The 288358-nt window shown below is 41.5% G+C and overlaps 2 protein-coding genes and 1 long non-coding RNA gene across 7 annotated transcripts; 1 reads left to right on the forward strand and 2 right to left on the reverse strand.

The window, feature by feature from the left end:
- Positions 1-397: 397 nt before the first annotated feature.
- On the reverse strand, positions 398-163230 carry EML4 (EMAP like 4). 4 transcript variants are annotated; one of them, XM_034953022.3, is made up of 24 exons: positions 162908-163230; positions 86987-87169; positions 76035-76164; positions 71399-71572; positions 69391-69519; positions 67984-68009; positions 67764-67796; positions 51719-51842; positions 49721-49870; positions 47993-48062; positions 46537-46647; positions 44594-44689; positions 37669-37803; positions 37412-37547; positions 31549-31700; positions 29704-29829; positions 29487-29618; positions 28374-28441; positions 16849-16937; positions 15375-15472; positions 7362-7449; positions 6688-6786; positions 3925-4055; positions 398-3211 (listed from the first exon to the last, which is right to left on the reverse strand). In XM_034953022.3, the coding sequence occupies exons 1-24, from the start codon at positions 162930-162932 to the stop codon at positions 2738-2740; spliced, it is 2979 nt and encodes a 992-aa protein (XP_034808913.1). In that variant the 5' UTR covers positions 162933-163230; the 3' UTR covers positions 398-2737. The 4 variants fall into 4 exon arrangements, with proteins under 4 accessions (XP_034808913.1, XP_003809178.1, XP_034808914.1 ...); XM_003809130.4 differs by lacking the exon at positions 67764-67796; XM_034953023.2 differs by lacking the exon at positions 71399-71572 and having other exon boundaries at positions 162908-163202.
- On the forward strand, positions 162197-190715 carry LOC129397175 (uncharacterized). The gene is made up of 3 exons (XR_008624378.2): positions 162197-162574; positions 182431-182554; positions 189128-190715. It is a non-coding gene; the product is annotated as an uncharacterized LOC129397175 (long non-coding RNA).
- Positions 190716-274027: 83312 nt separating this feature from the next.
- On the reverse strand, positions 274028-284555 carry PKDCC (protein kinase domain containing, cytoplasmic). Of its 2 annotated transcripts, XM_003809133.6 has the most exons (7): positions 283706-284551; positions 279189-279311; positions 278243-278514; positions 277530-277609; positions 277157-277264; positions 275151-275324; positions 274028-274942 (listed from the first exon to the last, which is right to left on the reverse strand). In XM_003809133.6, the coding sequence occupies exons 1-7, from the start codon at positions 284342-284344 to the stop codon at positions 274857-274859; spliced, it is 1482 nt and encodes a 493-aa protein (XP_003809181.2). In that variant the 5' UTR covers positions 284345-284551; the 3' UTR covers positions 274028-274856. The 2 variants fall into 2 exon arrangements, with proteins under 2 accessions (XP_003809181.2, XP_063450685.1); XM_063594615.1 differs by lacking the exon at positions 279189-279311 and having other exon boundaries at positions 283706-284555.
- Positions 284556-288358: the final 3803 nt, after the last annotated feature.

The following is a 288358-nucleotide window of genomic DNA, read 5'->3' on the forward strand; positions in this document are numbered from 1 at the left end:
ACAGAAGATCTGCGTTACTAAGCAACATGGGAGAGATGGGAGAACGCAGAGAATGCCATGGCCTACTGAGTTCAAGTACTTCACAAAGGCTAACACTGCGAGGCGGCCTAGTCGGATGGGTAACGAAGATTATCAGGATTATCCAATATTAAACATTAGAGAAAGTGCTGACATGAAATAAGTGAAAACGAAGCTATCCACATATTCAGTGGGAGCATAAATCAGAAGTAATTTCCTCTAACATTATGAGATGGGAGTTTGTTACTACCAGAATGATTTTATCCACAGCAGCAGCAGTAGCCCACTGATAAATGTTGTCTTCTGAATTGTCATGCCTTCTGATAACTGGATACTCATGGAAACTCTCAGTATAAATGAAGAAAGAGTTAAGACGCACTTAGAAAGAGGAAACATTTTGATTATTTTATTTTTTAATCTTCAAAATTTTCTGCCATGAGACAGGAATGCATGATAGCAATGGCTCAACATCTTCACATGAAACACTTGGATTCATTTTCATTCACAAGTTTTTCTAAAAACATCTACAATTTCATAACCCCACCCACTTCCAACCATTATCACAGATTTAACTGACCATTAAACAGTAGTTGCCAGCATTAAATAGCTGGAACGCTTCCTGCGTATTAGTAGTGTCTTTTGAAACTACCACCGAAGAGTATCATGATTATAAATCTCATTGTACATGGCAACCCCAAAGGTGACTGATGTCCTCAAATAAACTCCCTGCTGATCACCGAGAGCTGTATTCCCCAGGTACTTAAAGAAATGCTCTTTCTTCTCCAAGAACTGCCTGTTCATGTCAGTATATTTCTTGCAGGGAGTATAGCACATGCTGATCTGATGATGTAATAATCATTGCTAACAGACAGATATATATGCCTGATACTTACTGGCGCGCTCCGATAAGTATGTACAGAACATACTGAAGAAAGATGGGTTGCTTGGAATCTCTCTTCTTTTGAAGAGAACTATTTTGAGGTTTTTTAACAGTTGTAAACAAAAGGAAAGATATACAGATACCTATACACATAGAGATCTACACTGAGTATTTTCAACGTGGTGCATATCTTCTTATCTAGAGATACACACAGTGTCTCCACTCGCCCCTTCACACACACCCACACCCTTCCATACAGCGTGTGAATATAAATGTTGTAAATGTCCTTGGGAGTTCACTGGAGTTTTCATATTACCAAATGATGATGAAATACCTGATTTGTATTACTCCTGAGAAGATATTAGAAGGGAATGACAGTTCTGATGCACTTTGGAATGGCACAATCACGTAAACGCCTGCATACTTAAGACTTCTTAACTCATCCAAAGTTTCTAAACATGATTTGACCAAAAAAATAAAAAGTATCAAAACAATGCAGCAAGTTAAAAAATCAAAACAAAATACTTTTTTATAATCAAAGTATAAACATACAGGAAATACATATTTGTCAGTAATTACTCTTAAAGTAGGAAATGTACTGAAAACCATAGCTAGCCAACAGAACTTAAAAAAAATACCTTTCCAATGCATAATACATGCATTGCCCAAAAGAGTAGGATAGCCACATTAGACTTACAAGACTTACAGCAACTCCACCAGAAAAAAACTGCTACACAGCAAGTCTGTTAAGTATGCTGTTGGTAAAAAAAAACTGCTGTGACTGTTATCCACACTTCTGTAAAAAAAAGAATTTGCAATTTGATGAGTATCTTATCCCTCATATAATCTGTATAAAATTACAACAAAACCAATAAATTTCAAGCACCAATTCAATAATCTAAACTTACTGTATTTATATTTCTCCTATTACTGAGGGAACAAATTATGATGAAGGCTTAGCTGAAATTAGCCAGGTAATTATTACAGTTTAGTTTTAAAGGCATGTGGTTTTCCTTCCATCCACTTGAATCTCAAACATTTGAGAATGTTTTTAGGCTAGTAAAGGACTCCTTGGAGGAATCCATCATTTCTGAGTATTGAAGGTTTTAATATACATTGAAAGCTCTTTAACAAACCAATGCTCTCTTAGTTCTAGGATAAAACAGAGTTGCACACAAGAAATTAAGGGACTGTTCCTCATTATGACTTAGAAAAGGCAGCACCTCTCTAGTAGACTAAGAGCATGTCTGGACATCCACTGGTAGTGTAAGAAAACGGCATTTTTTAAAGAAGGCAACACCATTGCACTTGGCAAAACTGAAGTTTTTCTTAATTAAAAGTTTTCCATTACACATTTGGGGTGAGAGGGTATCTCAGTAAGAGTACATTTTTTTCTGGTTTCTTTTTCAGGAAAAAAAAAAAAAAAGTAGTACAGTCTGAGCCAGTAGATGAGTAACAGTGTTTGTGATACCTCTGGTTGTTCCTGAAGAAAACATGTTCAGATAACAAGGGGGTTTGTTTTCAAAATCAATGCAACTGCTGTTTTTGTTTCCAGTATTTACATCACACCACTTAGGTACACAGTAATTTGTGAGACATCATTAATGTTTCAGTCTTCTCCTAGTATTAAGTTTGGTTAATTTTCAATAAACACCAAACTAAAACTTTAAAGTTGGCTGCATTTGAGAGACTGAAAATAAGACTATTGAAGAAAACAAATCACATAGAAACCAAAATCTCAATCAACAGTGATTCTCCATCACTGCCCATCCTGTTACCTGAACTTTATCACAAAATCACATGCAGCTGAAGGAAAAGAGTTGCACTGAAGCCAGGGTGTTAGGACGAGGGCGAAGGGTCTTGCTGGTCCTCCAGAAGGGTGGCTTTGGCCTGCTCCTTGCTTATCTCGTTGCATGGCTCTTCATAAAGAGGCTCACCAAGGTCTCCGCTGCCCCCTTCACTCTCCTCCTCGCTGTGGTCTTCACTTGGCTCCACAGTTTGTTCCAGGCTGTTCTCCAGAAGTGTGGGAGAACTGCTTATTCTACTTTCCTCTTCAGCTGTCTCATTTAAGGGCTGAGAAGGAGGCGGTGTGGGAGTATTAGATTGGATGACACTTTCAGTGGAAGAGACGGGGGCTTTGGTTAGAGTAGTATCCGCTACAGTCTCATTCTGAGGCAAAGATAACTTTTCCACAAGTTTCCACTGAATGATGCTCATGTCTTTTCCACCAGTTGATATCAGGTGACTGTCATTGTGAGTAAAACTGACATTGGTGACATGGCTGCTGTGGGCACTGTACTTGTGACTGGGAGCCTATATGAAATAAATCAGACAGGAAAATTAAACTCATTCTTGACATGCCTGTTTCAGAAATGGAGGTGATACGTAAGGGGGGTAAACTCAGCTTGTGAAATGGGCAATCCAATTTAAAGCCAGAAGTCATCAAATCTCAGGAATAAGGCTAGCCGTTATTTCTTTTTATTATCACTTTACATAGGAAAAACAAAACAGAAGAATTGGACATCTCTGTATTTTCACACTATATGTTTAAAAAAATAGCTAAAAGTCTGTCTCTTCTAGATGTTGGTCGTATACTTGCGAGAGCTTAGTAATTATTCTTCTGAAATGGTTAGGGGAACATTTACTATGTTGGTAGGATTACAGGACATTCGGGAAACAGTTCCATTAGTTTTATAACGTTGAATATGTATCCAACAAATAAAATATTTTAAAATATTTAGGAGAGATTTTAAATTGCCAACAAATCAAAATAAAAAGCAACCGGACAATAAAGAAACAGGAATAACATCATCAGTCGTCATTTCTACAGCTCACTTCTCCTTAGCCTTAGGAAGGGGGAGAAGACAAGCACTGCCTGGCTGGATGCTCACCGATGGCCCTTATCTCCCTCTGTGCACTGGAGTATCATGGAGAGGAATCAGTAACCTATATTTTCTTGCTATGGATGCAAAATCATCCCTGGACAGAAGGCCTTATAACATTAGTTTCTATTAAAGTGAGTTTACCTTTGCTTTGGAGCAGGGATACTGAAACAGATGGACTTTACAAAAGTCATCGGCAACAGCTATCACCTTTCTATTGTGGGATCGCACCAGTGCATTGATATCTGTCCCATCAGATCCTTCTGGCCAGACACCTTTGATATGGAAACACAGGGATGCAGAAAAATTAGCTGAAGAAATATAACTGTGATGCTATATATGTTTATTTTATTTTAGAATCTGTTTAGCTTTTATCTATGTTCAAACTCTTAGCTGTTAACATTTCCTTTACAAATTTCTCAGTGGCTCACACTGTTCTTCATTCAAATCAAGTCCTGTCCAAAATCTAACTAATAAAAAACCAAAATAGCCCCCAAATGGAAAACTTAAAGACTCAATGGTACTCAATGGTAACCAGCAGGTGGTGCTAATAATTTATTTTACTTTCAGCTTGACTTACACCTCAGCAATAAGCTCTTCCTTTTTAAAGTTTCTGGATGGAGGGAATCAGTTACTTGTATAGACAAGGTTCAAAAACAAAGCCATAACACCAAGTCTTCAAAGTGGAGTCTAGGTTTTCTTTCAGGCAAGCACCTCCAAGAAAACCTCAGAGAGATTATTTCTTTTAGAAAGCATAGGCCATCCACTAGTTTAGCATGCTATCCCATATAATTTTCCTGGAAAGATTATGTCCCAAGATAAGACACGTCAAATTTAATTATTCTGAATCATTATGCAGCACTAATGACCATGTCGAACATAATTTTCACAAACCTCTATTAGGCTAGATTGAAACTATGGAAGATTTAAGGGTTGAGATGTTGGCCACTTGTGGTTGAATGCTACTCTAGAGAACAAATATGTTTTTGGTAAATTTGCTAAAAACAAGTCAAAATACTTTAAAATTGGTCTCTCTTAATAATTTAAATAAATAATGTCTTCATTAAAATAACCACAGAAGCTACCAGCTATGGGTCACTGCTTCATTTTCACCTAGAATAATGAAATTGTTTATGGACAGAATTATTTTGTTTTTAATTTCTTCCTGTCCTATTAGGCTTCTCTGTCTTGATAGCACTTGTGTTTAGAACAACCACCTATAATGGATTATTTTCCTAATGCACATAGCATAAAGAAATGTTCAGATCTATGATCAGGCTGGAGAACCCAATTTTCAGAAGGCAGAGATATATTGTTAAAGAGAAAATATTAATTTTTGTGTATTGCTTTAGGTATTGGTGCCACATCCATATCCAGTATTTTAATTACCTGAGCATAACACTTCTTTTTAATTCTTTGCAAATAACGCTTTATTATTTTAACTTTTCCATCTATCTTCTAACCCTTTCAGAAGGATACCTAAATACTGAGGAAGGCTTAGAAAACAGTCATAGAGGTCAGATTTCCAGAAAGTTACAAAACGTCAGATTAGGAAGAAGCCCGACATAGTTATCTTTATATAATTCTCCTAAAAATGCCTTTGTATTTCAACAAGTGGTGTAAGGCAACTAGACATCCACACGCAAAATAATAATAAAATACACTGACAAGGACATGGAGGAACCGGAACCCTCGTACACTGCTGGTGGAAATGTAAATGTAGTCACTGTGGAAAACAGTCTGGCAGTTGCTCAAAAGAGTAAACATACAGTTACCATTTGACTCAGCAATTCTACTCCTAGGTAAATACCCAAGAGAAATGAAAACATGTCTACACAAAAACCTGCACATGACTGTTCACGGCAGTGGTATTCATAATAGCTGAAAAGTAGAAACAGCCCAAGTGTCCATCAACTGATGAATGAATTAACAAAATGTCATCTATCCATACAATGGGATATTACTCAGCCATAAAAAGAGTAAAGTACTGATGTATGCTACAACGTGGATAAACCTTGAAAACGTTATGCTAAATCACAGAAGCTAGTCTCAGTGGATCAAATATTGTATGATTCCCCTTATATAAACTGTACAGAAAAGGCAAATCAATAAAACAGATTAGTGGTTGCTGGGGGGTGGGGTAGAGGATAAGAGAGATGGGGTAACTGTTAATGGGTACAGAGTTTCTTTGTGGGGTAATGAAAATGTTCTAAAATTAGACCTTGATGGTCACACAACTAAGTATACAAAAACCACTGAATTTTACACTTTATTTATTTATGAGCTGGAGTCTCACTCTGTCACCCAGGCTGGAGTGCAGTGGCACAATCTCAGCTCACTGCAGCCTCTGCCTCCCAGGTTCAAGCAATTCTGCCTCAGCCTCCCATCTAACTGGGATTACAGGTGCACGTCACCATGCCCAGCTAATTTTTGTATTTTTAGCAGAGACAGGGTTTCACCATGTTGGCTAGGCTGGCCTCGAACTCCTGAACTCAGGTGATTTGCCCACCTCGGCCTCCCAAAGTGCTAGAATTACAGGTGTGAGCCACCGCGCCCAGCCTGAATTTTACACTTTAGGTGAATTGTATGGCATGTATCTCAAGCTATTTAAAAATGCCTTTCCAAATTTAATAACTTCAATTTTCACTTAAAGAAAAACGGGAAGGTAATCTGTACTACTATGTAAATTCCTTGTCTTTCATATTAAGGACCAAAAGTGCTGGATTCTGCAAAATACAAATCCCATGTTGGTTCAATCCTAATACATTTAATTTCTCTGAGGCTGACATTAATAGTGATAAAGCTAAAGAATACACAGACTATTTTTCATTTATAAATTTAAGCAAGTAAATATTACATATAAAAACCCCACAAACCACTTCTTTACATCAGGTGTCGTGTCCTTACCAAATACTTGAAATCCTAGCACACAGGTATATGTCGTCCAATCAATGTCCTTACAATCCGATCGATTCCTGATTAGTTTGCAGCCATTTGGAATGTCCCCTTTAAATTTAGAAACAGGAAGTATAATCATAGTGCTTGTGTACAAATGTATTTGAAAGTGCATCTTGATTCAAACTAGCCACGTTTACTTGTATTTATAATCCATACACTGAAAAACATTAAGACACATTTAAAAAGGAAAAGAAAGTGTTCACTTTAACAGGGTTTATAAAACTACAAACTGTTTCCCATGGAAGTTTTTTTTTTTTCCTCTAAAAAGCATAAATGCCCATCTATCATATTCCTCCCTGCCTCCAGGAGAAGTAATTAAATGAAAAACCATTCAGAGCAGCATCAATTTGACAGAGTAATTTCTTATTACTACATGTGCCTTCTGTTCTACACTATTAACATTAATTCATTACTCTTGGAGAAGTGAATCACATTTGAGATTCTCATTACCTTAGCTCAGCATAACATATGCTTTGTCAGGTTAAAGAGGTTGGCAAGCATTCTCTGCACAATTCAGATTCCATGCAGCCTGTTCATTAGCGCCCCTGACAGACACATCTTAGCGCATATATATATATATATATAATCATAGCATATATATATATAAAATCATTCATACTTACAGTACAATATTTCATAGTCTCCCGAGTTAGACATTATATACTTGTTGTCTGGGGACCAGTCAAGGTGTGTGATGTAGCTGGAATGTCCCTAGAAAATAACAGATAAATTGTTAGAAAGCATTTAGAGTTCTGAATGATAAACAGTTCAACAGCTAGCCAATACTGTTTCTGAATACACATTTGTTGGAATTTCTAAAGGAGAGGAAGCAGTGTCACACCCTCTAGAACTGAGCAGGCTCACAGCAAATCCTCAGCACTTGAAACCTGGGAGAAACTTTCTGGCCTATCTAGATACCAGAAACTAGTACCTACTACCTGTATGAGACACTTCCAAGAAAGACAGTCTCTTAAACTTGTATCTTACAGGACATTGCAACACATACTACACCCTCTGGCCTTATTTCACGTCACTGGTGTCCCCATGAGAGTGACTCCATTTTTGAGAATGAAGTGTTGGTTATAAGTTGTGCATAAGGCATAAGGAATACAGTTTTCCTGGGCTACTTCTGAATTATCCATGGTACAACTCAGAAGCTGAGGAATACAGCACCCGTATATGGTCTATGGAGGTATCCTAGAAAGACTATCTCTAAAGAATGTTTTGGGGAAAATTCACCCAACGCTGTACTCCATCAGAACAGTAGGTCTCAATATAATCATGATTCCTTAAAACATTCCTTAAGCAGGAAACAACGATCTTTTTCTGCTTAGGTTTTAACACTGTGGGAATTAAAACAAAAAAACTACGAAACACTAATTTTTGTTGGCTTCACGTATAAGCACTTAAGCATTTGCAATAAACTATTTCAGATAAATTACACAGATCTTATGGTTCACCAAAGCTGACAGAGGCTTGAATTTGCTTTGACCTCCTACAGTCTGTGGTGAAACACATTTAATTTCTACTGTGCTTTTTCAATTACTAACTTTTTTTTTGAGACAGGGTCTCACTCTGTTGCCAAGGCTGGAGTACAATGGTGCTATCATGGCTCACTGCAGCCTTGACCCCCCTGGGCTCAGGTGATCCTTCCACTTCTCAGCCTCCTGCATAGCTGGGACTATAGGCACATGCCATCACTCCCAGCTAATTTTTGTATTTTCTGCAGAGACAACGTTTCACCACATCGCCGAGGCTGGTCTTGAACTCCCGGGCTCAAGCGATCCTCCAGCCTCAGCCTCCCAAAGTGCTGGGACTACTGGCATGAGCCACTGTATCCGGTCAATTACTAGCTTTCTGGTCACATGATTTTATTCTTTTTATTTTGAGACAGAGTCTCTGTTGCCCAGTCTGGAGTGCAGTGGCACAATCTCAGCTCACTGCAATCTCCACCTCTCAGGTTCAAATGATTCTCATGCCTCAGCCTCCTGAGTAGCTGGGAATACAGGTGTGCACCACCATCCCAGCTAATTTTTTCTATTTTTAGTACAGACGGGGTTTCCCTGTGTTGGCCAGGCTGGTCTCGAACTCCTGGCCTCAAGTGATATGCCCACTTCAGCCTCCCAAAGTGCTAGGATTACAGGTGTGAGCCACTGCACCTGGCCTTTATTTTTTTTCACCTATTCTTTTCTTCCTCTAAGACTTTTTCTTTTTTTTTTAATTGAGACAGAGTCTCACTTGTTCACCCAGGCTGGAGTGCAGTGGCATAATCTTGGCTCACTGCAACCTCCGCCTCCTGGGTTCAAGTGATCCTCCCACCTCAGCCTCCCAAGTAGCTGGGACTACAGGTGCGCATCACCACGCCCCACTAATTTTTGTTTTTTGTTTTTTTTGGTATAGACGGGGTTTCACCACATTAGCCAGGCTGGTCTCGAATTCCTGACCTGAAGTTATCCACTTGCCCCGGCCTCCCAAAGTGCTGGGATTATAGTGAGCCACTGCACCTGACCAGGATTTTATTTTGTAAGTTAACAAATTCAGTGTACCTTAGGGATAGTTTTTAATGATTTACATTAGAACAATGACTCTAATTCTACTGATCTAATTCTGAAGTCTACCGATGTGTCCCCAAACCTTTCTGGAGCCATAATCTCCACCATAGTGCTGTATGGGAAATAAACATATTTAAACCAATTTAAATTATATGAATCTGAGAAGTGAAGCTTTCTGAAATCACTAGAATTAAGCAGTATATTGGAAAACATGTTGGGAATCACTTGCTAGGCATACAGGGGACCTACTAACTTAAGAAATCAATTTTCAGAGACAGCAAGATGCACATGGATGTTGGCTATTTTCCGAGTATGGCAGGGTTCATACATCCTTTTCATAGTGCACATGAGCCTGGCTCTGGCGTCTGGGGAAGCCATGCTTCTGAAATTAAAACTTGCTACATGGATGAAGATTTAACAAGATTGGTCATGGCAAAGTACAGGCCTCTGAGAATTTCACCCTAATGGAATAGTATTTAAAAATACTATCTGCATCTTTGTGCAAAGCTTTGTGCAAAGCTTTCAATAGTTCAATTAGAAGAGCATCAAAAGCATTGTATATATACATAATATTCATGCAAAAAACATCTATGTTGGACACAGATTATTTTCAGAAGGTAAATCAACATAAAGTATTCTCAAAAAGGACTCTTGAGTAGGAGAAGTCCCCAAATTTAGAAAAGATCTTAGGAAAGTTATTAACTCATATTTAGAAATGAAAGTATTTTCTGCCTGGCATCAATTCCAATAAATAAGCAAAGAAAAGATGAAATGCAGCTGTTGGGGTCTATGTTACCCTCCCCACAAATCACCTCAGTGTCCTTCCTCTACCCAACTCGCAGGCTAATGCAAAGTGTATGCACAGCTTAGAAAAAAGCCTCAAACTTTACTCCATGGGCACAAACACAGGAGCAAATTCTAGTATATCTCCTTGAAGACAAACAAAAAAGTATTCTAAGCTGGCCCTTTCATTATTGTCATTAAATAGCCATATGGTGTTACCACAAAAATAATCCCAAGTGACAAAGTGAAAGAATATGGCTATGGAGAAAAAATTCAGAAATATTTGAGTTAAATCTTTGTCAACTGCATGATGATTATCACCTGAATCAGTGGTTTGCAACTGGTTTAAAATTACCTGGGGAGTTAAAAAACAACCAAGCAACCAAGCAACCAAGGTCTCAATTTAGGACCTAACTTTTGTCCATTTAGAGCTATGCTGTTCAGTGGAACTTTCTGCAGTGATAAAAAATATCTGTATCAGTGCAGTCCAATGCAGTAGCAACTAGTCCCCTGTGGTTTCTAAGTAACTGAAACGTTGCTGCACTCTCAGGGAACTGAATTGCATTTAATGATATGAACAGAAAGTTGTGGCTAGTAATTGCCATATTGGAAAATACAGGTAGAGAAGTCTATTCTTTCTCTACTGATTTGAAATACCCTTTTTATTACTTAGTAAACTTCATAAAACATAAATCTGTTCCTGGATGCTTTTCTGTTCCATCAGTCTATCTGCTTATTCCCAACCATGACAGTTGTATGATACGTGGAAAATTTCAGATGAACTAGAACTATTTTATTAATCCCATAAATATGTTGAAAATCTGAAGATCATATCAAACTTAGAGAAGTTTGTAGAAAACATATCTTTATCAGGTTATCTAGAAACATGCTATGTCTAATTCTTTCAGATCTTAGTTATGTCTTTCAGCAATGTTTCACACAGCTTCCTGTGCTTTTGTTGCTATGTTTATTCTCAAAGCATCTAGTTTTTGTTGCTATTGTGAATGCATTTTTTCTCCCACATTTTTGATATGCTTTTGCTGGTTTGAGGAAAAGTGGTCTTTACCTCGTGACTAGAGTGTAGCCTGCTAGTTGCCTCTCCAATCCACATTATCCCCCTTCTGTTGAGTGCCCAGCTAGAACACTATTATTTCCCAGCTCCTTTGAAGTTAGGGGTGGCAGAAGTCATTGTGTGGGGCTTCCAGGAAAACTCTTGAGAACTGACTTAGTGGAAGGAGTGCTCTTTTGTCACTTGCTCTAATCCCTTCTGCTTGGAACTAGGTGATGATGGCTGGAGTTCCAGCAGCATGTTATGATGTTGAGGATGGAAGCAACATACTAATAAGATGGCTTAGAAAGAAAGGATCCCAGTTCTTGATGGCCTCTTTTAAATGAGACCATATCCCTGATGTGTTCAAGTGAATAGGTACTACTTTTTTTTTTTTTCAGATGGGAGTCTCGCGGTCGCCCAGGCTGGAGTGCAGTGGCGCCATCTTGGCTCACTGCAAGCTCCGCCTCCCGGGTTCATGCCATTCTCCTGCCTCAGCCTCCCAAGTAGCTGGGACTACAGGCACCCGCCACCAGGCCCGGCTAATTTTTTGTATTTTTAGTAGAGACGGGGTTTCACCGTGTTAGCCAGGATGGTGTAGATCTCTTGACCTTGTGATCCGCCCGCCTTGGCCTCCCAATGTGCTGGGATTACAAGTGTGAGCCACGGCGCCCGGCCTGGTGCTACACATAATTCTTAACCGTCACAGTGATACTGAATTCTATTACCTTACTGAAATCCTGCATTAACTTCAGGATTTATTTTCTTGGCGATTTCTAGGTAGATAAAGTGTTTACTCTTTCTTTTCCCCCTCTTTTTGATGTGTATTTCCAATTAACAAAATCCTGGCAAAAAAGCAAACTTACTTTTACCAGCACTTCTTGCCTACTCCAAGAGATTTTGTAATGCTTTTTAGGATATCACTGCAACTTAAATATACTGTCTCCTGGGCTAAGATCTTCGAGTAACAGTGTTAAAAGGTACACAGGAATTTGAGTCAAGCAGAAAGCCATTATGTTGACACTCAGGTACATAATAAAACAACCTTAATATTCCACTGAAAACTGAGTAGAAACTTTAGGTCAATCAGGACACTTAAAATCTTTCAAGGAAAATACACAATGCTCATCATTGTAAAACTATTTTTGAATTTTAATAGATTACTGTTAAATGTTGAAAAATACCCATAGGTACAACCCAGGCTCATCTAGTCATGGAAAATAATGCTAATAATAATACCTAATATTTACTAAGTACCTTGCATACATCATCACATCTAAATCTCATGGCAACCTTAATGAGGATGTCCACTTAGTAGGTGAGATGGTTAGGATGCATAGATAGGTTAAGTAACTTTTCTGAAGTTACTTAACAAAAAATTGGTGTACCCAGGGTTCAAAACTAGGTCAGATGACTCTGGAGCAAATTAAGCACAGCTTTTTTTTTTTTTTAAATACAGACAGGGTCTTGGTTAATTGCCCAGGCTGGTGTCAAACTCCTGGACTCCAGTGATCCTCCCACCTTGGCCTCCCAAAGTGCTGGGATTACAGGTGTGAGTAATAACAAGCTTGTTTCTTAGCTTATGAAGTTGAGAGCAAGGCCCTGGACTATAATGATGTCATCATTCATTAGGGGACCCATGCATCAGCTAGCTGCCCTCTACCAAGAAGTGCTGTTTCACATCTTTGGGTACCAGCCATCTTTTCAACTGACATTTCCACATAAAGAGAGCTACTGTGAAGAGAGACTCCAAATGCATATAACTTATAATTTGTTAGATTGTAAGTTATAAGATTTACTTTATTATTTTTATTAGAGACATTTATAATTTATAGACATTTAATTAGAGATATCATAGTTTATTAGTGACACTTCCTAAAGCTCTAAGCGTACTGTGCTTCTGCAGCTATAACAGTCACCTAAATGTTGAGTAGTTAACAGGAAAATTACTAGAAACAGAAAATAGCATTTGTATTTGGAACTTTGAGAGTAGTTCTAGTTGTTATGTTTTAAAAAGACCTCATCTTTACAACAATGCTATAAAGTACGAACTATTATAAACTCCAGTTTTAAGATAATAAAATTAAAACTCTGAGAAGTTAACTTGCCTAAAGTCACAAACTAGTAAGCAGCAGAGACAGTGTTGACCCAGTTTTGCCTGTCCTATATAACAGCAGACAATAGATAAAAGCAGGGGACTGACTATAAGACCAGCCGGTGGAAATAGGCAGCAAGAACTGAAAGCTAGAAGCAAAGCACAAAACCGAAGACAATTAGGAATGCAGAATAGCTGAACCTTTCATTACAACCTCAAACGGTACTGCAAACTTTTAACAGTTCCTATGGGTATCTCAAATTAATACTTTCTTCAAACGCTTCAAAGAACTGCCTAACTGGATTAGGACAAGTCTCATGCATTTGACAAACTTGCCATTTCTCAATACTTCCAAGTCATTCTGATTATTCCATGTCACACATTGCTCTCTCTTCTGGATCAGTTGTACAGTAAAATAAGACACGTAATGAAAAACCTGAGGCATTACTGTACATTGGAAAGTCGGCTCTACTAAGAGTTAGTAGAACTGTGTTCAAGTCCTTGATCTGCCATTACGTCACAAGATGACACCAATGACAAGTCGTTAATCTTCTCTGAAAAGTGGGCTAAGTGCTACAGGGCTACCTGTAAAATCTTGATTCTACAAGATTAAGTCATATTTGATATACTGTTTATTAAGGTATGGACTTTTTTTTTAAAAAAGGTTGAGATTAAAAACCGGACAGGTGCAGTGGCTCATGCCTAATCTCATCACTTTGGGAGGCTGAGGTGGGAGGACTGCTTGAGGCCAGGAGTTTGAGACCAGCCTGGACAACATAGGGAGACCTCATCTCTATGAAAAATAAAAAAAGTGAGCCGGGCAAGGTGGCACACACCTATGGTGCCAGCTAGTCAGGAGGCTGAGGCAGGAGAATTGCTTCAGCCCAGGAGTTTGAGGCACTGCGCTCCAGCCTGGGTGACAGAGTAAGACCCTGTCTCAAAAGTGAAAACAAGATTTAAAAAACAGAAAACAAAACAAAACAAAAAAAATTGGGGGTCTGGTAGGGTAAACTTCAGTGATCTGAAAACTTCTTTGGTGGAATATCTCATTTAATCATGTTGTGTACTATTCCATAAGACAAACATTAAGTTGATAAATTAAAAGATAGATTTAAATAAATTAATGGATAATGATTCACTATTGTCAAGGCAAACAAAAATATTTTGGACAAATTCTAAACTCTGAAATTGTTTGTAGACTAGTTTACAAATGGACTCTGGTTTTAACATATGGTATAAAATATGCAAAAAGGCAAATAAGTCTGCTTCCTCAAATAGTACATGGCCTAGTTTTTGCTTAAATATAATAAGCAAAATAAATTTCAGACCCATATTGAAGTTTATTTTGCTTATTACAAGATGTATATGCTTCTAAAAACTAATTCTTTTAAGTGTTTCCCTAAAATGAACTGTTTTGTGGTGAAGACTGTTAAAGAATTCAAATTCAGGTAGTCTGGCTCAGAGTCTGTGCTCTTAACCACTGTGCTACACTGCCTACCTTTCTCTTCCTGGCCTGAGCTGGACTGTACTTCTTGAGGACAAAGGAACACATGTTGTACATATTCCTGGTGCCTAAGCCATTTCGTTTGCTAGGGGAATACCTGCTGTACATTCAGTACTTGTCATGCTTACAGAAATTTAATCCAATTTTCATTCTATAATTATAACCCAATTAAGGCAGAAGTAGGCAATAAATTACAGGAAACAACCTTTCTGTTAACTCTCTTAAATGCAGACAAATATCCATATACATTCTTTTATTTTCAGTGGCAGAGAAGTGATATAGGATGTTGTAGGGTGTTGAGGTGGGCAGAATCATAGGAGTTAAGATTAAACATGAGATGTTCTTTTATTTCTGACCCACTCAATTTTCAAAAAGTGTTATTCTAAAGGTTTCCTATGGAAATAGCTTTAAGAAACGGTTTTAAAACTAGTCACAGAGTGACAAATATTACACCCCCATCAAAAGGAGATGTCTTTTTAGAGCACACAGGGAACTCTAATGTTCTGCTATCATGTATTACCAGTTCCAATTTTCAAAGACAGAGATTAAAGCAGCTAACGACATGAAACAACACACACATCGATGTAAAAATTTGTTTTTAACGGAAGTAAAATTTCCCAATAATTTTACAACTTGTTCTACTTCACTACTTACAGTGCACCTTCCATATCTGCTATATTTTCTTCCATTTTCAGAGACTACATAGAGGTAAATAAAGTTGTCATGAGATCCTACAGCCAGGAAGGTACCATCTAGAATAAAATAGGTCAGTGTTGACTAGAGAAATATATTGACAAATTTATTTACTGTTATTTTACTGATTTTACAAATGCTGTTAAATCTCATCAATTTAACTATTTGGCAATTAATGAATGAATCCTATCCACTAAGTACATTTGAAAAATAAATGGTCATCCAGTCTAATAAACAATCCCTTCTTGGAGATGCTTACAGGCCTTGGACTCTAGGCCTCATCTTCTAGTTGGTTGAAAACCGGCTCCAGAGGTTATCCTGCCTTCTTGGGTGGAAGGATACAGTGTTTACATGGCAGGCTGAGTGGACAGGGGCTTAGTTCAGCTAGCATATATGATCTGTCCAATTACAGAACAGGTGCTCTTGGGAAGAGACCATATTCCTTTCTTTTGTGGTGTCCTTCCCTGTACCCACCACAGTGCTAAGCATGTAACAAATGGTCAATAAAGTCCACGTCATCTCTGGAATTCGACAGCTATATTTGCAGTGGTTATTTGCTACTACAACACTAAAAAACAATAAAACAAAACAAACCCCAGAAAAATGTTAAAATTTTTGTGCTTCATGAGGACTCAAAAGGCTTATAGCTTAAAGTACATACTTTTCCTTCCTTGTTCAATTTAAAGAATACTACTCTCTGTGCTTCCTTTGAAACAACTGAGAAGCAATCAAAAAGATTCTCTGGATCCCGTGCTAATGCAACAACTATTGGCATATATTTTCAAATAAAGACAATGTCAGACTAACTCCAGGGAAGAGTGGTGTGAATCAAAGCTACATTAATAACAAGAAAAGGTAACTGGAGTATTATCACAGAAACTTAATATTGTGAATAAAGTACAAATAATTATTCTCAAGCAGGCTAAAGGAATATATCAAATTCTTATAGAGAATTGCTAAGTATTTAATTAACAAACCAATCATTACTATGTAACCGAAACAATGCACTAGATTCTAAAGGACTTGAAGGGCCTATACAATTTGCGTATTTTGAATTTCGCGGTAATTTCTTTTACATTCTCTTATAAATAAAGAAAAGCTTGCTAACCAGATGTGACATTTAGCCTAATACCTATTCAAAATTCTAAGTATGTGTAGTTCCGGAAAAAGGGGATCTGACTGCACTTTATTCTGCTTTCAATTGCAAATGCAGCTGTCCATTTTAAATTTGATGATTCAGAATGTTGTTTAAACTTTAGCAGATCTTTTGCAGTTTCTGGCAGCAGAATTTAATTTGATGTTGGGGGAAACAGATTTAATACTTAACAACTCTAAAGAGAGAAAAAAGTAGTCAGCCTTATCAGAAGTAAAACTATGCAATTGCAGTGAAGTGCTGCGAATGCCATGCTTGGGAGGTGGGAGTAAATTTGCCTACCTATTGAGTAGCGCATCACAGAGAGCTGTTCATTCCCGTCTGTGTGGATAGAAACTAGATCTCTGGTTTCTGCATCCAGAACAAACCACCTGTTAAGAAGTAAAAATCAAAATTTTCTTCAGATATTAGCATTTATAGAAAAAAAAAGTTGTTCTTTTTCTTTTTTTTTGAGATGGAGTCTTGCTTTGTCATAACGCTGGTGTGCATGGAGTGACCTAGCTCACCACAGCCTTGAACTTCTGGGCTCACACCATCCTCCCACACCTCAGCCTCCTGAGTTGCTGGGACTACAGGTGCATACCACCGTGCCTGGCTAATTTTTAATTTCTTTTTTGTTTTTAGAGATGGGGTCTTACTATGTTATCTGGGCTGGCCTTAAACTCCTGGCCTCAAGCGGTCCTCCCACCTCAGCCTCCCAAAGTAATGAGATTACGGGCATGTGCCACTGTGCCCAGACAGGTCTATTTTTTTAATTTTAAGAATTTTTAATAATGGTCCTTAAGTATGATATGTTTTCTTCTTCTAATGAAGGATAAATTCATTTAGCAAAATGCTGCTAGATAAAATATACATAAATATACATGGGCCTAGACATATTCTCATGTCTATTTGGGTATTCATTGACTGCCATTCCTGTCTCTTTGCTAGGCGCTGTTTAAATAGAAAACAGAAATACAGGATCAGTGTTCTTGAAGAAGACACTAGGTTGGGAGAAAGGAAATGAGTCAATTGAAACAAAGAATGAAGAAATGCCAACCTCAGTGATGGTGATGCAATATAACAGAGGAACTCATAGGAGGAAAATGAATGATAGCAGCAGAAAAACATCCTTAGGGAAGATGTAAGATGTGGGCTGAGCTGAACACTGAGGGAATGTTCAGACATTTTAGGCAGGAGGAACAGCAGCTGTATAGCTAAGGAGGTGGGAAAAACCACGGACAATATGAAGGTGGGAGGGAACAGTAGCAAGCCATTCATTTGGTGTGATTCAAAAGAACCAGCAGGGAGAACTCTCCTCCCTAAGACCTCCAACACTTGCACAGGGAAGCTCTAAATTTTTTGAAAGAGGTATCTTTTCATTCACATTTATAGGAAAAGTCAAAATGTAAATGCCTCTTGAGAGGTAAAACAACGACTTAAATCCAACTACATTATAAATCACTATTATCAGACCTTTTTCCTAAAAGTATCTGAAGGAAAGGATGGGTACTTCAGAAGAGCGTGGTAAGACCAGGGATATAAAGCAAAGATGGGAACCATGGACAGACAAACTTAAGGCTGCATAAGAGAGAGGATGGCAGCATGCACAGCCGGTTGGAAGAATTCAGAGTTGAGCACTGCCCAGATCAGAGTAGGCACTAAATATCTGCAGAATGAATAAGTGAACAAATACATTAAAAGTAAGTCTTGAACATGACAAAAACCAAATTTTAGCAAGAAGTATTTAATAGTAGTGCAGTGTGCAGGAAGAAAATGGATGGGATGGAAAAAACAGGACAAGACTAGAAAAACAAAATCACTACTTACTGGCCTTTAAACTCAAGTATTCACATATAAATTCTGTTTCTCTTACCTGAGTAGATGACAGAATTAGGTTAGCTGCCTAAAAGTTTCAGCCCATAGCTTACAAGTTACTAAAAATTCATTCATGAACTGAACAGGGCAAAAAAAGCAGCAATTTTTTTTTTTAGACAGAAGCTTGCTTTCATCCCCCAGGCTGGAGTGCAGTGGCACGATCTTGACTCACTGCAACCTCCGCCTCCTGGGTTCAAGCGATTCTCATGCCTCAGTCTCTCGAGTAGCTGGGATTACAGGTGGGCGCCACCACGCCCAGCTAATTTTTGTATTTTTAGTAGAGACGGGGTTTTACCATGTTGGCCAGGCTGGTCTCGAACTCCTGACCTCAGGTGATCTGCCCGCCTCAGGCTCCCAAAGTGCTGGGATTATAGGCATGAGCCACCATGCCCGCCAAGTTTTTATTTTTAATCTTTATTTTTTACCTGCTCCTACCATCTGAGTCAAGTTTCATTTTTAATTATTCAGATGGAAAAAATTCCACCACTAATGTAAGCCAATAAAAAGAATCGTGATGGTAGGCTTTTTTTTTTTTTTTTTTTTTTTTTTGAGACGGAGTCTCACTCTGTCACCCAGACTGGAGTGGATGGAGTGGTGTGGCACTATCTCGGCTCACTGCAACCTCCGCCTCCGGGTTCAAGCGATTCTCGTGTCTCAGCCTCCCAAGTAGCTGGGACTACAGGCATGTGCCACCACGCCCAGATAATTTTCTGTATTTTTAGTAGAGATAGGGTTTCGCCATGTTGACCAGGCTGGTCTTGAACTCCTGACCTCAGGTGATCCCCTCGCCTTGTCCTCCCAACGTGCTGGGATTACAGGCATGAGCCACTGCATCCGGCCAATAAGTTTCTTTTCATTTTAAAGCACTATAACTAATATCTGGGAAAGGGACCATTTCCCTCTTAAATTAAAAGAAATACTTAGAAGAGAGAAAACGGCTTGAAGGATTTTTTTTTTAAAGCTTAGTGGTATGGTTTAACGTGGCTTAGTGCATTCAAGGTAGAACTGAAGACTCAAAGATACCAATTTTTTACCTTGTCTACAAAGAGTCAAACTCTGTAAAATATTTGAAGAGATTTATTCTGAGCCAAATATGAGTGACCATGGCCCATGGTGAGAGAGCCCTCAGAGAACATGTGGCCAAGGTGGTCGAGGCACAGCCTAGTTTTATACATTTAAGGGTGATATGAGACATCAATCAAATACATGTTAAGATATACATCGGTTCAGCCAGGCGTGGTGGCTCATGCCTGTAATCCCAGCACTTTGGGAGGCCGAGGCAGGCGGATCATGAGGTCAGGAGATCGAGACCATCCTGGCATCCTGGCTAACCCGGTGAAACCCCATCTCTACTAAGAATATAAAAAATTAGCCAGGCATGGTAGCAGGCGCCCGTAGTCCCAGCTACTTGGAAGGCTGAGGCAGGAGAATGGCGTGAACCCAGGCGGTGGAGCTTGCCGCAAGCTGAGATGGCACCACTGCACTCCAGCCTGGGTGACAGAGTGAGACTCCATCTCAAAAAAAAAAAAAAAAAAAAGATATACATTGGTTCAGTAGGGAAAGGCAGGACAACTTGAAGGTAGGTGGGGGCTTCCAGGTTATAGGCAGATTTAAAAGTTTTCTGACAGGGAGGCCGGGTGCAATGGCTCATGCCTGTAATCCCAGCACTTTCAGAGGCCGAGGTGAGTGGATCACGAGGTCAGGAGATCGAGCCCACCCTGGCTAACAAGGTGAAACCCCATCTCTAGTAAAAATACAAAAAATTAGCCAGGCATGGTGGCACGCGCCTGTAGTCCCAGCTACTTGGGAGGCTGAGGCAGAAGAATCATTTAAACCCGGGAGGTGGAGGTTGCAGTGAGCCGAGATTGCGCCACTGCACTCCAGCCTGGGCGACAGAGCAAGACTCCATCTAAAAAAAAAAAAAATTCTGATTGGCAATTGGTTATTATCAGTAGAAAGGAATTGTGTGGGTTATGATATGGGGTTGTGGAGACCAAAGTTTTATTGTGCAGATGAAGTCTTTAGGTAGGCCTCAGAGAGAATAGACTGTAAATGTTTCTTATCAGACTTAAGGTCTGTATTAATATTAAATGTTGGTTGGCTTTTCCTGAATTCTAAGAGGTTATAACAAGGCATGACCTTCCCTTCCTGTTATGGCCTGAACCAGTTTTTCAGGTTAATTTTGGAATGCCCTGGCAGGGACGATGGTGGGGGGGGCTTAGAATTTTATTTTTGATTTATAACCTATCAGTGAAATCTCTAACTAAACACATTCATAAATTTTAGTAATTTTGTGAGCTATGAGCTGAAGCTTCCAGGAAGCTAACCGAATTTTCTTATCTACTCAGGTAAGATAAATATCTTTCATATGTGAATACTTGAGTTTAAATGCTAATAAGCAGGAAAACTGGCACTTTGAAGCCACATGCTTCATGTTTACCAATTATTTTCATTTCAAAAACTGCATAGGAAGGCCGGGCATGGTGCCTCATGCCTGCAATCCTAGCACTTTGGGAGGCCGAGGCAGGAGGATTGCTTGAACACAGGAATTCAAAACCAGACTGGTCAATGTAGCGAGACCTCATCTCTGTTTTATTTTAAAATAACATTGAAAGTAAAATATAAAATAAAAAAAGCACATAAGACATACACTTTATTGCAACTGGACAGTACCCATAGGTTATGTTTCTTCTGAGAATGTAACTCATTAACCAATTTTTATGAGTATCCCTCTGAAATTCTTCTGGGCCTAGAAATGCCAAAGCTGATGCCAAGTGCCTTTTTAGAGAAAGGGAACAAAATAATATCCCAATTCAGACTGAACTGACACACCAAAATGACAAGATACAGAACTGCTCTGTATCAGGTGAGTTTTTAATGAGTTTATAGAAACTTTATGACACTCTCATGCATTTAAAAATTATTACCATTTTTTTTTTGAGACAGGGTCTCGCTCTGTTGCCCAGGCTGGAGTGCAGTTTACTGCAGCCTCAACCTCCCAGGCTCTAAGGTGATCCTCCCACCTTAGCCTCCCGAGTAGCTGGGATCAAAAGTATGTGCTACCACGCCTGGCTAATTTTTTGTAGAGGAGGGGTTTTGCCATGTTGCTGGTCTCAAACGCCGAGGCTAAAGCAATCCTCCCACCTTGGCCTCCCAAAGTGCTGGGATTACAGGTGTGAGCACCGCACCAGCCCAATTTTTATTTTGGAGAAGCCCCAACTAATGCTGTTTTAAGACTGTTTCAAAGTCAGTTTAATCTTCCTAGGAAAACTATGTAATTTTATCTCTTTGGACACTCCCTGAGAATGTAATGAAACCCTAGAGTGTCTGTGTTTCGGTAAAATGTGTAGAAACCTAAAACTCTTAAGTCATTTACTGGTTAGAGATAGTGACTATCAAAAAAGAAACCGAAAAACCCCCACCAAAACCGTGCCTAAGTTTTCTATTTCTTTAATTATTAATACATTATTAGACACTAATTCTTCTACTTTTGGCAAATCATTTTTAGTAGTAATTCAATGTTTGTTATTAAAGATATACAACTTCCATATATAATTTTGGAGTTCTCACCCCTTTTCATTGCCAAGGACTATGTTTTACCTTCAGAAAAGACTTTTGGGCTCAGAGGCTCTATCTCTAACAACAAATCCTCTAGCCAAGGGGATTTTCTACAAATTAAAAAAAAAATGTTTTTTAAATTTCACTCCTGGCTTCAAGAGATCTTCCGGCCTGGGCCTTGGGCCTGAGCCACCATGATGGCCAAATAAATATTTAAGTTTTTACTATTTCACTGTATTCTTATTCTAGTCTAGAGTATATACATTAGAACCAAGCTTCTGGCTGGGAGTGGTGGCTCATGCCTGTAATTCCAGCACTTTGGGAGGCTGAGACAAGCAGATCACTTGAGGTCAGGAGTTCAAGACCAGCTTGACCAACATGGTGAAACCCTGTCTCTACTGAAAATACAAAAATTAGCCAGGCATGGTGGTGCACGCTTGTAGTCCCAGCTACCTGGGAGGCTGAGGCATGAGAATCACTTGAACCCAGGAGGCAGAGGCTGCAAGTGAGCTGAGATTATGTCACTGCACTCCAGCCTGGGAGACAGAGCAAGACTCTGCAAAAGGGAAAAGGGAAGGGGAAGGGGAAGGAGAAGGGGAAGGGAAAGCGAAAGGGGAAGGGAAAGGGGAATGGGAAGGGAAAGGGGAAGGGGAGAAAGGAAGAAAGATCCATTAGGCCTTACAGAATCCCATAATGATTACAACTATGGTAACTGGCATAAGCACAGATATATATACATATTTATGGAACAGAATTCAAAGTCCAGAGAAAATCTCATGAAAATCTCATACATCTTTGGTCAATTTGTTTTCAAAAATGGTGCCAATACTATTCAATGGAGAAAGAGAAGTCTTTTCAACAAATGGTGCTGTAACTGAATATCCACATACAAAAGAATGAAGTTGGACACCTACTGGGCCATACTATATATGAAGATTAACTCAAGACGAATTGGAGACCTAAAGGAAAGAGCTAAAACTATAAAACTCTTAGAAGAAAACATAGAAGTAAATATTTATGCCTAAGAAACAAGAGAAAGAACAGATAAACTAAACTACATCAAAACTTAAAACTCTGGTGCTATTAACAACATCAAGAAAGTGAAAAGACCACCCTCAGAATGAGGAAAATATTTGAAAAAGATCTGTAAGGAACTGTATCCAGAATATATAAAAAACTCTTACAAGAACAGACAACCCAATTCAAAGATGGGCACAGGATTTCAACATACATTTCTCTAAAGAGGATATACAAGTGGCCAATAAGTACTTGAAGAAATGCTCAACATCATTAGCAATCAGAGAAATGCAAATCAAAAGCATAATGAAAAACTACTTCACACCCACTAGGATGGCTATACTCAAAACACAGATAATATGTACTGGCAAGGATGTGGAGAAACTGAAACCCTCATACATTGCTGGTAGAATCATAAGACAATATAGCTGCTGTGAAAAAGTTTGGTAGTTCCTAAAAAAAAAAAAAAAAAATTTTTTTTTTTTGTGGTGGTTGTTTTGGTTTTGAGAAAGGGTCTCGCTCTGTCATCCAGGCTGGAGTGCAGTGGTGCCATCATAGCTCACTATGATAGCCTTGACATTCCAGATTCAAATTATCCTCCCACCTCAGGCTCCTGAGTAGCTGGGACCACAGGCATGTGCCACCATACCTGGCTATTTTTTTTTTTTATTTTTTGTAGAGGCAAGGTCTTGCTATATTGCCCAGGCTGGTCTCGAACTCCTAGGCTCAAGTGATCCTCCTGCTTCAGCCTCCCAAAGTGTGGGGATTACAGGTGTGAGCCATTGTGCCTGGTCTTAAAATGTTAAACATGGAGTTTTAACCCAACAATTCTACTCTTTTATATCCCAGAGAGCTGAAAACATATATCCACTCTAAAGCTCATGTATGAATGTATGTAGCAGCATTATTCATAGTAGCCGAAAAGTGGAAATAACCCCTACGTCCATCAGTTGATGAAGGTGGTATATCCATACAATGGAATGTTATTTGGCCATAATACATGCTATATATGAAGTACTTAACGTGGATAAACCTTGAAAACATTAAGTGAAAGAAGCTCATCACAAAACTTCACGTTATATGATTCATTCCATTTATAGAAAATGCCCAGAACAGACAACCTATAAAAACAGAAAGTGGGTCAGTTGCCTAGAGTAAGGGGGAGGTGGGTGGGGTCATGGGGAATGACTATTAATGGGTACAGGATTCCTTTCTGGGTTAAAAATTGTTCTGAAATTAGACTGTGAGGATAGCTGCATAACCCTGTGAACTTACTGAATTATATATCTTAAATCAGTGAATTTTATAGTATGTGAATTATTTTTTATTTCTTTTTTTGGGGGGTTATGTGAATTATATCTCAACAAAGTTGTTAAAAAGAATCCTTTCTATGTGAGCATTAACTTTTGTTTTTTGTTTTGAGACAGTGCCCAGGCTGGTGTGCAATGGCGTGATCTCAGTTCATTGCAACCTCTGCCTCCTGGGATAAAGCAATCCTCCTGCCTCAGCCTCCCGAGTAGCAGGGACTACAGGTGCACACACCACCACGCCTGGCTAATTTTAAAATTTTTCTTGTAAAGACAGGGTTTTGCCATGTTGCCCAGGCTGGTTTCAAACTCCTGGGCTCAAGCAATCCACCTGCCTTGGCCTCCTCCCAAAGTGCTGGGATTACAGGCATGAGCCACCGTGCCCAGCAGCGTTAACGTGTTAAGGAAGTACTATGTCCACTTAAGGTATACGTTTAATTTTTTTCTCTTAAAATTACATTAATAAGACATTATTTTAAAATGATAATTGTACTTATTTGATGCTTTATTCACACTGTGCTTACTCTTTAGTTACATGAAGTAGAAGATATCTAGATCTGGACATGAAGACATCATTACTTTTTTTTACTAGTCACTTTTTTTGGATCATGCACAACTTGGACATGTGTTGCATTCTACTAGAAAAATGTCCTTGGCTGGGTGTGGTGGCTCACGCCTGTAATCCCAGTACTTTGGGAGACCCAGGCAAGGTGATCACTTGAGGCCAGGGGTTCCAGACCAGCCTGGCCAACATGGCGAAACCCTGTCTCTACTAGAAATACAAAAATTAGCTGGGTATGGTGGTGGGCGCCTGTAATCCCAGCTACTCAGGAGGCTTGAGGCTAAAGAATCGCTTGAGCCTGGGAGGCAGAGGTTACAGTGAACTGGGATCACGCCATTGCACTCCAGCCTGGGCAAAAGAGGGAAACTGTCTCTAAATAAGTAAATAAATAAAATAAAATAAAAATTTCTTAACCCTAGGTGTGACTTTTTTCAGGCTTAGGGTCAGTGATAATAATAGAATGGCTACATTAAGATTTTTCCATTTTAGACAATACATTCGGGTATTCATAGATCCAAGGCAAAAATAAAAACAAATGAGAAAGTTCCCCAAGAATCAACAGAACCTAACCAGATCTGAAACCAAAGACAGGAGTTACATACAGAATGAACACTGACAACTACATCTCCCCTAGATTCTAATCAATCCCCAAATGGACTGCCAGCACTTTCAATTTAGTTATCACATCACTCTCATAAAGTGTTTTCTACTTACAACTCCAAGAGAAACCAATTGGCTTACCTTTAGTTTAAGTCACTAAAACTGAGTGACTTTCCATTTTAAGCTTGTCAATGATGACTTCACAGCTATGTAAATGTTGGAAAGTAATTTCAGTGAGTTTTTCAGAACAATTTTCCCGACAAATTGGGGCTGTGTATGTATATTTGTAAACACACAGTGTTTTCTTCAACCAAAGCAGTTTATCTTCATGATTCAAACCCCGCTAGCCTTACAATCGCCCATTTAGTGTTTAACTCCCTTGTATACATAGTATGCTTTAACAATGTCAATCAGTGATTTAATTGTCAAAGATAAACCTTCCTAACAGTATTTCTAAGTAATGCTGTAAATATCTCAAAGAGTACTGTTGGATTAGAGGAAAGGACAAGCTTTGGAACCATGCAGAACCTGAGCTCAATCACAGGTAATAGAACTCTATGGGTCTTGGTTTCCTGTCTGTGCAATCACGATATTAATAAACACTATGTTACATTCTTGTGAAGAGTAACATATAAAAAGAATTTAGCGGCCAGGTGCGGTAGCTCACACCTGTAATCCCAGCACTTTGGGAGGCCAAGGCGGGAGGATCACGAGGTCAGATTGAGACCATCCTGGCTAACACGGTGAAACTCTGTCTCTACTAAAAATACAAAAAAAAAAAATTAGCCAGGCGTGGTGGCAGGGTGCCTGTAGTCCCAGCTACTCTGGAGGCTGAGGCAGGAGAATGGCGTGAACCCAGGAGGCGGAACTTGCTGTGAGCCGAGATCATGCCATTGCACTCCAGCTTGGGTGACAGAGCGAGAATCTATCTCAAGAAAAAAAAAAAAAAAAAAAAAAAGGATTTAGCACAAGGTCATCAGACACTGAATAAATGATATCTCTTACTTTTATTATTTCAAGGACTTTAGCATTTGTGATATCTGTTTAGCTGCCAAAAATAAAGATCTGAAGTGAATTCCTTTGTGGTTTTCTGAAAACTAGATCAGCACTACACCTCAGATGGTTTCCTATGTGCTTAACCATTTTTTTTGGTTGAAGAAAATAATTTCCTCCAAATCCTACAGTTACCTGTCATGTGTCTTTCTCAAAGAGAATGGACCAAACTCGGTCCAAATGGACAAATGTCCAAGTCTAAGTGCTTTTAAACCTCATCATGATCTATTACTAACGTGTTTTGGGGAAGATCTGAGCTAGCCTTCTATATTTGCAAAGTATCACCAACTGCTCTCTCAAGCAGCCTAATTCTAAAATTCAATGATTTCACTCAATAGCATCTCTAGTTTCACATTCATAATTCAATTATCTTTAAAGACCTATTTTTCCATTATTCTGAAAGATTCTGCAGCACTATATGTAAGAAGAAATTGGAATGTTTTCACATTTCAGGTGTTAATTTGTATCTAACAGCCAGAAGGAAAAATCGCTATTAAAAAAACCCCTCTAAATGACTAAATTTAGTTAGAATTAAATGAATTAGTTGGTTTAAAGTATTTAAGTCTTATATAGAAACAAAAATATTTACATAAGCATGTTCACAATAGTCTCACCCCATTAAAAATCAGCATTCCACATTTTTTAATGAGTTTAATTTTGGGAAAATTGACTTCATGTTTTTCTTTGTCTCCTTAAAAAATGTGAGAAGGACTACTTACTAGCAGAGGCAATAAAGTTGAGTCAATTAAAGATATATAAATCATAAACATGTTAACCTTAGGTACTGTACAAGGTCTGCAAGACAGGTCTTAAATTATTTTAGAAAATATATCTTTATTATATATCTGCGTAGCATTTAAAAAAGACAGGATGGCAAAAGGTATAGCACAAACAACTTATAAATGCTCAATGGTGTTACATCAGCTTCAAATCCTTCCCCTGCATAAAAGATGAGGAGAGAAATTTTCTGATTCTTCTCATTTCACAAAGGAAAAGTCAAATCTGCAACTCCTTTTCAATGAAGCCCATAATGACCACTCTATCATTTTGCAACTGCACTCCCTCTTAATCTCCCATCATTTTCCCTATCCTCACATGGTTCTTAACATTTTCTAATATAATTCGTGATAATGTTTATTATTTTTATTTTTTATTTTTTGTAGAGATGGTGTCTCACCCAGGCTGGTCTGAAACTCCTGGCCTCAAGCAATCTTCCTGCCTCAGCCTCCCAAAGCACTGGAATTACTGGCGTGGGCTACTGCAACTCGCCTTATTATTATTATTATTATTATTTTTGAGATGGAGTCTTGCTCTGTTGCCCATGCTGGAGCGCAGTGGCACAATCTCGGCTCACTGCAACTGCCTCCCAGGTTCAACTGATTCTCCTGCCTCAGCCTCCAGAATAGCTGGGATTACAGGTGTGTGCCACTACGCCTGGCTAATTTTTGTATTTTTAGTAGAGACAGGGTTTCGCTACATTGGCCAGGCTGGTTTCGAACTCCTGACCTCAGGTGATCCGCCCACCTTGGCCTCCCAAAGTGCTGGGATTACTGTGCCTGGCTGCGTCAGGGCTTATTTTTTATTCTGTCCCATACACGCTAAAATGTAGGCTTCACAGGACAGGAATTTTTGTTTTGTTTTCTGATGTATTCTGAATACACACAATAGCATGTAGCAAAAGGCAGGTGCTCAATAAATAATTGAATTCTATGAATATACAAAACGGATAAGAACAACAAGCATATTAGTGTGCCACTTAAGAGATTAATTCTCCAGATCAGATTGAGAACATTCCTGAATAGCATTTAAACATCCCACCACTTCAGATTACTCAGTTCACTTAAAGACCCTACCTGCCTGAGTGCGTTCCTATGGCCACCACTGTGCCACTTGGATGAAAATCTGCACAGTGTCCTGGTTCCTAGAAAAGAGACAGACAGCTGTTGGGGAGTATATGAGAAAGTCTCCCTAGATCTATGGGGACAGTAGCAAAAACTTCTGAAAATAACCTGTTTCATTCAAACATAAAATTTCAATCAACTTTGTAGCTAATGAGAAATACCACACAGATATGAGAGGAAAAAGAATTTCAGAGCAGGAAGGGGATATGCTGGCAGAGTGGTGAGGGAAAGGGACAACCAGCTTGTGGCTAGGGAGTGGAACAATAATAAGGATAATAACAACAAATACTGGTACGGTTCTTTAGCATCCACAAAGAACTTATATACACCTCTTGGGCTAGAGAAGGTGGATATCTGGGTTGGGTAGAGAGAAAATACAGTAAGAGACCACCCAGAAAGAAGACAGTAGAGCCTGTTAGTGAGCAGCACTTACTGAATCCAACTGCAATGCCACCCGAGGCACAAATGTTTCCATAATAATTAATGCTATGTAGATATGTGAAATCTTTATGATTTTACTACTGAAGCTGATGGACAAATTGAGCTTTTACGCTGCTAACTTACTTCTTTTATTTTTTATTTTTTGAGACGGAGTCTCACTCTGTTGCCCAAGCTGGAGTGCAGTGGCACGATCTCGGCTCACTGCAAGCTCCGCCTCCCGGGTTCATGCCATTCTCCTGCCTCAGCCTCCCGAGTAGCTGGGACTACAGGCGCCCACCACCATGCCTGGCTAATTTTTTGTATTTTTACTAGAGACAGGGTTTCACCGTGTTAGCCAGGATGGTCTCGATCTCCTGACCTCGTGATCCGCTGCCTCGGCCTCCCAAAGTGCTGGGATTACAGGCGCTCTGAGCCACCTTGCCCGGCCTAACTTACTTCTTTAAAATCGGTTCATGTTCACACTTTAAGACTAAACGCTACCCTCTTATCTCCAGCCTCTATTACTAAACCATATGTTTACATTTGGTTTGAATCAACACTTAGTCCTTTTTACTTCGCTGCTCTCAACTGCCAGTGTGAGGAGTTTCTGTGGGGAGGTTAATAATCACATCCTGCTTCACTCACATCTACCAGCCTGGTCCATTCCAGCCTGTGTTCCATTGAGTTCCACAGGCAAACCTGCCTGTCCTGAGCACATGTCAAGAGCAAATCTTTGAAGGGATGTGTGGCAAGACCCCAAAGCTCATCTGTATGACCCTGAAAATGAAAGACACTCATTGTTATAAGAACCAAAGAATATCATAAAAAATATTCAGTTAACGGTTAATATCACACAGCTTACCTGTACTTCTATTTGGAAGCCATCATTAAATGTTCCTCGTAAAATAAAGTTTCGTGATGTGCCTACTAAAAATTGATCTGCCTTTCCTTCTGCTACAGCTCTGATTGTGCCATACTGATCAGGAACCTAGAAAAAAAAGTGTAAAGTCACCATATACATACTAATATGCATTAATTACTACTCGAAGGCTGCATTTATAGCTGTAAGCAATTATGAGGTAATTATGACGAAAGCCCAAATTTGGATATGGTAATCTCATACTACTACTAATTTATTTGTCCAATTACATTTTATTATACAGAAGTTATAATAATTATCAACATTCTTTGCTTCAGTTAATTTTAAATGTATATTTTATATGACTTTAGGAGTTAAGGGTTAAGAACAGGGAAAAAAGGCTGGGCACGGTGGCTCACTCCTGTAATCCCAGCACATTTGGAGGCCAATGCGGGTGCATCACCTGAGGTCAGGAGTTCGAGACCAGCCTGGCCAACATGGTGAAACCCTGTCTCCACTAAAAATATAAAAATTAGCCAGGTGCGGTGGCGGGTGCCTATAATCCCAGCTACTCAGGAGGCTGAGGCAGGAGAATTGCTTGAATCTGGGAGGCAGAGGTTGCAGTTAGCCAAGACTGGGCCACTGTATTCCAGCCTGGGCGACAGAGCAAGACTCTGTCTCAAAAAAAAAAAAGGCAAAAAGAAGTAAGTTCTATTAGATCACATGAAATCACATGAAGAATGTGGTCGGGTTTTGTTACTTATTAGTTATATTAGTTACATTACTTTGGGTAAGTTACTTAGCCTAAGAAACATTTTCTGTAATATAAGGATAATAATACGTGCCCTACCTACTCTTGATTGTTGTAAGGATCAAAATAGAAAAATATTCTCACCACAAAAAAATGATAAATGCATGAGGCAACAGACATACTAACTACCCTGACTGGATTACTATACAGCATATCTGCATCAAAACATCAGATTGTATCCCATAAATATGTTCAATTACAATGTGTCAATTAAAAAAATGTAATGTGGAAGTTCTCTGTAAATTAAAAAACAATATATTGTAAAGTATTATAATAATAGGATTCCTTGGGAGAGCAATTTCATTTAATGCAATACATGGAACAATCTCAGTGAATGCTGTGTTAATACATTTAATAATAATCTCAAAGAATGATTCTGAAATAATGGAATTATAAATCCCACTTTATCAAGTGGGATCTAAAATTACTCCTAAAAATACAAATAACTGAACTCTAAGAGGAATCCATATTTACATTAGAAATGGGAAAGGAAGGAGTGAACTAGATTGTATAGCTTTTATTAACAAAGGATATGAGTTATCTGTGAAGAAAACAGTGATGGAAGTTGCATTTTCAGTATGAACTGAAGGTTGTGATTAAGCAACTCTTTATTATCTATCTTCCTGGAAATAAAATCCAAGAGCAGTACTATCAGGATCCTCTTTTTAAGAGGATTTTCCAGAAGATTTTCTCTGGAAAGAATGCTACATGTAGAAAAAAAAACACTAAGCATAAATCCAAAATAGAAATCACCAAAAAAGAGAAGAAAAATTAAACTTTGTGACATTTGCTCTGGTTTTAACAGGCAAATTATTCTGCCTAATCTTTAAAAATATTCTTTCAAATTATTTTAATGGTCTTTTTTTTTTTTTGAAAAAAGTTATCTTAAAGGCAACAACAAACTCCTTTCTTGAGGAAAGGAAATGAAATTATAAGAATTTAATAAGTTTGCCAGAAAAGTATAAGTTATCTTAATGTGGGACAAAATACCTGAGTTTAGAGTATTTAATATTTTAATATTCAGTTTCCATCCTTACCTCTATTTCTCTTTCAGGATTCAGATCATGATCCCACAGAATTATTTTTCTGTCTTTCCCTCCTCCAGTTAATAACATCCCATTTCTCATCTGACAAAGTGTGAACACACTGCCATCATGAGCTTTGATTTGTTTGCTGATTTGATATACACCTAATATGAGGGAAAAATAAAAACACTAGTGATAATACTTTTCTTCAGATTTTAGTGTCTATATGGAAGAAAACTTCAGTAGAACTAGAGTTAATAATCAGAAAGTTCATATGACTCAATCAAAAACCTATTTTCAGCAAGTCTTTTGTGCAAAGCGGTAGTAAAGTTTAGGGTATAATACAATCTTTTGCATTTATGTCAATATTTATTTACTCTGAAAATATTTCAAAATATTTTCCTACAAAAAACCAAAGCAAAAGTAGTGATAATTCCACAGACGAAAGGGGATATAGTATAGGTTTCAGAACTTTACTATCTCTCATAATCATCTTGTATGGTAGCTACGGTAGGTGTCACTCTTCTGATATGAGAGCTCAAGACACAAGAGGTACAGGAGCAGCTTAGGGGATACCACATAGTTAGCTAATAACAAAGCTGTGACTAGGCTCAAGTCTCCCACCTTGATGTTCCTTTAACTTTGCAAAAACATCTTTGGTTGACCTTCTGAGGTAACAGTCACAACGTTTAACGTTTTACAACCATTGTTAACCCAGAGGCCTTCTGCTGTGCCAAGGAGTACTCCCCTTTATTTGCTGAGATATGGGGGCACTACGGAAGTTATTGGGACAAAGGTAGGCAATGGATACCTGCAGTGATGGCTTTTGACCTACTAGCAGAGAATAATTTCAGTATTTTAAAAATTGATTCAGCTGTACCAATGTGATGGCTAAATAACAGCCCAGTTTTCTTGTATACCCATAGCACACTTTGTTAAGTACCCAGGGAGAGACCAAGGGGGTACATAAAAGGTCTTTTAGGCAAACACATGTGATTTTTTAAATTATATTTTGCCCCCTTTTAAGGGTGAGAATAAGATGATAGTACTCATACCTTTTTCTTTGGTATTCATAAATGCCTTACTCAGAGAAGCTCTTTAGCTAGATAGGCTAGCAGAGCAAGAGTAAAGCTTTTTGGAAGATGATGTCCTACAGAATTAGCTACCAGGTTCAAAATGGGAAGGTAGAACCTTATTGAAATATGGCCAAAGTTAGTCAATAAATAGCCCTTAGTCCTCTTGAAAAAATTCAGGTTTAACAACTATTCATTTTCTAAAACTGTTCCTCAACTGATGAATAGATTTTAAAAACATAGTATGTCTATACAATGTGATATTACTCAGCCATAAAAAGGAATGAGGTATTGACACATGCTACCACCACATGGATGAATCTTAAAAACATAATGCTAAGTGAAGGCTGGGCGCCGTGGCTCACACCTGTAATCTCAGCACTTTGGGAGGCCGAGGTGGGTGGATCACCTGAGGTCAGATGTTTGAAACCAACCTGGCCAACATGGCAAAACCCTCTCTACTAAAAACACAAAATTAGCCGGGCATGATGGCACATGCCTATAATCCCAGCTACTTGGGAGGCTGAAGCAGGAGAATCGCTTGAACCTGGGAGGCGGAGGTTCAGTGAGCCGAAATCGCACCACTGCACTCCAGCCTGGGCAACAAGAGTGAAACTCCATCTCAAAAAACAAACAAATAAAACAAAACAAAAAAAACTAAGTGAAAGAAGCAAGTCATAAAAGACCACACATTGTATGACTCCATTTATATGAAATGTCATGAACAAGTAAATCTATAGAGACCTAAAGGAAATTGGTGGTTACCTAGGGGCTGAGGGGAGGGAGAAGTAGAAAGTGACTACTAATGGGTACAGGCTTTCTTTTTGGGGTGATGAAAATGTCCTTAGGTCAGACAGTGGTGATGGCTGCACAACCTTGTAAATATACTAAAAACCACTGAACTTAAAGGCATACTTCAACAGGGTAGATTTCATGGTATGTGAATTATATATCGAAGCTGTTACTGAGATTGTTCTTTTTTACTCATCTATTTGAGCTGCTATTATACTTAACAAATTGACTACAATTTCTAAGGCTTTGGTATCCTAAAAAAAATTATGTCTCAGTTTGAGTATGCTAGTGGTACAAATACTTAACAGATGGGTATATATGGCAGGGAGACAGGAAAGGGCTTGCTTGATTTGGAGGAGAACTTGCCCAATTCAGCAGAGCTGGAAGTAGAACTCCAACAAACTTGCTGTTCAGGTCAACCGTCTCCACTTACATCAACATTTATCATCTAAAAATACCTTAAAAATTGAACAACACAACTGTGTTCACTGGCATAGGTAGATAAGTATCTATCTCTGTTCTGATGTTACCACGAGAGGGAGGACACCTGAGAGATGAGAATTTTCTGAGAGTACTACTGGCTTTATTTGGATAATTAAAATAGAGAAAAGCAAATTCTAGGCTTATTTCCCTGTGCATGGTCAAACTAACAAGAGTAGCCTGAAGGTATCATGTAAGAAAACACAAAAAGCAAAGGTGTGGGAGTTTCATAGTTCTCTATCAGAATGTAAGAAAATAAAGCTTTTCTATGCTTAAGTCTGCTTTCCGTATTTCTAAACATGACAAAAACCTTGTTAAACACTTAAAATCCTCCCAGAATGATGGAAAACTGGAAAAAAAAATGAAGAAAAAAATGCTTCATCAGAAATAAAAATACTCTATATAGTGATCAAGTCAGTGAGTCCTTCTCACTCCAGGAAAGTTATTTCCTGAGGTGGACCTAGTATCGACTTAGCTTAAAAAATTTAGTGTTTCTAATTTAAACAAATTATCAAAGTTTCCTTTATATAGTATTTACCTGTAAAACAAATTTATAGCCAAAGATGTCTTTCTTATGGACCTGTATTTCTGATATTTCAGTTGCCAAATAATGTTTGAAATCCCTGCCAAGGAAAATAATTATCCTTGAATTAAAAAAACCTACTCTGCCTTCAGGCTTACTCATATGGTCAAGTCCATCCAAACTTAATCACAAACCTCACCCTTTCTTCTCATCTCTAACAGACACAAAGCTTCCATAAAAAGCAAGTTTACACTGCCTGCCAAATAAAGATGTTTGGAAGGCTTTCTGTGCCTGTTTAAAGAATAAAATATTAGGGAGACTTTGAAATTTATGTTGTATTCTTAGCGACTGGGCCCATTTGATTATCTGGAGAACACATAAAATGGCAGTGTTTCTTAGCTCCTTTCCAAGACTTAAGAATGGTGAACATTTTAATGGTTCTGTAGATACTCTCAACTTCCACTTACTCACTTAAAAGATTACAAATTATTTTGCATAAGAACAATTTCAATCTATTTCATATGTGTAGGAAATAAATAACAAATACCTCATATCTACTTAAGAAACAGAAAACACTAATTACTTTGAAGATTCACATTAATTCATGTTTAAGGAAGAAATGGTTTGGAAACAAGAAAAAAATATATAAAAGCACTTTTAAGACATAAAATACAGTTTTGGTTTGTCTCCTATTACAAAAGTAAAAGGATTAGTTGTGAAATTATACTTCTGCCATCCAAAAATCTCCTTTTATCAGACAGGATGTCACAGTACACTCAAATTTTGGTTGGTAAGACTGCCACAGGTGCAGAAATGTCATAGTTGGGAATATGTAAATTGGATCTACTGAAATCTGGGGGCAAGAATTAAAAAATGGAAACTGTGGACACTTATTCTGGTCTGGACTTCCATTTATTTCACTGCGCTCACCAAATTCTTCCCAGCCAATTGAAAACCTCAAATTCTTAGCAACTTTGCCCATAATAGGGTTAGTCATGTGGCAAAGTACAACACAGGCCATTTCATGTGCCCAGCAATTTACAAGATTGGATTTCCTGTTTCCTGTTTGTGCATATGTAGAGAGGTTGAGCCACAAATTTTTCAAAGACCAAAATAAAAACCTCTGAACCTCTTCTTCCTGTCCCCAACCTGAACACAAATATTAAGGCTAACAAAAGGGTATATTTATACGCAAATTCTGCTCAGTGTTGGAGATTCGTGAACAATTTAAAAGTCACTGTTTTAATAGACTATGCTGTTCCTGGCATTTCTGATACTAAGTAAATGTGCCCAGGAAAGAAAAATAAGAAAAAAAGAAAAGAGAAATAAATGGGAAAAGTAGTTGATAATATATTGTTGTTGTAACTCTATTTTTTAAGAACCCTCAACCCACTGCCATTCTTCTCGTATGTAAATTTTGAACCTAAACTGAATGAAAGAGGCTAAGAATATATGGCCAATGATTGAGATAGGAGTCAATGGTAATACAATTTAAGGCTTCTTGTTTTAAACTTCTTAATATGTCTAATTCAACTGCCAAGCTTAGACATTCAGGTGAATGGATTTGAAATACATTTAATTAAAACATTAATTTCGTACAGATAGTCCCTAACTTATGTTGGTTCAATTTATTATTTTTTGACATTATGATAGATTTATCGGGATATAATGCCATCCAGAAGTCAAGGAGCATCTGAATATCTGTCCTAAAAAATACAGTATGAAACTCTGTGCAGTCATAAGAAAATAGTAATGCGAAATTTAAATGCCACATTTCGGTGAAAACAGTGCTTTCATCAATACTACTCAACTTTTACTCCTACATTGACACCCAAAGTTAAGATGAAAGTTATTTCCTTAATGTTTGACAAATAGTTTTCAAACAGCTAATAGCAAATGCCGGACACTGTGCTAGCCCAGGGAAAGCTTATTGGGGAAGGCAGATATGTAAATCGGGTCTTTCTGAGCACACGAACAGGGATTCCCTTATTCATAAATCACTTAGGGTGATTTTCATGGTCTGATGCAAGGACTCCAGAAAGAGAGAGGTAAGGAGTTGTTTCAGTGTGTTTAGGGGAGGCGAATGAACAAGAGAAAGGACATGTTGCCCTGCCAATCCCCAGGGGAAATGTCTCAGAAAACTCAGGGTGATTTCCCCATTACCTCCTTTCTTACTTTTTTTTTGGTGAATTATTGAGGACTGGCTGACCTAGCTAGTTCTATTTCTACTGTTACCACCTGTTGCTGCTAAGAATCTCTCTCTTCTCCTGGCCCACTGGTTTTAGAACCAGGTCTCCAATTTTTCTCTTAGAACGTCCTACTCTGAAGGAAGTACATGGTACTCTGGACATTTTTTTCAAAGTTTGATTATTCTTAAATAGTAACGAAAAACGGGGTTTAAAAAAGGTTATTTTCCATGTCCTTCCTCTAATTTTTTTCATTTACCATAGAAAAGGGCAAAGAGGACCTGTATATTTGGGTGCAAATAAAACTTAAGAATAAATCTGTGTTTTTTAGGAAAACTGATTTGAGGTAAAGCTGAATGGATGCCAAGGACCCCTACACTAAGGTTGGGAAGAAGGGCTGCAGTGAGGAAAAGAAAAAGGAGAAGTGGATTGAACTATGAGTTTATTCCTTTTCTCTCCACTCTTCCATTTTATCACATGGCCATGCATTCTGCTCTAACAGATATCCCAGAACCAGCTCAGGGGAAAGTGAGCCTTTATACTTTTTAAACTAACATATATCCATATCATTTCTTTCTAATTATTAACTTCCTAAAGGGAATGGTTCAGTATAGTCAAATGTGGGTTATATAAGCTTAATAAATAACTGGATAAATAATTTCATTAAAAAAAGATTATGAAGAATGCTGAAAACAAAAGGTATGTTGGTGACTTGCTCATATTGTTACACTGCAGCTCTTTCTCTCCTGGTCTAAGAGATGGGACTGAAAGAGCACTATGTGAGAATTACCAGAAATGAGTTTAATATAAGAATACTGTACCTTTAGGTCCTTTCCCAGGTGTGGGCTCTACAGTAGTTTTGCTCCATATAAGCATGACTCCACCTGAGTCTCCAGTAAGAACATCTCCATTCCCCAAGAATGCTAAACACTGCACAAATTTTGGCTTTTCATATTTCTACAAGGAAACAATAAAACTTTTCAGTTTTCTTTTTGCCATGACAACTTGATGCTTATTAAACAATTAAAAAAATTAAAGTTTTATACACCTAATGACATTAAAACAATCTGATTCTTACCCCAAAAATTCCCTGTTTTCTTGTTAGTGAATTGCTGCTCCAGGTCCAGAAGAAAATATGAGATTTACCGCATGTAATTATGGTATTTGCATCTGTTGGGTGAAACTCCACAGCCAAAACAACTTCATTTGTTGTCTATGAAAAGGGAAATAAAGCTTTAGATGAATGTATATCCTTATCTCCTTCAAGTATCAATTCAATTACTGCTACTTACAATTAACGATAGGGCAAGATTTTGAGAAAATGCCTCTTCTTCTAAGACAATTTTCCTGAAAAATTTTGATAATGTATTTTTTGGGATGATTTAAATTTGATGTCCTTATATTATCGTATCATCTTTTATGCTATTTATAAAAACGCTGCATTAGAAAGACACTTATATGAATACCTTTAACTTCTTGCACATGCCAGAAAAGTACACTTAAAACTGTCGAATTTAAGAGCAATGTACATTCTTTCTTAAAGACACTGCTATTTGTATTGAAAGAAAGAAAAGAAAGTCTTATCTTTCTTTGTACTATTATTATGGAGCATTCATTCACGCAACGATTTTTTTTTTTTTTTAAGATACAGTCTTGCTCTGTCACCCAGGCTAGAGTGCAAATGGAGTGATCTTGGCTCACGGCAACCTCTGCCTCCGGAGTTCAAGTGGTTCTCCTGCCTTAGCCTCCCCAGTAGCTGGGACCACAGGCACCCACCACCATGCCCAGCTAAGTTTTGTATTTTCAATAGAGACATGGTATCACCATGTTGGCTAGGCTGGGCTCGAACTCCTGACCTCAAGTCATCCGCCCACCTCAGCCTCCCAAAGGGCTGGGATTACAGGCATGAGCCATTGCGCCCAGCCTCAACAAAATGTTTAGAGATTAGGACTAATTTAGAGATATGTCCTTCAGGCTGAACCCTTAAAAAGTAGATTTAGAATGGTCACTACTGATTCCTACAGAAATTAAAACAAAAACATTCCCAGAGAGCTTTTATGCTCTTTTCCCTCAAAAAATCTAGCAAAGACAGGCATTAAGTTTAAAAGATTTATGGTGGACTAGGAAGAATACAAGCATGAGACTCAAGAAGAAATTACTAGTTTTTTCATTAAAATGATTTCAATTGAGGATATTATTCTAAAACAGTGTATTTCTATAATTTCAGTAAATCATAATTCTCACTAAATTGATATTTTATAGTAAAATCATCTACTCAAACTTAACACTGAGGTGAAACCTAACTACATGCCTGTAAAGCTACTTATTATTAGCTAGTGTTTATTTACAGGGTGATCACTAATGTCCACTTTTTAACTTAGCAAAGAACTTTACGTGTACGGAAGCATTTCCTTTTGGCAAAACAACATGGGCCGGGCGTGGTGGCTCACGCCTGTAATCCCAACATTTTGGGAGGCTGAGGTGGGTGGATCACGACGTCAGGAGTTCAAGATCAGCCTGGCCAAGATGGTGAAACCCCGTCTCTACTAAAAATACAAAAAATTAGCTGGGCGTGGTGGTGGGTGCCTTTATCCCAGCTACTTGGGAGGCTGAGGCAGAGAATTGCTTGAACCCGGGAGGCAGAGACTGCAGTGAGCTGAGATTGCACCACTGCGCTCCAGCCTGGGTGACAGAGTGAAACTCTGTCTCAAAACGAAACAAAACCAAGATAAAGATGATAGTCTTATGAACCGTGTTAAAAATAATAAATTTTATGTTATACTAATAAAATGACACTTGAAACGGTTGTTGTAAATTCTTTTTTTTCCCTCATAGTTCCAATATTTCCATGAGTTTTACGTTTCTGTTACTTAACATTTGGGCTTAAGGGCCTTTGCATAAGCACATAAATAAAATTCAACTAATAAAATCTAATCTAGGCCAGGTGTTGTGGCTTATGCCTGTAATCTCAATGCTTTGGGTGGCCAAGGTGGGAGAACTGCTGAGGCCAGGAGTTAGAGATCAACTATGCAACATAGTGAGACCTGTCTCTACAAAAAGTAAATTAGCCGGCGTGGCGGTGCGCGCTGTAGTTTTAGCTACTTGGGAGGCTGAGGCTGGAGGATTCATTTGAGCCCAGGAGTTTGAGGTTGCAGTGAGCTGTGATTAAGCCACTGCACTCCAGCCTGGGTGAAGCGTGAGACCCTGACCAAAAAAAGAAAAAAAAAAAAAGTTGAAGATAAAGTACAGCACATCTTGCTTGTTACATAATTTCCCACAGTGATTCAGTAGTATAGAACTATATACATATTTAGCAAGTCTAAGTAAAGTTTAAAGATTGACTGAACAGTCTTTAGTTTTCACTCAGACAAATCAAAACTACATGACAGTTAAATCTTAGGCCAAATTAAGATAATCAAAGGGTTGTAAAACTAACTACAAATATTCCCAGCATACCCATCATGCTAGTGATAAGACAGTCAAGATATAAACTGAAGAAATCTATGAGTTTAAATCACTTTGCGTATGAGTATTGCCTTACAGGATATATCCTTTTAACTTTTTATTGATATATATTTTATATATATATATATGCACACAGATTTTAAGTATATAGCTCAATAAAGTTTTATAAATTGAAAACATCGCTATTCAGCATTCAGAACAAGAAACAAAACATTACTAACCTTCCATAAATACCCTAGATCCCCTTTCCAGTCACTATCCCCTTCCTCTATTTAACCATCATCCTGATTCTTAGCAGCAAAGATTATTTTTCTCTGTTTCATTCAAATGGAATTATACACAATGCATTCCTTCATGTCTGGGTTATTTTGTTAACATTTCATTTCTAAGATCCATTTGTGTTGGTGCATATAGTTGTACCTTGTTCATTCTATTTGCTCTATTGTATTCTTTTGTATGAAAATATCACATTATTGACTTAACCATTCTCCTGCTGATGGGCAGGGTAGTTTCCATGTTTTTGGCTACCATAAACAGCACTGCTATTTGCCTTCTAGCAAACACATGTATATATTTCTGCCGAGATGAACAATTTGGGCCAGAAAGCATGCATATGTTTGACTTTAGGTTATGTCAAATAGTTTTCTGAAATTCACTAAATTGTTCCTAAATTCACTAAGGAACAATTCACAAAGTTCCTAAATACACTAAAATTTATCTTTCTGCTCTAAAAGTGTCCTTTCCTCCATGTCCCACAAAACTCCTATAATTCAGAATACAGTTGCCAACGCCTAAGAACTGAAGAGATAATATGGCTATTACCAACTTACATGCCCAGCAGCACTGTGTGAGAGTTCCAGTTACTTTGCCTCCTCAGCAACCTTAGTATTTTTGTCTTTTTCACGTAAGATATTTTGGTAGGTGCATAGTGGTATTGCCCTTGGGTTTTAATTTGAATTTCTCTGATAATTAATGAGGTTGTGTACCTTTACATATGCTTATTAATCACCTGGACACCCTGTTTTATGTAGTGCCGGAAGTCTTTTGCTGTTTAAAAAACTGTCTTTTTCTTACTGAACTATAGATGCTTATATATTCAGAATATGAGTGTTTTGTTGGAAGTATGTATCACAAATATTTTCTCACACTCTTAAAGGTGTCTTGATAGGCGGGGCGTGGTGGCTCACACCTGTAATCCCAGCACGTTGGGAGGCTGAGATGGGAGGATCACTTGAGATCAGGAGTTTGAGACCAGCCTGGCCAACATGGTGAAACTCTGACTCTATTAAAAAAATACAAAAATTAGCTGGGCATGGTGGCACACGCCTGTAATCCCAACTACTCAGGAAGCTGAGGCGGAAGAATCACTTGAACCCAGGAGGCGGAGGCTGCAGCATTGAGCCAAGATCATGCCACTGCACTCCAGCCTGGGTGACAGAATGAGACTGTCTCCAACAACAAAAAAAAGGTGTCTTGATAAAGAGAAGTTTTTAACATGATTTATCTTTTTCTCCCATTATGGTTAGTACTTTATATGCCTTAAGAAATCTACTTATAAAGGTGTTCTGTATTTTCTTCTAAAAGCTTTACTGTTTTTTACCTTTCATGCTAAGATGCATAATCCATCTAAAACTGATTTTTCTGAATGCTGTGAGGGAGGGGTCAAGGTAATTTTTTTTTTCATATGAGTATCCAATTAAGCCAGCACCCTTCAGTGAAAACATTATTCTGCGCCTACTGCATCGCCACCTTTGGCATAAGTCAAGCAACTGATTTGTGTAACCTGTTTCTATATTCTCTTCCACTGATCTATGTTTGTATCACAATGTCTTAATTACATAAGTCTTGATATTTTATATTTTATGTGCTTTGACCTTATTCTTTTTCTTCACAATTGTGACTATTCCCTATTTCTTCCCCTTCATATTTCCACATATATTCAGTTTGTCAACTCCTATGAAAGCTGAGTTTTGACTCTGCTGAATGTATAGCTCAATATGCAAAAGTGACATCTTTATCGTCTCCTATCCATGATTATGTAACATCCCTCCTCTTTAATTTCTGTCAGTAAGGTTTTTAAGTTGCCTTACTGAATTTTATTTTTATTTTGAAAATTAAAAAAAAATTTTTTGAGACAGGGTCTCGCTCTGTTCCCCTGGCTGCAGTGCAGTGGCACAATCTCAGCTCACTGCAGCCTCAATCTCCTGGGCTCAACTGATCCTTCCACCTCAGCCTCCCAAATAGCTGGAACTACAAATGTGCACCACCATACCCTGCTTTTTTTTTTTTTTTTTTTTTTGGTAGAGACAAGGTCTCATTATGTTTGCCCAGGCTGGTCTCGAACTCCTGGACTCAAGTGATCCTCCTGCCTTGGCCTCCCAAAGTACTCGGATTATAGGCGTGAGCCACAGCACCCAGGCCCTTACTGAATTTTAATGTTAATTTTTTATTTTTTTTCATGAGAGGTCCCACAAGCTCGGGTCATCTGGGCTGCCCTCGCCTTACTGAATTTTAAATTTACATAAATTAAAAAGTTATATATCAACTCCCCAAATCCTTGTGACTTAAGCAAGGATGGAGCTCATCTATAGTAGAACAGAATAAGGTCAAGACAGGGAGAAGAGGAGAGACAGTCAACCCGTAATCCAGCCCCCGAATCAAGTCATTTCTGAGTCAAAATCTCCCTCTGACCTTTACTAGAGGTTTTCTCTTCCTCCCTAAACAGGAGTCAATACATCCTCTGTTTTGATTAAGTTAACTTTATTTTTATTATTTTTTGAGACGAAGTCTTGCTCTGTCGCCCAGGCTGAAGTGCAATGGCGTGATCTCGGGTCACTGCAACCTCTTCCTCCAGGGTTCAAGCAATTCTCCTGCCTCAGCCTCCAGGGTAGCTGGGGTTACAAGCAACTGCCACCATAACCGGCTATTTTTTTTTTTTTTTTTTTTTTTGTATTTTTAGTAGAGATGGGGTTTCACGATGTTGGCCGGGTTGGTCTTGAACTCCTGACATCTAATGATCTACCCACTTTGGTCTCCCAAAGTGCTGAGATTACAGGTGTGAATGACTACCCCTGGCCAGATTAAGTTAATTTCAATTGTTTTGCAGTCGCTTGTACTAGAAAGTGCTATAATGCAGATATTTGGGACACGGTGTTTAGAGAACTTCCTGACTACCTGGATGTGAGAAGTGAGGTAAAAAGAGCCATGAATGATGTCCAAGTTTCTAGCTTAGGTAGCTAGGTGAAATGCGGAGTCAATCACTAAGGGATGAAACTGGTGGTTGGGGGCTAGGAAAGATGATTATGTACAGATTTGAACATGTTGATTTTCATTTGTGGTAGAGGACATTCAAATAGATGTCTAGGATGCAACTAGAAATATGAGTTAAACCTGTTAGAGATCTGGGCTGGAGATAACTGATACGGGACTCAGCAGATAGAAAATGAGGCCATGGGAGCAGCATATAGTATCAGTGGAGCATCTGGAATAAAACTCTGAAGAACACCAACATTTAAAGTCCTGGAAAGGAGATCGAGAAATCGCCAGTAGGAGGAAAACCACAAGACTTCATCTGGTAAACCTTACTATGAAGAATCAAAATTGATATATTTCATTTTCATGCAACTTCCCTATGTTTCAATGTTAAATTAGTCTGAATAACTGGAAGTCAATCTATATCTTCATTTATGTTTTTTAAAGTTTGAGGTTTTCTGACAACTTATATTCCTTTTAAGTACAATCAAATCTACTTCTTTCAAAATGTTAAGTTAAACATCATATAATCTTTTTGCCCAACAAGCTAAAAGCTTGAAGCTTACTCAAAACAAAACTGTTAAGAGAGGAGTTGGAGAGTAATGTGATGTTATTTAAGAGTATGGCAAATATTACACAGACTTTTTAAAGCCATTCTATCACTTTGAATCTTTTTAAATGCCTGTCAGAGGGAGAAGTCCATTTCTGGCTCATATAAACCCAGCTTCAATGCATTTTACATTCTTCTCTTACAACATACAGCTTGATCAACACAGAGATCAACCCTTGTACTGTAAAGAGTTATAATGCAATTATAGCAATTATAAATGCTATTGAATTTTCTAAAATAATCCTACAAACACAATTAAGACCAAAAAACTTATCATAAGCCCTTCAGTTACATCAGTCGTATTCCTACTGAATTTTTCCTCTAGATTTCTAAAGCTTTAAAGATGGAATGAAATTACATGTTTTATTAAAGAAGAAAACCAAGAAGTGTGTTCAGTCTTAATTATGAGATCACACATCCATCTACTCTGGCATTTCAGGACTATAGTAATGTCTGAAATACTGAAATTGCTTCAAGTTGCTTGACTATTTTATCTTGTATAACTATAGTGTTAATATCTTAACGATTATGACAAATCACTAAATTTGCTGAATTTGGCTAGTAGATCTGCTTTTGCGACTTAAGAATAGATAGTTCTAATACCAATATAGTTCCAAATACCTGCAAAACAAGTAACGTACTCTAAAAGACAATACTCGATTTTTAAAAAATTTACCTTTATTTCTGCTCCTTTTGCTTTCTTCTGCCAGTCCCATACAGTAAGCATATGCTCATTGGAGTCATCAATAACACATAAATGAACACCTGAATCCTAAAGAAAAGTCAATTAGAGGCATTTTAAAATTCACTGATAGGGCTAACATTCTAAGAAAGAAATACCATATTATTAAAACTGCTAATAGTAAGATAACCCAAAATCCTTTAAACTCATCGCTCTTTGAAACATAATGAATACACTATTTACTACAATTGTATTTTCCTCAAAAATATAAAGATTCTTTTACAAAATATTCTATTTAAATCCCCTCATCCCTCCAGGTTATTTCCACTTGCCATCTAGTCACTCCTATTATTCAGAGATAGTGACTAATTTTGAGGCTATCCTAGTCCCTTCTGCATCTTATGCTTCCTTCTTGTTGCCTGTATTAAGCTATTTTTCCTTGTGGTAGGTAAGAAGAAATGTACACAATTTCATAACTTTGTTCCTCATTAAATTTTGACAGTTTGACAGAATAAGCTAAAATTCATGGCTATTTTAGAGTTTGCTGATTTCAGTTTTCTGTGAGATACCTGACTTAAATTAACTTGAATAAACAACCTAAGTAAAATTATAATGAAATTCCTTTTTTATAATGAAATTTCCTGTTTTTCTGAAACCATTCTCATTCACGTATTTTAGGTATTCCAGTTTAAGAAAAATAACTATAGATGATATTAAATGCTTTTTAAAAATAGTATCATTTGTGAAATATGCTTTACAATGTTATGGAACAGAGAAACATTGTAGTGAAGAGTGAGAGGCACTGAGAAAGGGCAGAGCTTACTCTCTTCTCCTCTTTATCTCTTAGCCTAAATTGGAATATTATCTGAATTAGAAAAGATAGAGTTATGAGGCAATTCAAGATGGTCTTAACACCGTAACAATGGTTATCAACAACCTGACAACAGTTCCTGCTATAGAGATTTATGGGAGAAAATAAAGTAGCAAAAGTATTGCCTTTATGACCTCTTATCTCCTTTTCTAAATGTCCTTCTCCCAATTCCTGACTTGTTGGACCCTTGACATTCAGTGCCTTCAAGCTAGCAAAGTTCCTAAATTCACTAAAATTTATCTTTCTGCTCTAAAAGTGTCCTTTCCTCCATGTCCCACAAAACTCCCATAATCCAGAATACAGTTGCCAATGGCTAAGAACTGAAGAGATAATATGAAAATATAACTGAGGTCACATAAAATCTACAGGGGTATTTATCTTTGAAATTAAAAAAGTATGTATCCTAAAATATAGAAGGTTGCCTGTATACTTTATAATCATAATTACATACAGTTCAAGAAAAAACCAGAATGTTTAAATGAGTAAGATCTTGTCTTATTTTACCCTTAGAATAAAGCCTCAACACTTAGAAAGGACTGCTGGGGAAAATTTTAAACCCATGTTGTCATCAATTCAAAACCAAGATAATTCAGGACTTCAGGAAATACAAAGGTCTGATTGTTTCTGCTGCTCAAATATGACATCAAGAAAAGCCAATATTTGTACAGAATTGGCCAAGTTTGCTGTGAATTTTTAAAATAAAATAGATCTTTTCTATGATTCAAGGTAAGGCAAAAATGCATCCTATTGCTTGTCTGAAATTGTACTATGCTTTGTATATATTCCTCCAACCACTTCCTGCTACTACATGGGAGCTCTACCTCAAGGCAGCATAATTCCAAGAATAATTAAAGTAAAATATCTTGCATCCTAACTAAACCAAAGTACTTTAGCACTTAGGTCAAAATGCTAGCCATTTAGCAATAGCTAATATGTTAGCAATAGCTAGCATCTCATTTTTCAATTCAGGATTATCACTTCATGGCCACATAAACACAAAACTGAGCTTAACTTCTTTCCTGCTTTTTTGTTCAGCTTGCTTACTTCTCTAAAAATTGTTACTTACTGCTTTTGAAAAATCCAGGCATCCTACTCCACGTTCAAAAGTGCCAAGTCCAATAATCTGCAGTGTGGATAGAGTAACAGAATCCCACACTCTGACGTGGGGTTGTAGAGGCTGCAAAAACACAAGACAGCAGGGCAACTGGACAGGTGGATGCAAATAAACACCAATAGCACACAAAACTAATGCCATTTAAAAAAGTAATAGGGATGGATAAGCTTCTAATAAATTACTAGATTTAGACATGCCTCCAAATGAATCTTAAGTAGGTATTTTCTTATACTGTGAAAATAAGAAAATAGCAGCAAATAACTTGTGTATTTACGATGTTACACATACTATTCTAAGTATTACACATATTAATTTATTTAATCCTATGCACTACAGGTACACTATTATAATTATCATTTAACAGATGAAGAAATTGGAATACAGAGATTTAAATAACTTGCCCAAAGTGATACCGCTATTAAAAGGTTGAGTCGGCCAGGCACGGGGGCCCACACCTGTAATCCTAGCACTTTGGGAAGCCGAGGCGGGCGGATCATGAGGTCAGGAGATTAAGACCATCCTGGCTAACAGAGTGAAAACCCATCTCTATTAAAAATATAAAAAATTAGCCAGGCATGGTAGTATGCGCCTGTAGTCACAGCTACTCAGGAGGCTGAGGCAGGTGAATTGCTTGAACCTGGGAGACAGAGGTTGCAGTGAGCCAAGATTGTGCCACTGCACTCCAGCCTGGGAGACAGAGCAAGACTCCGTCTCAAAAAAAAAAAAAAAAAAAAGAAAAAAAAAAAGGTGGAGTCAGGATTCTAATCCAGGCAAATCTGCTCCGGATACTTTGCTTTTAGTATTACTAATCTTCATTCCTGAGAAAATAACACTTTTTATCAATGTCCAATAATATTAAATAGTAACTGAAACTCTTTAAGTTGTATCAGTTCTAGTCACACATAAAATCAAGAGTTAGCCGGGCATGGTGGCACACACCTGTAGTCCAGCTACTCACTCAAGAGGATCACTTGAGCCCAGGAGTTTGAGCCCAGCCTGGGCAACGAAGTGAGATTCCACCCCTATAATTAATTAATTAATTAAGAAAGTAAATAAGAATCAACAGGTTCATCAACTAAGGGAAACTGCAGTACCTTCCCGCAGACACTGGTTACTTTATATGTTATTTTATATAAAGAAAATGTAACGAGCGTATCAGTTTTCCCATTTTTACAGTAAATAGCTTCTTAAGGGAGAACACTTATTTTTTAGAAACAAAATTTATTAGTATGACTCTGTCTTTTAAAGTGTTCTTATATCCTAATGTTTTTTCCATGCTTATACTAGAAATTCCTCAGTACTTAAATTTTAAAAGAATAAAACAAATGAGTTGTGGTTAAAATTACAATAGATTCCACTCTAACAGCAATGTCTCTAGGTACAGAAGGCATAACACTATGCCACTCACCCTTCCATCTTTATCCACGCCAGCTATCTGTCCAGTTGCAATCCTAATTTTGTCAGGATGTATAGCAAGGCTAAAAAGCAGTATTAAGAATGATTTTAAACATAGGAAACATGAAACAACAGAATACCTTTGTACTGACATTTTTCAAATAAGCAGTTTTTAATCGTTAAAAAACATACGTTTATCTGTTTTCTTCAGCAAATCAAACAATCATCAAATATCTGAAGATTTCTGAATTTTCAGCTGTACTTTTTACTTGTTAAGCTGCACAGATTAATGAATCACTAAGTTCAAAGAAAATATTTATAACTGTGGCATGCTAACGAACTGTTTTCATTTGCTGAAGTTCCTTTCTAGTCCACGCACAATGGCATACAAATCACACGACTTTATTATAGTGAAGATGCAATATTGTGCTGTTTAATTTTAATCTATTAAAGTACAAGCATTTTTTCCTTTTGCTACATAATCCTCATACATGCTGACTTGACAACTCTTCCATCTTTTAGGCCATTTCTTACTTTTCAACAAAAGAAAACAGCAATGAGCATCTTCACACATAGTGCTTTCAATCTTTTAATTAGTTCTTAGCGCTAAATTCTTGTAAGTCAAACTGAGGCAAGGAATTTTTAAATAGAAATGGGAAGTAGCATAGCATATGTGCCTAAATTACTCACAGCACGTATATGAGTGACTAGCAAATTTCTGAAAAAGACATGTTTATGTCCATATCTAGACTCTTTCAACAACGGTTGTACACTGTGAACATTCCCTTGCTCTTAAATATTTGTACTTAAGAATACATCAGAGGGATATTTACATATTAATACATAAAGTGCTTCCTCATTCTTTACAGCTACATGGTGACCTATAGGTACACTACAACCTCACCAGTAGTCCCCAACTGAAAAATACTTAGGCTGTTTCTAATCTTTATCACAAACAATGCTGCAGTAAATAGTTTTGTACATACATTATTCTGCAAGTGTAAAAGGCAATATTTTAATCAACTCCAAAAGTTCAATATCTATATATTATAATAGTCATCTATTAATTTTTTTCTGGATAAAGATACAGGTGCCAGCATAGTACAGACATAAAAGCTTTTAAATGTTGGAAAACATCCAGTCAGTCCTTGGATCTAAGTGGGGAAAAGGGTAATAAATAAAAAATAAAAGTTGGAAAATATTAATAAACAATAAATAATTGCATTTAACTAAAAAGTAACAAAATAATTTAAAAGCATTTAAAAGGAGTTCTCACATTTGTAGTCTGACATCCTACGGCATACTTATGATCCTTATTCAGCTAGATTTCTTTCTTCCCAAAAGAATAAAGCTTCAAGTATAAAATTTATCTACATAGGACAAATCCTCAATAAATATCGAGTAACCAATAATCACTTTCAGAAACCTGAAAATGTCCAGTCTGTCCCATATATGTTTCATACTACAGACCAGAGAAGAGAAGGACTGTACGACATGAGAAAGCAGAAGAGGTTCCAATCATGATTTATGGAGGATGTGTTTTGTTGCTGCTGATACCACACCACCATTTTGGAGGCCGAAAGTCCTTTTTTTCCTTTTAAAATATATTCAACAGATGACCCATAATATTTTTACATTCTGAGCTTTCCACAAGAAATCACTTTCAATAAAACCCAAATTTAAAAAACACAAAATGAGGGCCTGAAAGAACAAAAATGAACCAATGTTAAATGATACCAACCATTTCACACAGTCTGTATGACCCAGGTAGTGTCGTTGAGTTCTCTCCTCATAATTAAATAGTACTACTACTGATGCAATGAAATAAACTATTTCCCCGGTCGGAAGAAGGTAAACATTAGCTCTACAGTCCTTTCCTCGATAACCGTATCTTAAAAGAAAAAGAGTCAAGGTTTTAAATAAACACAGTTTTCAAGTTGTTAACAGATTTTTCATGGATACTTAAGGAATTAGGAAGGTACAATGAAGAAGACTGAACTAGAACTAGAAAACTCATGTCCTGGACGGGCAGAGTGCTCACACCTGTAATCCTAGCCCTTCAGGAGGCCAAGGTGGGAGGATCACTTCAGTCCAGGAGTTTGAGAGTAGTGTGGGCAATAGTGAGACCCCATCTCGACAGAAAATAAAAAAAATTAGCCAGGCATGGTGGCCTGTGCCTGTAGTCCCAGCTACTTGGGAGTCTGAGGTGGGAGAATCACTTGAGTCCAGGAGGTCAGGTCAAGGCTACAGTGAGCAGTGATCGTGCCACTGCACTCCAGCCTGGGCCACAGAGACCCTGTTGCCGCCCACGCCCACCCCTCCACCAAAAAAAAGGAAAACTCGTATCCTGCCATTATCCCTAGCGTAACCTGACTCTTTTAGTATGTTAAGATCTTAGTTTCCTCATTTACCAGACAAATATGTATTGAAATCCTAATGTGTATCAGGCATAATGGTGAACATTCAGTTCTGAACAAAAAAAATGTAGGCCCTATGTCTCTAGAGCTTATCCTCTGGCAAAGAAAAAAAAAAAATCACCAAATATAAAATTACAAGTCGTGGGGGGGTAAAAAAAAGACTGCTAGGAGAAAGCCTAAATGGAGGACCTAATTTAGATGGAGAGAAAAAGAGAGAGAAGGGGGGACCAAAAGAAGGCCTATCTGGAAAAGGGATATTTATGCTGGACCTAAATGATAAATAAGTAATAGCAAGGAACAGTTTGGTAGGCAGAATGTTTGTTAAAAATATGTTGTACAAAACGAAAGGATTGGTGAGTGTGTCCAAGCTGATATCTGCCTAAGAAGGGAATAATTCAAGGGACGTGGGAGGAAGTGCAGGAGAATGGAGGCAGACAACAGAGTTCAAACTACCAACTCCTTTTGTTTCACTGAGTTTCTTGGAGGTTCTAAAAGAAGTGAAAATTTCTAGGTGAAATTAGGAAAGCTCTCCTTTAACAGTCATTTAAAAAAAGTCTGGCTGAAAAGTTAATTCTGAATTACAATCAGCCTTGTTAATTTGAGGTTACAAAATGCTTAACTGATGTGTTCTTATTTAATTCCTACAACAGCCCCTGTGAGGTATGGGTTATTAATTAACCCCTTTTATAAGTAAAGAAAGTTAAGGTTCACGGAGAGTAAGTGGCAGGGCCAAAACTCAAACACTAGTCTTCCAGTTCCAGTCTAGTGCCTTTTCTAGCAAGTACTTGCCATGATGTTCACAAAATATTGTTTATCCTTTCCAAAGATATAAACTTTGATGGCTTTAAATTGCTAACAGCAAAGAATTAGAGATAATGTCTCCTTTTTTTTTTTTTTCTTTTGAGACAGAGTTTTCCCCGGTCGCCCAGGCTGGAGTCCAATGGTGTGATCTTGGCTCACTGCAACCTCCGCCTCCCGGGTTCAAGTGATTCTCCTGCCTCAGCCTCCCGAGTAGCTGGGATTACAGGCATGCACCACCACACCTGGCTAATTTTTTGTATCTTTAGTAGAGATGGGGTTTCACAATGTTGACTAGGCTGGTCTTGAACTACTGACTTTGTGATCCGCCTGCCTCAGCCTCCCAAAGTGCTAGGATTACCAGCGTGAACCACCGCGCCTGGCCTGATGTTTCCTTTTTAATTTTTTAAGTAGCTGTTACTTTTTTTTTTTTGTATAAAGACAATTTTGACAGAGAATACGTTAACTAATTTGTTAACTAGAGACAAAGCAAATGAATTTGCTGTCATGGTAGAGAAGGATACGCCCACTCCAGTTTGAGCTTCTCAGGAGGCAGTTCCGTTCTGATGTCATCATAGTTGTCAACATCGGAAGGAATGAACATGGTAATTGGCCGACCGCGCATAAACATTTTAATATATTCTCCTTCTGTTGAAACACAAGACAAAAGTTAAGTCATACGTATTTTCTGTATAGTCATACAAAAGTGGATTATTAACGGGATACAATAAAAACAAGACAAAAATGACTACTTCAAAGTTTTAGTCTCATTATATACAATTGTTTTTGTTATATAGTTGTCCTGTATCCACGGGGGACTGATTTTAGGAACACCTTCCTCAGATACCCAAATCCATGGATGCTCAATTTCCTGATACAAAATGGCATAGTATTCACATATAACCTGTATATTCTGAATCATCTCTAGATTACTCATAATATGATGTGAATGCTATGTAAATAGTTGTTGTATTGTTTAGAAAATAATGACAAAAGTCTGCATATATTCAGTATAATAGACAATTTTTTTCCCCAAATATTTTCAACCCATGGTTGGCTGAATCTGTGGATGTAGAATCCATGGATACAGAGGGCCAACTACATTACACAGCATACAGAAAACAAAGTGATACTATAAAGTCCTAGTCTAAAACATTGTAGGGAAAAATAAAGCAATGGCCATTTCCTTAACTGAGAATAATTTTTTGATAATTAAAATATAATTTATCTAAGTTGACACATTTCTACAAGACGGTCCAGGAAGGCTGAGTAGAAAAACGCTAAAGAAAATTTTGTGACAGCAGTTTTTCTAACACTTGAAAAGAAGAGTGAGATTATTTGGATAGACAACAACCATGTCTACCACACTACTGGATGAACCTACAGATGTTAAACGGCATAACTTTTTCTTATGCCAGGAAACAATCAACAATAAAAAGGCCACCTACAGAATGGGAGAAAATATTTACAAGCCATATATCTAATAAAGGGTTAATCTCAAAAATATATAAGGAACTCAATAGTTAAATAACAGATTTTAAAATGGACTAAGGACATCTTTTCTTTTGTCTTCTCTCCAAAGACACAAAAATGGCCAACAGGTATACAAAAAACTGTTCAACATCACTAATCATCAGAGAAATGCAGATCACAATCACAATGAAATATTACCTTATACCTGTCGGATGGCTATTAATAATAATAATAATAATAATAATAATAAAAGACAGCCGGGCGCGGTGGCTCACGCCTGTAATTCCAGCACTTTGGGAGGCTGAGGTGGGCAGATCATGAGGTCAGGAGATTGAGACCATCGTGGCTAACACGGTGAAACCCCGTCTCTACTACAAATATGAAAAAATAAAAAATAAAAAAAAATTAGCCAGGCATGATGGCGGGCACCTGTAGTCCCAGCTACTTGGGAGGCTGAGGCAGGAGAATGGCGTGAACCTGGGAGGTGGAGCTTGCAGTGAGCCAAGATCGCGCCACTGCACTCCAGCCTGGGCGACAGAGCAAGACTGTGTCTCAAAAAAAAAAAAAAAAAAAGACGGCAAGTGTTGATGAGGATGTGGAGAAACTGGGACCCTTGTACACTGCTGGTAGGAATGCAAAATGGTATAGTCGCTATGGAAAGCAGGATGAAGGTTCCTCAAAAAGTTAAAAACACAACTACCATATGATGCTGCAATCCCACTACTGGGTATTTTCTAGAAGAACTGAAATTAGGATCTTGAGGAGATATCAGTATTCTCAGGTTCACAGCAGCACTATTCACAATAGCCAAGATGTGGAAACAACCTAAACTCAACTGAATAAGGAAAATGTGGCATGCACATATATATATATACACACGCACATCTTGCAATAATAAAAAACAAAAACATGACCTCAAGATTTCAAATATAATACCCTGAGATTTCAAGACAGTGCTAAGAAACAGTTTTCTTATTGGCAGCATAGGTATCTTATATTTACATAAACCAATAGGTGTTTATAAGATCTGCGACAGTCTAAAACTAAAACGTTAAAAAACACAAGTCTAGAATCAAATCAATACATTTTTTTTTTTTTCCAAGAGAGTTTCGCTCTTGTTGCCCAGGCTAGAGTGCAATGGCGCCATCTTGGCTCACTGTAACTTCCACCTCCCGGGTTCAAGTGATTCTCCTGCCTCAGCCTCCCGAGTAGCTGGGATTATAGGCAAGTGCCACCATGCCTTGCTAATTTTTTTGGATTTTTAGTAGAGATGGGGTTTCACCATGTTGGTCAGGCTGATCTTGAACTCATGACCTCAGGTGATCTACCCACCTCAGCCTCTCAAAGTGCTGAGATTACAGGCGTGAACCACCATGCCTGGGCAATATTACACATCTTTTACAAAAGAAAATACTTCACTCAACTGATGGAATTTTTTTTTTTTTTTTTTTTTTTTTTTTGAGATGGAGTCTCGCTCTGTCACCCAGGCTGGAGTGCAGTCGCATGAGCTCAGCTCACCGCAACCTCCGCCACCCGGGTTTAAGTGATTCTCCCCACTCAGCCTCCCAAGTAGCTGGGATTACAGGCATGCACCATCACAACTGGCTCATTTTTGCATTTTTAGTAGACACGTGGTTTCACCATGTTGGCCAGATTGGTCTCAAACTTCCGACTTCAAGTGATCCGCGCCCCCTCAGCCTCCCAAAGTGCTGGGATTACCTGCATGAGCCACCGCATGCGGCCGCAATTGTTTCTTAGTCCTTTGAAAACAAAAAACCAAAAAAACCCCACCCCAACTTAACCCTGCCTCTAGCATCCCAGTGACCTACATACAACAGGTTTAATAATATTGATGGTGATTGTGAAATGGTTACAAAAGGAGCTAAAGGAGAGACAAAGACTTAGTACAAATACATGGGAAATGTCTAGCACTTGCCAACTTGTCTGGCATGATATGAAAATAGCATTAAAACCAGACTGAAAATGTGATCATCAACCAGAGGCTGATACAACCTTAGGATCTCTAATAATGACTTAAACGACCTAAGGAGAAGAGTATGTAATAATGCAGTTGTTTATATGATGCAAACCATGAAGAGGAAGGAAAGATTAATTACTTCTTGAATGTCTGCAAGTATTTCTTCAGTCAGATTAAAAGGTTTGCTTGGGCTGGGCATGGTGGCTCATGCCTGTAATCCCAGCACTTTGGGAGGCCGAGGCAGACAGATCACGAGGTCAGGAGTTTGAGACCAGCCTGGCCAACACGGTGAAACCCCGTCTCTACTAAAAATACAAAAATTAGCTGGGTGTGGTGGTACATGTCTGTAATCCCAGCTACTCGGAAGGCTGAGGCAGGAGAATCGCTTGAACCTGGGACGCGGGGGTTGCAGTGAGCCGAGATCACACCACTGCACTCCAGCCTGGCGACAGAGTGAGACTCCGTCTCAAAAAAAAAAAAAAAAAAAAAAAAAGGTTGTGCTTGTTATGGGTGAGAAGTTCAAGTTATTTTTATTATTATTACTCAGTGTAGTTGGCCTCAGAGTTTGATCTAAGAACAGGCTAAGGCCTCCCACACGATGGTTTCAACATCACATGATGTACATCTTCATTACTTCTGAATCTAAGAGTGGGCTCTGCTTCCTGATGATTTTTAGCATAGCTGAAATTTGATAAGAAAATGACCAGCTGTAAATATTCCCTACTTCTGCAGTCATCCTGATGTGTATTTCCTTGTCCTTATTTGTATAGTTTACTCTTTTAAGTGTCAACTTGTTATATAATTTTTCCTCTAGTTTTTAAGATTACAAACTTTCTGAAGGCAGATATCTCATCCTTTGGAATTTATTCCAGGATCTTTTATCAGAGGTGTATATCATAAATACTTTCTGAATAAAAAAGACATTTAATAGATGCTTCTATCACCACCTAGAAAGGAGTGTAGGTATAGCAAAGGGGGAGGGTTAGTGATAGTATCAAGGAAGAAAAAAAAAATGCCCTCCTTTTTGAACAGGCACAGCTCAGAACACCATATTGGGCATCAAGTGGCAAGCAGCCTAAGAAACCAAGTAGAAAAGCAAAGGCATGATGTAGTGCTTCTAACTTTTCTGATATGATATAAAAATGGCAATGCATATTAGGATGACAATGCTTTCACTATCTATAAATTGGTCATATATGTTGGAGATCAAGTATATAACCTAAGCACTTCAAACAATTTCTGGCAATACATTATAGTGAAAACAGCATGAGCTTTGGAAAAGATTACGACTTGAATCTTAGCTTCACGCTTTGTTAACTACAAGACTGGCTTCGTTTTCTCAATACACAAAGTGATAATACTACCTACTGTTTGGAATTATAAGTGATTAAATAAGACATCACACTGTAAAGCATAATATGAGGTTCTTGACATATTTATCCTTTTGCCTTTGAAAGGGATTTATGACCACTCTAAACACTGTTTAGCAATTGTTTATGATTTAGTACACTATAGTATCTTTTCATAAGCTTTAAAGTGACTGTCCGCAGAACAGCAAGTAAGCAAACTAGAATTCTGCTGAGTCTATTATGTACACTTTAAAACAACACAAATTCATTTGCAGGAAATGAAAATGAGAGAAGTGGGAGAGTACATGGTGACTGAGGGTGGGGACACTGTATTCGAATACCCCATACCCCATCTCAGCGAGGGAGCGGCAAGGCCACTCCATGAAGAATGTGGACCTAGTGGTACTAGGTCTTCTTATTTTTCAAAAGAAATAGAAAATCCATAATTTATTGTGAAACCTGCCAATTTTAAAATGTTTACTCCTCTACCAAAAAAGGGGAAACATCATATGAAAACATACCTTTGGCCTGCACACAACACCAGTTTGCAACCTCTTCTTTTAGGAAGACACTCTTTACCTTGGGTATTAGGTAAAATATATAGATGAAGAAGAGCCTCTTTTCTCCCCAGTCATTGTCAAATTCTCACTGCACACTTTTTCCTGAGATTCTCGGGCTTCTTGATCTTACAATCATAAAACTTGTAGTCAGTATGTATTATCCCAATGCTACTTTCTACCTGTCTTCACTATAAACCACCAGGAAACTCAATAAGGGATGGGCGATGGGACTGATCAAAGCAGAATACGAGATCAGTAACAATACAAAGTCTGGTGGTCCAGAAAAGGAAAGTGAGGAAAACTACCTGCCTCATGATAGTAAACACAGTATGAGGTATTCAATAATGAAGCTGATGCTAACTTAAATATAACCAGACTCAACATTTTATCTCCAACCTTGGTATGGTGAAAATTTCTGGGACTGAGAGGGAGTGAAGAGAAGACAAGCTTTGTGATACAGACCTTGGTTTGAATCTCAGCTTTAGCACTTACTAACTTATGTTCAAACAACATAAATATTCTTAAGTCAATCTGATCAGTGATAGAGTGGTTTAATTATTAAAGAAGAAATTCTGTAGGATATTGTTCATAAAGGCTGTTGTTCATTTCCCCAGACACATATAATGTTGGGGCTGGATGAAATCTTATAGCTCTCCTAGTCTAACCTCCTTTTACAGAAGGGGAAACCAAGGCTCAGACAGGTTAAATAAATTTTTAGACTTTGTTCCAAAATTCTATTACTTAGAACTCGGGAAACATTTCCACTCTAAAACTATGATCTAGACCTGCTCTGTCTAAAATGACAAGACACTGATTACTGAACACTTACCATGTGGCTAGTCTGAATTGAGATATACTGGAAATATACAAACCAGATTTTGAAGACTTAGTATGAAAAGAAAAGTAAAATATCTCACTAATAATTTTTTTATACTGATCACACATCAAAATGACAGTATTTTGGCTACATTGAGTTAAAAATATGCTATTAAAACTTAATATTACTTGTGACTTTTTAAAAATTTGACTAGAAAAATTTCAATTACATATGCGTTATACATTGTATTTCCATTAGGCAGTGCTGTTCAGATACTGGTAAGGGCCTCAGGCTAGTCCAGTTACCAGGTGACAATACAGCTTCCTTTTAATCCAAATAGTACTAGCTTGAGCTCTGAATCCCAACAGCTGGAAATCAGGGAGTACAGTAGAAGAGGAAGATGTTTCTGCTCTACTATCTTTGGAAAGAGTGATTGTTAGGCAAAAAATTGAAATACTTGATGTTGCACTTTCCCTTCTGTGTCCTTCCCCCATTCCTCCTAATGCTTCCCCTTCAGTTTCCTTGGGTTTTGCTCTTCTACTTTTGTATCTCCCTTAGGCCATCTGATACTCCGAGGTGTCCCAAATTGCAAAGTGGTTATCATATTCCCTAATCAAAACTCTCATTCTTTTGGGACAGTTATCTCAGGTGTTCTGAGCAAAGCCATATTTTCAAAATGGTTCATACTCACGTATAAATAATGGTTTTTAAAGTAATTTAAGATCCTTATAAAAACGTATTAATCGTTCACAAATTGTAACAAAGGAAAAGGAAAAATTCAGGCAGAGTGGAGAAGGGAGATGGCTCTGGGCATACTCCATTCCAAGATCAGTTCCTCCAGTGATTTTCTTTTTAAGCTTGCTTTATTTCTGGACTTAGAGATTGTTTAAAAAGAAAAAAAAAGCCTTTCAAAGGCAACAGCAGAACTTCGGGGATTTGGACTGTGATTGTAATTATTTGTGTAATGGGTACTACCTGTAGAAAGCCTTCTGAACGTCTAGATTGCTTACAACTTAAAGCATCTTTCTCCTGAAAGTTTCCATTTTAGGAATCCATTTTTTAATCTGTATTTTACAATCTTTAGAACTAAAAAGCCTCCCCCAAACTGGAATTTGAGTTTTATATTTAACTGAAAGGTAGGAGAGTATGATGCTACTTAATTTCTGCAAACAGAAAATTAAAGAATCTTTACTTAATTTGAGCCTTTTTTCTGATACTATCAGTCTCTACTTCCCAAAACCACAGAGTTAAACAAAAGGACAACCAAAATGCTAGAAATATTAACTGTAATTTTATAGTAGAAAGTGACAAGGACCATTTTTGGAAGGCTAAAATCTTTTCTTAAAAAGGTTCTTTATCCAAACAAAAGACTTCAAGTCCCAGTTAATGATCCAGTTATTTTCTGGTTATAATTCAATATTTTAAAATTCCAATGAAACAATGGAATCTGTAAGCATGTTTGGATTTTGCCCCCTTTCAATGATCTAGCTGTAAAAATAGTTAAATCATAAAATGTAGATAACCAAATAAACTAAAAGGGAATTTAGAAGGGTATAATCTAACTTTCTTACTTCACAGATTTAAAAAATTTTTAGTTCCAGTACTTGCTAAAGATTAGTAGTTTTATTAGCTAGCATAAAACTTGGGTCTGAAAAATCTGACTAAGTACAAAATGCTACTTTAATTTTTTTCTTCTATTGGCTGATAAAATTTCCTGAATTTTTAATTACATAGTGGGGTGGGGGATGCACAGTGTAAAAGATATGAATCTAACCTCTTAAGAGCTTAGATTGGAGACATAACCATGTCTTGTGCACCTGTTAATCAACTCTTATACTAATTACAGTAGCAAGCCAACTTACAGTTACCCACCTTCTTGAACCTAAACTCCTTTAATCAGATTTCTCTTGATGTTTTGTTTATAATTCTGTCATAAAATTACTTGAAAATATCAGATATGAGTTTGCTTAAGCATTTTAGATTATGTTTACTGCTTGAAATGACATTTTTGGGAAAAGATGGAAAAGAAATCTATTTCAACAATATGAGACACATAAAACTGCTAAAAGACTAACTATACTGCTTAAAACTTTTCTGTAGGCAAAATATGGTTTTATTTTTAAAATTCTCCCAACTCATTCACTTATATCCTCAGGAAAAATTATTTAAAGCACTAAATAAATGAAAAAGCTTTTCATTTTATATGAATATACCAAGTAGCACTTAATTTTTTAAAAATAAGAAATTTGAAAAGGAAACTTCAAATGTCAAAATATTTAACACCCTGGCTCTGCTTTCTCAATTAACTATAGCAGGGAGGCAATCAGGAGGCCTCAGCAGAACATTAAAAACCTGTATATAAAAATTCTGATTAAACAGGATTAATGAGAAGTTTCAACTATAATGTTATTTCTTAAAATATGTTTGAAGGCTGTCCAACTTTTTAAAATAGAAACTATCCCAACTTCTAAGAACATGTTCTTGACATCCTCTTTCCTTATTTTCAGCGAAGAAAAAAGCCCCAACTGCCTTCTCTGGACATCAAGTATATGACTTCATTAGAGAACGTTCTAATCTTATACGTATTTATTGTGGTTAAAGTCTTTTCATTCAAATTATGTGTATTTTTGCTATACACATACTTTTTAAAAAAATCTAAACTAGAAAATGTAATTAACCAGAAATTTTTCAGTCTTCAAGTCTGCCAGTTAACTGAGTGAAATATTTTCATAGTTAGAAATCTGTGCTGTCCAGGCCAGGCACAGTGGCTCATGTCTGTAATCCCAGCACTTTGGGAGGACAAGATGGGCAGATCACCCGAGGTCAGGAGTTTGAGACCAAAACAAACGAAAAAAACCCCTGAATCAAATAAAGCAAAATGTAAAGATCTGATAAATCTGGGTGGTCAGTATAGAGGTGCTCACTATATTATTTGAATATATTTTTAGAAACATTAAAATAGCTCACCAAAGTTTAAAAAGCATTATTAAAGGAAAACAATAGAATATTTTTGGTGAAACTGTTCTTTGGAGAATTGTGAGTGTAGTTCAGGGACGTGGCACAGGATTTACTATGCTTTTTCCTTGAAATCTTGGTATATGCCACTGATCAACTGCAACTCTTCCTGGCTACAGCTAATCACAAATTTTAGCATTCTTTTCAAAGTGCTTCTAGAAAACAATAACAATTACTAGAGTTAGAAATACAATATAGAATATAACTGCCATTTTTGGACAGGGTTTTTGTTTTTTTTTTTTGAGATGGAGTGCAGTGGTGCGATCTCAGCTCACTGCAAACTCCGCCTCCCGGGTTCAAGCGATTCTCCTGCCTCAGCTTCCCAAGTAGGTGGGGACAACAGACAGGCGCCATCATGCCTGGCAAATTTTTGTATTTTTGTAGAGATGGGGTTTTGTCATGTTGGCCAGGCTGGTCTCAAACTCCTGACCTCAGGTGATCTGCCCACCTTGGCCTACCAAAGTGCTGGGATTACAGACATGAGCCACTGTGCCCGGCCTGGACAGCACAGATTTCTAACTATGAAAATATTTCACTCAGTTAACTGGCAGACTTGAAGACTGAAAAATTTCTGGTTAATTACATTTTCTAGTTTAGATTTTTTAAAAAAGTATGTGTATAGCAAAAATACACATAATTTGAATGAAAAGACTTTAACCACAATAAATACGTATAAGATTAGAACGTTCTCTAATGAAGTCATATACTTGATGTCCAGAGAAGGCAGTTGGGGCTTTTTTCTTCGCTGAAAATAAGGAAAGAGGATGTCAAGAACATGTTCTTAGAAGTTGGGATAGTTTCTATTTTAAAAAATTGGACAGCCTTCAAACATATTTTAATCTGGAAGACTGCTACTAACCACAACATTATGAAATCAGATCTTTGCTTTATAGGGCTTAAAAAAAATCTCCAACAGAGGAAAGGTCCCCTTTTTTGGGTCTCCTTTTAAAATACAGATGGCGAGACCAGCGGCCTGGCGGGCCTGCTGTCCTTGGCAGTGCCTTCTCTACCCTCTTAAATAAAATAAATAAAAATACAGAGAATACTTGGACAAAGCCCAGATGTAGGGATCCAAGTTATAGTTATACAGGTTATTAAAAGGGACAGTATGTAAATTTTAGAACTAGCCAGGCACAGTGGCTCATGCCCATAATCCCAGCATTCTGGAAGGCTGAAGCAGACGGATCACTTGAGCCCAGGAGTTCAAGAACAGCCTGGGCAACATGGCGAAACCTTGTCTCTACTAAAAATATAAAACTAGCTGGGCACAGTGGCACATTCCTATGTGCCAGCTACTCTGGGGGCTGAGATGGGAGGATCAACTGAGCCCGGGAGGTCAAGGCTGCAGTGAGCTGTGATCATTCCACAGCATTCCAGCCTGGGCAACACAGTGAGACCCTATCTCAAAAATAAAAAAGAAAATAAGTAAGTTTTAGAATTAAGTATGTGTCTCCACTGGAAATGCATTGGTCTTCCGTCCTTTCTGTTTATCCACACTCAACAAACTTCTTCCTAAATTCTGGAATTGCCAAGTTTGGGATACCATCTTGGTAAAAAGGAAAGAATCTGTCTGTAGTTCGATTAAAGGCTTTTGACTTTTTTCATTTGTTTCAAACTGCACACTCTCTCAGTAAATGACAATATACACCCTCTCAATAGGTGACACAATATACAGCGTCAGCAGGACACTGCTATTATATATCTTTATTGATAAATTTTAGCTATTCTTTCAGATACAATGCTCAGTTTGCACAGGTGTGAACAGATTTTAGGACTAAACGTGCCTGGAGCCAAAAGGTCAGAAAACATAATGCAAGGCTCTGAACAAAAGCACCTGCATTCAAGCCATCCTCCCACCTCAGCCTCCCAAGTAGCTGGGACTACACATGTGTGCCACCACGCCTCGTTAATTTTTTGTATTTTTGGTAGAGATGGGGTTTTGCCATGTTGCCCAGGCTGATCTTGAACTCCTGAGCTCAAGTAATCCACCCACCTTGGCTTCCCAAAATGCTGGGATTATGGGCATGAGCCACCCCACCCAGCCTTTAAGTTCTTCAAAAGGTAGTTTACAAGCAAGTTAGTGAAAGTATTGTGGGGACAGGAGGAAACTGTCCTTCATTTCCTGTTTGCTGCAAGAAAAAGCTTTCAGAAAGTTACCAAAAAGACCTTAGTGATATCTAATCTAAGCCTAAATATATGTAAGGAAACTGAGACCCAAAGTCTCAGGGTAACAGGAAAAATTTTATCAGACAACAATGTTTAGTTTTCTAAAATCATTTCCTTTAGCAAATGGAATTTTCAGCTTCTCCCAAAGTTATGAGTTATCTAACTCATAGTGTAGAAGTGTGATTCTTTAATTTTCTGTGATACAGGTCATTTTACCCCTAACTAGGTCTCATGTTTACTACTCATTTGCCCTTTCTGCTATATCACTTTGCTTCCCTTTCCTGCATGAGGTACCTCATGAAACTTCTCTTGCTTGGAATGAATCTGTATTTTATAAATGTAATTGCTAAATAATACAAAATTGTATGTACTCTACGATGAATGACCTCCTTGCTATTCCTTAATAGAGCAAGAAAGTTCCTGCCTAGAGGCTTATATACTTATATACTTTTATGAACGGCTTCCTCTGTTCATAAAATCCTTTTTACAGTTACTTACATACTTCATATTTCATTCACTTCCTTCAGGTCACCATATCAGAAATGTCTTCCCTAACTACTCTATATAAAATAGCAATTCTCTACTCTCCTTATTCTTTCCTCATATATATCACCTTCCTGACATATGAAGTATTTATCTGTTTTGTCTATGGAGCATGAATGTAAGTTCCACACAGTTCAACACTGTAACTACTGTAACTCTGAATGCCTAGGACAGGGTCTGACAAAATAAGCACTCAGTAAATATCTGTTAAATGAATGAATGAATGTATAAAATGTATATCTGATAAAGAACAATAAAGAAACACATCAGAACTGTAACCTGTTAGAATGACAAGACTATTCAGGTTTTTTCCTTTCCCCAATTTTATAAATGAGTTTGTTTTATTTATTTTTAAATTATTTGATAAAGCATTTGGCTACAATAAATTACTGAGGGATTTTAGACAGTATATAATTCAAAATGACTTTTCAAGTATTTTTAATCTGAAGCCATTTTTGGACAGGTAGCTAACAGTCAATTACTTCTCAATTTTCTAAGATATTATAACTGTCCTTCCATTTTGATATACCTGTACAGTTAGGATATTACTGTACTGAAACGGTAAATAACAATGAATCTAATCCTAGAGCAGGGAGGCAGCACAGTAAGAGGAAGACTTGGATTTAGTGATTGATGACTTCCTTTTTCCTCAAAATAAGCAGATTTCTTTCCAGTAGAGATCTGAGTCATTCAGTTTCTCAACATGACCAGGTAATTATGTGTTAAATCTAAACAGGCCTAGTTTGAAGTTCTACAAGAGAAAAATTAAATTTAAGATTATTCAAGTCTGAAAAAAACATTTTGAGGACATTCAGATTCTCCTCCAGAAATAATGAGATCATGTGACACTTATTTTCCATCTCTAAAAAATGTAGGCCAGGTGCGGCGGCTCACAGCTATAATCCTAACGCTTTGGGAGGTAGAGACGGGAGGACTGCTTGAGGCTAAAAGTTTGAGACAAGCCTGGGAAACACAGTGACACCCTGCCTCTATAAAGTAATACAAAAATTAGCTGGGTGTTGTGGTACGTGCCTGTAGTCTCAGCTACTTGGAAGGCTGAGGCAGGAGGGTCACTCAAGCTCGGAGTTCAAGGCTGCAGTGAGTTATGATCGTGCACTGAACTCCAGCCTGGGCGGCAGAGTGAGACCCTGTCTCTAAATAAATAAATAATAAATTTGAAATGAAATAAATAGTTGGTCCCTTGGTTTCCATGGGACACTGGTTCTAGGATCTCCTGCAGAGAGCAAAATCTGTGGATGCTCAAGTCCTTGATATAAAAGGTATAGTATTTCCATGTAATCTATGACTATCTTCCTGTATACTTTAAATCATCTTTAGATTACTTATTAGTTGTTATATTGTATTGTTTAGGGAATTATGACAAAAAAAAGTTTATACATGTTCACCACAGATGGAACTTTGTTTTCCTTGAATATTTCGAATGCAGGTCGGTTGAATCCAGGAATGTGAAATCCGCAGATATGGAAGGCCAGTTGTACTTGATAACTATTTCAAGGATGACCTTAATGGCAGTATCATTTTGTTTATTAGAAAATTTGTCAAATTGTTATCTATTTTCCACAATAAGCAATTTTATACATGGTGCTTCAAGTCCCCCAACTTAGCTTGGAAAATTTTTTAAAATCAGTAACTCACCAAAGTGAATATTATTGTACTAGAACCTAACTGCTACCTCTAACAACAGATAGTCCTACATGGAACTTATTCAAATTTTAAGTTGACATGCTAGGACTTTATCTCTGCTGTATCTGGAGCACAACCCAGCAGAACTAGGGAAGAGAGTAATGAAAAAAGGTTTAGGTTTCAGGGTATAAACATATAGGTCAGTAAGAGCCTCTTTTTAGTGGCATAACCTGCCCTTCCTCTCACACCTAACCTCAGAGATTGCCCTGTGTACATCTCATTTCACTTTCTATTGCTTTCAACAACCAGTTTCCTGACTTCTGCCTAAGTGGTGACTGGAATATGCAGCTTTCTAGCTTTTCTCCTACTCTGCTCTGTCTGAAGGACACAGGCCTTTCAGGTAAAGTATTCTCTGTTACCACTCACCTAAATGTACCATATGTAAATAGGCTTCTTCTCAAATCAAAGCAGATGATTTGGAACAAGCCACAGCTATCATTGTCAAAAAGAGGCTAAATTAATGTCATATTTTAAAAAGAATGTCAAAAAATGACAAATATTAGCATTAATAGCTGAAATACTAGAAAATGTGTTGTGAATATGCCATGCAAAATGAATACCACACTTCTAAAACAGCTATACAACTTACAGTCAATGACTCTCACCTATTTAATAATTATCTTTTCATCTGATAATACAAATCTGAGTGCAAGGTTTTACTGCCAAATTCATATATTAATAACTAAAACTTACTTGGTATTGTATGTCAGGTACTGGGTACACTTTATTACTATAATTTTTACAGTAACCCTTTAATGGCTTATTATTATCTCAATTACAGACGAGAAAACAAAGACTTAGGGAGGTTGAAGTAACCTGCTCAAGGTCACTATAGCTAAGTCAGTGGTAAAACCACTCTCTGGACTCCAAAATCCATGTGTTTACACATCTACATGACATTGTTTGCTATACATCTCTACATGTAGGTTAAGTTTTATAGACAACTCAAATGCAATTGTCCAAAGCCAAACTCCTTTTCCACAAATCTCCTTCTCCTCAAATGTTCCCTATTTCAGTAGATGCCACTATATTTCAATTTATATTTCATATATATTATTTCATCCTTCAGTAGTCATGTGCAATAAGCTTTATAGTTACTATATTTAGAGTAGAAAACCACTCAGAGACATTGTCATTCAGCCTAGGTCATAAGGCTATTATGCATAAGAGCCAGGACCAACCACTAAACACAGTTATTCCCCATTCACTGCTCTTCCTATCACATACCGCCGCCTCTATTTAAAAAAAAAAAAAAAGTTTTCAGACCAGAAGTGGTGGCTCACGCCTGTAATCCCAACACTTTGGGAGGCTGAGGCAGGAGGATTGCTTGAGCCCAGGAGTTTGAGACCAACCTAGGCAACAAAGTGAGACCCCATCTCTATGATAAATACAAAAATCAGCCAGGTATGTGGTGCGTGCCTGTAGTCCCAGCTACTTGGGAGGCTTCAGTGAGAGGAATGCTTGAGCCCAGGAGGTCAAGGCTGCAGTGAGCCAAGGTAGTGACTGCACTCCAGCCGGGGCAACAGAGCAAGACCCTCTCTCTTAAAAGTTTTGATATATAATGTATTAAGAATTATCTTCATAAATAAAATTTCATTTTTCCCTTTAAAGTATCTCAAACATTACTTAATCTATGTTGTATTATAAAGAAGGGAGAAAGTAAGACCTACTAAAGAAGAATGCCAGCAAAATTCAACTTCATTTAGAATGTCTACGTAAAAACAAATGACCTAAAGACTATTACAAATATTTCTTTCTTTTCTTTTTGGAACGAAAGAAGTAAAAATCCACAGAAATCAAGTTAAATCTCTAAAAAAAAACTTTAACCACGTTGTAGTTGGTTACTATAATAGACCAAAAAATAAGGCTAACTATGACACATAGAAATGAGCTGTGAAAACCATGCACAGAAAGGACATGCTTTCATTAAGAACAGCATGCTTCAATTAAATTTGCAGGCAATCTAAAGAGAATGTAAAACTGATGTATAAAACTTACCTACAGTGCAATTAAATTAAATACGCATTCGCCAAAAGTCTGCTCTCTTTTTTTGGTCTGAACAAGCCAACAACAGCAAGTAGCCAGAAGTTACAATCAATATAAAAGAAAAACTTAAGAGGAAATGGATTTGCTAGACTCATCATATTTTCAGTCTTAGCATCAAGAAATGAGTGATTATTTGCAATGAAGTTGGCAAGACAGGAAATTGAGTTAAAATTTCTCAATCTTTTAAATGGCTTTTCTAGGTAAAACTTTTTTTTAAGGGAAAAAACTCCCTCTAGTATTTTATCCCTTTTTGTAATACTGTATTTTTACTGTTCACCTTGAATCTTCAGATTTCTTAGAAATAAGATGGATTTTTAAAAATGTAGCCGGGCCAAGTGTGGTGGCTCATGCCTATAATCCCAGCATTTTGGGGGGCTGAGGCGGGAGAACTGCTTGAGGTCAGGAGTTTGAGACCAGCCTGGCCAACACGGTGAAACTCCATCTTTACTAAAAATACAAAAATTGGCCGGGCGCCATGGCTCATGCGTGTAATCCCTGCACTTTGGGAGGCTGAGGCGGGCTGATTATCTGAGGTCAGGAGTTTGAAGCCAGCCCGGCCAACATGGTGAAACCCCGTCTCTACTAAAAATACAAAACAAACAAACAAAAAACACCAAAAATTAGCCGGGTGTGGTGGTGCCTATAGTCCCCAGTTACCTGGGAGGCACAAGAATCACTTGACCCCAGGAGGTGGAGATTGCAGTAAGCCGAGATTGCACCACTGCATTCCACCCTGGGCAACAGAATGAGACTCGGTCTCCAAAAAAAAAAGTAAAATGTAGCTGGATTCATCTAGCTCAAATCACTGTATTTCCTTTGTAAGGAAGAAAGTCAGGCAGCATAAATAATAAAAAGCCAAATAAGAGATCCAGGAAAAAATTCACTTAGAAGGCAACCAACTGCGTAGCTTATTCTTACCTTGGCTGTTTTTTTCGCGAGTTGACATTTTTGCTGGTTGAGACAAAAATGACATTACCTTACAATAAAAACTCGGTTTTTTCCTACATGACTATAGTAACGCACTTTTCTTTGATTACTATGAACTGATAAAGTGCACTGGATGAAAATATTCTTTTCAATTAGCAAAAATTAAACTAAGAAGGGCAAAATAAAATTTTTAAACGGATTTTTAATTTACCTTGGTTGATGATGACATCTTTATGCCTAGAAAAGAAATTTAAGAAACACATTTATTTTATAAGTTTATATGGCTAACCATTAAAATCACCTCAAGAAACTGTAAAAGTTTTAATGCTTAGGCTATAAACTAGATAAATCTCTGGAAGTGAAAGTAAGAAATCAGCATTTTTTAAGGCTTCTCACTGATGAACTACTAATATACACTATTTTATAAAACAATGAATATCCCACAAGAGCATCTAAACAGTGAAAGCATAAAAATAACTTATGAAAAATACTCAAATCTTATATGATTATTAAGATTTATTATTTGGCTGGGCACAGTGGCTCACACCTGTAATCCTAGCACTTTGGGAGGCTGAAGCAGGTGAATTGTTTGAGCCCAGGAGTTCAAGACCAGCCTGGGCAACATGGCAAAACCCTGTCTTTACAAAAAAATACAAAAACATTAGTTGGGCATGGTGGCACGCGTCTGTAGTCCCAACTACCCAGGAAGCTGGGGTAGGACAATCACCTGAGCCCAAGAAGGTGAAGGCTGCAGTAAGACATGATAGTGATGGTGCCATGGCACTCCAGCCTGGGCGACTGAGACACTGTCTCAAAAAAAAAAAAAAAAAAACACGTATTATTTGAGTTGGGAGCCTTAAAAGGTAGATACAACTTTTTGTAGAAGACTTGAAAGAAAACATACACCAGGCTGGCACGGTGGCTCACGCCTGTAATCCCAGCACTTTGGCAGGCCAAGGCAGGCGGATCACGAGGTCAAGAGATCGAGATCATCCTGGCTAACGTGGTGAAACACCATCTCTACCAAAAATACAAAAATTAGCTGGGCGTGGTGGTGCACACCTCTAGTCCCAGCTACTCGGGAGGCTAAGGCAGGAGAATCGCTTGCACCTGGGAGGCGGAGGTTGCAGTGAGCCAAGATTGTGCCACTGCACTCCAGCCTGGCAACAGAGTGAGACTCCATAAGAGAAGTATAAATTATAATACAGAGTTTTTAAAAAGATTCAAACCAAGGCCGGGCGTGGTGGCTCACGCCTGTAATCCCAGCACTTTGGGAGGCGAAGGCAGGCAGATCATGAGGTCAAGAGATCGAGACCATCCTGGCCAACATGGTGAAACCCCGTCTCTACTAAAAATACAAAAATTAGCTGGGCATGGTGGCACGTGCCTATAGTCTCAGCTACTTGGGAGGCCGAGGCAGGAGAATTGCTTGAACCTGGGAGGCGGAGGTTGCAGTGAGCCAAGATGGTGCCACTGCACTCCAGCCTGGTGACAGAGCAAGACTCTGTCACAAAAAAAAAAAAAAAGATTCAAACCAGACATACATAACTGTACATGCAAACACAACAGCCAAATAATTATTACTTTTCAGATATAATGAAGAAAGTGCAATACTTACTTGTCTGCTGTTTTGGTAACTTTTGGTATTAATTTGGGTGTTGAAGGTATTTTCGACAATTTATTACGGCTATCATCTGAATTTTCCCAAGAATTATGTGACTTTTCAGCTGGTGATGGTCGTTTTATGCTAGAAGGAACATTAATTTCTTAGAGAAAAATTCTGAGTATCAAAGACATGTAACTGACAATTTAAACAGAACACAAAAGCAGCAATTAACATTTCCTTAAAGCTAATCCAGAAAAGAGAAGGATTAGTTGAAAGACTGCCTGGATGAGTGAAGGAGTTAAACAAGGCAATTCCCAAATCTGTATTATAATTTTCTGTATCACTCAGAAGATTCACTAGAACAAATATTACCTGATTTTTTTTAAAAAACACTTTTGTTAACAGAAAAAAATTATTTCCTTACATCTGAGTAATGTTTCTTATAATTTGTAATTACAAAAAAACCTGTATTTTTTCATAGCCATTGAATTTTATAAGGCTGCCATTTTCATTTTTTGTGCAATTACGTCCTCAAGTAATTACATTACATATGGTACAAATGACAATTTCTAAATATAACAAGGTATAAACTCTTGTTTATAACTTTAGGGACAATTTTACCAATGATCAGAAATAAACAAGACTTTATATAAGAATGTGGTTATTGGCAATCCTGATTCCCTATACTTATAAGTGAAATTTGTTTCTTTACAAATGATTTTTTCATTGCATTGCTAACTATCCTCAAACTCATCCAGTCTCCAATACTTCTTGCAACAGTATATCCAAAGAGCAATTTAGGAGGGCAAGCACATTTCCAGGAGACCTCAAGAAGCTGAAAAAAAGATGCTGGGACAAAGAAGATACCAAGTGAAATCAGAACCTTAAAGAGACTGATTATAAAAAGCCACCTTAAACCACACACAATCCAAAGTTATGTAACATTAATAAGCTATATCCAAGAAAAACTCCACAGGAGACCAGGCAGATAAACTACAAACCATTTATATTGGGTAAGAATCTGCATGAGACACACAGACAAAGCATTTTGTAAGTGGTAAACATGCATCGATCAAGTGAAGGGTATTTTGGTTTTCCCAATTTCCATTAGCGATTTGAGGCAAAATATTAAATTGATCAAATAAAAATATAAATCTTTTAGGAATGGTTGTCATTTATTTTATTAAAATTCTAGCCAGTTCTGGAAATGGTTTAATAGTTTCCTAAGATTTCCAAGCAGAAGTACGATGATAAAATATGACTATTCCTAATCACAAGGCTTGAATAAGCATTTCTAAACAGGCAAATTTAATTAGATTGGTCTCAATATTTGATTAGGAGGCAGCTGTAGCACTGTACTCCCAGCATGCAGGTTTAGATTCTCAATTTAGGCTCACACACATTGTTAGAATATTTCTCCCTTTTCCCCTTCTCATAACTTTAAAATATTAATTATTACGGACACAGAAGCCCTCAAGCAAGCCTTTAGCATAGAAAAGACCAGGTGAAATGGATTCATTTCTCTACTCAAGCAAGAACTTATCCTCCCAAGACCCAAAACTGAAACTGAGATGCAGCCACAATGAAGAGCCACTTGAGATGGGCCCTTGCAGGTTGAAGGTTGTAATGATGCCAAAATACAGTGAGGACAATTACATATGGCCATTTTCTATCGATGGCTATAAATTTATGCATAGTTACATACATATTTTAAAAGTATTCAAAAATTTGGTTAAGAAAATATTGTTTGGTTTTCGACTAAGTTATTCCTGCCTTCTTTTCATCAGATTGTTTATAACTTAGTTTTTTTTTTTTTTCCAGTTTTAACTGAGAAATTGTGACCTTAATTCTTTATTCCCCAATGGGCTATAAAGCATAAATTATAAGCAATGAAGAAGGGAAAAATAAAGCCACCAGCTTTTTCTCTCAGAATCCTTGGATAGCTAACTTTTTCCCAAGTCACAGAATTTAGGTATCATTACAACCATTCCCTAGCTCTGTACTTGGGGACAGTTAAAACCTTTTGGTGGGAGTAGCATTCTTGCTTTCTGGAGTTTGTCTGTGTATTTGGAGAGGTTGTGAAGAGGGCTGGGGAGAAGGTGATGCTCGAATTTGTGGACTTTGATCATTAGAATGAGATTCCTCTTTTTTTTCTCTCTGTCCTTGTGGTTTTTCTTTCTTTTTTTCTGTACCACTGTAAAATAAAGTATAACATGGAACAATACACATTTAAACAAATGAAAAAAAAATCAAACGATAGAAAAGTGATTATTATATAATTCAAAACCCTAAGTCATACAGCTAATACAATTTGCACTGTTTTCATTCAATAAGGACAATATTTCTTTGAAAATTCCAGAAGCTATTAACATCTTCAGTAAAGAATTTATAAAAATTCTAAGGCGATATATCCCATGAAGACTGCCCCTTTAGACAGAAATGGTCTCTAATAAACTTTGCCATCTTGGCAGATTTTGGGGGACAAACGAAGGTCTCTTAACTGACCTCAAGTTACCCAAATCAGAGGACTATCTGTATAAAGCATACCGACTGATGCCAAAAGAACACTAAATATTCATGTTTAATAGGTTATTCTCCAATTCCTGTTTTTTTTCTGTATACTTCTACTCCACTCAATTGAGTTTTAAACTTACCAAGAGTTTAAGTTTTCCCCAAGTCTGTTTATGCCAGTTGTTATTTTAATTATGTAAGTTAATTAAATACAGAGAGAACTGCAATTTCTATGAAAACTAAGTTTAACGTTCTGGAAAGACTACAAAAAAAATGAGTTATCAAAAAAAATTGCTGTTAAATTCAGTGTGAGTGACACAATTTAAAAAAATCACAGAGGCGGCTGGGCGCACTGGCTCACGCCTGTAATCCAAGCACTTTGGGAGGCCGAGGCAAGTATCACCTGACGTCAGGAATTCAAGACCAGCCCAGGCAACATGGTGAAACCCCGTTTCTACTAAAAATACAAAAATTAGCTTGGCGCAGTGGCATGTGCCTGTAATCCCAGCTACTCGGGAGGCTGAGGCAGGAGAATCACTTGAGCCAGGGAGGCGGAGGTTGCAGTGAGCGGAGATTGCACCATTGCACTCCAGCCTGGATGACAGTGCGAGACTCCATCTCAAAAAACAAACAAATCACAGAGCCCGGGTGTGGTGGCTCACACCTGTAATCCCAGTACTTTGCGAGGCCAAGGCAGGAGGATTACTTGAGCCCAGGAGTTCAAGACCAGCCTGGGCAACAAAGTGAGACTCTGTCTCTTTAAAAAAAAAAAAAAATTGGTCAGGCACAGTGGCTCACGCCTGTAATCCCAGCACTCTGGGAGGCCGAGGTGGGTGGATCACGAGGTTAGGAGATCAAGACCATCCTGCCTAACACGGTGAAATCCCGTCTCTACTAACAAATACAAAAAATTAGCTGGGCGTGGTGGTGGGCGCCTGTAGCCCCAGCTACTTGGGAGGTTGAGGCAGGAGAATGGTGTGAACCCAGGAGGCGGAGCTTGCAGTGAGCCGAGATTGCGCCACTGCACTCCAGCCTGGGTGACAGAGCGAGACTCCGTCTCAAAAAAAAAAAAAGAAACAAAATCATAGAAAGAGAGATGGGTTCTAACATACTCTTCTGCTAGAGTTTTAAATTTCTTACTCATTTCATTGCTGAGAAATCAAACTAAAAATTTTAGAAAGTTATTTATGGATATATTTTATGAAGGACAGTCAACAAGGAATTTGATCAGAGATATATACTTAGAGGGTAGGTTTGGTCTTTCATTTAAAAACTGATGAATGAATACAGGTGAATATATCTTATGTTAAAATATTTCAGATATTTAAGTATAAATTCTTTTGATTCTGTACTTTGACTCTTGGTTAATAAACCACCTGCTATTCCTAACCAGACTGGATAAGCATACTTATACTGAAAACACTCTTGACAATATTATAAAGCTGATGGAATCAAGACTTGAATTCCAGTGATGAAAAGGTAGGAAACTACTAAATGCCTATTTCTTTTCTCCGCCGCCCCCCTCCCCCCCCTTTTTTTTTTTCAGATGAAGTCTTGCTCTGTCATCTAGGCTGGAGTGCAGTGGTATGATCTTGGCTCACTGCAACCTCCATCCCCAAGGTTCAAGCAATTCTCCCACCTCAGCTTCACCAGCAGCTGAGATTACAGGTGCCCGCCACCACACCCAGCTAATTTTTACATTTTTAGTAGAGATGGGGTTACACCATGTTGGCCAGACTGGTCTCAAACTCCTGACCTCAGCTGATTTGCCTGCCTCAGCCTCCCAAAGTGCTGGGATTACAGGCGTGAGCCACTGCACCCGGTCCTAAATGTCTTTCTTAATCAAAGGACATTTTGTAATTCGATTATAATCAACAAGAAAGCTTGTTCAAGAACTTTTTAAATAAATGTACATAGTATATACAATTTATCACATTATAATAGTTTAAAATGTTATAGATATTTTAATGTCAAGTGACATTTCTTAACCTGATGCACTTCTGATAACTTCTGACTTCAGACTGGCCCTTGACGATCTACTTTGTGTTCAATTTTTTTAAAAGCAGGTGCTAAGAAATATAATTTTGGCCAGTCACAGTGGCTCACACCTGTAATCCCACCACTTTGGGAGGTTAAGGCGGGCGGATGACCTGAGGTTGGGAGTTTGAGACCAGCCTCACCAACATGGAGAAACCCTGTTTCTACTAAAAATACAAAATTAGCTGGGTGTGGTGGCGCATGCCTGTAATCCCAGCTACTCCGGGTTCTGCAGCAGGAGAATCTCTTGAACACGGGAGGTGCAGGTTGCGGTGAGCCGAGATTGCGCCACTGCACTCCAGCCTGGGCAACAAGAGCAGAACAACATCTCAAAAAATATATATATATCTTAAAAAATAAATAAAAAAAGAAATATAATTATACTTCAAGAATATCAGATTAACTCTGAAATTAAAAAACTGAGTTCCAATATGTCCAACTCTCTCAAAAACAAAAACAAAAAACATAAGTTACTTCTTCCTTGCGATTCTTCAACAAGACTACAGAGGTCACTAGTTTTATGTGGGCCCAGTACAACCTAAAAGAGCCATTTTCCTTCTGGGTTATTTAAAAGCAAAATACAGGGACCCTGGATCATAAACTAACAAACTCAGCTGGCCTTAGATTGTTGAATCACTAATGTGCATAATACTGATCACTACACAGCAACAAGCAACAGTGCAATAGCTATGTAAGAAAATGGGCTGAATCTGAACCACTACTGGATACAACATGGAAATTTATTTAAAATTGTACTAAAATTTTCTAACATTTTCTTAGTTTCCCTTTTTCTACTCAAAGTGGAGTACAGGTAATAAAGTTTAGCATCCTTTGTAGGGGAAAGTCTAGATTCTGTAATGACGACGACAAAGATTGAGTTCTAGAAGGAATTTTTTTTTTTTTTGAGATGGAGTCTGGCTCTGTCACCCAGGCTGGGGTACAGTGGCGCAATCTTGGCTCACTGCAAGCTCCCCCTCCTGGGTTCACGCCATTCTCCCGCCTCAGCCTCCTGAGTAGCTGCGACTACAGACACTTGCCACCATGCCTGGCTATTTTTTTTGTATTTTTTAGTAGAGACGGGGTTTCACCGTGTTAGCCAGGATGGTCTCGATCTCCTAACCTCGTGATCCGCCCGCCTCAGCCCCCCAAAGTGCTGGGATTACAGGCATGAGCCACCGTGCCCGGCCTCTAGACGGAATTTTTAAAAGGGCTGAAGATCTTGGTATTTCTTCAACATTCTTGTCATCAACTGTTTGGTTAAGTATCTATGAATCCACACCAATGAATAATTCGGTCACTAGCATTAGTTTATTGAGGTAAGCATTTTCCATCAGTACATTGTTACACATGATCTTATTACTTAAGATTTTTCCTCACTCATTCTTTGAAGAAAACGGTTTTAAGATTTTGTAGCTGATCACCTATGGTCTCTCCAAACTCTACATCGAATAATTTGCTAGAAATTACAAAAGGGGGAAAATCCTGTGAGCACTTTTATTGGAGTAAATTAGTTAACTGATGAAAAGAACATAAAGAATGCAAATCTGTAATCCACTGAAACATATTGCTGTAATTCCACAGCCCTCCTGCCCACCATCCCCTAACACACACACACATACACCCCCACACACCCCAGATAGTACTGTATTTTTGAAATAAGCCTTAATTTTATAGTTATGGTTAAAAAATAAAAGTTATAATACCATTTGACCTCCCACTAACATAGATATATCGAAGATTCTGTTTTGCCTTTAAAAATGCTGTATCAAATATATCACTTGCTATGGAAAATTCAGTTATATAATTTCTTTAAATATAGTGATGCTTTCAATAAATACTTGTTACAAAGAAACAAAACAAAACCAGGAAATGAAACTGCTTTCTTTCTTTAGTGAGAACGGAAAGCTTCCTCACACAACTTGACAGGCATGATGAGTGCAAGCTGAGTGAGCACAGGCTAAATGTCTCTACTTTCACAGTTTAAGAATTCAAAGGACATGCTCACTTGAATTCAAACAGCTCTATTTCATATTCTTTCTAAAGGGAGACCTCTACCACATTCAGACAATTCTGCAATGTTAGTTTTTCCCCCTTTCATAAATGGGTACCTTTTAGCAGCAGATGAAAGAGTTTCTTTTCCTGCAATTGAGACAGCACTGGTATGACTTGGTTTTCTGTTTGCACCACTTCCATTGGTTATACAGGACATGGGAATAGCTGCTCGAGGGCTTGGTTGGCCTAAAGATAATTAAGGAAAAAAATTATATCAAATTTGAATATATTCCTTAAAGATCTAAATTTTAAAATTAACTCCATTTGGAAGGAGGGGGTGGTAGAAAAAAAATTAAGTATATTATTGTTTATAACTCTTGAGCAGAATGCCCCCATGGTATGCAGCACATGATATTGTCTCAAGACTTAATCCCATCAAAACAGACCTATAGGAAAGCCATACTAATTTACTAAAACACAGTTGGGCTAGTTCTCTTAGCTAAATGGTTTGCTTTACCACACACAGCAGCCTTATAACACATGATTCAAACGTGTGCCTCAAGTAATCCATAAATCCCATGCCATCAGTCTTCAAAAACAGCTTGTTAAAACCATAAATTTTAAATCCTAGAAACCGTAAATATTAAATTCTAGACTGTTACTCCATATAAATAAAGCATAAGTATATAAAGTTAACCTCTCCTTTAACTTACACAGTACATATACAAGGAGTGGAATAAATGTGTGACTGGTATATTAGTGTGGTCAGAAGACACAACATCACAAGATAAAACAGTCCTATCTATACTAAGAGTCAAGTAAAGATTTGGGAATAGAGAACATTTTTATTTTTTAATTTTTGGACTCAGTTTTCTCACGTGCACACAAGTAATATCTAGTACCTTAGGAAGTTCCACACATGGTGGTATAACACTGCATTTTTGTCAAGAATAAGATGTTGGAGGTCATTTGTGTCATAATCACCTAACGTGCTTCCTTAATATAGATTCGTAAGTCCTACATTAGATTGAATGAATTAGAAGACAGGAAGCAGGAGACCTGCTGCATTTATTTTTTGAAACCTCTTAAGAAATTTTTTTTTTACATATAAGTTACATTAATCCTCAAATTATGCAAATATCACTGGTCATCAGATTTAGTTCTAGTACGTCAAACAAGTTACTTATTGTTATATCAGTAGCTTTTTAACAACTGTGGTAAAACAGTCCTAAAATTTATCATTTTAACCATTTAAAAATGTAGAATTCAGTGACAATTAGTATATTCACAATGTTGTGCAACCATCACCACTACCAAGTTCCAAAACATTTTCATCACCCCAAATAGAAACCATGTATCCATTGGCTGGGCGCGGTGGCTCAGCCTGTAATCCCAGCACTTGGGGAGGCTGAGGTGGGCGGATCACGAGGTCAGGAGATCGAGACCATCCTGGCTAACATGCTGAAACCCTGTATCTACTAAAAATACAAAAAATTAGCCAGGCGTGGTGGCGAGCGCCTGTAGTCCCAGCTACTTGGGAGGCTGAGGCAGGAGAATGGCAGGAACTTGGGAGGCGGAGCTTGCAGTTAGTGGGGATCGCACCACTGCACTCCAGCCTGGGCGACAGAGCAAGACTCCGTCTCAAAAAAAAGAAAAGAAAAAAAAACCAAAAACCACGTATCCATTAAGCAGTCACTCCCTGTACCCTACCCTCCAAAGAAGCCATACCTTGTTTGGCTTCTTTTATATAGTACAATGTTTTCAAGGTTCACCATGTTGTAGCACATATATTTCATTCTTTATGACAGAAAAATATTCCACTGTATAGATATATTTTGTTTTTCCATTCATCTGTTGATGATCATCTGGATTGTTTCCACCTTTTGGCTAATGGGAATAGTGCTGCCATAAACATTTGTGTAAAATTTTTCATATAAACACCTGTTTTCAATTATTTTGAGTATATACCTAGGAGCGGAACTGCTGAGTCACGGTTGTTGTATGTTCAACTTATTGAGGAACTGCCAAACACAGTGGCTGCGCCATTTTACAGTTTCACTAGCAATGTATGAGGATTCCAATGTCACCATATTCTTGCCAACACTTGTTATTTTCAGGTTAAAAAAAAAAAACAAAACTCAAGAGGGTATTAAGTGTTACCTCATAAGTTTTGGTTTCACTGATTCTATTGTTTTTCTATTCCCTACTTCATTTTGCTCTAATCTTTATTTCCTTCCCTCTGCCAAGCCTTGGATTTAGTTTTTTCTTCTTTCCTAGTCTTTTTTTTTTTTTTTTTTGAGACAGAGTCTTGCTCTGTTGCCCAGGCTGGAGTGCCATGTCACAATCATGGCTCACTGCTGCCACGGCCTCCCGGGGCTCAATCCGTCTGTCTACCTCAGCCTCCTGAGCAGCTGTGACTACAGGAGCACACCACCGTGCCTGGCTAATTTTTATATTTTTTTCGTAGAGACAGGGTTTTGCCACATTGCCCAGGCTGGTCTCTAACTCTTAGGTTCAAGCAATCCACCTGCCTCTGCCTCCCAAAGTGCTGAGATTATAAGCATGAGCCACTGTGCCCGACCACCAATTACAGGCATTTTTACCATTCTTTTACCAACGCCTCAAATGGCATAACAACTTCGATTGCTCAAACATTTTGCTCACTTTAAGAATGGGCTTTCTTCTTAATAACTGAGGCATATGAGTTCTTCAAACATTCTACATAAAAGTCCTCTGACAAATACATGTCTGGCAAATATTTTCTCTTATTCTATAGCTTGCCCTTTTATTTTCAAAACAGTTTTTGAAAGAACAAGATTTTTTAATTTTGATGAAATTCAATTAATTGATTTTTCTCTTACAGCTTATGCTTGTTTGTGTGCTACTTATGAAATCTTTGTCAAACTCAAGGTCACTAAGATCTTTCTTACATAAGTTTTAGCCCTTACACTGAGGTCTATGATCCATCTTGCTTAATTTTTGTTTATGGCGTGAGGTGAGAGTCAAGGTATTTTTGTTTTTTGTCTTTTTTTTTCCCCTGGCATATGACTTTAATAACTCGAATTAGGGTTGAAATAACTCTTGAGCACTCTGCCTAGCACACAAAAAGTACTTAATATCAAAACAACTAAATGGATGCATCTTCACTACCAAATTTCTCCCTTGGATTATGCTGAGTTTATCTCGAGTCTCTCTTCTTGCAGTTTTACCCTACACTATGGCATCGCTACACTGTGCCAGAATGACCTACCACATGCTATGTATCTTTAAATTTAATGCCACTAACTGTAATATGCCCCATTATTTTAAGTACCATTAGAAAGAAGTATTTCCTATTAGAACTATAAGACACTATCAATTGTAATATGCATCGTAATTTCAGAGATGTTAAAATGTCAAAAACATAGGCATCTTGGACCAATTACTATAAATCTGCCTGTCAGTCCTCAGCTTAAGATTCTTTAGTGGCTCTCCACTACCTTCAGGATGAAAACTAAATTCCTTAACAAGGTGTAAGAAAACCTTCCACTATGGGCCCTACCAGTCTAGGTTCATTTCTTGAAACTCCCAATCTTACACCCTATGCTTCAGTTTATTCTGAATTCCTAAACTAAGTACTTTTTACTCTTCTGCACTTTTGCACCTGGATGATCCTTCTCTCCAGCATATGCTAGTCACCTCTGCTTGCCTAAACTGTAACATATTCATCATCCATGCACCAATCAAATATTTACTCAGGACCAATTATAATCCTAGTCTTATGTTTACAAACATATATAAGGCAGTTACTGACATCAAGGAATTCAAAATCTTCAAGGAGAATCACATTGGCAATGAAAACGTGGTAAGTACAGTAACAGAGAGATATCAATGGAGTATCATGGAAGTGCAAAGAAAGGACAGATAATTCTATAAGGATTAGGGACACAGAGCTCAAGAAAGGCTTCCTTGAAAAAACAGAGAATAAGGCCTTAAAGAATAAGAAAGAAATAGACAGCTGAAAGGGCGGTGATAAGACACTGGGATCCTATTGCAGTATGTGTAAAGGAACAGAAACACTCTAACAGCAAAGACAGTGTATGTATTTGCGGCATTGAGTGGGTGGTGGTGGGGAGACAAAAAGTTCCTTGATGTGGCCAGCACGTAGAACAAAAGAGGGGATAGTTCAGAGAGAGGAGTTAAGTAGCATTCAGATGATGCAGACTTTATCTATAAAGAATAAAGAACCACTAAAGGGTTTTAAGCTGAAAAGCAGAGTTCAATTTACATTTTAGAGAATACCCTCTAGTAGCCATGTGAAGAACTGATTTCAGGGCAGTGGTCTGAGAATAAGATGGTGGGGACCAAGAGCTATGTAGCGTGAATGAAAAAGTGAAGGAAGTTTTAAGAATCACGGTGGAAACCATCATAATGCCAGGATGAAGGTCAATAAAAACTTTTACACTTGATCATGACAAAAGAATGCTATTCACTATAGTTTACACTCCTTAATGACAGACTCAAGTAGACGACCTTACTGACATCTTAGCCTGACAGTTCCTAAATACAAATAAATTTCAGTGTACTGTATGTAGACTAACACAGTAAAGTTATCACTAAGAACTGCTGCATATTCCAAAGCTCAAAATCTGAAATCCTTCTTGCTACTCCGGTACATATTATCTTCTTATTCTTGCATCTATCCCAATCTGTCTCTCTAAAACTGTAATTTCATCACAACTTCCTGTTTCTATAACTAACTTCTTCTGGCATTCAATTTACAAACAATTTATTGATTTGTAAATTGAAATTGTTTCTCAGCTAGCCTTGGGATGACTATGTTAGTGACTGTCCCTGCTTTCAAATAGTGTATCATCTAGTGGGAGCAACAAATATATATGCCAAAAGAGATGTACAAACAAAAATTTAAAATCATTCCAAAACGTGCAAAAAAATAGATCATTTTCAGGAAATAATTTCTGAGGCCTTTAAGATGGTTACAGTTTTGATCAGAAGGGTAGAGATAGTCTAGTTGATATTCCAAATCTTCTATTTATCTTGAATTCTCCATCACATGCCTCAGGGCTCCAACTGTATACATACTTCTTCCACTCCTCATTTTCAAGCTCTTCATCACTTTTCTCAATTGGCTGATTACTCTTGCTTCATTCTTTGAGAAGATTGAGGACTACACGTACTCCATCAAATTCTATCTTCTCCATTTGGAATTTTATCTGTATACTTCTACCTTCCTCTTATTTCACAGGAAGATGTACCCTTAGGCCTTTCAACTTGTGGCCACTACTTAAAAGTATATTTTGAGTGGAAGTGACAAAGAAGCATTTGACTCTCATATAGAAATGGCACTCTGTAAACAGTAATTGTTACCTGGTCTGAGGCAACACCTGCCAATATACAGTCATGCACTGCATAATGTCTTGTTCCACGATGGACTGCATATACGACAGTGGTCCAAGAAGATTCTAATACCCTATTTTTACCATATCTTTTCTATGTTTAGGTTTGTTAGATATACATATACTTACCATTGTGTTACAACTGCCTATGTAACCTAGGAGCAATAGACTATACCAGGGGTCCCCAACCCCTGGGCCACAGACTGGTACCTTTGTGGCCTGTTAGAAACCAGGCCGGACAGCAGGAGGTGAGAAGCCAGAGAGTGAAGCTTCATCTGTATTTACAACCACTTCCTATCACTTGCATTACCACCTGAGCTCAGCCTCCTGTCAGATCAGTGGCGGTATTAGATTCTCATAGGAGCACAAATCCTATTGTGAACTGTGCATGTGAGGGATCTAGGTTGCATGCTCCTATGAGAATCTAATGCCTGATGATCTGTCACTGTCTCCCATCACCCCAACATGGGACCATCTAGTTGCAGGAAAACAAACTCAGGGCTCCCAACGATTCTACATTATGGTGACTTGTATAATTATTTCATTATATATTACTATGCAATAAGAATAGAACAACAAATGTAGTATGTTTGAATGATCCCAACACCTCCCCCCACCCACCCCAGTCTGAAGAACAATGGTCTTCCATGAAACCAGTCCCCAGTGCCAAAAAAGGTGGTGACCACTGGGCTATGCCATACAGCCTAGATGCATACTAGGCTATACCATCTAGGTTTGTGCAAGTACACCCTATAATGCTCAAACAAGGAAAAAAATGCCCAATGATGCATTTCTCAGAAAGTATCCCTGTTAAGTGATGCATGACTATACTTCTACACACAAAATAATGAGACACTCCATCATCCCCTTCCACAATTACTAGTCATTTTAGTGTAAGGGTCCCACCAAGGCAATTCATACCTTCCTAAGCTGATGGAGGTAATGTGCTTATCAATAACATTTACAGCAAACCTATGATAATCACTGAATCCTCCCAAATGTTATTTGGACCAGGAGCTGAATGATAGAAATCTGTGCCTTTAGAGTATCCCAGATTTTACATAATTAGCAATGTTTCTTTTGGAGAACTGACCCCTATATTTCAATTTTGCCTTTGGGTTCTTTCATTTCTCAAGTGGCAATTACAATGCTTCACACTTTGGCTTAACCAGCAGTTTCCTGGTTTACATGACTGACTGCCAACTTCAGATAAATTTAACTTTTTAACTTCCGTATCATTGTGTACTAACAGTTTGTCTTCACATAATGCCACTGGGCTGTGTTCTCAAATTACATTCATTTGGTCACCTCAAGAGGTCCTAATGAGTTTCCCAGGCACTAGCTGTGACATAATTCATCTTCTTGGCAGCTAAAACTTCCAGTGTTCTCTGGGCCTTCCCTTTTGCTCCGAAGTACAGGTAATATTTTCTTCTTTTGGCAAGGATTCAGCTGCAACTGGTGCATATATTATGAACACATGCCGTCAAAAGGAAAGAATTCTCTGACAGAGGAGAAGGTATATGAAAAATTTAAGTGACTGGCCACCTTAAAAACTCATGGGAAAATTTTCTACCTCAGTCAAGTGTCCTGCATAATTTACTCAAGAAAAAAATGGGGCTTAGCTTTAAATACTGCCGGCACACTGGAGAAGACAAACTAAGACAACGAAATATATTTAAAGGTTAGGTGTGTTTCTGATTTTGGTATTTACTGAATGGCAATACTACTATGAAGCAACGTAGCAGAATTTCATTAAGCCCTTAGCACACACATCATTAGCATTTACTTTTGGTTATATCTGATGACAACTTATGTCCTTCCCATATCACCACCATCTAGCAAAACCATAAAATAGCTCTCTTCAGTAATAGGGAAGTTGACTTGTCCTTTGAACCACAGCTTCATAAAAGGATTCTACCCTATTTATCCATAGGAATTTAATTTGACCTCTAAAGAAAAATCCTCTAGAAAATGTAAACACCTTAAGATGATAATGATCATTTTCCTGTCAATAAATTATGTGATACTCGATACTATAAATTCTAATTTCACAGGGGCTAAAAAAAAAAAAATCACACATAAAACTGTCTATAGTATAAAAAATGACTTTACTTTTTAATTAAAGAAAAAATACAAATCCCTACAAGATAATTTCATTTTTAATGTTATGAAAAACTTCATTTATTTGAAAATACTTTGCTTAAAATGTTTATTCCAAATTTTCTTACCACTAATTTATCAATCCTGTTTAATATCAAAACTGAGATGATCTATTTTAGGCTGTACACAAATGTCAATAGTGAAGAGTCACTTAAATTCCAATTGCTTTCAACGATATGCTATAAATAAACTCCAAGATAAAGCTGTTCAGAGTTGCCAATAACATTATGAAACTTTACATATGTATTTCTCTCAATGTCTTAATATCACTATTGGAAACATAATTAGTTGGACATATTTTTCCATTAAAGGAAAATACAGTAATTAACATGAATTATGCTCATCTATGAAATAATTATTTTCTCAAATTATTATATAATCAATACCCCCATCAATCCATTTCATAAACTGTCTGTGTTCCAGGTAACAGAGTAACTCAAAGAATGAACCATCTTAGCATATTATAAAATAGCAAAGTTAATTATGAAGTATAATTTAAAAATCAAGGAAAAAAAATCTCTAATTAATAAGGTTATTAAAAAGAATTAAGTTAGTGTTATGTGAAAAGAAAAAGTTCCACAGAGATGGTTCTGTGGCTCCAGAAAAAGAGCCATTAACAAAACTGATCCTAGACTCACTTTAGAGACATAGGAATTATGACTAAGGACAATTAGAAAAGGACCAGAAAGGACAACTTACAGAAAATAAGTTCCTGGGGAATAGTAATTATAGCTAGTTAACTGTATTTATATTTCATGACATTGAGAAGTAGGTGCTAAATAACTCATGTATCATATAAAATACTGTGTATATGCTGGGAAAAAAGCAATTTTTAAATTTCTTTAAAATATTTCAGAATTTTCTTTACTGAAATACCTTAGTAGATACAATATGAGAGAAAATATCTTTAAAATTTTTCTCAATTTACATAAAATTACAATGTACTGTTTTTTCAGCATATTAAAAAGACTTTGGAGACCAAGGTAGATCACTTGAGCCCAGGAGTTTGAGACCAGCCTGGGCAACATAGAGAGATTCCACCTGTACAAAAAAAAGAAAAGGTTTTAGCAGGGCATGGTGGTGTACACCTGTAGTCCTAGCTACTCCAGAGGCTGAGGAATGAGGACCACTTGTGCCCAGCAGTTTGAGGTTACAGTGAGCCTGGGTGACAGAGTAAGACCGTGTCTCCTAAAAAAGTTTAAAAAAACTAATATAAACTATTTAAAATAAGCTTTTAAAAATGTGAATAGCAATCAAACATCGTTATCATTTTCTATTATAGGTTTTAAAATACTTATATGTACCCTCGGGTTCTGAGTCTGTATATTATATATAGGAAATTTGTTCTTCCCTCTCTATACAAAGCTTATATTCCCTATAAAGCCCATATACATTAACAGATCTAGCTCCTTATCCTACTCTAAAAATCCAAAATCCTCCTATAAAAATCAATTCATAACCAAACAAAATTTTTTTCTGGCTTGATCTTGGCGGTCCTCAAAGTTGACTCTCTAAATAAATAAATAAATAAATAAATCAAGCAAGCAAGCAAGCATAATATAACACTTTTATTAGTCAAAGTGGTTTTTATCAAGTCTTTTGCCAAACCCTCAGGTCCCTTATCCTTTGTCGTTGACATATTTATCTCACTATCACTAATGAAAAAGATCAATCCTTTCTTCCATCTAACTCCACTGTAAATACACAGACCCAGAGTACATGAGGCCGAGAGGGAAAAGAGTGGGAATCACAAAACCGGGCAGAATGATACTCACCTTTCCTCCACAGTAAGTTTCCCGCCTCCATAGCCTCAGGGTCTCTCAGCATCTCTTTCAAATGTCTATGGTCTTCTATTCTCCGCTTTAACCATTTCAAACATGCATTCTCTTTTTTTCTACCACTGACGACCTATCTTTGCATCTAAAGGTTATCATTATCTCGATATATATTCACAGTTATCAGGGCTAGAAGTTGTGGTTCTCAAAGATCCCTTCTCAAATTGTCAGGATACTTGCCTCATCAATTACCACCCCATTTCCCTGTATTGGTCTTCCTCTCTGCTGCCTTTTTGTCCTCAACCTATCTTTGTGTTCAAGTCTATCACATATTTTTAACAAATTTTAAAAAGTAATTAAAACTGGCCTTCAACATAGCATCCTCTCCTAGCTATTACCACCGTCTTCCACTCAGGTGAATTTTTTGAGAGTGGCTATATTTGTTCCTCTCAATTCTACAATTCTTCTTAATTGCTGCTTCTCAAAATACTGGTATTTGATTTGCAGTTCTGTTACTCCACTAAAATTGCTTTTGGAGAGGTTTCTAATATTGCTGTAAATGCCAAATCCAATGGTCATCTCTCAGTCTTTGTTTTATTTGACATCTCTGTAAGCAGCTGGCAATGTGCATCACTTTTTGTGCTATGCTGAAATGTTGGAGCTCCCAGTGGAACTATGCTGGACTGCCTTCTCATTTTACATCCTCTATGGCTTCAACTATCATCCATAAGAGGAACATTCCCAAATTCTTACTGCTAGCCAAGACTAACATGAGCACTAGATCCATATGTAATTCAGCTACCAATATGTATCTCTACATACCATATACACCCTAAACAACATTCAGAAACTGAATTCACAATCTTTCTTCTAAATCTGCTTCTCATTTGCTGGTTGGCTGACTGCACTATCTCCTACTCAGCTAGAATTTCGGAGTTATATAAAACTCCTCCCTAGGTTAATAATTTACATTGACATCGAAGTAGGAAGGCAAGCCAATAAATGTCCTCACTTTTCCCACTGCCAAAATGGGCATAATCATGCCTATCCCCATATACTCTACCAATAAATCAGTAAGAGACATCAAATGATATGTTCAAATCTTGATTCATGTGAAAGAATAATAAATTCTTTCTTGGTGGTTGAAGTAAGGGAAAAGGTACACTACATCTGCTCCAAACTCAGAGCAACAGGGTCTTGATGACTGTTTGTCTCAACCTTGAAAACTCCCAATACTGGAAAGTTAGAAGTCCCATGTAGGGCTCGTAAGCTTCAGAGCTTAAATTAATTTTTTCAGGATTCTGCTAACAACCACAGAGGGTTCAGAATAAAGCTATTTAAACTATGATGATTTTAATTATGTTTCTGTATTCACAACAGAATTTTAAGAACACATGAGTGCCTACCACCTATGTTCAATATGAAATGAGAGACACAAAACGATGATTCAGTTCCTGCCCTGAGTAAACTTATCATCTAGTTGGAAGATACTAACTTCACACAAATACTGTAACATAAAAAACCTGTAAGTATAATCAGTGGATTACACAAAAATTCTTTATTTTAAATAATAAAGAATAAACTTTCAGAACTTTTTGGGAATTAAAAAAACGAAATGGAAAACAAACTATAATCATAAGTAATCCACATAAGAAACTAGTTTTATATTTCCAACTTCAACTTTCAAAGAAAATATTGCAAAAAGCAAGACTCTTTTTAACTTTACAACACAATTACCTTTACTTGAGACTGATTTTTTCACTGAGGCCACATGATCTTCAGAGATTGCAAGACGCCTCAAAACATCAGCCAAAGCCGCCTTTAGCACAGTGATTTCATCTTCTTGTTGCTGAACTCGTGACTCAAGAGCTGACAGGCGATCTTGAACATCAGAAGTACTTGCAGCAGAAATACTATCATCTATAAAATAAAATAAAATATGGAATATTTTTAAGTAAACTGCTTGAGAAGTAATTTCTGATAAGAAAAACCATCCCAGATAAGACTTACAAAAGATGAGAAAAATTCTGGCTAGGTGAAGTGGCTCGTGCCTGTACTTCCAGAACTTTGAGGGGCCAAGAGAGGCAGATCACCTGAGGTCAGGAGTTGGAGACCAGCATGGCCAACATGGTGAAACCCCGTCTCTACTAACACCACAAAAAATTAGCCAGGCATGATGATGTGCTCCTGTAATTCCAGCTATTTGGGAGGCTGAGGCACAAGAATCATGTGAACCCCGGAGGTGGAGGGTGCAGTGAGCTGAGATTGCACCACTGCACTCTAGTCTGGGCAACAGAGCAAGAGTCTGTCTCAAAAAGAAAGAGAAAATTTCAAAACAAAAAACTCCATAACATCTCATCATGTTGACACATATTAACTTCTATAAAGACTTTTATAGCTATCTTAATTTAAAATAAGTTAATAAACTTCACAAATCATTAAAATGGTGACAATTGTCCCCATGGTCAAATTTCCCCTATTTTTACAACATCATCTTAATTGGTTTTCTCACGAAAAGGCTCCCTAAATACATCATCTTGTAGACATCAGGAAACTTCCAAGACAGCAAACTATTTAACCTTTCTTAATTACATTATTATCACAGTTCTCTATGAAAACAGAAAAGGCATATACATCACTTGTTTGGTTTTATGTATCAGATAGGGAGTCTATCACCTTAACCAACAATGATGAGGAAGCATCTTTACTACTTTACTTTTTACTATCATACTCTCCCACACCCCACAGAAGTCAGTATTGCTATGTAATTAACAAAAGACCTTTTGCTGCTCCTTCTCTCCACTTAACACCACAACCTCTCTTAAAAAAAGGTTTTTATGAAGTAAATACTTAATATTTGCCTTAGGTATGTAACAGCAACAAGAGAAAGACTATTCAAATAAGGCTTAGCTATACCACAGCAATTACAAAGGACTTGCAAAGTTATGTAACTTTAGACTATACTACTGTATTTGTTGGGTCAATAAGAATCCAAACATATAGAAACATCAATTGCTGGCTGGGCGCGGTGGCTCATGCCTGTAATCCCAGCACTTTGGGAGGCTGAGGAGGGCAGATCATGAGGTCAGGAGATCGAGACCATCCTGGCCAACAAGTCTCTATTAAAATACAAAAAATTAGCCGGACATGGTGGCGTGTGCCTGTAGTCCCAGCTACTTGGGAGGCTGAGGCAAGAGAATTGCTTGAACCCAGGAGGCAAAGGTTGCAGTGAGCCGAGATCACGCCACTGCACTCCAGCCTGGCAACAGAGCAAGATCCCGTCTCAAAAAAAAAAAAAAAAAAAGAAACATTAATTGCTATTGGTTCATTCAGTATAAGCAGGAAAATTCAGGGAAATAACTAACTGTTAAAAACACCCTTGGCTTACACTGAGGGCAAGTTTTAGATTCTAATGTAAGAGCTGTTTGGACCACACTGAGATCATTTAAATGACTGTTTCAGTCATTCAGACAATAAAGCAGAATGTACTGTTTTTTTCTCACACTGAGATAATATGCTATGGAACTTAATTTAATTCAAAGTTTAAAACCACCACCACAACATTTAAAAACCAAAGCTATCACCATTACATTATGGAACAGTAAACAATATTCATATTTCATATTTAAGATGATATACACCACCAGACCTCCCATGCATACACATGTACTCTCTTCTGTCTTTACTGGTATTTCACTGACAGTCTTATCTTTGAGACGTAGATATTGAAGGAAAAGTTGGGTTTCATCTTTAATCTAGACTTCAAATTCTGGTTCCATATTAACTAGTTACATAATCTTAGGCAAGTTCTTTGAGCATTAATTTCTTCACCTTTAAATAGGATTGTTTTAAGGAGGGTGTGCCTAGGATATGTACAAAGTACAAAAGTTAGAATTTGAAAACTTTGAGCACATTTGTTACTTAAAGGCACATGTGTCCAACTCTGAGATGCTTAAGGAATGATAAGAACAATTCAGTCTCTCGCCTTAGAAATTTTTATATTTTAAGTATTTTTCACTTCCACGGTGGTCTAGCTGAATTCTAGCTGATCTATATTCTTTGTAAGTATGTTAGACTATGGTCACTATTCTTTCTACCCAAAATTCTTTCCTATTCTCCTTCTTCTCGCAGGAAGAATAGCCACTCTTGTCTTTTGTGAAACTCCACCATATTTCTTGGTCCTAGTAGAGCTGTCAATCTATGATGCTTCACTTTACCCTCTGCGCCCCATACTATGAGACTGAACCATATAAAATGACCTTTTCAGTTGTATAAATATTACTATTAGAAATTTCAGCTGGACAAGGCATCTCACGACTGTAATCCTAGCACTTAGGGAGGCCAAGGTGGGCGGATCGCTTGATCCCAGGAGTTCGAGACCAGCCTGGGCAACGTAGTGAGAACCCATGTCTACAAAAATGGAAAAAATTAGCTGGGCATGGTGGCACGTGTTTGTAGTCCCAGCTACTCAGAAAAGTGAAATGGGAGGCTCACTTAAACCCAGTCAAAGATGGGCTGAATTCAAGGATTCAGTGAGTTTTAATTACACCACTGCACTTAAACCTGGGTGACAGAGGAAGACCCTATCAGAAAGAAAAGAAAAAAGAAAAGAGAAAAAAAGAAGAGAAGAGACAAGACGAGAAGAGAAAAGGAAAGAAAAGAAAAGAGAAAAAAGGGAAGGAAGGGAGGGAGGAAAGGAGAGAGGGAGGGAGGAAGGAAGTGAGTTAGGTAATATGGCTCAATCTAATACTACCACAGGAGTAGTAGTCATGAGATATAGGATAGGCCAAATGAAGCCCTCTTGAATTTCCCAGAGGAAGAGTTATAGCCCATCCACCTTGGTTCTCCAGCTACCAGGATGTCACCCTAGGACTGTCAAAAATAAAGGTGGTTCTAACTACCTTGTGTTCCAGTTATAGTCTCTGAAGCCTTGGCCCTTCAATTCTGAGAGCTGCTCCAATATTCCTCCCAGCTAATTATGTAACGTAATAAATTCACTTTTTGCAAGCCATTATTTGTAAACCAAAGGCCGCGATTAAGTCAGTAAACTATATGGATATATTTTTCTAAAATGTTCTCAATTCATGAAAGATGAGCTATATCCTTATATTATGACCACAGATAAAATGCTTATATGATTTTTGTAAACATATAACCTGCTTAATTATTCTGGGAAGGCAGCTGAACTACTAGATCATCAGGCTATAATGCCAAGGTTAGGGTGCTAGGTTTTAGTACCAGCTTGGTAACTTACCTTCAGCAAACTTTTACAAACTTTGATTTTTTAAAAAATGACTAAGGTGTTTAAGTTGTGTGAAACTTGGATACTGACAAGAAAGGTGGTTCAGCTTGTAAAATTCCTACCAAACCCTGATAGACACTGTGAGACACAAGAACAATTTTTCAAAGGGCATAACATATACAAAGTTAACAATTGCCTGCATTTATATTGTGGCTTTCATATTTATTACCTCAGCTCCCCCCCCCCACACACACACACATACACACACAATCTATATTTTATACTGGAGGAAATAGCTCAAACTAAATAACTTGCTCAAGGTCACCAAACTAATCTAGGTATCTCAGACTCAAAGACAAGTCTTTTGACTCTCACCTTATGTGCCTTTTATTTTATTCCATGCTGCATTCTAACAATAATCACATGAGGACCAAACAAATACATCCTTTCACAAAGCCACGCAAGGGGCTTAAACTACTGAGTGATTTAATCAGTTTTTTGTTTCAGGAAGATCATTTTGGTCGCTGTGTGAAAATAGATTGGAACAGGATAAGAGTAAACACAAGAACAGACAGGAGGCTATTGCAGTAACCCATGTGAAAGGTGATGATGGCCTATGTTAGGGTTAAGATGTTCAAGTATCTCAGTTTCTCCGGAACAAGTATGTCTCCTATCTCAGTATAAATATTATCATAATGCCCCCTCTTTCACTCTCAAGTTTCCTGACTTGGATGATCAATTACAGGGTCACTATAGCCAAGGCAACAAGCAATGGCAATGTAACAGAGCATAGCAGTTATCACCAGAGTTCCTCATAGCTCTAATTCCTTCCTGTCTAAAATCCTGGCTCTTAACCCTTTCAGGGGCATGAATTTCTTTGAGAATTCAATAAAAGCTGTGGTAGAATAGTGCATTAACTCTGGTATTACACTGACTAAATAATCTATCTGTTTGCTTTTTTTTTTTTCTTTGAGACTCACTCTGTCGACCAGGCTGGAGTGCAGTGGTGCAATCTCACTGCAACCTCCGCCTCATGGGTTCAAGAGATTCTCCTGCCTCAGATTCTATTAGCTGAGGCTCGGAGTAGCTGGGAGATTACAGAGGCGCATGCCACCACACCCAGCTAACTTTTATTTTTTTGTAGATATGGAGTTTTGCCATGTTGGTCAGGCTGGTCTCAAACTCCTGACCTCAAGGGATCTATCTGCCTGCCTTGGCCTCCCAAAGTGCTGGGATTACAGGTGTGAGCCACCACGCCCGGCCATCTGTTTGCTATTTACCAACTCTGTGACTGCTTTCTTCATGTGTAATTTACTCATGTGAACTGGTACTTACATCAGGCTTGGGATGATTAGATGAAATAATGCATGGCATGGCAATACAGGATGGTTTCAGTAAGTTACTATCCTATAGTGATGTTCTTTATTGCACTGTTTATTATTGCCACAAAATTAGAAATGACCTAAAGTCTAAGGATGAGGTTAAATAAGCTGTAATCTGTCCATACCATAGAATATCATGGAATAATTTAAAATAACAGATTAGGAGCATAAGCTAAAAATTTGAAAAATCTACAAGATGACTTAAGTGGAATAAGCAAACTGCAAAACAATATGTACTGAATAATTTATAGACACACACCAAAACACACTTTTAAAAAATTAACACAAAAAACACATATATATACACACACATATGTATATATAATGTACACAGAAAGAAGTTGTGAAGTACACACATCAAACTGGTAACTGGGTTACCTCTGGCTAGGAAGGTGAGATTAGAAAAGAGGAAATAAAAAGAAATTTTTGCTTTTTAGTGTATGTATTCCTGTATTATTCGAATTTCACAATAAGAATGTGTATTAATTTATGCCCTTTAAGGTAAAATGCATTGCTTCTGAAGCTTAACTTCTTAAAACAAGTTTCCTCCAGTTACAGTGTTCCAGTGTTATAAGGAACATAGCAAAGGAGAATGCAAATAACTTAAATTTCTATCATAGATTACTAAAACAAGAACAGACACTATCTTGAAGTCCAACAACCCCTCTCATCATTTTATAAATAAGTAAACTAAGACTCTGAGACATCAGGTGAGTTACCCATGGCCACACAGCAAACGAGTCAGAGTTCCTTCCTCTGATGACTGTATTATCCATTGCTCTTGTTCTTTCCATTTTGAAAACTTTGCTCTTATTTTTTTTCCCTCCCAATCTCTAAGATGCCCCCATTCTCATTCACAATAAACTAAGGGATATAACTGTTCAGTAAACGAATATATTTCCTGAGGGCTATTAACATTCCCTTTTCTTGATCAAGTAGATTAGATCATTTTCCTTACACCCCACCCCCCCGCCTTTTTATAGAGTAGGAGTATAAGCTAAAAATGGTAATCCCCTCCCTTTAAACATTTTTTGGTAATTGCCCCCTGGTTTTTAAAAATTGTTGCCCCTTCTCAAAACAGTTTCCAGCTTTGAAGGTTAAAATATGAAATACAAATGAATTCTCAAGCGTTCTTGAACTCATTAAGAAAAAAAGTAAAGAATGAAGAGAAAACGGAGATCCAGAAACCTCTGACTATCAGTCTAATCTATTTACCGGCATGAGTCAGTCTCTTTTTAGAAATACAAGGAAATCTACATGTGACTTCGTAAACTTTATAAAGTTTGAAATATTACAGTTTAAAGAATACAATGATAGCTATTCATTATGCTTTTATTACACTGAATCACAGTTAATTTTTTTCTGAACTGTTGAGAAATGTGTCACCTTTGCAAAGGTAAGTATATTGTGTTTCATTATAAATATCCAAAAGTTGGCAATCCAGTATCATATCAGAATAAGACATGCCTACACATTCTAGTACCTTTGGATTTTACCGATTTTATATCTTTCTAAAACAGAATACTTACTGTCTTGTTTTCTTAGTGGGGGCATACAATCATAATGTAACCACTTCTCGGTGACTCAGTCTTCATTTAGAATATTAATTACTACGTTGCAAGCACTGTGGTGAAATGATGCCCTAGAGGCTATTATACTTCTAATTAAATAATTGAGAACCATGGCTCAGGCCTATAATTCAGCACTTTTGAGACGTTGAGGCAGGATGATTGCGTGAGCCGAGGAGTTCAAGACCAGCCTGGGCAACCTAGGGTGACCCTGTCTCTACAAAAAAAATTAGCCAGGGGGTGGCAGCACACACCTATAGTCCCAGTCCTGAGGCAGGAGGATCACTTGAGCCTAAGAGGTCACGGCTGCAGTAAGGCATGATTGTGCCACTGCACTCAAGTCTGCGTGACAGAGCAAGACCCTGTCTTTAAAATAAATAAATAACAATTTTTTAAAAGTTAGCCAGGTGTGGTGGCACATGCTTGTAATTGAGGGGCTGAGGCAGTAGAATTGTCTGAGCCCAGTTCAAGGCTGCAGTGAGCTATAACTGCATCCTTGCACTCCAGCCTGGGCAAAAGAGTAAGACCCTATTGCCAAAAAATAAAAAATAGAAAAATAAAAAAATAAAAACAAAATTACATTTTTAATTTTCTTTTTTGTAGAGATGGGTCTCACAATATTGCCCAAGCTGGTCTTGAATTCCCATCCTCAAGCAATCCTCCCCTCTCAGCCTCCCAAAGTGCTGGAATTACAGGCATGAGCCACTGCACCAGACCACATTTTTGGTTTTCTAATCTTTCTTTCTACTTTTCTCCTTACCTCTTTGCAGTTGGGATTAGCTATGCCTATCCATAGCAATGCTCCCTTTCCAATCTAATTTCCTATATTATGGGACATTGAATAAGCTTTTTGAACTGTTTATATGAGAAGTCTCTAAAATGAGGACCTCTTCTATTTTAAAAACATATTACAGGTTGAGTATCCCTTATCTGAATTGCTTGGTACCAGAAGTGTTTCAGGTCTCAAATTTTTCAGATTTTGGAATATCTGCATATACATAATGAGATATCTTGTGGAGGGGATCCAAGTCTAACTACAAAATTCATTTATGTTCCACTTACATCTTACATACATGTCCCGAAGGTAATTTTATACAGTATTTAAAAAATAATTTTGTGCATGAAATAAAGTGTATACTGAACTATCAGAAAACAAAGGTGTCACTATCTCAGACACCCACGTGGACAACTGGTTGTTTTTTGGCATAACCATCATTCCTGACTCTGAACTTACATGCTACCAATAAGTAATCACTTTTTAAAACTTATTCATACTTAAGTACTTAACAGGAAAATGCAAGCCAACCTCTCCTCTTCCTCCTCAACCTACTCAACTCATGTTGAGTAGTTGAGATGACGAAGAGGAAGGTCTTATGATGATCCATTTTGATTTAATGAATAGTAAATGAATTTTCCTTATGACTTTCTTAATAACATTTTCTTTTCTCTAGCTTACTTTATTATAAGAGTACAGCATATAATATATGTAATACACAAAAATATGTGAATCAACTTGTTACCAGTAAAGCTTCTGGTCAATAGTAGGCTATCAGCACTCAGGTTTTTGGGGAAGCAAAAGTATACGTGGATTTTCGACTGAGCGGGAGAGGGAGGGAGGTGGCCCCCCAAACCCCCATGTTATTCAAGGGTGAACCATATATTGAAGTCCATATCTCCATCACACACAAAAATAAAATCCAAGAAGATTAAAGAATTAAAGGCAAAATCATAAAATCTTTAGAAAATAACTGCAAATGTCTTCATATCCTACAAACAGGAAGGTCCTAAAAAAGATACCAAAAAAACCATAAAATACTGATACTTAACTACAATGGAATTCAGATGTTTGGTCTCCAAAAGACATAATAAAGAGAGAAAGTAATCCATAAACATGGAAAAGATAGCTGTAACACATAATGATAAAAATTAGTATCCAGACTGGGCATGGTAGCTCATGCCCACAATCCCAGCACTTTAGGAGGCCGAGGGAGGAGGACTGCTTGAGTTCAGGAGTTCGAGACCAGCCTGGGCAACATGGCATCCCTGTCTCTACAAAAAATACAAAAATTAGCCAGACATGGTGGCACACCTGTAGTCCCAGCTACTTAGGAGGCTGAGGTGGGAGGATGACCTGAGACCAGGGAGGTTGAGACTACAAACAATTCTATAGTTAGTCAAAGCTTTTGCCAGTCTTTCTAAACACCTCATAGAAAAGGAAACATAAATGGTCAACAAACATAAAATGAGACTCAAGCACCTCATTAATAATCTTGGAAAGGAAAATTGAAACCATTCAAAATATTATCTTATGCGTACCAGACTGGCCAAAAACGTAAAGTGTGACAACATATAGTGTTCCCAAAGATATGGAGGGATACAAGCTCTCAAACATCACTGGTAGAAAGTGACCTGTTTCAATGACTTTAGGGGGAAAAAAAACCTTGGCAATATCTAGTAAAACTGAAGACACACACATCCTATGACCCAGCAATTCCACTGTGTTACCCTAACCTAAAGTAGGAGTCAACAAACTTTTCTGTAAAGGGGAAAATAGTTAAATATTTTAGGCTTTGCAGACCACACAGTCTGTGCAGCAAACTACTCAGATGTGCCTTTGTAACACAAAAACAGCTAGAAATATGTGTATGAATGGGTGTGGCTATGTTCCAATAAAACTTCATTTAATAAAACTTCATTTATAAAACAGGTGGCCTCCCAGGCAGTCTCCCAGTCTCTGTTTTAGAGAAACTCCTGCAGACATACATACATCAAAAGACATGTCCAAGAATATTCACAGCAGCATAGTTCATCATAAAAACAAATTGGAAACAACCTAAATATCTATCAATTGTAAAATGGGTAAATTGTGATATTAACAATCAACAGAATATCAGAATAGTAAAAGTAAACTATGGCGATGTGCAACATCATTTTGAATCTCAGGAACATGATGAATGTAAAGAGCAAGTCAGGTGAAATTTATATAAAGTTCAAAAACATACAAAAGTAAATAATACAATGTTTAGAATAAAACTACTGAAAAACCAAGGGAATGATATACACAAAGTTTATGACAATAGTTACCTCTGATGGTTGTATGACAGAGGATAGGATAGTGAGACACTCACACATAATGGAACATCTACGTGATTAAAACATGTATTATAACTTTTTAGGGAGGGGGAGGGAAGTTCAGTGATGTTTCTCTTCTGTAAAAGTAGATGGGGGATATGATAACTGGTCTACATAACTGATTTATTCACTTTATTCTTTGGAGAACAATGAATCCATTTTTTGTGAATTAAGTTCCAAAACAAAAATGAAGTTGTATTTCTAAGAACCCTGGGGTTTTGTGGCATAAAAACAACTATACTAGATGGTCTTTATGACAGTTTTGAGGCCTAACAGTATGACTCTAAGATTAATTATCTACAAACCTAAGGAAAAAAACAGTCCTTTATTTCAAAAAGTTACATGATATGAGATATAATATCATCCCAAGAACAAATAAGTTGTTAAAAAATTTGAAATAGTCTCTGATCTCCCCTTCCTAAAGCACTTATGCTGAGATACTGGGCAGCCCTTATAGGTTAGAATGGTAATGGCAGAAGATTAGGTTAGATTAGAGAAGCTAACGTTGAGTGAAGACCATGAGAAACTAGTAACAATACCACACACTGTGTATAGTGTTTTTGTTTTGTTTGTTTTGAGACACAGTCTGGCTCTGTTGCCCAGGCTGGAGTACGGTGGCATGATCTCAGCTCACTGCAACCTCTGCCTCCCAGGCTCAAGTAATTCTCGCGCCTTAGCCTCCTGAGTAGCTGGGATTACAGGTGCACGCCACCATGCTCTGCTACTTTTTTTTTTTTTTGAGATGGGAGTTTCGCTCTTGTCACCCAGAGTGCGGTGGTGCGATCTCGGCTCACTGCAACCTCTGCCTCCCGGGTTCAAGCGATTCTCCTGCATTAGCCTCCCGGGTAGCTGGGATTACAAGCACCTGCAAGCACACCCGGCTAATTTCTGTACTTTATTAATAGAGATGGGATCTCACCATGTTGGCCAGGCTTGTCTCAAACTGCTGACCTCTGGTGATACACCCACCTCAGCCTCCCAAAGTGCTGGGATTACAGGCATGAGCCACCATGCCTGACCCGCTAATTTTTGTATTTTTAGTAGAGATGGGGTTTCGCCACGTTGGCCAGGCTGGCCTTGAACTCCTGGCCTCCAGTGATCCACCCGCCTTGGCCTCCCAAAGTGTTGGGATTACAAGGCATGAGCCACAGTGCCCGGCCTAGATAATTGTTTTTGATGACGTTTTTTGGTTAGAGTTCACAAAAGTAAAAGTCAAGCTTAATTATACAATTTCTGATGTATTATTAAGGCAGGCACTTTTAAATTATTTTCCATTAAAAGCTGCTGTTTTATATACATGACCATCTTTTTTCACGGAGAACAAGAACAAGCTGAGCAAAACCCACCCTGTCCTCTCAAGAGGAATATATTTGTTTATAAAGTAAGTAGTTTTAAGTACTTTATACAAGTGTGTAGGCAAATGTTTATCACATTACTGACACATATATTTACAGGGAGAAGGGGGCTAATGGAGGGAGCAAGGAATCTAGATTCATTCCCAAGTCCTCAGACTTCTTTTGTCACAAGTTTGTGAGACAGGACTGAACTCACAGGAATGGAGAGATAGTTTACCTGGTCAGAAATTCTTAAGGGTAGAGGAACCCCACACTGAAGCGAGACAAGGCAAGCTGTCTTCCATTCCCACCACCGATGTTGTAAGCAATATAAACCAGTTCTGTCTACGTTTCCTACCACCTTCCCAGATAGTTTCAAAGCAAATCTCAGCTCTCTAAATCTCACAACATACTTTACATTCTGAGGAAATCCTCTCAGTCCAGATGGCCTACCACACAAACTACTTCTATGTTGGCACAAATAAAACTTAAGATAGCTCTTCTCCTGCCCTTTTGCTCTCTGAACTAAAGAAAGTGTTCTATTTTATAAAAGGGGACAAACTGAAGGACAGTGAGCACACAACACACAGGCAAAAGCAGGCAGGATACAGACAAAAAACCTGGGCTGCTTTGAGGAGTGGCTAAACCCTAGGCAGCAGAAAAGCATGAATTAATGCACTATGCAAATATTCACTAAAATTATTTGGTTGCCCTTTGGCACTACTTTTCAGATCTTCTTTAAACTGGTTAACAATAAGGTACTATTGCTTAGAGCTTAAAGTCCCCAAAGTAAGTATTTTTCCTAGTAGGAAATAAACAATGTGTATACAAAGTAGCAAGTCATATTTCCTTTTTCCTTTTGTTTTATTTAAAATACAATGAAATCCACATGAATTGTAACAAAACTAAAGGAATTATCACTTTTCATTGATTTTTAAAACCAAAATATTAAGATATTAAGATTTATTATAAACATTTTGCTAAGTTAATGAATATAATTAACAATGAGAATCATTTTTCTTAACTAAGTTTCCAAGTTGTTTGAAAATATTAACTGCAGTACTAGTATTAAGAAACCTGTAATAGGGGCTGGGCGCGGTGGCTCAAGCCTGTAATCCCAGCACTTTGGGAGGCTGAGGCAGGCGGATCATGAGGTCAGGAGATTGAGACCATCCTGGCTAACATGGTGAAACCCCGTCTCTACTAAAAATAAAAAAAAAATTGGCTGGGCATGGTGGTGGGTGCCTATAGTCCCAGCTACTGGGGAGGCTGAGGCAGGAGAATGGTGTGAACCTGGGAGGCAGAGCTTGCAGGGAGCTGAGATCGCGCCAGTGCACTCCAGCCTGGGCGACAGAGTGAGACTCCATTAAAAAAAAAAGAAAGAAAGAAACCTATAATAACAAACAATTTATCTCTTTTTGTTGCTTTTAAGCTTTACATTTGCACTTTATAAATTTAAACCAACTCAAAATAAAACATTAACAACATAACAGCTATAAACACACATGCACCAAAAACTGCTGTGAAAGGATGAAACCTAAACCAAACTAAATGTGAGGAGCTATGAACATGAAGAGATTGAGCTAACGATAAACTAACAGCAAAAGCTGATAAAAGACATTGGAATGAGGCAAAATGATCCAGATTAATGCTTACAAAAGGGCTTCACAGGCCAGGCACAGCGGCTCACACCTGTAATCCCAGCACTTTGGGAGGGTGAGGCAGGGGGATCACGAGGTCAGATGGAGACCATCCTGGCTAACACAGTGAAACCCCATCTCTACTAAAAAATAAAAAAAATTAGCCGCGCGTTGTGGCGGGCGCCTGTAGTCCCAGCTACTAGGGAGGCTGAGGTAGGAGAATGGCATGAACTCGGGAGGCGGAGCTTGCAGTGAGCCGAAATCCTGCCACTGCACTCCAGCCTGGGCGACACAGCCAGACTCCGTCTCAAAAAAACAAAAACAAAAACAAAACAAAAAGGCCTTTACAGAAAAGTAGAAGCCATCAAAAGAGTGTTTCTACAAGTAAGACTCAGGAAAGCACTTCTCTTTTGATTAATACCTGGTACAGATTCATCAAAGTATAGGAGTTACTTGAAAGATTAACAGGAGTGAGGTGGGTTGGGGAATATACAATGTGTTTGAAACATTACAGGCTAGGAAGGACTTCAAATTCTTGCTATTGACTGGTGAGAGGCTTGAAAGCAGATTGTATGTCGTTATACTTTAATCACCAGACAAATGTAAGGCTGTAGTTTTATAATTCAGGTGTCAACTATACTCTTCTTTACAATAAATGGACCCAAATTAAATGATTGCTTAGAGGTTCCTAAGGTTAGAAGGGCTGCCAAAAAGTTCTGTAACAAAGTGCTTTCTAATTAGCATATAACAAAAAAGGTCCTCTTGCACATCAAAGTATATAGGGCTTTTTTTCCCACCACCTCCCATTTGTGCAGTGCATTACTAATTTGTATATTATGTACCCTGGCCATTTCTTTCTTCTCAAATCGAAATCTAATTTCAGGGAAAAAGCTTGTGAGACCCAGTCTCAGCTGTTTCTATGATTAAGAATCATCTTCTCTCTTTTCTGTTACAGTCAAATCTCTTTTTCAAAACTCCTATTCATCCAAATATTTGAGTACTACTGTATATAAAAAATTTTCAAAGTGCTGAGAATTAAAAAAATAAAATTACTGCCAGAAATTTATCTACCAGAAATTAGAAATAAATAATTTTTTTTTTTTTTTGAGACGGAGTCTCACTCTGTTGCCCAGGCTGGAATGCAGTGGCTTGATCTTGGCTCACTGCAAGCTCTGCCTCCCGGGTTCACGCCATTCTCCCACCTCAGCCTCCTGAGTAGCTGGGACTACAGGTGCCCGCCACAACGCCTGGCTAATTTTCTGTATATTTAGTAGAGACGGGGTTTCACCATATTAGCCAGGATGGTCTGGATCTCCTGACCTCGTGATCCACCCACCTCGGCCTCCCAAAGTGCTGGGACTACAGGTGTGAGCCACACTGCCCAGCCATAAAGGGATAATTTTAATAGATGATACTCAAGACAGAATTGATGGAATATGGTCATTGATTACATAAGAGGATAAAAAGTACAGGAAGATCCCTGTTTTTCTATTTGGATGACTGAATAAATGGTTCAATAACATTCACTGATAGAGAACAAAGGAAAAAAAAAACAGGGTGGGGAATGAGGGAGCAGAAAGATGTGTGGTTTTGGATCTGCTGATTTTGAGGTCATTATAACAAAAGTATAACTAGGTCTTGGGCTTAAGATAGAGGCCTGAATTAGAGATTACATTTCGGAGCTTTATTAGGACATATCTGATAACTGGAGTTGTGAGAATTGATGACTTGGAGTGAGAAAGGAATAGGGCCAAAGTTATCCAGCAGAGAAGACAGAATAAAAACTGTCAGAAAGCTAGTCATAGATTCAGGAAAGGAGACATAATGTTAGACTGCAAAGATATCAAAAGACAATGACTAAAAATGGTCCATCTGATTTGGCCAGTATTAAGGAATCTTTACCAGAGAAGTTTCAGTGGAGTCATGGGAACAGAAGCATAACTGCAATGCACTGAAGTGAGGCTGGGAGGTAAGGCAGTCTTTTAAGGAATCTGATTGAAGATGGAAAGGGTTTAACCGGATGGGGGTGAAGAGAGTGTCTGCAAAGCTGACAGTGGTGTTTTTATTTAAATGTAAGAGTAATAGATTTACAGGGTTGAGGGAAGGAACCAACAGAGTTATTTATACTAACACGTAAGGACATGCAGCAGAGCTCCAGCGTTAGAGATGTGAAGGGCTAAAATAGAAAAAACAAGACAAAGAATGAGCCTTTTCTGAGAAGAGATACTTTTATCTAAGAATGAAGGGAAGAAGATGAGAGGAGGTGAAGATATTTGTCTACCTAATTTTTCTGTAAAGCAGGAGACACAGTGCCCTGCTGAGAAGAGCTGGTTAAAGAGCTTGAGCTGGCTGGGCACAGTGGCTCACGCCTGTAATCCTAGCACTTTCGGAGGCTGAGGTGGAGGGATCGCCTGAGGTCAGGAGTTTGAGACCAGCCTGGCCAACATGACAAAACTCCATCTCTACTAAAAATAAAAAATTAGCTGGGGATGGTGGCACACACCTGTAGTCCCAGCTACTCGGGAGGCTGAGGCAGGAGAATCACTTGAACCTGGAAGGCGGAGGTTACAGTGAGCCAAGATTGCAACACTGTACTCTAGCCTGTGCAACAGTAAAAGACTCTGTCTCAAAAAAATAAATAAAATAAAAAATAAGAGGTTGAGCTAATAGGTAAGTGTGGAATTGTATATACCACACAACTCGTAATATTGTAGGATATTGCTAATTATCTTTTAATAAAGTTACATTTAAAATTCCTAACTAGATTGTAAAACCCTCTGGGGAAGAAGCTATTTTTCATTTTCCTCTACACCTGCAAAGCATCACACATTGCAATAACTCTCCAAACAGGGGTTGATTTGTTGTTGTTGTACTTCAGAATAAGCAGCAAAGACAGGATAAAACAGGGAATGAAAAAAAGACACTTATTAGTTTGGTGACATGCATAGGACTAGGGGTTGCTTTAGAAGATAAGAACCCCCTTTATTAGAAGTTTCGTGTAGCTGAGGGGGAATCTGGAAGAAGCAAATTTAGCCAATAATTGCATGATAGAAAAGATCGGTATCTCTCTCCTCTTCCCTCACCATCTAGTATTTCTTCCTTTTTATGGTTTTTTTCTTTCTCTGAATATCCCCCTTTCCTTTCTTGTACCTGGATTTTGAGGCTATCTATCTTCCTGCCCTCCTTTCCCCTCTGCCAGGATATGACCAAAATGAAGTATATTTTTGTTATTCCTATCAGTTTTAGAGATTTAGCCCAACCAAGAGGTTAGATGTTCTCGCATTAGTGGGCCTCAACCTAGACTCTAGATTTATTTTGCTAGAGTTTTCCTCTTATTATTTTTTACAAGCAAATGAGCTAAATGCTTTTACTTCTTATCCAAGAAAAAAAATCTACTTTACTTCCCTCCCTGATTCCTCTGACAAACTCAGTATTTGCATGTATTTAGCCCTAAACTCACTCACTCACATTTCTTTTATTCTTCTCTCTCGTGGTGAATGGGTGACTCTTCCAAGACAGTTATCTGTCTTGCTTTATGAAAAAATTCTCTACCATTTAATATTTTACTAACATAACTGTTCCTGGAATACAAAGTTCATGTGTAAGCTAAAAACTTACTTAATATGCATATGGTGCTTAAGAGCACAGTGCTGGATTTAGACTGTCTGGGATTTAAAAACTGGCTTCATCATTTAGTAACTATATACCCAGGAAAGTTTCTTAACTTCTTCATGCCTCAGATTCTCCATCTTTAAAATGAAGCTAAGAACATCTAGATGACATATAAAGTTATAGAAAATTAAATTAGATAAATTAAACAGCATGTAAAAACGACAAATAGTGAAATTTTCCTTTTTATAAATGTTAGCTACTACTATAATCATCATAAGATTCCAATACAAAGTTCTGCTAAACCCACACCTAGATCACCTTAATCCTTAAGGATGAGTAACATTTGCAGTCAGGTACCTAGGGTACACAATCAAAGTTTTACTAAAACTTAGTTTCTAATACATTAGCAGAAAGAGATATTATATTTTACTGATTTGTTTACTCACTAAATTTCATTTAATCATCAGAAAATTAAAAATGGACTAAATTGGAATTAGCAGGAGACAGTGAAAACAACACAAAGATATATGTTATTTATTTGATAATCATTTTTAACATTAAGTGACCTTCTAATTATTAATACATACCATGCATTGTTAGGATTTAAATAAGACTGTTTCCTAACCCTAGCAAGCATTGTGGGGGACAGAAGAAGGTAAATAAATAAATAAAATAAAGTACAATACAACACTTGCCCTGACAGATATATACAGAAAATTGTAGAACTCACAGAAAGTCAGTCAATTTTTACCAGGAGAGAAAAGAATGAAAGCCTGGTCTCTGGAGCAAGTTATTTCTCTGTTAAAAGAAAAATACTGATGAGAAATTTTTTAAAGCAGTGCCATTTTAAGAGCTCACTGTGTAGGCCTATAAAACATTATAAGCAAAGCTATACCTTCTAAATTATAAGACTACAGCTATATTCCAAATGATATAAGTATTGAATACTAAATTTTAAATGACAAGCTCTAAGAACATGATGTTTTAGCCTATTTCAAATAAAAAAGAAGGCAGAGAAAGACCCAGAGGAAATCTATCAATCAACCACAAGCTATATCAGCAAAACTCATCAACTTCATTCCTAAAACTATGTCGATCCTTGAGCAATGTAGGGGTTAGGGGTGCTGACCACCCACTCATTTTTCTATGAGGAGAATTCTTTCTACTCTCTTAGCAATTTTCAAGTATATAAATTCATGTATACTTTTTTTTTTTTCTTTCTTTTTTTTGAGACAGAGTCTCTCCCTGTCACCCAGGCTGGAGTGCAGTGGCATAATCTTGGCTCACTGCAACCTTGGCCTCCCAGGCTCAAGCAATTCTCATACCTCAGCCTCCTGAGTAGCTGGGATTATAGGTGCGTGACACCATGTCCAGCTAATTTTTTGTATTTTTTGTAGAGATGGGGTTTCACCATGTTGGCCAGGCTGCTTCTGTACTCCTGACCTCAAGTAATCCGCCCACCTCGGCCTCCCAAAGTGTTGGGATTACAGGTGTGAGCCACCGTGCCCGGCCTATGTATAATTTTTGACTCCCTACAAACTTAACTATTAATAGCCTGCGGTTGACCGGAAGCCTTACTGGTAACAAACAGTTGATTAACACATATTTTGTATGTTATATATATTATATACTATAGTTTTATAAAGTGATATGTTAAAAAAATCATGAGAAAATATATTCACTATTCATTAAGTGGAAATGGATGTTCATAAAAGTCTTCAGCTTTGCTGTTTTCATGCTGCATAGGCAGAGGAGGAGGAAGGGGGCGGGGTTGTTCTTGCTGCCTTAGGGGTGGCAGAGGCAGAAAAAATCCTTATATAAGTGGACCCACACAGTTCAAACCTGTGTTGTTCAAGGGTCAACTGTATTTGAAGGGCATATATATTGCAATATGTCACACAAAATTGAGTTGCTGGACCAGAAGCAAATTTAAAGTTTTTCTTTGTGGAAGAGGAGTGGTTTAAAAAAAAAAAAAAAAGCCTTAACAGGCTCATATTAATTTTGAAAGCAGGTAGGATGTAATTCTTTAAAAAAATAAGAATGGAGGCTGGGCACAGTGGTTCATGCCAGTAATCCCAGCACTTTGCGGGGCTGAGGTGGGAGCATTGCTTGAGGCCAGCATGAGCAACACAGTGAGAACCCCATCTCTACAAAATTAAAAATTAAAAAAACCAGGTGTATGCCAGTAGTCTCAGCCAGCTACTTGGGGCAGGCTGTGGGGGCTGAGGTGGAAGGATCTCTTGAATCTGGGAGGTCAAGGCTGCAGTGAGCCACAACTGTGCCACTGCACTCCAGCTGGGCAACAGAGCGAGATCTTACCTCAAGGGGAAAAAAAAAAGAAAAAGAATGAACATCATTTCACATGCACATAAAACTAAAAGTGGAAAAAAGTCTGGATTAAACAAGTTCAGTACAAGGCTCAACAAAATCTTGCTTTCCTTTTGAGAGGATTCCCTTTGTTGAATTTCATGGAAATTTTGTGGGATACTGCTACTATAATCAAAATATATATATATATTTCTAGAAGTAAGCAGTTCTTTTATTTTTTAATCTCATTTCACATTTTTAAATTTACTTTTTAATTGACAAGTAAAAGTTGTATATATTTATGGTGTATAACATGATACTGTGATACATGTAAATACTGTGGAATGGCTAAGTCAGACTACTTAACATATGCATTATCTCACGTAGCATTTTTCTATGAGGAGAAAGAACACTTAAAAATCTACTCTCTTAGCAATTTTCAAGTATGTAATTTATTTTATTTATTTTATTTTATTTTATTTTATTTTGAGACAGAGTCTTACTCTGTTGTCCAGGCTGGAGTGCAATGGCACGATCTCAGCTCACAGCAACCTGCGCCTCCCAGGTTCAAGTGATTCTCCTGCCTCAGCCTCCCGAGTGGCTGGGATTACAGGAATGCACCATCACGCCCAACTAATTTTGTATTTTTAGTAGAGACAGGGTTTCACCATGTTGGCCAGGATGGTCTCGATCTCCTGACCTCATGATCCGCCCGCCTCGGCCTCCCAAAGTGCTGGGTTTACAGCCATGAGCCACCACGCCCGGCCCATAATTTATTTTTTTATTAACTGTAAAAACTATGATTTACAATAGATCTCTTCAACTTATTCCTCCCATCTAACTGAAATTTTGTGTCTTCTGGCCAACATCTCCCCAATCCCTGTCCCTTCAGTGTCATGGCTAAGAATTACATGAGTATGTATATTTTTATCTCAGAATTTAAGTGTATCTGGAAGATCTAATAGATTCAATCTACTATAAATGACTATCATACCAAGAAAAGACTGGTAACTATTTTTCTAGTCCACTTACAAATGTGTCTACGGCATGAACAATGGAAGATCCAATACATTATTTTACCATAAAGGTATGAGTAACACATTTTTTGCACAATTAGAGCTCATTTGTTATTTAATTTGGGTAGCATTATTTGCTTAAAAATAAAACAAATTTTTAGATGTTTGTAAAATATTTATACATTTTATATTTATTGAGTGACTAATTTGCCAGGAACTATGTTAAATCCCAAGGACATAAATTCAACTTGCTTTCTTCTCACTTCAAAAAACAAGTTTTTAAATTTCTGAAAAATTGAGAAAATTAACATATGTAAGAAATATGTCAATATTGCCTATAAAGCAATAAAAAAGACATCAATCCAATAGAAAAATGCAAAAAAGACATGACTAGGCAAACTTCTATCTGCAGGGAGGGAAGAAGGGTGGATCAAGCTCACTAGTAATTAGGCACATGCCAATTAAAATCACAAAATACTATTTCACACATCCTTGGATAAACAAAAAATGTAAATAAAGTCTGGCAACGTTAGTTGGATTTAGAGCATCAGAACTTTTATACATTCTGAAGGGAAGTATATATTGACAAACTCTTCCGGAGAATAATTCAGCAAGACTTACTAAATGTGAAAATATACTTGGCCTACAATCCAGCAATCCGGAAGTAGGCAAAAAAATTAAATAGGCATTTCTCTAAAGAAGATATACAAATTATCAATAAGCACATGAAAATACGTGGAGAAATTAGAACTCTTGCGCATTGCAGGTAGGAATGTAAACCTGTTTAGCCAGCATAGAAAACAGTGGGCAGTTCCTCAAAAAATTAAACAGGATTACCATATGACAAAGCAACTCCACTTACAGATATAATCCAACAGAACCGAAAGTGTGGACTCAGATACTTTTATACACCAATGTTCATAGCAGTATTATTAACAACAGCCAAGGGGTGGAAAGCACCCAAATGTTCATAAACACATGAATGGATAAACAAAATGTGGCATATACATAAAATGGAATATTATTCAGCCTTAAAAAGAAATGATACTCTGACACATGCTAAAACATGAGTGACCTTTGAAAACATTATGCTAAGTAAAATAAACCAGACACAGAAGGACAAATGTTGTATGTTTCCACTTACACCAGGTACCTAGAATAGGCAAATTCATTGAAACAGAAGAGAGAATAGAGGTTAAAGGGGACTGAAAGGACAGGTCAATGAGGAGTTACTAATATGATGAAAAAGTTCTGAAAACATACTGGTGATGGTTGCACAACACTGTGAATGTGCTTAATAACAGTGAACTGTAAAGTTAAAAATGATTAAAATGATAAATTTTATGTGTATTTTATAACAATAAAAAATCATAATGAGATGCCACTTCACACCATCAGGATGGCTATAATCAAAATGACAAAGTGTTGGTGAGGATAAGGGGAAATTGAAACCCTCATATACTGCTAGTGGGAATGTAAACAGTACAGCCACTTTGGAAAACAATCTGGCAGTTCTTCAAAAGGTTAAACAGAGGCACCATATAATCCAGCAATGCCACTCCTAAAGTATACACCTAAGGGAAATAAAGACAGATGACTACATAAAAACTTGCCCATGACTGTTTATAGCAGCATTGTTCATAAGAGCCAAAAAGTAGAAATAACCCAAATGTCCATCAAATGTTGAACAGTTATTTGCTCACACGGTTATACCCATATGACAGAATATTACTCCAATAAAAAAGAACGAAACAGTGATACATGCTGCAACATGGATGAAATCTTGAAAACATACTTAGTGAAAGAAGCCAGTGACAAAAGACTACATACTGTATGATTCAAATTACCTAATGTCCTGAATAGGCAAACCTGTAAGATAAAGTAGATTAGCAGCTGCCTAAAAACTATAGGGATTGGGAGAAACAGGAAGTGACTGCTAAAGGATACAGGATTTCTTCTTATTGCGGTAAAAATATTCTAAAATGGATTGTGCACAACTCTGTGAATATATTAAAAACCACCGAAGTATATGTTTTAAATGGGTGATTCATATGGCATGTGAATTGTATCTCAAAACAGCTGTCACAAAAACAACAAAAAAACCCTCATTCAATAAGCAAGAAAAACTTTCATAATCTAAACTGTAAATTCCCTCAGAAGGTATAAATAGAATTTAAATTTTCCCAAGGGTAAAGGAAGGAGAACCCGTAGTGGTATTATTAGTATGTGAAAAGGCCAGAATAATCACCTACATGAGGGCACAAATGAAGGGGTAAAAAGAGTCTGGAGTAGTAAGGGCAACTTCAACTTTTTCATAATATAGCCTAGAGCCAGCATTTCTTAAGAGACTATTATGCATATTTATTCAAATTGTCCAAAGATTAGTGAAAATGTAATGGTCTTTGTAAACAAAGATGTTTCTTACAGTATCTAGATGTGTTTTCATGGGGATGTTTTCAATATACATTAGAGATCTGGGCTAAGCAGAGCAAAATTTCTCACATTGTACTCTTGTCATGGGGAAAGACTAAAAAATGGTTACTTCCTTGTAAGCAAGGAGAAGAAAGATGACTTGCTACAGTAAAATTTGTAATTTGTAACTACTGACATTTAAGAGCTCTTAAAAAACAGAAACCAAACAAAACAGAGATAATCGTTAAACTTCAGCTACTTCAAAGCATGTCTTTACAGGTTCAATTGATTTAGCTTCATTACTTGACAGGGTCTTGCAAATAAAAATAATTTTTACTGATCTTATGAGCAAACAAAAAAATGATAGCAAATAATGGCTAGGAAGTTAGGACATTTGTAGTGGTGCATTTGTGAACTGCTACAAATCTCAGTTCTGAACAGTAATCTGTAATCACTACAAAAATGAAAAATACACATGCTTTGACACAACAATGTATGTAGCAGGGAGAGAGGGAACTATAAACCTATCAGACCTATCAAAATGGGATCAAGTGAATGAAATATGTTATCTAAATATGGAATCTGTGCAGCTACTAAAAATACATTATATTGGCCAGGCACGGTGGCTCACGTCTGTAATCCCAGCACTTTGGGAGGCCAAAGGGGTGGAGGGCAGATCACGAGGTCAGGAGATCGAGACCATCCTGACTAACACAGTGACACCCCATCTCTACTAAAAATACAAAAAAATTAACCGGGTGTGGTGGCAGATGCCTGCAGTCCCAGCTGCTTGGGAGGCTGAGGCAGGAGAATGGCGTGAACCCGGGAGGCGGAGCTTGCAGTGAGCCGAGACTGCACCACTGCACTCCAGCCTAGGCGACAAAGCGAGACTCCATCTCAAAAACAAAACAAAACAAAACAAAACAAACAAAAAAACCGTTATATTCCTATATATCAATGTGGAAGGCTATGCATGATCAATGGATATATATTTTAAGTTAGTTTCCAGTAAGCAAAAAATAATGCATATTCACTGTTTACACAGTACAGTTTATGTCCTGTTTTTGAAAAAGCAAACAAGAAAACAGGTGTACATGAAGAACAGGGGTTGGCAAACTTTTTCTGTTAAGGACCAGATAGTAAACATTTTAGGCTTTGTAGGACAAAAGGTCTTTGTCCCAATTACTGGACTCTGCTGTGGCAGCACAAAAGCAACTACAGACATTAACTATACAAATGTGTATGGCTATGTTCCAGTAAAGCTTTATTTATGGACACTGAAATTAGAATTCATATAACTTTAATGAGTCATGAAATATTCTTTTGATTTTTTCCAACCATTAAAAAATATAAAAACCATTTTTGGCTCACAGGATACAAAACAGTGAATTTTGCCATAAAGTGCTAAAGTTTGTCAACCCGATATGGAAAGACACAAATTAAACTGTTAACAGGGGTTATCTTGCAAAAAATTTGTTAAAATAAGCAAATATGCCATTTGATTTTAAAATATATAAAATAATTTTAAAAACTATCTCCTCTCAAATGAAAATGTAATTTTTATTAATAGGGCTGAGAAATTATCTTCTCCATAATCAGAAATCACTGGCGTGTTAATTAACATGACTCAACTTCTCCATGGCTACAGAGAGAGAAGACTAAGGAGAGAATAAGACAACTTTAGGCCAGGTGCAGAGGCTCACACCTGTAATCCCAGCACTTTGGGACCAGGCAGGCAAATCGCTTGAGCCCAGGAGTTCGAGACCACCCTGGGCAACATGATGAAACACTGTCTCTACAAAAAATTTATTAGGCTTGGCGTGGTGGCTCATGCCTGTAATCCCAGCACTTTGGGAGGCCGAGGTGGGTGGATCACCTGAGGTCAGGAGTTCGAGACCAGCCTGGCCAACACGAAGAAACCTTGTCTCTACCAAAAATACAAAAATTAGCTGGGTGTGGTAGTGGGCACCTATAATCCCAGCTACCGAGGAGGCTGAGGCAGGAGAATCCCTTGAACCCAGGAGGCGGAGGCTGTGATGAGCTGAGATCACACCACTGCATTCCAGCTTGGGCAACAAGAGTGAAACTCCATCTAAAACAAAACAAAACAAAACAAAACCCAAAAAAACACCACAAAAATTAGTCAGGCATGGTTGGGTGTGCTTACAGTCCCAGCTACTCAGGAGGCTCAGGTGGGAGGATTGCTTGGGCCTGGGACATTGAGGCTGCAGTGAGCCATGATAGCACTACTGTGCTCTAGCCTGGGTGACAAAGCAAGGTCCTGTCTCAAAAAAAAAAAAAAAAAAAAAAAAGTAAACCATGTTGTAAACAATGTGCTGTCATCTAAGCTTTGTTGTTCCATTTCTAGAGCATACACATGCGCAGGGTAGAATAATCCCAAGGCCCTAGGATTTTCAGAATGGTAAATGAGCACTGGCTTCAACTTAAAGTCATCAGCTACAATATCCCCTCAACAGTCAGCCTGTCCTTTGAAGCCAGGCATTGGCTTCTCTTCTCTAGCTATGAAAGTACTAGGTAACATCTTTTTCTAATATAAGACAGTGTTGTCTACACTGATAATCTGTTGTTTAGTGCAGCCACCTTCATCAATGATCTTAGCTAAATCTTCTAGATAACTTGCTGCAGCTTCCACATCAGAACCTGCTGCTTCACCTTGCACTTTTATGTATGGAGATGGCTTCTTTCCTTAAACCTCATGAACTAATCTCTGCTAGCTTCAAACTTCTGCAGCTTCCTCACGTCTCTCAGCTTTCATAGAAATGAAGAGAGTTAGAGCCTTGCTCTGGATTAGGCTTTGGTTTAAGGGAATGTTGTGTCTGGTCTGACCTTATATTCAGAACATGCAAACATTCTCCGTATCTGCAATAAGGCTGTTTAACTTTATCATTCATATGTTCACTGGAGTAGCACTCTTCAAAAACTTTTTCTCTGCATTCACAACTGGCTGTTTGGTATGAGAAGCCTAGCTTTCAGCCTATCTCAGCTTTTGACATGCCTTCTTCATCTAAGCTTCATCATTTCTAGCTTTTGATTTAAAGTGAGAAACGTGCACTCTTCCTTTCACTTGAACACTTAAGAACCACTGTAGGATTATTAACTGGCCTCATTTCAATATTGTTATCTCAGGGAATAGGGAGGCCTGAGGAGAGGGAGAGAGACAGAGGAACAGCCAGTGTGTGGAGCAGTCAGAACACACAACATTTATTAAGTAGGCTATCTTAAATGGGTGTCACTCATGGCACTCCAAAACAATTACAACAGTAACATCAAAGGTAACGGATCACAGGTCACCGTAAGAGATATAATAATAGTGAAAAAGTCTGAAATACTGTGAGAACTACCAAAACGTGACATAGATGAAGTGGGTACACATGCTGTTGGAAAAACGGGGCCAATACACTTGCTCAATGCAGGGTTGCCAAAAACCTTCAATTTGTTTAAAAAAAAAAAAAAAACAGTATCTGCAAAGTGCAAGAGTATGAAGCACAATAAAACAAAGTATGCCTGAATTTGATATGGATAATTGGTATTTTTTCAATTATGTGTTATACACGTATTATAGATAAGTAAAACAATTTTTTGAGAATTTTGCTGTTTCCAATGATCTATGACATACACTATGAGTGAAAATAATGTGCAGCAACAAAATAAATCTTCAAGACATACTCCCCTACCCAAACTGCCACCCCTTAAGCCCTTCCTATACAGAAATTTTCAAAGCAGCTATTCCTGGCAAAAAAGAGTTTTCCTTTTTTTTTTTAGATGGAGTCTCCTTCTGTCGCCCAGGCTGGACTGCAGTAGCACGATCTTGGCTCACTGCAACCCCCACCTCCCAGGTTCAAGTGATTCTCCTGCCTCAGCCTCCCAAGTAGCTGGGATTACAGACATGCGCCCCTTACGCCCGGCTAATAATTTTTTTTTGTATTTTTAGTAGAGATGGGGTTTCACCATGGTGGCCAGGCTGGTCTTGAAGTCCTGATGTCAAGTAATCTGCCCACCTCGGCCTCCCAAAATCCTGGGATTACAGGCGTGAGCCAATGCACCCAGCCAGAAAGGGGTTTTCAATGCATTGTCCTGCACCAAAACCAAAACAAAACCACATACATAAACCTTTTGATTTTTTAAAATTTTGTTAAATGCAAAATGTCATTTTCTAATCTATGAAAATCTAAAAGAAAAATTAAATATAGAAACTAAAGCAAGCTTAAGATTTACAGAACTTCAGGTAGACCTTTTCAAAGACATCTACAGTCATCCCTCAGAGATGCAGGAGGGTGGTTACAGGACTCCTACATATACCAAGTCCGGGCATACTCAAGTCCCATAGTCAGCCCTGCACAATCCACATATACAAAAACCGAGGCCTCTGTATACACAGGTTTGGCATCCCTGGAATACTGTATTTTTCAATCCACGTTTGGTTGAAAAAATCCACATATCAGTGGACCTGCCCAGTTCAAACTGGTGTTGTTCAAGGGTCAACTGTATTTCCTTATGAAGGGGGCTCTTCCTTATTTGATGCCGTTTCTGCTACAATTAATCAATTAAAGGTCTACAACTAAACTTTCTATGTTCACTGTGGGTTCTTCATGGCCAAGAGTCATTGGTGTGTAAATGATGTCACTGATGAAACAAGCAAATGTGTTTCAGTTAAATTTTGGAGTAAACGCATAACAAGCATTAGTTAACTGCATTATACCTTACATTAAAAGTTTTTACTAAGTCAAGTGCTGCAGTGCATGTTTGTAGTCCTAGCTGCTTGCAAGGCTGAGATGGGAAGATTGCTTGAGCCCAGGAGTTCATGTCTAGGCTGGACAACACAGCAAGACCCCCTCTCTTTAAAATTAAAAAAAGAAATTTCACTGATTTTGAAAAGAAGCCACTACCATACTACTGGTTAAAATCCAAAATTCAAATATTCTTGTGGTCAAAGTAAAGCATCTTCAGTACTTAAAGGAGGACTCTTGTACTTTAGTATGGAATTGTATTGTGCTGTATGGATAGGAACCGAGTAGGAAAGGCTGACACTGAACTAACTATGATAGGGCAAATTTAATTCTCCTTTCCTCCACTACTGTATTCTCTTCAGACAGGCTCAGGAAGATCCATATACATGAGAGATCCAAGTAGTAATTCTCAAGTACAGAATATCTGGAATACTCTAGGGCAGCAGTCTACAACTTTTTGATACCAGGGACAGGTTTCGTGGAAGGCAATGTTTCCACAGACTAGGGGCAGCGGGGGAGGGCTGGGATCATTCAAACACATTACACTTATTATGCACTTTATATTATTATTACATTGTAATATATAATAAAATAATTATATGGCTCACTATAATGTAGAATCAGTGGGAGCCCTGAGCTTGTTTTCCTGCAACTAGATGGTCCCATCTGGAAGTGATAGAAAACAGTGACAGATCAGGCATTAGATTCTCATAAGGAGTGAGCAACCAAGATCCCTTGCATGCACAGTTCCCAACAGGGTTTGCATTCCTATGAAAATTTAATGCCACTGATCTGACAGAAGGCAAAGCGTAGGTGGTAATGAGAGTGATGAGGAGCGGCTGCAAATACAGATGAAGCTTTGCTCACTCACCCACTGCTCACCTCCTGCTGTGTGACCCAGTTCCTACCAGTCTGTGGCCCAGGGGGTTGGGGACCCCTGTTCTACAGCCCACTTCATTACAGACTACACAAACTTCTAGGATCACCCCATATCTGACTGAGACCCATAAATTAATCACAGGATCAATCCAATACCCTACGGATGTTCCAAAAGTGAGATGATCAGCACCCAGATCAAATTCCCCATGTCTTCCCCAAAGTAAATCTACATATTCAAAAGGAGATCAAATTCAGACCATTTTTGCTAGTGAGTTTGGTTATAATATTGGTTGACACATCTGATATTTGGACATATCCTCTAAAAACTACAGTTCAGCAATCAAGCAATGTAGTTCAAATTACCTAACTACTCATTAAGACAACGAATATGTGGACACACAAACATGACCAAATGTAGTCCAGAAGCATATTTTAAGAATCCTCAGAAAGCATCTTTTTCATGGGTACAGTATTCCACAAAGAAAACTCTACGTTTAAGTCTGCATTATGTAAATAACATAATTCAAACACAGCAAAGCCTAAAAGACAAATATTAGGTTTCAAGTATCTAAAGTTACTAAATGAAAAACAGTAACCATCTGTTTCCACAGAGGGCCAAACAAGAAATGTACTGAATCTATAACATGAAGAATGTGGGTTATATAAGAATTTTTTTTACAGTAAAGGTTAATTCTGAGAAGAACGAATCTTGACAATCAAGAATTGCTTTCTCTGAAAAAAAACTTAGAGACTCAACTGCCTTGATGGGTTAAGTATAATCCTGTTCAGTACAGGAGGACTGTATCCCTAAGATTACAATTTGTTTGTCTAGAGTTCAAAAAGAAGTTCCACTACAAAAACAAATAAAATTCATAGTAAATATACATATCTCATAGCTCTTGAGCTTGACACCAAAGGTTTCTAATATGCTTAAATCTGCAGGTAAACTTTAAATAAAAAATTTACTTAGTCCAACTATGAGAATATTAACTGTCAGAATATTGGTTAAAAAAATGAAAATTTACTTAACAAAAATGTTTTATTACAGTTGAAAATTGTATATATTTTTTCTAACTTCCTTGTTTGTTGCTTTTGCAGTTTCAAAATCAACCAGGAACCAAGTAGATCTTTATTCCTTCCAACTACTTTGTTTCTCTGCCATTTCATCACTTTCAACTCTTACTTAAGGGTGTGAGTCAGAGGGGTAGGATAAACTTTGGATATAACCAATTTTAGACAATAAGCAGTATTTAATTTGGTTCAATAGCTTTCCTCCATTGCAAAGAAAGCAACTCAATTGTTGTGGCATGGTTAAAAATAGCAGTCCAGCCATTCAGTGAAATAGCAAGCACTCATTGTTTGGCTATAATAATCTTTAAAATGTCACACATTCAAAACATGTTTTAATTATATACACTAGCAACAACTGTAGAGATATGAAATGGAAAAAGAACAGGTAACATATTAATGAGAGTAGCCATACTCATACTAGGATTGTGGATGATTGTTTTTATAATTAAAAAAGAAATGGGCTGGGCCTGGTGGCTCACGCCAGTAATCCCAGCACTTTGGGAAGCTGAGATAGGTGGATCACGACGTCAGGAGTTCAAGACCAGCCTGGCCAAGATGCTGAAACCCCGTCTCCACTAAAAACACAAAAATAAGCCAGGTGTGGTGGCACACACCTGTAATCCCAGCTACTCAGGAGGCTGAGGCAGGAGAATCGCTTGAACCCGGGCAGCAGAGGTTGCAGTGAGCCAAGATCGCGCCACTGCACTCCAGCCTGGGTGACAGAGCAAGACACCATCTCAAAAAAAAAAAAAAAAAAAAAAAAAGAAGTGTGCCGGGTGTGGTAGCTCACGCTTGTAATCCCAGCACTTTGGTTTGGGAGGCCAAGGCAGGCAGATCACCTGAGGTCAGGAGTTTGAGACCAGCCTGACCAATATGGTGAAACCGTGTCTCTAATAAAAATACAAAAATTAGCTAGGCATGGTGTCACGGGTGCCTGTAGTCTCAGCTACTTAAGAGGCTGAGACAGCAGAATTGCTTCAACCAGAAGGTGGAGGTTGCAGTGAGCTGAGATCGTGCCACTGCACTCTACCCTGGGTGACAGAGGTAGACTCCGTTTCAAAAAAAAAAGAAAAAAAAAGATAAATGAGTTTCTCCTTTTCTTACAAAGATCTTAGTGACACTATCAGGAGTAAGAGTTGTGGAAAACTACACCAAAGTTTGGCTGGGTATGCGATAAGGCAGATTTAAAAGTTCTGAGGAAATAAGTTCTCAAAGGGAGAAGGTATAGCAATAAAGATTCTTTATATTTTCTAACCATCCTTTAAGGTTTGGATTGGAAGAAAAAAGTAATTTAACTCTGTATCTGAGTACCCACAACTTACTTTTAAATTCACCAGAAAACAGGTTGATAACAGACAGATATATGGTAACCCAAGTATAGCAAAATGTTAATTACAGAATCTAAGTGGTAGATAATTAGGTATTCACTGCAAAAAAATTTTTTTTTTGCTTCTTAAACATTTTTTATAATAAAACAGAAAAAAAATCTAGTCTGAGGCCAACACACTTCAAGAGAAAATGAAATAAATTTGCAGAGTACCCTGGAAGCTTTTATAGGTACATAAAATATTAAAGTAGTTGGATTTTATGAAAATCAGCTTGGATTATAAGATTTGAATACCATTCTGTTAAAAAGTGGTTTAATGGCTGGGCATGGTGGCACATGCCTATAATCCCAGCACTTTGGGAGGCTGAGGCAGGCTTGATCCCAGGAGTTCAAGACCAGCCTGAGCAATATGGCAAAACCTCATCTCAACAAAAAATATAAAAGTTAGCCAGGTGTGGTGGCACACACCTGTAATCCCAGCTACTCAGGAGGCTGCGGCAGGAGAATCGCTTGAACATCGGTAGTCCCAGCTACTTAGGGGGCTGCAGTGTGAGGATCACTTGAGACTGAGAGGTTGAAGCTGCAGTGAGCCATAATCACGCCACTGCATTCCAACCTGGGTGACACAAAGAGGCCCTGTCTCAAAAAAAAAGTTTTACATCTACCATGCAGAGTTATAGATCTTGTAGTATAGCTAGTCTCCACAGATGAACCCCCAATGAAACACGCCTACCAGTAGTCATGCTCTTATGTAGTTCTCTCCTTTGAATCTAGGCTGGCCTCGTGACTTGCTTTTTTACCAACAAAAGTTGTGTTACTTCCAAGACTAGATATGAATAAGTCTTGCAGAATCTAAGACTGTTTTCCTGGAATACTTTCTCCAGGAGAACTGAGCTGCCCTTTAAGAAGTCCATCTACTCTGAGCCACCATACCAGAGGCCACAGATACATACTTGGTTTGACAGTCCCAGCTAAGCCTAGCCTTCCAGCCATCCCGGCTAACGCACCAGACATGCAAAAGGTACGACCCTCCAGCTGCATATCACCATGTATCCTTAATGGAAAAGAAGAATTGCCTAGCCAAGCCATGCCCAAATTCCTGACCCACAATAATGCTGGATATAACAACAAAATTGTTGTTTTAATCCACTAAGTATTAGGTGTTTGTTTTTTTAACCAGAATAGATCAATAAGGGTATATTAATCACTAAATATTTAGCCCAAATCCTTCATTTTTAGCAATTCATTCATTTTCAATGAATTAAAAAATGGGGGAAAAAAATCCGCTGTAAACTCTAGGCTAAGTAGGTGAGGAAAACAAGGTAAAGGAAAAAGCTACATAGTTGGGAATAACTGCCTAGCCTATTCAAATATACAAACGCCTTATAATAAAAACTCAGGTAAGCATCAAATAACAGTCCATTTTTTAAAACCATTAATTTTTCATACTTTGGATGATATTCATATGAGTAAATGTACTAGACATAAATTTTTTTCTATTTAAGTTCATACCGAATCCACTATCTGACATCTTGTCAGTGATCTGTGACTCCCGCCCAAGCTGTTGTCTTAATAAAGAGTTAACAGAGAAATGACTGAATTTAAAACAGTAAAATGTTTTAAACTTCTACATTTTTGTTTTCATTGACATGTTAGGAAAAATCGGGGGATCACAAAACATATGTTACCCACCGTTTACCATAATATTTGATATACACAATAAGACAAAGTTCTCTGACTACACACATAATAGGTACTCAGTAACTGTTGATGGAATTAATTTTAAAATCCTATACATTCAGCTTACAAATTATAACTGCATAAAAGAAACTTAAATTGATGTATCTAAACAAGTCATCAATATCCTTAATTTTATATGTTTTAAGAAAACACAAAAGTACTTTCTAGCCAGTTGTAAAATATAAATGTAAACTGTTCTTGTATCTTTCCTAGACCTAAAAATTTTAAATATTAAATTATTGCCATTATTTTTTCCATGCTTTTAAAACCATTAGAAAATTATTCCTGTTTTCTAGTCAAGGAAGCAAGGAAAGATTCATATGGCTGCTGGGAAAAAGAAAAAGGGAGACAATAGGCTAACAAAGTTGAAGCACACATCTGCAATCTGAATGCTTATTTAAATAGTACATAAAAGTATGCAATGGAAAGATTCAATCATTAAGTATTTTTAAACTACCAGAATTTCTTAACCCTAATGTAGTTCATTTTATTTTATTTTTTCTTTATGGTTAGTCCAACAGGAGACTGGGTAAATGGACTATGATATATTCATAAAACTCCACATAGCTATGGAAATGTAACTACACAAATCGTACAAACATAATACTGAGCAAAAGAAGCCAGACACAAGAAGCCATACTGTGTGATTCCAAAAACAGCCAAAACTAACCTATGGTGTTAGAAGTCAAGAGAGTGGTCATCCTTAGATGTGGGAGGGGGAGTAGTAGTGACCAGAAGGCATCACCAGGGAGCTTCTGGGATTCTGGTAATGTTTTGTGATCTGTGTTTTATGTTATCATGAGTGTACTTTTTCTGCACGTTAAGGTAGACTTCAATTAAAAGTTTACATTTTTAAGAAGTGAGGGCAAAGCTGTAAGATTCTAACACTTTTACAACTGAAGCAGAGGTATTCCAATATTTCATTATTGATACTATGTTACACTAATATGCTCATTTGTTTGCAGAACCATGGCACAAATGATATAATTTTGGAAAGTGACTTAGAGATCACATAAGCCAAATGAGAATGCAAAAACTGGCTTCCAAGATTACAGAACGCAGGGCAGAGCCAGGACTGGAATACAGGTTTTCAGACTCTTAGTCAAGTGCTTTATCACTACACAATACTGCCAATTCCTCTTTCTCTAGTAGTTACTTTTAAAATATCCACAGGTATACTTTTATATTCTCATGCCCTACCCAATAAATGGTACTCTGGTGCCCTGGGAGAAACACTGGAAAATGTGATAAAGATATAGAAATGCATGAAGGGGACTATCTGCCTTACTGTAGCAGTGAATAATGTGGACATACAGTAAGTGTGTCTGTGGGTGTCATGCCATTTTATCTGTTAAATGGATAGAAAAGAGATCTAAATTAAAAGAAATTAAGAAAGAATTTTAGCAGCGACTAGCTGAGGAAGGGAAGGTTTTTTAAATGGTCTCAAACATTAACAAAATATTCTATTTCATGCAATGAAACATGTATTGCTAAAAAAAAAAAATCTACTGCCGAGTTTGCTTTTAATGTATTTCCTGTCCTTTTCTTTAAAACGCTGAAGGAATTAAGTAAAAACTTTTAAATGGCTATTAAAATATGGAAGTATAATATTTAATTCATTAAAGGTGATATTAAATATACCCTAGTTCAAATTTCAAACAGCATGCATTACTTTGAAAGTAAAATACAAAGTAAATTAGAAATTTTTCATTAGGAAATTAGAAACCATCAACAAAAACATTTTTATCTTAACAGATGATCAGAAAGTCTCCAAAATAGCTGAGTACCACAAGGCTTAAAGAAAGCCATTACATATATTTACATACAATTTGAAAGTGGGGATCAGGCACGGTAGCTCACACCTGTAATCCCAACACTTTAGAGGGCTGAGGCAGGCAGATCACCTGAGGTCAGGAGCTCAAGACCAGCCTGGTCAACATGGCAAAACCCCATCTCTACTAAAAATATAAATAATTAGCTGGGCGTGGTGGCATGAACCTGTAGTCCTAGCTACTTGGGGGGCTGACGCACGAGAATCGTTTGAACCCAGGAGGCAGAGGTTGCAGTGAGCCAAAATTGCGCCACTGCACTCCAACCTAGGCGACAGAGTGAAACTGTCTCGAAAAATAAAAAAAGAAAGAAAAAAAAAGAAAGAAAGAAAAAGAAAGTGGGTTATTTTGTGTCTGGGAAGAAAATACTACGTTTGCTGCCAGGCTAAGTTTACATTACCCACCCAGACAAGGGGTAAATTTTACCCTACTTAAAACATTGGCAACACACGATGCAGTAACAGGAACAAAGTTACCCAACTTAAATGTCACTGTTTCAATAAGAAAGTATGAAACCTTCCGGGAAGGATAAAGTTTTCAACCTCTCTAACGACATTTTATCTGCAGGTTGAAAACATCTAAGTCCTTTCATAATTAGAACTGACCACTTTAGGCATATCACACTTGTTAACTACAGAGGGGACTAATCCACAGGTTCAGACAATTTCCGACTACTCCAGTTTATAGCAACACAAGATTCCACCCAAGCCAATTTCCTCATTCATTGTTCTGTAGATAATGTTCAATCAGTCTCTGATCAGAAATGACCTCGCCCCCCTACCCAATATCCTACCTTCAGGATCTACTATGGGTTTAACCTCTAAGAAGTTCTTCCTTTTATTCTATTCAACACAGAACCCTTCCTTTCCTAAACTCATATAAGCCTCACACCCATACCATTTTGTACAACACACAGGAGTATGTGATTTTTTTTCAGCCATGCTTACAGACTTAACAAAGTCCAACTGTATGCCCCTTCATGATGGGAGACCATATTTCATACTGTTATATGTTCCACACTATCTACTGTGGTAGGTACACCAAGCACATTATAGGTATTTCAATCAATGTTAAAGCAAATACTAAAAAGAGTTATAGTTGCAAAGGAGACAGGATGCTCCAGTGAAGTGTGTAAGAGACAGAAGATTACATGGACCTTCTGATTACTTTGAGAAGAAAGTCTCAGTTCCTAATACCTCTCTAACATTTTGCTAATATTTAAACATAACCAATTTTTAAGGTAAACACAAGTATTTTCCATAAACTGATTTTCTATCTACTGAGTGGTATAAAATTAATCTTAAAATAAATCTCTAAAAACTAAATTATTCTATAGTGCCAGAAAGTAAGGAAGTTCTCAAAAAAGTTTTTATTTTTAAAAAGGTGGGAGTATGTCAAAGGAACATAGGAGCCAACCTATGGCCAAAGCTGGAACAATCTGAATAACAAAATAAATAAAACAGTATTGGATCTTAACCCAAAGTACAAAATATCCATGAGTCCATATTGAAATAAATAAATGACTGAAAAAATTATCTAAGGGAACAGAAGAATTCTAAATAAATGTAAATATACTGTCTTCAAGAAGTGAAGCATAACTCCACACCCACTTCTTAAGTGTGGGCTGTGCATAGTGACTTCCTTCCAAAGAGTACAGTACAGAAAGGGGTTGGGAAAAGTAATTTCACAAAGGAGAAACCTAACAAACAGTACCTCAGTGAAGTGATCAAGTTCAACAACATCAATGATGTCATGTTGCTCACATATACTTCTTTTGATGTGATGAGGAAGGCACTTTCCCTCTGTGGTCCTCCTCCCCAAAACATCAGACAAATTCCAAAAGAGGGACATTCTACAATATATCTGATACACCAATGCTGCTACAATATACCAATACTGCTCTTAAAACTGTCGAGGTATCAAAAACAAGAAAAACCTGAAAAAATGGTCATAGCCAAGAGCCTACGGAGATATGACAACTGGATGGGACCCTGGAAGAGAAAAGAGGCACTAGGTAAAAACTAAGTAAATCTTAATAAACTATGGATTTTAGTTAATACAATGTGTTATTGGGTTTTAAATTATAATGTACCATACTAATATAAGATATTAATAAGGGAATGGGGGGTGTGTGTGGAAACTCTGTATGATCTACTCGATTTTTCTGCAAATGTAAAACTGTTCTAAATGAAGTCTATTGGTTTTTTTGTTTGTTTGTTTGTTTGTTTTTTTGGTTTTGAGACGGAGTTTTGCCCTTGTTGCCCAGGCTGGAGTGCAATGGCATGATCTTGGCTCCCTGCAATCTCCGCCTCCTGGGTTCAAGCAATTCTCCTGCCTCAGCCTCCCAAGCAGCTGGGATTACAGGCACTCGTCGCTATGCCCAGCTAATTTTGTATTTTTAATAGAGACCGGGTTTCTCCGTGTTGGTCAGGCTGGTCTTGAACTCCTGACCTCAGGTGATCCACAGGCCTCAGCCTCCCAAAGTGCTGGGATTGCAGGCGTGAGCCACCGTGTCTGGCCAATCTTATCAGTTTTTTAAAAGTCATTTTAAATAAAATTATTAAGTAAAATAGTAATAGTTTTAAGAGACTGGGAAAATCATGAAGGCAGTACTCAGATAACTAAAGTTTGAAAAACATTTATGAGGAAATCCTTTTTAATCAAAGGTCCAATCAAAGTTTCACCACCTACTAGTTACATTATCATTTCCTCATCTATAAAATGGAAAGAAGAATATGCCTACAAGACTGCTGTGAGGATTAAATCAGATCATGAATATCTGTTTTAGAAACTGAAAAAGCCCTTCACAAATGATAACCGACATAAGAAGAAATACAACATATTATCTTGGAAAAAAGACGGGTATTGAAAGAAAGTTAAAGTACACTTCTGCTTTGTGGTATTTGTATAAAAGGAAAAAAACCAGAAAAGTGAACATAATTGTCTAAAAATTATTTCATGTTTTGAAACCATGTTTTTAGCTATGTAGGGCCTTGAGTTTCCAAATAACTGCTTTTAGTATCATATTAGTGATTTTTTAATATACTGTAATTTCTCATTCCTTTACAATTAGATTATAAAGATGCAGTTTAAATACTTTATTTTAAAAAGGGAAGACTAAACTCTAGTGTCTAGCGATGGACTCTCAGGGGATAAAACCATAAGGAAATAGGAAGTGATTACTACCAAAGCTAGGAGTAGACAATTTGGGAGGAAAGAGACTGTAAATGGGATGGGTACCTATAGGGACTTCTGAAGTGACTAACTTCTATTTCTTGTTCTAGACTGTGGTTACAAGGATGTCCATTTCATAATAATTTACCAAGCTTTAAATTTGTTCTATGTGGCTTTCTGTGTCTGAAAAAAAAAAAAAAAAAAAAAAAGCCAGACAGAACGAGACCCTGTCTCAAAAAAGTAAAAAAATAAATAAAAGGAGTAGGCTTCCAGGCCAGGTGCAGTGGCTCACGCCTGTAATCCCAGCACTTTGGGAGGCCAAGGAGGGTGGATCATGAGGTCAGGAGTTCAAGACCAGCCTGGCCAAGATGGTGAAACCCCGTCTCTACTAAAAACATAAAAAATTAGCCAGGTGCGGTGGCAGGTGCCTGTAATCTCAGCTACTTGGAGGCTGAGGCAGGAGAATAGCTTGAACTCAGAGGGCGGAGGTTGCAATGAGCCGAGATTGCACCACTGCACTCCAGCCTGGGCGAAAGAGATTCTGTCTCAAAAAAAAAAAAAGAAAAGAAAAGAAAAAAAAATTAAAGGAGTAGGTTTCCAAAATAAATCTATTGTAAAGAAAACATTTAACATAAAATAAAAATTTTTAAATATAAATTTTAGTTCTTTGATTATATATACAAAATCAGAACTTTAAAAAAATCTGGTTCTAAATGATGTAAGGCAAAATTACTCAGATTCAAAGTAGGTTTGAGAATGAAAATTTATCTCAAAATCTGAATACTCACTCTGCATCTACTCACCTTATGGCCACTGTCCTTTATTCAGAAGACATAAGACCTCCCTCCCAGAGTGGCCAGGAAGAATAAACGAATAAATGCAGAAACATGAGTTGAAAAGGTAGTAAACAAATGTAATTTGTACCTGTCCACCAAAGAAGAGGTGAAATAGAAAGTGTGAGCTGCTATCACGAAGTACGCTCTCACATACTGATGTCCGACTTTCAGAAAGTGTCAATACTGTAGCGTACTCATATCCAAATACTGCCATTTTCAGGACTCTCAATTACCAATCTTCACTGCAACATTTAAGGAAAAACTTCCTATAAATAAGATAATGTAACTATAGCTCAAATATGATTGTCTAAAACACAGAACAATTAGGAAATCAATTATTCATCAGTGAAGCAAAGGTGAATTCGCATTTAATATTATAAATTCGCATTTTATATTATGCCAAACTCAGAGACAAGTCACTTATTTTTCAACTTCAACCAATCAGAACTGAGTGAAGACCAGAAAGTAAGCAGAAAAAGACCCCAAAACAATCCAAACTAAAACCATAAGTATAAAGACCACTTACGTTCAGGAAAGTTCCTCTGGCCCTCATAAGTTGCCTGTTAACTAAATTTATTAGAACTGGGTAGGAACCAAAAAAATCTGGCTTTCCAATTCACAGCAAATAAAAAGCAAGAAATTAAAAAGTGGTTCAGGTAGAGCTGCTAAGGTAATCAAGAAACTGACAACTCATCCATCAATGAGAAAATCATATTTTTAAAAAGATACCAATAAGTGAAAAGGTATAAGGTCCTAGGTCATACAGTGCAGAGGCAAACAACCCTAAGACACTTCAATTACCCTTAAGGTACTAGTTACATTCTTTAAATTACTTATGTGAAAACTAGTTATATCTAGTATTATATTAATATATATTTGGAGGTTGTATGTGTATACATAGATATATTTTAGTAAAAGATATACATTTATAAAAGTTTTGGTTGTATTTAAAAATTACTTTTATAAAACTACAAATGATAACTGATAATATCAAATAGAGGAGGTGTTATACATCCAACTTAAAAATAACTTTATTTTAGAATGTAACCAATAATCACGCTGACATATTTCTACAGAACTATATCGAAAAGTAATCTATTACTACAGTGTACTGAACACATATTCAGTGACAGCTGCATTGTCTCATTTCATCTCACAAATCCATAAATATTAAATAGATCCCTATAAAACTGCCAATATGCAACTATTTTTGACCAACCAAAAGGTATTAAAATTATCTACAATTACAGATGTAGAAATTAGCTAAAGAGAGGTAACACCCAAGATTACATGATCAACAAATGGTAAGGTCAGAATTTGAACCCAGGACTGTCTTGATTACTGTGTTATTCAAACTAACCAGCAATTATTGTAATTCACTGTGATGATTTAAATTTTACTATTTACCAAAAATAATATACATGATGCACTGAGAACACATCACTTATGTATTATACGTGCCAAAAATGCATATCCTAAATCTGATCATGAAGAAATATCAGACAAAACTAAATTGAGAGACAGCCTACAAAATAAATGGCTAGTAATCTTCAAAACTGTCTATGTCATAAAAGGAACAAAAAAGGCTCACGAACAGTTCAGTTCCAGATTAAAGTAGGCAAGACGACTAGACATAAAACTAGGCATAAAAACTAAATGCAGGCTGGGTGCAGTGCCCACGTCTATAATCCCAACACTTTGGGAGGTCATAGCAGGAGGACTCTTGAGGCCAGGAGTTTGGGACCTGCCTGGGCAAGACAGTGAAATCCCATTTCTCCCCCAGAAATTCAAAATTCAGCTGGATACAGTGGAGTACACTTATAGTCCCAGCTACTTAGGAGGCTGAGGTGGGAGGATCACTTGAGCCCAGGAATGTGAGGCTATACTAAGCTACAATTATGCCACTGCACTCCATCCTGGGTGACAGAGTGAGACCCTGTCTCTAAAAAATATATTAATTAAAATTAAAAACTAAATGTAATGCCTGATTCTGGATTGGATCAGAGGGGGGGAATGCTATATGGAACAAATTTGTGAAACTTGAATAAGGTCTACAGATTTAAAAATATCGTACAAACGTTTACTTACTTTTATAAGAAATGTCACAAAGCAGAACAAGAGTAATTGTCAAATGAGTGATAAATGCAGTAAGTGCTAGAAATTCAGAGGCAAAAATGATCATGATTAGCAAGAGTGGTCCTAGGGAAAGAAAAAAAATTGGGTCTTGAAATCTAAGCAGAAACCGGCTAGGTAGAGGAGAGAAAGAAGAAAATTCCAAAGTGGCACAATATTTGTGGATAAATGACTGAGTAATGGAAACTGACTACATAGTCTGTTAACACAGGAGAGTAAAAATAAGACTAGAAAGGAAGGCTGGGGCCAAATTAGGGAATTCTAACCCAAAGAAAATAGGATTTCATACCATAAGCTATAGCCAACCACTAAATAATTCTGACATAGTATTAGTTTAACAAACAATTTATCCATTTCTGTCTAAAATCTAAGTTGATACTTCCTTAAACAAACAACAACAACAACAAAAACCCTTTCCTTTTGCACTAACAGATCTTCCACCTCCTTCATTTAAGTGCCTACTGATTCAGGCCACACCGCACAGCTTCTAAGAGCAAACATTTATTGAGTGCTTACTGTGAGTTAGGTAAGCCAGGGAAGCTGACTGAGGGCAGGGGCATTTAATTCAACACCATCTACACCTATTGTTATTATTATTGGGCAAGCTGAAATTAGTTTACTTTTAGAGTATATCTCTTTTCCCTACCAAATATAAAAATGTCAACTTTTGCTGATAAACTTCACTATGTGTAAGGACAGATTATTTGATTAGTGTTTATCTGTCAACACTAGAAGTTTTCATTAAGCATTTTAATTCAGAATTGTATCAGTGATCACATCTGGAAGTGTTTTTTGTTGCACATAAGCCAACTTATACTAAAATTCTACAAGGTCAAGTTTATAAATGTCAAATTGTAATCTAAGAGGCAAACTTTGTAAAGTCTGCATGAATCATCTTTGTTGAGAACCCTTCATTTTATTTCCAATAAATTTTTCTCTTAATAAAAGAATCAAATTACCTCAACACGTAATATACAAAAAGACCTCGAATCAAAGTTCTTTGGATGATTATAGAACAAAATGGCAATGTATTGCAAATGATTAAGAAATGAATATTTATGATTTCTAAAACCATATGGTATAGTAATAGGAAGAACTGTAATATTAAAGGGACCCCATAATCTTAGCATTCATGAATATCTGAGGCAAAGAACATTTACACAGATTCATTACTAGCTTTTAACTCTACCTACCTAACTAGGTTAACTAGTTAACTAGGTCTAACTCTAGCTGTAACAGTTTTTCTTTATTCTGAAAAACTGTTAGAAGAATCATCCATTTCTGTTTATCCTAGTAGGGAGAAAAAACAAATACAGCAAGCCATTCAGTAGTTGTTGGCACACTACCGCCCACAAGCCAAATCTGATCCCATCACCATCCCTTAGTTGTATGGTAAGAGAACTAAGAATGATTTTTTACATTTTAAAATAGCTGAAAAACAAATTCAAGGAACAACAGCTATTCGAGACACATAAACATTACATGAAATTCAGTGTTGATAAATAAAATTTTGTTAGAACATAGCCCCGGGACATTCTTTTGGGTACTATCAATGGCTATTTTACAAAAACAGCAGAGAGGAATAGTTCCACTGGAGATGTGTGGCCCACAAAGCCTAAAATATTTATTATCTGGCCCTTTCCACAAAAAGTTTGCCAGCCCCTGCCATAAACCACAGCAGACAAGAGATTAAGCTGTAGGTACTGAAGCCAGACCAACCTGGGTTCAAAACCTGTCTTTGCCACTAACTGCTTATATAGCTTGTCGAAAGTCATCTAATGGTTCTAAAACTAAAACTTCTAATTTTTTTTAAAGAAAGGCCAGGTATGGTGGCTTATACCTGTAATTACAGCAATTTGGGAGGCCAAGGCAGGAGGATCACTTGAGCCCAGGAGTTTGAGACCAGCCTGGGCAACAAAGTGAGACCCATCTCTATTAAAAAATTTAAAAATTAGCCCGGGGTAGTGGCATGTGGCTGTAGTCCTAGCTATTCGGAGGGCTGAGGTGGGAGGATCCCTTGAACCCAGGAGTTCAAGGTGCAGTGCACTATGATTGTGTCACTGCAACCTAGCCTGGGCAAAAGGGCGAGACTCCATCTCTTTGGGGGAAAAAGAAAGATAACAGTATCGTATAAAGGAGTAAATACAGAGTGCTTAGCACTATACCTTATAGTAAGCACTATATTTTCATTATTATTACCACTATAGTTACTATAGTTACAGGGGACTCTTTCCCTATCAAACTGTTGAGGTCCAGGCCTTTTTGTGCCTATACATGTGGCATAAAAGTATATTATCAATTAATCCTCTCTGTTTTTTTTTCCCCCTCTTTATGTTCAGGCAACTGCAATTCACACCAAAACATGTGGGGGTAGGCAACTTCTACAAAAAAAAAAAAAGGGGTGGCTATAAAGTCTGAAAAAATAAGTATATAAACGGCTGTTAGTATTAATCTGTGATTCCAGACTAGCCATCTTGTATAACTGCTTCCATAGGTAATGATGCCGTCCACTGTACTACAAATAAAATCTATATAAAGTTCATGTGAACTTTGTTATATTAATAACTTTAATTACAGCTATGTCAATACACTTTGCTGAAAAATGACAAACCAAATTTATTCAAGTTCAGAAAAACTCTATCACAGAGTATTCAACATGGATTCAAAATGTTTTTATTTCAGATCCTCCGATAAACAAAAAAGGGCTACCACAGATGGAAAGATAAACTACGTCTACTGGACCATGAGGGGAAAAAACCAAACTTACCTTCATATACTTATGGAAAATGTTAGGTTAAGTTTTCTTTTAACTGGTAAATAATAATTATATGTATTTATGGGACACAATGTGATGTTTCAATATATGCATACGTTATAGAATGGCCAAATCAGGCCAACTAACATATCCACCAAACCTCAAATACTTACTTCTTTATGGTGAGAACATTTAAAATCCACTATTCTATTCTATTTTGAAATATGTAATATATTCTTCTTATTATTATTAGAGTTAGGGTCCCACTCTTGTCACCCAGGCTGGAGTACACTGGTACAATCATGGCTCAATGCAGCCTCAAACTTCTGGGCTCAAGGAATCCTCAGGTCTTAGCCTCCTAAGCAACTAGGACTACAGGCATACACCACCCCACCAGGCTAATTTTTTTATTTTTTGTAGAGATGGGGTCTTGCTACGTTGCCCAGGTGTGATGGTTAATGCTGAGTGTCAACTTGATTGGATTGAAGGGTGTTGCCAAAGGAGATTAACATTTGAGTCAATGGATTGGGAAAGGCAGACCTACCCTCAATTGGGGTGGGCACAATCTAATCAGCTGCCAGCACAGCCAGAATAAAAGCAGACGAAAGAACATGGAAAGACTAGACTGATGTAGTCTTCTGGCCTCCATCTTTCTCCTGTGCTGGATGTTTCCTGCCCTCAAACATCAGACTCCAAGTTCTTCAGCTTTGGGACTCAGACTGGCTTCCTTGCTCCTCAGTGTGGAGATGGCCTATTGTGAAACCTCACTTTGTGATCATGTGAGTCAATACTCCTTAATAAACTCCCTTTTATATATACATGTATCCTGTTACTTCTGTCCCTCTAGAGAACACTGACTAATACACCAGGCTAGTCTCGAACTACTGGCCACAAGCAATCCTTCTACCTTGGCCTCCGAAAGCACTGAGATTATAGGTGTGAGCCACTGCACCTGGCCTACAATACCTTATTACTAACTACAGACATCATACTGTGCAATAGATCACCAGGATCTATTTCTCTTGTCCAAATGAAACTTTGTACTATTTGACCAACGCCTCTCCTTTCCCTGTCTACACCCCTCCAAGCCCCCGGCAACTCAACTGTCATTCTACTTTCTACTTCTTTTTTTTTTTTTTTGAGACAGAGTCTCACTCTGTCACCCAGGCTGGAGTGCAGTGGTGCAATCTCAGCTCACTGCAACCTCTGCCTCCCGAGTTCAAGCGAGTCTCCTGCCTCAGCCTCCTGAGGAGCTGGGATTACAGGTGCGCAGCAGCACACCCGGCTAATTTTTTGTATTTTTAGTAGAGATGGGGTTTCACCATGTTGGCCAGGCTGGTCTTGAACTCCTGGCCTCAAGTGATCTGCCTACCTCAGCCTCCTAAAGTGCTGGGATTACAGGCCTGAGCCACCATGCCCGGCCTATTTTCTGAGTTTGACTTTTTTCCAGTTTCCACATATAAGTGAAATCATGTGTTATCTGGGTATGCGTCTCTATGTGCCTGGCTTAATTCACTTAGCAGAATGTCTTCTAGGTTCATCCATGTTGTGCAAATGACAGGCTTTCCCCCTTTCCAAGGCTGAGTACGTTTTTCTTATCTGTTCATCTATTGATGGGCACTTCCATGGTTTCCATATCCTTGCTATTGTGAAAAATGCTCCAATGAACATGAGAGTGCAGGCATCTCTTCAATATAATGGTTTCAATTCCTTTGGATATATACTCAGAAGTGGGACTGCTTCATCACAGAAAGCGTTATACTTTTAACTTTTTAAAGTTCTATTAGACTTATGTTCAACTTCCTAAATCAAGCTAAAAATCTGCATACATTAAGCCTAGCTGTGCGCTCTTGGGCAAGTTAATTAACTCATCCCTTAGTTTCCACCTCTGTAAAATGGGGATAATAATGCTAACTCCTTCATAGCTTACTATGAGGATTAAATGAGCCAATACACATAAAGTACATCAAACAGATTCTGATACAGAGTGATGCCTGATAAATTAGTTTTATATATTTACTTAATAGCTAGATTTTGATGGTAATGCTTTCAGAGTTATAATTTCCAGCTAGCATGTAGCCAACAAAAACATTTTGAAAATTAGCACAGTTGACAAAATCTTCAGAAATTCGACTTGATTGATGGAAATTAGAATACAGGTATCCTTCACTTAAAAGAACTTAAAAGTACTATATTTCTGTCATATTACTGCTATAGACAACAATTAGAGGATGCAATTCACTTAATTTCTTAGGGTCATCCTTAGGAGAATACAGCAGGCAGCCCATGGAGAACAGGGGAAGTGGAAAAGACTTGGAATAAACTGCATTCTAAGTGGGCCCTCATTTCCTGCCTCATTTCCCCTACTGTCCCCTGCAAAGCGCTGGAAATTTCAGTCCTTTGCTTTACATTCTTTCTCCCACCAAAGATTCAATAGAAGGCATGCCAAGACTATGAGTGTCTGCAAAAACTCTTTAAAAATGCCAAAAAAGATTTAAAACATTCCTCTAGATATGAATTTAGAATTGTTATGATATTTAGAGTCAAAATGCTGAACTTGAGGATTACTGTCTCTATAAAGAAAGTCTGTAAGTCTGAATTAGTGCCAGAATTTCTGAAACTATCTTTTCAACTGGAGAATGGGAGTTCAAGCCAAAAAGAGAGCTTTTGATCTCAATGACCAGCAAATAAGAAATCAGCATTTGTTGAATTAAATATGCCTGACAACCACAATACCTAACAACCTCAAATTAACATTTATCCATAAAAGCATTTATGCCAAATTCAAAAAAGACTGCTCTCTACAGCTTACAGGTCACATGTGGAGCAAAGGCCATAATTTTTGTTGAAATTCTTTCTTTTTCCCCTTGTCTACACAGTGCTGATATTCCTCTTTTTTTGAGGCGTAGTCTTGTTCTGTCGCCCAGGCTGGAGTGCAGTGGCCCAATCTCGGCTCACTGCAAGCTCCGCCTCCCCGGTTCACACCATTCTCCTGCCTCAGCCTCCCCAGTAGCTGGGACTACAGGCGCCCACCACCATGTCCAGCTAATTTTTTTTTTTTTTTTTTTTAGTAGAGATGGGGTTTCACCATGTTAGCCAGGATGGTCTCAATCTCCTGACTTCGCGATCTGCCCGCCTTGGCCTCCCAAAGTGCTGGGATTACAAGCGTCAGCCACCGCGCCTGGCCGGTATTTCTATTCTACATCTCAGCAACCTTATTTACCCGGCCACTGTTCATCTCATTAAGGAATGATCCAATGTCAAAACTGTTTTTTAAGACTGGCATAAATGATACCCCATATACTTATCCTTTAAAGCAAATGGTCTCTTTCCATGATTCCACAATAACCCACAGATGACCTTCACTTCCCTGATACATTTACCATCTGACTAGTAAATTACGGCCTCGGATTTCTGTGACGCTTCGGTTCCTTCTCTTGCTTACCCGCTCACTCTCCCAAAAGGTTACCCTCTTTTCCAACCTTTTTCACTACTGCCATTTGCAATGCTTCTTATTTTCAAATAAACTTCTCTAGATCCTTTACAGAACCTCAGTCTACCTTTTGGCTCTAATTGAAACCAACTTTTCCACACGACACCACTTCCATTCCAGCTGAGTCAAAACGGCAACTATTCTTTCTCTTATACCTCTCAACAGAAAACAGGGAGATAACAGCATTGTCCTGTCTTCTTTCTATTGCAGCACACATATGATTACTCCAAAAGTCTCCTGCAAAACCTTCCTCCTTTACTTATAACTAGGATCCAACAACTAACCTAATTATTCATCATTATCATCAATCAACTTCTCAGTCACTCTCCAAATTACATATAAGTTTTGATCTTACTATCTAATTTACCTTTTCAGCCACCATTAGCCTGGGCAAATTCCAGATCCATGTGAACATCCTAGCTGCTCTCCTCCTTAAGGAGTGAAGAGATAGCCACTACCCAATTGAATAATCCACCTCTATAACCACTCGCTTTATTACCCACAACAATTACTCATCTGAAATCTTAAAACTCATTATCTTGGCCCATAACCCCAAGCCCTTATCCTTTGTCTCTTTCACTCCTATTCCCCATCACACTTCACCCTTTAGCTTCATGGAAACTTTTGGTGTTAATATTCTTCCACTTTCTCCCCACCTATCAACCTTGTCTTGGCTTCAATGTGTTCCCTCTCCAGCCTAAACCCCCAAGATACATAACTTCAACCACTCTCACTGCAATACTTTCAACTTTTGGTCCCACACCACTCTCCTTTGTCAAGTCCTGCCTCCACCAATACCAGAACATTTTGACTGCCCAGCTTTTCTGTTTCTACACAATGGCTGCTGGGTACTGCAGAGAGAGACACAGGGAAGGAATGAGAATACATACACACAACAGAAACCACCACAAAAACCCATGGTCATCAAACCCATCTTGGTCTCTCTACATTTTCCAAGTGAACTCCAACTCCCATTGCCTCAATAACTATTCCAAATCCTCACAACTCTCTTCCAGCTTTCAATTCCACCACCTCCACCTCATACTTCTCAGAATGTGTCCTCACTTCCTCTTTCAAAGAGAAAATAGCAGACTTCAGGTAGAAATATTCCTCCCCAAATTAGCATCCTTACCACCTTTTCCTTTTAAAATTTTTCTTCTTTTTTTGTAGAGATGGAAGTCTCACTATGTTGCCCGTAAGACCAGGCTTGAACTCCTGGTCTCAAGCAATCCTCCCACCTTGGCCTCCCAAAGTGCTGGGATTACAGGTGTTAGCCACCACACCCAGCCCCTCCCAACTCATTAAAACAGGTGCCTCCTGAGTTAAACACCAAGCCTTCCCCCAGTGCTTTAGAGTGTCTCCCCTATTACTTTCTTTAGAGACATTAGGTCAATCATACATGCCCATTCTCTCTCACATCTGATCTATCCACTGGTCATTTTCCCTCAGGATAAATATATATTCACATCTCTACCAACCAAAAAAGAAAAAAAAAATTCAATTTTAAGTCAGACTCCCTCTATCTCCCTTAAGAAGTTCTGGTAGGAGCAAGCTACAGGTGTTTGGACATTCTCTTTTTCCATTACTACCTGACCTGTAGCAAACTGGTCTCTGTAATTCCAGTAAAGTCACTGATAAGCAACCCTATCAACTAGGTACTTGTATTAGTACCACTTTACAAATGGGGCACACAGAAAGATTAAATAACTTGCCCAAGGATACAAACTAGTAATTGCAGGTGCCAGGATGTACACGTAGGCACTGTGACTCTGGAGCCCAGATTCTTAACCACCACCCTATGCTTCAAATTACAAACATATATATTATGCTTCTAATTCTATTTTATAAATCCTGGCTAAAGGAGTACACAAGGTTTGGGGTGGAGCACATCTGGAGTTATTTCCAAAACTGTAATTTTTGTCAATAGCTAATGACACACTTACTGGCTTAACTGACATTTATTCACTATTTTGCTACACGTTTACTGGTTTCTTCTGAAGTGCCAATAAATGATCATTCTCGAATTTTTGCTTTTTAAGATAAAATATTCACTACCAATATATATTTCACAGATATTTAAAATTACTCATTTGTAGAACAGATTCACAATTTATGTTGAGTTTACACCATTTTGTTTTTTTTTCTGAAGACTATTGTTTTGGATTTACTGATATTTTCATTTAAAAAAAAATTCTAGTATTTAAGCAGGTGTCTTAAATATATCTTTGCAAACAGAACTCTTATCACCTCCTGCCAATAGATGACTTGTGATTTTTATTGCCTATATCTATCTTTTTGGGGGGTTCTTTTTCTTTACCAACATCAATTTTTCTATTAACAAGTTTAAAAGATGGGGCGTGGTGGCTCATGCGTGTAAACCCAGTATTTTGGGAGGCTGAGGCAAGCGGATCACTTGAGCCCTCACAGTTGGAGACCAGCCTGGGAATATGGCAAAACCCCATCTCTACAAAACAATACGAAAATTAGCCAGGAGTGGTGGTGCGTGCCCGTGGTGCCAGCCACTCGGGAATCTGAGATGGGGGTATCACCTGATCCTGGGAGGTCAAGGCTGCAGTGATCGCACCACTGCACTTCAGCCTGGGTGACAGAGTGCGACCCTGTCTCAAAAAATAAATAAAGACACAATTTACTTCCTTAAACCAACATTTACTTTGATTCCTAGCATGGCTTTTCATTTCTGCAGGGCTCTTCTACTGTATTTATTCTATGGGCCTACAAAAACACTGAACATAAGTGAAATTTACTTTTTCAAAGTAGGGGGCACTCTTACACTAATCTCCTATTATAAAGAATGAGACTTCCCTTCTCTTTCCCACAGTAGAGGGCAGGGTGGAGGCAGGGTGGTTACTGTATTAGGTATTACAGAAAACTCTCCCAGTCTCTCTTCCACAAACTCAAGCCACAAACTCCTGCATGGGCAGAGGGGGAAGGGAAATTACTAATTTGGTGGGTTAGATTTAGCTTTCCTTGGACCTTATTTTTAATAAGAAGGAAATTAGGTTACTGCATAGAAAACAAGGCCATCTTTCCCTTTCTCACTCCAGCTCTTTGTTAGGCTGATAACTAGATACATAAAGTAAGCCTCTAATCTTCTCGCCAGCTGCCAGATTAAGTGTAGTCAGAGCAGACATGGCAGACGGAACTCTTACCATAGTCTCACAGTCTAGATTTGTTGGTGATTGCAGCCGACTCTCAATTTATCCTTAGATCCATGTTATGGTCTCAAATTCTCCTGTTATCAGACAGTCTAAATTTTAGAAACAGATGCTGTGTCCATTATTTATCTCTTAGAACCTGGAGACAGAAGGGCTAAATGATTGGCACTCCTAACCTCAATATATACCATAAGCAAGTGTCAACAGATGGTGATCATCATTAAGCACATATTAAGTGCTAATACTTTTATATGTCCTTTTAATCTGATCTTGCAAGGTAAATATTTTTATCCAAATTCATTAATAAATCAATGTATTAATTCACTCATTAATGACTGAATGTATTAATTCACTCATTAATGACTGAATGAATGCTAGGGTTCAGAGAAGTATTTGCACAAGCTTCCAAAGCTAGTAAATTTTACAAACAAGGTTCAATCTCAAATCTCTCTGATTCCAAAATTCTCAGTTAATGACCACACTCAATTTGATGAGAATAAAATACTACATCTAAGTCTGGTCAATGTATAGTATAGAAGTATGACCAATATTTAAACAATCATCAAAGATATATTTGTCTGCCATGAAAAAGGAGTAAATGATCCTCCTACAGTTGGTTAATGAAGCACTAGGTTCCACAGGGAATTCAGTTATTGAAAAATAATTAACTTTAATAACACTTGGTACAATAAAGATTGGAGAAAAAAATCTCCAATAACCTGATGCTCCATTTCCATCCAGGCTTCCTGTAGTAAATATGTAGTGTTGCAATAAAGCTCCTTGAAAAATGAGTCATCTTGAACCAAATATAATCAACAAGATAATGATTAACCAAAAGCTGGCACAAATCCTAACAGAGTAATATAATTCAAATTCAGCCTCTTAAAAGATAACTCATGTTTAATGCTGGTATCTCAGAAATGTAAGCCAATGATTGGGTTTATGGAATGGTCTATATATTGGCACAAGCATATGCAAACGTACATTTTAAATTTTTCTATGTCTTGTATTTTTATACTTAGCATTATTTACCCACAAAACCTAACAAATGGATTTCACAGTGTCAGATCTACATTTCCCACTCTATACAAAACTCTGAAAAATTATTTCTAATGTTTACTAAAATCAATTTATTTTTGCTTATTTTAGTATGGCATAAAAACTGAGTATGATACATTAAACATTATAATACTATGAATACTGTATCCTTAAAATGTAATAATGTAATCTCTCTCACACAAAATAAAATTAGTTAATAGTCGTGTAAGGCATATGCTCTAATGTTTTATCTGGTAGCATGATGAAGTTATCATATACCCTCTTACTTGCAATGAAACAAATCTAACAAATGACTAAAACAAGTTAGGAGAAATACATTCCATGGCAACAAAACAAGGCCAAGTTAACTGGATCCTGAAGGTATAAACCCATAATTCTGACCTAAAAAATACAGCTTCTGTAATCAATGAGCTAGCTAACCATGCAACTACTTTGAAAGAACTAATAATTTTATAATATAATACTGATTACCTGATTTGGAAATAAAGCAAAGTCTTTGCCAAACAATGTTGTTTGTTAGCATTTATAAGCATATTTGTAAGAAAAAAATTAACTTTTAACTCTTATCTTACACCATACACAGAAATTAATCTAAGGTAGAACATAGACCTAAAAGCCAAAGCCCTAAGGAACAAATGATAAATCAGACCATCAAGATTAAAGATCCCGGCCAAGCAGTGGCTCACTCCTGTAATCCCAGCACTTTAGGAGCTGAGACAAGTGGATTACTCGAGCCCAGGAGTTCGAGACCAGACTGGGCAACATGGTAAAAATACCGTCTCTACAAAAAATACAAAAATAAGCTAGACATGGTGGTACACATCAGTAGTCCCAGCTACTTGGGAGGCTGAGGTGAGAGGATCGCTTGAGCCCAAGAGGTGGAGGTTGGGCATCACATGAGCTACTGCACTCCAGCCTGGGCAACAGGGCAAGACCTTGTCTAAAAAAAAAAAGAAATAAAAAAGGTAAATTAAAAAGTCCTACTCAATCAAAAGATATCACTAAAAAAGTAACCAGGCAAGCCACAATGTAGGGGAAAATATTCAAAAAATATTTTCTGACAAAAAATTTGTTTCCATAGTACAAGTCAACAATGATATAAATTATCCAGTGCAAAAAAAAAAAAAAAAAAAGAGAGAGAGAAAAGTGAAAAATACAGATCTGGATTAGGATTCAGGACTAGATACAAAAAAAAGAAAAGAAATATAAAGAAAATAATTGAAAAATATACAAATATACTTTGCCTAATCTTATTTAAAAGGACTTGATTTCCTTAACCAAACACCACAGGATATCCCATTTCAAATAAGCCATTAACATTACACATTAAAAATTTATGATGACTATCTTTTTGAGTATATTTATATAGGCTATAAAAACAATGATTAATAAAATTTAAAATGAGCAAACATGAATTACCCTAAAAATGGTAAAAGGGAAATTCTACAACTATTTCACAAAAAAGTAATGTTAACACATTTTAAAATAAGACTGCAGGTCAGGCACAGTGTTTCAGGCCTGTAATCCCAGCACTCTGGGAGGCCAAAGGGAGAGGATCACTTGAGCCCAGGAGTTCCAGACAGTACAGGCAACACAGTGAGATCCTGTCTCTACAAAACATAAAGATACTAGCTGGGTATGGTGGTGCATGCCTGTAGTCCCAGCTACCCAGGAGTCTGAAGCAGGAAGACTGCTTGAGCCCAGGAGGTCAAGGCTGCAGTGAGCCATGATTGTGCTGCTGCACAACAGCCTAGGTGACATACCAAGACCCCACTTCATTAAAAAAAGGAAAAAAAAAAAAAAAGAACGCCTATAATGACTCAATAGATAGATGACGAAAGTGAAAACTTAAAAGCAAAATATATCAACAATGTCCCTTTAAGAAATCTCAGAAATGAAAAAGGTCAAAACTTAAAGGAATTTAAATCATTTTAGTTCTCATTATAGCATCAGATTGGGTTTGGCCCTAAGAAATAAAATTGCAACAGCAACTTCTTTGCTAAGAAATTTTCCACTGTCAGTCTAAACAATCACACAGCAGACACCATTCTAAATGCTTTTCCTCTTTTTATTGTTCATCTGAAAACCAGCTTCTACTAATTTTTCCTTCAGCAGAATAAGCTGCATGCACGTTTTGCAGTACAGACAGACATGTGTCAGTTCTGAGAAATGCATCACAGGCAATTTCATTGTGCAAAATCACAGAATGTACTTACACAAACCTAGATGGTATAGCCTACTACAGACCTAGGCTATACGGTATAACCTATTGCTCCTAGGCTATAAACTTGTACAGAATACTACTGCACTGAATACTGTAGGCAATGGTTAACACAATGGTATGTAAGCACAGAAAAGGTACAGTAAAATACAGTATTAAAATCTTATGGAAATACCCTCATATGTGGTATATGACTGTTCTTTACTATGAAACATATTGTACTGCTGCTAAAGACTAAGGTTTGGCTAAATGGAGCCAACCAGCCAAACATGTCAGTTTCCACCACCTCCCTGACATACCCTATACTACCTCAGAGTCTGCAAAGCAGTTTCATGACTGTTGAGTTTCACCAATCACTCCTCCAGATTAGCAAAACCCTAAATGCTTTCTGCAGATGCACCAAGAATCTCAGGGTCTCTAGATAAGGACCACAGAAAAGTGAAAATCATGATACTGGAATCAGTTGCTCTGAAGACTCAGAAAAGAGCAACTGCTTCATTTATCACTGTTTTTCTGGGTTTTTGAATTCTAGTGGGAGCCAGTTATTCTAGCAAAATCCTTCATGCTTTAATGTCTGGGGTTTCCAAATGATGCTCACCTATTTCTCATCTAACTCTTCATATTGCAATCAAAGAGGCAAGAGACGACCAAGATTTTTTTCATAAAAGGACTCTAGTATTTGAGGGACTGGAGTGGTCAGAATATGGTCTTTTAAAAAGAAAACAGTAGGCTGGGCACAGTGGCTGATGCCTGTAATCCCAGTACTTTGGGAGGCTGAGGCAGGTGGATCACTTGAGGTCAGGAGTTTAAGACCAGTCCGGCCAACGTGGTGAAACCCTGTCTTTACTAAAAATATAAAAATTACCCAGGCATGGTGGTGGGTGCCTGCAATCCCAGCTACTCAGGAGGCTGAGGCGGGAGAATCTCTTGAAGCCAGCAGGCAGAGGTTGCAGTTAAGCACCAAGATTGTGCCACTGTACTCCAGCACGGGCAACAGAGGAGCAAGACTACACCTCCCCCCCAAAAAAAAAGCAAAGAAAAGAGTAACTTTCACTGAGGTATAAGACCCAGACTCTTGGGGAAATGACATTCAAAACTAGGGATTTTTTTTTTTTTTTTTTTGAGACAGTTTCCCTCTTATTGCAATGGCCTGATCTTGGCTCACTGCAACCTCGCCTCCCAGGTTCAAATGTTTCTCCTGCCTCAGCCTCCTGAGTAGCTGGGATTACAGGCATGTGCCACCATGCCTGGTTAATTTTGTATTTTTAGTAGGGATGGAGTTTCACCGTGTTGGCCTGGCTGGTCTCAAACTCCTGACCTCAAATGACCTACCTCAGCCTCCCAAAGAGCTGGGATTACAGGTGTTAGCCACCGTGCCCGGCCAGGTTTCTTACTGACCTCAGGTGATCCGCCCGCCTCAGCCTCCCAAAGTGTTGGGATTATAGGCGTGAGCCACCACGCCCGGCAAAACTAGGGATTTTTAAAATTCAGTTTGAGGTGGTGAAAAACGTAAAGTGGCAACGGCAAAGAGAACTGAGCATAATACAAATAGGTAAATGAAAAGAGCATAAAATTAAATAATTTTAAGTCAATATTAAACAATGTCAACAGACACAATTTGGGGTGGCTAATTCATAATTCCCCCAGGTGGCCATGTCTGCACTACCCTATCCTTCATTTGAGAAACTATCCACTCTCCCTCCTATTTTTCTAAACATTGCTTCTAAATGAGAACTCTTATCTTCCTACATGACCCTGCCCTTTCAACACATAATGATTAACAGGGGGATGAAATTTTGATGTAACAGGACCAAAGTCCTGCCTTAGAATTTCTCAAACTAGTGTTGAGGGAGGGAAACTTTGAGGATGTTGTTCCAGAGCTACCGGTAGCCATGACCACTGCTGCTGGGGGAAGATCATTTCAGAGAATAAAGCCAACATATAGAGAGAAATGGAAGAGACAGAGTTCTAATGATAATGTATAACTTCCCCTCAATTATGTACATAATACATATTTTACTTTATATTAAGCATGACACACACTTCCCATGGTTATTCTAAGAATTAAAAAAAATAATGAACATAAAGGCACTTTGTAAACTAAGTTTATCAGGGCTTACTATTCAACGAATGCAATCACTTTGTCTTTCAATTTAAAAAGTATGCACATATATAAAGTAGAAAAGGTAGTTAATAAAATTCAATGTAAGATATGACTATAACCATAAAACAAATGCACAAGACCAGGGGCCTGCAAACTGGCTACACAGCCAAATCTGGCCTGTCAACTGTTTTTGTGTGGCCTGCACACAAAGAATGGTTTTTGCATTTTTCAATGTTTGGGGAAAAAAATGAGTAAAAGAATTTTTTGCAATATGTGAAAGTTACATTAAGTTCAAATTTCAGTGTCCATAAATAAAGCTTCACTGGAACACAAGCACGCTCATTTGTTTACATATTGTTTATGGCTGCTTTCATGCTACAACAGAGTTAAGAAGCTGTCTTTACAGAAAGGTTGCCAACCCCTATACAAGACTATAAAGATACACACCAAAACACTTAAAATTATTGTGTCAGGAAGTCAGGATCATAAGTAATTTCATCTAGTCTCTACCTTTCCAATGTCTGAGATGTGATATTACTTTTTATGAAAACAAAACTTAAAAAAATAGCTTCTATCTGATTTCCCATCATTCACTGTATAGCTCATCTAATTCATCTAAGTCTTCCCCACATCACTAAATAGTACTACCAAGTTGATAAAGCTGAAAAACTAGGAGTTATCCGTGATTCATTCGTTTTCTTCGTCCCTTACATCCATTCATCAAGCACATCCACAGGCCCCTCAAAATATATCCCAAACCCTACCGTTTCTTTTGCCATCACTACTCAAACTCTAGTCACCATTATCTTTCATCACTACTCCTGCAAGAACCTCCTAACTATGACATGACATTGTGGGGGGACTCAGCAGGAGGAGGGAATGGGAGGGAAGAGACTTAAGGTTGCAAAGAATAGAAGGTCTGGCAACAAAAGAGAATATAGATAACACATACACACTCAAATAGTCTAAAGCTTAAGTTCTATCATCCTGACAAGAACATCTTTAATTCTTAAAATAATTTTTTCAAGGAATATTTCTGCTTTCTTTTAACAAATCTTGCCTCTTCCCTGCATTTCTAAATTTAAAATCAAATTATAAGCACCTCTTCTGCTTGTAAAACACCATCACCTAAAAAAAAAGAGCCCAATTTTGATGACTTTTTTTTTCCTCTTTGCATTTCAGATTGGGAATTTTGACTTCATAATATGTCTCATGGTGTTAGTAACCAAGGAAATGGATTAGCTGTCTTCATACAGCTACATAATTAAATAAAATTTTGTGATTGAATTATTCATAAAACACTCTTTCTTCAATATTCAACATAAGAGAACAACAGCAAATGAAAAAAGTATCGTATAGTGGAAAGCACCGTATTTTGAAAGGCATGACTTGGGCTTCAGTGCTTTATCACACTAACTGTATGATATCAAACCAGCCCTCTTAAACCTTATAGTTTCCTCTTTTATAAAATACGGATATTAATGTCTGTTGTAATTCCTAAGATTGTTAGTGAATTAAGGAGTTCATGTTTTTGAAAGTAATTTTATTATCATTTATTTGAGACAGGTTCTCGCCCTGTCACAGAACCTGGAGTGCAGTAGCAAGATCATAGCTCATTGCCACCTTGAACTCCTGGTCTCATGCAATCCTCTTGTCTTGGCCTCCCAAGTAACAGGGACTGCAGATACGCACTACCACGCCTGGCTCATTTATTTTCTCTCTAGTAGAGACATGGTCTTGCTATGTAGCCCAGGCTGGTCTTGAACTCAATCTAGGAGAGACAGGATAAGGGCCTGAAACAGGTCTCCTCCTCTCTTCCCTTGGTAGTGGGATAGGAGACATGGACAGATTTAAAATTAAAGAGGAAAAATCAACAAGACTCTCTTATGAATCAGGCACTTCATGAATATAATTTCAGGTGCTCCCCACAGTAACTCTGAAATATTATCACTGTTTTAAAAATAAGGCTCATGGTTGGTCATGGTGGCTCATGCTTGTAATCCCAGCACTTTGAGAGGCCGAGTAGGGAGGACTGCTTGAGCCCAGGAATTTGAGACCAGCCTAGGCAACAAAGTGAAATCCCATCTCTTAAAAAACTTAAACAAAAAGGCTCAGAAAAGCTGTAAGTGGGATAACTGGAGTTTGAACTTTAAAAAGTCTATGCTCGTTTTACTGATTTTGCTATGTCTATTTTTACCTGGGAATAATGCTGCCTACCTGGGCTCAAGCGATCCTCCTGCCTTGGACTCCCAAAGCGCTGGGATTACAGGTGTAAGCCACCATGCTTGGCCCTTGAAAGTAATTTTAAAAGTAGGCTGGGCATGGCGGTTCACGCCTGTAATCCCAGCCCTATGGGAAGCCAAGGTGGGCAGATCACCTGAGGTCAGTAGTTCGAGACCAACCTGGCCAACATGGTGAAACTCCATCTCTACTAAAAACACAAAAATTAGCCAGGCATGGTGCAGGTGCCTGTAATCCCTGCTACTCGGGAGGCTAACACAGGAGGCAGAGGCTGCAGTGAGCCAAGATCGCACCACTGCACTCCAGCCTGGGTGACAAAGCAAGACTCTGTCTCAAAAAAAAAGTAATTTTAAAAGTAAACTCTAAAATATAAGTACCCAGGAGCAGTGGTTCACAGCCTGTAATCCCAGCACTTTGAGAGGCTGAGACTGGCGGATCACTTGAGCCCAGGAGTTTGAGACCAGCCTGGGCAACACGGCAAAAACCCTTCTCAACAAAAAAATACAAAAATTAGCCAGGCATGGTGGTGTGCACCTGTAGTCCCAGCTACTCCGCGAGGTGAGTGGGAGGATCACCTGAGCCCAGGAGGTCCTCTACATTATTTTCCATTTCCTCTACATTATTTTTCAAATATATAAAAATTTTAATTGAAACCTTTACTATGCAGCTATAGTAATTAAGACAATGTGGTATTTGCTTAGTGACAAACAGAGACTGACATAACAGAATACAGAGTGCAGAACTCCATCTACACTTATGTGGTCTGTTGATTTTCAGCAAAGGTGCCAAGGTAATTCAACGGAAAAAGGCTAATCTTTCCGATTAGTTCAATTGTGCTGGAACAAAAATCATCAGTGTGCAAATAAACGAAACTTGACTTTCTACCCTATACAAAAATTAACTCTAAAGAGATCATCGACCTAAAAATAAGCAAAAACTAAGAAATAATAAGAATCTTTGTGACCCAGGGTTAGGCAAAAATCCCTTAAGTAGCACACAAAAAGTATAAACTACAAAAGAAAAAAATAAGTTGAACATCAAAATAAACTGATAAATGGATTTCATCAAACTAAAAAACTTTCACTCTTCTAAAGACTGTTAGTTTATGAAAAGGCAAGCCACAGACTGGGAGAAAATATTTGCAAACCACATTTTTTATACAGGACTTGTATCCAAAGCATATAAAATACTCTCAAAACTTAAGGCAACCATTAAAAAAAAAAAAAAAAAAAAGAGCACCAAATAGGCAAATTCATAGAGAAAGAAAACAGATTCATGGTTGCTAGGGCCTGAAAGAATATGTATACTCAAATGTTCACTGCAGCTTTATTCGTAACAGCCAAAACTAATAGCAACTGAAATGTCCATCATCTAGTCAATAAACTAAGTGTGGTATATTCATACAAAGAAATATTACTCAGCAATGAAAAGGAATGAACTAGTGAAACAAACAACATGGATGAATCTGTAAAGCAATATGCTACGTAAAAAGCACAAAAAAGACCACAGATTGTAAGATCCCAGTCATGTGAAATTCTAGAAAAGACAAAATACGCTGGATGTGGTGGCTTACCCCTGTAATCCCAGAACTTTGGGAAGCTGAAGCAGGCAGATCACTTGAGCCCAGAGTTCAAGACCAGCCTGGGCAACATGGCAAAACCCCATTTCTACAAAAAATTTTTTTAAAAAAATAGCCGGGCACGGTGGTATGTGCCTATAGTCCCAGCTACTTGGGAGGCTGAAGTGAGAGGATCACTTGAGCCCAGGAATTGGATGTTACAGTAAAATGAGATCCTGCCACTGCACTCCAGCCTGGGCAACAGAGCAAGACCCCGTCCCCCCCAACCCCCCCCCAAAAAAAGAAGGAGAAAAAAAAGACAAAATACAATGGAAAAAAGCAGATCAGCAGTTGCCAAGAACTGGAGTCTATGTAGAGGGAAGGGGCTGACTACAAAGAGGCATGAGAGAATTTTTTTGGTAATGAAAATGTTCTGTATCTTCATTGTAGTAGTGAATACACAATGATATAAATTTTTAAAGACCCATTGTACTCCTAAAATTGTCATTTTATTATACGTAAAGGACAGCTCAATAAAGCTGATTTAAAAATTTTGAAGTCTGAAAACTACTCTGTAGTTCTACTCTTTCACTAAAACCAAGATATGAAATGCTCTAATGTTGTTTTAAAACAAAGGACTGTGAGAATTTGCTATCGAGAATGCATTTGATAATGAAAATGCCAGACAAATCCCCAAAGGAGCAGAGTATACCCAGTTTTAAATAAGTCCAATGAAGTCTGACACAAATAGCTAACTGCCTTATCCAGGGTTAAAACAAAATGTCAGTGATGTGAGGTAGGAAGAGATTAATAAGCAAAGAAAAGAAAATGATTCTCAAAAGCTTGCTCTAAAAACACTTTCTCATACATTTCTTAGGAATGTGTCTTTATCTTATCTGTTGTTTTTCAAATTCCATAATCTACCCTAGGGTATACAGCAAGTTTGTCAAGTTAAAGGCATTAAAAATACTTACCTTACAGTAAAAAGTTTTTTTTTTCAAGTATAAAGACTTTCAAAAAGTCAAAAATCAAATTCATTGTGGATCCAGAACGAACAAACCTGTGCTTAATACAGGGAAATAAAAGTGCATAGTAACGTAGTTCAGCATCTCCTTATTTTGGCTATGTATTTTTCTGTGGCAATTATAAGCTATTTGGAAAATAGGAAAACTGATTCAATCCAAAGTAGGTAGGCAGCATTATTCCCAGGTAAAAACAGACACAGCAAAGTTCAGTAAAAAAGCATAGACTTTTTAAAGATCAAACTCCAGTTATCCCACTTACAGTTTTTTGGGGCCTTTTTAATTGGTATTATAAAGTAATGACATTTCAGAGTTACTATGAACACTTAAAATCATATGCATAAAGTGCCTGATTCATAACAGAGTCTTGTAGATTTTTCCTCTAATTTTAAATCTGTCTTTATCTCCTATCCCACTACTGAAGAAAACCAGAGGGAAGACCTGTTTCAGGCCCTTCATGTCTCTCCTAGATTACTGCAAAAACTCCACACTGATATTCCTATTTTCAATATTGTCTGCTCCAATTCATTCTCCCCAGTACCAGCAGACTAAACTTTCTAAAATCCAAACTTGATTACATGTCCTTTAGTGGTTTCCCCCATCACCTTCAGGCCCAAAGCCAAACTCTTCAGCATGACGCTGAAGATAATCAGTGATATGGTCCTCTCCTGCCTTCATCTCTCATCTCTATACTCAATTATTAATATTTACTTAGCAGTTCCCCAAAGACCCCATGCTATGTTCAGGAGAGTATAGTTAAAGAAGTCTCTCTAACTGCCTAGAAGTAAATCATGGCTCAACCTTAAGCCAAGGCTGAACAAGTTTCAACCTTAAGCAAGGGTTGAAAACTTTTTTCTATGAAAAACCAGACAGCAGAGATTTTTAGGCTCTGCAGGCCATTTGGTCTCTGTTACTACTACTCTACGCTGCCAGTGTCATGTGACAGCAGTTACAGACAATCCCTAAGTCAATGAGTACGGCTGTGTTCCAATACAATTTTATTTATGGATATTGAAATCTGAATTTCATATAATTTTCACGTGTCACAATATTTTTATTTTTCAACTACTTAAAAATGTACAAACCATTTTCTCAGACAGAACGAAAAAGAGACCAGGCTGGCCAGAAGGTGGTAGTCTGTCAACCCCTAATCCTGAGCAAATTATTTTCTCTCTCTTCAACTCAGTTTCTTTATAAAATGAAAAAAAAAATCAATATATGCTCAGGTATTATATTATTCCAGGACCAATGATTTTGCCAATATGTCACAGATGTATCATTGCACAAAGGAGAGAAAATTAGATTACATAAAAACAAAAAGTTAAAGAGAATTTTATCAATCCACTGATCCTATGGTTTTCCCATCGGCCAAAGTGGTTAGGCACTGGATATGAGAGCGTTACCACTCAAAAGGCAATACATTCAATCTAGTATAAGGCACATTCTTGTCCTTAAGAAATGTATTTCCTAATTGAAGAGACAAGATAAACATGAAATACTTAAAGGGCTATATATGACTTAAGAACATAAGGCAAATATATGATTGATCTCTGTAAGGAAAATCAAATGTGCTAGATTTCAGAAAATAGGACAGAAAATCCCTGTGGATTACAGTGGTCAAAAGAAGAGATGGACTTAAACTACTTTGGATAAACAGGAATTAGTAAGAGAAAGGAGAGATATTAAATAAATAACGGTATAAGAAGAAAGCAGTTCACAAAAAACTAAGCAAGAAAAGCGATACAGAGGGAATCCATGTAGGGGGCGCAGTAAGGGGTGAAGCTGGAAAGGTAGGTGAGAGCCAGGTGGCAGGACAACTTGGACACCATACTAGAGTTTATGTCATAGAAACTTGAGATGAAAGTTCTTAAACCAGGGAGTGACAATGAAAATGGTGTGTTAGCACCGGGGCCTGTTGTGGGGTGGGGGGAGGGGGGAGGGATAGCATTAGGAGATACACCTAATGTTAAATGACGAGCTAATGGGTGCAGCACACCAACATGGTACATGTATACATATGTAACAAACCTGCACGTTGTGCACATGTACCCTAAAACTTAAAATATAATAATAATGAAAAAAAGAAAACAGTGTGTTAGAATGAATAACCTGGTGGCCATATACAGGTTAAGTAAGAATAGAGTGAGGTAAAAACCATGTCAATGGTTTTCAAACTACTGAAAACAACTCTTTCTTTGTTGCTGTGACACAGACTCATTCAAAAAACATTTAACACCATCTTATAGGTGCTACTACTAAACAACACTTCAGAGCACAGCAAATAGCCCAAATTGCTTTAAGTACCAAAGTAGGTGTTAAAGTCCGGAAAGAAAGAGGGCCAGAAGGTGAAAGAGGTGACCTCATCCTGGTCGTACAACCCACATTTTGCCTCTACCAACACAACCACCCACAAACAGCTGTTTTAAGACCTCCCCAGCATCCTGAGAATTCTCTAGTGACTGGATATAGGTCCTGAATCCAGATTGATAAACAGTGACCTATAATGATTAACCTGAAAAAAAAGATTTTATTGAAATACAGCCAGATTATTTAATAAGAAAAAATTACTAAAAATAAAAATATATGTCCAACCATAAAGGTAGCATAGTATATTATTTATACTTGTATACACAGTATTATATTTATACCTTAAATATAAACGATTTAAAAAAAAGGAACTGAGAATGGAAGCCTGCAAAAAGCATATGTGTATTTTATACATACATACACATATACCAAAAACCTATCAAAATCAGATACAGTGACTAAGATGTATGATAACAAAGTAGTCCTAGGACAGCTATCAATGTTGTAACTACCTGTTTTGTATCCCCAAGATTACTTTTCTGTATAATCTGACATAACCATATCCCACACAGGTTGTATCACCACCATCTAAGAAAAAAGGATCATGTGCTTATAACCGACAATGTACACATCAATTGTTTATACAGAAGCCACTGACCTCCTAACAGTGAATAATTTAATTAAAACTCTTTATTGTCTATCTCCCCTCATGATAATACAAGCTTCATGAGAGCAGGGATTTTTGTTTTGTTCACTGACATATTCCCAGTATGAAAACAATGCCTGGCATGTAGTATTTACTTAATAAATATTTGTTAAATCATTAGATTTCCATTCTCGGAGCTATAATTAGTTTCAGTCACCACTCCGTCACCCAGGTTGGAGCACAGTGGTGCGATCTCAGTTCACTGCAACCTCCACCTCCCAGGCTCAAGCAATCTCCCCACCTCAGCCTCCTGAGTACCTGGTATCACAGGCGTGCACCACCATGCCTGGCTAATTTTTTGTACTTTTGGTAGAGACAGGCAGTGGGGTGTGGGGGGGCCTCATCCAATACAGCTGGTATCCTTATAAGAAGAGGAAATCTGGACACACAGACACCAGTGATATGTGCACACAAAGAAAAGGCCACATGAGGACACAGAAGATGGCAACCTACAAGCTAGGGAGGAAGGTGTTATAAGAAATCAAACCTGATGAAACATTGATTTCTGACCTCTAGCTTCCAGAACTGTGAGAAAATATGTTTCTGTTGTTTAAACCATCCAGTCTGTAGTAATTTTGTATGGTAGCTCTAGCAGACTAATAGACATGTAAACAAGATTTGGGAAGTGATATAAAATAAATATTTGTGATATTTGGTGGAAAAGCTATAGTTTTCAATTTTTTCATTAAAGCTATTGTTTTCTCTAAAAATGATTAGGCTTCTCCTCTTCCCCCATAGTTCAGTCCTAAAGCTATCAAGGCAGCCAGTGCAAGGCAAGCGTGTAAGGAGGTCATTCTGGCAGAGGAGCAGCACAGTATGGGGTGTCAGTTTAATGCAGGGTATCAACAACCAGGTGGATGAGAAAGGCAGCCTGGCATAGGATGCTGGAGCCCTGGTGGGATGAGAATGTCTGCACAAGATGAGGGGGCAGCCCAGCACAGGTTCAATCAGAACCTGAACAAGCAAGGAAGTAGAAACCAGTGGAGGGGGGAGGGGGGAGGGATAGCATTGGGAGATATACCTAATGCTAGATGACGAGTTAGTGGGTGCAGTGCACCAGCATGGCACATGTATACATATGTAACTAACCTGCACAATGCGCACATGTACCCTAAAACTTAAAGTATAATAAAAAAAAAAAAAAAGAATTTTTCTACATAAAAAAAAAAAAAGAAACCAGTGGAGACAGAAGATTGATTATGTAGGGGAGGACTCATCAAATAAATAAATACGTTAAGCATAATGGAAGCCAGGTTTCTGTTGGGGAAGTAACTATATGTAAAAGGAGGAAACTAAAATTAACCCTACGCTGTTGTAAAAATATAGCTGTAACTATATCTATATATTGCCACACACATATGTACATAAATATATTCCTTAATTTTAACTACTGTGACGAGGACTCCAGCAGCATTGAACACAACTAGCACATAGAGCTTGGTTTCTAAATACCTTTCTCCATAAAAGAACTAGGGCTCCTTGGCAAAAATGGCTGATTCTAGGGCTGGAGCAAAAAGGGCACAAGATGAACCTGGATCATCTTACTGTGTCACAAAACAAGAAAGTCTTCAAAGAATGATGAGAACATGGCAAAAGAACAAAGAAGACAGTTTAGAGGGGTATCTGCTTGCCAAAACAGGGTCAATTTAAGAATCAAAATAAATAGTAATGGATTATAACCCATCAAAAAAATATGAAACCTGGCCAGGCGTGGTGGCTCACACCTGTAATCCCAGCACTTTGGGAGGCTGAGGTAGGTCATTTGAGGTCAGGAGTTTGAGACCAGCCAGGCCAACATGGTGAAACCCCATCCCTACTAAAAATACAAAAATTAGCCAAGTGGTAGTGGCGTGTGCCTGTAAACCCAGCTACTCAGGAGGCTGAGGAGGAGAATCGCTTGAGTCCGGGAGGTGGAGGATGCGGTGAGCCATGATCGCACCACTGCACTCCAGTCTGGGCAATAGAGTGAGACCCTGTCTCAAATACAAAATAAAATAAAAATAAAAAAATAAGAAACCTGAGTCCATACAGATATAAACCAATAAACTGAAGGTCTGATGAAGAACTGAATATTTACATAGTTTCAAAGCACATTTTACAAAATAGCTATTAACTACTAGCTAAAACAAGTAAAACAAGAAAAATAATTTTGCAATTATTAAAATTGTAAAATTGTGGGCAAGTCTAGCAGACACCAAGTGATCAGAATGGACATCATCAGTAATGGGATAAATAAAAATTGTCTGCCACCTAATAGGATGCAATGAGACAAACACAGCTTCACTTCTGTGGCATTTCTCCCAAAATTGCATAATTTGAATCTAATCAGGATGAAACATCAAATTTAGGGACAGTCTACAAAACAACTGGAGGGCAACTTTCCAAAGTGTCAAGGTGACAAAACCCAAGGAAGACTATGGAACTGTTCCATATCAAAGAGACTAAAGAGACATGAAAACTAAATTCAACATGTAATTGTGAACCAGATCTTTTTGCTATAAAAGACATTATTGAGACAATTAGTGAAACTAGAATGGGTCTGAGAATTCGTAATGTATCAACATTTCCTGATTTTGTTGGTTGTAATACGGTTGTGTAGGAGAAAGCCTTACAGGAAATAAACACTAAAATGTTAGAGGGTGATAGGGCATCCATTTAGCAATTTAATTCTCAAATTGTTATAGTATAAAGAAGACAGGCACTTTCATCACCTCTTGGGCTAGGTAAAGGTTGCAAAGACAGGTCTATAGAGGCCAGGAAAGAAACGACTAAAACAAGCTGCATTTAAGGTAGGGACTGAGGGCACCTGGCACACCACTTAGCAAATATACAGACCATCTGGGATGGAACGCAAGTCCAGAGTGGCAAGATCACCCTATTTTTCAATAGAAACCAAACATCCACATTGTTATGTGAAATCTCCCTATTTTTAAAACACTCAAAAGGGCCAAACAAAATATGTCTGTTGGCTAAATCTGAACCACAGCTACCTCTGGTCCAGAGACATGTTTCTCAAACTGAGGCTTAGGGATAAAAGGAAGCCACATGATATATACACGGAACATATTCTTGGAGCCGCAGTTTTATCTCAAGGGTTTGCCTGGAATTTTCTGGAAGACAGGATAGTTCCAATTTTTTTTAATGCTATACTATGAAGTATAATGCAAAGTTCACACAATTTTTTTAAACTTTTCATTTGAAAATGATTCCAAACTCACAGAAAAGCTGTAAGAACAAAAACAGTACAAAGAATATCCACATAGCTTTCACCAAATTAACCTATTATTAACATTTCACCCGTTGGCTTTACTTACACACATGCACATATGCATGCTCTGTCCCTCCCTCCCTCTATATGTACACGTATCTGTGTGTATATATAAAACACATATGGCCGGGTGTGGTGGCTCATGCCTGTAATCCCAGCACTTTGGGAGGCTAGGTGGGTGGATCACTTGGGGTCAAGAGTTCCAGATCAGCCTGACCAACATAGTGAAACTCCATCTCTACTAAAAATACAAAACTAGCCGGGCATGGTGGCATGTGCCTGTAATCCCAGTTACTCAGGAGGCTGAGGCAGGATAATCGCTTGAACCCGGGAGGCAGAGGTTGCAGTGAGCCAAGATCATGCCACCGCACCCCAGCCTGGGCGACAGAGCGAGACCCCATCTCAAAACAAAACATATATATATTACCTTTGTTTCCTAAACCATTTGAATATAAGCTATAAACATCATGGACCATTCTCCATAAAAACTTTGGTATGTATTTCCTAAGAATAAAAATATTATCTTACATAACCTGAAGACAAATAAACATTAATGCAATACTTACCACCATCCACATTCCCATTTTGCCAAGTGATCCAATAGTATCCTTTATTGTATTTTCCCCTCTATACAAGATCCAGTCTAAAATCAGGTAGTTCATTTAGTTACCACATCTCTTAAGTCTTCTTTAGTCTGGAATGTTTCCACAGACTTTGTCTTTGTAATATTAAAAAAAAAAAAAAAAACCCAGCTCCCCGACGTTTTAAAAAATAGGATGTTCCCCATCTGGAGTTTAAAATTTCCTCATGATTAGATTCAGGCTATGAATTCATGGCTGAAAAACACTGTAACTGATGTGCTCTTTTCAGGGTATCACATGCAGAGACACACAAATCCATTGGTGATATTTATTTTGATCATGCACACAAGGTGTTGTCTGATTTCACCACCATATTGAGTTACTGTTTCCCCACCTTACAAGTAATAAGCATTACATGGGGAGAAATTTAAGACCATGCAGACATCCTGCTTCTCACCAAAATATCCCCCTAGATTTAGCACCTATTGATGATTCCTGTCTAAACAAATCTTTATTATAATGGATGCAAAACAATCATATAAATTTTAAAGTTAAATAGATTTCAACTTTTGCCTACACTCCCAGATCCCTTAGGTGTAAGTGCTCAGCCCCCTCCACTTTAGAAGCGCTATAGTGCAATGGTTTGAGTGTACCCATCAGGGACAGCTTCCTGGGGAAAAAATGTATTTCAGCAAATAAGTGGGGAACCAGTCAAGACACAGACAACTCCAACAGATCAGCTTAAAAATAAAATACAGCAATATGGTAAATCCTCTTTTTTGCAGTTGTTGTTTTTGGCTCCCAGGGATCTCTCACGTGACAGGCATCACACGGGGGATACTCACCACACTACAAACAAGGAAAGTCCTCTTTCTTATTTGAGACAAGGTCTCGCTGCTCGCTCTGCTGCCCAGGCTGGTGTGCAGTGGCATATCATAGCTCACTGCAGCCTCCACCTCCTGGGCTCAAGCGATCCTCTCACCTCAGCCTCTCAAGGAGCTGGGCATGCACCACCACGTTCAGCTAATTTTTGTGTTTTTTTTTTGGTAGAGACAGGGTCTCACTATGTTGCCCAGACTGGTCTTGAACTCCAGGCCTCAAGTGATATTCCTAACCTGGCCTCCCAAAGTGCTAGGATTATAGGTGTGAGCTATACCACCTGGCCTGAAAATTCTCTTTCAAAGTAAAGAATTGATTTGCAAGGTAAACATACCCTAGCCCTACCAATTTTATAAAATCACTTCTTTACATACTGAGTTTGCCTGAATTACACTGATTCTAGAACTAATAAACTTTCTGCTGCTGCTGCTGTTAAACATTATATTCAGATTCTAAAAACTTGTCAAAGACATAGCCCGCAATGATTACTTCTGATTGTTCATCCACCTTTTCATGTATGTCAACCTTTCCACCTATTCTCTCAAAGATAGGGATTAGCCACTAAAAATGTATCTTTCATCTGATTGTGACCAACAGAAATTTTACACTGAAATCTAAGACAAATATATGTAACTGAAATTAAATGTTCCATGAAGCAATATCACACGAAGTACTGATATTTTACATTATCTCTTCCTTTTCTCCTCATTTTTCTAATGTTGGTCCTGACCACTACTAACCTGATTTCAAAAACCATTAATAGGTCATGCACATGACTTGTACTTGAAAATACCCTAGAATCTGGCACAGAATTCTTTATCAGATTCCCAATAAAGTCTAGAACATTTCACTTATTTCAGGTGAAATGAGAAATAAGAACATAATGAGTTTTTGTTTGTTTGTTTGCTTGTTTGAGACGGGGTCTCGCTGTGTCACCCAGGTTGGAGCCCAGTGGTGTGATCTGAGCTCACTGCAACCTCCACCTCCCAGGCTCCAGCAATCCTCCCACCTCAGCCTCTCGAGTATCTGGGACCACAGGCGTGCACCACCATGCCTGGCTAATTTTTTTGTACTTTTGGTAGAGACGGGGTCTCACCATGTTGCCCAGGCTGGTCTCAAACTCCTGAGCTCAAGTGAGCCGCCCGCCTCAGCCTCCCAAACTGTTGGGATTACAGGCGTGAGCCATATTTAATTTTTAAAGTAATTTTACAATTTTTTATTCTGAGATTGTGTATTACAATCTTTTGGTCTTCAAATGTCATTTCTTTAAAAAAAGAGAGGTATGAAAGTGAAGGTTAAGTTGTCAACTATATACTAGTCCCTAATTTATTTCCTCCACATTTTACTGGATCATGAAATCTCCACTGCAAGACTTCAAAGACACATGAGAGTTTCAGCCTTCAATAAAACCTTCAATACAGCCTTCAAGAGGTTTATAATTTGGCTTAGGCATGGTACCTGCAATCCCCCAGCACTCTGGGAGGCCTCAGCGGGCAGATCACTTGAGGTCAGGAGTTCGAGACAGGCCTGGCCAACATGGTGAAACCCGTCTCTACTAAAAATACAAAAATTAGCTGGGTGTGGTGGCATACACCTGTAACATCACCTAGTCGGAAGGCTGAGGCAGGAGAATTCCTTGAACCCAGGAGGCAGAGGTTGCAGTGAGCTGAGATCATACCACTGCACTCCAGCCTGGGCGACAAAGCAAAACTCTGTCTCATAAAAAAAAAATAAATAAAAATAAAACCAATTTGGCTCAGGGAAATAAGACATAACAATTTTAAGATCTGTAATAATTACTTTCACCTTATAACTATTGGAATAAACATTCTGCAATAAGTACCCCAAGAGTGGTCCTATCAAGTGTTCAAGGAAGAATACTTTTGGCTGGGAATGAAAAGAAGTAAACATTTTTAGAAAGGAAATAATATTTGAGTTGAGCCTTGAAGAGTATTGAGAATAGTCATCAAGATGAAAAGATGAAAATGTGAGGAATAAGAAATAGGTCATTTTGGTCAGAACATGGTAAGACAGTAGAAAGAGATGACAGAGGACTTGAGAAGATGTTAAGAGGCTAAGATGTTTGAATGTAGTCATTAAAGCAATGAAGCAATCTGAGAGGGTGAATGGCACAATCAAAGCATGGCTTTAGGAAGATTAATCTGAGGGCCCTGTACAAAATAATCTGGACAGGTAGAGATTCTCGACGCCATGCAATAATCCATGCATCGAATAATAAGTACCTGAACTATAGCGGTGGAAAAGAAAAGGGATGAGAAAAGGTGACAAGAATTGACAAGTCTTAGAAGAGATTCTAATGCCCTAGGCAAAAATGGCAAAGAATCAAAACATGATTCTGAAATTTCAAACTGGGTGATACAGTCAGTGGGAAATAAGGAAAAGAAGCTGATTCAGGAGAGAAGTTCAGATTCAGGTATGTACCTGAGGATTATAAAGAGTCAGTATTGGAGTAGAGAAAAGACCACTGGACTCCATCAGAAAAATCTGAGTTCAAGTGGAAAAAAAAAAAAAGGTTAGGATCCAACGAAAAAAGCAGAATGCAAAATTATGTCTGCAGTATGATTTTAACTATTAAAAAACTAAGCATAGGAAAAGACTAAGAACAAGTACATCAACATGTTAACATCAGCTGCATACAAATGGGCTAAAGATAATTTATTTTTCTATTCTTTTTTCCTTTGTATGGTGTTTTATTTAAAAATAATATGATGCTGGGCATGGTGACTCACACCTCTAATCCCAGCACTTTGGGAGGCTGAGGTGGATGGATCACCCGAGGACAGCAGTTCAAGACCAGCTTGGCCAATATGGCAAAACCTCATCTCTATTAAAAATACAAAAATTAGCTGGGTGCGGTGGTGCACACCTGTCATCTCAGCTACTCGGGAGGCTGAGGCACAAGAATCGCTTGAATCCAGGAGGCAGAAGTTGCAGTGAGCCAAGACTGTGCCACTGTACTCCAGCCTGGGCGACAGAAACTCTGTCTCAAAAAAACAAAATAAAATAAAATAAAAATAATATAGATACAAACACTCCCAACCATACAAAAAAAGAAAAAACCTGGACTTAACCTTTTAAAAAAATAACACACTCTTGGCCAGCTGCGGTAGCTCACGTCTGTAATCCCAGCACTTTGGAAGGCAGAGGCAGGCGAATAACAAGGTCAGGCGATCACAACCATCCTGGCTAACACAGTGAAACCCCATCTCTACTAAAAATACAAAAAATTAGCCAGGTGTGGTGGCGAGTGCCTGTAGTCCCAGCTACTGGGGAAGCTTGAGGCAGGAGAATAGCTTGAACACGGGAGGCAGAGGCTGCAGTGAGCCAACATGGTGCCACTGCACTCCAGCCTGGGCAACAGAGCAAGACTCCGTCTCAAAAACAAACAAACAAACAAAAACAAACAAACAAAAACACGGCCAGGCACAGTGGCTCACACCTGTAAGGGAGGCCAAGGTGGGTGGATCACACAAGGTCAGGAGTTCAAGACCAGCCTGGCCAAGATGGTGAAACCCCGTCTCTACTAAAAATACAAAAATTAGCCGGACATGCTGGCGGGCACCTGTAATCCCAGCTACTAGGGAGGCTGAGGCAGATAACTGCCTAAACCCGGGAGGCGGAGGCTGCAGTGAGCCGAGATCGCGCCACTGCACTCCAGCCTGGGCAACAGAGCAAGATTATGTCTCAAAAAAAAAAAAAAAAAAGAAACCACTTTCTAGACCTTTTTCACCTATAAAAGTATAATAATTTATCTCCCAAGGTTAGTATGCAGATTAAATGAGATAAAAGCTCTTTGTAAACTGTAAATAAGGAATGCTTTAAAATAATATTTAAAAATCATATACAGCATGCAAAATTAAGGCATTATAAAAGCCTAAGACAGCTAAAGGACAAGAGATCATATACAGACATACAAATATACTATAGGGTCAGGCACAGTGGCTCACACCTGTAATCCCAGAACTTTGGGAGGCCAAGGTGAGTGGCCATCACCTGAGGTCAGGGGTTTGAGACCAGCCTGGCCAACATAGTGAAAACGTGTCTCTACTAAAAATACAAAAATTAGCCAGGTGTGGTGGTACACAACTGTAATCCCAGCTACTCAGGAGGCTGAGGCAGGAGATTCGCTTGAACCCAGGAGGCAGAGGTTGCAGTGAGCTGAGATCATGCCATTGTACTCCAGCCTGGGAGACAGAGCAAGACTCCGTCAGACACACACACAAAAAGAAATATACTATAGATTTGGGAATCTTCCACACTGAGGTAATACTAGATGAAGTAGATTCTTTCCCCAAACTTTTTACAAGTATTAGAATCTATTTTAAAAATCAAAATATTTTTCTAAAATTTCTTATGAATATTGAAGTTTTACATGTTACAGAAATGGACTCCCACATACAAAATACAGTATTTTGCTACATGTTATTCCAACTTACACATAAAACAGAAAAAGACTCCCTAGAATTTAAACTGCTAAATTATTTCATTGTTTTAAAAAGCCAAGCTCTGCAGAGATAAATCTAGCAATCAACAAATGTTCTCTCAGAAGTTACTTGCTTGAAACATACCACAGCATTCTAAATGGTGCTTCCTCCCTTCATCCCCATTTCTGGTACTTAGGCTTAATAATAAACATCTCTACATACAGTACATACTTTATTTATTTATCTATTTTTTAGAGGCAGAGGTTTGCTCTGTGGCCCAGTGGAGTGCAGTGGTACAATCATAGCTCACTGTAACCTCGAACTCCTGTGCTCAAGTGATCCTCCTGCCTCAGCCTCCCAAGTAGCTGGGGTTACAGGCACATGCCACTATGCCTATTTTTGTTTTTTTGCAGAGACAGGGTCTTGCTATGTTGCCCAGGCTGGTCTCAAACTACTGGGCTCAATCGATCCTTCAGCCTCCCAAAGTGTTGGGACTACAGGCGTGAGCCACTGCACCTGGTCATGGTACTTATTTAAAAACCAGGCAGTAAGCTCCTAAAGGGCAAAAAGCATGTCTTTTACTTGTCTTTCCCATAAGAACCACCAAGCATAGTGCTAGCCCATGTTCGATGTTAATCCATACACATGTTGAAAAACACTCTAGCTAACTCATGTTGAAGATGCTCTACTAACCATTTAAGAGTTACTACTCATGTCCGGTTACACAACTTGAGTCTATCTTGAACACTTCAAGAGGCAACCAATAAAAAAAGTTTAAAAAAAAAAACCTCTCCAAATATTACATGAAAAACATTTTCATGTAAATAAGGAATGCTTTAGATTAATATGTGAAAATCATATACAGCATTGTTCCTTTAAGAAAGCAAGACTATTATCTGTGATGAGAAATCACAGTTCTAACAATGTGATGTTAAAAAGACTAATTTCTGAAGAGTCCATAAGTTGAAGCATACTGCTATACTTGTTCACATTTACAACCTGTACCCAGAATGTTGTTTCTTATAGATCCTAATCCAACAATTTCATTCACTATGATTTTTCTTAGGGGGAAGAAGATTTTAAGTTTTGTTGTTTAACTTTTGAGGCAGAAAAATTTAAAGCTGACTGGTTAGGTATAAGGTTTCTTTCAAGTGAAAACAGACTAATCTCTAGGTTAATTCCAAGATAAAAGTCTTAAAATTAAACCTCTATTATGAAAGAGATTCTAAAAAGATTAAGCATGAAATGCACCCAATCCTTGCCTTATAAAAAATCGGTAAAAGCTGTATGAAAAGTTTCCCACTTTTGCAGATAGACCTGAGATTTAAAATATATACAGTATATACATTTTGCACATGGGTATCTATATGTAGTGATTTAGAGGCAAGACATCAAGGTAATTGAGTACTTTTCTCTCCTAAGTTTAAAAAAAAAAAAAAAGGTTTCTAAAGTGCTGCCTTAAGTTACCATAAATCGTGGATTAAAAGATATATTAATAATACCTAAGGGAAATTCCAGAGTACAAGCACCTGCCAGCCAAGTTGCCTGAAATTCATCAGCTGCGGAGATTAGAAGAATTCTTCACTTGTTTTTTACGTAAAACAAAGATAACATAACCAGTACCATGTAACTTCAATATGGCATTTATAAAATGGCCAATCACCTATCATTCCTATGATTTAAAAAACCACTACCTAGTCTTAATTGCCATTAGACATCTTATAAAATGCACATAACACAGTGGATTTCTTATCTAAACATGCAACAATCAAGGGTACAGTTTGAATTTTCAGTTTTCACTTCACAAAATGAGTCACCATAGGATTCTCTTAAATAATCTCTTCTCTAAAATTATTCTGTTTATAAAGTACTCAATTTTTCTGCTTACAAAAAGGTAGTTTTTTCACCATTTTTCAAGAATGTATCTAATATGTAAAAGGAAATACACACATACTTCCTTGAGAATAAATGCTTTCAATACTTGTAACCCCAGAAGAACTTCACGTTTTGACCTCTTGTTTGTTTAAAAAAAAAAAAAGTTTTTAAACATCTACTAGAGTAGAAGTGCTTGCCTTTATATTCATGGCTCTCCTGATGATAAAATAAAGATCAATGTAACTCTAAGCTCTAGGCTAATTAACTGCACAGAACAGAAACAAGCAATTTGGCAAGAGCTGAGCAAAGCTCCGCTTAAAGACTACCAGTAAAATATACCAGCACTACTCCTCCCCCACCCCTTTAAGGTTTCAATTAAGATGGGGCCTAGTTTTACTCTTGCAAGGGGGACAGAAAGAGAAAGCACAGAGCTCCCACTGAGAAGTATCTTCATCAAGAGCAGCTCCAGAAATACTGCCAGGAACCATTTCCTTCCCTCTCTGCAGATGCAGGTTCCTCTGATAGGCATATCTCCTCTACTCCTGATTAACACCATATCTAAAGAAAAGTCTCATCACATACCACCCAAAGCATGGCATCAAATGAATTTTTTAAATCCAACATTAGGGTCAACAATGACGCTCTTTATGAAAAGTGTGAGCCCCAACTGCAATTCATCTTCATCTCTCGGTCTTTTGTATCACTTGCCTCATAAACTGGTTAAGAAAGAAGAAAGCTATTACAAAGCATAATCAATGTTTGAAAATAAACATTAAGTGCCCCAATTGGTGAGAAAGACTCCTTCTAAACACTTACAGAAGATGAAGCTTTAACAAGCCCTCCAGAAATCTTTAGAGCCAACACGAAAGAAGTTAAAGTGAGCTCACCATTCCTACAGGATGAGGACCCAATACAGTATAAAGATAGCACAGCTCTCCACAACATCCCCTAAAAAGACACTCAATTTTTACTTTAGTATATGATCAGCCCTTCAGCGGACATATAGGACAAGTTTTTCGGTCCAACATTTACTGTGAATAAACCAACGCATGGAGCTAAAAAAGAACCAGGGAAAAATGGATGTCTCTCTAAAAAGAGCCCAACCTAAGTAAGGAATTACAAGACATCAAAGGTTAGATAATGGACAACAGGTGCCTTTGAGGAGGAAAGAGTAACACAACACTCAGTTGCCTCCTATTTTAGGATTTCCACTCTGAAAGCAATATAACGACAATTTTTTCTGCCCAAGAAAAAGGGAAGGCCAAAATTATAGGTTTTACTATTTAATATCTATAATAGGCCCATTGCTCTTTGACTTACTTTTTTACTTTAGATTTTAAAAATCCATCTCATCTCGATATTATCTGGATATAGTACGGCCTATGGCCAGATTGCTCACTGATCAGTGAACATTAACTAAGTAGAGACTTATTATCAATAAATGTAAAAGAAAGGCGTCTGAATACAAGCTACCTGCACATAAAAAACTCAAAATACAGTTCCAGCAGTAGGTATCACATAACTGCGTTATCAGCCAGAGCTGAAACTGTTTCTCTCACCATTCTAACAGTTTAACTTAATCTTTTACTAGATTTCAATGGCCTCGAAGAATAGTAATTCCAGATTCAGCTTCTAGGGCAGCGAATACTAGCCTGGAGTTTTGATTTTCCTAGCCAGAAGATTACCTTCATCTGGTGAAAGGAACACTGAAAAGGCACTTCAGCCTATTTAATAACCTCTTCCCTTTCTCCATTCCACAAAGACAACATCTTCCAAAAATGGAGAATCCTTTCCTTCCCTGATAGAGGCCCCCTTTCCTATTGATTCATTGGGCAGAATCACTTCTCCCCAGCATGCATGCAGAGCCAGAAAACACTTCTGCTTTCACTCTTAAAGAGGGTCCCCCAACACAGATGCACCTCTTCCTTTCCTGCATTAAGCAAATGATGCTCCGATGCTTCTAGGTCTCTCCACCACTGCAAAATGCTCAGAGAAGTGGAGGGAGTGAAAAGGAAGTTGCCTACTACTCTTAAGGATACTGGAAAGTCGCCTTCAAATCTAAAGTGAAGACTTGGGGGCGGGGGATGCCCCCTTCCTGAAGAGGGAATGAGGGTCCCTCCCCTAAAAACGAGCCTCTGTTCGGGTGAAGGCGATCCCCACCCTGAAAAAGAGGCGTGTATGTGGAAAGGTGGTGGAACGTTGTACCCTGAAGAGGAGCCTGGATTTGAAGAAGTGTCCCAACTCTGAAGGGGGGTAAGTGGAGGGAGCCGTGAGTGTACGGGGAGGGGTGTGCCAGCTATTGGGGGGCCTGAGAGGGAAGGGGTTCCCACTTTGGGGGAACGAGGGCCCCGCACTGAAAGGGGCTCCGGGAGGAAAGGAGGGTCTGGCACAGAGGAGAGTTGGACATGGGGGAGGGGCCCTCAGTCCACCGGAGTCCGCGGAGGGGCGGCAGCCTCGAAGGGAACATGTGCAGTGGAGCCGCTGCCACCCCGAGGGGCAGGCGGGAGGGCAGGGCCTGGGCTGTGTGCGGAAGGAAAAAAGTTCCTACCCTTCGCAGAAGAGGCAGGACTCCCCAGCCGTACTCACCGAGACTGCCGGCGAAACCGTCCATCTTGCGGGGAAAGCGCCGGGCTCCGGGCTCAGAGGGGCGGGCACTTCATTCAGCGGACCGACAGAGTGGCCGACGCTGAGCCTGACCCGCTCGCTCTCTAGGTCGCCCGGCTCGGCTACCGGCTCCCGCCTCCGTCGTCCGTCCGTTCGCCCTGGGGTAGTAAGCCGCGGCCGCCCGAACCACTTCCCCGTCAGGTTGAGAGCCGCGCCGCTCAGCCGCCTGCCCGGCCTCCCTCCCAGGCAGCAGCCGCGAGCGCCGCGCCGCGCCGCGCCCCGCCCCCGCGCCCGCGCGCAGCAGTAGCCCCGCCCCGCGCACGCCGTCACACTTCCGACTCCGCCTCCCACGGGACGCCACGGAGGCGGGGTCTTGCCAGCCCCGCCCTCTCACCTTGCCTCGGCCTCGGCGTTTGTCCGCCTCGCGCCAGGCTGGTGGTTGCGCCTGCGCGGTAGGCCTGCTGAAGGCTGGGGACCACGGTTTGGAAGCTGGTTCCAAACAGGTGGGGATAAGGCATAGACTCTGGCCTGCGATACTCTGATGCATGAAGGATCCTCTCCCTATGTGGCCCCTGGGAAGCCTGCAGAGCCAAGTCTGGACACCCCTGACGGGAGATGACCACCACGTGGGTCCTACAAGGACACTAAAGAAGCAACCAAGAGGGAGAGGTTCTCCCTCTCCCCCAGTAGGGTGGGGGACAAATAGGGGCGAAGCTTCTTGACTAGCTCGATACCACCACTGCCACAGCCGCAGGGCCCGGGACAGATCAGAAGCAAGGAATTTTAGTGCTGGACATGACCCAAAAGTTGATCTTGTCTAACCCTTCTTATGAAGAAAAACACAGAGCCTTAGAGAGGACAACCTGCCCAAGGTCATCCAACCTAGTAGAAGCAAATACTCAGCCTTCCTTACTCTCCCTAGCGTTCTGTCGTCTAGGGGTGCAAAACGACCATATATGGCAGGCTATAGGATGGCCTGCTAGGGAACCATAATAAGGGTTGTTTCAAATGAAGTAACACTGAGTTCTAGGCCCAACTCCGTATGACTCAAGAGTTTCAAATCACCTAATTTATTTAGGCCTCACTTTATTCATTTGCAAATTGGTTGTCTGGACATGTAACCAAAACATGTAAATATACATAGCGTTCATATTCTTCCTCCCTTCCCCAACACGATTTCCCATACTTCTAAAGACTTTCTCATGGTTTGTCAAGTCCCTCCTGGGGCTCAGTTGTGCAGATTAGAGTAAGAGAGAGAAGAGCTGTAAGGTACTGAAGAACTGAATTGATCTATACATAATAAATTGATAAATATATAATAAAAAGCTGAGTTAGGGGAAAACAGAGTCCTACGACACAGAGTTGCAGGAGAGAGGGACAAACAAGAAGGGAGACAAGAAATATGTAATGATGAGAGAGACTTAGAGGAATTAAATGATTGAAAGGATTGTTAAACCTTCTTGGGGTATACGTCTCCCTTTGTTGCCTCTTTAAAAATCTTCCCTAAAAATGTAAATTACTTTGCATTTCTTATTTGGATATAAGACCTGTATTTCTTCTGAATACCATACTATATGGAGACTGGCCATAACGCAGCCAAGATAAATTCAGGTTACAGACTAAACGGTGTCTAAAATTTCCTTCTCTTCAAACTTAAATGATTTACCCAATGTTCCTTCTGCTATGGGCATTTTCATATGTGTAAGTTTCTATTAAGCCTAAGTAAATGTTTGAGAAGTTCTCAATTCTGACAGCTGTTCCTTTGTGTCTTCAGGCCACACTCTCTGCCTTAGGTCGATTAAAAGAATAAGAACTTGGCATATTGGTATACATATGTTTTATGGTCCAGACCTGGAAGTGTGTACCTCCCTTTTGTCCACATTCCACTGGCCAGAACTTGGTCACATGACTGCAAGGGAGGCTAGGAATGTAGTCTGTGTATCCAGAAGGAAAAGAGACATATTTTGGTAACAGCTCCCTGGCTTCTGCCACACTCCCCTTCGTGGCATTCATCAGAGTTAAAATTTTTCATTTGCTTGAATGATTTATTCAATAAGCATCTCATTCATTATACTGTATACTACAAGGAAAGCTGTTAAAATATAGGAGAGTTAGTATATCCCAGCAGTTAAGAGTGCAGACTCTGGAATCATGCTGCCCAGATTCACATCCCAACTCATCATGTACTAGCTATGAAACACTGGACAAATTACCTAACCTCTCTGTGCCTCCATTTTATTGACTGCAAAATGGAGATGATAACACTTCTACTTCTTAGAGTTTTTGAGAGGATGCTATGAGGTAATATATGTAAAGCACTTAAAACAGGGCACAATATGTTATAAGTGCTCAGTAGGTATTAGCAGCTCTTATTTTGTACCTGTTTTTGCTCTCTATTATATACTTAGTGCATATTACAGAACAGCTTTTTGATAAATATTTATTGAATAATGAACAAACATAGAAGAATTCTGAAAACTAGTCAATCTGAATACATTGTTTCAACAACCAGTGCCTGACTGTTTTAAAGCAGCCAGAATTTTTGTTTTATATTTATCAAAGTAGATCTTGCAATCTAAGCCTCTAATACTACTATGATAAAATAAAATTTAACATACATCTTTCAAAAGTGAAACCATAGCTGAACATTATCATCAAACACACACACAAATACAAAGGTTCTAAACAGTTACGAATTACTGGAGGGTTATTTTGGTTATTCACCTTAACAAAGGATTTATCTTTAGATTATTTTCAATGTGGAGTTCCATTGCCCCTTTGAGCTCCTTAAGTATAACTTAATTCAGGCAAATGCAAAATATGTGCCGTTTTTCAGGATCCCAGTTATTGGAAAAGGCTAAATATAGCTATATCAAATAATAAAAACTTAGAACATTCCCTTTATGGTTTTGGTTTTTGAAACCGGGTCTCGCTCTGTTGCCCAGGCTGGAGTGCAGTGGCACGATCTCAGCTCACGGCAACCTCCGCTTCCCGGGTTCAAGCAATTAGCATGCCTCAGCCTCCCAAGTAGCTGGGATTACAGTTGTGCACCACCACGCCCAGCTAATTTTTGTATTTTTAGTAGAGACAGGGTTTGGCCATGTTGCCCAGGCTGGTCTCGAACTCCTCACCTCAAGTGATTCGCCTAGCCTTGGCCTCCTAAAGTGCTGGGATTACAGGCTTCAGCCACCATGCCTGGCCAGAACATTCTCTTTATACATCGAATCTTGACTCTGCATACTTACCTTCCCCTCTATGTCAAGATAAGTATGTTGTGGGAGGAGTTTCAGAATACTTGTGAAGATACATTGTCAAAGTCTTGACCTAATGTTTGAAGAAAAATAAGATTCCTATTCAATCTCTTTGTTTTACTCTCACTAGCTAGATGATCTTGAAAAGTAACTATAAACTGTTTTTGTCTGCTTGCTTTTCTCTCCCGCAGACATTTTAAAATAAATGTCAAGGAAAATTAAGGGGTTTTTTTACGTATGCTGGGTCTTCAGTTCCTTTTATTTCATTATTTGAATGTTATTTAAAAAATGAAACCCTATAGTCATGGAACTATATAGATTGTATAAACCTGTAGTCCATGTAAGCATAAATATGATAGAAAAAAATCAGAGTTAATACCTGAGTGGGGGAAAAAAGTGATTCTTCATTTTTATAATATGTTTAATGTAAGCAATGTGTAAAAGAATTCCAAAATCTATAAGAAGCTAAATGGCAATGTTGTTCTAGCTTCTAACCATAAAGAATGCCTAGGGAGAACTTCAAAATTATTGCAAGAGAAGTAAAAGGAGTTGGAGAGGAGATACCCCAAAGTGTCAAAAGTAGCTGCCTCTGAGAAATGAAATTAAGTGGAAGAAGGAAAGGGTAGAGGAGAGATATGGGGGATTTCACTCTTATTTTATTTTAATCATATAAGTGTTCATTTTTTGAAAACATTAAAATGCAAAAACAAAAAATATATTACACTGCATATTCAGACACTCATAAACTGTGTCTGTAGAGACTGGTTTAAAATATCATACTTATTAAATAACTGTTTTACCAATCTTGGCATGATAGTTATCTCTCTCGTAAGACTTTCCAGACTTGCTGACTTCAGAAAAGAATCAAGCAATTAGTAGTGCTGTAAATTCTTGGTGAGAACTTATGAGACTGAAATCTATCCTGTGGGGATCACAAGCCATACCTCAGTTGGAGGACCTGCTGCATAGATGCATGAGTGAGTGAACGAATGCCTATTGAGGTTAATTTTGGCAGTTCTCATGGTGCCATCCATGACTAGCAGAAAGAAGACAACTAGCCTTGCCTGCAGAGCTAAGTTTTCCCAATGCTAATTCAGAATTTATGCCATGAAATGAGATTTGAACTTGTTGAGATTGTGGAACCAACTTTAAAGTTTCTTTTTATGTGTTATAGCTTTACTACATTTACTGGATGTTGGGCAAGCCTTAGAGATAATAGCTAATAATTTTCATGTGTCCATCATAAATGTAAAATTTTTCTCCGTGAAGAGTTCATAGCAACCCCTTACAAAATTGATATTCTGCGGGGAAATACTTTTAAATAGAAATATTAGAGTGGAAAGCAGCCAATCAAGGAAATTCAATTCTCAAAATTAATAACACAGGAAGTTCTCTACTTGCAAATAAAATATTTCCGAAAGGTCATTTGTAAGTCAGCAGTTTGAAATTAGGAACAATGCCATAATTGGTGGTTAGATTGCCACTTAGCCCCAAAAACATGTAGCATGCTGATCCTAACCTGCCTGTGTTAAACCACACTGATGACAGCCTTACTTAAGGTTTTGAACCAGACAGGTCTGAAATTGAATATTGCCTATTATAAGCATCTGTGGGTTGATGTTGCAACCTAAATACAACATATAATACCATTTCAACTTTCAAAGTTCTGACTTATGAATGTCCTTAAGTGGTAGGTTTCATTATCCCCATTTTTCAGACAGGGAAAATGAGCCTCAAGAGTATAAAACTATAAAATGGGAAAATCAAGTTTTGAACCCATATCCATCTACATCTGAAAATCAAACTCTTCGCTGCACCAGTTTGCCTTTTGGTCTCAATGGGATTCTGTTGTGGAGATCCTTGAACACCAGACTGAGACGCCTACCAACAATGCAGTTTTAGCAGCAAAGTGATATGATCAAAGCATTGCTTTAGGAAGATTAAACCAGGTGGACACATTGGAAGAGGCACTGGAAGTGGGGAATCCAATTAGGAGACTTGCAGTGAAGCAGTAGCTGCAGAAAGCACCAAGAAAAAAAAAATCGTGTGAAGGAAAACAAATGAATTAACAACAAACAAAACCCTCGCAGGGCTGGGTGGACTCATTGCCTCAGAAGCTAAGGAAGAGGAGGGAGTAAAACAGGTTATCCAGGTTCAGCTCCCAGTGATGGAGAGAATAATGGCAGCATTATATTAAAATGGGAACTTAAAGAAATGATGTGACTGGAGAAAAGAAAATACAGTGATGAATTAACCTTTGTGGGAAGCTGAAGGGAATCAGAGGTCATCTTTGACAGCTGGGGCCCAGGCACATGACCTAGGCCAAGTGAATGCCTCAACCCAGGTCTTTTAATGGCAGGGATGAGTTGGAGGGCAGTGATACAAAAACTAGCAGTCAGAGACCATGCTTGAAGATGGTTGAGAAATTGAAGAGCAACAGTGATGGTGTGCAGAGGTAGGAAGTAGGGCAGCCCACTCCAGGGCAGCGTCCTCACTAGACTCCTAAAGAGTAAACTTGCCCATGCTCTCTGTGCCCTACACTGCCTGGGTTTCTGCCCATTTTCTGTGCCTGGCCCTCTGATCTTCCCATCGACTGAAGGAGCTACCTGATAGCCTCCCAGTGAATTTGTTTTCTGCTTGAGTCAGCCAGAGTGGGTTTCTGTTGTTTGCAATAGAGAACTCTGAGTGGTACAAGTGCTGCGTTCAGTTTTAAACAGATTGTGCTTGGCGTCATAACCAGATGTCCAGATGGAAGCCTCCAGCACACAGTTTGAAATGTGGACTGTGGTTTAGGAGAGGGTTGGGTCTGGGAATATACACGCAGGAGACTTCTCAATAGAGCCGATGGTTTAAGCTATGAGAAATCTTAGAGGAAAAAGATTTAAGGGAAAAAATGGAAATGAGCAGAATGTAGAACTTGAGGGACCTCCAATATTTAGGAGGCAAGAGAAGGTGTCAGAGAAGAAACAATAACAGCAATAGAAGGCAAATCCTGCTAGTGCCCTATCACAGAACCAAAAGGAGCCAAAAGGTTGTTTTTTTTTTGTTTTGTTTTGTTTTGTTTTTTTTTTTAATGATGGAAGTTGGAAGCTGTTAAATGCTACAGAGTCCAAGGAAGATGAGAAGTGAGAAACGGATACTAGATTTAGTGATTACAAGATCACTGGTCTTTAGAGAGTTGTTTATCTTGATGGTGGAGGAAAAAATCAAGTTGCAGGGGATTAAAGACTGAAAGGGGGGTCTGAAAGTGGAAAGAAAAAAATGCAGGCTACAGTTTAAAGGAATTTGGCAGGATTTTGTCTGTTTTGTTCACTGCTGAATTCCCAGCTCCTAGAAGAGCACCTGGCACATGGTAGGTGTTCAATAAATATTTGTTAAATGAATGAATAAAGAAGATCAGAAACAGAAAATTGAGCTGAAGTGTGATGAAGAGGAATATTTTATTTTATTTTATTTGAGACAGGGTCTCACTCTGTCACCCAGAATGGAGTACAGCATTATGATCTTGGCTCACTGCAGCCTCAACCTCCTGGGCTGAAGCGATCCTCATGCCTCAGCTTTCTGAGTTGCTGGGACTACAGGTGCACACCACCACACACGGCTAATTTTGTGTGTGTGTGTGTGTGGTTTTGTTTTGTTTTGTTTTTGGTAGAGATGGGGTTTTGCCATGTTGCCCTGGCTGGTCTTGAACTCCTGGGCTCAAGCAATCCTCCTGCCTCAGCCTTCCAAAGGGATTGGATTACAGGCATGAGCCACTGTGCCCAGCCTAAAGAGGCAAATTTTTAGAATTGAGATTACCTCAGTATGCTTGCAAACAAGGGTTACCAAGTTCTCTCTCCCATCTCCATAGGCCAAAGAACCTGATTTCCTAGGCTTTTCTTGAGTTATCTACTGGATGCTCTTTCCTCACCCATATACTATCCTCATTACTCCATTCAGTTTGTCTGTATTGTAGGCTAATATAGTACCAATTTCCTGGATAACAGTTTCTTATTCATCATGTCTTATTCTTCTTTGAAAAGTCTATTTTTTATACTACTTCACGTTCCACACAAAAATAAGTCAAATATTCCTCATCTATGTATATTTTATCCCAAACCACAGTTGAACCTCAGTAAGCTTTTAAGGATTTGATAAAACATTCTGATTAACCAGAAACAGGTGTATCATTAGATGACATCTCAATTGCACATTTTAAAAAAATCATTAGTTTGCGGTCCTTTACAACACAAACTTTATATCCAATAACCAAACGATCAAATGCAGTATCAAAACATTGTAAAGAAGCTATATAAAGACAAAAAGTTAAAATTGCCTCTGACTTAAGTAATAATAACAATAAAACCTAAGATTTATTTTGTTTTACTTTAAACCCTTCTGTTTCCAAGTCTATGGACTTTTACTTAGAAGTCTATGAGTAAAAAAACAAAAACAAAAACAAAAACCATGCATTTAAAAAATAAATTTTAACTAGAAATGTAAGAAGTCATAAGTGGTTTTCAAGTGCAATGAAATACTTGGACTACAACAATTAAGATTAAAGACATGGAAGTTTCCCACCCTGAGTTTATGGTCTTTGGTGGATGTAATTAAAGCACGCAGAGCCTTTACAATGGGTGTAAGAAATTGTTTCTTTATTTTGCTTGCAGACTTTAGTAAGCAATCTTCTAGTGCCTGTCATAGGTTCATCAGAGCAATCAGCTGTGACTTTAGGGTTCTTTTGGTGTTACTGTATTAATTTGCATCTAGGCAGTCTGCAATTTTGGGGAGAAAAGAAATAGGAAAAAAAATAAAAAATGCATAATTGCTTTTGTGCATATTATTCCCTTTAGTTTCTTTTAGAATAATTATATGTGCCTATACGTGCAAACAGAAGGCACATGTGTGCACATACATGAGTGTGTCTCCAGATACATGGTCAAAAAGCTTTTTGTATCATTCCTCACTCTCTTCTTAGGCTAAAACTTTGCTTGGCCCAAACTGAGTGTTTGATCAAGATGTGAATGGTCTGTAATAACAGAGCATGTCTAGTTGCATAAAGCCAATGATGCTCATCATCAAAGTCCTCCCAGTCAGAATAGGGACTTTTCCTTCTTGAGTACCTGGGAGACTTGCACTTAGCTGAATGACATTTTCAGATAAGGCTTCCCTTCCATTTAAACTGTGATGATTGAAGTTTCTAGAGGATCTGTTATAAAACTAAAATGAGTACGAGGTTACCTCAGAACTGAAACCTGAATTCAATTCCAAAATGTGACTTTGGTGGTGTTGTAGAGATGGGGTCTCGATATGTTGCCAGGGCTGGTCTCAAACCCTGGCCTCAAGCAATCTTTCCACCTCAGCATCCCAGAGTTCTGGTATTACCGGTGTGAGCCACCATGCCCAGCCATGGTGGCATTTTTGCATCAGCCCATGAGGTGAGCCATGACCCAGGTCCAGAGAGTCCTTCATGTGAAATGGGCTGTCCTTACCCAAAAGTGAGAAAACATTCCCGTGGAAGAGCCCACGTTCCTCCCAGGGCCAAAATTGTGGGGGAAGCATCTTCCTGTTATTGCCAGCAGTTGCTGGTCTCAGTTATCCAGTATCCTGCATGCAACCAGGCTTATCAAGTTGGCCAGACCACAGGTCAATAAATGTAGGCAAGGCCGGGCACAGTGGCTCACGCCTGTAATCCCAGCACTTTGGGAGGCCAAGGTGGGTGGATCACCCGAGGTCAGGAGTTCGAGACCATCTTGGCTAACACAGTGAAACCCCGTCTCTACTAAAAATACAAAAAATTAGCCAGATGTGGTGGCACGCGCCTGTAGTCCCAGCTACTCGGGAGGCTGAGGCAGGAGAATGGCTTGAACTGGGGAGGTGGAGCTTGCAGTGAGCTGAGATCGTGCCACTGCACTCCAGCCTAGGCGACAGAGCGAGACTCCATCTCAAAAACAAAAAAAAAGAAAAAAAATGTAGGCTTGAAAAAGGATGTGAGCAGGCGTTTCATAAAAGAAGAAATACAAATCACTAATAAGTGTATATAAGAACATTTAAAAATCAGTACATCCACACAAAAATCTCTACATATTTATACCAGCTTTGTTCATAATTGATAAAACTTGGAAGCAACCGAGATGTCCTTCAGTAGGTAAATGAGTAAATAAGCTGTGGTGTATCCAAACAATGAAATATGCAGTGCTAAAAAGAAATGTGCTATCAAGCCATGAAGAGACTCAGAGGAAACTTAAATGCATATTACTAAGGCTACATATTGTATAATTCCACTATGTGACACTCTGGAAAAGGCAAAGCTAAGAAGACAGTAAAAATGTCAGTGGTTGCCAGAGGTAAATGGGGAGGGAGGAATGAATAGGCACAGAGGCTTTTTAGGTCAGTGAAAATACTCTTTATGATGATATAATGGTGGATACATGTCATTACATATTTATCCAAACCCATAGAATGCACAACACTAAGAGTGAACCCTTATGTAAACTATGGACTTTGGGTGATAATGATGTGTCAGCGTAGGTTCATTGATTGTAACAAATGTACCCCTCTGTTGCAGGATGTTGATAATGGGAGTCTATGGATGTGTAGGGCAGAGGGCATATGAGATATCTCTGTACTTTCCTGTCAATATTGCTGTGAACCTAAAACTGCTCTAAAAAAGTCTAAATTTGGCCGGGCACTGTGGCTCATGCCTGTAATCCCAGCACTTTGGGAGGCTGAGGCCAGTGGATCACCCGAGATCAGAAGTTCAAGACCATCCTGGACAACATGGTGAAACCCGTCTCTACTAAAAATACAAATATTATGGCCAGGCGTGTTGGCTTACGCCTGTAATCCCAGCACTTTGGGAGGCTGAGGTGGGCGGATCACGTGAGGTCAGGAGTTTGAGACCAGCCTGGCCAAAACACCCTGTCTCTACTAAAAATACAAAAATTAGCCAGGCATCACTGTGGGTGCCTATAATCCCAGCTACTCAGGAGGCTTGAGGCAGGAGTATCGAACTTGGGAGGTGGAGGTTGCAGTGAGCCAAGATCGTGCCACTGCACTCCAGCCTGGGTGACAGAGCGAGACTCCATCTCAAAAAAACAAAGTCTAAATTAGCCAGGCATGGTGGCGCATGCCTGTAGTCCCTGTTACTCAGGTGATGAGGTGCTGAGGTGGGAGGATCACTTGAGCCTGGGAGGTTGAGGCTTCAGTGAGCCCTGATTGTGCCACTGAACTCCAGCCTGGGCAACAGAGTGAGACCCTGTCTCTAAATGAATAAAGTCCCAAAAAGAAAGAAAGCAGTAAAAACTAAAATGAGGAGATAACATCTGATGGAAATCAAATTTGAAAAGTTGGGCTTTTTCTAACTTATAATTTTAATTTTTGTGGCTACATAGTAGGTGTATATATTTACGGGGTACATGAGATCTTTGATACAGGCATGCAATGCACAATAATCACATCATGTAAAATGGGGTATCCATCCTTAGTGTGTTATCCATCCTTAGTGTTACAAACAATCCAATTATTATCCTTTTTTTTTTTTTTGAGACCTCGCTCTGTCGCCCAGGCTGGAGGGCAGTGGCACGATCTTGGCTCACTGCGAGCTCCACCTCCTGGGTTCACACCATTCTCCTGCCTCAGCCTCCCAAGTAGCTGGGATTATAGGCGCCCGCCACCACGCCCGGCTAATTTTTTGTGTTTTTAGTAGAGACGGGGTTTCACCGTGTTTGCCAGGATGGTCTCAATCGCCTGACCTCGTGATCTGCCTGCCTTGGCCTCCCAAAGTGCTGGGATTACAGGCATGAATCTTTTAGTTATATAAAAATGTACAATTAAGTTATTAGTCACTATAATCACCTTGTGGTATAACATACTAGGTCTTATTCATTCTGGTTTTTTTTCTTGTACTCATTAACCATCCCCACCTCACCCTTACCTCTCCCACTACCCTTCCCAATCTCTGGTAACCATCCTTCTACTCTCTATCTCCATGAGTTCAATTGTTTTTATTTTTAGATTCCACAAATAAGTGAGAACATGCAGTTTGTCTTTTTGTGCCTGGTAAAAGGTGTTTTTTTAAAAAATTCTTAGCCAGGCACGGTGGCTCACTCCTATAATCCTAGCGCTTTGGGAGGCCGAGGCGGGCAGATCACGAGGTCAGGAGATTGAGACCATCCTGGGTAACACGGTGAAACCCCGTCTGTACTAAAGATACCAATAATAATAATAATAATAATAATAATAATAATAATAATTAGCTGAGCGTGGTGACATGTGCCTGTAGTCCCAGCTACTCAGGAGGCTGAGGCAGCTGAATCGCTTGAACCCAGGAGGCGGAGGTTGTAGTGAACCGAGATCGTGCCACTGCGCTCCAGCCTCGGCGACAGAGCGAGACTTTGTCTCGAAACAAACAAACAAAGAAAAAATTCTTTAGCATAGATGAGAAGACAGTTAAACAGATACTCTCATATACAGGTGTGTGAAATATTCAACATTTCTGGAGAGCAAGTTAGTACTGTTTATCGAAAGCTCCAAAATGTGACTACCTTTAACTAAGCAATTTCACACTAAGGAATTAGCCCAAGGGAAATAATCAGAGCCATATTCAAAGATTTGTCTAACAGTAAGTCTTCTCACAATATTATTTTTAATGGTGCAATAACATAAACAACTTACAGGTACACTCAGATGGTCATGATTAAATAATTAATGCTACATCCATAGGTTAGTATACTATGCAGCTGTAAAAATCATAGTGTAGGCCGGGCGTGGTGGCTCATGCCTGTAATCCCAGCTACTTAGGAGGCTGAGGCAGAAGAATCACTTAAACCTGGCAGGTGGAGGTTGCAGTGAGTCGAGATTGCACCACTGCACTCCAGCCTGGGTGACAGAGAGAGACTCCGTCTCAAAAAAAAAAAAAACAAAACAAAAAAACCCACATATTGTAAAAATGGTTAATGATGTGGGAAAATGTTGACATTTTGTTAAATGAAAAGAGGAGATTACAAAATAGTACTACTGTATGATCTCAGAATTACAAAAGAGATGACCATGTGTCTATAGATCTATGGATAAATGAATAAAAACATTTACTAAAATGTTAATGGTGGTTATCTCTGGGTTCTGGGATTGTGGATGACTTTTATTCCTTTTTCTATTTCTACACTGTACTGCATTACTTTGGTAGTCAGCAACAGTGTTGTTTATAACAAGTAAAAGAGCTCTAATGTACTTCTAGAGAATTACTTCCCATGAATTAATGAAGTCAGAGAAAAACTGCTACGCCTAAAACATGCTCATTGAACAGCTTGCATAGATGCTTTCCCTGACCCATACTTTCCCCATGTGGGAATAGGGTCAGGAACAGGGTAGAGGTTTCAAAGTGGCCCGTGCCCTACACATTCCTGCCCACCTGGGGTGCTGAGGGCTCTGAGCTGCTCATGGTTATCCCTGAACTGAGATATGCACTTAAGGGAGAGCCAGGACAGCTGGTGTGAGTATGAACATATCACTTGCAACATTCATCTCATGGCTGTGACATCCACTCGGCCTTGAAACCCTTCATGTTCTAGTGGACATCATTCCATGTCAGCCCAGTCCTATAAATGGTCTCCCTGCCCCCATCACATTTCCCCTTTGATATTTCCATGATGACATTTACTCTATATAAGGTGGAAACTATTAGTGAGAACACTAGTTCTGGGTTTCAATTCCATTGCATTTAACATAAGGTCATGGTCACTATAATATGTTATGTAAGCCTAGTAGGCATTTAGCTTGAGCCAGGATACCTACTTGTAGGGGTAAATTTGAGAGTTGGAGAGAAGGTTTTCCCTCAATCATGACACCAAAGAATGGATTATTTCACCCCGCCTCCAAAGTAGAAAAGGTAGAATTAAGAATTAGCTCCCTGTGAGGAAAGCTAGAGAGCTCTCTTTATAAGAAATACTGATGGCCTGGCGTGGTGGTTCAAGCCTGTAATCCCAGCACTTTGGGAGGCCGAGGCGGGTGGATCACGAGGTCAGGAGATCGAGACCATCCTGGCTAACATGGTGAAACCCAGTCTCTACTAAAAGTACAAAAAAATTAGCCGGGCGTGGTGGCAGGCGCCTGTAGTCCTAGCTACTTGGGAGGCTGAGGCAGGAGAATGGCGTGAACCCGGGAAGCGGAGCTGGCAGTGAGCCGAGATCGCGCCACTGCACTCCAGCCTGGGTGACAGAGTGAGACGCCGTTTCAAAAAAAAAAAAAAAAAAAGAGATACTGATGTTTCTCTGCTGCCAAAACTGCTAAAGAGAGACTATTGTGCAAGTAAATAAAAGCGGTTCTTCTGACATGAAAACTGAGGTATATTTTGTTAGTGAAACCTCTTGGTAACTAAGCAAATGCCTTCCTGTGTCCATCATATTCAGCCTCTCTCTCTCTCTCCCTCTCTCTTTGGATACAAGGTCTCTCCCGTGTCACCGAGGCTCGAGTGCAGTGGTGTGATCATGGCTCACTGCAGCCTCAAATTCCTGGGCTCAAGCGATCCTCCCACCTCAGCCTCTTGAGTAGCTGGAACTGCAGACAGGCACCAGCATGCCAGACTATGTTCATTTTCTTTAAATGAGCACACCTCATCCCCTAAAATCTGCAAGTAACCCCATGATATGATGAAATGTATGCCTATATAATTTCAGGGTGGGAGGCTGGGGGTGCTTATGGAGTCCTTCAAGGGTATGATCTTTCTTTCTTTCTTTTTTTTTATATGGGGTCTCACTCTGTCATCCAGGTTGGAGTGCAGTGGCACAATCTCGGCTTACTGCAACCTCTGCCTTCCAGGCTCAAGCGATCCTCCCACCTCAACCTCCAGAGCAGCAAGGACCACAGGTGCACACCACCACTCCTGGCTATTTTTTTTTTTTTTGGTAGAGACGGGGTTTCACCATGTTGTTGCCCAGGCTGCTCTTGAACTCCTGAGCTTAGGTGATCCCCTGGCCTCAGCCTCCCAAAGTGCTGGAATTACAGGCGTGCACCTGGCCCTAGGTATGATCTTTCTAGCCAGCAATTTGTTAATCTACCAAAAGCCTTAAAATTGTTCATACCATTTGCCATAGAATATACACTTCTGAGAACTCAAAAAATGAGTTATTTAATATGCAAAGAATAGGTAAGAATATTCACTGCAAGTATTATTTATAAAAGTGAAAAACTGCAAAAAATCTAAATGTCCCATAATTGACCTCAGCTAAATAAATTATAGCATAATCATACAATAGGTTATTGAGGCCATTATTCATTATATACTTGAACAATATTAAAGAATATTAAGAGCCGGGCATGGTGGCTCATGCCTGTAATCCCAGCACTTTGGGAAGCCGTGGTAGGCGGATCACAAGGTCAAGAGATCGAGACCATCCTGGCCAACATGGTGAAACCCCGTCTCTACTAAAAATACAAAAATTAGCTGGGCATGGTGGTGCGTGCCTATAGTCCCAGCTACTCGGGAGGCTGAGGCAGGAGAATGGCGTGAACCTGGGAGGCGGAGGTTGCAGTGAGCTGAGATCGCGCCACTGCCCTCCAGCCTGGGCGACAGAGCCAGACTCCGTCTCAAAAAAAAAAAAAAAAAAAAATTAAGAAAGGCTCATGATATAAAGTTAAGTGAAAAACAAGGTGAAAAACTATCTACATATCCTATAAACCCAATGTCGATATATATTCTACACATATACACAAACACACGATTCATGTATGGAGAGAGAGAGAGAGAGAGAGAGATCCTCCAGCTTTCCCAGCCTCACTGGATTTATGTACTTTCATATGCCGTAACTCTTCTCTTCATTCTCTACGGTCACAGCAGTCCAGTCCCCTCTCTGGGTATTTCTGAGACCCTCCAACACATGTCTGCATATTCCCCAACTCATCCTGTTACCTGATCCCCATGCACTCCACAGCATTGCCCCAGCCTCCTTCCCGAATCACTTCTCACATGTCTCAAAATGGCTTTTCCAGCTGACTGTCATTCTCTATCATCTGGCTACAATTTTAACAAACCTTACAAAGTCTCAAGGATTACATGGAGAATTACAGTGCAGAAAAAAACTTTAACACTGAACATTAGATATCATTTGCTCCTAAAGTTCCCTGTAAGCCTCTTTCCAGGGACTCTCCACCACAGGCCCACTCCTTTGTTTTCAGCCTGCCACAGTTGTGCAAAGGTTTGCCTCACCCTCCCAGAGGGCATCTCCTCCTATTGACTCAATAGGAGTTCTTGTTTCTGACCATCAGCAGAGGAAACTCGATAGTCTGGACAGCTATACCTGCTCCCAATAAAAATGGCTTTTTGCATTGTGAAACGGAAACCTCAGTGTCTTCATCTAAAACATTTGCGTTTGGATTACTCCACTGGTTCAGGGACTTCCAGGCACAGTTGTTTGTTATTTCCTTTGGGTCCTCAAGAATTTAAAAAGAGTTGCCCCTGGCCTGGAGCAATGGCTTACGGCTGTAATCCCGGCACTTTGGGAGGCCGAGGATGGTGGATCATTTGAGGACAAGAGTTCAAGACCAACTTGGCCAACATGGTGAAACCCTGTCCCTACTAAAAATATAAAAATTAGCCGGGCATGGTGACACATGCCTATAGTCTCAGCTACTAGGAAGGCTGAGACAGGAGAATTACTTAAGCCCAGGAGGCGGAGGTTGCAGTGAGCCAAGATTGTACCACTGCACTCCAGCCTGGGTGACAGAGTAAGACTCTCTCTCAAAAATAAATAAATAATAGAATAGAATAGAATAGAATAGGCCGGGCACGGTGGCTCACACCTGTAATCCCAGCACTTTGGGAGGCTGAGGTGGGCAGATCATGAGGTCAGGAGTTCGAGACCATCCTGACCAGCATGGTGAAACCCTGTCTCTACCAAAAATACAAAAATTAGCTGCGTGTGGTGGCACCTGCCTGTAATCCCAGCTACTCAGGAGGCTGAGGCAGGAGAATAGCTTGAACCCGGGAGGCAGAGGTTGCAGTGAGCCGAGATGGCACTACTGCACTCCAGCCTGGGCGCAAGAGCGAGACACTGTCTAAAAAAAAATAAATTAATAAAATAAAAAGAGTTTCCCCTAAAGACAAAGTAATCTTCCATCCTTAGAATATTCAAGAAAGGATGCAGAAACACTGGAATGCAGTTTCAGATACATAATAACAGCTAATAGTGAGTAAGTACTTACCAGGAACCAGGCACTATACTAAGCACTGGACATGTATTAACTCACTTAATCTTCATGAGAACCCTCTGGTAAGTGCTATCATTAACCATATGGATGAAAAAATTAAGACAGAGAGCAATTCAGTACTTTTCCCCAAAGCCACAGATCCAGAAAAATGGTAAAGGTAGGCTATATCCAGGTAATGTGGTTTGGCAGTGTCCGCACCCAAATCTCTTCTTGAAATGTAATTCCCATAATCCACATGTGTCAAGGGAGGGGCCCACTGGAAGGTGATTGGATCATGAGGGCAGTTTCCCCATGCTGTTCTCACGATAGTGAGTGAGTTCTCATGAGATCTGATGGTTTTATAAGGGGTTCTTCCCCCTTCACTCCTCACACTTCTCTCTCCTGCCTCCAAGTGAAGAAGGTCCTTGCTTCCCCTTCTCCTTTCACCATGATTGTAAGTTTTCTGAGGCCTCCCCAGCCATGTGGAACTATATGTTAATTAAACCTCTTTCCTTTATAATTTACCCAGTCTTGGGTATTTATTTATAGCAGTGTGGAAACAAACATACACCAGGTCATGTCATTCTAGGGATTTAGCCTCTCTTATCTACTACACTTTATTGCCTCGAAAGATGGGAGGAAGGAAAAAAATGGGAATTAAGGAGGAAAGGAAGTGCTAAAAAATGGTGACAATTTTTTTTGTATTTTTCAAATTGCCTACAAGGAACTTTAGAATTAGGAAATAGAGCATGTGTGTGTGTGTGTGTGTGTGTGTGTGCGTGTGCGCACTAGGCATTGTACCTTCATCTCTCTAATTCATAATGACCCCTAATATTTAACCACTATAGTAGACATCTTTCCTCTCAGAAATGCTGTTGACTTACATGGATAGGCCCCTAGGAGACTGTATCTATGCCCTGTAACCTCATTCCTTGATGTCAGTTGACTGAACTAGGAAACCATCTGACACCGTTTGAGATAATATGATTTTCTCACTTGAGGATTTCAAATTAGAATTGAGATTAACCCAGTCAATCTGAGTTAGTCTCCTATACAGAGGATACATATGTATTGGTCAGAGAAGGTTAACTGCTATAACAAACAATCTCCAAATCTCAACGGCTTCAGTTTATTTCTCAACCATATCATGCTTTAATGTAGGCCAATGGAGGATGGAGATGAGGGAAATGCTATGCTCCATAAATTTTACTAAGTGCCCAGGTTCCTTCCATCTAGTGGCTTCACTATTTTCTAAGACCTTAGTCAAGGGAAGAGGGAGAGGCTGAAGAGGTGCACAGGAGATTTTTTAAATGGGTTAGACCTGAAATAGTATGCACCATGCCCCCTTTCTACTGGCCACAGTTCGTCACATGGCCCTACCTGACAGGAAGGGATGCTGGGAAACACAGTCCAGTTGTATGCCCAGAAAGAAGAGAAAATGGGTAGGTGACCATCTAGTCAGTCTCTATCACAACATGTAAATTTTGAATGGTGGGGTAGCCATCATCTGTCTACCATGTGCATGTAAAAGCTAAGATTTGTAGAGTGACAAGAATGAAACAGGTGTCCACAGGGACACAGAGAGGAGAGAGAGTGTGAGAAAGTCTTGTGTGGTTTCTTCCTGGCTTTCCACTTTGTGACATTCGTTTTTTGTTTGTTTTGTTATATATGTATATATAATTATAAAAATTATATATATAAAAATTTTTTATAATAACAGCTTTATTGAAATATAATTCACATGACATAAAATTCAACTTTTCAAAGTGTACAGTTCCGTGGGTTTTAGTATAGAGTTATGCATCACCATGATCCAATTCTAGAACATTTTCATCCCTCCACAAGAAACTCTGAGCTCACTAGCAGTCACTGCCCACCATTCCCCATTCTACCCAGCCCCTGGCAATCATTAATCTACTTTCTGTCTATATAGATTTGTTTATTCTGGACATTTCATATAAATGGAATCAATCATACAATATGTGGCCCTCTGTGTCTGGGTTCTTTCACTTAGCATTACGTTTTTCAAGGTTAACCCATTTTGTAGTATGTATCAGAACTTCATTTCTTTTTATAACCGAATAATATTCCATCATATGGACATACCACATTTTGTTTATCTGGTTATCACTTTGTGGGAATTTGAGTTGTTTCTACCTTTTGCCTATCATGAGTAATGCTGCCATGAACATTGGTGTACATTTTGTGTGCACATATGTTTTCATAGGAGTGGAATTGCTGGGTCATATGGTAATAACTTTATGATTAACAGTTTGAGGAACTGTCTGGAACTAATGTTTAAGAGTCCTGGCTGTCCTTGAGCTACTTCAGTATCCTCCACATGAATATATGAATTCCTTTTTTTCCTTCTTCTTTCATCGACTTGAATTGATTTCAGTAACATTATTTGCAACCTCATGAGCCTTAACAAAGTCACCCACTTGTATTACTTCTGGTTTAGACTTTCCCGATTACTCAGTCTCCTTTATTTTGGCTCCATTTTTGCTTGCCTATTTGATAATGCTTTAGTTTGGCTTTATTTTGGCTGCAAGTATCAGATACTCATTCCAGTTAGCTCAAGTATAAGAACATTCAGAAAAATACATGATAAGATAATGGAAGCTTTTGGAAACCCAAGAACAAAAACCATAAAGGGCTAGCTTCAGAGAAACTAGTGCTAAAAGCTAGTTCTCAATTTGAGGTGGCTATATACTTTACCAATTACAAATTTGTAAGTCTTCACTGTATTTCATCAGTATAGCTATAGTTCAGCCATACTCATTTCTGTCCTGCTATGAACTGGTAATTTCTCTGCTTTCATGCCATTCTTCTGAGAGAGAAGCTCTGATGGGTCCAATGTATCTTTTCATATCTGATTACAGGTCATGGGAATCTAGCCAATCTATGGTTTGGTTGCTCTTAAATCAGGTGCCCACCCCGATCCAATCATTCATGAGTCCAGAGAGCTAGATCTCATGGTACAAAACATGGCTGCTGAGTCTACTTCTTTAACAGGGGCCAGGAGGGCATGGTGATTGATTTTTTGTGTGTGTGATTGATTGATATTTTGTTTTGTTTTGTATTTTTGAGAGACGGAATTTCACTCTGTCACCCAGGCTAGAGTAGAGTGGAGTGATCTCGGCTTACTGCAACCTCTGCCTCCCGGGTTCAAGCGATTCTCCTGCCTCAGTGTCCCAAATAGCTGGGACTACAGGTATGTGCCACCACACCCAGGTAATTTTTGTATTTTTTAGTAGAGATGGAGTTTCACTATATGTTGTTTCAGGCTGGTCTCAAACTCCTGACCTCAGGTGATCCACCTGCCTCGGCCTCCCAAAGTGCTGGGATTACAGGCGTGAGCCATCATGCTTGGCCGATTGATTGGTATTTTAATTAAAAAAAATGGATCAACTCTTTTGCAATCAACCTCTGTCTTTGGTCTTTGGTTTTTTTTTGTGGGGGGGAGGGTGTGGGGGACAGTCTTACTCTGTTGCCGAGGTTGTGGTGCTATCTTGGCTCTCTGCAACCTCTGCCTCCCAGGTTCAAGTGATTCTCCTGCCTCAGCCTCCCGAGTAGCTGGGACTACAGGCAAGTGCCACTGCGTCTGGCTAATTTTTGTATTTTTTGTAGAGACGGTTTCACCATGTTGTCCAGGCTGGTCTTGAACTCCTGACCTCAGGTGATTCGCCTGCCCCTGCCTCCCAAAGTGCTGGGATTACAGGTGTGAGCCACCGTGCCTGGCCTGTCTTTGGTCTTAATAATCTGCTGCGACATCATTTCCTGTATTCGATATCCAGCTTTATGTGCTGTGATCAAGGGTAAGACTAGCCTATTGTTCCATCCCAAACCAGTCTACACCTTGCTCAACTATCTCTCTGTGAGAGGAGTTGGATTAAACATATGTTGTAAAGGCAGTTTGTCCCTTTGGATGATGTGAACAGTAAAAGTAGAAAGGAGTCCCTGAACAGGACCCATTCCCTGTTCCTATCAGAGCCTCTCCCCATGATTCCCTCTTGATACAGTTTTGGATATTTGTCCCCACCCAAATCTTATATTAAATTGTAATCCCCAATGCTGGAGGTAGTACCTGGTGGGAGGTGTTTGGATCATGAGGGTGGATCCCTCATAGCCTGATGCTGTCTTCCTGATAGTGAGTTCTTGTGAGATCTGGTTATGTAAAAGTGTGTGGCACCACCCTCCCACTCTCTCTCTTTCTCTCTTCCTCCTGCTTTTGCCATGTGAAGTGCCTGCTCTCGCTTTGTCTTCTGCCATGATTGAAAGCTCCCTGAGACTTTACCAGAAGCCCAGCAGATGCCAGCATGATGTTTCCTTTAAAGCCTGCAGAACCATGAGCTAATTAAACCTGTTTTCTTTATAAGTTACCCAGTCTCAGGTATTTCTTTATAGCAATGCAAGAATGGCCTGATACAACTCCCTGTCTCCTACCTTATTTCCTAAAATGCAAAGGAGTAGAACCACAGCAAAGATTCATAGAGTATAGCAAATTGTCCACAATTTCCAGGTCTACTTTCAACATGTCACAGCTGGAACAGGATAGGAAGCTCCTTGAGCCAAAAGTTAAGCTTTGGGATGAGTGAAAGACTGGCTTTTGGTACTTCTTTTCATAAGGACACAACCCAGAGATAGAAGTATATTTATAAAAGGAAAAATGCAGGTTTTAATATGTTAGAATGAGCAATAATATTTGAAATTAAAATGTAAACTCTTATCATTAATGTCAGAACTTTCCAGAATATTAAATTACATGTGTCTGTGAATGTATATTTTTCCATTAACAAAGCAAAAGAAAAAAAAATTAAACCCACTGAGTTTCATGAAGTTTTCCACTTGGAAAGATATTCTGATTTGTAAGAAGGGTAGGCCCATAGTCTGCCCTAATTTTATTTGTTGCTCCGATTTTTTTTTTAAATGTGCTTCCCTGTGGCTAATGCCAAGTGTGCATTTGCCAGATTGTCTGGACATACTCCAAAAGAAATAGCTCACCCATATCTTTAAAGAAAAAAGCATTTCATGCATGTTTGAAAGCTAAAGTAGCTTGAGGGTAGGGGTGGGGGATAGAGGACAGAGAAGACAGAGTTTCATATTTTACTAGCAAATTTTGACCAGACTTTCTGAACCTTAGCATTTTAGGAATTTGAGTTGGCCAAGTCAGTTGTGAAAGACTCCCACATAGCAGGAATTGAAAAAAAAGGACAGATTATTTACATGAGTTTTCTACTACCTAATTGGATAGATACTGTTCCCTAACCAGGCACAACAAAAAGATGTTTGTTTATTTTAAGGCTGTCTGCTGCCCTGCATTGTGAGTTTGCTCAGTGGGCCAGCGTGGCACAGAAGCACAGTTGAGAGACCAGACCCGGGGCCTCTGGAGGAACGTGCTGGTATCATCACTGAAGAGCTTTCTCAGTGCTGGCTGGCTGTTGTCAGGAGCAGTCCTTAGACAGGCTCGCTTCTGGTAGTTCAAAGAATCGGGTTGGTTTAGCAATCATGTTATCCCTTACATTACTTGTATATTCCTAAGTGTATTCCAAAGACGGTGAATTCCCATCCACAGTATAGGTGCAAACTGTGATGAGATGAGGCTCGGGGTTCTAATGAAGTGCAGGCTACAGATTTTAGAACACAGAAGAGAGGTTCTGAGTGTGGTGGTGAAGAGCATGGACTCAGGAGCCAGACTGCCTGGGTTGGAATCCTAGTCCCCAGCTTCCTGGCCATGCTATCCTGGGCAGGTTACTTAACTACCCAGTGCCTCAATTTCCCCATCTGTTATATAGGGATTAAATAGCCCCTACTTTAATAGAGTTAATATAAGTATTAAATGAGTAAGATGATTAGGAAATTGACATGTAGTAAGTGACATATATGTTTGTTAAATGAAGTGGAATATACTGATGACTGGTGTTCACTCTAGAATTCTACATTCTCACATGAGAAAGAATACAAATGCTAGAAACAACCCAAATTGGGGCAAATCTAAATAAACTACAATATGGTTGTACTATGAAACACTATGTAGCCACTTTTTTTTTTTTTTTAAATCTTGAGACAGGGTCTTACTGGGTCACTCAGGCTGGAGTGCGTGGCACCATCTTGGCTCACTGCAACCTCCACCTCCCGGGTTTAAGTGATTCTCCAGCCTCAGCCTCCCAAGTAGCTGGGATTACAGTGTGTGCCACCATGCCTGGCTAATTTTTTTGTTTGTTTGTTTATTTATTTATTTTTTTTAAGAGACAAGGTTTCACCATGTTGCCTAGGCTGGCTGGTCTTGAACTCCTGAGCTCAAAGCAGTCCACCCACCTCAGCCTCCCAAAGTTCTGGGATTACAGGCATGAGCCACCCTGCCTGTCCTATAGCCGCTTTTAAATGAGGCATTTTTATATATGCTGTTGTGGGATAACCTGTAAGATATATTGTTAAAGAGACAGAGCAAGTCCCAGTACAGCACATGTAGGAGTAATTATAAGAATTAACATTTACTGAATATTTTTTGTCTCGGGCACTGTTTTAAGAGCTCTACATATATTAACTCATTTAATCTCCATAATAAGTCAGGTACTTGTCATTTTTCATTGTGGAAATTAATGAGAAAACTGAGTCTCAGAGGTTAGGGTACTTGTCTAAGGTCACACAGTGGGTAGATAGATGAGCTGGGACTTGAATTCAGACAAAGTTGCACCAGTGTCCATTTATTAATCACTATGCTAAGCTACTCTCCCAGTAGAATAATCTCAGTTGTGTACAAATAAAACTACATACGTATAAAGAAAAATGCATGTTAAAAACAACAAGGTCTGAAGGCATAGACACTAACCATTAATCTATAAAGGGAAGAATGGGAATCAGTGGCGTCAGGTGGTGGCAGAAGCTTAAGGTGAGGGGGACTTTCATTTATTATTATATATATCTGAATATTGTTTGAATTATTGAGTATTATACAAATATGAATTTGTATATTGCTTTTAGAATTATAAATAATTGTAAAATAAATGAATAACAAACACTTATGAAAAATTTACTTGATGTCAGGCGGTGTTCCTTAGTGTTTTACAAATATTAAATAACCTAATCTTCTTAAAAGTCTCCATTTTGCAGATGACGAAACTAAGGTAGTCATTCCACAGTTGGTAAGAGACAAAGGTGGGATTTGAACCCATATAGTCTGACTGCAGGTTCTGTGTTCTTAATCATGATTACACACACACAGACACACACACACACAGACACACACACGCATGTGGGAGCTGAGATCTGAGCCAATGGTCTTCACACATTTTCAAATTCTAGACCAGACTACTAACCACCCTGTGCCATGGGGAACACCCTTTAGTCTGGTGCTTAGAGGTATAAATTCTCAAATTACACAAACAGGGACTTGAATTCCATCTCTGCTAGTTACTAGCTGTGTGATCTTGGGCTAGTTATTTGACAGTTTTGATCTCTGTATCCTCAACTATAAAAAACTGAGATAATAGGCCAGGCGCAGTGGCTCATGCCTGTAATCCCAGCACTTTGGGAGGCTGAGGCGAGTGGATCACCAGGTCAGGGGATAGAGACCATCCTGGCTAACACGGTGAAACCCCTTCTCTACTAAAAATACAAAAAATTAGCTGGGCGTGGTGGCGGGCGCCTGTAGTCCCAGCTACTCGGGAGGCTGAGGCAGGAGAATGGCATGAACCCAGGAGGTGGAGCTTGCAGTGAGCCGAGATTGCACCACTGCACTCTAGCCTGGGGGCCAGAGCGAGATTCCGTCTCAAAAAGAAAAAAAAAAAAGAAAAAAAAAACACCTGAGATAATAATAGTCACTCTCATAATGCTGTTACGAGGATTTAAAAATATTAGTATACATAAAGTGCTTAGCACAGAACCTGGCATACAGTAAGAAATAAATCAATGTTAATTATTGCCATTATAATTATTAGTATATTATCTAGGCACCCCCTTTTCAACTTTTATTAAGGTTGAGGGTAATCTTTTTCTCCCATCTTTATTTGGGACACTAAGACACATCTTTGGTCTAGCAATATCTGTAAGGAATCTACTTTTTATTTTTTATTTATTTATTTATTTTTAGTAGAGACAGGGTTTCACCATTTAGGCCAGGCTGGTCTTGAACTCCTGACCTTGTGATCTACCAGCCTCAGCCTCCCAAAGTGCTGGGATTACAGGCGTAAGCCACTGTGCCCGGTCAGGAATCTACTTTTTGATGTGATTGCAAAAAGTTTACCAAGATATACGTTTAAAGATATTCACTGAGGTGTTATTTGTTCTAGCAATGAACTGGAAACCACCTAAACATCCATCATTAGGAAACTGATTGGTTGGGTGTAGTGGCTCACTCCTGTAGTCTCAGCACTTTGGGAGGATGAGACAGGCAGATCGCTTGAGCCCAGGAGTTCAAGACCAGCCTGGGCAAAAAAAATTAGCCGAGTAGGGTGACATGTGCCTGTAGTCCCAGCTACTTGGGAGGCTGAGGTGGGAGGATCATTTGAGCCTGGGAAGTCGAGGCTGCAGTGAGCCAAGACTGTGCCACTGCACTCCAGCCTGGGCGACAAAGCAAGACCTTGTCTCGAAAAAAAAAAAAAAAGGAAACTGATTAAATACATTTTGATACATACAAATAAGGAATAACATGTGAGGACTCTGAAAAGGCCCAATACATAGCAGCCTTCTTCCCTGTTCAGAATCTGAACAAACTGAGAAAACGGCAGATGAAGGCAGAAATCTCTCTGATGAAGGCTAATTTGCATGCTGCACCATGTGTTATCTCATACTGAGAGACAAATAGGCTTCCTACTATGGAAACCCCGAATTGGATAGACATTCTCCAGTTCTGCCCACTTCTGGGGGAGTGGTAGGCAACTCCATCCTAAGAAGAAAAGGGCAGAATTGAACCTGAAAGGTTCAATTTATATAATCAGATAAATCACTCTGCACTCAAGGGGTGGTGGAAGTAAAGGGACAGAAAGGGGCCAGGAATGACGTTAGCTGAGTGCCTTTCACTTGGAAGGCACATTCTCTCCTAACAAAGATTGTGCAGACATTAAAAGTAGAGAGTATGGCTGGGCACTGTGGCTCACACCTATAATCCCAGCACTTTGGGAAGCTGAGGTGGGTGGATCACGAGGTCAGGAGTTCAAGACCAGCCTGGCCAAGATGGTGAAACCCCGTCTCTACTAAAAATACAAAAATTAGCTGGGCGTGGTGACAGGCACCTGTAATCCCAGCTACTCAGGAGGCTGAGGCAGAAAACTGCTTGAACCCGAGAGATAGAGTTCGCAGAGCCAAGATCGCGCCACTGCTCTCTAGCCTGGGCGACAGAGACTGTCTCAAAAAAAAAAAAAAAAAAAAAGAGAAAGAGTATATCTGCAGCTCGTGTTTGAAAGATCTCCGAGATGGCGTTTAACGTGAAAATAATGAGATGCAGAATGATTAATACAGTCAGATCTCCCTCATGGAAAATTTTGTTAGAGGACATACATAAATATGTCATAATAAGGATGCACACACAAAAAATAGTAACACTGGTTATATTTTAGGGGAAAAAGTCAGGGCAGAAGAGGTATTTTTCCTTTTATACCTTTTTTTACTGTTTTAATTTTCTTCCCCTGTGTATGTATTACTTTTATTTTTAAAAATACTGTTAGGGGTTATCTGGACTGTGGGATTAATGACCATTATTACTTTCTTTTTCATAGTGCTCTGCAAAAGTAAGTTATAATAAATGTTATCTTAAAAAATAAAAACAAGGCAACTGTTTTTTTTTAAGTGCCCTCTCTAGCCTTGGGAGTCCTAATGAGCTATAATCACAGAGACGCCAGACTAGTCAAAATTGGAAGAAAGAGCTATAATCACAGGAAAAGAACTCTCTCTACAATTTGAAGTATCCCAGAAAAAGCAGCAGCAATGAGGACAGACTTCAAGACAAGCAGAGAGGAGCAGCCATGGCGGGGCCTGCAGTGGCTACAGGGGGCCTCTATAGCGTGAAATGACATCAGAAAAGGACCTGAGTAGCCCAAGAAAGGGAGGACGGAAAGTCAAGGAGGAAAGTAAGCAGGAGTTGAATTTAGGAGTAAATGCTACGGTGATTATGACTCACAGCCTCATGGTCCTCAAGGCTGGAGTGGCCTTGGAGAAACCAGGTCATAGTTGTATAACCAAGGTACTCTGCAGGATGGACCATGGAGCTGCCTCCTGCAGCCACAGGTGATCAAAATGAGGTCTGTGTGATGGAGCCTGCAGCGAGGCAAGACAGCTGCCTCAAACAAGTCCATATTTCATCTCTCCTCCTAACCTCCTGCCTGCCAAAGCTCTGGCAGGGAAGTCGTTACAACAAAGCATGCATGCACCCTAATTACCTGTCATACTTCTCTGTTGCTGGACCAGACCCTATAAGAGAATTCCAAAGAATTTATTTTTATGGGAACAAAATGCAGTAATTGATGTTGCAATCCTGCCCAAATCACTGAACAGATCCTTTAACATCCAAATTCCCTAAAACAGCTTTGACTTACTACACACTTCACATGCCAGCTAGTGTTTGAAGTGCGTGTAGCCGCCCCCATGAAGCCCTTTCTTACTGTAAGTGCTCAAGAACAAAGATATTTCTTAAACTTCCTTTGATTCTCATAAAATAAAAATAGCCATTACATAATAAAGCACAAAGCTCCATGGGTTAAGAAGTCCCTGATGTTTTTCCTGCCTTCGGTCATTTTCTTTGTTTAAAGCATTTAGAAACAGTGAATGTCCATGAAGAAAAAAAAAAAAATCTCCAGCGGGAAAATGAGTGTGAGAGTTAGTCAGCAGCTAGACTCACTCATACGTCCATGAGGTTGTAACTTAATCTGAAAATATAGTCTTTCCTGGAAGAGACTTGAGCAGCAATTTATCATTTTATAATTTGTGGTTTAAATTTGAGCCATAAACCAAGCAGCTGTATTGGTTTGAGGCACTTTTGAATCTTCTTAAAACCCCAGGAGGCAAGAGGACAGCTTTAAACTTGAGGCTCCAAACTCTTGGGGTTTAACTGAGAGAACACGAAGGACAACGTTTCTGTGTGCCCTCTCTTTTCTTAGGAAATGTATGGAATGCGTGCCTTTGTTTGTTTTAGACTTGGGAAGAAAAAGCAGACTTTGATAGCTGGAGCCACAAGCCGGCCCCTCGTATCTTATGACAGCGGGTTTTCGTACATTACAGGGTCCCCTGGGAAATGAGAAGCTGGAAGCCCGAGAGACGGGGAAATGGGTGGAGAAAGGGGAAGCAAGGGGAAGGGAGGAGTGCCGGAGATAACTCTGCTGACTTCACAATTTTCCACCGGGGCCTGCCCTGCCTACCTTTGTTGACATCAAAGCTCATTGAGAAGCCTCTGTGTGCTGGCTCAGTCAGCCCTGCCTGCTGCCAGTGGGAAAAGGAATTGGCAACTAGCCCTACAACAAAACTGAGAACATAATTCCTGAAATTAACTTTTCCTTAAAAAATTTTTTTTCCATCTTGGTATGGCAGCTCTGGGTCCCGTCCGCCACCACTTGCTGGGGTTCAAGCATCCACCAGGGAGAAAAGCAGCTTTTACAGAGATATCTCCAGAAACTCGGGCAGCCTCCCAAGGTGTCTCACTGGTTCTGCAGCAGTGTTGGCTTTCTGTGGGCTGATGGGTGTGGCTTTTGCAATCATGTTGGGGCGCCTGGATTTGGGAAGCCTGGGCTCCTTTATGCAGAGCAATGCAGAGCATCAGATTTTGGCTGGCAGCTGAGCTCTCAAGTCGGCTGCCATTTCGTCTCTCCTCCCTGCTCCCCTGCTGGGATTCGTTTGTTTCCATTCCCATCTCTCTTTTCTTTGGAGTCCTCTGGCCCCTCTCCAGGGAGAAAGCAGAGGAAATAAGATGACCATCCTGTCTGCTGTCACTTATGACCTTCAAATCTGCTTATCACTTGAATCCCAGGACAAAAAGAGTCACAGCACCCTTACTGAGCAAAAGCAACTTGCCATAGATTCTACATGTTAAAACCCAGTTGGACAGCACAGTTAAAATATATGCCTGTGTGGCTGGGCGTGGTGGCTCATGCCTGTAATCCCAGCACTTTGGGAGGCCAAGGCGAGCAGATCACAACGTCAAGAGATTGAGACCATCCTGGCCAACATGGTAAAACCCCGTCTCTACTAAAAATACAAAAATTAGCTGGGCGTGGTGGCGTGCTCCTGTAGTCCCAGTTACTTGGGAGGCTGAGGCAGGAGAATTGCTTGAACCAGGGAGGTGGAGGTTGCAGTGAGCTGAGATCCCACCACTGCACTCCAGCCTGGCGACACAGCGAGACTCCATCTCAAAATAAATAAATAAATACATAAAAAATTAAAGTAAAATATATGCCTGTGTGTTCTATCTCACAGCTCTCTGCTCCAACAGCCTCAGGCAGTATGAGGCATGTTACCCTTTACCATCTTCTCCTGTTCAATATGAATCTAAAGATAAGCCTGGGCTAGAAGTAGGTTCCCTGGCAATCCAGCTCCAGCAACAAAGAAAGCTGAGCATAAAAAGCAGTTTACAGTTTCTGCAACTGGTTATAGATTGTATTTATTTGTTTATTTAATTTAATTATTATTATTATTTTTTGAGATGGAGTCTCGCTCTGTTGCCCAGGCTGGAGTGCAGTGGCACAGTCTCGGCTCACTGCAACCTCTGCCTCTTGGGTTCAAGTGATTCTCATGTCTCAGCCTCCCAAGTAGCTGGGACTACAGGCACACACCAGCATGCCTGGCTAGTTTTTGTATTTTTAGTAGAGACGTGGTTCCACCATGTTGGCAGGCTGGTCTTGAACTCCTGACCTCATGTGATCTGCCTGCCTCGGCCTCCCAAAGTGCTGGGATTAGAGGTGTGAGCCATTGTGCCAGGTCAGATTGTATTTACAAGTCACAGGATGTCAGCATCCTCCCGTCTTTTTTTTTTTTTTTTTTTTTGAGACAGGATCTCACTTTGTCACCTAGGCTGGAGTGCAGTGGTGTGATCTCGGCTCATGGCAGCCTCGACCTCCTGGGCTCAAGTGATCTGCCCACCTTGGCTTCCCAAAAGGGTAGGATTACAGGCATGAGCCACTGCACTCGACCTATTTTCCCTTTTTTAAATTTACCACTGCTAGGCCGGGTGCGGTGGCTCATGCCTATACTCTTGTCCTTAAGGGAAGTAATAGGAATGGTCACATTTTAGATAAGAAATTGGTGAGCACAGTAATTCAAACCCTATATTTTGAAACCAGGGATTTTAAAATTGGGAAATGAGAACTTAAACAACTTAATTAAGAGGCCTGCCTAAGGTAAGGGTTCTTTAGTTAATCCCATGAACAAGAATTAGCACCTGAGTCAGTTTGGAACTATGCATCCTCAAGGACCCAAATCCAGATGAGACAGGTGAGAGTGTTACTCAAAACTAAGCTTACTACAAGAGATGCAATTAGCCAGGTGTGGTGGTGGGTGCCTACAGTCCCACCTACTTGGGAGGCTGAGGCAGAAGAATGGCTTGAACCCGGGAGGTGGAGATTGCAGTGAGCTGAGATTGCACCACTGCACTCCAGCCTGGGAGACAGAGTGAGACTCTGTCTGAAAAACAAAAAAAAGAAAAAAAAAGAAAAAAAGAAAAAAAAAGAGATGCATTGAAGTTATTTTCTGCTTAAGAGAGCTGAAACCCTGCCCTTGGTTATCTAGACTCACATTGACTCCCCCAGACTGCCAATGCATTTGAAACTGATTCAAAATGCTTTTTGGAGATCCATCTCAATTCAGCTTGCAGGCATTCTTGGGGCCCCCTTCCAAGAAGAAATGGACCGGCATTCTGTCTGGGCTAGACCCAAGTTAGGCTCTGTCTGCCTGGGAGAATGTCATCTCTGCTTTTGAATGCCTGATGGCTAAAGCTCCAGGCTCTTGCTCCTCAATCAACACCACCACATATTTGCAGTGTTGGCTCGACTTGCAGACCTTAATCTTTAGCTCCCACATAGATGAGACAATTCTTTTTTAAAAGACATTAAGGATATATTAAGCTTCTCTTCCCTGAATTCTGTTTCTCAAACTTCCATCATCATCCCCTACTACTGCTTACTGAGTACCTAGTATGACCTAGATACTGGGGCAAACAAGGGAGACTTGGTCCATGCCTTCATAGGCCTTTAAGTACCATAGGTAATAATCGTATCATTGTATAACCAAGTTAGAGATAAAAAAAAAATGACAGACAGCTCACAGCCTTCTGTCTCATTAATATTGCATTCACCCCACCTAACAAAGTAGGAGATCTAATAGTCAAGTTCTTCAGTGTTCTCTTGGCTCACTTCCCAGCTGTGGTCAAATTCTCTGCATGCTCTTTCCTCCTTTTCTGGATTACTTGAGGAATTGCCAGGAGAGCAGAGGCATGAAGAATGCAGGCAGCGAAAGAGAAAAAGCATCTGCAAATGACTGACCGAAGCCAGTTGTAGTTAGACAGAATCAGGGTTCTCAGTTGCAAGCAACAGAAACCAACTCTGATTGATTTAAACAGAAAAACAATTTGTTGAAATGCTATTGGGCAACTCACAGAAAAACTGGGAAGGCTAGAGAAATAGGCTCAAAAAACACAGGAACCAGAAATTCAGGATCACAGCCAAGGCTATAGGTACAATCACAGCACAGGGCCTAAGATGATGATACCACTGTTGCCACTGCCCAGTGCTGGACCACAACTTACATTGTCACCATCTTCAGCTGCAGACACTGGATACCACCATAAGCACCACTGCACTGGGAGCTTGTATATTTTTGCTGCCCTGCAGTTTCCTGTGAAAAGGGATCCATATTTGTTGGTGCCAGTAATTTCTGATTCCTTCTGGAGCAGCTGCACCTGTTGGCCAAGTCTCGGTTATGTGTCCATATCCTACCTTTAAAAGAGACTAGAAAGGAGAGTATCTGGGCCAGGCGTGGTGGCTCATGCCTGTAATCCCAGCACTTTGGGAAGCCAAGGTGGGTGGATCACCTAAGGTCAGGAGTTCGAGACCAGCCTGACCAGTATGGTGAAACCTTATCTCTACTAAAAATATAAAAATCAGTCGGATGTGATGGTGGGCACCTGTAGCCCTAGCTACTCAGGAGGCTGAGACAGGAGAATTGCTTGAACCCGTGAGGTGGAGGTTGCAGTGAGCTGAGATCACCCCACTGCACTCCAGCCCAGGTGACAAAGCAAGACTCCATCTCAAATAAAATAAGATAAAATAAAATAAGAGAGTATCTGGTCCTTAGGGCTCTTTCTTAGGACACCAAGATTCATAAAAAGGTAAATGTCCTAAACATGTGAAGGGAGTTCAGATGCTGAGTAACCGCAAATGACTCTACCTAAACCTCCTTCCTCTAATCCCATGTGATAGGGAGGGCCTGGGTCAACATTGCTGAAGAGCCAGAAAATCAGAAATGAGTCCAGTATCCACATTCCAGCACTAAGCCCAGTATCTACCAACCCGAGAAGCAACTGCCCTAGGCAAGCAAGGGCAGCACAATCAGGTTGACCTCTCCTCGGGGACGAAGGAAAGATGGCCCCCTCTCTCCCACAGGAGACTCCCTCAGCCCCAGTGAGGAGAGGAGAGGGAGCAGTGGGCAGGCTGTTTGATCCTCCCCACCTGCACCTGGATCAGCCCTGCCTGCTCCAGTCATCCTTTTCACACCAGCAGGAAGGAAATTGAAGCTACTGCCATTGAAAAAACAAAAGACAAAAGCCCCTGCCAGAGGTTTGTACCTTTGGCCTTGACCTCTCATCCCAGGCCTGCTGCTTAGATTTTTGATAACCTACAGACTCATCATGATTTTGCCACAGCTAGCCACCAAGCCCTAGGGGTGTTACCTGAGATGGGAATGGGTGGGCACGGAGAGGGACATGTGTGTTAATCAACAACCCACAGCCCCTGGGCCTCAAATAAAACAAACAAAAAAATGGAAACTCTGTTTTGAGTCATCTAATTATTTGTTCCCTGCCTTTGGAGGAGAGGCAAACTAACCCAAAGTGTAGCCCTCATTAGAAGGTGATCCATACCATCAGGGAGTCTCTCAAGTCATTCTCACGATCCTATCCTGGGGTGGGCCCTTGGTGACATCCTGTTTTCCTCTATTGCTTTACTGGGGATGTGGCTGGGAAGCGCCTTCTTGGCAGGGTGCATAATTCCCACTGTCTGATTCTAGCTTGGGGAGAGGAGGGTAGGGTGACAAGTAGAGTGCGTCTGTTCCCATTCTTTCCTCTACCCCTAACCACAAACTTAGCTTCCACCCCCACTCTTTCCTTAAGGCTGTCAGAAGCTCCTGAGGGAGCCACATATGAAGGCTTCATAACAGCTCTGGGCTGTTGAAAACTTCTGAGTACCCGTTTATTAATAAAAATCACTAGAAACCATTATATTTAGAATACATTAGCTTAATTCCTTATAAAAATTTTTGCACTGAGCCAAGGTTCAATACTGGAGTTCTGACTTCTTTTTTTTTTTTTTTTTTGGGACAGGGTCTCTCGCTCTGTCACCTAGGCTGGAGTGCAGTGGTGCCATCTCGGCTCACTGTAACCTCCACCTCTGCCTCCTGGGCACAAGTGATCCTCCTACCTCAGCCTCCCGAGTAGCTGGGATGACAATGATGCCTGGCTAATTTTTTTTTTGTATTTTTAGTAGAGACAGGGTTTCACCGTGTTGCCCAAGCTGGTCTCGAACTCCTGAGCTCAAGCCATTTGCCTGCCTCGGCCTCCCAAAGTGCTGGGATTACAGGTGTGAGCCACCGCTTCCCACCAGTTCTGACTTTCTTAGAGGGTAATCACAGAAAAACAAACAAACAAACAAACAAACAAACAAACCCTTTTTGTATATTCTGAAAACTCAATTGGAGACATTGCTCATTCTGTTTCTCAGAATCCTGTCTTTTAGGATCTATGTAATAAATTTCACTTACAATTTAGCATGAGGGAAAAGATTACATTTCCTCATGAGCTGATATTGCTTCCTTTTTTCAGACAGTAAGAGTGATGTAACCAATTGTGTTTCACTTTTTGATTGAGCTGTCAGGAAGCCCAGACTTCAATTTAGTATCCATTTACAGAATTATCTTATCTCTGGTTCCTGATCTTCTCCTTCCTCTGTATGGCTTCTCATCTCCCCTTTCATCTGTATGTCAACTGTCTCCCCTATTTGCACATGTCAGCTACACCCAAGGCCACCCAGAAGTTGATCTCACTTTCCTGAGTACCCAGGCTAGTTGGAGAGAAAAACTCACAGGCTGGCACACAGGGAACTATTAGCAGAATATGTTCAAATGTTAAATTAGAAGAAAAAGAGTTTTAGGGATTGAGCAGACAGATTAGTGAAAATTGGAGCAGTCAAAAGAAAGCTTCCCGAAGGAGGTGGTACTCAGAGCAGACAGATTAGTGAAAATTGGAGCAGTCAAAAGAAAGCTTCCTGAAGGAGGTGGTACTCAGAGTAAGCTTCGAAGGCTTGGAGTTCGTTTCAGGGGTTCATTTCAGTGGACCAGCTATATGCCTTGGTTTGGACCATAGGAGGCTTTGGGGCAAATACCTGGGACGTTGATTGTCTCTTCCCTTGAGGGCAGGTTCTGAAGCTCTCTGACTAGCTGGTGCACTGCTTTCTGGGAATCAACTATGTGAGGCTGATAGAGTCAGTCCTCAGTAAAATGGTACAGCAGGTGGCACTGGTCTAGGTGCTATTGGTGTTTAAGATGGGACAATTCTTCATTAGAACAAAACTTCATTGGAACTATACCTAATGTACTATATTTAGCATCTTGATCCGCATCTGCCAAATGCCACTAGCAACCCCTAATTTTTGGGACAACCCCAAATGCCTGTATGCTTTCCCTGCAGCCCCTGGGGGACAGTTCCACACAGATGAGACCCACCACTCCCTCAAATGCCTGCGGTTCTCCTCTCTAGCCTGCCACCCAAACTAGGATTTCCAGATTTAGCAAAAACACAAAACAAAACAAAACAAAACACAGATCATCCCGTCAAATTTGAATTTCAGACAATGAATTTTTTATTATAAATATATCCCAAATATTGCATTAGTTTTCTATAGCTGAAATTAAAATCTAACTAGGGGTCTTTATTTTATTCATTGCCCTACCCACAACCCTTCATCACCACAGACAAACCTGCTTTCCAGAAATTTCCATTCAGTTGATCATGCTCTGTGTACTGAATCATTCCCTACTTGTCTGTTAAGACTCATCTATTTTGTATTTCAGTCACGCATATTCACTGTCTGTGCTAAGTCTCAGTTGGATGGTAAATACTTTTTTTTTTTTTTTGAGACAGAGTGTCCCTCTGTGGCCCAGGCTGGAGTGCAGTGGTGTGATCTCGGCTCACTGCAACCTCCGCCTCCCAGAGTCAAGCGATCCTATCCTCCCACGTCAGCCTCCTGAGTAGCTGAGACCACAGGCACACGTCACCATGCTTGGGCTAATTTTTTATTTTATTTTTTGTAGAGACAAGGGTCTCACTATGTTGCCCAGGCTGGTCTTGAATTCCTAGGCTCAAGCGGTCCTCCTGCCTTGGCCTCCCAAAGTTCTGGGGTTATAGGCATGAGCCACTGCACCTAGCCGGTAAATACTTTTAATCGGAAGAAGAAATTCTTCTTAATATGTAGGCTAGTTATCCCATCCAGATAATATTTTGCCTTAAGTGGTTAAAGTACACATCACTTCTTAGACCCTTCTGAATGGTGGTGGGAGGACAGATAAGAACCATTGTTAGGGCTTTTGGCTGATGGCCTACAACCCCAAGATCCCAATGACTTCTAACTTTGGCTGCACAATGGGAGCTTTTCTTTTTTCTTTTCTTTTCTTTTCTTTTTTTTTTCGGAGACGGAGTCTCGCTCTGTCGCCTAGGCTGGAGTGCAATGGCGCAATCTTAGCTCACTGCAACTTCTGCCTCCCAGGTTCAAGCGATTCTCCTGGCTCAGCCTCCCAGGTAGCTGGGACTACAGGCGCGTGCTGCCATGCCTGGCTAATTTTTTGCATTTTAGTAGAGATGGGGTTTCACGGTGTTGCCCAGGCTGGTCACGAACTCCTGAGATCAGGCAATCCGCCCGCCACAGCCTCCCAAAGTGGTAGGATTACAGGCATGAGCCACCGCGCCTGGCCACAATAGGAGCTTTAAGCAGTACTAATGCCTGGTCCTACGCTCAGGACTCTGATTGAATTAATCTGGGGCACAGTCTGGGACTGGGGAATTTTTTTTAACCACACCCCCTTCCCAGGGTGGTGCTAACATGCAGCCAAGATTAGAATCACTGCTATCCTTCCTGAGAAAAGAGAGAGAAAGGAGAGAGGTGGAAGAGAGGGAATGAGAAAGCAGGAGACCAGATTTCAGGTGCTCTGCTTGGCAGTGGTAATCGAGGGGATTTGGAAGAATCAAGAGACAAACGCATTCCAACCAAGCAGGGAAAGAGCGGTTCAAAAAAGTAATATACTCCGAATGTGTTCCATTTCAAGCAAAACAGATGTAAAAGAGTACTTCTGAAGAACCCAGAGAGTGCTTCATTTTGTGCCAGATGGCGTCCTTAGAGATGCCCCAGTTTACCAAAAAAAGTCCCCCAGGGAGAGTCCCATTTTTCTTTATTACCCCGTGATTCTAACCAATACCAGCAGCACGTTCAGAGCCCAGGCTGCTCACACGCATGGCCTTGCTGGTGTTGGCTGAGGAGCAAGCTTCTGATGTCACCATGGGCACCTCAGCAAAAGAGGCTGCCCTCTCGCTCCGTGTAGCCTGTGAGCCCGGGATGTCCCAGTGCCATTAGCACATGCCTCCCTCCCCACTGACAAGTAGGTCAGCACAGACGCAGCTCCAGCCGCCACTGAGAGCTGGTTGCTGCTGGCAGGAAGCTGCTTCTGCAGAATTAAAAACCATCAGAGTTGATCAAAGGAAGTGCAGGGTAGGCTGGCGGGCGGGCCAGATCCTAATCTCTGCTCGCTGGCCTCACACATCACTGCACATGAGTCACCCCGCTGAGCTCAGCGGACATGCTGTTTGGATTAGGCTTTTACAGGCAAGCTTTGCCAAACTTGCCTTTGCCGTCTTGCTGCACAGAGCAGCTGAGAGGCAAGGCGGGAATGTGGGGATGTGGGTTAGATGTGGCTGTCCAGGTGTCAAAAGGAGGTGGTCAGCTCCCCAGGCATGCGTGATTGTGTCTTCAGGGGGTGGCTGTTAGTCCTAGTGCCCCCAGCCCATCTTCTGTGCTTAGCTCAATGAACCCTATTAGGAATAACAGAGCCCGCAGCAGGCCCACACCTCCTTCCTCTCTTGCCAGCTCTCCAATTAAGATGTACTATTACAGGACATGCATCTTGCCTTCACTCAACCATTTGCCTCTCAACCAGAAGGAATTCCTTTTCTCAAAAGCAAGCAACACTTCACCACTCAGGCATCTTGCCTCAAAAAAAGTGGAGTCCAGTGAAAAAGGGATGGAAGTCAGAAAAATAAAAATTCCTAAATGAAGAGCCAACCCATAAAAGCAGGGCTTCCCCTAGTGCCTGGTTGGCGTGACATCACCATGAATTACTCAATGAAAATGGTGTCAGAGTGGCAGCTAGATTATTTGGGGAAAGTTTCCTCAAGAAACAGAACTCCACAGAAAATAAGAAGGGGTAGGAAACTCCAGCCCTGCACTTAGGTCTTTTGGTGCTTCCTCTAGAGGGGCTGATTTTCCTTAGCAGACGGCAAGGTGAGATTCTCTTCCAAGCAGGGTCTTGGTGCTCAGGAGCCGGAGTAGATAGAACTCAGTGGTTTGTTTTGCTTCCTTCTCTGGAAGCAATGGTAGGAACAGGATCAAAATCCTCTGTTTCAGATACTGCCAAGTTTTGCTTCTGTGCGTGGTAACTTGGGAAGAAGCAGCCCCCACTATTTTGTAAGCCAAAGATTCTTGGCTTGTAGCCTCTCCCGGGATTCTCTTTAGAGTATTTTAGACTTTCATGTATTAAAGGCATCTAAATGGAGGTGGCAGTCCTTGACGCTTTGCAAATAAATGTTGCCACCAGTCCCTACACCAGTTTCGACCATAAATCCCAAATTTCTGCATTTACCATTGCTCAATTCGATGTGATTTTTAAAGTTTGTTGTTGTCATTCATGGCTTTTCAGGTTTCTTCCTATCTATCCATAATTCTCATAGTGGTCAAATTTTGGTCATGAACCTGTCTTTTTTTCCTCCATTCCTCCTTCAGCATTTTCACTTTAAAATGGAAACAGAGATGGAAGGTGCCACCCTGGATAGGCTTCTAACTGGAAAAGCATTCTACAGCAGAATGGCAGGGTGGTTAGGGTCTGGCTGTCAGGCAAACCTGTGTTTGAGTCCTGGCTCTGCCACTAAATAGTAGTGTCATCTTGGAGTAATTTTCTTAGCTCTTCACAGCTCAATCTTTTCATATGTAAAATGTGAATAATAATAGTCCTAAGTTCATTGGTGAGGATTAAATGAGCTAATACAAGTAAAATATTCAGCACATGTCCCTAGTACTTAGGCAACATATAAGAAATGTATTATTCTTTATATCACAATAATTACTCTACGACAAGCGTTATTATTTTTGGCAAATTTAATCAGAGTCTACAGCAACAATTCTTCCTTCTGAAATTCCTCTGCGCCCGAGTTAAAGTTTGTTTTAATCGAAAGTATTCACTTGAAGTGCCTGTGCTTAATTGGAATTGTCCTCATTTTTTGTTAGGAAAAGACCATGAGAGAGGAGGAGGAGAGGATCGTTTATAAATGATTAAAAGGAGGTACCTGTACTTGGGGATTCCTGTCTGTAACTAAAAGAAGAAAAATCCCATGACACTAGAGGGCTTGCTATAGATGGGGAAAAGGGAGTTTCTCATTCACTTCTAGCAGGGACTGTTAGTAGAGAGGAAGCCCTGGGTAGGAATTTGCTGTGGCTCAGTGTATCGAAAAAGCACATCCACTCAGCTTCTATCAGTTCTCTGGATAGCCAGGGTGATGCTCACAAGTGGAGGCCTTCTGTTTAGAAAGGCACAGTGATGGTCTGGGCTCAGTGGCTCACGCCTGTAATCCCAGCACTTTGGAAGGCGAGGCGGGCAGATCACCTGAGGTCGGGAGTTTGAGACCAGCCTGACCAACATGGAGAAACCCTGTCTCTATTAAAAATACAAAATTAGCCAGGCGTGGTGGTGCATGCCTATAATCCCAGCTACTCGGGAGGCTGAGGCAGGAGAACCTGGGAGGCAGAGGTTGCGGTGAGCCGACATGGTGCCATTGCACTCCAGCCTGGGCAACAAGAGTGAAACTCCGTCTCAAAAAAAAAAAAAAAAAAAGGCACAGTGATGGGCAGCATTTCCAGTGCCAGGTAGGCCCAGGGCATAGTCTACAAGTGGTGGTGGGGGGCCAAAAAAAGGGGACTGGAGCCACTCTGAATAACAAAAGCAAAGTCATATTTTAATTTAGTTGGACGGAATATGTTGCCTTTAGAAAGACCTCCTCACTAATACAGAATTAGGTTGAGAATGATTGTCTTTGGGGTGTGTGCATGTGTGTGTGTGTGAGAGAGAGACAGAACGAGAGAGAGAGAGATCTAAGAGTTACTCATAGGAGATCAGAAAACCATAGGAAGAGTGAGGAGGAATATTTTGACCTCAAGCTGGCGGAAGAACCCTGAAAAGAATAAGAAATGGAGAAATGAAGCCTACTATGGATTATTTTGGGAATCATCTAACTATGTGGCATGTTTCCTATCTGAGTAACTCAGACTGTGAAAAATGTATTGCTGTGGATTATCCATATATTACAGATTAGCCTATTTGGGGAAGAGGGGTAGAGATTGTGAACCCTTTTGAGTGGGAATATCATAAAAGAGGGTTCCATTAAAATGTAAGCACTGTGAGGGCTTGGATTTTTGTCATTTGTGTTCACTGCTCTATTCTTGCACCTAGAACAATGTGTCATCCCTGTGTCACCTCTTGTATCAGTTCCCTATTGCTGGTGTAACAAATTACCACAAATTTAGTGACTTAAAACCACACATTCATTATTGTCCTGATCTGGAGGTAGAAGACCTAAAATCCAGGTGTTGGCAGGGCTGCGTTCATTCCCGAGGCTTTGGGGGAGAAGGAGTTTTCTAGCCCTTTTCAGTTTCTGAAGGTTGCCTGCATTCCTCGGTTCCCGCCTCACATCACTCTGACCTATGCTTCCATCCTCTCATTTTCTCTGATTCTGACTCTCCTGCCTCCTTCTGTCCCTCATGAGGATCCTTGTGATTACATCATGCTTACCTGGATAAGCCAGGATCATCTCTCCATCTCAAGGTCTTTAACTTAATCACACCTGCAAAGTCCATGTAAAGTAAGATATTCACAGGTTCCAGAATGTGGACATTTTTGGGGATCATTATTCTGCCTACTACACCCCTGAGGCCACCATCAGTGTCATGTCAAGGGAAGAGGGCAGCCCTGAGTCCTGGGGCAGGACCCACAGTGCTGTGAGCGGAGGTCCCAGCTGAGTGTGGAGTTTAGGGACAGGTAAGAGCAGAGGGACAGGCTGCCATGTGGACTGGCTTTGGGAATAAGAAACTTACTCCCTGTGTGCAGATATACTGGAGGAAGGTGCTTTTCAGTGACTGAGGCAGAAGGATAGATTCTGCTGTTATGACTACAAGGGCTGTCCAAGCAGCAGACACTCAGATTACAGCTCTTTTCCGGTTTGGGTGTTAAGAATTTGAGACAATTTGAAAAGCGTAGTGTCTGCTTTATGGCAGATGTGCAACTCACTAAGAGCCATCTATTATTAGTACCAGAGGGTGAGGGGCCAGGGAGGTTCCAGGGCCCCAGCTGTCTGGGGAGGCGGGTCACATGGCTCTATATCCCCAACCCTGGGGAAACAGGAAGAAGAACTGTCAAAAGGGAATAAGGTATGGGGCAGGTGTGCAGAGGTAGAGTTTCAAATGCTCTTTATCTTAACTTCTTCCCACGCAAGCTAGGAGGAAGCATCTGGCCGGTTCTTTAATGAAACTTGGAACTCACTGCTGCAGTCAAGAAGGAAATATTCCTGCGGTTTTTCTGTGAGGGAAGAAAGTAATAAATCTTTCTGTTGTTGAAGCAACACCTTTCAGTGGTGTAGCTCTGAGAGGGATATATTATTCTTAAAGTGTATGTGCTTGAGAGTTTGTTAGCATCAGGCCATCGGGAAGCTTCACAAAGATCCTGAAGGTCAGGAACAAAGGATAGGAACAGAATGCATGGTTAGGAGCTGGTAGTCACAAACTCTGGAGCGGTCACAGACGATGCAGATTTAAGAAATCTACATTCCTTTTAGAACAGTTAGATTTTTGGGGTGAGTGCTGGCTCTGGAAAGCCTGTTTGTATCTCCCTTTGGATTTCCTGAGGAGCCCCTCCTCCAAAATGGGGCATTCCATAATTAGCGCCTGCTTAGATCAGTCATGTGTGGTAGAAGAAGAGGACAAGATCTCAGTTTTAAGGAGATCACTTACTCTGCAAAAATGTGTTGAATCCTTGCCATATGCCTGGCACTGTTCTAGGTGCAGGGGATACGGTAGCGACCAAAACACAAAACAAATAATAAATCTGTTGTATCTGGTTGTGATAAGGAGGATAGAGGCAAATAAGGCAGAATAAAGGGCTCAAGAGTAGCAGTGGGTGTGCTGTCTGACATAGTGTGGCCAGGGATGGCCTCCTCAAGAATGGGATACTTGTGCAGAGACCTGAAAGAAGCAGAAAGGGCTGAGGGGCAAGTCAAACAGACATCTACAGAGTGCTCCAGGCAGAGGGAACATCCACCAAAGCATATGCAACAGCTCAGTTTTAGTGAGTGCTCTGTGCAGTGCTGGCCCAGATCTCAACATCCATTCCTCTTGTTAGGCATAGCCCTCAACCACACTGCAGCTCCTGGCAACTCCTTGGTGTAATACATCCCAGTCCCTGGCATAATCTTGCATAAAGTGATGAGAACCTGGAGGAGGGCAACAGCAAGAAGGCATAAGAGTTTTTGAAGGGAAAATCAACAACATGTTGTGACTATATATGGGGGCTGACTTGGGTTTTGCATCTAGGAGCCTGGGGTTAGAATGTCCAGCCGTAAGGTAGCAGCCCAAAGCCTGTGTGGCATCTTTGTGACTCAGGATGGATTTATCAGTCTGTCCTTGAGGCAAAGGCTCGCTCCAAATTCCATGTTTGTGTAGTCCCCACCTTTATTCGGTAAGTCGACCCAATGTAGCTGCTGTGCCTAAATCTCCTGAGCTTTCATGTATAAAGGACAGAGAAGACAAAGTTAGAGTGCACAGCAAACAGAAATGTTTATACTGAGATTGCTTTTGTGTGAAGCAGCATTTTCCCTCTGCTCCATTCACAGACAAGCCTGATTAGTGGAAATGTACATTGGATTTTTCAAAAACTTTTTTGCTGAATGGTTTCTATTTTCAAGGTACTATCTTCCCGAGAAGTGTGTTTCTATCTTGACAATATAACTTCAAATGATAGGTGTAAAGTGGTTTTTTTGAAAAAAAAAAAAAAGGTGGTTTTCAAATGAGGAAGTAATGCTCTTTTAATACCTTGACTACTCAGGGGGGATGGAGCAAAGTCAGGCTCTGACATGCCTCTTGTTTCAAGTTCTGAAGGCTCTTGGACTGCAGCCTTTCCACAGCTTACCTCGAGTTGGCTAAGCACCTTTCCTCATGAGTAAAATGCAAATAGCAAGGTTGTTAGGGCCCGGGCATTTCTTTCTTTCTCCTGGGGAGTTTGTGAATTTCTAGGGTGTTTCTTTGCTGAGCTGAGATTTTATGAAATAAACAGTGTAAAGAGTCTTACTGTAATGGCTCCCACTAATACTAAATGCTAAATAGATACCAATAGATACCAAATAAATAAATACTAGTGTCTACAGAGCTTATGTTAAAAACGAAAGTCCTGGCCGGGTTCGGTGGTTCATGCCTGTAATCCCAGCGCTTTGGGAGGCCGAGGTGGGCAGATCGCCTGAGGTCAGGAGTTTGAGACCAGCCTGGCCAACATAGTGAAACCCCATCTCTTCTAAAAATACAGAAAATTAGCCGGGCATGGTGGCAGGTGCCTGTAATCCCAGCTACTCAGGAGGCAGAGGCAGGAGGATCGCTTTAACCCCGGCGGCAGAGTTTGCAGTGAGCCAAGATTGCGCCATTGCACTCCAGCCTGGGCAACAAGAATGAAACTCCATCTCAAAAAAAAAAAAAAAAAAAAAAAAAAGGAAAGTCCTTATTAGTTAGAGATGCATGCTGAAGTATGTATTAGTGAAGTGATGCTGTGTCTGGGATTTGCTTTTTAAAATTCCAGCAAAAAAAAAAAAAAAAAAAAAGAATAGTATACATAGTTGTGGGGGTGAGGGGCAATAGATGAAACAAGATTGGTGTATATTGAGATTATCCAAGCTGGATGGTGGGTACATGGGGGTTCATTTTTACGTTTCTCTCACTTTGTGTGTGTTTGAAAATTTTCATGACAAAAAGTTAAAAGAGAGAGAGAGGGAAAAAAAAATGTCAATGTCTGATCCACTCTTTTCCCTTTTGACTCTGTTGTTACATAATAAACAGGGATCCTAATGTGGGGAATTTGATTATGGGAGTTTTTGCAGTATGACTTCAACGAAGAGAAAAGTCTGATGGATTATTTCTGGAGAGCAGAGTAGTCAAGGTTTCCAAGAAAAGTGATGTTGAAATGAATAATGAAGATTCCCTGCTCAGTGATGCAGCCCTTTCAGGCTCTTGACAAATGTTCTGGGAAATTGTGGAAGTGATCAGTGTCACCTATGCAGCTCAGCACTGATTTGTGCAACATGGGAAAGACCCGCATACCCCAGCAGTTTCACTCAGTCCCTCGAGGACTTCAGTGAAATCTACTTGTACCTGGTGCCCAGTGTGGCAATTGCAGGTCAGTCCTGCATCCTGGCCATCTGGACGTGGTATTCTTAAAAGCCTCAGTGTTTTCCAGCCGGGACACCATTGAGGGAGGTGTATGCAGTGCAATCAGGCAGCTTGCAGCCAGTCTTTGGCAGTCTCACTAAGCCCAATCAGAAGGGCTGGAATGCAACACGGGAAGTTCTTCTTAGCCCCAGTCGCTAGGTCTGTAGGGTGGGGTGGAAATTGGCTTCTGGGTGACCACACCCAGCTCCCTATCCACTCTGTCCAGAGACTTTACATCCTCAACAGCTGCTGTCTGTGTTTGGCTTTCAACTCCTCTGCCTTGACCCAGCTCCCAGAGACCAGTTTACAGGAGACAACTGTGACACTAGCGTTCCAATCATATCTGACCTGAGCCCCCTCCCCATGGCCCCTCCTGCCACACACATTGTATGCCTTCATTTCCTTTCTAAGACAAGATTTATCTCAGAAAGTGGATCTTTGGTTAGCTCATGGCTTTGCTCTTGAGTTTCTTGAAACTTATTCCAAAAGCTCGTCACTTAAAATACAGCAAAAAATTGGCTAATTTTCTTTTAATGGGCTTCAGTAGAATAAAGAATAAGACGATGTAGATATATTTATTGTGAATTGCTTGGACTGCTCTGGAGTATGAGAATGGACAGTTAGTGATGCTTTATGAAGTTTCTTGGCCCTTCTGTATCATCATTAGTTTTATTTTTATTTATTTATTCATATTTATTTATTTATTTTTGAGACAGAGTCTCGCTCTGTCACCCAAACTGGAGTGCAGTGGCGCAATATCAGCTCACTGCAAACTCCGCCTCCTGGATTGAAGTGATTCTTCTGCCTCAGCCTCCCGAGTAGCTGAGATTACAGTCACCTGCCACCATGCCTAGCTAATTTTTGTATTTTTAGTAGAGACAGGGTTTCACCATGTTGGCCAGGCTGATCTGAAACTCCTGACCTCAAGCAATCTACCCGCCTCAGCCTCCCAAAGTGCTGGGATTACAGGCGTGAGTCACTGTGCCAGGCCCCACCATTAGTTTTATAAATCAAGATATAACATGTGTTATGAACTTCTGTGGTACTGCCTTTTTAAGAGCTCATCATCCCTGAAAATCATTCAAACCCTTCAACATGGCAACAGCCCTCCTGGACATTTCTACAAAGGAAATAATTAAAAAGAAGAAAAGAAATCTTTGCATGCACTAGATGTTTATAGAAGAACCACTTATAATAGTTATGGCCAGCTCACGCCCATAATTCCAGCACTTTGGGAGGCCAAGGTGGGCAGATCATGAGGTCAGGAGATTAAGACCATCCTGGCCGACATGGTGAAACCCTGTCTCTACTAAAAATACAAAAATTAGCTGGGTGAGGTGGCACCTGCCTGTAGTCCCAGCTACTCGGGAGGCTGAGACAGGAGAATCGCCTGAACCAGGGAGATGGAGGTTGCAGTGAGCCGAGATCATGCCATGCACTGCAGCCTGGTGACAGAGCGAGACTCCATCTCAAAAAATAAAAAATAAAAAAAGAACCACTTATAATAGTTAAAAACTGGAAATAACTTAATGCGTAGCAGCAGGGGAAATGATTAAACAAGTTATGGCATATCCATGGGAAACCACGAAGCCACAAAAAAAGATCATTAGGAAGACTATGTAAGGACAAGAAAGTGTTTATTAAGTGATGTTAAACAAAAAGTGGAACACAAAAATTACATGAACATTATAATTATGCTTACATAAAATATTTCTATATCTGACTGAAGACTGGAAGAAAATCTGGGAGAAAAGAAAGTGGTTGTGGTAAGTGGCAGAAATATGACTGATGTTTTTCTTTTTGAATACTTCTAGTGTTGTTGTAGACTTGTCTTAGTAATAAATAGCTCTTTTTTGGAAAAAAAAAAAAAAAAAAAAGGATAGCCAAGCCGTAACTTGTTGTGTTCGCTTTTTACTTAGGGCAGTAACTGAGAAAACATTTCAAACATAGAGGAAGTCACATCAGCAACTATGAAGTGTTGAGGTCAAAATATGACGTTTCAATAATGAGGACAGTCAGGTGGAGAGATCTGAAGATAACAGATACAGGAATACAGGAAATGGGTCAAAGAAGACAGTTTTGGGGGTAGGATTTGCATTGCTGAATACTTACGAAAAGAAACAAACTCACAGGCTTACAGGCTTAGATTTATTAGTCTATATTAGGGCTGAGGATACCAGTGAACCAAAAATAAATAAATAAATAAAAACAGAGAGAGAAAGTGTGTGTCAAAGAGATGCCTCATTAGCTTTTCTCTTTATCTCTTTGGAATGTCAAAGAGATAATGTCATCTCTAAGACATTAATTGTCCACTTTTTTCAACTGATCCTCTCCCTGGAGGCAGCTGAGCAACTCACTTGGAGGAACGATTCAAGTCATTCCTGATTTTTAAGAATTAATCCTTAACCAAGTTAATTAATCATAGTGTACCAGCACTTGGAATCACTCAAACAAAACAGCCTTTACATATAGGAGATGCATCCACCCCAAGCTTTTCTTCACCCATAATCTTGCCTCAAACTTGTGTGGGTAGCTCAGGGCAAAATCTGGTTTCTGGCTGCCAATGGCATGCATTAATGGAGAGAAGCAGGCTGACAGTGCAGCCTGGGAAGGTTTCTGTAGAAAAGCCTGTGTGCTAGAGTTAATTACAGCCTGATTTAAATCTTAGATTGTGGAGGGACCATGAAAAAGGCAGACTGATGACTACTATGTGGTCAGATAAACCCAGATACTTAGATCTCTCAAAAGGAAAAAGAAAAACCCTAGAATCGTCTTCTGGGTACAGACAGTGCGGTAGGTCCAGTGAAAATTATAAGGTTTGGGTTAGATGGGGCTCCTGCCCACAACCCAAAACACTGTATACAGGGGACAAAAGAGAAATGCAGACAGAATCCAAGTCAATAAACACATGTCACAGAACAAAATATAAGTAGCTATGATATGCTAAAAAATAGCAATAAACTGGCCAGGCGCAGTGGCTCATGCCTGTAATCCCAGCACTTTGGGAGGCTGAGGCGGGCAGATCATCTGAGGTCGGGAGTTCGAGACCAGACTGACCAACATGGAGAAACCCCATCTCTACTAAAAATACAAAATTAGCTGGGTGCGGTGGCGCATGCCTGTAATCCCAGCTACTTGGGAGGCTGAGGCAGGAGAATCGCTTGAACCTGGGAGGCAGAGGTTGTGTTAGGCCGAGATCATGCCATTGCATTCCAGTCTGGGCAACAAGAGCGAAACTCTGCCTCAAAAAAAGAAAAAAAAAGAAAAAAGAAAAAAAAACCTGTATATATATACAGCAATAAACTTTGACTTAGGAAGCCTGGGTTTAAATCCCAGCCATGGCCGGGGGCAGTGGCTCACACCTGTAATCCCAGCACTTTGGGAGGCTGAGGTGGGCAGATTACCTGAGGTCAGGAGTTCGAGACCAGCCTGGCCAACATGGTGAAACCCCATCTCTACTAAAAATACAAAAAATTAGCTCGGTGTGGTGGCGTGTGCCTGTGGTCCAAGCTACTGGGGAGGCTGAGGCAGGAGAATCGCTTGAACCCAGGAGGCAAAGGTTGCAGTGAGCCAAGATCATGCCACTGCACTTCTGCCTGGGTGAGACTCTGTCTCAAAAAAAAAAAAGCATTGTAGGCTGGGCATGGTGGCTCACACCTGTAATCCTGGCACTTTGGGAGGCCAAGGCAGGCAGATCACCTGAGGTCAGGAGTTCAAGACCAGCCTGACCAACATGGTGAAACCCTGTCTCTACTAAAAATACAAAATTAGCTAGGTGTGGTGGCATGTGTCTGTAATCCCAGCTACTCGGGAGGCTGAGGCAGGAGAATCGCTTGAACCCAGGAGGCAGAGGTTGCAATAAGCTGAGATCGTGCCATTGTACTCCAGCCCAGGCAACAAGAACAAAACACTGTCTCAAAAATAAAAAAATTTAAAAAATAAAAATAAAAAGCATTATAAGGAAATATTTACTGGTGCCTACAATACTGATATTACTCTGATCTCTGATATCAAACCCAGACAACTATATAACAAGAAAGCAAAACTGCAGACTAATATCCTTCATGAGTATAAATGCAAAAATTTTTAGGAAAATATAGCAAATAAAATATAACAATATATAAAAGGATAGTACATTATAGCCATAGCCCAGGAATGCAAGGTTAGTTTAATATTTGAAAGTCACTCAGTGTAATTCACCACAGTAACAGGCCGAAAAGGAAAACCATATGAATATCTCAATAGATGCAGAAAAAGAATCTGACAAAATCCAAGATCTCTTTCTTTCTTTCTTTCTTTCTTTCTTTCTTTCTTTCTTTCTTTCTTTCTTTCTCTCTCTCTTTCTTTCTTTCTTTTGGTCTTTCTGTCTTTCTTTCCTTCTCTCTTTCCTTCTCTCTCTCTCTCTCTTTTTTTTTTTTTCTCATTCTGTTGCCCAGGCTGGAGTGCAGTGGTGTAGTCTTGGCTCACTGCAACCTCTGCCTCCCAGGTTCAAGCAATTCTCCTGTATCGGCCTCCCAAATAACTGGGACTACAGGCATGCACCACTACTCCCAGCTAATTTTTGTATTTTTAGTAGAGACAGGGTTTTACCATGTTGTCCAGGCTGGTCTCGAACTCCTGACTTCAGGTAATCTTCCCACCCTGGCCTCCCAAAGTGCTGGGATTACAGGTGTGAGTCACTGTGACTGGCCTCATTTCTGATTTTAAATAAAGCAACTCTCAGTAAAGTAGGAAACTTCTTCAATTTGAGAAAGGGCATCTGTGAAAAACCTAAAGCTAACATCATACTTAATGGGAAAGACTGAATGCTTTTCCTTTAAGACCATGAACAAAGAAAGGCTGTCTACTGTCACTATATTTATTCAGCATTGTACTGGTTGTAGCCAGTGCAATAAGTCAAGAAAAAAATATAAAATGAATTAAGATTGGAGCAGAAGAAGGAAAACTGTTTTTATTCTCAGATAACATGACTCTCTATGTAGAAAATTTGATGGACTCTACAAAAAAGCTACAGAACTAATAAATGAGTTTAACAAGCCTGCAGGATAAAAGATCAATATAAAAAATCAACTATTTCTAAATGGTTTCAATAAATACTTGGAAATTAAAATTATATAAATAATAACACTTATGATAGTACAAAATAATTAAATATTTAGATAAAAACCTTACAAAAGAGCTGTAAGATCTGTAAACTAAGAGAACGTTGCTGAGAAAAATGAAAAAAGACTTTGTGCTCATGGATTGAAAGACTCAATATTGTTAAGATGTCAGTTTTCCCCTAATAGATCTGTAGATTCAATGCAATCCTCATCAAAATTCCAGTAGGCTTTCCCCTCTCAGAAACTGGCAAACTTATTCTAAAATTCAAGCTTAATCTAGAATTCATACTTTTCTTAGAAAAAGAATAAAGTTGGATTTCAAGACTTGCAATAAAGCTACAGTAATCAAGACAATTTTTATTTGTCTTGACAAATACCCAGACAAATTGTATTTGTCTTAATACAAATACCCAATTTGATATTTGTATTGAGATAGAAAAATAGATCAATGTAACAGAATAGAGAATCCAGAATAGACCCACAAATATATGGCCAATTGTCAATTGACTTTCAACAAAAGTGCAAAGACACTTCAGTAGATAAAGATCAGTCTTTTCAATAAATGGTGCTAGAACTATTGGATATTCATAGATTATAGACAAAAAACTAAACATCATTCTAAACTTTGCATTATATACAAAAATTAACTCAAAATAGACTTAAATATAAAATCTAAACGTATAAAAATTTTGGAAGCAAACAGGAGAAAATCTCTGTGACCTTGGGTTAGGTAAAGATTTCTCAGATCACCAAACGCACCATCCATGCAAGAAAATTAATAGGCTGGGCATGGTGGCTCACGCCTGTACGCCTGTAATCCCAGCACTTTGGGAGGCTGAGGCGGGTGGATCACCTGAGGTCAGGAGTTTGAGAGCAGCCTGGCCAACATGGTGAAACCCCATCTCTACTAAAAATACAAAAATTAGCCAGGCGTGGTTGTGTGCGCCTGTAGTCCCAGCTATTCAGGAGGCTGAGGCAGAAGAATCATTTGAACCCAGGAGGCAGAGGTTACAGTGAGCTGAGGTTGCGCCACTGCACTCTAGCCTGGGTGACAGAGTGAAACTTTGTCTCAAAAAAAAAAAGAAAAGAAAAGAAAAAAGAAAACTAATAAATTGCATTGCATCAAATTAAGAATTTCTGTTCTTGAAAGGCATTGTTAAGGAAATAAAAAGATTAGGAGAAAGGATTTGCCAATCATATATCTTACCAAGGAGTTGTTTGCAGTATATATAGACTCTTAAAACTCAACAATTAAGAAAAAGCAAAACAAAACCCTGGTTAAAATATAAGCAGAAGGCATGAAAGATTCGTCACCAGAGAAGATATAAGGATGGCAAATATGCCCATGAAAGATTTTTTCAACCTCAGTAGTTATTAGGGAAATTTAAATTAGTACCGTAATGGAATACCATTACACAGCTATTAGAGTGGTTAAAATAAAAAAAAAAACTGAGAATATCAACTGCTAGGAAGGATGTGGAGTAACTAGAACTCTTACACATTTCTGGTAGGTAAGCAAAATGGTACAACCACTTTGGAAACATTTTGGTAGTTTCTTTTCAAGTTAAACATACACTTACCATACCCACTTCTAGGTATTTACCTTGAAAAATGGAAACATACATGCTTATATCTGTACATGACTGTTTATAGCAGTTTATACTGCTTATTTTCAATTGCCCCAAATGAGAAACAACCCAAGTATCCTTTAGTTGTGAATGGTTAGACAACATGTGGTACATCCACACAATGGGATACTACTTACCGATAAAAAGAATAAACTATTAACACATGCAAACACGGATGACTCTCAGAACAATTACACCAAGTGAAAGAAACCAGCTCCCCCTGCCCTCTCCCTGCAAAACATGCACATCATATGGTTTCACTTATTTAAGCTTCTAGAAAATACAAATTAATCCATAGTGATAGAAAGCAGATCAGTGGTTGCAGAAAGAAGGGTGGGACAACAAAGGGGCACGAAAATTTGGGGGGTGAATAGCTTGATTGTGGTGATGGTTTCACAAGAATATAACATGTCAAAACTCATCCAATTGTATACTGAAATATGTTTGTCTTATTATTTGTCAGTTATACCTCAAGAAAGCTCTTTTTTTTTCAAAGTCCAGGTGATTCTAATGGGCAGCTAAATTTGAGGACCACTGAAACACACATACGTAACTCTCCTAAGTCCATCAGGTTTTGACTTACTGCCACAGAGTTTTCTATTGTTCGGATTCCAGTCTTGTTACAAATATGAAACTTACAGGATAACTACAGAATGACCATACATAAAAATCATCAGATAATTTCACTTCAGAAATTCCAGGGCCTTCACTTTAAGCCATAGGGAAGCCCTAGATAAAAATTACTAATTTGAAATGAAATACAGCAAGAGACTCAAGCCTCTAAGCTTCGAGGGCTATAAATCATCTACAGTGCAGAGATGATTTTGGATCTGATAATTTGGTAAATTGCTTCTCTCATCCCTCAGACTCAGCTTCTACACTTCCCTTATTTTGTCAGACTTTTTTACTTGAACTCACTCCATTTTTTGCTTCTCTTTACTTTGACCTAACCTGTAGGGCTTCCAAAAATAGGTACTTGAGTGTATTGAAGAAGTTACTAACTTTGTTAAGTTATGCAAGACTTCCCTAAATAAGTATTATTTCCTCTTTCCTCTCAGTGACTCACACAGTACACTCTATAAAGGATTTGAAAGTGGCTGAAGGAAACTAGTTTGTCCCTTGTGCCCAGTTTTGCTCAGAAGCAGGAGAAAGACCTAGGGTGGCATATTTTAACCTTGAATATGTGTGTGACTCACCCAAGGATCCTGTCAAAATGCAGATTTGGTGTCAGCAAGAGTGGAGTAGACTCAAGCTTCTGCTTGAGTTTCTCCCCAGTGATGCTGATGCTGCTAGTTGGGTCACAAGACACATGACCTTTCAAAGTCCTTTCATCCCTGGGACACTGCAAAACAATAATGACCCTAATGGGGAGGAAGTCATTCAAGTCAAAGAGAGGAGCACTGCGTTACTACTGCCTTGATTACACTCTCCAAGTGATGAACCTCCTGCCTTATGTAAATGTTTATACATCTGGTAAGGGTAAAGATTCACTTGCTGCGAATAGCTCAGGATGTTTAAAAAGTTTTGGTTGGATTTTTCTTACCTTTTTCTGGAAATAATTTGCAATAGATAGGATGGTTTTTCTAGGTTATATTTAGTTAACCCAACTTAAGCCACTTTATAACTGCTGCATCTAGCCACTTCTTGTGTGTTTGCTTACTTTATTTTCAAAAATATGTAATATCAAGGTATGAAATACCAATGTTTCATATACTATTTAGCTGAGGTTTTCAGTTCTTATGACAAATGGGCTGATTTCTCTCCTAGATCCTGAGGGGATTATATTGTATGTCCTGATTTTTCCTCTTTTTGAGGCAAAGATAGCACTAGTAATAGCAGCAGTTGCTTCTAATGATTTAGAGTTATAGTAAAATCTGTTGGAACGAATTGAAGGACAGTATTGTGGCATGGTTATGAATCTTCCTGGGGAAGCTGGCTGCAGCCTTTGGATGGGTCTTTCTCACCCACTACTTAGTTCCCCCTCTGCTTTGTAAATCAAACTGCATGGTTTTTTTCCAAAGCAAATTCCTGATTTTTGGAAAGGAATCAAATAGTTTAGTTTTGCCTAAAACTGACACATTTAAACACATTTCAAATATATGTGAATTTGTAATTTAAACAAAACAAACTCGATGTGCTTTAAAGAGGCCAATCTATATTTTCAGAAAACTCTTATTATCGGTAATTTTCCATCTCAGTTTACCTTGATATTTAAATTAGTTCATCATGATTTTCAGTGAAAGTAACTGAGAAAGAGGCATCCATAAAGGCTAAGAGTAAATCCATATTCATAGCTCTGTATTCCTCATCCAAGATTCCTTATTAAGTGATTACAGGAGCAGTTTTCTGTCTTTCAAGTCCATTTCTGCAGAAGAATTTGAATCACCACTGGAATGAATGTGGTAACGGGAGTAGTTCTGTCAACAATATGTGACACAAGGAAGGGAGTGCAGAAACTGGGCTGTCTGGACTACGGTTTTGGATGAGGTTTGGGATTTTTGTTGTTGCCAAAAAACTCAAAAGTTCAAAGAGAGTAGAAAAGCATATTGATTAGCTCTGGACTGGTCAAAGACTAGATTTATATCTGAACTTAACTAATGTTTTACACATGGTCTCCTTTGTGTTTTAAAATTTTTGTACCCCTGGTTAGTTAAAGGCAAGGACCAGCTGAAAGCAATTCCTCTTCTTGTCTTCTCTCCACCAAATCAAGGCCATTTAGTTGGTAGGTAGATATTAAATCTCTAGGAACAAAGAGGAATGTTACTGGCCCAAATGTCCCATGATCCCTGAAGTTCATGTTGGTGCCAGAAGAGCTTCATGGCTTATTTTTCTCCCTAAGTCTTCTACTCCAGAGGCCACATTTGCAGGGATATCTGGAGAACTGAGATGAACACTTGCCTCTATGCCAATTCATCTTTCTTTTGGCCAGTTTATCAAGGATATTTGGATCTGCTGATGCACATTTCAGCCCCATCAGTTAATTTTCGTTACAAAATTATGTTGCTAACATTATCAAGAGCATTGTGCCAAGCACTTTACACATATTACCTTATTTATTCCTCTTGATACCCATATTACAGGTGAGGAAACTGAGGCTCAGGCAGGTCATGTAACTTGCCCAAGTCCTCAAGGCCAGGATCCAAAATACAGACAGTTTAACCTCAGAGCATGTGCTCTTAATCACTATAGTATTCTGCTTCCCTTATCCATTGATTCTTTCAGGACTTGGGAACTAAAGGAGTTTGAGAAAGAGACAAGGACATGGACTTTCTAATAAACTTCCTTTAAAGCTTCATTAGTTATACATCCATTCAACAATAATCCACTCCTCTTCAACTCTTCTAGAAGCTTACTTTCAATTTAAAGTCACAGTATCACTTTACAGCAGACCCCTCTGCCTGGTAAGCGGCTCCCCCACTAATTCACACGGTAAGTCCCTATAGACATGTTTATCTTCTAAAATCTATCCCACTGGTCATAACTCAATGAGTCCCAAGCTGGGTGAACAAGATTCTTTCTATTAGAAATCTCAAATTGGGAAAGAGAGGTGCAGAGGTCGTTTCTGATATGGCTAGAAATGTAAGATGTAAACTCAGTGTAACATGCAAACTCAGTAACTATAGAGAAGGTGGAGTGCGATGGCTCACACCTGTAACCCCAGCACTTTTTGAGGCTGAAACGGGAGGACTGCTTGAGCCTAGGAGTTTGAGACCAGCCTGGACAACATAGTGAGACCCCATCTCTGAAAAAAAATTTTTTTTTAATTAGCTGAGCACTGTGGTTTGCACCTGTGGTCCCAGCTATTCAGGAGGCTGAGGTGGGAGGGTCACTTGAGCCCAGGAGATTGAGGCTGCAGTAATTAAGCCACTGCACTCCAGCCTGGGTGACAGAGGGAGACTCTGTCTCCAAAAACAAACAAACAAACAAACATAAAAAAACCAAAAAACAAAAAAAAAAAAAAAGAGAGGAGGGAGGTAGGGGGTAGACAGGAAAGAAAAGAGGAGAAAGATAGTGTATGTAGTAGACACACAGAGAAGCTGAGATCAGATGGGGAACTTTTTGTTGATTTCCAGTACCTAGATGCAGTTCTTTGTGACACATCCCTATTTCCCTAAAAATGGTCTTTTTGCTTTAGCTGGTCCAAGTTGATTTCTGTGCCTTACAATCAAACTTTTGACTGATGCTCATTTGAACTCCTACAAGACCCAGGAACTCTGACACTTCTGTATCATCCCAGGATCCAACAGAAGACTGTGCATTCAATCAATGCTTTTGCTCTCCATTCTCTGCTCCAGTGTAGTGCAACCCACCCCCTAATCTTGAGCCTTTATCCAATCATCTGATTGTGTTGCCTGAATCCAGGCTCTTTTCTCTCCTGTTCACCTTATATTCTACCGTGAGATCAATCTTCCAAAACTTTGTTTTCCCCATGTGTCACTTTCCAACTCAAAAGTCAGTGGCTCACTAGCCCCTAATTGTGTCTCATGGAACACTGGAAATGTTCCATGATAAAAAGAGTTCTGTGGCCAAAAATACTTGGAATATCAAATCTTCCCCTCTCAACACTGCCACATATATAAGCATATTAAAAGCTTTGAGAAGTCCTGCTTATAAATCATCCCCCCCACCACCAAAAACAAAAACAAAAACCCAGCTTAAATTTGCTTGATTCAATGTGTTCTTTCTTGGTGTAACATCTATGGCAAAGGGGAATACCTATAGAATTAAGGCCAAACATCTTTTTGGCCCTCTGCACATGTGCCCAATATATGAGTTATCTGATCTAATTTACTATTTCTCCCTCTGCTGCAGCCAGATGAGCCTCTTTCTTGCTTCCTGTGCTTTCTCACCTCTGTGCCTCAGCTGTAGTGTCCCCTCGTCTTGAAATGTTCCTTGCCCACCTTGTGTCCAAGCTCTACCAGGTCCTCTCTGGAGTTTTCTCAACCACCCAATTCCACATTGCACTTATACTTTTCTCACTTCCTAAGGCACGTGTAATCTGAAAAACATAGCATTTAGTCACAGTTGTTTCATCATAAATACAGTCCTATGTTTCTACCTGATTCTTTTAAAATTATGTTTGTCACCCCAGGAAGATGGCAATCTTTTCTTTTTTCTTTTTGAGACAGGGTTTCACTCTGTCACCCAGGCTGGCATGGAGTGGTGTGATCACAGCTCACTGCAGCCTTGACTTCTTTGGCTCAAGTGATCCTCCTTCCTTGGCCTCCCAAAGTGCTAGGATTACAAGTATGAGCCACAACACCCCGCCAGCAATCTTCTTCTTCTTTTTTTTTTTTTTTTTTTTTGAGATAGAGTCTTGCTCTTCGCCCAGGCTGGAATGCAGTGGCGCAATTTCAGCTCACCACCACCTCCGTGTCTCGGGTTCAAGCGATTTTCATGCCTGAGTCTCCTGAGTAGCTGGGGCTACAGGCATGCACCACCATGCCCAGCTAATTTTTATATTTTTAGTAGAGACGGGGTTTTGCCATGTTGGTCGGGCTAGCCTCTAACTCCTGACCTCAGGGGATCTGCCTGCCTCGGCCTCCCAAAGTTCTGGGATTACAGGCATGAGCCACTGCGCCCAGCCTGGTCAGCAATCTTCTTAAAGGTAGAAACCATGCTTTTCTTCTATAATACCATTTTCAGGAGTGGCGCAAAATATGTTTTTAAGAATTATGCAATTGAATTGAATTGAGCTACTTCCCGGATTTAGAATGACAAATGCTTTCTCTCCATTTGCTTAAGAATGAACTGGCCTTCCCATTTAGAGGCAAGCATGCCCAACGCCCAATGCTAGGCTTTCCCTGGAGAACACAGGACAGCTGAACGCTTGGGGAAGAATTACTTCTGCTATGGCACGATTCTCTTGAGCAGAGAACTTTAAAGGGATCATTATCTGCTTGTAAGGAATGGAGGTCAGCATGCCTGAAAACAGGAGTTGTGCAGATAACCTTGCCATATTTAGAATTCTATGCCTGGAAACAGCCTAAGTGCTCTTCCATATAAAATTGGGTAAGCCTATTATAGCATATCTATTGCACAAAATCATATATAGCTGTAACAAATCATATTGCAGAAGAATATTTAATGATTTGGGAAAAGATTTATGATGTAATGTATGAGAAAGAATTTCTTTCTTTTCTTTCTTTTTTATTTTTTGAGACAGAGTCTCTCTCTGTTGCCCAGGCTGGAGTGGAGTGCAGTGGTGCGATCTTGGCTCACTGCAACCTCCACCTCTCAAGTTCAAGCAATTCTCCTGCCTCAGCCTCCAGAATAGCTGAGATTTACAGGTGTGTGCCATCATGCCCAGCTAATTTTTGTATTTTTGGTAGAGATGGGGTTTCACCATGTTGGCCAGGCTGGTCTTGAACTCCTGACCTCAGGTGATCCGCCTGCCTTGGCCTCCTAAAGTGCTGGGATTACAGGCATGAGCCACCATGCCCAGCTGAGAAAGAATTTCTAAAATAGCATATACACTATGTTTCTAACTTGATTTTAAAAAGAATATGCATTGAAAACCACACTGGAAAGGTAAACTAACATGTTAATCTTGATTAAATCTAGGTGGTGGGGTCGTAAGTGTTTTTTTTTTTTAACACCTTCTTGTATTTTTCAGTATCTTCCTGGTTTTCTACATTGAACATATATTACTTTTGTAATCAGAAAAAAGTCAATCAAAATACAATTCCATGTTTTCTCTCTTCTCCTAGCTCCTATCTTCATACTGAATGATTGTACCCAGATTCAGAGGTCCGGAGAACTCTCTCTGTTTTCACTTGGTTCCTTACCCTCTAGTTGACTATGGTCAGCTTGCTTTTTTTGATTAGTCATTGGGCTAATATGGGAGTGTCCCCAGAATTCAGTAATAACCTAGACATTGCCCAGGGCAGGCATCTGAGATGATTATAAAGAGCAGATCGAAATAACCTCTGCCTCTTAGTTTCCTTAGACATGTTTCGATTCCTCTCACTTTCTTCTCCCCATCTCACTCCCTTCTCCCCTAGGGAGAAGATGCTGGTGGATGTGGATATTAAAACCTCCCCTCTGGGGGCTAAAAAGAGACATCAGGAGAGGCTCAGGATCAAACAATATCTCCATATGAGTAGGTACAGCTTACCTGACTACTGCCTAAGAAATAGTCCAGGTCAGCTGGTCTGCTGCTGTGCTGCTGGGGATAATACCTAAGAAGAGCCAAGGCTTGGAAGGAGCCAGAGACAGACCAGGGACCTGTGTGTTGGGAATGGAGCAAAGAAAAGGTCCAGGAGGAAGAGAGAGGGGGAAAGCATCAAGGGCTGGAGAGAGAGAGAGTGTGTGTGTGTGTGTGTGCGCGCATATGTGTGTGTGTTTGTATATATGCGTGCATGTATGTGAAGTGTGCGTATGTATGTACGTGTGTGGCAGATGCAGGTGCAGAGGGGAGCTGGGGAACATGGGCTGAGTTTTGGGAGAGTGAAGAGGAACAAAATAAGACAACTGTGAGTGGAAGAAAGAGATGTTAGACTGTGTATGAAGAATACTCTTACCCCTTTGACTTTTTTCTCTTGAAACTGGGTAAATATATATACGTATATATGTATACACACACATATATAGATACGTATATATATACACACACATATACGTATATATATACACACACATATACACACACACACACACACACTTATATATACACACACACATATGAGAGACAGTGTCTCACTCTGTTGCCCAGGCTGGAGTGCAGTGGTAAGATTTCGGCTCACTGCAACCTCCGCCTCCCAGGTTCAAGCGATTCTCCTGCCTCAGCCTCCTGAGTAGCTGGGATTACAGGTGAGCGCCACCATGCCCAGCTAATTTTTGTAATTTTAGTAGAGACGGGGTTTCACCATATTGGCCAGGCTGGTCTCGAACTCCTGACCTTGTGATCCGTCCACTTCAGCCTCCCAAAGTGTTGGTATTACAGGCGTGAGCCACCACGCCCTGCGAGACTGGGTAAATATCTTAATGGATTTAAATTACATTTTTTCTGCAGGACTGCTGTTTCTTTTACTGTGTTTTTTGCTTGCACTGAACCACATAGGGCTCTCTGTCATGCCTGGTTTGCACAAATATGAATGCCTTTCTCATGAATGAACTTATCCATTTTATGGAGAAAATGATACGGGCTTACCCCACTTCAAGGCTTATTGGCTGCTCTCTCAGCCCTAGGTGATCGCCAGTGATGCACGTATATTCCTTACATGAAATGAAAGGCACAGCTTTAAATGAAAAGGCACACCGTAAATGAAAAGCATAGCTGATTTGGTTTGAGTCCGTTTTGGCAAAAGGCAGTGCGATTTGGTTTGAGTCCTTCTTATGAGCTGGGGTATAGTCAAGAGGGACCTGCTGGAACTTCTGCCAGGAGTCCTGTGGCAACTAAGAGATGCCTGGGGCTGGTTGGGTGTGTTGTGAGGTGAAGCCTCCAGACTGAAAAGGCTCTGGGATTCTATTTCCCTAGGACGAGTAAGGCCTCCTGGCCCAGACCCTGCTCTGGCCTCAAGCCCTCGGGGCAGCAACACAGCTAATACTGCAGGTCTGTAACCAAAATGTCTAGGGGGCTTTAGGAGCTCCTTTAACTCGGTTTGTGCTGAGTGCAGAGGCTCCTTGCACAGCATTGGCATCTTGGAAGAAAGATATGTTGGCAGTCAGCCTGGAGGCTGCAATCCCTGTGAGAAAGGAAGGCAGGCCGGTGTTACAATGCTATGCTGGGGGCCAGGCAAGCAGCACTGTTAACTCATCTGCATCCAGTGATCACAGGGCTCCGATGAAATGGGCCTGGGGGCTGCCCAAAATATCTGCTACTGCAGAATCTTCTACTGAGAAGGCATTTGGGGGAATAGGAGAAGAGAGCAGTTTCTTTTTCAAAGAACTCACTGTTGGGGTCTTCTTCTTTAGACTTTGTTCTCTCCGGTGCCTCTCTGTTGAACTGTGTCATTAGCTCACTAAAGGCTGGTAGAGAAGCTAAAAAGCAACTGTCTGTGATGGGAACTGGGTAAGCCAGTGTCACTCGCCCAGGCCTTTATCTACCTTATATGTGCTAAATGAAGTCGCTCTATTACCTACCATATGGGAAATCTCATCTCATCTCTCTCTCGCTCTCTCTCTCCCTCAGGTTAATTATACATACCTGATTCGGTTGTTCATTTCAACTCTGCCTAACTTTACTCCCTAACCATGCATTTATTTTCGGTTCTAGTTGCTCTTTCTAGTTCTGTTTTCGCCTTTGCCCTTGTCCCAGCCACTTCCCATGAATGAAGAAATAACTCACTCTGACTGGATTCTTTTCACTCATTCAAAAAGTTTTTATTATCTGCCTATGATGCGCCAGACACTGTTCTGGTCATTTAGGATAGGTTTGTGAACAAAATAGATAAAGATCCCTGCAGGGAGGGGGAAGAAAGATAATCAGCAATACACATAACAAATATATAAATTACAAAGTATGTTAGACTTCTTAAGTCTAACTTTTGTTAGACTTTTGTCCATGAGGACAAAAAAGAACAAGATTATACAGGTTAAGGGTGATCAGGAGTGTCAGGGAGTAGGGGGAAGGGTGGGTGGTCAGGGTGGGCCTCACTGAGAGGGTGAGATTTGAACATTGCAGGAATGAGAAAGTTCATCAAGTAGATATCTGGGGCAAGTGTATTCACGTAGAGGTTACAGCTAGAGCAAGGACACAAAGGTAAGTGCATGCCTAATGTGTTTAAGGAACAACAAGGAGACTAAAATGAGTGAGGAAGAGTGTCAGAGAAGAAGATAGAGAGGTGCAGTAGGCAGATAATGTAGAACAATTTTGGCTTTGTAAACTCTTTTTTTAGCTTTTTTTTTTTTTTTAGACAGGGTCTTTCTCTATTGCCCAGGCTGGAGTGCAGTGGCATGATCATCCCTGGCTCAAGATATCTTCCCACCTCTGCCTCCTGAGAAGCTGGGACTACAGCCATGCACCACCATGCCCAGCTAATTTTTTGATTCTTTCATAGGGTCAGGGTGGTCTTGAACTCTTGGGCTAAAGTGATCCTCCCTCCTTGGCCTCCCAAATGGCTGAGATTACAGGCATGAGCCACTGTGCCCAACCTAGGACTTTAGTTTTGAGAGAAATGGGAGTTATTGAAGTGTTACCTTAAGAGAAATGGGGGGCAGCGATACTGAAGAATTTTGATTAGAGAAGGGATATGATCTAAACTACTTTTTTTTTTTTTTTGAGACAGGGTCTCATTCTGTAGCCCAGGCTGGAGTTCAGTGGCCCCATCTCAGCTTATTGCAACCACAGCTTCCTGGACTCAAGCAATCCTCCCACTTCAGCCTCCAGATCAGCTGGGTTTACAGGCACATGCCACCACACCTGGATCATTTTCATATTTTTTATAGAGACAAGGTTTCGCCATGTTGCCCAGGCTGGTCTTGAATTCCTGGGCTCAAGGGATCCTCCCTCCTTGGTCTCTCAAAGTGCAGGCATCAGGGGTTACAGGCATCAGCCACTGTGCCTGGCCTCTCGGGTGCATTCAAAAGGGATCACTGTGGCTGCTGTGTTGAGAGCAAGAGTAGATTCAGGCGAGAATCTACTAGGTGAGAGATGATGGCGGCTTCAGCTAGATGGAGGCAATAAAGGAGGCAAGAAGTGGTTGGATTCTGGATGTATTTTGAAGGTCGTATTAATAGTTGCCAGATGCCAAATCTGATGTGTGTGTGAAAGGACAACAGGTGTCAGGGATGACTCTAAGTTTCTGGCCTAAGCAACTGGAAGAATAGAGTTGCCATCAGTTGTGACGGGAAGGCTGTGGGTAGGTCAAGTTTGGGGGAGCAGATCAAGAGTTCAGTTTTGGACATGTTGAATTTGGAGATGTGGAGCAGACAGTTGGATACGTGAGTCCAGGGTTGAGGGAAGAGATCTGGAGCTAGAGATATAAATGTAGGGGTCATGGGAATATTGATAGTATTGGAAATCATGTATTAATATTTGTATGAGACCATTGAAAGAGGTGGATAAGGAAAAGCAGAGAACTGAGGTCTGAGCCCTGGGCATTTCAACATTTAGGGGTCAGGGAAAAGAGGAGGAACGAAGAAAAAAGGCGAAGAAGGTTTGAAGGAGTGAGGTACCAGGAAAAAACCAAGCAAGTAAGATGCCCTGGGGTGAACCTCAGTGAAGAGACTGTATCAAGGAAGAGGAAGTGGTCAGTTATATCAGATGCTATTAATCAATAAGATGAGAGCTGAGAATTGACCCTTGTATTTAGTAACATGAAAGTCATGATAACTTTGACAGGAACAATCTCTGTAGGCTAATGGGGACGTAAGCCTGATTTGAAGTTGATTTGAGAGAGAACTGGAGGAGAGGAATTGGACATAGCAAGTATAAATGATTCTTTTTTGCTCTAAAGAGGAGTAAATAGGGCAGACGCTGCTGATGGAAGTAGTCATTAAAAGACTTTGTTGTTTTTTAAGATATGAGAAATAATAGCATGCTTGTGTACTGATGGAAAGGATCCAGTAGAGACAGAGACAGAGAGAGAGAGAATTTGGTGGAAGAGAGAAAGGGAAGCATTGCTGGAGTAATGTCCTTGAGTAGGTGAAAGGGGCAGGATTGTGTGCACAAGTCGAGGAATGTGCTTTGATGGGCAGGTAATAGGTGGAAAGTGTGAAGATGCAACTTCTGGTCAGGGGATAAATGTGGTAGTGGGAATCTGTAGAGTTCTTTCCTGGTTGCTTCTATTTTCCCAGTGGAGAAAGAATACAATTATCAGCTGAAAGTAAGGGTGGGAAGGAAATGCTAAGGGTTTGAGAAGAGAAAAGAAGGTATGGAACTGCTGTCTAGGAGGAAAAGTGAATGAATGGATCAGGGAAGATGACCTGATCAGCATTAAGGGCCCATGGAGTTTCATCATCATGAATTTAAAGTGAATCAAGCAGTGTGGCTGTGTGTTGTTCTCCAGCCATGTTCAGCAGCAGATGTGGAGGTATGAAGTAGGTGCAGAGTTGGATTTGACTAAGTCTGCCTCAGGCTAGGTGAATGTGACAAAGGAAAAGAGAAGCAAAGAGCTGAAGGTGGACAGAAGGGGCAATGATGATAACGGCTGAACCATGAAATTGACACGGTCAGTAGGGGAGTAGGAACATCACAGGGTAGGCAACAGTGTATGGCTCGGATGGGATCAAAGGATGGCTGGGATGTGTGAGATGAACTGGAAAGATAGGAGGTTGCAGTCAGAGAGTGGAATGCATGAAACTGAGATTATGGAGAGGTTGCAGTTGTAAGTAATCACAATTATGGGTTGAGTAGAGGAAAGATCATTGGAGGAAAGAAGTTCAAGGCACTGAGAGGCTCAGGTGTTGAAAGGGTTATCTACATGTACATTGTAATCACCAAGCATTAAGACAGTACATATTAGAGAAACAGTTAGCCAGGCCCTAAAATAATTGAAAAATGACCTCTGGGCATCAGGATAAGACAGTAGTGATTTATGTAATCTGAAGATATAAAATTCAATGTGGGGTGCAAGGGTTTGCAGAGGAGCAGGGAGATATTTCTGAAAGTGACCATGAGGAGTAAGAAGGACACCTATGTCACCTCTCAGTGAGAAGCCTGTGAGAGAACAAAATAGCCCCTGCTTGAGAAGGTGTTGGAAAAAGCAGTGAGCTCAGGGGACAATCAGGTGCCCCTTAGGGAAAGAAGTGAGGCAGATGTTGAGAGAATAGATTGAGGATAAAACAGATTTTGCTAATCATGGATCATGGACTCCAGAGGGCATGGAGGATGAGTTTCAGGAGTTGGGGAGGGTGGAAGAAAGCCCCGGGATAGGGAAAATACGTAGCCTCCTGGGGATTCGTGGGCTGAGATTAGGTGAGCTGGGAACCAAGCAGCTCTTAGGACCGATGTCAATAGGGGCAAAGGCACGATGAGATGAGCTTCTTTGGATGCAAGGCAGATGATGGTGGCGAGGCGGTGAGTGTTGGGGTCGAGGAGAAGTTTCAGGGGCTCCTTCTTCCCACCAGATGGTGAAGGAGAAGGTTAGGGGAGTGTCTCTGAGTGATCCCAGCTGCAGGGGCCTCTCCTCCTCCTCTCCTATTCTCTCATCTTTCATCTTTTCCAAAGCTGCCCCCAGCGGTTGTGACAATTCTGACTCTGCTACATTATTCACTGGCTTTAAAAGAGATTGAATAGATTTTTTGCTCTCTGATTACTGAATTTCCTGTTTCTCTGAAAGCCTGAAATGTACTTGATCACATCCACCCTCCTCCCCACCCCAGAGGGCACATCCGGGGCTCTGTTGACACACTTGTCACATGGGCGACTTTCAAAAACAGTCGGAGTTCAAATATCCACAGAGCTGAATGCCTCCCCACCCCCCAGAGAGGCATCTGGGGATGGTTGAGGCTGTCCCAAGGGCTATCAGATAGATCCTTTTAAGTAAGGCCTTTTCATTCATTCCCACATTTCCATACAAAACCTTCCCTCACTCTGCCTCCTCTCTGCCTGCGCATTAAACTGCTTTGGCAGGAGGAGCCTCCAAATTGGCGGAAGACAATTTTTGCTCACGTGGTCTGTGTTTCAGAGAACACAGCTGCTCACCATCTTGGTGAATGAGATCGTGCTTCCATCCTGGCTGCTCAAACCCAAGTTTATCACTGGTGCCTCCTCTTCACTCAGCTTCTCCTCTGGATGTAGCTTTGTCCTGATCAAAAGCCAGATCCATTCCTTTGGACTCGCTTATAGCCTAAGTCGGCAGCCATCTAATCACCTCCAGACTTTGCCTCTGACTATCACCCAAGGCACTGCCAAAGAAGAGTTGCAGGGAAGGGGGCCCAGGATGCTAAGAAAAGCTTGGTGTTTGCTGAATTAAGTGAGAGGATGAGCTCTTGGGAAACAGGTGATGTTTCTGTCACACACCCTAGTTTCATAACAGCTGTTTAAACACCAACTTCTCGTCTTGTGGTTTCATAGAACTGTAGAAATCTTTTCTGCTGTGCTCTGGCCATGGCCTGACGCTGTCTGGCGGAGCAATGCTTTCTCTCCGTAATTTACCTCAATTAATTTCCCTTAACCAGCTCTCAAAATAAGATCTCCATGCTGGGATGTGACTAGTTAGATTCAATAGTTACCTCTTTAGGGAATATTTGCATTTTGGTGTGAGAGGAGGGGTGGGCCAAGCAGTTCGTGACAGAAAGAGACAGGATGGGATGGTGGAGCCTGTGGTAGACTGCAGAATACAGGTCAGTGTGGCCAGATTTTTAGTTTTGGGGAAACTGTTTACAAATCCAGATATTTCGGTATAATCTTCCAATTTAAAATTTTTGGTAATTCGTTTTTAAAAAAACGCTAGGTGTACCAGATAAAATACATATTTGAGTCACCTTGGACCATGGACCAAGGTGAGGTAGCAGTGACATGCATAAATGGAAGCACACTTTTGGATTAAATGGGTTTGGTGTTAAGCACCATGGTTCTTTTATGGTTGATTTTTGGCAAAAATGCCAGTGGCGCTGCCCTGTGGTCCTGAAATCATACTGGAAAGGCTGGCCCAGGACTGACTCTGGCCTTGGTGACTTGCATCTAGTTCATTTGGAATCCAGTTCCTAGGATAGTTTCTTCCTCAGTATAGGTTGCCTGGGTCCCTCAGGAAAGCCATCGAATTCAATGTGAATGCAATCACTCAGGTCGACTAAAGGCAGGTGAGTGTAACAGGAAGGTCTTCCTCACTGTGAAGGATGGCTGAAGACTGCAATAGAGTCCTTTCCATCTCTGATCAGAGAGACTGGCAGAGTTTATTGTACAGCACAGGTTTAACACCTGACCTCTGGAATCAGATCCGTGGGTTCAAACTTCTCCCCTATTAGCTGGGTGTCCTCGGGCAAGTTAATTAGTCTCTCTAACCTCAGATTTTTAATCTGTAAAACGGGGAGTTAATAGTTCCTTCTAAGTAGTATTCAGTGAGATGGCGCTTGCAAAGTGCTTCCGTAGCAGTTCCTAAAGTGTAAGCTTCTACATCAGAAATGGGGTGTGACTTCATGTTTAGAAGACTCACTCACTATGTTTTAAATTTTGCTGGGGCTCAGAAAATGATAAGTCAAAGTATAATGCCTTGGCGTGCTGAGTACTTTGAACTAAAGGAGATTGGAAGGCCTTAGAAGCAGTCTCAGAAGTAAAATCTCTCTCTGAACTTCTCTTGCCCTATTTCCCACCCCTTCTTCTCCCTGAATTTATAGAAACTAGAATTCCTCTTCCCTATGGCAGGTCATAATAACTAGAATCCCTTTCCCCCAAAGCAAGCCATAAAATCTAGAACTGTTACTCTAAGTTCCCCCTGCCTTTCTGTGTAGGCACTGGCCATGAAGAGATTCTCTGATCTACCTCTGACTGTGAGTTATAAGACCCGTGCTCCAGAAAACCCCTGCCCCACACCCAGGAGGAAGGACTGCTGCTCAGAGAGGCCAAGAAGAATCTGAACAGACAGGCCTTGCTGGGTTTCTCCCCTCAGTCTATTACCATTAGATCGTATCCTTTTGTCTATTTTTATGCTTAGGTTCAACGAAGAATGGACAGTGTGTATTTCTACCTAAGCATAAAAATAGACAGTTTTCCCTGGGTCACTGGGTTTTCATTTCTGAAGGCTCCTGTGTCCCATAAAACTTTGATTCGGTAAATTTGTTATGCTTTTCTCTTGTTAATCAGTCTTTTGCTATAGCAATGACCCTTATGAAGGGTGAGGAAAGGTATCTCACATCTTTTCTACCCCCCCACAATAGGGATTTATTGAACTGCACCACACCAAGTCCCAGACCCAGGAGACTGGGCTCAGAAAGTCCCACTGAGTTCCTAGGTACCAGCCTTCTGGTAGAGCAGCTTTCTTTTCTAGTGTGGCTCTATCTCTTCTTTGCATATGCCTTCAGCTTCTTCTTTCCCCTCTTTTAGGTCTACTCTGCCTCCAGCCTGTGTTTTAATCACATAAAAAATGCTATTAAAAATGTAGAATCAAGGGCTGGACAGAGTGGCTCAAACCTGTAATCCCAGCACGTTCGGAGGCTGAGGTGGGCAGATCGCTTGAGCCCAGGAGTTCGAGACCAGCCTGGGCAACATAGTGAAACCCCGTCTCAAAAAAAAAAAACAAAAACAAAAACAAAAACAAACAAACAAACACAAAATTAGCCAGGCGGGCATGGTGGCACGGCGCCTGTAGTCCCAACTACTAGGGAGGCTGAGATGGGAGGATCGCTTGAACCTGGGAGGTCAAAGCTGCAGTGAGCCATGATCACGCCACTGCACTCCAGCCTGGGTAACAGAGCAAGACTGTTTCAAAAAGAAAAAGTTTAGAATCAAATTTTAAATTGTAAACTCTGATTGAGGTTGTTGCCTTCCAACTATGCTTATTCATCTAGAAAGAGAAGTCAGCATTTCTTGAAGTCTGGTCGCAGTATGGGGTCCCTGAGAGAAGGCCTCTCTAAAAATACCAGGGGGAGGGAGGGAGAGGTATGCGATTGAGAGTTAGGGAGGTGGTTCCAGAGAAGAGGGCAAGCCCTCAGGTTGGGCCGCCAGAGGCTCCCAGGAGAAGAAAGAAAGGGAAGCCAGGCCTGCATCCTGGTGGAGCCCGCTCCTCCCACCGCGGGGAGATCCGCCCTCAGCGCTGTGGTGGCCGGAAGTGCTGGTCTCGGGCGGGTGGGGGCGAGGGGCTGCCTGGGAGCTCAGTCTCCCGGCTGGGCTGGGATATTTATAGCACCTGGGTTTCTGGGTCTGCCTCCACCTGGATTTATTTATGCGGCCTGTGGCGCCTGTGGAGAATGAGGGGGTGGGGGGGGGGGGGCGGATCTCGCTGCAAGGGTCTAGTTCTTGGCCTTGGGACTCTAGCTGGACTGGAAACGACAAATCACAACCAGGGGCTGTCTGGGGGAAGACAGGCAGAGCAGCACTTGGTGCTGCGCCTGCAAAGCCGCCGATGGTTGGGCCTGTTGAAACTCGGGGCTTTCCAGATTCACGCGGTGTCGCCTTTGCGGCCGCCGTGGGCGTGGGTTAGGCAGGTGTGGGCGACGGGGAAGCGATCCCCTCCCCCGCAAGTCACCCCGGGCTCCGGTTCTCACGCCTTCCTCCGCAGCTCCTGGGAAGAATTAAAGGCGGAACAATGTTCCCTCTCCGGAGGGATCTGTACTTGGAAAGAGAACTCAGAGAGCACGTGGTGGCCGGCCCCATCTGCAGACCCAAAACTAGAGAGTCCACGTTTGCGAACCCATCTGCACTTTCGACTTCCCCTGATCACTACGTGTCTGGCTGCTCCCAGACTGCGATGACATCATTTAAAAAAAAATGTAAATAACTGTCCTTTGGGTCTTTCAAGAACCTAGTGATTGAGGAGAGGGCAACGGTGAATCTCGAGGAAGGCTGTGTCGTGGGACCTTCAGGCATTGTTTAATCTGTGCAGGGCGCAGTCTTGGGCAGGCCCCAGCCCTCTCCTCTGCCCACTCGCAAAGCCCGGCCTGCTTGCTCCACCGGCAACTGGGCTGGAGGAGAGGCGAGGGGCAGGGTGGGCGCTAAGATCCTGTGCGAAAAGCCAGGACCCTCGTGGTACCTAGGGAAATGAAAATCGCGTTGACAGTAGTCAGACGCTTTCCTTTTCTCATTCACCCCTCGGGCAGCACAACGAGACAGGCACTCCTGCCAACGTCCCCATTTCACAGATGGAGAAACTGAGGCTTAGGCAAAGCAATTTGCCCCCCGGTGACGGAGCAAGCATCAACTTCAGTTTCCAGCTCGGACGCGAGGGGCCGTCGGGGGCGTTCCGGGGAGGGGGTGCCTGGGCCGGGGGCGGCCACGCGGGGCTGGGAGAGGTTCCAGCAGCGGCGCGTGGTGTAGCCGGCGTCCGGCGGGACTGCACGGGCCTGGAGCTGCCAGAAAGGCCGGTCTGGTGGCCCGGGACGAGGGGGCGGCCTGCCCGGAATCCCGAGCAGTACGGCGGAGCCGGGGCAGCTGCCAGGCGCGGCTGGGGACCGGCTCGCGCTGCGGTCGGCGGCGGGCAGGCCACATACCGCGCGGCGTGGAGGAAATGGCTGGGATTCCTCCTGCGGCGCCGCGCGGGCCTCGGGGAGGGCGGGGCTCCCCCAGTGTGTCGGGGCGGGGGCGGGGGCGGGGCGCGGCGGAGGGTGAGCGGGGATCCTGGCGCTGGCGGGGGCGCCCCGACCTGAGTCCTCGTCCCTGGAGCGCTCCCGCCACGTTGCCAGCATCTGGGCCTCCAGAGCCCCGTGAACCCTCGAGAAGGGGAGCACGTGAAGGGGCTCCCCGGCCACGCCCAGCCTCCTGCCCAGTCTCTGCCTCAGGCCTAAGGGTTCAAGAGGGGCCTGAGTCACCCGCCTGCAGAGCGGCCCTGCAGCCCCTGCTGATCCGAATCAGGCCCTGCCTTCTGGGGTGGCGCACGACACGCGTGGGGCCCAGCGAAGAGGATGCTGAGGACCTGGACTCTGCTCCGGACAGTGAGGCCTCCGCAGGTCCCAGTTTCAGCTTTGGAAAGTCCTGGCCACTGACGTCCTCAGTGTTCTAGGCCCAGCCTCGGGCCTTTCTGCTGCAGGCATGGTGGGCCAGGCGGAGTCGGCTTCTAGGGGATGAGGCTTGCCGTGAGAGAGAGGCCGGCCCCTCGTGAGATTGTTGGCTGCATTGGGGTGGGTGAAGTTTAGAGGCAGAGCCGGGAGGGTGGCACTGAGGTCAGTCTTGACCTGGGCCTGAGTGAGGAGGCTGCTTTACACTATACTGGTGAGTGGAGGCATGAGAAGATGGAAAACCTGGGGATTGGGTTAGCTTGAGAAAGCTCCCAGCTTCCCCCGGACACAAGCAAAAACATGATTTGGCTGGGGAATTGGAAGAGGGGAAGGTGAATTGAGGGTCTTAGATTGGGTCCCCTATAACATCTGCTAGGAAGGTGGCCCCTGGCACTTGGAACAGGGACTGATTGATGGATCCATGATCTCTTTCCTCCATCAGTCTCCACTAGGATGTCAGATCCAGTCAAGAGTGGCGTTTGAGAGGCGTTACCATCTGCCCTGCACCCCTAAACCCTTCCCGCTGCAGACTGCTGTACTGACACCCTCCTGCCCTTCTCTGGTTTCCAGCTCCGATGGCGTCTATTCTCTATGAATTATTCCTTGACCCCCGCAACTTCTACTCCTTCCATCTGCTTCCACGGCCACGTGATCGCACTTTTCACACTGAATCATGAATATTTGCTTGTGAACTTATCTCCCCAGCTTGACAATAGCTCTGTAAGGGCAGAGATTGGCTAAATCTTATATTAACTTTGTGGACCTACTGTCTTAGGCCATTTTCCCGTTGCTATAAGGAAATACCCGAGACTAAGCAATTTATAAAGAAGAGAGGTTTAATCGGCTCATGGTTCTGCAGGCTTTACAGGAAGCATGGTGCTGTCATCTGCTCAGCTTCTGGTGAAGCCTCAGGGAGCTTTCAATCATGGTGGAGGGCAAAGGAGGAAGCGGTCATCTCACATGGCCAGAGGAGGAGCAAGAGAGAGCATGGGGAGAGAGGTGCCACATACTTTTAAATGACCAGATCTCGTGAGAACTCACTATGGTGAGGAGAGCACCAAGCCATGCAGGACCCACCCCCATGACCCAGACACCTTCCCACCTCCAACAATGGGGATTACGATTCATTATGAGATTTAGAGGGGATACACATCCAAACCTGCTGTCTAGAATTGTGCTTGCCTTACAGTAAATGCACCACCTGTTTGTTGAATGAATGAGAGAAAGAGGAAGGAATTGGGTGGGGACAGTATAAATGAAAGCAGAGACCAGAGGAAACACAGGCCAGATGTGAAACTTGCTAGAAAGCTCTCATCTTTGCTTCCTGCATACACAGAGAACTTGCTACCCAGACCCTGCCCTGCCCTTTCTTACCTGCCATTCTGAGGTGGGCCCAGTCCAGAGGGTCTAGCACCACCACTTCCCCAAGACCACTCTGAACTGCACACCTTGATACTAACTTCAATGCCAACCCCCACTCTCTCTCTCTTTCTTACCCTGGCTTGAGGCTCTGAGTTTGGCTTAGTTGCTTTGCACCTGTTTCCGTAGCCCACCATCCCCCCACCTCTGCTCCCCATGCTGGTGTACCTCATTTCTCAGCTTAGGGCTCCACAAGGTGGATGGATCCATGATCTCTACATGAAGTGGTGTTGTCCAGCCATTTCAAATAAAACCAGGGCTTGGGAGGTATGCCCTGGCCCAAGGCTGGGGGCAAGCATGGTGGTGGCTTTGTCTGCCTGCCTCCAGGGTAGGATGGCTTCAAGCTCGGAAGCAGAACAGAGATGGAGTTTCCCAACTTAGCCCACATCACCTGAGCCCGAGTGGCCTGCTGAAGTTTCCACCACTTCAGGGACTTCCAAGTAGCCCGATCTAGGCCTGGGGAGGGGCTCCCTTCAGAGCAAGTCCTCTGCCAGGCCCTGGGAGGAAATAGGAGACCTGAGCCAGGTCTGTCCTGATGCACTTGCCCCTCCTCAGACCGGCCTGATGGGCGTCTGTGGGACTCAGGAGCGTCAGGGAATGAGATGTCACTTCCAACATTGCCTCTGGACAGTCCTCCACAAGGAGCAGGCCTAGGAGGCCCTGGCAGACCTTTCACACAGACACAGGCAGACAGAAACGCAGCCAACTCACAGTGACAGCATTGGTTCCGGGAATTTTGAAAGTCAAAACCCCAATATTTTTTCACAAGAAAAAGGAACGGATTTTGGCATCTTTGCTTCAGAAACAGGAACTGACCAAGACAGTGACCTCTGATCATCACTTCCTCATTGCACTGCTCAGAAGCGGGTGGGCTCCCTCAGCCCTTTGACTTTCCCCTTAGGGTTCTCGGGGCAGAAGCCCCAGGGCTTTAAGGAACAGCAGAGGAAAGAAGAGAAGGGGAAGGAAAGGCATGGCAGAGGAGAGGCAAGGGAAGGAGAGAGATTTTCTAGGTGGTCAGTCCTTGAGGAATGAGGAGGCCAGGAGCCTGGTGGGAGTGGGGGGAGTTGGGGCCAGGAGGTACCTGGCACCTGGTAGTTGTCAGTGTGGCCTTATTTTTATCTTGTCATGGAAAGAGCATCAGTGTGTGGACCCTTTGAAGCTCACGGTTCATTGCTCCTGTGTCTTGTAGCATTGAAGTACAGCTGTCCACATTCACAGCAGACTTAGCTGTAGCACCTCTGAAAGTTGTTTTTGTTTTTGTTTTTTGTTTTTTGAGATGGAGTCTCATTCTGTCACCTAGGCTGGAGTGAAGTGGCGTGATCTCAGCTCACTGTAACCTCTGCCTCCCAGGTTCATGCGATTCTCCTGCCTCAGCCTCCTGAGTAGCTGGGATTACAGGTGCCCGCCACCATGCCTGGCTAATTTTTTAATTTTCAGTAAAGATAGGGTTTCACTATGTTGGCCAGGCTGGTCTGAAACTCCTGACCTCAGGTGGTCTGCTGGCTTTGGACTCCCAAAGTGCTGGGATTACAGGCGTGAGCCACTGCGCCTGGCTGCTCTGCATGTTTTGAGCATCTACTCCATGTCAGATGGGTTGCTGGATGCTGGGTGAATAAGAAACAGATTTTTCCCTTGCAGTGCTTAGCGTCTAATAGAAGGATCTGGTATTTGAATAATAAACATTAAAATAATGAAGCTGAGGATGACAATTGCCAAGAGAGGAGGGAGAGGCTACACTGGGTTGGGGTGGAGCATGAAAGGCATGAGGAAGGAGGTGGCATTTGAAGTGGGCCTTGAAAGGCCGTGGTCATTTGTCAGGTGGAGATGGGAAAGGAGGACATTCCAGGGAAAAGGAGCCGCCTCAGCAAAGGTGCAGGGGAGAGAAAGTGTGAGTATATCTGGGGAGCTGAGAGTGTGGGGTGCAGGTGGGTACAGAGGAATAATGGGAGAAGTGGCTGGAGCAGGAGGTGAGGTCCACTTTGCAGAGAGCCCTGAGTGCCAGACTGAGGTATGTGGATTTCCTCAGAGGTTCATGGGGAAGCCTTGACCGGCAGTGGCATCATATATCCGTCACCAAGTGCTGCTGGAAGCTCGGAGAAAGGACCGAGGCAATGGGGAGGACTGAGCAGCCAGACCCAGCCATGATGACAACTCAGCCTTTTAGCATGTTTGGCATTGCCAGCCCTCATAATGCGCAGCGACCTGAAATTGGTCCCATTTACTAGTTCTTTGTTCGTTCAAGGTTTTTGCTACAAAACTATGTTTCAGTTCCCCTATGAAGTGAGCAAAGAGAATATTGATGGTGGTATCTATGTTCTTGTGTGAAATGACCAGAGCAGGAGTCACTATGGGCAATCAGAGGCCTTCTTTCTCCTGGACAGGCTATGGAAGGGTGCCAGGGTGGGGAGGGGTTAGGAAAGAGCCAGGGTGGGGAAGGGTTAGGGAGGAGGAGCCAGGGTGGGAAAGGGTTAGGGAGGAGGTGCCAGGGCCAGATGTGCACTGGGCAGAGACCTCTGGATCAAAAGGTCCTTAAGAAGACCAATTGGACCCTCCTCTGGCTCCATGGCTCTGTCCTTAACAGAGCACTTCTCATACGGGGTGCAATGGAACTTCCTCAGCAGTAGGCAGAGAGGGTTGTACTGGTTGTTATTTATTTATTTGAGACAGGGTCTCACTCCGTTGCCCAGGCTGGGGTGCAGTGGCACGCTCATGGCTCAGTGCAGCCTCTACCTCCCATGCTCAAGTGATCCCCCCACCTCAGCCTCCCTAGTAGCTGGGACTACAGGCGTGTGCCACCACACCCAGCTAATTTTTAAATTTTTTATAGAGATGGGATTTTGCCATTTGCCCAGGCCGGCCTTGAACTCCTAAACTCAAGTGATCCTCCTTCCTTGGCCTCCCAAAGTGCTGGGATTACAGGTGTGAGACACTGTGCCCAGCTCTGTTATTATTATTATTTTCTTAATAAGCTTTATTTCTCTTCGTAGATTGTAAACTCCTACAGGGCAGAGGTGGTGTTTCCCATAGGTCCTAGTACTCACTAGGCACTAAATAAAAGTGAGTTGAAGGAAAGGGTCAGGGTTAGATGCCCCATTATGAGGAGGAGAAGTCTTAGGGGTGATAGCAAACAATACGTTTTATTGTTTTCTCATACATCCCCCTGCTGACCCCTCTGTGACTTCTATGAGTGTGACCATGAATCCAACAGACCCCTTGTGGGGGTCTTTGCTGACGGGTCAGCCTCTCTGAACTTCTCTCCTTCCTCCATTTCTTCCATGGGGCATATTAGCATTTCATCAACTCATTCTATACATATTTATTATCTTCAATTTGTTAGAGATGGTGCTGGGTATGGGAATACAATGGTAGAATTTTCCTTGCTAGTTATGATTTTGGGCGCCACCTGCTGGGCATATGTAGGCACATACACACAAAGTTTTGTGTAAATGTACACATTAAGATGCCAACTAAAACATACAAAGGGAGACACAGCTGTGTACACAGAGTAAAACATATACTTGTTCACAAACAGGCACACATATGTGAAAACATAGAAACACAAATGTAGAAATGTAGGCTCCAGCATAGTACCTCCACCTTAGTAGGAGTCCAGTAAATACTTGCTAGTCTGTAAAAGAAGATGCAGTTCTTTGGATCTACTTCTTCCAGGCTTATTTTTCACCACCCTTTCTAGCCAATTAGACAAGAATGCTGTGTTGTCACTTGCCCCCTTCCTACATTCCTCCCACCCCCATTCTATTAATTCTTTTTATTTTTATTTAGTTATTTATTTTGAGACAGGGACTCACTCTGTCGCCCAGACTGGAGTGCAGTGGTGTGATCAAGGCTCACTGCAATCTCCGCCTCCCAGGCTCAAGTAATCCTCCCATCTCAGCCTCTTGAGTAGCTGGGACCACAGGTGCGTGCCAGCATGCCTGGCTAATTTTTTTTTTGTAGACACGGAGTTTCACCATGTTGCCCAGGCTGGTCTCAAACTCCTGGACTCAAGCCATCTGCCTGTCTCGGGCTCCTAAAATGCTGGGATTACAGGCATGAGCCACTGCACCCGGCCTATTAATTCTTTAAGACCTAGCTCAGGCTGGGCGTGGTAGCTCACACCTGTAATCCCAGCACTTTGGGAGGCCGAGGAGGGTGGATCATCTGAGGTCAGGAGCTCAAGATCGGCCTGACCAACATGGTGAAACCCTGTCTCCACTAAAAATACAAAAATTAGCTGGGCCTGGTGGCAGGGACCTGTAATCCCAGCTACTCTGGAGGCTGAAGCAGGAGAAAATCACTTGAACCTGGGAGGCGGAGGTTGCAGTGAGCTGAGATTACGCCATTGCACTCCAGTCTGGACAACAGAGCGAGAGTCCTTCTCAAAAACAAAACAAAACAAAACAAAACAAAACAAAACAAAACAAAACAAAAGAAGACCTAGCTCAGATGCCACCTTCTGCAGGCGCAAGCCTGTAGCAACTGAGATGAACCTTCTACCAGCTAAGGGAATGATTTTCTCTTCTGAACTTTCATAACTTTATATTTGCCATTTTACTAACTTGCATTTTGGCTCTTTGGGGATGCGTGTTTTCTCCTTTTCTGGTCTGTAATCTCCTTGACGGTAGAATTTGTGGTTGACCCACGTTAGTGTTCCCCCATAGTGCCTGGCATGCTGCCTTGTACAAAGGGAGGGGCTCAATAAATATTTGCTAAATAAATGACACAGTTATGGACACAGAGGAACATGAATTTACAGAAATGCACATCTACTTATATACATTTCTCTATCTTTGCAAAAGTTATACACATTTACAAGAAAGCACAGAAAAACATCTCTATGCCTATAGCTGTGAGTAGACACATCCCTTCAGCTAAGCCCTTTTTAATTTCTGCTGTCTTCATTTCAATTCAGATCTTCATCCTATTTACTTCATCAATTGCCTCTTAATGTGCTTGGTTGCTAGTTCTTCTCTTTCCACTTTTTCTATTATCCCCTGGGCTGTACCCTCCTAAAATACCTCTTTGAGGATGTTATTCCTCAGCTCAGAATTCTAGCAGTTTTTGCTGCCCTGCATGATAGTGTCTAGAAAAAGCTAAATCTTTTCTTGTCTGCTCTCCCTTTAGGAAAGGGAGTCATAGTTACAACCAGTGAAAATGGTGGATGTGGTCTCTAGAAACACGTGCCATTGCCTGTTAAAAGAAACTTGCATATCTTCCAATCTGATGAGGTGGCTGGTGCCACCTGTTCTCCTTCCTTACTGCCATGAATTTGTTTACAGAGGAGCTGCAGCAGCCATTTTGCAACCAGCAGGGAATAACCAAGATGCTGCTCTTGACCTTGAGCAACTGAACAAATGATACTACTTCTAGATTCCTTGTTTATGTAAGAAAAATAAACCTTTTTTTAAGCCACTGCAAGTTGTTTTCTATGACTTGCATGTGGATGTAATCCTAACTTGTGATACTTAAATATCCCACTTCTCCTGATACCCACAGTACAAAACCTAATTTCCTCAATCTGATATTCTAGAGTATTTGTGATCTGGCCCCGCTCTACTCATCCAATCATGTTTCCTAGTATTCTTCTTATAGCCACACCCTAGTCCAAGCCTCCATTGTCACCTGTTGTCTAGACAAGTTGATTAACTTCCCAGCTCATCTCTTTGTATCCACCACAGAACTCCTCCAATCCATTCTGCTCACAACAACCAAGAGAGATCCTTTTAAAACATGGTATCTCTTCTGTGCTTAAATCCCTTCAATGGCTTTTTTTTTTTTTTTTTTTTCGAGATGGAGTTTCGCTTTTGTTGCCCAGGCTGGAGTGCAATGGTGTGATCTCAGCTCACTGCAACCTCTGCCTCCTGAGTTGAAGCGATTCTCCTGCCTTAGCCTCCCAAGTAGCTGGGATTACAGGCATGCACCACCACACCTGGCTAATTTTGTATTTTTAGTAGAGATAGGGTTTCACTATGTTTGGTCAGGCTGGTCTTGAACTCCTGACCTTGGGTGATCCACCTGCCTCAGCCTCCCAGAGTGCTGGGATTACAGGCATAAGCCACCTGCACCTGGCCTCAATGGCTTTTTATTACACTTTAACTCAAATCTGAACTCCTCAATAAAACTCAGACTCCTAGGAGGCTCTGGCAGCCTCAAGATCAGTGGTCTTCGACCCTTGCTGCATATTAGAATCACCTAGGACTATTTCAAAGATTATCAGAGGTTGAGTTTCACACCTAAACATTCTGATTTAATTGCTCTGGGATGGACCTAGGGCACTGGTATTTTTGATATATTCCTGTGGTAGATTCTAAAGTACAGCCAGGATTGAGGTCCCTGATTTAGACCTTGCCTATTAACTCCATGCTTACCTAGCACCCACACGGTCACTATGCTTTAACCATGTTGATTTCTTAATTCCTCAAAATGTGCCAAGCTCTTTGCTGCCTCTGGACCTTTGTAGATGTGATTCCTTCTGCCTGGAAGGCTCTTGCCTTTGCTCGCCATATGTCTGCTTGTTCTTATCTGTAAGACTCAGTTTAAATGTCTCCTGTCCAGAGAAGCCTCCCCTAACTACTTAATCTAAAATTGTCCCCCATGTCATTCTCTGTTGCAATTTCCTAATTTCTTTCTTGATACTTGCTGCCACTTAAAAATGATATGTTTGTCTTTTAAAATCTTTGTCTCATACTAGATTGTTGTCTGCAGAAGAGCAGTTTATAATCTATGTTTTCTAGGGTACCCCTCTTACAATCAGAGCCTCACACATAGTAGGTATGTCAAGAATTGTGAGGGAGTCTGAAATTTACTGTATTTGCAAGTTAACAAGTTAGCTTGCTACCATTTCACGGATGCTGGCAGAAGACAAAAGACTTCTAGGTCAGAGACAAAGGGCTTTATTATTCACAGCAACAGCAGCGGCCAGAGTACAAACATTTGCCCTGGTTCCTGTGCAACTTCCTGAGACTCAAAGAACCAGGGCAAATGTCTGTACTTTGGCCACTGCTGTTTCTGTGAGTAATGAAGAAGTCTGAGTAGCATGTGCCCACGTAGAGGGCTGCATTACAGAAGAGGAACCCTGAGCTTAGGGAACCACGAGCATTCAAAATGGGCACTTTGCCTACTTGAACTTTGTCCTGGGGGGAGACAATATCTTTCTAGCAGTGGACAATACACAAACCTACCCTTTCCTCCACAGGGAGACCTAATCTCTATCTTTCACAGCTGTTTACTGTACAAAAGTTCTTGAAAAGATAGGAACAGAGGTGGTTAGTGCCTTGGCTTGTAAGATATGCAGAAATGGGAGAGACGCGTGGAGAACCCTTTGATCACTCAGGCTTTCTGCCTGGAGGCACTTTTCAGAGCAAGCACAGGAGAGGGGAACCTAACAGAGTTGGGAGTCCTCATTTAGTTGATGTGTTGAGATTGGAGGTCCGCTAGGCTGAGGCAGCTGGAATTTGTGGACAGAGTACTGGAGAGAAGGGAGGTGTGCAGAGAAGGAGCTTCAGCAATCTGCATGGGGTTTCCTTGAATTTTGGCAAAACAGTAAGCTGTGCGTGTGTGAGATAAGACTCCGCTAAGCCAGGTGAACAACTTTTAGCAACACAGCTACCGGGAAGCCATAAGCTGAACAATTTCCAGAGCTCACATCTCATCAGATTGGAAGATGTGCAAGTTTCAACTAGCCAGAGTGGAGTGTGGAGAGACCTTGTTGCATATTTGGAGCATTTAGTAGAGATCTTAGTAGTAAGATATCTTAGTTTTGACTGCTATAACAAAGTGTCACAAGATGGGATATAAACAATAGAAATTGTGGCTTATAAGCAATAGAAATTTATTTCTCATAGTTCTGGAGGGTGGAAATCTGAGATCAGGGTGCCAGCATGGTTGGGTTCCGCTGAGGGCCCATCCTGGCTGCAGACAGCTAACTTCTTGTATCCTCATATTGCAGAAAGACAGCAAAATAGCTCTCTGGGGTCCCTTTTATAAGGACACTAATCCCATTCATCAGGGCTCCACCTTCATAGCCTAATTATGTCCCCAAAGCCGCACTTCCTAACACCATCACTTTGGGAGTTAAGATGTCAACACGTAAATTTTGGGAGGACACAACCATTCAGTCCATTACATAGAGTAAAACTGGCCTGGGTGAAGGTAGAGTAAAACTAACTGGGCGAAGGTACTCTAGATCAGGGTTTCTCAACCTTGGTACTATTTATATTTGTGTGTGTGTGTGTGTGTTTGAATAATTATTTGTTGTAGAGGGCTTTCCTGTGCATTGTAGAATGTTTAACAGCATCACTGACTTCTATCCATTAGATACCAGTAGCATGCTCCTAATTGTGACAACCAAAAATATCTCCAGAAATTGACAATATCCCCAGGGTTGGGGTGGGGACAAAATCACACCCAATTTAGAACACTGCTCTAGAACCACCCCAACAAAGCACAGAAACAAGCCTCACAACCATTTAGCTTCTCTGTGAGTAGCTCAATGACCTGATACCCCACTTCTGTGGTGCTTGAGTTTCTTCCTCCTTTGCTCTGCCACAGGGGAGCTCATGCTTGCACCCATCTCTCCCTGGAGGCTCCCATCTTTCCTTAGATTTCAGGCTGTTCAGTTGCATTGCAACCTCAGCTCCTGATAGACTCAAGAAAAGTCAAGAATTTTGTAGATTATCCATTTTTCTCTTGTCATTAAGGTTGGAACAATGCTCTTCCCAGTTTTCTACATCCTAGGCGGAAGAGCTAATCTCCATTAGATACTTCTGCTCTCCTTCAAGTCGCTACCTGCCAGACCCTGGGCCTTTCCCCTTTTCTCCTGCACTCCTCCCAGTGTCTCCTCCTTCCCTGGCCTTCCTCCTTGTAATCTTAGCCTCCTTGCTCTACAGTTCTGAGCAGTCATACTCTGGCCCTAAATGTGCCCTCCATCCAGTTAAACAACAGCTTGTCTCCTTAGAGCATAGCTGGACCCTATCCTGTGTCACCTGAGCATCTGTTGTTATCCTCAGCAGTGTGCCTCAACCACCTGCCCATACCTCCACCCAACCAGCTTCTCGGAGTGTTCTTTCCATTGCTCATTCTGCTCCTTGGAAGGAGTGCTGAGAAATGCAGTTATCTCCTTTCTGTTACGCACACATATGAGAATGTCTGTGCCTGAGGCCTGCCTCCATGGCAGGACCTGAAGGTTCCTCGCCCACAGCACTTCAGCTGGGATTGTTTGATGAGCTTCTTCCCTTCTATTTTGGTCCTTAAAGTGCTTTCTCTGTCAATGGTATTAGCTTCGTCACCTTAAAACAGACACATGACATTCACTTTTATGTTTTTAGTTGTTTTTTATTAGAGAAAGGGCGGTGAGTATGTGTGTGTTTCAACATAGCAGAGTTATTTTATTAATCGACCAATTTTTCTTTTGCTGTGATTTATTTTATTTATTGGTATTAATAACTTAAGATCTTTCCACATATCTGGCCTATTTACAGTAAGTGTTCCCTAGGGAAGCTGACTGTTATCACCCATGGTAAGAATTGCGGGATACAAGGATGAAATATTGTGGGTCTTCTGGGAGGAACAGTGACCAAAAATTTGAGATCAATGGTGAGGACCCAGTTGACTGAGAAAGGTGGAGAATGACGTTGTGGACAGTCTCTCTTGGCATTAACTGCTCTGGTGGGGGAGCACTTAACCCTGAGGTAGGGAAGGATCAAGATGCTGGGTACCAGTTGAAGGTGCTCCAGAAGATGCTTTTAAGGTGGAATGAGTGGGTGGTATTCTATGTCCTTCAACTTTGGCCCGGGGGGAAGATTTTAAAAGTCATTGAAGAGAAAGGGCTCTAGTGAAATTAAAAGAATCGGGCCACCCTTTGGAAAATTAATAAAGGCATAAATGCTAAAGGGTGCCTTTTCCCGACCGCGGCGGGCGTTGGTGGCAGTGCTGACTTGGGCCGCGCTGGGTGACAGTAGAGTGGTGGCGCGGGAGCGCGAGGAAATCCAGTGACTCCTGAGCTGCCCAGGATGTGGGCCGCCCACTAGGGGGCAGCATTCTGCTGAAGAACACCCAGAGATGCTCCACCCTGGAGCATCTGGCCATGACAACTCATACATGGCCCATGACATACCCCCTGGCCATGACTACCTCAGAATTCCCAGATAGAATGGGTTAGGGGCCAGCAACAGTTAACTACTTTCAATGTTTTGGTAATTTCCTTCTAGTTGTTTTTTTTTTACCTTTTTTTTTTTAAAAAATAAATAGGTATGAATTTATTATGTATAAGATTTTGCGTTCTACTTTTGATACATATTTTCCCCCATGTCACAAAAAATTATTTGTGACTTTTTTTTTTTTTTTTTTTGAGACAGAATCTCACTCTGCTGCCGAGGCTGGAGTGCAGTGGCATGATCTCGGCTCACTGCAACCTCTGCCTCCTGGGTTCAAGCGACTCTTCTGCCTCGGCCTCCTGAGTAGCTGGGATTACAGGTGTGGGCCACCATGCCCGGCTAATTTTTTTATTTTTAGTAGAGACAGGGTTTCACTGTGTTGGCCAGGCTGGTCTTGAACTCCTGACCTCAGGTGATCCACTCGCCTCGGCTTCCCAAAGCGCTTGGATTACAAGGCATGAGCCACCGCACCCGGCCTGTGACATCATTATTAATGACTGCCTACTTTTACGTCATACCAATATAACATAATTCTCTGTTGAATGTTTGTGGACTCCATTTTTTTGCTATTGTAAATTATGCTAAAATGAAAATCTTTGTGCATAAATCTTTAAGATTATTTTGTAGTGTAGATGTCTTCAGAACTACTAAATCCGTATGTATAAATATTTTTCAAGGTTTTTAAAATATATTGTCAGATTGATTTTTAGTAATTCTAACAATTTTCAGTGCTAGCAGCAATACATAAGGAGTGCTGATCTCTCCTAATATCTCTGGTTGTGACTAGTATCATAGGCAAAAATATATCTTCTAATTTGATAGTGTTAAATTAAGTTTGGCCTAGAGCCTGTCTTTTTTTTTTTCTTCTTCTTTTTTTTTTGAGACGGAGTCTCACTCCATCACCCAGGCTGTAGTGTGCAGTGGCGCGATCTCAGCTCACTGCAAACTCCATCTCCCGGGTTCGAACGATTCTCGCGCTTCAGCCTCCCAAGTAGCCGAGACTACAGGTGCACACCACCATGCCCAGCTAATTTTTGTATTTTTATGGAATTACAGGTGCGTGCCACCATGCTTGGCTAATTTTTGTGTTGTTAGTAGAGACAGGGTTTTGCTATGTTGGCCAGGCTGGTCTCTAACTCCTGACCTCAAGCGATCCACCCACCTTGGCCTCCCAAAGTGCTGGGATTACAGGCGTGAGCCACTGTGCCTGGCCCTGGACCCTGTCTTTGTACATTGAGTTTCTATGTAATGATCTGTGACCTAACTTAGTATGTACTGAAACCTAACTACTGTACTTTTTCTAACAGATAGCTGGGTTTCAGCGAGTCACGAGCAGCTGAACTTCAGCCTATCATAGGTTGACAGCTGACCAGACCACGTCCAAATAAAGCAAATGCCTAGCTGTAATTAATCAAGCTATTTTTTTAAGTTACTTCCGTGTTCTAAAGTACTCACTGCCCACATTACAAAGGGAGCTCTCTGAACCTCTTCTGGTTCTGAGTGCTGCCTGATTAATGAATTGTTCTTTGCTAAAATAAGTTCTGTTAAATTTAATTTGTCAAAAGTTTTTCTTTTGACAATAAGTTAAAAAAATGTGTTAGGGGTCTGACTGGGGAGTAACAAGGCAGCTGCCATGCATCTGGGTTTGCTTAGTGAATGCAGTGTTTGTACTCAGCTGGCATGCTTCTATGAGATGGCCTTGGGGCACTGCCACTGTCCCCCACCCAAGTGACATAATGCAAATAAAACATGTTCCATAAAATATAAAGACAATTTAAATATACACTCCATTTATAGAGCAGCTGTGTTCCTGTGAAGCCGTCCTTTCAATGTTCAGTCCTCTTGTTAAGATGTCATATGCATATTGCTAGGTGAGGTAGTGAGGAGGGTGCTGATGCTGCTCCTGCTTTCAGGAGAGGACACAGGATAAGGAGCTCCATGGTGAGAGATGCTCCATTGGAATGTAGACCCCTTTGAGCTGGAGTTTTATTCACTGCTGATTTCCTTATGGCTAGAAAGATGCCTGGCACACAGTAGGAGCATAACAAATATTTGTTGAATCAGTGAAACTGTAGTGACTCACATTGTAAAGCAATTCATCCTTTTATATTGCAGACTAAATCTCCATTTTCTCTGTTTTGTAAGCTTGATTTCAATGTTGGACTTGAAAAAAGTCTGGGCCACATTGTCGTGTGAGCCAAGCGGTGTTTGGTTTCAAGGCAAGGACAGAGGAGAGAAAGAGGAGGAAAAGGTTAACTTCTGGGGAATATACTCATCTGCCAATGACAGGACATGATATAGAAACAAGTCTTTTGTCTCCAAAATCTCCATCAGTGCCCACCATCCAGAGTAGGTCAACTGGATTGACCAAAATAAAATCTTGGATGATGAGAAATTTCTCATATGTTAATTGTGGAATCAAACTTCATTTGTGGCTCCTGCCCCCACACTGGGCTGCTGCTTTTCAGGATGAGCATTTGGGTTCAAAGTTAGGAAGGAGTGAGGGTTCGCCCATGATGAGCAGGGACCTGAGAGCCGACTGGAGGGACTGATGAAGGGGTAGTCCAGCACAGGGCCTGAATGGTCTCTGTTTTCTGAACTCTTGCTGCCTGACTTCCCGAGGCAGTGGGAGAAGATGGGACTGATTTCTGTGCAGCTGGGGCTGAAGGCTGGCTGACGGTCACCGGGCGGGTAGTCAGTGGAGGCTGCTAGAACTGGAGTAGATGGAACTTTCTCTCAGTGTATTTCTCCAATTTGGCACCAGATGGCAACACCTCCCTTCAAATGAAACCAAAGTCTCCAGATTCAATAACAAAACCGTTACTTATTCTGAGGACATTGAGCAACCCTGCAGGATTTGGGTCTGGAGTTGGGGAGGGGGCTTGGCCACCTTGATGATCATGGAGCTAAGCTAGTTCTAGATCCTGTCTCCATCCATTCTTTCCATGAGTGATTATTGAGAGCTTCCTATGTGCCCAGTCCTGGGCTGTGTGTTGGGGCGGGGAGGAGAATGGGGTACAGTAGTGAGCAACACCCATGCCTCCCTCCATGGCAACAGCCCCGACAGCTTTTACAGCCTAGTAAAGGAGATAGACGTTAAGCAAATAAGTACAAAACAATGGACTCATTTCAATTGTGGGAAGTGTAATAGATGATAAATATGATACTATGAGACCATATCAACAGGAAGAATCTGATCTCATCTGAGCTGTCAGGAAAGGCTGCTCTGTCAATGGATTATCCTATCGACCCCCACCCCACACATACTTTGTTATATCTACCAACACACTCCCATTATATTCCCATTTTACGGCTGCTGGACCAACCCAAAACATCCCATTATATCCCCAACAGGCAATCCCATCATAGCCTCCACTGCAGGTCTTAATTAAAGACCACATGCCGTCCTTCACACCTCATTCCTGGAACTTTTAACAAATGCCTTTACAATCCTTTCCCAGTCTCCTCTGCAATCCCTGTTGCAAATCCCATGGCTCACCCCATTGGAATATCCCACTGCAAACTCTCACAGAACCCTGGTCTTATTCACCTTTGCATTCCCAGTGCCTCCCACTGTACATGACAGGTCATATGTTCTTGAAAATACTTGGCAAACCAATGACAGGACCTGTCAATACCCCAGCTCACATACTCTATCTCAGGCCTGTCATGGCTCCTATGGCACAGCCAAGGTCACAGCCCCCACACTGGAAAGGGTCAGGTCTCTGCTGCCCTTTTTCCTGTAGGAAATTCCTGAGAAGAAGATTGTGTACCTCTGGATCCTCCCTTCCCCTCATCGAGCTCCATCAGCCTAGATAGGCTCCCAGAAGCTAGGTCCTGCCTGGGCAGTGGCCCATCCTGAGGTCTGACTTGGTCCATGTCACCCCCATCCCAGAATCAGTGGAACACTCTTTGTGACCTCCTTGGAGTGTACCAGGCTCCTGATTATGGGCCTGCCAATGGGGCCTTTAGTAAGCAGCTTCCCCTCTCTCCTTCTCTGAAGGGCCAGATAACTCAGAAGAAGACATCCTAGGGCAGGAAGAGACTGCAAGGGCATCATCTAATTCTTTTTTTGTTTGTTTGTTTTTTTAGACAGAGTCTCACTCTGTCACACAGGCTGCAGTGCAGTGACGCAATCTCAGCTCACTGCAACCTCTGTTTCCTGGGTTCAAGAGAATTCTCGAGCCTCAGCCTATCGAGTAGCTGGGATTACAGGTGCTTGCCACCATGCCTGGCTCATTTTTGTATTTTTAGTAGAGACGAGGTTTCACCATGTTGGCCAGGCTAGTCCCAAACTCCTAACCTCAAGCGATCTGCCTGCCTTGGCCTCCCTAAGTGGGAATTCATCTAATTCAACAACCCTCCTCCTTATTCTTCTTCCGCATCTTCTTCCCCTGCCTGCTCCTGTTTATCTGGTCTTTCTTTGGGGCATATAAAAGCACAGCCACCTCACTTAGCAGGCAAGGGCTGAAAGGAAGCACAAAGACCAAGTCTAACTCCTTCATGTAACAAGGGAGGAAACCAAGGCCCAGAGAGCGGAAGTCACTTGCCCACACCCAACAGTGGTCAGGGCAGAGCCAGATCTCCCCACGGTGCTCCATGCAGTGTTCTTTCAGAGGCTGCCCCTTCCACATCCTCTTGTTCATATTAGCCAAGCAATGCTACTTCCATCAAGGAAGGCACGTCCAATGCGAACCATTCCAGAGACTGCATTTCAAAGATTGATAGACATGGCTTTCGCATTATCTGCTGTTTCGGATTAGCTATGCCGTGGCTTCATTCTTTGGGGCTGATATTGGGGGTGGGAGGGATGGAGAGTGGGGGAGGGGAGCCAATTCTGAGTCACTCTCCATGCCCTGGGCTCCAGCCTGCAAGACTGGGCCTGAGAAGGACAGAGTGATCCATCCTATATTTTCAGTCCGTCAGGAGATTTCATTGTTTAAACAAACATTTCAGCGAGGCCATCCAGCTGGGCAGTGATTTATGGCTCTGGCTACAGTTTTTCCCCAACAAAGATAAACAATCCTGCAACTCTTGGGACTCAGGCTGGGACTCCTGGTTCTAACAACTTGGAGTCAGCTGGACCACACCAGCCATCGCCTGGTCTGGGGTTTGGTTAGGATCTGTTCGCACTGGTCCTGTGGCTGAGCCACAAACCTTGGGGGACCATGTTGTGTTTGGAAGCTAGAAGCATTGCCTTCAGGGCAGAGGAGAGCAGCAGGAAGGAGCAAAATAGCTCAGAGTTGGTGCTTCAGGCCCATCTCCGTCTTTCAGGAGGGCAGCAATGTTCTCCATTTTGTGCGGTAGATATTTGGTGTTTTTGGTTAACAAGCATCTGTTCTTCCTTCTTTTGCTAACATTACATCAATTTCCTTTTGTGGAATTATTCCAGGTTGCACACTGCACCCATGTGCTTACAGAGTCTACTCAACTCTTGGATCTGGGCTCAGGCGTGACCAATCAGAACAGTACATTCCTGTGATCTTAGTAAAGTTTGGATACCTAACCCAATAAAAGCTTGCAAAAAGCGGAAAAACCTTTGCTGGGGCTGCTGGGAGAGAGGGAAATGCTCTTTCTCGCTGGACTGGAATTGGGGATGATGTGGAAGGATGAATGACTGCTAGAGCTGTTGCTGCCATCTGCCTGCATGGGAGAGCATGTCTGACAACAAAACCAATACCAATACACAGGAAGTGAAGCCAAAGGCTGGAGAGAGACCAGCTCCAGGTGACAACATTGGAGCCCCAGAATCTGCCCAAATCTTATTTAAGGATTGGGTATTCTTTCACTTGCAACTGAAAGAAGGGTAACCAGTATCCACTGTCTGACATAGCAGAAGAAACTGGCTCAGTAGGCATCTCCTGCAGCCCCCAGCCCAGCTGTCTGGATGTGATGGTTTAGTAAAAGAACAGTAACTCCCTCATATTCCCCTCTCCCATTTGATCTGATGGCCTGTGTCTACCATACTTCACCAAAAGGATATGGTGCTGTGACAGATGCAGAGGTAACTGAAACACAGCTCACATTTTTCATGGAGTTCTTGTAAGCAGGGGGGACACACCATAGCCTATTATTTAAGGCAGATTGAGATGCATGTCTCGGGAAAAGAACAAACAAGGTTTTTTTGAAGATGCAAGGAAAGAAGAGCTCATATCTGATTGGTGGGGACCAGTGGATGCTTCATGGAAAAGGGCTATTTGGGACGAGTCTTCAAAGATGAGAATTTTAATGGGCAGACATGGGCAGGAGCCTTTGCAGGTAGATGAAATAGTGTAATGAAGGTCAGGGAGGTGGGAAAGATGAGGTGAACATTGAAAAGTAGAGTTGGACTGGAGGACAGGGGACATTTTGGGGAATCACCAGCCTGCAAAGTAAATTGGTGTCATCTAGGAAGATGCCTCTAATGAGAAGCTTGTTCTTAGTCCAGTAGGTGATGGGGAGTTATTGAACATTCTTGAGCAGGGAAGTGGCCTCATTGGTGCTACTCTTGAGGGGCCTGAGATGGAGGTGGGGAGAGATCCAGTGTGGAAAAACCACTGAGGTGGGATTGGGAGGTAACCTTGACTCATCCACAGGATGGGGAGAAAGCCAGGGAAGGAAAGGCAGGGAGTGAAAACAGGAAGTAGTTCTGGTTTCTCTTCATTCATACCTCAAGCAGTGAGGTTTCTAAAGCACAAAGTTCAAAAGTCACAAAAGGAAAGTTTGATATATTTAATTACATAAGAATTAAAAATTTCTACATGGCAAAGTGCTTTAAATGAAGTCAAAAGACAAGGACAGATTGGGGAAAACATTTGCTACACAAATGACAGAGGATTAATTTCCTAAATATATAAAGAGCTTTTATATTGCAGAAAGAAAAAATAACAGCTAATGGAAAAATGGTCAAAGGATATGAATAGACAGTTCACAGGAAAAAATGCAAATGGTCATTAAACATATGAAAAAAATAATAACACTTATATAGAGCTTTATTTTTGTTTATACATTTAATTTTCACAATAACTATATGAAAAATGTTATTCTTCTGATATCATTTTACTGATAAGGAACCAAAACCATAGAGAAGTTAAGTGCATTGCCCACAGTCACTCAACTAATAAGCAGTTGGGTAGGGATTTGAGCCCAGGGACCAGTTTGTTCTCTCAAGCACTTCCTGTTCACACTCATCTATTCTACAAGACATCCAGGACAGGTGCGGTGACTCGTGCCTGTAATCCCAGCACTTTGGGAGGCAAGGATTGCTTGAGGCCAGTAGTTCAAGACTAGCTTGAGCAACATAGGGAGATCTTGTCTCTACAAAAAATAAAAAAAATTAGCTGGGCGTGGTGGCGCACGCCTGTAGTACCAGCTACTTAGGAAGCTGAAGCTGCAGTGAGCAGTGATTGCGCTGAACTCCAGCATCAGTGACAAAATGAAACCCTGACTCAAACATAAATCCAAAACAAAACAAAAATCCCAAAGAAAGAAAGAAAATAATTAAAACTACACCAAAACACCATTCTTTATAAAAATCACATTGGCAAAAAGCAAAATGTTTGGTGGAAGGTTGATAAAACTGTTGAGGAAACCAAGACTCACATATTGTTGGTACAAGTGAACTGGAACACCATTTTGTAGGGCAATTTGGCAATATTTATCAAGATTTTATTTTATTTATTCTAAGAGACGGGGTTTTGCTCTGTTGCCCAGGCTGGAGTCCTGTGGTATGATCATATCTCACTGAATCCTCTAACTCCTGGGATGTCTCGCTATGTTGCCCAGGCTGGTCAAGATTTTAAATACAAATTTGCTTTAACCTAGAAATTTCATTTCTAACATTTTTATAACAGATGTACAAAAATATCTATATTTCTAACAGATATATTTATTGTAGCATGTTTGTAATAGCAAAAGACTAGAAACAAGCTAAGTGTCCATCACTGGGGGACCTGATGTACAGATTACAGTTCCTAAAGCTGATAGGAAGAATAAGGCCGATCTGTATGCATGCTATGAGCAACCTCTAAGATATATTGTTAGGTGAAAAAGGCAAGGAGGGAGCCTTGGCGCAGTGGCTCACGCCTGTAATCCCAGCACTTTGGGAGGCCGAGGTGGGTGAATCATTTGAGGTCAGGAGTTTGAGACCAGTCTGACCAACGTGGTGAAACCCCATCTCCACTAAAAATACAAAAATTAACTGGGTATGTTGGCACATGCCTGTAGTCCCAGTTACTTGGGAGGCTGATGTGGGAGAATCGCTTGAACCTGGGAGGCGGAGGTTGCAGTGAGCTGAGATTATACCATTGCACTCCAGTCTGGGCAACAGAGCAAGATTGTCTCAAAAAAAAAAAAAAAAAAAAAAAAAGCAAGGAGGGGAACAGGGTGTGGACTGTACCCCACCTCAGCCTCTCCATATATGCTGGCAAGGGGACAGTGTCTGCCTCTGGAGAACAGAGTCAGATGCTTAGGTTAGGAGCCAGAGGGAACTACTAGTTTTTTGACTGTATATGCTTTGGTATTGTTGAATGTTTTTTAAACATATTCAAGAATTACCTTTTCAAAAATAAAAATGTATAGTAAGATAAAACATAGTACTAGTTGGAACAACCACCACAAAGAAATAACATGATTGCCATTATTCATCCAAAGGGCCAGCTTGTTGATCCACTTGTCACGGTGGGAAAGAGCAGTGAGCTGTTTTGGGGGGTTGCTCACTGAGCTGAAGGGCAGGGAGCCAGGGCCTGGGGGCTCAGTGAACTTTATCAGGGAAGAGATATCTTGCCAGGTGCTCATTATGTTAAGATAGGCAACACACAACTTCATTTGTTTCTATTTTTAAAAATTGTTTCATATATTAGAATTTATCTCCCTCCTCATTAAAAATAAAAACCTAAAACTCAAGTTCTTTTTGAAAAATGCTAATCTGTTTCAGGTAAACTCAGGAGAAAAGGATTTTTTGCCCATGCCTGGGTAGAGCAGCGCAGCGAGGGTGGGAGCCAGGGAGCCAGCATGCCTGGCAGGGACGGCTCTTCCTCACCCTGCCATGTTCCTTCCCAAGACCTACTGTGTGTGCTGCTCATAAGCACGTTCTCTTTTCAAGGTTCTCTCTTGATATTCTCTAGGTGACTTCTGGAGGGTCTGAAATAGGTTGAAGAAAATGGAGTGGGATGAGAGACACGGGGGAGGACAGTTTAGGATGGAATGTGGAGACTTTTGGGATAGGAGAGAAGGAGGGAGAAGAAAAAGCAATGGAAAGAAGGCCAGAGTGGCTGCAACCCAGAAAGCAAAGACGGGACAAAAACAAGACTAGAAGAGTGTGTTTTATAAACAGCAGTGCAAAGACCATCCTTGTGGATTTCTCATTTTGTGGTGCACTTGTCTAGTTCTTTTCCTTCTTCCTTCCTTCCTTTTCTTTTTCTCTCTCCCTCCTTTCCCTTTCTCTCTTTCTTTCTCTCTTCTTCCCTTCCTCCCCCTGCTTCCTTCCTCCCTTCCTTTCTCTCTCTCTTTCACTTTTTTAGAGATGGAATCTTGCTCTGTCACCCAGGCTGGACTGCAGTGGTGCAATCACAGCTCACTGCAGCCTCTAACTCCCAGGGCTCAAGTAACGCTCCCACCTTACCCTTCCAAGTAGCCAGGACTACAGGTGCACACCACCATACCCAGTTAATTTAAAGTTTTTTGTTTTTTGTAGAGACATGGTCTTGCTATGTTGCCCAGACGGATCACAAACTTCTGGCCTCCCACAGTGTTGGTATTACAGTTGGGAGCTGCTGCACCCAGTCTGATTCTTTAGAATATGTTTTTAGACGTTGAATGGCTAGGTCAAAGGTTATACACATTTAACATTTTGCTACATGTCCCCAAACTGCACCCCAGTAAGATTTTATCAATCTCACCCAGGCAGTGTGTGAGCCTCCCCCTTCCCCCACAGCTCTTGCCAGTCATTTGAGAAAGATTTCGAGACAGAGGGATGGGAATTTGAGGGCGTTGATATCAAACATTTTTCTTCTCAATAAGGTAAGAGGCAAGATCCTGGCCAGAGTTCAGAATGAGGGGCGCAGTGGTAAGATTGGGGCTGGAGGAGAGTGGTGAAGGCAAGAAGAATCAAGATGGCGGGACTCGGTGCAGCTGCTCTAGCAAACACGAAGCGACATTAAGAACATGGGAAATCTGAGGATGGTTTACCACATTGTGTTTTCTTTAATTGTTTGTTCTTTAGGATTATTTCCATTGCTTTGTGGCTGCTTTAATGAGGAATTCTATTTTTTCACTTTAGAAAGGGAATCGGGTGGACAATTTTATTTAATGATACAAACATTAGTTGAGTACCTAGTATGTGTCAATGACAGTCATGCATGCAAAAAGGAGTTAGACTTGTGCCCTGCTCCCAAAATGCTCCAGTCTCATAACAGAGACCATCAGTAATAATTACGGTGCAGTGCAACATGGAGAACAATAGAAAGAAGAAAAGTTCACAGACGAAACACCGAGGAAAGAGTAACTACCTCTAAGATGTTGAGTAGTTTTATCAGGAAAGGCTTGGTGGAGAGGGTAAGTCCAAGGCCCGGTTTTAAGGGTGCACAGGAGGTGCTTGCATGCCTAGTCTATCAGTAAATATGATAAGGCATGAAAAGCCCTAAGTGGGTGCCTGTCACCTAGCGAGCACTCGGTCTGTGTCCCAACTCGTGTGTGTTCAACCATCTTCCAGCCTGTGAGTGGTGAGTGAGGGTTTGAGCTGGGGATTGAGGGTCCAGTTTCTTTTTCCTGAGGATCCAGGTGTCCTGGGATGTTGTGGGGCTGGGTGGGGGTAACTTGGTTGGGGAGAGAGGTGCTGAGGGAGGAAGAGCTACTAGTGGGCCCTCCAAGAAAGGCAACCATGGAGTCCCTGGGTACTGGCGAAGGCCGGTGCCCAGAGTTCTGGGTGGCAGCAGTGCCTTTTGCTGCCCCTTCTTTATCCCACCTGCATGAGCCCTTCATGTTGGGGCTGTAGCCTCTCTCTGCCCTGCACCTTCTTCCTGTCTCTTCTCCACTCACCATTTCCTAGGACTCCTGACTGTTTGGTTTTGGTGGGGGTGTATAGGAAGAGTGGAGAGAAGCCCTGCCCACACTCAAGATGTTTCTCCTAAACATTTAATCTTGTCCAGACATCAAAGCTTGTATTTTCCTTTTTTTCTCCATCACATCCCTCCCTTGAGGCAGAGAGTGTAGAACAATCTAGCTGCTTGAATATAAGGTTGCGATGGAGTGGGGTAGGGTGGAGGGCTGGGAGGATAGAAGGAAGTTTGGGGTAGAAAAAAATTGGTCATTATCTCAAAAATGCTTCCTGCTACATTGGAGTTATTGGCCTGGAGACCACCACCCATCTGGTAGCTGAATATGCTGCTTGCAAGTAATATGGTAAATAAGAATAGCTTAGGCACCTATCTTGCAACCAGGGTGTCTAAAGTGGCATTTATATTCACAAACAAAAGTAAGGATCAAGCTATGCAGATGAATCGTGGCCCGTGGCCCAAGTCCCACTGTATCCTTTTGTTTTCCCACAGGACAGTGGGGGCAGTTGGTGGGAGATGCAGGCTCAGGACCCCCTGTGGTTGTACAGCCCAGCCTCAATGCCTTGGATCTCTGGTCACTTAGTTTTGCCCGCACGGTCACCCACTTCCTACAGAGGCAAATTTGGTGGGGGAGCTTGTGTTATAAGGAATGGGGCCAGGTGGTCAGGAACATCGTAGGAAGAGGGTGCATATTAGCCTGGGGTTTTGGACCCCTCTTTTCCCAGCTGGGGAGATGGGGAGTCCTCTTCCTGACCAAACTCCAGCTTTCAGCAGCCTCAGGCTGTGCACTGACTTGGGTTCCTCCTCTAGGGGCTGCCCATGTCATGGGTTTCAGGGCTGGGCTTTAGGTGGGAAAGGATGGTGTGACCAGCAACTGGGAGAGGGATTCCTGGGGCACAGGAGGATTTCTGGGAGGCAAAGACTGAGGAGAGAGAGAGAATAGGGGTTGCAACAAGTTGCCAAGCAGAAAGGAGGGCTGATGAAAGTTACAAAGCCTGATAATCTTCCATCCTCAGAACTTTTCATCTGTAGCACAGAATTTAATCTGATGTTTAAAGATCCCAGAGAAACAAATGAACAAACACAAGAGTAGAGAACAGAATTAGAGGACAGGTGCAGTGTCTGCATTATTATGACAGTAAAGACAGATATTCAAACTGGCTGTGAGATTGGTTTTGGAATTCTATTATGTTGCTATGGGTAAAGAGGCCCATTTCCTGAGATAGGAAAGGTAGGAATGGGGTGGGAGGAAGTGGTCATGAATCTCCGGAGACAGCAGTATCCGCATCCTTATTAGCCAGGAAGATGCAGGTTGAAGCCAGATGGCAGATATTTCATCACAAACAGCATCTGTCAGAGACAGGGCATGTTGTGGGGTAGGGGCCCACGTGTCTGGTGCCAGCATGTCAGGCCAGCGAGCAGCTTTTCTTGAGCTGCTAGTGTGTGCTCAGCCATTATTGTGGTGTCACCCAACTCAGGACATTCACATTGTATCCTAAGTGAATGCCACTCCTTGAAGCACGTCTCAGTTATTTATTGTTACATGGGCAAACCACCACAAAACTTCATGGTTTTAAACAATTTATTCTTATTTTTCATGGTTCTGTGGGTTGACTGGGCTCAGCCGGTTGGTTCTTACTTGGGTTCTCTCATGTTGATAAAGTCAGATGTCAGCTGGGCTGCAGTCCTACAAGGGCTTAAGGAGGCTAGATGATCAAGGTGTTCCATTCACCTGACTGGCTGATGCTGGCTGTCCATGTGGGGCTCAGCCCGGGTTGTTGACTTACATGTGGTTTTTCCATGTGCCTTGGGTTTCTCAGAGCACGACGGGTTCTGAGAGAGAGTGTCCCAAAAGCAAACATTCCAAGAGGTCCAGGCAGAACCTGCAGGGTTTCTTGTGACCTAGTCTTGGAGGTACAAGGATATTGTTTCCATTGAATTCCATTTGTCCAGTTCAGATTCGAGGGAAGGAAATTAGACTCCATCTCTTTCTCTTTTTCTTTTTCTCTTTCTTCCTTCCTTCCTTCCTTCCTTTCTCTTTCTTTTCTTTCTTTCTTTCTTTCTTTCTTTCTTTCTTTCTTTCTTTCTTTCTTTCTTTCTTTTTCTTTCTTTCTTTCCCTTCCTTCCTTCCTTCCTTCTTTCCATCTTTCTTTTTTTTTTTGAGACAGAGTCTCGCTCTTTTACTCAGGCTGGAGTGCAGTGGCATGATCTTGGCTCACTGCAACCTCTGCCTCCTGGGCTCAAGCAATCCTCCCACCTCAGCCTCCCAAGTAGCTGGGACCACAGGTGCATGCCACTACGCCCGGCACGTTTTGTATTTTTTGTAGAGACGGGGTTTCGCCATGTTGCCCAGGCTGGTGTCAAACTCCTGGGCTCAAGTGATCCACCTGCCTTGGCCTCCCAAAATGTTGGCATTACAGGCATGAGCAACTGCACCCAGCCCAGACTCCACCTCTTGGTGTAGGAGTAGCATGTGGGCACAGAGAGGTGAGGAATTGATGGTGGTATCTTTGGAAGCAAGCTACCACACACACCACCTAGGACCAGGGCTGGCTCCATCGTTATGCAACCTGTGCAGTTGCACATGGCCCTGGGCTTGGAAGGGTCTTGCACTTGGCTTAATGCTGTATGGCCACCATCTTGAAATTTTTAACAATGTTTAATAAGGAGCCTGTATTTTCATTTTACACTGGACCCCACCAATTGTGTAGCAAGCCCTGCACAGGACTTACTGTGAAGGTACTGCTTGGATTTGTGCAGCATGATGAGGGGAGGGCATCTGCAGAACTCTGCACTATACAGATCTGGCTCCTGCCTATGGAGAACTTACAGACCAGCTGAAGAAACAAGACTTACTTGAAACACTGAAACTAGTAAATGCCAGTATCTGGGCAGGGGTTAGGCTGTGATTGCCCAAGGAGGGCGAAGACAGGGTGGGAAGAATCCTCCATTTTGCATGCTCTCTTGGAGTCATATTCAGATTCTGAACCCGTGCTGGGCTCAAAGCCTTCCTTCTCTGGGGCCAGAAAAGCTTCCAGGAATCTTAGAAATGTCTTTTTCCTCTCCCCACCCTACCTCTTCCCTTACCCTTGTTCCCAGGATTCTTCATCTGGGGGCCTTGAAGGGAGGGGCTTCCAATATCAGGACTGGCTCCTGGGGTGGCTAGGGGGAAAAGGGAGTGTGGGGTGCCTGGGAAGAGTGTAAGAATGTAAGTGGAGCTTGCAGGAGCTCCATGCACGCTCAGGCCAAAAGTCTCAGGTGAGACACTGGAAGAGACCTGAAGGAAGCTGGGCCACATGTGGCCTTGGTGTGGGGGAGCACATGGAGGGGTGGGAGGAGGAAGCTCTCTGGTCTTCTCCAAGGAACATGCTGAGTGCTCTGGTGTCCTGAACAATGCCTCCCACATGGTCCGCAGCCAGATACCTCACCATTCCCCAAGGCACAGGGCATGCCTTTTTCCATTGTAGGAAATGACTCAAAGAGCCCCCTAGTGCCTGGGCTCAGCCCAGCCCCTAACCAGGGCGTGAAGACAGTCCCTGAGGGACGCACCACTTGTTTACAGACAATGCCTGGTTTCCTTCAAAGGTGTCATCCTACTGTGTTGAGCCTGCAAAATAATCTTCTGATTGTGCACATTAACAGGACATACTTTTCCACCAGAGACAGCTGACCCATTTCCAATTTTGTGAGACTGAGAGGGTGAAGGAGGATGCTGCTCCCTGGGCAGCTGGCTCTAGTATTTCTCAAAAACAGAGACACTTGCAAATGGTTCATACAAGGCCCCATAGATAGTCATTCTTGGCTGTGCTGGCAATTGCCTGTTTGCTCTCAGATTGGTTCCTTACCCCTCCAGGATTCCTCTGCAGGAACTACATTTCCCAGGCTCCTTGCCCATGGCTTCCAGGGTGAGTTAAACCAATGTGGGGTCCTGGCAGGAGACTTTAAGGCAGTAGGAGGGGGAAAGTTAGGATGTTCATTTCTCTTTGCTGCTCTCTGCTTCCTGTGGTGTCTTTGGCAGAATCTGGATTTCTTCATGGTTCCAGCTCACAACACATGTTGCCTCTCTCTTTGGTTGCCAGTTCCCACTGGGCAGCCTTGGCTTTGGGCTCTGGTAACCCCACTTCCTCTCTTTCCTCACCCCCTCCAGCCTGAGGGCAGAAGTGGCTCCCTGCTGCTTCTCACCTCTGGATTGGCTCATCATCTCATATGTGGCTTTTCTTTTTTGTTAATTCACCTATGTAACCTCTTCTCTCTATTACATTTCCTGCTGGGAAGATCTAAACTAATCTAAATTGTTGGTCATTCTGCTTTTTGCGTATCCAGGAAGGCCTGGAGGTCAGGGAAGGTCTGTGACTCTGGTTACTCCATCCCTAACTCCAAATAGATTCCATGGAATTCAGCTCCAGCTGGATCCATATGCTATGCACATCAGTAACCGTATTCTAAAGCCAACAGCAAACTGAGAAGGCAGCCTGGCCTGCTCCCAGCAAGCCCAAGTCACTTCAGACCATTTTGCTAGGGAGGTAGAAGAACAGCCAGAGCAGGGTGGACAATGTGGTTGACATGCCAAGAGGTTGGGGTAAGGGGTGATCTAGTGACTACAGTCTGCCCTTGTGGGGCACCCCAATATGGTGTCCATTCTCATTGCTCACACCCTTAAGTTTTGGAGGCCAGTGATTAAGAGCACGCATGTGTGACTTGGGAAACCATAAAAATGTGTGTGAAGCTTAGGAGCTAATGTACATGTACAAGCGAGGCTTAACATCTTATGGAGATGAATATAGGTTCATTTCCTCTGTGAAGTTGTGAGTTTAGAATAGATAAGCTTGAGCCTGGCTCCCAAGGTCACCCAGTCTCCAAGACAAAGTCTTCTGGGGTCATTGGCATGACAGAGGCCCAGAATGGAGTCTATGGAGGGGGTTGTTAGCCAAGCCTAAGGAGACATATGGGAGATGAACCCAAGTTAGGGGCTATGGGGACCCTCACCTTCCTTCCTCAATTGAGGGAGTCTAGCCCTCTCTAGCCACGTCCCCTCCTGCAGACTGCTCCTTCCATTGGGGCACAGAGCAGAAGCCTAGGGACCTGTCACTTACCAGATGACTGTTGGAGGGCTGTTTAGGTTCTGATAGAGTGGGCTTTTCATTTTGAGAGTTGATTCTATTTCTTCATCAGTAAGTAGGATCTAGGGAAGAGAAAGCATGCAAAAGGGCAAGAATCAGGAGAATTGATATAGTAGCTGGACAGAACTCTAGATGTGTGTTTGTGTGTGAGAGAAAGAGAGAAAGAGAGGCAGGGAGAAGGAGGGAGGAGTTACCCCCACGATGACCTCCAACTTCCCTTTCTGCACCCTCATCCTGGGGATAGCACAGGCTCAGGCCTGCCCTGGTTGCCCTGGCGATTGGCCTGGCCTGGGCTCGGTGGGTGGGCGGGGGGGCTGCACCACATTAGGACCTGCCGTACTCCAATCCCATGCAGCCCTCCTGCTCCTGCTGCTGCGTGCCTGGGCTCTGGTCATGCCAGGCTTCCTTGTGTCCTGCGTCTGTGGCCAGGTCCTGCCAACCTGTCTAGTCCTTTCAGGCTTGAGGCCCTGCATTGCTCTTTCTGGTCCTCTCCCCTCCTTCCCGCTCCCCATCTAGCCTTTTTTGGGTTCCGGGATCTGCTGACAGACTTTCTTCTTGATGCCTGCCTGCTTACATTTCAGAAGACCCCTCTGGAACTGCCCATGGCTGTGGTCCACCTGCTGGTAGCAACGCCCTGTTACCAAATGCTAGATAATCTGCCACTCCCCTCTGCAGCCGCCAACTGGTGCTGAGCTGCCACCTGTTGTCTGTTTCCACACCCTTGTACGCTGCATTCTGCCTGTCACTCTGGACAGCTGCCCAGCAGCTGCAGCTGAGGCCGTCCTGCCAGCACCTACCGCAGCCCCATGGGTGGTCCTGTCCAGTTCCTGGCGCTCGCAGCCTGCCTCATCTGCTGTACTTACAGAGCCACATCTGGTTGAATACAGAGCTGGGGTAGCCTGGATGGGCCCATGGCACACTCACTCCCAGAGAGGCGGGCATCCTCTCTCTGGACCTCTAGGGAAGGGCGGGGTCTGGAGCCCAATAATAAAACACAGTAATGATAATCATAGCTAATGTTTACTGAGAACTTAGGATGTGATAGGCTCAATGATTTACCAGAATTACTCTATACTGCATAACTACCCTATCAGGTAAGTACTATTAATATCCCCTTTCCCACATGAAGAAACTAAGGCTAAACAATAGAAATGAACCTGTGTAAGGTCCCATGGGCATAATTCATGGAGCCAGGATTCAGAACCAGGCGCTTTACTTCAGGGCTGAAGCTCATAACCACTAGACCAAAGCGCCTCCTCCGTGACCTCTGGGGAAGGCCCAGCAACATCCTTTATTGCGTCCAATGACTTCTCCCTGGTCTGAGATCCACTGACTCACAGGGGTAGGGTTAACATTAAGGCCAGAGTCTCAGCTAAGCTTTGGATACTTTCTTCTGGATTTGGAGAAGGCTGGAATAACTGAATTTCTGCTCATCTTCAGGAGCGGCCTACTGGAGCCACACATTTCCCAGCTCTCCTTGTGTGTTTCCCAGACCCTTATTCCATCGTGTCCTCTCCCTTAGGCTCCTGGAAAGTTTTCAGAGAGAATCACCCAGTGGTAACATTGTTAAACAAAACAGGAAAATGCGACTTGTGTGTATATATGATTAAATTATTAATTGATGGATCTACCTTCTTAGAAGGGTCAAAGACTGAATGAATAGAGAAGAAGAAAGGAGAGGGTCCCCTGGAGGTGGCAAAAGTCTTTTTTTTTTTTTTTGAGATGGAGTCTTGCTCTGTTGCCCAGGCTGGAGTGCAGTGGTGTGATCTCAGCTCACTGCAAGCTGCACCTCCTGGATTCATACCATTCTCCTGCCTCAGCCTCCCGAGAAGCTGGGACTACAGGCGCCTCCCACCATGCCTGGCTAATTTTTTTGTATTTTTAGTAGAGATGGGGTTTCACTGTGTTAGCCAGGATGGTCTCGATCTCCTGACCTCGTGATCCACCCGCCTCAGCCTCCCAAAGTGTTGGGATTGAGCCACCGTGCCCAGCCGGCAAAAGTCTTTTTTGTTTATTATTTTATTTATTTATTTATTTATCTATCTATCTATTTGAGACGGAGTCTCACTCTGTCACCCAGGCTGGAGTGCAGTGGCGTGATCTCCGCTCACTACAAGCTCTGCCTCCCGGGTTCATGCCATTCTCCTGCATCAGCCTCCCAAGTAGCTGGGACTACAGATGCCCACCACCATGCCCGACTAATTTTTTGTATTTTTAGAACAGACAGGATTTCACCATGTTAGCCAGGATGGTCTTGATCTCCTGACCTCGTGATCCACCCGCCTCAGCCTCCCAAAGTGCTGGGATTACAAGCATGAGCCACCGCACCCAGCCTATTTTTTATATTTTTTGAGATGGAGTCTTACTCTGTTGCCCAGGCTGGGGTGCAGTGGCATGATCTTGGCTCACTGCAACCTCTGCCTCCCGGGTTCAAGTGATTCTCCTGCCTCAGCCTACTGAATAGCTGGGATTACAGGCACCTGCCACCACGCCTGGCTAATTTTTGTGTTTTTGGTAGTGACAGGGTTTCCAGGCTGGTCTTGAACTCCTGACCTCAGGTGATCCACCCATCTCGGCCTCCCAAAGTGCTGGGATTACATGTGTGAGCCAACGCGCCCGGCCAAAAGTCTTTAAGGAAAAGAGGGAGGGGCTTCTTGGAAGAGGCAGTGGTGCAGATCACCTTGGCTTTAGCCCTGCCTCAAAGCAGCTATGGGGAGAGGAAAAGGAAGGATACGTGCTGGATTGGGGGTACTTCAGTTTCTAACAGAATAATTACATACAGGTGCTCCTTGACTCATGACATGATTACATCCCAATAAATCCATTGTAAGTTGAAAATATTGTAAGTTGAAGATGCATTTAATACACCTAATCTGCCAGACATCCAGCTTAGCCTAGCCTATCTTAAACATGCTCAGAGCACTTTAATTATCCTACAGTTCGGCAAAATCATTTAACACAAAGCCTATTTTATAATATGGGTTGAGTATTTCATGTAATTTATTGAATATTGTACTGAAAGTGAAAAACAGAACGGTCGTATGGGTGCTCAGTGTACAGTTTCTACTGAATATGTGTAACTTTCACATGTTATAAAGTTGAAAAATTGTAAGTTGAACCATCATCATTTGGGGACCGTCTGTACTGTGGATTGGTGAAAGGGATGGAGATGGTGTAGGATGGTGGTTTGGAGGGGTTAGATATAGGCATGACTACAACTGGGTCAGTTCACTGTTTCGTAGCGAAACAATGTTTGGTGATTTTTGCATCCCATTTATTCTTGGAAAAACAAGTTCTTGAGAAAGATATCAAGGGGCATCTCCTCTTCTCTTAGCAGCTTTCAGTTGTCATTCAGAAAGGAGACAGGTCTATTTTCTAGGAAGCCAGCATATGGGCTGCAGCCAACTCAGTCATACTCATATTGTAAGTCCTCAATCCTACAATATGAGTACGTGGCTCTGCCCTGGGCCTTTCTCATTTGCAAGGCTCCTCCAGCCTGGCTGGGCTGGGCTGAGCTGGACAGGGAGCTGCTGCTCATCCCTCCCTCCTCCCGGGTTCATTTCTGTTTGGGAGTATGGGCAGGTTATGAGCTTCTGCCTTTTGGTTGTGCTTCCTGGGCACCAAGAAGGAAAAAGAAAAGGAAGGTATCTGTAGGCTCTAGGTTATTAGAGCCCAGGAGGGCAGAAGGGAGAAGGAAGGCAGATGGAGAGGAGGATGGACTAAACAGGCTGATGGATGGACAAATGAGCAGGCTCTCCCTCCTTGTCCAGCAGCAGAGGTAATGGTGGCATAAGGTGATGTGGATCAGGAACTGTCATTCAAAAGATGTGGACTGTAGGTAACAGCCTGCATGTCTTTGAAAGAATCTGGACCCTGGTGGGAAGAACCTGCGTTTGCACTGGCCTCTGCCATCAGCCTCAGCTCCCCTTGGCCACACAAGATCCCACCAATTCTAATGGACTTTGCAGGCTGAGAGGTGTTGCTGCAAATAGGTCAGGCTTTGTGGGGTTCCAAGGTTAGTCTTGGGGTAGTACCATGGCCATACCTGCCAACAGTGTCATTTTCCAGCAGCTCCAATAATTCAAAAGGTAATTCTGCCTTTTGATCTTGTCAAGGAGGGAGCTGTTTTAAAGGGCCAGGTGAGAAGGGGACTCTGCAGTGAGAGTCCCGGTCTGAGTGCGGGGAGGGCTGGTGGAGCCCGGCGTGACCTCGGAGTTACATACGTGCACACCACATGCTGGGCCATATGTGCTGCTGCCTGGGCTCTGGAGGCTGTCAGGCCCTCCATGCTTGGAATAGTCGGGATCTGCTGACTTGACAAAATGGGGTAGGGGCTGGGCCACATCTGGAGGGGAGCGGGAAGGAGCTCCCAGTGACTGGGCTGTGGAGGGACTTCCCAGCTTCGCAGCCCTGAGCTCCCCCTTCTTTCTCCACAACCACAAGAGTGGTGTAATTCTCCTCACGTTAAAAGTAAACATCTGGCAGCATCTGCAATGCCCCAAATAAACAAAGAACTAATAGGAGGCATTCGTAACCACAACGGGTCCTGCATGGAGAAGGGAGGGACGCTTCACTGTACAGAAGCTAAAATGACTAAGTGGTGAGCCTCAGCTCATTCGTTTATTGATTGGTGATTAATTCATTGATCAGTGCACAAGCTCCTATAAGACCATGCTGATGCAGTTTTCCAATGCCCCCAGGGCAGCAGAGATGTCACGTCAACCTCATGGCACCAGATGGTCCTTGGTGTGCTGGGGACTGGGGATGATGGTTAGTCCTGGGGTGTCTGTTGCACCTTACTGCAAGTCCAGGGGCCAATATCCAGGGATCCGAGAACAGTGGGAAATCTGTGTGGCAAAGCCCTAGGGTCACTGCAGGGAAAAGGATCATTTTCTGGAAGTGGAGGTTGCCTGAAGCCTTTCATGAGAGATCAGAAGCAGACGCCAGCATAGAGGCAGATAGGATCCCTCCGTGGCGGAGATGCCAAAGATGCTCCCAAGGATGAGAGGGGGAGGGAGACAGGGGAAGTGGAGCTGGAGCAGAAGAGGTGGCCACCTCTTAAGGTCAGTCCTCTGAAGCTGGCCAGTGTGCCAGACAGGGCAGTGGTGTTGGAATAAACAGTGACGAACACACTGACTGCTGAAGTCAGATTGACAGCAAACTGGAAACAGAGCCTAGGACTGGCTGGCACCATCTGACAACTGAGAAGGGCTTAAGGATGAAATTGGTCATATTTGAACACCATCAAATTCATTCCTCACAGCCACACTAAATGTAAGCAACAGACAGAGAAACGAATTAATAACAAAAATGTCTCCAGCTTTCATGTTCTGGCAGGAGAAATGCTTCCAAGGAGGGACAGATTCACAAGCCTTCCTAATTCTCAGGACCAATATTCTTCATCACCCTCGTCGCATGGTCGGGAGTGGTGCAGGGCTCGCCAAGGAAGAAGGGACGGAAGGACATGGAGAAGGTTTGGTTGTCTGAGTGCTAAGAAATCAGGCAGCTGGTTATAACTTCAGAAATGGGTCTCATGCCAGAGGTCATAAAATCACTGCCAGCCGGTTGAATCCAGCTTGTAGACATTTTCTGTTTGGCCCACAAATGTCTTTTTATTTCATTTTAATTTTGAATTTGAACAAGTAGCCAAAGTGTACAAATCAGGAGAGTCACAAAAAATTCCAGCTTTCTTGAAATACCTATGCAAATCACGCCTAAGTTCTCCAGGTGGCCTTAGGCACCACTGATTCCTTCCCTGCTGGCTCTATAGTCATTTGTGATTTCAGCTCCTGTATTAGGCCATCAAACACTTGTTAGGCATCAAAGAATTAGTGGGGCTGACTTTCCAACAGTCCAGGATAAATAAAGGTTATATAACAAAATGGGAGATTTTGGTCCCATTTTAGGTAGAAAGATCGAACTTCTTTTTTAAGACGTTGAAAGACAATATAAATAAAACCATTTGTATTAACCAGACAAAATCATGACACAGCCGGGCACAGTGGCTCATGCTTGTAATCCCAGCAAGGATTTTGGGAGGCCAAGGCGGGTGGATCACCTGAAGTCAGGAGTTCAAGACCACCATGACTAATATGGTGAAACCCCATCTCTACTAAAAATACAAAATTAGCCGGGCGTGATGGCGCATGCCTATAATCCTAGCTACTTGGGAGGCTGAGGCAGGAGAATCCCTTGAACCTGGGAGGTGGAGGTTGCAGCGAGCTGAGATCACGCCATTGCACTCCAGCCTGGGCAACAAGAGTGAAACTCCATCTCAAAAAAAAAAAAAAAAAAAAAAAAAAAAAAAAATCACAACACATATAAAAGGTTTGGCAATAAAGAAAAATACCTTTGTCAAAAACAAGAAATGGGGAAAGGATTCCCTATTTAACAAATGGCGCTGGGAAAACTGGCTAGCCATATGTAGAAAGCTGAAACTGGATCCCTTCCTTACATCTTATACAAAAATTAATTCAAGATGGATTAAAGACTTAAATGTTAGACCTAAAACCATAAAAACCCTAGAAGAAAACCTAGGCATTACCATTCGGGACATAGGCATGGGCAAGGACTTCATGTCTAAAACACCAAAAGCAATGGCAATAAAAGCCAAATTGACAAATGGGATCTAATTAAACTAAAGAGCTTCTGCACAGCAAAAGAAACTACCATCAGAGCAAACAGGCACCCTATGGAATGGGAGAAAATTTTTGCAATCTACTCATCTGACAAAGGGCTAATATCCAGAATCTACAAAGAACCTCAAACAAATTTACAAGAAAAAAACAAACAACCCCATCAAAAAGTGGGCAAAGGGTATGAACAGACACTTCTCAAAAGAAGACATTTATGCAGCCAACAGACACATGAAAAAATGCTCATCATCACTGGCCATTAGAGAAATGCAAATCAAAACCACAATGAGATATCAGCTCACACCAGTTAGAATGGCGATCATTAAAAAGTCAGGAAACAACATGTGCTGGAGAGGATGTGGAAAAATAGGAACACTTTTACACTGTTGCTGGGACTGTAAACTAGTTCAACCATTGTGGAAGACAGTGTGGCGATTCCTCAGGGATCTAGAACTAGAAATACCATTTGACCCAGCCATTCCATTACTGGGTATATACCCAAAGGAATATAAATCATGCTGCTATAAAGACACATGCACACGTATGTTTATTGCGGCACTACTCACAATAGCCAAGACTTGGAACCAACGCAAATGTCCAACAATGATAGACTGGATTAAGAAAATGTGGCACATATACACCATGGAATACTATGCAGCCATAAAAAATGATGAGTTCAGGTCCTTCGTAGGGACATGGCTGAAGCTGGAAACCATCATTCTCAGCAACTATCACAAGGACAAAAAACCGAACACCGCATGTTCTCACTCATAGGTGGGAATTGAACAATGAGAACACTTGGACACAGGAAGGGTAACATTACACACTGGGGCCTGCTGTGGGGTGGGGGGAGGGGGGAGGGATAGCATTAGGAGATATACCTAATGTAAATGACGAGTTAATGGGTGCAGCACACCAACATGGCACATGTATACATATGTAACAAATCTGCACATCGTGCTCATGTACCCTAGAACTTAAAGTATGATAAAATATATATATAAAAGAAAAATACCTTTGTCATCCTTGCAAAATTACTGGTTTTTGTGTATTTCCTTCCAGTCTTTTCCACTTTTTTTTTTTGAGATGGGCGGGGGGGGGGTCCCTTTTTTTTTTTTTTTTTTTTTTTTTGAGATGGAGTCTCACTCTGTCACCCAGACTGGACTGCAGATCACTGCAACCTCCGCTTCCCTGGTTCAAGTGATTCTCAAGTCTCAGCCTCCTGAGTAGCTGGGATTACAGGCGCATGCCACCATGCCCAGCTAATTTTTTTTGTATTTTTCGTAGAGACAAGGTTTCACCATGTTGGCCAGGCTGGTCTGGAACGCCTGGCCTCAAGTGACCCGCCAGCCTCAGCCACCCAAATGCTGGGATTATAGGTGTAAGCCACCGTGCCCAGCCTCCAAATTTATTCTTACATAGTTGAATATATGGGTTGCATACTGCTTTTTCATTTAACAGTATAATTTATACATTTTCTCATATTGCCAAACAGTTCTCATTTTTGTTATTCTAAATAATGTTGCAAGGAGCATCTGTGTGCATTTGAATCTTTTCATATTTTGAATTATTTGCTAAGAATATATTTTCAGAAGCAGCATGAATGGATTACATAAAGACTTGAGCATTAAAGAGTTAACCTGTAAGTTCCTAACCCAGAAGTACCCTGTAGAAATCTCTTCATCTCAGCACATTGTTGGAGAGCCTATAGGAAAAAAAAGGTCACTTCAGCATATGTGATAGGATTGTGGGTAATTTCTAAAAAAATTCGGCATGCGAAGTCCATTCCGGGAATAGCACTATCTTGAGACCCAAGTCAAATAGTACTAAATGTGCTAAGCAGAGGTCTGTGTTTAAAGAAGAAATTCATTTGCTCTTAATAACTGCAGAATGCTGCATAGCTCAACGATGGAGTCAGAAGACTCCGCACGGCATCAAAGCCTGCTTCAATAAGATACGGGAGGCCAAGGTACAAGATAATCTGTCTTTCTCAATTAAAGTAGCTTTGTGCCCTAAGTGCAATAGTCATTTCTTAGAACAATGGTTGCCTTTAAAACTTTTTATTGATGGCAGAATAAAAGGACTAAACAAAACCAGAGTGTTTAAAGGTAATCTATATCCCATATACAACCCAAAGAGCGGTGTAAACAAGGTGATATGTCATAAAATGAAATGTGATACAGATAACCTTACTATTATCTTCTGCACAAGTTCAGATGAATTACAGTGCCTGAAATGTCCAAGCAATGGAAAGTAAGGCACACTGTATGTTTTGTTTTTGTTTTGTATCCCCTCTCCGTACCCCCTGCCACCCCCCAGTCCAGCCTGCTGCCAATAAATAAGAAGATTGACATCATGGAAGCACAGGACAAAATGAGAGCCTTTTCTTGAGACTGACCCTCGTGCTGAAGAACCGAAGGCACAAGAGGGGTCTCTGGGAAATGGTGCGAGAGTTAGTTTCCATGCCAGGCAAGCTGACAGAACCTCTAAGGGCAGGATTACGAGTGCTTGAGAAAACTCCACCTCCTGTGGAAAGGCAGCCTGTCTTTGGTAAGGAGAAATCATGCTTCCCTAATCTACTAGAGCTTTGTGAAGGGTCAAAATAAGTGTGCGGACAAGGGGGAAACAGGAGACACAATCTCCTTACACTTTCAAGCATCCTCTGAGAGTTGCCACACCAAAGCGTGTTTTAAAGGAGTTGAGTCACCATGGGAATGGGGAGAATGTCGGAAACAAATAGGGAACTGGCTTAGAGATAAGGAATAAAGAGTAAGGATAAACAAGTCTTTATCTGGATGGAAAAATGTGAACTGTGGGGCTCCTGCTGGGGAATTGATGCTCCTGGGGGGACCAAGTTAACTGGCCCTTAGTGATTTGAGATGTGACTATCAAGCCCTTTTGCTTTCACAAGTCACATGTGGAAATCATCCCCATCGCCATAGAGTCATGGATCATATATCACCTTGAATTGTGACATCTCCAGTGACTTAGTGGGCTCCTGAAACGCAGAGCATGGTTGATATTTCTGGATTCATTACAGTGACTAGCATCCAAGAAATATTTTGTGGCTTGATCAGTTGAGAGAAGAATGAGTGTACATTGAAATCTTCTGGCTTGCCAATGACCTTGAGCTCTTCCAAGTAGGCAAATACCAGCAAAGGGCTGTGAGATGCAGGAAGATACAGAGGGCTCAAGAATGGCTGAAGATGTTCCCCATGGGCAAGGGCAGGTTGAGTAAAGCATTTGAATTGCAGTTTTTCTTTTTTTTTTTTTGAGATTGAGTTTTGCTCTTTTTGCCCAGGCTGCAGTGCAATGGCAGGATCTCAGCTCACTGCAACCTCCGCCTCCAGGGTTCAAGTGATTCTCCTGACTCAGCCTCCCGAGTAGCTGGGAGTACAGGTGCCTGCCACCATGCCCAGTTAATTTTGTATTTTAGTAGACTTGGGGTTTCATCATGTTGGCCAGGCTGGTCTCGAACTCCTGAACTCAAGTGATCTGCCCGCCTCGGCCTCCCAAAGTGCTCGGTTTACAGGCGTGAGCCACCGCACCCAGCCTGAACTTTGTTTTTGTGGATGTGTAAAGAGAATACATGTAAATACATCATATATATCAGTTTAGAAAATAATAGTGAATACATCATATATACCAGTTTAGAAAATAATAGTATAAGCTGCACCTTTGAGGATGAGAGATTTGAAGCTCTCAGTGACAGCCCAAGGAAAGATTTTGGGTCACTATAATCCAGTGCTTCTCAACCTGTTTTCCATTATTATCCCCCACCCCCACCAAGTACTTTTTTTAACCTACCTTTCCCCCAGTTGCCACCACCTTCCATGAAATTTTAATAGCATGGAATATTGCATTTCTGTTTATGTCCTGTGGCCCTTTGCAGGGCCATAAACCATTGTAATATCTAAGACTTTCCATCTCCCAAGAACCAAGTGTTGTCTCCTTGGGAATGATGGTAGCTCTGTTGAGAATGCATGCTGTAAGGGACTTTCTGCAGGATTGGGCCCAAAAGTGTGACTTCATTCAAACAACAACAAATTGCTGAATATCTAAGGATGGAACTGGGAACAAAAAAGTCTTCTCTTGCTTTCCCCTCAAGCCAAACAAAATCCCAAAGATGTGAGGTGAGATGGGGTGCTCCTGACCAGCTCTTAGGTGATCACATTGAGTTCCTTAGCCCTCTGCCTTCAAGTTGAGTTTGGCCAATGGGGAGCTCAGCAGGAGACTGGGGGAGTGAGGAGGGAATGTGTGGTGAGAGTATATGTCCCACCTTGTGGGGTCACCCTGTCTGGTGGTGTCCTTTGGTCACTTCTTCAAGTGCCAACTCTACATGACTCCTGGGTTCTTCTTCCAGGTTCTGAGTTCTGGTAATAGCTCCCACTCCCTTCCTTTGGTGGGGGATAGAGATGGAAATAGCTTGGCTGCCACTGGCTCAGGTCATAGCTATCCTTTGGACCTACACATTTGTAAATGGGTCTTATGCACACTGTGCTTTCTGTTTCCTGTTGGGGCCTTGAATGATAGAGGGAAAAGTTCTTTTTTCTGCATCCTAGGAGAGGCTTTCTGGAGCTGGAATGAGGCCAGAGGGCCTAGGGCTGGGTAGGATGGGCCAGGACAACAAGTCGTTAAAATGCTGAAAAAAGGAGACTGACAGGGCCCTTGACTGGAATGAGAGTGGGAGAAGGAACTTCCCCCAAACACAGTTGTAGGGATCCTCTAGAGCTTAAGAGGCAATTATTAGAAATATCTTGGTCTATCTCCTTCCCGTAGGTGGGAATGATGTGGCACTTTGTCTACCTCAGGGGGTAGCCTTGGCTGGGGTTCACGGAGAGGTGAACAGAGAAACATAAAAGTTCTTCACATAGACCTCAAAGGGGTCCTTTAAGGTCAGGGTCCCTGGGACATCCTCACTTTTGTGGATGACCCAGGGGAGGTGGCAGGTGTGAGTGGATCATTGCTCCTATGGGTTTAGGGCAATAACTGGGTGTGCTTCTGGGTGGAGGGAAAGGAACACAGGCTTTTGGGGGCAACAGCCTAGGCTTGGATCCCTGCTCTTCACCCCTCTGGGCCATCACCCACCTCTCAGAGCTGCCGTAAGGATTAAATGAGAAAGTGCACAGAAAGTCACGCAGGCCTGGCCTGCAGCCAGCTACAGCCCTGCCCCTCTTCCTAGTCAACTGAGTAGTCTCATGCTCAGAGTCCAAGTCTCCTTTCCTGGCTCTGCCCTCAGGAGCAGGGACAACCAAGTCTTACATGCTTCGGGCTCCAGAAGCCACAGAGTGAAAGCAAGAAGCTGTTGTCATGGATGGGGGGTGGGTGGGCACATTATCCTGAGGCCTCCTAATCCCATTTTCTGCTTTCATGTTAATCCTCTTCCTCCTTCTGTCTACCACACACTGAACTCCCAGGGCACTGACCCAGAGAGCCAGGCCCCACCTCCCGCAGTTGAAGGCCCTATTCCCTATGGTGGGAGGGCGGGGTGGGGCGGGGGCTGCAGAGTCAAGGGGTGGGCAGTCCAGCTCGTGCCTTCGTCCTCCGCAGTTGACCTGGATGTTCTTCCAGGCCAGGCCATGGATAACACTGAGGGCTTAGCTCGCTAATAAATAATAACAATGACAGCATCAGCCAGTATTTCCTAAGCATGTACCGTTTGCTGACGCTGGCTAAGGCAGGATTTTATTCAGTTTCCGTAAGGCTGCTGTGAAGCAGATTATCCATCTGAAATTTGCAGATGAGGAAAGGGAGGCTCAGGGAGGTTGTCATGAACCAGATCACACTGAGCAAAAAGCAGAACTGTCTGGGACTCCTGCCCAGCTCTGGCTGGCTCCAGAGCCTCACGGGGAACCACTAGGTCACACTGCCCTCCTGCATTGCTTCCTCAATTCGGGAACACAACTGGGGGATCCTTTCCCCAATTTGGAAAAGGATCCCTTCCCAATCCCCACCCTTGCCTTCCCTCCTCAGGCGCATGTCACCTGAGGCTTCAGTTGGGTGAATATATTTTTTCTGTTCACTACACCCGGGTATCACTAGCATTGCAGTGGGGTAGGAAGAACGTGGCTTGGTGGGTGGAAGGGGAGGTGGCGTTGTGTTTCTGGCTGAAACAGGTGGCTCTCTGTGAAAGGTCATCTGGGAGAGGAATGATTTTGCTTCAGGCTTTCCTTTACCTCCCCTTTCTTTCTGGCACTCCATCCCTTCTCCATTCCCAGTTGCAAATGCCCTTCTCTTGACTCTGCAGGACTGAATCTGGCCATTTTTGCCCCCAGAAATAGGTTCTGGGACAAGGCTCACTCACTAAGGAAGGAGCCGTCCACCATCCCCTTCAGCCACTGTGTGTCAGTCTTTCTAAAAAGATGTTATGCCTTGCGGGACCTCCATTTCGGTTTGTTACACACTCACAGGAAGGAGGCGCTTCCCTAACTCTAGCTTACACTCTTCCTGCTGCAATGGGTCCCTTCTCGGAGGCAGCACTCCATACTACCGGACAGAGCGCAGGCTTGGAGGGAGGCTGGATTAGAATGCTTGCTGAAACACTTAGCAGCTGTTACCTGGGCTTCAGTTTTCTGGGATAGAATTGGAATAATTTTGTACCTTGCTGAGGCCAGAGCCTGGTCCTCTGGAAGTATTATTTCCCTCTGTCCCTCTCCAGGGGCTGGTGAACCCCTCGTCTGGAAATCTCTCAAAGCCAGGAAGGCAGTACTTGGTTCACTTTGGTCTTTTTCCCCAGCATCCTGTGGTTCCTGAGCCCTGCGGGCCTCTCTCCTGGTTATTACTGGGTCCTTGGGTCCCTCTGGACTGTGCAGCCCTCGCAAACTTCCTGGCCCAGCCCCCTCCCCTCAGGTTCTCATCACTTCTGGCCCTGCCTTGTGCCTCCTTGGTGGATGCGGTTCCTCCGGCCCTCAGAACCCCACAGGCCATATGACAGTTGGAGGGTAATAGAGGATTGTGTAAAGTCCAGTACTGGATTGCGTGGGGTGGGCTATGCATGTTGCATGGAGTGAGTTCAGCTAGGGAAGGAGGCCCGAGGGTGATGGAAGCTGAGGTCCTCCTTCGAGGGTTAAGGATGGTCTGAGGGTGGTGAGCATGGCAGGATTCGGCTGCATTGTCATGGTGTGAGGCTTTGTGGAGGCTCTGCCTCTCCCCTCCACCCACAATCCCACAATCACCAAGCCCAACACCAGAGGCAAGATGTGGGGCGTGTGGGCTGGGGATGGCGGTGGTAAGCTGCAACCCTGAGGGTCAGAGCGGTGACTATGACGAGGGCTCCAGAGCAAATACGGCTCCTCAATCACCTCGAACTACAGGGACATCTTGTTATGTGAGAAATTACACCAACCACGTCTGTTGAGGAGAAATCAGGTTAAAGTTTGGTTATTCTTTTTAAAGCCTCCAAAGGTTTGTGCCCATCCAGAATATTCTAGAAGTAGAATGGTGTATAGGAGAGAAGATATGGGTTTCAAGTCAGAAGCCCTGCATTCATGGCGGAGCTCTCTGGCCTCCGTGTGATCCTGAACCCGCAGGTTCTTGTTTTTGCTCTGGGCTTCGATACAGCCCAGCTAGACCTTCCCTCCTAAAATTGACAAAGTGGAAGCTGGTCTTTCCACAGACCCTCCTTTCTTCTGAATGTTCATATATTTCATGTTCAGGGAAAGACTCAGAAAAGCTTAGTGCCCATGACCTTGTGGTGGGCCCAGGCCAGGTCCAACCCTGGGCAGAGGTAAAGCTGACCCACCTGCAGGTTGTTCGGGTGCTCCTGGTGACCCCTTCATGGCTGACATCTCACCATGAGGACATTATTCCACTGGGTTAGGGCTTCATACATAAGAAGCTGGTCTGTAAAAATGAGAACTTCCTTGGGGGAAAAGGGAGTCCCCATGTCTTTTTAGGGGACACGATGTGGAAGACCCAGCAGGAGGTGGGCACCATGGGTGGGAGCAGGGCCTGAAAACACTTTGTGATGACTTCAGGGTTTGCTGCTGAGATTTCACTCATCTTCCCCTGTGACACACGCATCCCCACAAACATATACCAAGGATATAACTGAGGACCAAGAAGTCACAACCTAAGAAACGGTCATTAGGGAAGAGTTTGCTGTGAAACATCATTTTATTAACTAATTTTATTTTATTTTTTACAAAAATAAACAATTTAACCAACAAGAAGTACAAAAGATTCTGGATATTCAAACTCGAGGAAGGGGGAAAGCCTGGTTTTGGCTGCTTTGCGGCTTTCATTGAAAGCAAATGAGGCAGAAAGGCCCCGGCCCCACCCCCGCCCCAGGTCCTGGCTCAAACCACACCTGCTCCCTGACCCCAGTCTTGGCTCATGCTGAGGTGTGCACCTCTGCCCCTGACCCCTGGGCTGGCCTGGGAGTGTCCCCTGTCGGGAGGTCAGAGATAGCCTCCCCAGGTACAGAATCACCCACATCCTGGAGCATCCCCCGCCAAGTCTCCTGTCCAGACCTAAGCTGAGAGAACACTCCACGATGGATTGTCCCCACGCAGCCCCCCCCGCCTGCTGTGGCATGTGCAGCAGCAGCAGCAGGGGCTTTAGCTACATTCTCACACTATTGAACACAGTGATGGGGCTGCCCACGGAACCGTCCCAGGGAGGGGCACAGCCCCCAGTGGGGAGACTAGCCTGAGCTTGCTTACAGCCCAGAGGGTTGGAGAGGCAGTCATACCCCCATGATTCCTGGACTAGGAGCCAGCAGTCCCATAGCTAGGCTGGTAAACTCACATTTTAACATTTGGCATTATTGCACGTTTGTCCTGGTCACATCTGTCTGTCTGGGATGTTAGCTTTGTCTGCAGGGGTTCCCAGGTGACATGCAGTGCTGCCAATGCAAGTCACTCCCTCCACAGGCAAGCCCAGCTGCTGAGGATAGTCAGCTGGTCAGCAGAGCCCTCAGATAGGTCAGCCAGAGGCCTTCACATATGTGGTCTTGTTGGGATCAGGGACCACTTGGCTCCATCCAGTCTTGAAAAAGACCAGCTGCCGACCTGGGGGGCAGAGGTGAGAGGTAACAGGGCTGGATGTTTCTCTTTCTGGAGGCAGGACCATTCTCCCTAATTTGACTGCCTTGAAGACACGTATACCTCTCTCTCATCACCTCAGCACCCCCTCTGACTTCCGATGGGGGATCACTATCTATCAACCTCCAGAGGGGACCTGCCATCTCCCTTGGAAGGGCTTCTCCCACTGGCTCACCTGTCCAGGTGGTCTGGTTGGTGACCACAAAGGCCCGACACTGGGCATGGCTCTCACAGACATCCACGGCCTCAGCCAGGTTGAACACTGAAAGGAGGCAGCTCCCGTGGTGGTAGGATGGCCAGCAGCGGTAGTCTTCCTGGGGGATGGTGCTGTCTGGGATACACTGGTACTCTGTGGGTTGGGGATGGAGTAAAATGAGAATTCTGTATGCCCAGGTTTGAGTGCCCAAGGATGTGTCACTTTCTGGAAAGGGCAGCAAGACTCATTTCCTAGGTGAAAGCTGAAGTCCAGCCCAGCCCTCTAGCACGCAGATGAAGGCAGCTACCACTGTTGAAACAGGGCTGACTGCTCAATAAAGACAAAGCACAGACTTGATTTTCAGGAGATACATATTTCCCAAATCTAAGGGCACATAGCTTGGTCAGGCAGTACAAGATAGCAGGCACATGAAAGGGGTACAGACATATACAGGGACACATGGAGTCCCAGCTGTCTAGGCTAATTGCTGAGGCCAGGACATTTTAGACAGTTAGAGCCAGGCTTCTCAAACTTCAATGTGCATGTGAATTACCAAGGACTCTTGTTAAAATGCAGATTCTTTTTCTTTTCTTTTCTTTTTTTTCTTTTTTTTTTTTGATGGGGTCTCACTCTGTTGCCTAGACTAGAGTGCAGTGACACAATCATAGCTCACTACAGCCTTGAAATCCTGGGCTCAAGGGATCCTCCCATCTCAGCCTCCTGAAGTGCTGGGATTACAGGTGTAAGCCACCATGCCCAACCAAATGAAGATTCTGATTCTGTAGGTCTGGGGTAGAACTGAGAATCTGTACTTCTAACCAGCATTCAGTGTGGCCTGCAAGGGTTCAGAGCAACCCTCATTCACATTTTCTCCTGGCCTTGGGGAGAGAAGTTAGGCAAGTTCCTCAGAAGGGCCTGGGATGGAAGGGAGTCGGGGTTTTTGAAGTTAAGAGGCATGCAAATGGACTAAAATGCAAAAAACCCATGGCTAGAGTGGGGAGGGGGCTGGAGGGAAAATCTGAGATCTCATTCTACAGAGAGAGCCTCAGAAGCTCTAAAAACTCACAATCAGTGAGCTCCTCAGCTGCTGGCCTCTTGTTTGCTCCTGTCTTTCCCACTGCCTGGAGAGCCCCAGCTCTGGACTGATAATGCAGAAGCCCTGGGCCTCTGGCCACCCCACCCTCCTGCCTCCTTCTACCAGGGACTAGACCAAAGTCCAGGGCTGACTGTGATTTACAGCCCCATAAACGGCATCCTCAGGGACAGAGCCAGCCATTGTTCACCTCGTTAAACTTTATTTACAGGGCTAACAGGGCTCCCCCACCCCTAAGACTAGCCAGAACTCCTTGAATATGAAACCTGCTCACCCCTCAACCCCTGCCAACCCCAGCTAAACCCCAGGGCTTCAGCAGAAGGACCACAGCCTGAAACCAGTGGCCAGAATTCTCCCCCTGCCCTGGGGCTTCTTGGCTGGTTTCAGTGTGTGCCTTCCCTAACATGCAGTGCCCTTCTAGCCCCGGGAGGTTAGAGGAAGGAAAGGGAAGCAAACATATACTGCGTTCCAGCTGTGTCATAGGAACTGCACTAATTGCTTTCACACATTTCACTTGACATTTAATTCCCATAAGAATTTGGTGAGGTGGGTAATAGTGAACCCAATTCACAGATGAGGAAAGTGAGGTTCAAGGGGTAACTTGCTCAAAGTCATGTAGCCAGTACATGATAGGGTTTGGAGCCATCCAGAGTAGGGGTATCAGTGCCCAACCCCAGGTTGAAGGCAGAATTATAGTTGCTCTAGCTCAGCTAGAGATGGAACCTCAAATTAGTCCATGTCAGCCCCTCCATGATTCTATGTGAGCCCCTACAGTGGCCTTTGGAGACAAGGGTCCCCAGAGAAAGGGTGAGCCACTTAGCCTAATTGGGCGGGGTCATTCACCCTCCCACCTGTTTCTTGCTTCCCTGTGGATCAGGTTGGGGCCACTCACCGGTACTGCTGCTTGCCGTGGAGTTCTGCAGATACTGCCCGCTCCGGTACAGGTGCAGCACCTTCTCCAGCTGGGCCAGGGTCTCGTCCACCCCCCAGGTGAGCTCTCCTGCAGAGTGCAGTGTGGCTAAGACAGGATGCCTGGGGCTCCCACTCCTCCCTGAAGTCAGCAGCCAGCTGCTCCCACCTCTGCCTCCAGAGCCTGTGCCCCAGTGAACAGAGGGCGGGGGAGCGGGGAGGTTGCAGCAGAATGCCACCTTAGGAAGTGATGGTTTCTAGAACCCCTGCTGCCCTGGGTTATTTTTCTCCCCACTTTTGCTGGCGGGTGGGGGTGGGGTAGGTGCCTGGAAGCAGATGGGCCCTGGAGAGCTCACCTGTGGCGTTGACGATGCTGTCCAGCAGAGGACGCAATGAAGGCGGGGCACTGTGAGGCAGGAGGTATGTGAAGAAAAACCTGTGGCAGAGGGAAACCAGTGGCTCAGGAATCCAGCCTTTGGAGACACATCCTTCCTCTATTCCAACCTGGGGCAGAACGCTAACCTGGCCAGGGAGCCGGATCCCTCAGGCCTAGCAACCAGGCAGAACGCAGTGAAGTCTACTCAGCCTCGGGGGAGGGTTCTGGGCACATGCTAACACCACACCTAACTTCATACTAACCGAAACCAGGGGCCTGCTTCCCAACCCTTCCCAGGACTTGCCCACCTCCCAGCCCCACATTATCCCCTGACTGACCCCCGGTGTCGGAGCAGCCCCATGGCTGGGGCCCAGTGAGGAATTTCCCAGAGCACAAGGGCCTGGGTGGGAAGGGAAAAGTGCCAGTTCCACCAGCCCTAGGCTCTGAGTCCAACACTATTTTAAGAAGCCTCCAGCTGCCACCCCCTAACCCGGATTCTCCTTGGAGCTGTCTATTTTTAGCCTCTCCATCAGAAGCCTGAATGTTCCCTTCTGGACAGGGTAGAAGCCTTCCCTTGCTCTGGTCAAGGCTGAGTCTCCCTGCCCAGCTGGCCTCCACGTTGGCTCTCTTCCTGCCATGCCCTCCTGGCCCATTCTCCTTCGATGGAGTTCCCGAGTCGGGGGTGGAGGTCACCTGTAGGCATTATAGAGGTTCCGCTTCTCGTTCATGCCCTCGCACCAGCCCTGGGCTGAGCAGGGCAGGGTGAAGTTCCTGGCCGGAAACTCGAGTATGCAGTCGGTGCTGCCTGCACACGGCGTCTCCTCCACACGTGCGTCGTCCAGGTCCGTCACTTTGAGCTCCCCATCCACCAGCACAAACTGCCGAGGGCGGAAGTCCAGCAGAGTGACGGAGCCCAGTGGGGAGTGGGCCAGGTGGTGGAGGAGGCGGCCCAGGCTCAGGCAGATCTGAGGGGCACAAGAAAAGACTGCTCACTGCTTTTCTCCTGGGTTGGGGGTCTGTGGGACTCGAGGGCACCCTCCTCTTGGAATCTGAACTTTGCTTGTGGGGGTTGGCACTTCTCTTCTATAGGCCCCAAGGCTCCACAAAGGCCAAGGTCAGCAGCCTTAGAGAGGAGGCCAGTGATTTTCTATTAACTCTCGGCTGGCCTGACTCTGGAAATGATATGGAGTGGGTGGGAAACTGCAGCAGCGAGGGTCTGGGGATAATGCATCTCTTCCCTGAAGTTGCATCCTGAATGTAGTTTTAGTTCAGTGTATGGAAATATCGGGAGGGTCAAGATGGTATTAAGGTCTTTCCTAGTTCTAGGACACTGGCCCTCCTGCAGTCAGGCTGAGTGTGAGTGTGTGAGTGCTCCCCTCTTTAAGGTGCCAGCCCCCACAAGCTGGTGTGTACACGCGCACAAGGAGGGGTGAGGAGGGCAAGAGCACAGCATGTCGGGATCCTTTAAGTCTTGCTTCTTTTTTGAACCCTTTGGCCGGTGGCTGAGTCAGCCTGTGCGCCTTCCTCCCCTCCCTCTCCCTGGGTGGAGGAGGAGTGGGAGCTGCTTTGGAGGGCTGGCCTTCTAAGGCAGAACCATCCTTGCAAGGAGCCCAGGGCCCGAGCCCTCCTCTGAGCTCACTCGGAATCGATCCTCCCAGGAAGTTTGCAGCAGCTGGATCATTTCTACAGGGGCGCCCAGCTCCGTGATGGTGGTCAGGGTGTCTGGGATGTCCTCGCTGTCCTGGTAGCAGTAGCCATAGAGCTGGGGAAAGCCGAGGGCAGGTCATTAGGTCACAGGGTGGGGGTGGGGACAGGGAAGGGCTGGACTGTCAGGTTCCCCCTCTCTCTCCTCCCACTATCCCCAGGCCTTTGCTTCAGCTCAGGCCAGAAGAGAATGGCAGCGTTGCCTGGGAAGCATGCCCTCTCTTCCCTGCAGTCAGACTTCCTACTGACCATGTCAGCCCCTCACCCCTTCCGACTCAGGTAAATAGGCAGGTCTGGCCACTGTGAATTAACCACGTGCCAGGTACCATGCTAAATTGCTCTATGTGCATAACTCAATTATTGTAATAACCCTAATGGGCACAGTAGGTGCTATTATTATCTCCAACTTCAGGTGAGGAGGCTGACTCAGAGAGGTTAAGTTGCTTGCATAAGGTCGCACAGCTGATCAGTGTAGGAGTTAAGATGTGAATTTGTGCCACTCGGATTCCACAACCTATTTTTATTTATTTTTCTTTCTTTCTTTATTTTTTTTGAGACAGCCTCGCTCTGTTGCCCAGGCTGGAGTGCAGTGGCATGATCTCAGCTCACTCTGCTTCCTGGGTGCGGGCGATTCTCCTGCCTCAGCCTCCCGAGTAGCTGGGATTACAGGCGCTTGCCACTATGCCCAGCTAATTTTTGTCTTCTTAGTAGAAACAGGGTTTCACCATGTTGGCCAGGCTGGTCTCAAACTGCTGACCTCAAGTGATCTGCCTACCTTGGCCTCCCAAAGTGTTGGGATTACAGGCGTGAGCCACTGCGCCCGGCCACAATCTGTTTTTTCTAAGAATGCTGTTTGGTAATACACAAGCGAGCATACGGTTGGACATTATCCTTCCTCCCCTCCTCGAATCTGTATCTGTCCCTCATCATTTCTACCTTCTGGCAGCTTCAGTTTTCTCTGCGTGGGTCTTGAGAGAGGAAAAGCAAGTTCCCTTAGACTGGTAACAAGTGTTGATAAGAACAAGGTACCTGAGGGCACATCCCCAGGTGTGTTTTGCATATGAGTGATGTGTATCAGTGGGGTTGGTAGTGAGTGATGATTCCTCCTGGAAGATCAGTTCTTTTGGGGTTACGGTCACAGGGAACTGCCCACTCTATGTCATCTGGGGAGAAGCTCCGCACTGCCCAGGGACTTCTGGGAAGCAAAGCCTGAGTGTCACTACCACCTTAACAGCACCCACAGGCTTCCCCCTGGCTCTTCCAACATACTCCACAGCAGCTAGGGGCTCGTATGGTGCTCAAAACAACCAGCACCCTGTGGGGTAGAAACACGAAGGCTGAGTTGTCCAGGCCCGACTCAGGGAGAGGAGAGCTATGCGGTGGAGGGGTGGATATCCCTGTGCACTGTCACCCTCATACCATCATTCACCCTCCCCAGAGCCACTCCAGGTCCTCACATGTCCTCTTCCCGCCCTAGGAGTGCCCCCTCAGCTCCCCGTCATCCTGCTGGCATGGGGGAAGGCCTCACTCTTGGGCTGTGACTTGGGGGGCCAGGGCAGTTCCAGGCACCCTCTTCTCTCTCCACCCCCTCCCCATCAGTCCAGGGAGGCCCCAGACCCTGGTGGGGTGGGGGGAAGGTAAGGGGAACAGCCCTGGGGCCTGGTTCTCATTTTCTTGCCCAGAGTCTGAGCCTTTGTGGGAAACTTCTGAAGGTTATTAAACACCCGGAGGTCGTTAAATGCGCTGTTAACGAGGTATTAATCAACACCCCTCAGGAAAAAATAAAAAGACACCATTAACCCCCCCCAGGAAGCGTGAGGCTGAGCATTTCAGTCACATCTTTTGTTTGGTTGGGAGAAGAAATATACTCTAGCAGGGCCAGAATCTGGGCCCAGGCAGGCCTGGGGGCCCATCCAAGGCCTGGGGGCCCCAGGATGACTGGGGGAGGGGGAGGTGGGGAGAGGTTGAGGGGAGGGGAGACCCTTGTGCCCTTTGGCCCTGGGCTATAGAGGAGTCAAGTCACGTGAGGGAGTGTGTATGCGTGTGTCAGGGGCGGGATGGGGAGGGGTCAAAGAAAATGGATAGAAAGATCTCGCCCAGGCAATCCCCATGACCAGAGAAAGCCCTGGGAGGTGCAGAATGGGGCCTGCTAGCCTGGGCATTTTCTATTAGAATCCACAGCACCAATTCTGGGCTGCTCAGAGAGGGAGGGTGGTGAGCCTGCACCACTAGGAACTTTAGAAATGTTCTCTAACTCCTCCCCAGTTCAGCAAACAGTCAAATGGTTTTGAAATTTTAAATAACTCAGAGGTATTAAAGCAGCATTATTTCTAGTTCCCTGTACACCTGCCCTGAAGCCTCCTGGGCAGGAAGACCCCACTGTAGGCTTCCCTGCCAGCAAAGATGGCCGTGTTTAGGAGGCCAGAGCGACACTGGCCTGATGGTCAGAAGATGAATGGGGGAGAGCCACCATCAAAGCAGTCCCTAAACTCACACTAAAGGGCCCCCCACTTTTCACTTTTCCTGGGTAGAAAGGACCTGTGACCCTCTCTCCCTTAGCAACCCTTGTGCCCTGGGGCCACTAACTCTCGTCTGGGACTCTACAATAAAGAGTCACACAGCTAACCCCAGACAACCCTGGTCTTGGTTCGGTGAGGGAAGGGTGAAAACTATTCTGTTGTAATTTTTTCTTTGGTGCCTTCAGAATTGGGTTGGGGGCCTGACATTTCAGAGGAGGACCATCATGTGATATAAATGTGGGGCGTTAGCTGAATGCTTGTCAGGAAGTTTGAGCTGGCGGGAAGAGTGAGGGACAAGTTTCTTAAAAGATAGGAAAGCACGTCAAACATCAAACCTGTCTGAAGGGAGAGGGGTCTTGAGTCAAGTAACTAAGACTTTATGTCCTGCTAAGTCACTCAAGACCTCTCCACTCCCTCAGGATCTGGCTGACACCCTAGAGTTTCCAAAAAGTTCCCAAAAGTCCCTGGGAAGGAAAGAGTACAAGATCCTCCCAGTTAGAATGGCCACGTAACCAGGGGCTCACTCCCTGAAGCTGCAGACACGGTGTGAGCTGTGCAGCCAGGCTTCACTACACCCAAGTGTTGGTTCTGCCCGAGCTCCTGAGACCAGTTTGGGGCCCAGGGCCCAGTCACAAGTGTCTGACCAGGGTTGGGGAATACGATGGGGGAGGGGGAGACTGGGAGCCAACAGGAGTATAAACAGCTTTTGGGCCAGTCTCTCCTGCTCTACGACGCCCACCCATCTCCCTCCAGGGCTGGGATGCCATCTCACTCCTAAGGAAAGGAGAGAGGGACTCCTGGGTTTCCAGTCATTTCTGCTGGGTGCAGAAAGGTTAGTTTGAGTGGGCTGGTAGGTGGAAGGTGTGTGCAAGATTTCATCCGTTGGGGAGGCTGCACACACCCATGTTCACCTGGCCAACAGCGGTCAGGGATTCCCCTCTGTTTGCTCAGACATGTGCAAAGGGAATAGTCTGTCTAATCTTAGGATGGAGGGAGACCTGAGAGAGAGGACGTGGAGTGTTAGGGCGGTGCTGGGACTGTGAGAGGCCCACTCAAAGTCTAGCTTGGAGGGGACAAGGTGGGGGTTTCAGCTCTCGCCTGTGTCTCCAGCGAACAGGCGAGGCAGAGTCCCGTTGAGTAGGAACCTGAGCATTTGGCCTTCTCAACCTTCCAGCCTCTTGGCTATCTATATACACTCAGACAGTGTGAAATTTAGATCCTCAGGCCGCCAGTCTGTCCACTGAGCTGAGACCTTGAGGCTTCTGCAGGGGCTCAAGGACCCACTTTAAGGCCTGGGGAACCCTTGGTTCACTTCTGGGAAGGACTGTGTTCCCATTTTCTAGCCTGCTCCCCAGCCCCCTTCCAGTGTCTTCTGGGTGGCGCTGGAGGTGGGTGGGTGGGGAGACTCTATAGGAATCAAGCCTGACACATGGTCTCTTTCCAGCTCTTCCCAGCCCCATTGCTGTCCCGTCTCATTTTCAAAACCAGACAAATCACTGGAAGTTGAGAGAAGTTCCATCAAGAAGGGGGACTTTATCACACAGTTGGAATTCTGACTCAAGTGTCTTGGCTTAGGGTCATTTTGGCTTGGGGTAATATCCCTGGTGTTCAACCTCCTAACTCCAGCCCGGAGTAGACTCCTAAATCCTAATGGACTGCCCCACCCCCTGAGTTCTGGGAGCCTCTGTCCTGGCCTGTCTTTAAGAGATGTGTGGAAGCCGAGAAACCCAGGGGTTCTTCGGTAAAGGGACGCCCACCCAGGAGTGAGAAGCAGGGTGGTGCAGTGGGAAGGGCCATGGTCCGGTTTCTGCGTCTAGCTTAGCCTGGGTGCAGTCACTGGCACTCCAGATCAAGGGGTTCTCTTCCAGCCAGGTTGACAAGGTCTTGGGCACTCCCAGCCAACACCGTTACCCCCGCGTCCCCACCCTCGTACCTGCAGCACGTTGGGGTGCCGCAGCCGCTCCAGCAGCACCATCTCCTTAAGCAGCTTGTGGGCCGCCAGCCGATAGCAGCCCCTCCGTACCCCGAACTCGCGCACGCAGCTGCCCAGATCGTGGCCGCTAAAGTCCACCGCCTTGAGCGCCACCGCGGCGCCGCCGGGCAGGCGGACCCGGTACACGGCCTTGGTGTAGCCTGAGCCCATGTACTGCGCGCCGGACACGTTGCGAAGCGCGGCGCAGCCCAGGCGCGGGCCCGGGCCGGGGGAGCCTGGGCCGGGAGCCGGGGGCCAGCCTGGGGCGCCGTCGGGCAGGGGCCTGGCCCAAGGGGGCCGGGGGCGCGGCAGGCCGGGCCCGCCCGGAGCCAGGTCCATCAGGCGCCGCCGCTCCGGCCGGCCCGCCCCGGGCCCGGGGCCCCCGCGGGAATAGCGCTGCACCTCCTCGTAGCGCGCCCGGATCTGCCGGGCCAGCTCCCCGCGGCCCCCGCGACGGCCCGGACCCGGGGCCGGCGAAGGCTCAGGGGACTGGCCTGGCCTCGGAGGCTCCGAGCCCGGAGCGAAGAGCACGTTGAGGACGGAGCCCAGCAGGAAGGAGGCGCAGAAACCCGCGGCCACTGCCGCCCGCCGGCGCCGCATCGCTCCCCTCCCCCCGGCCGGCCGGCCCCGCGCGGCTCCCCGGCCCCGGCCCCGGGCGGCTCAGGCTCCGAGGCGGCTCCGCTCTGCGCCCCGCCGGCCCCCTGCCCAGCCCGCGCGCATGGCCCCGGCGGCCCCGACCCCGGCCCCTCGCGGGCGACACATCGGCCTGACACTTGCCTCCCTGCCGCCCTGCCCCCGCCGCTTATAAGGCCCAGAGCCGCCCTCCGCCCCCGCCCCCGCCCCCTCCCCCGCCCCTCCGCCTCCTCCTCCGCCTCCGCCTCCACCTCCCAGCTCCCGGCCCGAGCCCGTCCTCGGCGCCGCCCCCTCCGGCCGCCCGGCCCGGCCTTCCCCGCTGACTGACAGCGGGACCTCCTCCCGCGGCCGTCCGGGCCTGGGAAGCGGCGCGGAGGCGGCTCCGGTCCTGCCCAGCCCGCGGTCCCGCCCAGCCCGCGGTCCCCCGAGCTCCGTCTGGGAGCGGGGGAGGGGGCGGCGGCGGCCAGGAGGCGCGCGGGGGCTCCGCGCCCAACGCGAGGGCGGATAACGGGGCCGGGGCGGCCGGATAACGGGATTGGGAGGTGGATAACGGAGCCGGCCGGGCGGAGTGGGGGAAAGATAAAGGGGCGAGGCCGGCGGGTAGCGGGCTCCGGAGGGGACGAGCAGCTAAGTCCGGGGTGCGGAGATCCGAGTGATCTCAGCGCTCCCTCCTGGGACTGGGGGCCTCGGGGCGGTTTGGGCGCAGGGAAGGCGCGTGGACCCCGTCTCTCGCGGGTGGGGCCGGGGGTGGCGGCTCCTCGCTCAGCCCCGGATTCCGGATTGGGGCGATGGTGAGGGGGAAGCGGGCACAGCCGGGCCAGCACCTGCGAGCGCGCGTGGGACAGGAGCTCTAGGCATAGAGGAATGTTCGTGAGCTCGCCGAGGATGCCCTGTTCAACTCCTTTTACCAAAGTGTTTCTGATTTTCCTTGCCTCTAAAGCCCCAAATGCAACTGGGGGTCGCTCCCTACCCCTCAAGATGCCTGGGGTCTGACGGGGTCAGCCGCGTATAAGAAACCATGTGCATGCTAGTAGCTTGGGCAAAGAGTGCGTTTGTGCCCACGGACGGCTGTCTGTGGAGTGTGTGCCTCGGCGTGTCTGAAGGGGCCATTGTGTCCGATGAAGGGAATGTGTACCTTGTGTGTAAGTTGGTGCTGACGCCACCAAAACTTCGGTCCCTCCTCCTCCCTCCCTGATTGCATCATTAGTGCTAATTGAGGGGCTTTCACACGCCAGTGCATTAGCTGTTTGGAGTGAGCTCCCCCCTCCTGGGAGAGATAAGCCGCTGCCCCTCCCCCTCGCAGCTCTCCTCTTCCCCGCCGCTCTGAAACTGCCCACCTAGATCCTCTCACCTTCCTGGGCAGCTTCCTGCCTCCCTCTGGGCCAGGTTAATCTCTGTCCTCCTCACAGTGTCAGAGATTGGCTGGGGAGGGGTCAGGGAGGAGAAGGGTCCACAGCCTTTTTTCTGGGGGTGGGGGTGGGTGGGGGGGTATCCAGGGAGGGGAGATTTTCCCTGAAGAGGTCTGGCGCTCCTACAGAATGCAGTGTCTGTAATGAGAAAGGGACAGGAATTTCTGCCCTGTTCCTTTGGACATGGAAGGACCGAGGAGAGAGCTGAGTCCCTGATCTCCAGCCTATGATCCCACTGAGGTGGGCCTTCCAGCCCGGACTCCTTGTTCTCTATGGCTTGGGGAGTTGGGGCCCAGTCCGACTTGGCAAGCATGGAAAGGCAGGGTGAAGGAAGCCATGATTCCTCCGAGAACACTGGGTCTGGTGGAGTCAGGTCTGTACCGACAGAGCTGTTCTGCCCCACTCTGGGCCGTGGCTGCAGTCTGCAGGGTGTCGGGGGAAGGCTCTGAGCAGATGCCCTCTCCCCAGCCTTGCACCAGATGTCTTTGGTCTAATTAACTGTGCTGGGAAAACCAACCTGGGTTTGTAAACAGAGCTACTGGCTAAAGTCAACAGGGAACAGCAGCAAACAGCAAACATTCCCCTCACACTCAGCCTTGGTCCAATTCAGACCCCTGGGGAAAACGGGGAGCTGGGTGGATTAGGAGGCCCCCCGGCCCACAGCTGAATCAGGAAAAGCCTGTCTGCCTGTGTCACCCCAATATGGCTGCTAGTTCCTTATCAGTTCCATGTCTTCTCTTCTGGGGAGGAATGAGGATTTTGGGAGGAACAGTTGCCATCCCAAGATAGGCTCTGTCCTCCTTCCAGCAATTTCCCCATAGACATCTACCCAGCCAAACGTCTTAATCCGTGAGGGAGCTGTTGTGGGGGAATATTCCCTGAAGAACTTTCTTTGGGGCTTGCTCTGCCCTTGTGTCTTGGAGAAACTTCTGAGGGTAAAACTTGGCGTTGTGAGTCTACAGCTCAGAGTAGGTGAATATAACATGAACATTGTTAAGTTCGTTACACATCATGTAGGTATTATAATAACATGTTCTGAAATTAGATAATTATTCCTGTGATATCTTTGCCAAGCTTCAGTGTTTCTGTTATGGTTTGAAAGTTCAAGGCACACAGGGGCCTGAGAAACAGGCACAAGTGTGCGTGCAACACACACAGGTCCACGGAGCAGTTCAGAGCAGTAGCTCACACACAGGAACAAAGGCATCTCAGTGGCCTCCCTCGCATACTCACTGTCTCCCTCACCAGCTCTCAGACGCAGACATATACAATCTGAGATGGAAATGGGTTTTTGGCTTCTGAAAGAAAGGGATTGAACTTTTTGAGCAGATTAGAGTTTCTGAATTGGCAGTTCTTGAGTTCTTAACTATATTTTGCTTGTTTGCTTTTTTTTTTTTTTCCTTTCTGCCACCCAGGGAGAGGAATCATTTCAAAGAATTGAAATACATGAAATGCTGCTGCAGGCCCCTGATCTGCAGTCTGCCCACACACTCAAAGACCAGGTGGAGCCCATAGCCTGGGCCTCACAGGCCAGAGTCTGCAGGCCAGTGTCCAGCTCAGAGCCCTCAGTGCCATCTTCATACAGGAGCCATCAGATGGCAGTCCTCCCTGTCTCCCCCAGGGCTTCTGGCGGCCCTCAGACCACAGTGTCTGTGCAAGGTCTAGAAGGCTCAGTACGTCCAATGCTCTATGCTTTCTTGCTCCCTCTATCTTTCTGCCATGCTCCTACCCCACTCAAAACACTTACTTGGATATTAATCCTTGGGAAGAGGGCAGATGGCCCAGACTCCAAAATGCTAAATTTTCTTTAAGGTGTCTTTTAAATACCTTCTTTCTGCATGTTTCTGTCACATCATCCTAGACTGTCTGAAGGGTTATTCTAGTCTCCCATCTGCCTTCTTTATTGTCCATCTTTTTCTCTGCAGGCCAAGGCTCAGACACCTCTTTTGGAGTATTACTGTCCTACTCAAAAACCTGGAGGATAAGCTGAACTGGCCTTCAGGTCTCCATGAGCTGGCCCCAGCCCCCCACCTAAGCCTGTGTTCCCCTTTCCATTCCTCCACACAAAGTCAGACTCCTCCTGCACCAGCTCCTGCCCCAGCCATCATCTGCGTTTTCCCATCAGTGCCCTCTCTCCCAGTTCCTCTTCCTGAAATACCGTCTTCTAGCCTTTCCGCTTAATCTTTGCCAAGTGGTCCTTCAAGGCCTCCCAGAAAGTGTTGAGGTAGAGATAATGCTTCTGCAACTGGGGTCGTGTTGCAGAAGGTCCTTGGGATATTGAGTGTCTATTCTTAGAGTTTTGTGGAGAAAGGAAATGTACATAATACATTTCTCAGGTCTTGGAAAACTTGATGTAAAGAGCTTGGGATTTGGAATCAGGGATTCAATCTCATTGACTGAGTGACCTAGTATTTACACAAATTTCAAACAAACAAACATCTGTGACAACATCTTATACAACTTGGTTGGGTATAACTCTGCCAGGGGGCAGAAATAACTTGAACCTCTCTTCTTTTCTTCTTTCTTTCTTCCCCTTCCTTCCTTCCTTTCTCTCTCTCTGTCTCTTTCTTTC

The sequence above is a fragment of the Pan paniscus genome, chromosome 12, assembly GCF_029289425.2.
Source record: "Pan paniscus chromosome 12, NHGRI_mPanPan1-v2.0_pri, whole genome shotgun sequence".
NCBI lineage: Eukaryota > Metazoa > Chordata > Mammalia > Primates > Hominidae > Pan > Pan paniscus.

Coding starts and splice junctions, on each gene's coding strand:
- EML4 (XM_034953022.3), bottom strand. CDS start 162,932: ATGGACGGTTTCGCCGGCAGTCTCG. Junction 71,573..76,034: donor CTTTCATCTGCTGCTAAAAG/GTACCCATTTAT, acceptor TTTATTTTACAG/TGGTACAGAAAAAAAGAAAG. Junction 3,212..3,924: donor ATCCCTGCTCCAAAGCAAAG/GTAAACTCACTT, acceptor TATTTCATATAG/GCTCCCAGTCACAAGTACAG.
- PKDCC (XM_003809133.6), bottom strand. CDS start 284,344: ATGCGGCGCCGGCGGGCGGCAGTGGCCGCGGGTTTCTGCGCCTCCTTC. Junction 277,610..278,242: donor AACCTCTATAATGCCTACAG/GTGACCTCCACC, acceptor CCTCTGCCACAG/GTTTTTCTTCACATACCTCC. Junction 274,943..275,150: donor CAACCAGACCACCTGGACAG/GTGAGCCAGTGG, acceptor TCTGCCCCCCAG/GTCGGCAGCTGGTCTTTTTC.